At 42.2% G+C, this 288,358-nt stretch overlaps 2 protein-coding genes across 2 annotated transcripts; one reads left to right on the top strand and one right to left on the bottom strand.

Moving 5' to 3' along the window:
* Window positions 1–46,719: 46,719 nt before the first annotated feature.
* SMYD2 (SET and MYND domain containing 2) lies at window positions 46,720–90,458 on the top strand. The gene is made up of 12 exons (XM_073338922.2): window positions 46,720–47,047; window positions 50,618–50,681; window positions 64,290–64,400; window positions 66,200–66,260; window positions 68,635–68,759; window positions 72,408–72,475; window positions 74,529–74,631; window positions 77,817–77,927; window positions 81,800–81,920; window positions 85,405–85,579; window positions 87,077–87,185; window positions 89,952–90,458. Exons 1-12 carry the CDS (start codon window positions 46,866–46,868, stop codon window positions 90,030–90,032), a joined length of 1,311 nt encoding a protein of 436 aa, XP_073195023.1. The 5' UTR covers window positions 46,720–46,865; the 3' UTR covers window positions 90,033–90,458.
* Window positions 90,459–92,025: 1,567 nt separating this feature from the next.
* Window positions 92,026–273,798, bottom strand: PTPN14 (protein tyrosine phosphatase non-receptor type 14). The gene is made up of 19 exons (XM_073338920.2): window positions 273,301–273,798; window positions 204,034–204,358; window positions 196,203–196,372; window positions 154,686–154,783; window positions 151,574–151,641; window positions 148,762–148,832; window positions 148,196–148,283; window positions 144,334–144,422; window positions 141,710–141,797; window positions 140,901–140,983; window positions 137,655–137,712; window positions 133,933–134,011; window positions 130,426–131,912; window positions 126,877–127,020; window positions 120,839–121,057; window positions 109,223–109,351; window positions 107,666–107,900; window positions 105,207–105,370; window positions 92,026–99,723 (listed from the first exon to the last, which is right to left on the bottom strand). Exons 2-19 carry the CDS (start codon window positions 204,205–204,207, stop codon window positions 99,595–99,597), a joined length of 3,573 nt encoding a protein of 1,190 aa, XP_073195021.1. The 5' UTR covers window positions 204,208–204,358; window positions 273,301–273,798; the 3' UTR covers window positions 92,026–99,594.
* Between the last annotated feature and the right edge of the window lie 14,560 nt (window positions 273,799–288,358).

The raw sequence follows: 288,358 nt of genomic DNA, 5'->3' as shown, positions 1-288,358 counted from the left end.
AAGGCCAAATCCTAAGCACCTATAACTCAAGTCACTTGGAGTTCCAGGTGCTCAGACCCTCTAAAGATTTTGCCTAGAATTAGGCAAATGCTTCCTGAACCAAAGATGAGACAAACACAATATAAGACAGAGGACAACAGTTTGGTGGAGGGAGGATGTGGGAATGGTTACCAATAAGAAGGGTTGGTTGACTACATAGATTTTTAAAAAGAGAGAGAAGGTGCTGAAGGGGTGAGAAGGAACCTGTTCCAGGTGGATGGGGGAAGCATACTTCAGGGGACAAAGCTTCGGAATGGGAGTGTGCTGAGCATTGCACAGTGTGGGAGTGCACTTAGCTAATTTGTTCACTGCAGCGACAAGAGGCAGAGTTTGTAGCGATTACCCTGGTATAAATCTGTGAGGTGCTTCTACACCAAAGTGATGGGTGCAGTATAAAAACCTGGACAGAGATGGATGATGATATTTACAACAGGAGCAATACTTTTATGCCATATGACTTTGAACTCACATGTTTATTCCAAAAGCATCAATTTATTTGGTGCGTTATGAACGCAGCACTTTGTTGAACAGAAATGCTGTTTGATTTAGGAACAGGCTCTTTCACACTTTTGACCTATTCTTCAGAAATCTGTCTACCCCATAGAACTAAATCCTGGGCGAGATTCTCAAAGGCTCCTAGGGGAGTTAGGTGCCTAAATGCCATTTGTGCCTTGGAAAAGCTCCCCCATTACACAGTTCCATAGGTGTTTTCTTCACAGAGCAGAAAGGAAGAGAAAGATATGGCTGATCTTCCTCTCTCCACTCCCATGTCTCGACCAAATTTGTTCTCTTCCAAGCCACAAAAGAGACCCAAGAAAATCTTGCTAGCATTTTCATCCTCCAAATCGTGCCCTCAGCAAGCAGGCTGGATCATCAAAAATTGACTGTTCACCCACAGGATATTCAGTCAGCCTCTGGTTCATTCCTTATGTTGCAAAGCAACCTGAGGATGGCAAAGTGGGGGGAAGAAGCAAGGGGAAAAATATATATATATATTTACAATAAGTAATGCAGCCAATCCACAATAGATCACAAAATATCCTAGACCAAAATGGTAGACTGAGGCTTTCACTTACTACACTTCTCTGTAGGTCCATTTCAATCAATTAGCCAAATCCTGCTCATCTTCCTCACATGCTGACATCAATGAAAGACTCACCTGAGTTGAGTAAGGAGGTGAGCAGGTTTTGGCAACTTGGAAATTCTGTCTTTGGCTCTAACAATTTGTCTTCACATTTCTCCCACATTTTGGCTGTTCTATACATTTTTGAATATTTTGTCACTTTATCTCTGCAGGTCAGGAGAGTCACCAAGTCTTGGAGAATGGAAATAGGACCCTTCTGAGCAATCAACAAGTGTCACCTCAATGAAGCAGAGCTGTGTGACTAGCTCAATAAATAAACAAATACATTTTCTGAACAAAGAGAAGAGCATCCCATGACTTTCCATCAACCAAGGCTCATTAAGGAAGCCACTTCCACCCATTTACCCCCATGTTTACTAACACTGTACACTAAAAACTATACAAAGCCATCTGCTGAAAAGGAGAGATCTACAACGTATAATATAATAAATACTGGAAATTGAATGTTTAATTCATATAGCAAATTACCAGAGATTACATGTACAAGTAGCTGCAATGTCCTTAAAAATATTCTTTAACTGAGGAAAAGTTTTCTGACCTTTGGAGGAAATGCTTGCTTCTAGCTATGACTAAAAAGAGATTTCCTTCTTTCTCTGTTGTGTTAAGAATCTTTTCTTCTTATAAAGAAGGCACCACAGTGGTTTATAACTGTCATAAAAGCCTGCAATCCTTTTGAGGTTAAGCTACTCAGCTATTCAACTTTTACTACAGAAACTTTGAAATTCAAAAGAAAAAATAATGTAAGTTTTTGAAGGACATGTGTTGCTGTAGGTGATCCTGTTAATTAAAAGTGATTGCCTGCTAGGAAATCATACTTTAAAAAGTTTCATGAATTTATTAGAACCCTGAAGGTATCTTTGTATGCACAGGGCTTTACATGCCATTTATGCAATTTTGTTTCAGATCTGTTTAAAGCTTCCCTGACACTCCCAGTGAGGAGAACATCACTGCTAGCATTTGTATGTATTTTGGCTAATTGAATTATGTGAAAATACATGCTAATGAAGCTTTACCAATGATGTTTGCTGAGGATAGTTTAAGTCCCATTTTCTTCTATATTAGGAGTATATTTTGCTGTGGATTTACCTTTTTGGAAAGACATAGCTTCCTACAGCCTTTTGTGTAAAAAATGACACATTTTATGGTATTATATATTAATATATGCATAGCTTCTTTGTAGCAAGAGATAAAGAGAGGCAGATAAAGAGTAGTCTATGATATGAGTTAAAAATACACTAGTCTATTCATAGTAGGTAAACAGAATTTAGAATGCAAAACTAATGAACATTTATTATTGCATTTTCTTTCAGTTACTAGATGTACAGATTGTTTTGTAATTTGTCATTACTTAATTATCCATTTCTGCACAAATCCATTTGGGAATATCCACATATAAATTTTTCCCCTCTAATGCTTTGCTACCCCCTCGGACTGGTATTTGAGGAATAAATAATAGAGATGGAGCAGTTGTTTAGTTACTTATTTACCTGAACCATGGGAACTATCAGAGCAGACTCTATTTGCTCTTGAGGTGTGCTGGGACTCAACCCCCACAAATCCAAATTGACTCCAACTATCACAGCTTTGTCACTGCCTCACAAGAGCAATCAGCTAATTGCCTAGTAAGAATTTAGATCATGTATTTGCTGTTCACATTAGCAAATAGTTTGTTTTTTTCTTATCTATCATGTTATATTGTGCTTTATGGTAACGTTGCATGGAACATAAACTAACTTGATGTGCAGGCAGCTCTCTGCCTCGGTTCTATATCAAATATTGGGAAGTTAAAAGGGAAAAAAAATCTTCTCTCTCTCTCTTACCAGCAAAGAAAAAAAGAGTCCTGGAAAAGTAAAGTGAAATCTACAAAAGTTCATTATACACGTTGATGAGTGTGTATGCATGTAGTTGTGTATGTGCTTTGGAATATGTTGGGTTTTTCAGAGAAATGCATGTGATCCAGTCCTGATGTGGGAGTTATCTGTGTCAGTAACCATTAGGGACCAGATTGTTACCTCAATTACATTAGTGTAAATCTGGAATAGCAGCATTCACTTCAGTGGAGTTACTCCAGATTTATTCCATTTTAACTAAGATCCCAGTGTAGCTGTACACAATATACATGCTTTGAGGGGGAAAAAAACATTAAAAGCGGGGGGGAAATTGCCATTTGGTATATTTAGTCATATTTTTAGAGTTCTTTTTAAATAAAGCACCATTTTTGTTTCATAAAGACCATGTACCTGGCTTCCTATAGTGCCCATTGAAGTTGATGACAGTGCCTTTAAAAATGAAGCTTTTTATTTACGTGTATCTATATAGATTGCAGAGCATAAGTATAGGTTTGTGAATTTTGCCCATATTTTATCTCAGACCTTGCATTTATCTGCTGTCTCCAGTAGCAACACGATGGACAGTTTGCCTTTTGTGAATAAGTGATGAAAACATTTGTACATAGCAAATCCCTAGCGTTTACATTTTTGGAGGGGAATATAAAGTGCAGAGACAGAAGATTTTAAATGTTTTCAACCTTCCACTAATATTGCTACTATGGTTCTAGACTATGACATATTTGTGGACTAGATAAATGAGTCCACTCATCTGAATGACTGAGTGAATAACTAATGTATTAATGTGCATTCGATGTGCACATTTATTTATGTGCATCTGCCAAGCCTAGTTTAAAAAATCTCTTCTACAGAGATTCTTTTCTATCACAAATTATATGTTTTCAGGCATCAGAAACAAACTCAGTTCCCCCCACCCCCACCCCAGGAATATAAACCAAACAAAAAGCAATCAGTCAAATAGCCATTATTGGTATGTCAACTAATTTCATCATTAATCAATCATTCACTCACCTCATTGTGGTACTGAAGGGTCTCATGAGCCTTACATCAGAGAAGCTTGCAGGACATGAGGAGGATTTTGTACAGTCATGCAGAGCATAAACATAACATGAAAGAAAGATATCTCAGCATTATGCAGCAACTGTTTAACAATATATATGGAGTGTTTTGAGTAACATTCAGCTATTAGCTGATAGAAAATTAAGCATGTTTTCCCTTTATTTTTGATTTTCATTTAGTTTTTCTTCTTCTTGTGTCTAGATCTTTGGACTCCCCAGTACTAATGTCTTGTAGCTCCGCAGTAGGGGTTAAGGCCAGTTCAACTACAAGTTCTCTGGCACCACTTCATGCTCAAACACTCCCAAGCTGTTTTGCTCTGGAGAAGAAGGAAAAAAAAAGAAAGACAACCTGGTGTTGTTACCAAATGCCAAGACCCTAGTTGAGATGCAGACAATGCTTCCAGGCTCCCATTATGTTTCATTTCAGCCCTGAGCTCTGAAAAGTATCGATAAGGGGCACAAAATAAAACAGGGAAATCAAGAGACACTGAATAACAGATCTGTGGATCTTTGCTACTGTTATATTTACAAATAACACAAACTGCTGTGGGGGAAGGGGAGAAATGACTTTGCAGTCCAGCATTGGCCTTGATTACATTATCATTTCTCATACATGGAAAAAAGCATATTTGAACATTGAGAGTCATCCTGATACAATGAAAGTGAATAAATCACAGCTCCTGTCTTAAAGAGTTAGCCTCTCCATTCCCATGTAAAAGTGTCAGCAGTGTATGTGCATTTGTATAGCTTATCCACCTGAATCAAAGTATATGTGTTGAAAGAGAGTAACTTTGTGCCCTGAGTTATTTTTATGTTGTGCAGAGTACCTCCTCTCCTCTGTTCTCATGCCCTCTCTATATTGTGATTACAGCTGGTCAGGTTTTTTTTGTCAGAACACTTTTTTGAACAAAAATGGCCTTTTGACTAACATGAAAATTTTCACAGAAATGCTGGTCAAAAAGAAACTCCGGAACTGGAAATTGGTTTTTGGTGAGATTTTTTGGTGAGATCCTGAGAAAGATCATTGGCATTGTTTGACTAGAGCTAATTCTGAGCCCTTATCAAAACAATGATTTAACATTTTGAGTTAGAGTGAAACCTGCACTGAAAACCACCTTTAAAATGCAACCCACTACCTCAAGAGAGTGCTTCAAAGTATCCCCAGGATTTCCAGGGTATTTTTCCTTGTTCTGCAGTTAAAAACATGTGAAAATTAATTTTTTTCTGTAGTTCTTTGCATCCCCAAAAATCCCCAAACTGATTTTCAAATTGTACGTTTAGGAATCACTTCATGCACCAATGAAATGCAGCTGCCTCTGGAGTGGAATGCAGTCACTGTTTAACAAAACACACTACATAAAATGCAGTTCAGGACAGGAAGTGAAGAAGAATAACTTCTCTAGTTGAAAATGGAGAGATTATGTGGAGATGGAATATAATCACTCAAAACTGAATCTTAAACACTCTGCTTCATCTGACTTTTTGGATTTCGAGTCTGTTTGCTTGGATTTAAGCATCAGAAATGAAATTTAAAAGAAACAGAATAAGAAGACAGAAAACATTGTAATGAACAAGAACGATTGCACAGCCAGTGTTAAAAAATGCCTCTTTGGGCTAGATTGTGGCATTTGTGCCACTTCCTGGTATGTGGGATAGTGCACAGTCTCTCCTGGGATGTTTCAGGGTGTGCACAGGATGGAAGCAATCCACTGCATTAGAGTACAATGGAACAGATTGTTCCATAATGTGCACCTAGCCTGCTTCACGGATGAGTTTGAGGTGGGGAGCTGGATATGGCCCCTTCAGTCCAACACTTCCTGTCTTCAGGCAGTCTGGAGTCCCAAAGGAACAAAGACTCGGCCAGTCGTCTGCTTGTGTGGCTTGGAGCTAACGCAGAGTTGGGGAGGAGGCCTCCTTCTGATAATCACCCCTGCAGAGCCACCGTAGAGTGGCAGTCCCACCACACAGAGTCCTCTCCTGTGGTGGTGGTAGTCTCTCCCCCCCACGCAAAAGGCTTCAGAGTTAAGAACTCAGTAAAATAAATGGAGCATTCATCTTCCCCAAAAGATAAGGCTTTCTTCACCCACAGTTCAAAACAGAAGCATAAGGTTTGGGTCAGGCAAAAAGAAAACAGAGAGCTCTTTGCAGCCTGCAGTTCTGATATCATAACCTCCCCAGCCTCTGGGGGACCAGGTAACAATAGGATTTGATATACAGCAGGAGTTTATCTGAGGGATGTTGACAAGCCCTAATTGCTTGGCTGCCACTACCAGCTGTAGAGCCTCTGGCTGGTTGGGACAGGGGTTTAATTAACTCTTGGTTTGCCAAGAGTATGTGGGGTTTGCATTCCTCATCACAACTGAAAAAGTGACAGAAAGGTTGTAATGACCAGAGGCATATAGTGAGTGTGAAAACTGTTCCTCTAAAACATGCAAGTCTCTATACAGGAAGAGAATAAGGAAAATGCTGAAAGGTTATAACAGTATTAGGGGAATTAGTACTAGATCGAAATGGTTAGTGAGCCTAGAAATTGGATTTCTGTGTGAGTTCTCGGCATGGTGAAAGTAATGTGAAGCACTGCTAGCTCATGCCAGAGCAGACATTTTTATGTGTTACTCAGACGGCTAGTCACTTGAAGAGAAGTGATCAACCAAGGCACGAATACCATTACAAATTGTTCTCTAACAGAAACAATGAGTCAACTTCTCTTAGCAGTCTCTGTGCCATTATTCCTTCTATAAGGATTTTACTGAACTTTGATCATTTTAGAAGAAGCAATTTTGAAGAATATATGGAAGAGGTGACAGGAGAATACAGATCAGAAGTCTAGGATTGCTTATCATGACATCAGGCATCACAGATGTTAGAGTCTGCATCATTTCTACCCTTCAGAAGTGGGTAATTTGTAAGTCTAACAGCAAAGACCCTACAGTAGTGCATAGGCATAATAGGTCAGGTTAAAGCTGCCGTGGGAACTTTAACTGTACATTTCCTGATGATTATAGTGCTAGTGAAATCTCAATTTGGCATTAAAGTGGTGGTTTTGCATTTAATTTATACTATCATATGGAGAAAATAACACACAAAAAATGACATTACTGTTTTTGTTAAGGAGCTCCCATTTGATCCAGAATATCCCTCATTGTGCCTCAGGATATCACGATAGTAAAGGGTAATTTGCTACCATTTTAGGACCTGATTTTCAAGGATGCTGAGCATGTATAACTTTAGTTGAAGTCAAGGGGTGGGGGGTTCAGTACCTCTGAAAAATAGGCCCAGGTTGTATTAGCTACAATATCTTGCTTTTCTCATTTTACCATCAATTTGAATGTATATTTTTCTGATGTTTTAAGGCAGAGTGTATTAAACTGAATATATGTCTGCTCAGCCATCTAGTATAATCTTTTGGACTTGATCCTGCAACCTCTCCTTGCTTGAGTAAGAGTTTCAGGCCTGGCTCCCCTGTATTTTCTCTCAGGGAAGATTGTTTCATGTCCTTTTCCTGGTGTTATGCCTAGGTGTATTCTTTCTGGGAAAGCTAGTCATCATGATTCAAATGTGCATACACAAGAGATGTCCTCCTGAGCCCTGAGAACTCAGAGAGCTTCCTCTGCACAACTCACGCGATTGTGTTGAGTTATCTTTTGGCTTGGATCAGTGAATCGCACTTGTGCATCATTTTTGACAGGAATGGTTGGAAGTGCTTATCTATCCATCCACACTGTCTGCATCAGATGAAGTGAGCTGTAGCTCGCGAAAGCTTATGCTCAAATAAATTGGTTAGTCTCTAAGGTGCCACAAGTACTCCTGTTCTTTTTGCGGATACAGACTAACACGGCTGCTACTCTGAAACCTGCTTATTCACAGTATGTTTATCCATACCTCTCACTGGGGCAGACCTTTTGATTTTGCCTCCCCCACCAAGGTGATTTAAAATGCTGTTTCCTTTTTTTAAATTAATTATTAATTATTATTATTATTTGGCAATGCACACATTCTTAATATGACAGATCTATGATCAGGCACCCACCAACAAATTAAAAGATCAGTTCCAGTAGCTACATGTGAGCTAACACACAGAAGGTGAGATTTTAGATAGTTGGTAAACTCAAGTATTGCTTCTGTTGGCTGTTATGGCATGAGAAGTAAATTTTCTACATTGCACTGAGAGTGGTGCAGAATACCCTTTTATCCATTTTAAATAGTCTCTTCTTTCATCATTTCTATCAGATAAGAGTAGTTTGTCTTTGTTCACCAGGTAACAATAATAACTCCTAGCTCTTAAACAATACTTCCACCAGTAGATTTCAAAGTGCTTTACAAAGGAGGTCATTGGGGGGAAACTGAGGCACGGGGAGGTGAAGTTATTTGCCTAAGGTCACTCAGTAGGTTAATGGCAGATGAGAACCAAGGTCTCCTGAGCCCTATTCTAGTATGATGTGCACTAGGCCATACCGGCTCTTATTTATTGTCTAGCTGGGCTTTGAATGTGCTGAGCCTTGGATGTACAAAGCTGAGCAGTTCTAGCATTTAATATACAGTATAGAACCAACATGATTAGGTATGGTATGACACCTCCCCAACTGTGTACTCATGTAAATTTGTGTGCTTTTTTTTATTGATTTTCTTCCGACTCGATCAAAAATAGCAGAATAATATAAAAAAGGGATGCTGCATTCCTGATGGACCCCCCCCCACACACAAACCCCATCTCACCCCACCCATTCATGTTTCTCTGTGAATTGATATTTTTTGTTTGTTTTTGTACTTTTAATGCAGCTGTCAGTGTCAAGCTATCCTACAGCATGAGCAGCACAAGATGGCATTTGTGCCAAGACAGGAGAGGATCACAATGTTAGAGGAATCTGCCAGTGTTGACTATATGATACACATCTGATAGGAAGGGGGACAATTTCAGTGTAAAGCAGAGGAATTAGACATTAAGAGATTAAGAATAATGGCCGCTTAATTCCATTTCCCCTGCCCATAAATATTGTTCCCAAATAGTTTGAAGTAGAAATAATTTGAAAAGCCAAAGGCCTGGTCCAATGGGCTGAGCACAAGCCTGGGACACAGGGATCCTGAATAGCAATCCTGAATCTGGCATTGACCCAAACTATGGCGTCGGGTGAGTCATTGTCTCTTCTTTGCATCAATTGACCCATCTATAAAATGGGAATAATAACAATGACTCCCTTACCTCCCACTTGTGTGGCAACCGTTAGTTTGCTGACGCTTTTACAGTCCTTTGGCAAGGTGTATGTGGCTGAAGCAGGGCATTTGCAGTCTTGGAGTCTATCCCCACCTCTGCCACTGACTCACTGTGTGGCCCTGTTCAAATCACTTACCTTTCTCTTGTGCTTATAAGCCACTGTGAGATATTCAAAGTGCCATTACTATGGTAGGTATTGGACATGGGTGCCATGCAGGGTATCAGTTCCCTGCTCTGTGGAGTTCCCCTGCATAACGGCACATGGGGGTAACCATAAGTGGGTGGGGCATGAGTCTAATGGGAAGGATGGGAGGCCGATAGTCCATCCAGGATCCTCTTGTTTCCTGAACCTACTGGGGAGCTATATAAAGCCATCTCAGTCTGTGAGCCAAAGTAGCCTCTGCAGAGAAATCCGCAGCCTCTGCGCAGCTTGTGAGAGGTTTCCTCTTCACCCCTATGTATCTTCCCTGCACCCAGCCCGGCTCAGCAAACTGGGAGCTGGATGTACCACTGAACTAATCAGATTTTTTCATAGGAAACTAAGAATGTTGCAAAAGAGGGGAGTTTGAGAACAAGCCTGATTTTATAACCTCCCTGCACCCCACCCCCCATCCCCACCCCACACACACACACACTCACACTCTTGTTTTTAATTCCACAGCTTCAGTATACATGGACCATGAAACAGAAGGCCCTGGAGGCTATGTAGTTTTTCTGGGTAGGGCTACATTGGTGCTCCAAATGCTACACTGAGCACTGCTACTACTCCCATCCTTCGGGCTAATGATGCATTTTAATTTAGGGCCTGATATTTAGAGGTGCTGAGCACTCAGACCTCCCATTGACTTCAACTGGAGCTCCACAATCTCATCTCTTCTGGAAATCAGGCCCTACTTAAAGGCTCTGTTCTCTAAAGCCTTCAGAAATAATGCATGCTGCAGCCAGTAGATGTCAGTAAGTGATAATAAAACGCCGGTTTGTACCAAATGCTGCAGATCCTTGCTACAAGTTTCACTTGACTGCACCCTGGCCTGCGTAGAGGCTGTATCACTCTCTCATGCCTTGGTGAACTGCCACTGACTAGGGGGTTATTTCTGTTTGAAATACGCACCGATCTTGAATGTGAAATAAATACAAAGATGGCACATCTCTGCCCTGCCCTAGTCTGCAAACACAATGTCAAATGTGTCAAATTTCCTGCTCTGCATGCTGTAGTTTAGCTCTCAGATGCCAAAGAGAAAACCAAGTAGATAATTGTTTGAAAGCCAAATTAAGGCTGCAGGAGCTAGAATCCTGCTGTAGGGTGGGAGGGGTCGTGCACCACCCAAGTAGTGGTGTCGGAAAGGTTTCTGCTCGCAGAAGCCAGAAATAGACATAATGCCTCCAGGTGCGGTGGGGAAGTACGCTAAGCAGCAGCCTGTAGTACACATCTGAGCAGGTGTAGCATGTGCTCCCACTAGCATGGCCCTCCTGGTGCCGCCCAGTCTGCAGAGGGTAGAGCGATGTCCGTGCCCCACCTCGTGCAGCTAGTCTATGAGGTGTTGCTGGCAACAGATCTGGGTCCCTGAGGAGTCCTCCACACCACTTGGCACTGGGGCTCCAGGGGAGTCATCATGGCTTTGGCAGCTGTTCGAGAGGACTCCTCTGTGGGGGCCACACAAAGGGTGCAGCACTGAGCTCCCTTTCTGTCCAGCTGTAGAAGATCCAGTCATGAGGATCTCTTCCCAAAGCAGATCTCAGGAACACGATTGGGACTGTTATTATCAGGAACCAAGAGATCAAAAACTTAGGCCTTGATCCTGAATCCTTTATTAAGGAAGATACCCATGCATTTATCTCCAAGCCTGGAAACAAGGTTATCATTAAAAGCCATGAATAACAGTTCGATTTCTCTGCATATTTGCTGTTAGTTCTACCCCCCTAGAACTCCTCTGTGGGAGATCAGCACCATTTGTCATTTTTAGTTCACGGAGGTTAGGTTGGCTCAGGGGTAGTCCGCCCACAGTTTTTGTACCACTATGGCTATATCAGTTTAGAAATGATTTATTATGATTTAGATTTGGTTTATGATTTAGAAACTGACATAGTTAAAATGGTACAACCCCTGTAGTTAGATGCAGTTAGATCAGTATAGAGATGCTTCTATTGGTATGGTTTATTCCCATACATTTCTAAACTGTCAGTTGTAGTGGTACAAAAATTGTGTGTACACAAGTCCTTAGTGTAGCTTTCCTACTCCTGCCAGGGCTAGTAAACATGAGCGAGATACCAGGCAAACATCCCTCCCAGGTACTCGCTGCTTGTTTATTCCCCTTCCAATCTCATTAGCAGGGCTGGAGAGAGGCAGGAAAAGTTAGTGCCATGTTTCCCTCTCTTCTGGGTAAACGCTCTCCCCATCACTGAGGAAAGTGAACGCGTGAGAGTGTTGACAGGCATATGGAAAGTTACTCTACTGTTGGGAGGAATTTTGAATGAAAGCCTCACAACTGCGCTTTGAACTCTCTGTGTCTGTACTGAGCTCTACAGGCCTCCAGCAAAGCAGAACAAATTCCAGTGGCCTGATGCCTGCAGCTGAACTTGAAAGAGAACCTCTGAGCGGAGGCATCCTGGAGGCAGGCAGGTCAACACGCATAAAAGAGCCAGTGTTTTACTTTTTTTTAAACTCTCCTTTGTAGCCCATTGGAAAAAAAAATCTATTTATCTCACTTGGGGCCACAGGTAACAATGTCATTATGATTTATTTTATTTCCAGTGCTTAGTGAAGAACGGCACCTGACTAATAAGCAATTAAGGAATTTTTTAAAATGGAAACAAAGCTTTAAATTTTCAAGTGAGCCATTTCCTAGCCATGTATGTTCTGTCCACTCCAGCACTCTGGCTTGCTTCTCTACTGGCTTCATGTCAGTGTAACTCCATTAATTTCAACAGAGTTGTCCTGGAGTAAATGTGGTATAACATGGCGGTGAATCAGATTTCTAGTCTAATGCACAACTCTTAAAAAAGATTTCAAGCCCACTATCAGGGTTTTCTGCACTCCACTTCTAATTACTTTATTCAAATGTAAATCAGCTGGATCTGGAACACACTGGCATGGGTGGCCCACCCGCAGGAGAACACTTGCTATTACTACCCCATCAGGGTTATTTCTCTAGCTCAAGTGGGAGTGGCCTGTGGTTTTGATCCCCACTGATAACCTCTGGTGGGGATCATTTTGAAGTGGCTGACTGCATGCACAATGCCTCCCAGAGTTCCCCAGCATACAAGAATGTATTCTTTGTGTGGCAAAGGGCTAGGAGTCTCCTCCCTGTCCACTTCGGGGTGGCTCCCCTCTTGGGGGTCAGTAAGGGAACCTATACACTACAATAAACCCATGGCACTGAGTCTCAGAGCCCTGGTCAATTAACTCAGGCTCATGAGGCTTGGCTGCGGAGCTAAAAATAAGAGTGTAGATGTTTGAGCTCAGGCTGGAGCCTGGGCTCTGAGACCCACCCTCCTCGTGGGTACTCAGAGCCCAGGCTCCAACCTGAGCCCAAATGTCTACACAGCATTTTTAGCCCCTCAGCCTGAGCCGTGGCCATGTTGTGGGTCTTTTATTACAGGGTAGATGTGCCCTTAGGGTATATCTATAGGATGTGATTGCAGCTCATGTGCACATACCTGAGCTAGCTTAAATCTAGCCATCTTGGCAGCAGGTTGCCTGGGGCCCTGAATAATTGCTCAGGTGACTCTGAAGCCCTTGCTGCCATGGGTCTGCTGCTCCATACCAGAGCTAGCTAGATTAAAACTAGTTTGGGTATATCTACACAGGCTGCATTAGCACCCCATGACTGAAGCATAGACATACTCAAAGACAGAGAAGGAAGGAAGACTGCAGGAACTATGATTGTGTCTGGTGCTTGTGAAAGGGCTGAAGAAAGATCTTTGCACCCATCCCTAGCAATTTATACCAGGGACTGCCACAGTCTAGCCCTGTCTAAAAGTCTGAGGAAGGACCACAGGATTTAGCTCTAAAACTTTAAAACTGTTGAACCTGTTTTCTTCCAAGTGGATTTGATTTTCAAGTCTCAAATAGCAACAATTCAATCCCATTGATTTCTATGACACAATTTGTGTGAATGAGATGGGCAGTATTAGGCCCCATATTTGAGGCTTCTAGCTTCAATCACTTTGAAGTTATCCCAGCATGACTGGAACACATGGGGAAATATTTTTGACACACTCAAATATCTCCAAAATAGCTCAGCCAATTTCACTCAAACAATTCACCTCTGGGCTGAAAAAAAGCATGGAAAATTTCAGCTTGAAAGAAATGCCTGCGGGAGAGTCAAGCTCCTAAAAAAGTGAAGTAAGAGTGAAGTCTTCTACCCAGCTCTTCCCAAAGGTTGTCCAACTGTGTTGTGGTAGCTCAACTCTGGCACATTTAGTCCATGCCTGAACCAATGATGAGACTCAAAATGGGTGAGAGTAAGGATGTTGAAATTCAGCAATGAAATTTTTAGAAGCCAGGAAGCTCTGGGAGAAATTAAATAGTGTAAAACAATGGATGGAATGAGAAAAGGAAAAATGGGAAATGTGGCCAAAGGTTATGGGGTCATCCAGCAATGTGTGTGATACTAAAAGTGAAAAAAGATCAATTCAGATGAGGAAGGTAGTCCAAACAGTAGTCAATGTTAAGATGTTTCATTGAGGTATAAAACCTCGGGAGCAGAAGATTGGAAAATTAAGTGAAAAGCAAAGGTGAAAATCAATATGGAAATTACATGAAGTTTAAAGCGCCAAAGAGTCCTGTGTCACCTCATAGACTAACAGACGTATTGGAGCATAAGCTTTCTTGGGTGAATACCCACTTCCTCAGATGCATGTAGTGGACATTTCCAGAGGCAGGTATAAATATGCAAGCAAGAATCAGGCTAGGGATAACGAGGTTAGTTCAATCAGGGAGGATGGGGCCCTCTTCTAGCAGTTGAGGTGTGAACACCAAGGGAAGAGAAACTGCTTTTGTAGTTGGCTAGCCATTCACAGTCTTTGCTTAATCCCGAGCTGATGGTGTCAAATTTGCAAATGAACTGAAGTTCAGTGGTTTCTCTCTGAAGTCTGGTCCTGACGTGTTTTTGCTGCAAGATGGCTACCTTTAAATCTGCTATTGTGTGTCCAGGGAGATTGAAGTGTTCTCCTACAGGTTTTTGTATATTGCCATTCCTAATATCTGATTTGTGTCCATTTATCCTTTTATGTAGGGACTGTCCAGTTTGGCTGATGTACATAGCAGATTTCAGAGTAACAGCCATGTTAGTCTGTATTCGCAAAAAGAAAAGGAATACTTGTGGCACCTTAGAGACTAACCAATTTATTTGAGCATGAGCTTTCGTGAGCTACAGCTCACTTCATCGGATGCATACCGTGGAAACTGCAGCAGACTTTATATACACACAGAGAATATGAAACAATACCTCCTCCCACCCCACTGTCCTGCTGGTAATAGCTTATCTAAAGTGATCATCAAGTTGGGCCATTTCCAGCACAAATCCAGGTTTTCTCACCCTCCACCCCCCCACACAAATTCACTCTCCTGCTGGTGATAGCCCATCCAAAGTGACAACTCTCTACACAATGTGCATGATAATCAAGTTGGGCCATAGCAGAGGGGCATTGCTGGCAAATGATGGCGTATATTACATTGGTGGAAGTGCAGGTGAATGAACCGGTGATGGAGTGGCTGATCTGATTAGGTCCTGTGATGGTGCTGCTGGTGTAGATATGTAGGCAGAGTTGGCAAGTGCTGAGGTACAACCGCATTTGCTCCAACCCCTCAGACAGAGACCAACACCTACAAGATCTTCATCAAGCATTCTCAAAACTACGAAACCCGCACAAGGAAATAAGGAAACAGATCAACAGAGCCAGACGTGTACCCAGAAGCCTCCTGCTGCAAGACAAGCCCAAGAAGAAACCAATAGAACTCCACTGGCCATCACGTACAGTCCTCAGCTAAAAACTCTCCAACGCATCATCAGTGATCTACAACCCACCCTGGACAACAAACCCTCACTTTCACAGGCCTTGGGAGGCAGGCCAGTCCTCGCCCACAGACAACCCGCCAACCTGAAGCATATTCTCACCAGCAACTACACACCGCACCATAGAAACTCTAACTCAGGAACCAATCCATGCAACAAACCTCAATGCCAACTCTGCCTACATATCTACACCAGTGACACCCTCACAGGACCTAACCAGATCAGCCACACCATCACCGGTTCATTCACCTGCTCGTTCACCAAAGTAATATTTGCCATCATGTGCCAGCAATGCCCCTCTCTATGTACATCAGCCAAACTGGACAATCCCTACGTAAAAGGATAAATGGACACAAATCAGATATTAGGAATGGCAATATACAAAAACCTGTAGGAGAACACTTCAATCTCTCTGGACACACAATAGCAGATTTAAAGGTAGCCATCTTGCAGCAAAAAACTTCAGGACCAAGCTTCAAAGAGAAACCGCTGAGCTTCAGTTCATTTGCAAATTTGACACCATCAGCTCAGGATTAAACACAGACTGTGACTGGCTAGCCAACTACAAAAGCAGTTTCTCTTCCCTTGGTGTTCACACCTCAACTGCTGGAAGAGGGCCTCATCCTCCCTGATTGAACTAACCTCGTTATCCCTAGCCTGATTCTTGCTTGCATATTTATACCTGCCTCTGGAAATGTCCACTACATGCATCTGAGGAAGTGGGTATTCACCTAAGAAAGCTTATGCTCCAATACGTTACGTCTGTTAGTCTATAAGGTGACACAGGACTCTTTGCTGCTTTTACAGATCCAGACTAACACGGCTACCCCTCTGATACATGAAGTTTAAAGGACACTTCTAATTGTTTTTTCATATTATTATTGATTATAGTAATAGTTAATTTTTTGGGCTCCCATGCCAAAGACCTCCAGGGCATTAACAAATGATACCTCCAAAACACAACCAATCTGAATAGAACCAAGAACAGGAATAAAAGAACAATGCAGATTCCCACACTGACCATTAAATAACCCAACATTAAACAATTATTCAAATATTTGTTCCCTTGCTATTTGCAATAAGCCCTTGAAAGCTTGAAACCAAGCATGTGCATAAACACAAAGTTATTTGTTATTGTAGGTCACCATTGTTGACATATTTATTAGCACATTTGCTGGAAAAGCCTGTTCTTTTAGTGGCTGATCCAAATCCCATTGGAATCAATGCAAGTCTTTCCACTAACCTCAGTGGCTTTGAATTACACTCTTTGATCCTGATCCTGCAGTCCATCTCTATTCAGCTTAAATGTAGGTGTGTGCTCATAGAATTTAAGCATGTTTTTAAGTGCTTTGTTGAATAGGGGTGGACTTAAACACGTGCTTAAATGCTTTGCTGAACTGGGGCCTGGAAAAATATGAAGCTTCTCTCAGTGTGAAGTAACAATCTGCAGATTAAACTAAAGACATATATATGAAGGTGAGTTTAGCAAATTGTACCTGCCAACACCCCCCCCCCAAAAAAGATTTTTTTTCAAAAGTTTTCCTCTAAAACTCTATTCTTACCAATTTTATCCTCTGTTTCCACAAGATTTTAATGCCTTTTCCAGTATCCATCTAGTAACAATCTCTCCCAACACACCAGCACATCTCCATGTCACATGCAGTGCTCTGACAAAGCAGGAAATCACCTCTGCAGCTCAGCAGGAAGCAAGCCCGATCATCTCACTCCTGTTGCCACATGAAAAACCCAGCACAGTCTATAAGAACTCTGTTCGAGTGATAATATCCCTTGTTTTGCTGCTGCTTTTCCTTTAATGTATGGAGATGCATCTACCTCATTTGACAACTCTGAGTGCAATTATTTCCTTGTATCACACTGCAGCCCATCCATCATTCTCTCAGTATATTAATTCTCAGTAACCTGCTTCAGTTCAGTTTAAATATCAGTCGTAGTTTTCCACCTTAAATCCAAGTTACACTGAGCCATAACCCCAAACAATCAGTTATTCTCTTCTGCTCCCTACATATCATGTTTTCACTCCTCTTATTTGTGAGATGTTTGCTGACAACTGGCAGGAGGAACTGTAGCATTGTTCTCTAGAGGCACCAAACCCTGTGCATTTTAAAACACTTTAATTTGACCTTATTATTCTCTATTCATACAATTTAGATCTTTCACTGGTACTGTCTTTGTGTTGTCAGCCTTTTCTTTTGATGCCTAAATCAACACTAATGTAAACTTCTCTCAGCTGTTTTTACTTCTCATAGTCTCATTTTTCCAGACAGAAAGAGGGATGCATGCAGTTCCCCCTGAAGTCCAAAAGTGTTATTTTGAATGCTGATCTGCAAGTGCAACATGAGGCATGAAATATTAACGGATTGAAATGGAAAGGGATTTGGGATTCCTCCAGAAACATAAAAACCAACTGGCTATTTAGAATGGATGCTGGAACCTAGGATCGCACCATCCATTGCCACTTAGCTTTACAAATTTGTGACTTCCTTGTGCACGCAGGAAAAGGTGTTGGGCATCACTGAAAGGCTGGAAGGAGTTTTCTGCTAGATTTTCTGTTTCAATCTTATATCTGCGCATTGCCCTTCCATTTTACCCTTTAGATCCAGCCTATTCTAAGGTACAATCTGTGCAATTTTCTTGGATTTGTTTTATGGTCTAGTGTATAATAATATAAAAGAATACAGAGTAAAAAGGCTGCCTCGGTGTCTCAGGGACCTATTTCAAAGGCCATGCCCAGGAAGCCCTGATGTTATTATATAGTGAGCTCTTTTCAAGAAAATAAAATAGCTCGAATCACTAACAAGCAACAAAATTTGGCAGTGTTGAAGCAGGATCAATGGAGAAGAGTGGTCTTACATGTTTGATACAGGAGCAGCCAAATCCTGAGATCAACTAGCATTCATCACAGTAAGGGCTGAGTAAAAACTGAGTAAGAACTCCACAGCCCTGTAAGTTTCTGTTCTTAACAGCATTGCAAGAATCTCTTGATATGTACATTTCAAAGATGTCACAGGACAAGGTGTGCAGTCTGCTCTATCAGCATATTGTGAATTTGAATCAGTTTTCCTTTGCTGCAGAGGGGATGTACCCAGCTGGCTCTGCAGTCATCTCCTATTGCACCAGTGCAGCCACACTGACCAGCATACTGTTAAGGCAGGGCCAAGTCTCCACACATTCCCCGCCTCCTCCTGCCCTTGTGTATAGGGGATGGGAGGTCATGTAAGTAGCTCTGTGGTGGCTGCTGTCCCCTCTCCACAGCTACCCACAGTATGGATGACTAATATAGAGGAGTAAAGGAGTAACTTACAGTCCCTTACTCCCCTGCACGGGCACACAAGACAGGCTGCAGTCTGGCCCATTGCTATGTACTATTTAGGCAGGCAGGCATAGTTATGAATTATGAAAAGGCATGTATGTAATCTGGGACATGCTAAATAGCTAGATAGACACACAGAATCTATTCCCTCTACACAGTTGGCTGAAACCTATGTGTTACCTGAACCAATCATCTCCCCTTGACTGAGAAACGGCAGTTGTTGCTGCAAAAAGTTGAATGATGAAATCTTCCATCAGCAAGAAACATTATTCAGCAGCTGAAGGCAACCCAGAGACCAATCAGCACGATGTCATTGATTTTCCCAGTACTGCCCGTGCAGCACTCGGTGCTGTAATTTATGAACTATTTATAGAAGGGTTTGTTTATGCCTGCCTATTTTTGCAGAGGAAGCACACCATGGTAAAACGAGCAAATCCGAGAATATAAATGGAAGTTTCTTCTGATCAACCAGAAGGAGTTACAGCTTTTTCTTTGATCTAGAATTATTTTGAATTGCACCACAGGACACACAAAAATCAAGCATTGTTGCAAAATTCATCTGATTGAATGACCAGTAATTTACTCCAAAATACAGTGTGCATTTTTCTAATAGATTATATGCTTTTGTAGGGCCAAATCCTGACCCCTCAATCAGTCATTAGTCAAATTCCTAGTGTGGATAAAGCATTAGATTCGGACTCAGCTCTCAACTCTGCCACAACTTCCTGTGGGATACCGGGCAAGTCGCTTAATCTCTCTGCACCTGAGCTATAAAAAGTCTTTTCTGCAGATGGTAAGTTCTTTGTATCTTACTCTGTTTCTGTACAGTGCCTAACATCATCTCAGTTAAGGTACTGCTATTTTACAGGGGGGTTGATAAACGGGAGTTTTGACAAAGTTTTTGATTAACAAATAAAAATATCAAAAGGCACTGTAACGGGGTGGCATTCACCTCTCACAAGCGCCCCTGGTCGAATATGTGGAGACCCTTCTCAGTGGTTTCTCAGTGACTCAGCCCTCTGACCAAGTCTCATAAACAGTCTGTATGTGAAACAGAACAAACTCCTTCCAAGGTTTACAGTCATAGATATTTATTTAGGTCAGAAGGGACCATTATGATCATCTAGTCTGACCTCCTGCACAACGCAGGCCACAGAATTTCACCACCACTCCTGCAAAAAACCTCTCACCTATATCTGAGCTATTGAAGTCCTCAAATCGTGGTTTAAAGACTTCAAGGAGCGGAAAATCCTCCAGCAAGTGACCCGTTCCCTATGCTACAGAGGAAGTCGAAAAACCTCCAGGGCCTCTTCCAATCTGTCATGGAGGAAAATTCCTTCCCGACCCCAAATATGGCGATCAGCTAAACCTTGAGCATATGGGCAAGATTCACTAGCCAGATACTACAGAAAATTCTTTCCTGGGTAACAGTCTTTAACTTGTCCCAGACCTGCTATAATGCTGTGCCCCCAGGGCTTCCTCCCTGGAGACACTGTCTTCCTGCGGCCCCTCCCTGGGGTCAGTCCTTACTCAGTCCTAGCAGCCAACCAGGAGCTCTCTCTTGCTACCCCAGCCCCTGTCAGAACAGAGCTGTCCATGGTGCGGCTGCTCTTTCAGCCAGCCAGGAACACAGTGTTTTCTCCTCCAGCTCCAGACAGCAACTGGCTGACTCTGGCCCTGCAACTCCTTTTATGTGAATCTGCGGTGCCCTGATTGCCTGCTCCCTGTAGCCTCCCTCATTGGCTGCTTCCCCACAACCACTCTAGGCCGCTTGGAGAATGTCTCTTCTGCTTCTCTCTGGGACGGGGTGTGGTAGGACCCTGAGGCCTCCAGGCCTAGTTTACCCCATCACAGGCACACTTTAGTGAGAAATTAAATGTTCGATTTTGGAAAAAAAGGTAAATTTTCTACAAAAAAAATTTCGTCTGAAATTTTCAACCAGCTCTAATCTAGTGTCATGTAATTAGCTTATGGTGTAAATAACTTCATATGATATAGCAAATCAGGACCCCAGTATTTGGTACACTTCCATGTACTATATGATCGGCTAAAGAATATAAAATGAGTAAGATGTATTTGTAAAAGAAGAAAAATATGGATGATTGACCAATTCTGGTAAGAAGCACCTTCAACTCCTGCAGACTTTACTAAAAGCTAGAGTGCAATACTCTCACCCAGGTTGAATGGTACCTTACTTCTTGAGTGGTCCCACTGATTTCAGTGGGATAACTCAAGGAGTAAGTTAGTGAGGCAGGATATCACTTTCAAGCCATAAGAGTTGAGTGTACTCAACGCCTTTCAGGACTGGGCTCATTGAGAGGAAAATTAATTTTAGCACTTTGAGATGAATAAAATTCATCTTTATGATATTTTCTAGAGTCTAAAAAATTGCACAATTTATATGCTAAATCTTCCTGGGGGATGGGAGGAGAATAGCTCCAGTTTCCATGCCTAAGTGTCTGTTCCATTTAAAGCATATTAGACAGGCAAATGAAAAATGCATGAATCAATCAGCAACAAGGACCTTGATCTCAGAATGAGACAATGCTGAGCACTGAGATTTATGGTCTTGCTACCATAAACAACAATTACAATGGGAGGTGACATCAGAATAGTGATTTCTTTTCTTTTCCTGTTGATCACAAGATGTTGATTTCTGTGTCACCCTGTCAAGTGACTAAATGTTCACTGCTTTAAAACCTTACCAACGTTTGTTTAGTTAAGTTCAGGAACATCTCGACTGCAAGTATGAAATTACCCTGTGTTTGCACGATGGATTATTTTATCCATGAAACAATTGCCTATTGCTCATTATTTTCCTGCACTTGTTCTCTGTGCAGAACTTCCACTGAAATTAAATTGCCAGGAAACATACTATCCTGAACGTCTTGCATTGACGGGGGTAGATAAGACACTCATTCTGACAGCTTGTGAACCCCATCTATCACATCCATGGACAGTGGCAGAATATGCAGTAGAGCTGTATCCTGCAGCTATGAGACCTACAGTGTGCACTGATGAACTACATCCTAATCTTAGGCCATATTCTGTAAAGTGCTAGAGATGGGACCGGTTCCAAAGTCCAAATGCAAATGTGTATCTGGATTTCAAACACTCCAAAGTTTATGGATGTTTGGATCTGGGGTTTTTGTTCACACCCATCTCTAACATAGGCAAACCAATTATAATGGACAGAAATATTTATAACGCAATATAGTTAGCACACAGAGAATTGTTGCCCACATACTGTCTGCCCATATACGACACTCCTCTAGTAGAGGACTGTGTACATACACACATGGTAGGAGGGTGGAGAGACCCTCACTAGTAGCATATTATCATGGAGATGTATATGCATTTGAAATTTCAAATATCAGCTCCAAATCCAGATTTGAACTGCGCAAAGTCAGAGGATATTTGGATTTAGGGTTTTGTTTCATGACCATTTCTTGAATGAATGGCCCCTCTCCTGTGTTTTATCCTTGCTGCAATCAGTACAGCTCAAGTGGGTAATGGGGGAGGCCAAAGGAGACTTTACACTACCTTTATGCCCTCCCCCACTTACTGATCCTGGAGCCAGCCAGAGATAATCTGCCTCAGGGCTGATTCAACATATGCTTGGCTGCCTCTGGCCTCACCATAGGGTTGTAGATATCACCTAGTCATGCTCCCTTCTGTCCAGACATGCTCCCTATTCCAGGGCCCAGGGCGGCAGGAGGTGTGGCATAGAACTCAAGCTAGGGATTCCTCTACACTGTGGCCACATGCCAATTACACAAGCATTATAGCTGTTCCCTACTGGAGTGGCACAGAACATCCATAGCAAAGCCAGGGGTCTGTCCCAATACCCGTGTATGAGAAAAATCCTAGCGCATTATATTGCTAAGGCAGAGTCACCAACCAAAGGGAACATTTTAAACATGGTTTTGCATAAAATCCCTTAAATAAATCTATACAGGGTATAATCAGTCAGGTTAGTTAGCATAGGAAAAAGATACACAGAAATTGATATATATATACCCTGACTAAAAACAATTTAGTAACTTGCGAGACCAGTTCCACACCTCTAGTGTATAGTCTCTCTCAATGACCTACTGCACATGATAGAGAGCTGCAATTTCACACGACACATCATGCAATTCAGTGAGGCTGAATCAGCAACAAAGTCAACTTTCAGGATGATGTAGCAATACATGAAGATGTTTGAGTCTTTGCTGTTCATTATTGATTTGTTAGACTGGTAATTCGAATTTGCACCTTGCAGCACTGGAAGACTTTGTGAAATACTGTTTTGCTTTAGATTTAACCAGCTATTCTGCAGTGATTGCCTGGTACCTCCCTGACATATGGGAGGAATTTTGAAAAGGAAATTTGGTTATTACTATCACTCGAACCATTAAAAGTTGCTACTCTGCCAGGTTTCCATGCCTTTTCAGGATGTGATGCTACTGGCAAGTTGGCTGGAAAGACCAAATTATGTTACTGAAAGGCATTTGATTTGACCTCCAAAGACTCCCTCATCACTCTGAAGGTGCTTGAAATGGCTGAGACAGTCACTGATGAGCTCATAAACGCACTGGAGGCGTTCATAAGCAATGTTTACCATTTGAAGACCAACATTATGACACTTTCAGAGCTATGTTGGTGGATGTTTTCCAAGAAGCGGACAGAGAAAAATTGCCACCACCAATGGGTGCATTTATACCTGCTATCAAGAGGGCAAATTATCAAGCAATGGAATGGCTCTGAGATGATCAAGCACATGCAAAACTATCCTCCCTATCGGGCTTGGAGGATAGACTGATCACACCAGTTATGTGTGAAATACCATGCACTCCTGAATCAATCCTTCAGCTAATCAAATGCTCACGTGCAAAGACCAGATGCTTACCGCCTTGTAAATGTTTGGCTGGCAGCCTGTCTTGTACGGAGATGTGTGAGTGCGGCATGGACAAGGATCAGTGTGATAACGTAGCTAGCAGTAGCATTCTAGATGGAGATGACACCGATGATGACTGATAAATAAAATGTTTTCAGTCCTACATGTCAAGGCTAACTTCCTTATAGGATTGCCAGAGATCAATGTCTTTTTTATATAAGCAATGCATCCTGTGTTAAAGAATATTTTTAAAAAGCTTGATTTTTAAATATTTTTTGGAATGTATATCTACATCATCGTTCTAGGTTTATCATGTTTGGTACCATCGTGTTCAGGGGAGAAAGGGCTTTTGAATGATACCCAGCTTGACCCACTTCTGATGACTTTGTATTACTAAAATTTCCACCAACTAGAGGACCTGGAACTGGGAGGCTGGGGCAGCAAGTCCCCCCTGCTACACTGCAGAGGCTGACACCATAGAAATTATGATTCTGTAGATTTTTCTGAATCAAAATGACACCTCTCTTATCTTTCTCTCACTAACTTGCCAATGGAATAAGTTTTTACTACCTTATGCTCCCAGACTGTTGGGTGCATGGAGAATTTAGTCACATCCACTAACATAAGTAGGAAATACTCGTGTTATTCCTCTACACTTTAAAAATAAAATAGACCCTGACGTCCATATTGAAAGAAATAGATTTGTACTTTGACTTTACGGGTTTCAGCACTTCGGTGAATGTTTTCCTATGTTAATCTAGCCAAAATAATGAATGTTATATTATATAAATTTTTTCATTTATATTTTCTAGGGACTGTGTTTAGTACAGTACCTCACAGAGAATTGTCACTCAATTCTTAGTAAGAATTCTATGTCTCCTGGCAGGAACATCATTTAATCCATGACTAATTTCCCTAGAGGATTACTTGAACATTTATTTTAATTCCCTTTCAGTTTGTGAGTTTATGAAATCTTACATTCTTCATTTTAAAGCTGAAATACTTTTATCATGTCAAGTTACATTTTTACAGAACTGATAATAAGATCCACATACAGTAACAAATAATTCTATTGAACACTTAAGAGCATGAGCTAAAGCCCAGCAGAGTCAATGGGAATCTCTCAGTGTAGACAAGGCCTCGGAGTGGCAGACAAACCTAGCTGTGTACCTGCTATATACAGAAGTAGGTCAAGTATTTAGAGATACCTATGGAAAACAGAATGAACTGCATGTGTCAGTGTCTGTCTATCCCTTAGCATCATCATTGTATGGGCCACAGTGGGACTCTGGGACTATAGGAGAAACAGAGCCTCAGGAAAAGGCTTTAAGTGCCTTGAGAGAAAGATTAATAACCTAGAGTTCAATATTAGGATTAGAAGGATTTAAAAACTTCAGGAAGAAAAGTTAGGAGACTGTACGAGAAAAAAAGAAAAGCTGGAAATTAGGGAAATAGTAAAGCTGGGCAGAAAATAGATTTTCTGTTTTGTGAAAAATTCTGTGAGTTTCATACATTTTCCTTTCCAAGGAGGAGCAAAACCAAAAAATTCTGAAATTTCCTGCAAAATAAAATTCTGGAAAAAAATATTATGGCTTGACCAAAACATTTTGTTTCAATAAAATCAAAACATTTTGTTTAGATACTGACTGTTTTAAATTGAAAAAATAATATAAAATGTAAAAAATTTCATCACAAAACCTGCCAAAACTTTCCATTCCCAAAATGTTGAAACAGAACATTTCAACCTTATGAAAACGTTCTTTTCCAAAACAAAATTTTACTGAAACTGACACTTTTCCATGAAACATTTCACTTTTGATGAACTGCAGTTTTCTGTCAGAAAGACATTCCAGCAGAAAATTTCCAGCTAGCTCTGGGAAACAGCCAAGGGACGTACTGGCCGCCACTTTCAGCAGCTCCCATTGGCCTGGAGCAGCGAACCACGGCCACTGGGAGCTGCAATTGGCCGAACCTGCGGACGCAGCAGGAAAACAAACCAGCCCGGCCCGGCAGGGGATTTCCCTGCACAAGCGGCGGAACAAGTTTGGGACCCACTGATCTAGAGGAAGCACCGTGTCATAATTCCCCCTCACCTTCAAGCAACCCTTTGTGGGTGGGCTTGGTAATGTTGGGATTACTTCCTCAGTGTCCCTCTCAAACTCCTTAAAAATTCCACCATGCATTCTCTTGTTTCCAATATTATCCCTCCCTGAGGCCAGTTTATTGTCCCACACAGTGCAAAGTGGTCCTTGAAAGCCCCAAATACGGTCTGTTTATCCCACACACACAGTGCACATAGATCATAAAAATCCCAAACACAGTTCAATGACTCAGCCCTTTCAGCCTCCCAACACTGGCTCTCCAGTTCAGAAACATCAGCAGGCTAGCTCCTCCACTGCTCTCCTAGCCTTCAGGCCTTTTCAGCCTCCCAGCATTGAGCATGGCTCTTCTTTTAAGCCCCTCCCTGGACAATTACCTCTTGCTCCACGTGTCTCAGGTTGGGCCGATTAGCCCACCCCTTTCCACCACCACCCCCGGCTCCCAAGCTTAATTATCTTGACGCAGATCCTCAAAGGTATTTGGGTTCCTAGGGTGGGATCCATGATGGTACTCAGGTGCCTAAACCACAGATTTAGGTGCCTAAATCTCAGGTTTAGGTGTCTAAATCCCAGTTTTGGCTTCAATGTGAGCCACAAAACTCCCACCAAACCTTGTAGGTGCCTTTTTCAGAGTAAAAGTTCCCTATGAGTCTATGTTCCTGCCTCTGGGCATGTTCACTGCTGCCTCACTCGAGGCATCTGGATGCCTAAGCCTCAAAGCACTTCACAAACCAGGGGAAGACAGGTGTTCGGCCACCTAAATTGCTTGCCTACATCAGTAGATGTGCTCAGAGACCATGCATCAGATCCCATTCTAAAACCAGCTGAAGAAAGAGGTGACCAGGTTGTAATTTTTAGCCAAGCAATTCAGGCCCTCACCTCTGATATGGGAGACCCAGGTTGAATTACCCTCTCTCTGCTAATGGGGAAGACGGGATTTGCCACCTCTCCGGAGAGTGTTCTAACTATAGGGCATCCACTGGGGAGGTGAAAGACCCTGAATCCTGTCCCCCTTTTCCAGCAACTCTTTCACTAGCTATCCAGAGCACAACAGCTTCAATCAAAGAGACTGAGGGAGTCCCGTATCAGAATACCTTAGAGCTCAGCGGTTACATCAGCCTCTAGCAAGGGGGAAGGCCCTTGTTCAAATCATCTATCCCCTTGTGGCAAAGAAGGGGGAAATGAACCTGTATCTCTCATGTTGCAAGGGAGTGCTCTAACCACTGGGCTAAAAATCATAAGCCACACCCCCCACCCTTCTGGTCATCTTGTGTGGAGCAGGCAGGCACCTTGCTCATTCCCTCAAAGAGTATCTTAGGTGCCTAAGCCATCCGACTACAGGTGGTAGGTTCCCCTTGGTGGATTGCTAAGCTGACATAAGTGCCTACCTCAGAGAGAGGTGGGGCTTAGCATCTCCCACTGGCTAACTGAATTGGGAGGCTAATATGCTGGCTTTTGTGGATCCCATTCTTAGGTGCCCATCTCTCCCCATTCAGTGTATAGGGAGCTTAGGCACCTAACTCAAGCTTTTTGGATTACAATGTTGTTTCTGTGATTATCTAAGGGCCTAAAAATTAGGCACCGTCATGCTGAGTGTTGCATCACCTGGGTCCCTTCATGGATCCTACCCCTCCCATCCATTGAAATCAATGGATGTTAGGAACCTAAATACCCTTAAGGATCTGGGCTCTCCTGACCCCAGGTTATACCCCCACCCCTAACTAGCCTAGCCAGGGTGCACCTGTTCAGTTACAGAAGAACTGACACTCTTCCATAAAGGGGGCACCCATAAGTTCCTGTTGATGCCATTCTTGTATCTTCCAACAGAGGCTGCACTGACTTACTCTGACCATCAAAAACTAACAGTGCTACTTCAGGGACCCCCAGTATGACAAAGATAAGTCTGGAGATTAGATGTCAGGCCTCCCAGCTTCACAACACACAGTGCTTTCTTATGTTGGTTTTTCTTTTAGCTAAGAAGGACCTTCCAGCATCACCCATTTCCCCAGCAAGGTTACTGCTCTAGGAAAAAACTGGCAGCAAACATAGTAATGAGCCTGTTTCCATTGAGATTTGCTAATCACTATTAATTTCCCCCCTGCTCCCAAATGCTTCAGGAACTACTTATTGAAATTCTTCTTCTCCTGTTTTACTGGAATCCAGCACTGCTGCTGCCAAACCTGCCAACAGGCGCAGCAATGCTACTGTGATAAAATAGGTCCAATTCTATCCCAATCTTGCTTTCCTAGGGAAGAGCAGAACTCATTAAATAATTATCAACTGTGACAAGAAAGTAGCTGGCCAAACACTTGCTGCTAATCTAGGCATGACAGCAGGACTATACCTTTCAAAGAGGTAATTAGCTAGATGAACAAAAACATAAGTACCAGACAATGACATGGAAAAGATTGTCCCTAAAGGACAGATTCATTATACGTAGGGTTTAGTGTTTGCGTGACTTATGGATGTTATTTTCCATTATACAATTACATTCCTCTCTTTCTCCCTCTTTTCATTTTGTTCTCTCTGTACAGTATATGTAAGGGGAGAGTGAGAGAATTTGTAGCGGCAGGTTGGAGTGAGCAATGAGTAGCTACTATAAAAACACTGGTATTTTCATGAGTTAAGGAGTCATGGGATGGGGCAACACTATCATCAATCATTCCCAACTCATGAAAATGTGAAGTCTATTACTCAGCCCACCATCATTTTATATTTGTAAGATATCTCTGTAGGTTTCTGCAAAACAAGTCAATGATAGTTATGAACTTCCAGAAATAACAGGCCTGATCTTCAGCTCAGGCAAACTGAAGTCAATGGAGCAAATTTACACCAATGAGAATCTGGCCAAAGAATTATTGATATATTTATCTTTGACTGGTATTTTGCAACAATACCACTATATTTATATTCTAATGCTGTATATACTAATTTATATTATAATGTTGTTTGTTAAACCACTTTCTCTTGCATGTCCCTAATCTGCCAGAGATAATTCCATGAAACTGCAAAATTGACATTTTGTTGTACACTGGTAAGAGGATCAGACTAGATTCTAAGAGGTGGGCAAACTACAGCCCGCGGGCCACATCTGGCCCATGGGACGGTCCTGCCTGGCCCCTGAGCTCCTGGCCCAGGAGGCTAGCCCCCGGCCCTCCTCTGCTGTCTCCCCTCTCCAGCAGCCATGCCACCGCGCGAGCAACACTCTGGGGGGCAGGGCTGTGCACTCATGCAAGGCAGCGTGGCAGCGTGTCTGGCTCCGGCTGGGCGGCGTGGTGGCCAGACATGCTGCTCTGAGCGACATGGTAAGGGGGCCAGGGCCAGGGGGTTGGATAAGGGGCAGGGGACCCCAGGGGGCAGTCAGGTAATAGGGAGCAGGGGGCGGTTGGATGGGGCGGAGGTTCTGCGGGGGGCAGTTAGGGGTGGGGGTCCCAGGAGGGGGTGGTCAGGGGACAAGGAGTAGGGGGGGTTGGATGGGTAGAAGGTTCTGAGGACGGCAGTCAGAGGGTGGATAGGGGGTAGGGGTCAGGCTGTTTGGGGAGGCACAGCCTTCTTGGCCCGCCATACAGTTTCGCACCCCGATGTGCCCTCAGGCCAAAAAGTTGGCCCACCCCTGGTCTAAGGTGTTTCTCCTCGACTGAACATTAAAGGATGGTTCCTTTAAACCAAATAAATCATATACCCCAAACGACCCATGTTACAAGACTGATAATTACAGTAAACTGGTAATCAACACCAGTACTGGAGCAGTTGTTATACTGCATGAAATAAATCACCGTCTGGAGAAGTTCACTGCTAATAATAAATGGAAGAGGCAAAACCATGATCTCACTTACACTCAGTTCTGGAACTATACGCAGCCAAACTTGACTTAAATGGGATTCTTTGTATGTACATAAGTGTTTATGGGATTGCAGCCTTGGTTTGGAATGCTAGAATAAATCCAAGTGGAGGTGGATTAGTTAGCAGAGTGCAGGTGAGGTGGTCAAAGGTGCATGCAGTTTATCAGATGGCTCTGTAATTTATTCTATGATTAGCACAACTTCATATTTGGTGTGGGGTTATAGATACACATACACACACAGCCAAACTTTTTTGGCATGTGGTCCATGCAATCATTTCAAACTGAGACTCTGGGCTGTACTTGTTCCAGGACTGCTTCTCTGTTGCTAACACACTGAAGTGCCTCAGGCTTCGGACTCATTCTTTGTTTGTTGGTCCATTAAAGTTCTTATCTCACACGCCCTTTTGGCAGAAAATCCTGTTATTTCTGCTTTATGCTGGCCTAGGCCCTTCTCTTGCCTCTGTTCCTATTAACCTATGGCAGTGACAGGAGCAAACTGAAGCAGCTGGCTGTAGACTCTGCTATCAAACTGTAAAACAGCTGCTGTGCAGAGGGACCACACTGAAAAACTTCTATATCTTGGCCACTTCAGACATGGGGTAGGGAAAAGGGAGAGCTTCCATTTACAGATATTTAATTGCTGAAAAACATAGGGGTGTGTGCAGCAGCTTTATTGGCTGTCACACAGAAGTAGTGCTTTTCAGGTATTTTTTGGCACGTACTAATGCCATTATCAGTCTCTGCATCAGCATCCAGTGGGCCCATGTTGCAACTGTGGGCTGGTCTACACTACAGTTAGGTTGACATGAGGCAGCTTATGTCAACCTAATTATGTCAGTGTCTACACTACAGCTACAGCCTTCCTCCCGCTGGTGTAAGTTCCCTACTACACCAACATAATAACACCACCTCCAGGAGATGCATAAGGCTTATGTCCGTGTAGTTAGGGTGGTGCAGTGTCTGTACAGATTCTGCATCCTTTACGTCAGCTGTTGGATGTCTTGTCAGTTTCACAGCAAATGACAAGGTTGCCCCACTCCCATTGGAGAGCAGGAAGGGGAGGAGGGGAGGAGTGAGAAGCCCTGGGAGGGCTCCCCGCGGGGAACGGGGAGGGTAGAAGCCCCAGGCGGCTTCCCCCACTTCCGGTGGGAAGGAGGGAAGCCCTCCAGGAGTCCAGGAGCCTGTGGGGCAGCCTAGCTCCTGGCAGGAAGCTGCCGGCAGAGCTGAGAGATCAGGCTTTCAGCTCCCCACACTGCCCCCTTAGGTCGGAGGAAGAACTCCTGGTGAGGACGCTCACCACCAACCCAAGGAGGGTAGTGTGGATGTGCACCACTGCAGTAATTACTGTGGTGGCTGTAAGTCAAGCTAATATAATTTGACATACATTTCTAGTGTAGACATGCCCTCAGTGTGCAACTGATTTCCGAATTTTCTGTTTAAATTACTACATCTCCGTTGATTATTTTTGGCAGGCATTTATTGATAGCATTTGGCACCAACTTCAAATGAGCAGCCAATTTCTGCTCTCAGCCACAACACTGTGACATCTGGAATAATATTTATACAGGTGTAACCAAGAACAGAATTTGGCCCTTGTATCTTTATAAATATGTCTTACATATTATATCTGTATGTAGGTATAAGAGATGAGACTGAACTATAATCTCAGATCCAACTCCCATCCCAAGCTTTGGGAAAGTTTGGATTCCGATCTGATTTCGGGTCTGAACTTTGCAGCTTGGGCCCCTCCCTAACACATATAATAGTACAGGCAGCTTAATCTTCAGCAAACCATCACTTCAGAACACTGTTGTATAATATATTGAAATAGCACTCACAAAAGCAGCACAAAATAGTCTGTACCACTATCAGCTAAAATATTTGACCATAAGTACCTTCAGATTCTTCATCATGTCAAGCTGCATTAATCACTTCACAATCCTTATAGCGATTTCTAAAGTAAAAGAAATAACAAAGTCATTGACCAGGGCATGGTAACTAGGTTTTCATTTGAATGAATTAATGGCGAGTGAGGTACTCCAAGTGACTGCACCGCTTACTCCACTTGTTCCACTGTGTGGTGTACCCATGCTGCCTGCATGTCAAAAGGTATATTTGTATACAGGAGTCTACATTGTCTAATTTTGGAGTGGGTACCAACACAAATATTTCAATTATGCCTATACAAAAACAATAAAATTGTATGCCAATGTCTATCCAATTGGCATGAAAGCCCGAGCTTAGTTTGTTGCATTCAGCTAACATTAAAAAGCCATATATCAAGCCACTTTCCTGTTTATCATCTTAAAAATGGGAAATTGCTAACTGAACAAAGTCAGTCACCAAGGCCGCCAAGCTAAGTTTGCTGTGACATTGATGAATATTCAAGCCAATGTCTTTCAAACGTTATTGTGAATCATCTTTCCCTCCTTCCTTCCCTTGCTTCACTCATCTTGCTGGCTCAGAATTTTCACCTTTGTCTCAGACCTCAGCTGCCTTTGGTTTATTGCATATGATTGCTATTGTCTTTGTCTCTTTTATCCGCTTCGCTGTGTCTCATTTTCCTAAAGTACCTGGCACCCACTTTTCCATAACATTGTTCCTTTGTTTCAGGAAAACATAATTTCAGGAGGCAGCAGAAATACGGTTCCAAAGGACATAAGGTGACATCCTCTCTCACCTGATCTTTATTCATATCTGGTTTTAATTGCATTTTTTTCCATTTCTCAAGCACTCTGCAACTCCCTTCCTCCCTGACAGGAAGGCGCATTTTATTTCTCATAAAAATGCTTTCCTACTGATCTTCTATTCTTCAGAAGTTTCAGAGGCCCTTCTGTTACCTGTTGGTTTTCTCATGTGGGTTGACCTGTTGGCCTTGCTGTAGTTTATTACTGTTTTGACATTTTTCCTCTTTCCTAAGTTAGGCAGGACTTTCCCCCTGCTGTCGTTTCTAATCTCTGCTGTCATTGTCTTCAGCATGAATCTTCCCAATTTATGTGTTTAACTGTGTGACTGATAGCTTTCAATGTCTGAACTGCAATGGTTTTCTTGAAATGAACATTTCCAATCTAAGGTTAAATCTTTGTGCTTGGCTCAAACATAAACTTACCTGCCTAATTTAAATAGTTCCATTTCTTGTCAATGCCATCTATGTTCATTTCTACCAGGTCAAGGAAAGGACACTATCAAAATTTATTGGCAGGTACCTTCTTATCTCCCTGATGCATTGAAAAAAAACCCTCAGATCACTGAAATAATATACAATCACAGGTACTTGTGTAAATGGCATGTGATTTTCTGTGTATACTGTATTTACTCCAGAAGACACAGTGCCTATTGAACATTCCATTTAGAAATCAAACACAATGGCCCTACAGCTGTATGATGACATGCTGGTGAAGTTTAAGGCAGCACAAACTTGCCCATGAATCTGTAGATTAATGGCGCAGAGAAGTATCTTTTTTTTTACCCACAAAAGGTGGCTCATATGTTCAGATTGTGCTGCAGTCCAAAACCAAAGTTCAACTAGCCACAGGAGTCACAAAAACCACAACAGGCATATACCTCAGAAACTGCCCAACTCTTTTGGAACACTCCTACAGCATTTAATACAAAATGGTAAGCTTTCTACAGGTTTTGTGAATCATCCTATTGCAGAGATATCCCTGCAATAGAATTCATTACAATGGTTCAATAAAGGATATATAAAGGATATAATTCTCTATAGGTTTTAGAGTCATTTCTGTAGAACCCTGTTACATTTTTATAGACCCCTCTGGGTTTCATGACAATTAAGTTACACAGCACTTTTTCATAAGAGAGCTATTTTCTGATAGCTGGTTCGGTGGCTTTCTGGAGGTGTTCAGGGGATAGCTAGTTAGCTTGTGAAGGAGAAGCTGGGGAAAGTTGTGTTTGTGGGATTGTCCAGAGCCAAGTGGCCACTAGAGGATGATAACTGTAGAGGTACTTTGTAGGAGGTAAGGAACGATGGCAGCTGAGGGTTGAGGGAAGTTGAGTGTATGGGGTGAAAGTTGGACAGATAACCGAGGGCCAGTACTGGGTCCACTCATCTTCTATCTCCACCTCTGCTCTGCCATCACTACATGCCTGCTCCTCCTGGGTGTTTTCCAAAGAACTGAAAAAAGGTCAGAAGTTGCTCTACCTTTCTTTGATGAAGTTAGTAACTTGATATTATTTCATGTTATTCTTATTACCATCCCATTATTCCAACACAAAAGACCAGGTCCTAATGAGATAAGGATACCAAGATTCTACACATTTATTTAAAAAAAAAATGTGGTACCACATTGTGAACAAACATACAGTGTAATTCTAATTATTGTCCTCGGTAACTATCAGACCAAAAAAATCCTACAATCACACTGGAGAAAAAGGTTAAATTAAATAGAACTTTTGCTTCTAACTGTCACTGATAAACTGTGTTATAGTGTCACTGGATTCACCAACCTATTGTTTGACTTCCGAGAGATGACAAAAATTAAAGAGTCTGGAAGTTTGGCTCTTAATGTAAGCTGAATGCAACAAATTCCATATGAGCTTATGATGAATTCTGGTGTACTGCACAACTAAGTGATTGAAGAAATACTGCATAGGTTAAAACGGTCAATTACTCAGACATCTGCATTTACAGAAGTAGTAAATGAAATAAGCAACTTGACACCCATTCAGTCAAAGCATTGGCTATGACAAGGGAGATATGGAGAACAATGGAAGCTAAAGCTAAGTTTCAATGAAGGTTTTATGATCTATTGTCTTTTTCTTCTTCTATGGCCTTGTCGCAGGGGTAACCATTATTATCTAAGAACAGGGGGTGGACAGAAGCATCAGATTCCTGGATGTAGAAGATGGCAGGATTTGTCATGTTAACTAAATGCAATTCCTTCTAACCACTGATGTTTTGCACAAAAAGAAGCCAGCTATTGTGGCTTGAACACATCCATCACATGGCCCATAAGGGTTTGCTGAAGTGAAAATAACTCACAATGATTCAGAGATTAACAAAATATAAGATACAAATTACAGCAACTGTCTTTGAGAGGACTGACTCAGTGAAGTGTTGAACAACATCCATGTGGTAGCTTTGAATCACCAACTGCTTATTTTGCTAATAAGGCTATCTCTGATAGGGACAAAATAGCATCCTGAATGACATATTACCTATACCTTACTTATTACCATCTTATTAACTAGTCCTAAGCAACCATCTTATCTGGATCCATTTTATCAGGTCTTAAATAAGGGGATCGAGCTTAGGCTTTGTCTACACTATGCACCTTTTACTGACACGGCTGTGCCACCATGCTGCTAAAAGGAAAGATGTACTGGTGTTATCAGTTACTCTATGATTTAACAAAATCAGCTTAAAATATCTGGAATGGCAGGAAGTGACAGCAGGAAAAATAAATCAACTAAAACCAATCATTTATTTAAATTTGGAAAGCTATGAGACTTACAGGGGTCAGCAACGTGTCCTTACATGGACACAAGTGTCCATGGTAAATATGTTGAGGTCCATGGTAATTTTTCAAGAATCGTTGAATGACTGAATGACATAACCCCCCCCCCCCCATGTCCATCACCAAGTATGGTAATTTTGTGAAATGTCCGTCGTGCAACATGGTGGTGCCAACCCCTGGGACTTACACTGCATGATGCACTGGGATAGCTACAGTACTCAGGGCAGTGAAAGAGAGAGGCAGAGACAAGGTTCAGTCTACTACCCTCCCTCTCTTGACCATCTCCATGGGGAGCAGGAGTGCAAGTAGGGCGATACCCACCAGTACACAGTACCGGCAAGAGATTTTTAGGAGGTACAGGGTACCAGAAAGACTTGGGGCTAGTCCCCCCAGCCCAGGAGAGGTGTGGGGTGAGGCTGCACTCTGCTCCTTAAAGGGGCAGAACATGGCTAAGGAGGGCATTCATTTTTTAAATGGCTTTAACAGCACAATACATAAGCTAACAAACTTACACAAAGGCTTTGTTTAAGTTTGTTAGCATATGTATTGTCCTGTTATGTTGGTCAGGAGTCCTCAAGAGGGGAGCGGTGCAGAGGACGGATGGTGTTTAAACCGTGTTTTTGATTCTTTCTTCCCCCATTAGTTTGAATTATCCATGACATCCATACTGCATCACATCAAGTCCAAATCATTAGAGGAATGCCTCTGCTTGCACTGACCAGAGGATGTTTGGATTCTGATGTCAGCTCAGTTCTGCAGCCTTACAAGAATCAGGTGTTGTCCCCAGTGTACACAGAATGCTTCCTTGCAGCCAAACTAGTCTAACATGCATTTTGTTACCTGGAACTGGAGCAGCAAAACAAAGAAAACAAATGCCTCATTTTCCAGCTTTGTGGGTGAGAGAACTATAAGTGAAGATTATAATGCCAGACACTGATGGCCTTAAACCAGCTGCCTTAGGAATCTGCCAAGAACTTTGCTGAAAATATGTTCCTCATCTTAGCAACGAAGCTAAGACTTATCACACATCTGCCCACCTTTATTTGAAAGAAGCTCCTTCTGATCTAACAGCTCAGGAATTGTCAGTTTCACACAGAACAATTTACAATAAACACAATAAACACAATAAACTGTAAACACAATCATTTGATCAATCCCATTGAAGGCAATGGGACTATTTGCATGACTATGGACCACTTTTGTGGACTGGTAAGAGTTTCAGGAGGCTATTCCTATAAAGGAAGTTGAATCCCCCATTGAAATGCAATGTTTGGGCATAATACCATAAAGCAGTTTAGGATTCAGTTCTACTTAAAATTTGTCTTTTAATAAGTCATACTATGCTGAAATGGCTCCTCACCCAACTCCCATATTCCATATAAACAGACTGAATACTACATATGTGGAGGGAGAAGTGAGTAGTTAAGCATGTTGATGTTTGTATATACATCAGGGGGCATCGGAGGGGACAGGGAGAGCATGGGGAACCCAGGCTGGGGGCAGGGCGGGGAGGAGTCACATGGAGGGTAACGTGGGGAGATCACATGCCCCCTCTTCTATCCCTCCCATGAGTGCAATATGGCAATAAATTATTTCTACTTGCACCACTGATGGGGAGGACATAGCAGCTCTGCAGAGCCTGCTTCCCATCCTGTACTGCAACCATTGATGCAGTAGCTGACAAGGGGCATAAGGACAATGTTAATAAAACACATGTTAAATGGATTAAGAACTGACTGACTAACAGATCTCAGTGGGGAATAATCATCAAATGGTAGTGTTTCTAGTGGGGTATTGCAGGGATCAGTACTAGGTCAGATGCTATTCAACATTATCATCAATGAGATGGAAGTAAGTATAAAATCAATGTTTATAAATGTTTTGGATGACACAAAAATTGCCAGAGTGGTAAATAACTATGAGGACAGGGCAGTCATACAGGCTGATATGGATTGCTTAGCAAGCTGGGCTCATTCGAACAAAATATGTTTTGGTATAGCCAAATGCAAAGTTATATGTCTAGGAACAAGAAATGCAGGACGCACCAGCAGATTGAGGGACTGCCTCCTGAGAAGCAGTGACTCTCAAAAGAATTTAAAGCTGGACAAGCAAGTGGACAAGCAACTTAATATGAGCTCCTAGCACCATGCTAGCACAACAAGGAGTAAAGTAATCGTTGGATGTATAAACAGAGAAGTAGTAAGTAGGGAGGAGATTTTACTTTTGTCAACAGCATTGGTGAGACCAATACTGGAATAATGCATCCAGTTCTGGTGTCTATATTTTTAGAACGATGTTGAAAAGTTGGAGAGGATGCAGTAAAGAGCTACAAAAAACAGCTGGAGAAAATGCCTTGCAATACAAACTTGAAGATTGAGAGGTGACTTGATTACAGTGTTTAAGTACTTACATAGGTAGAAAATACTGGTTACTAAAAAACACTTTAACCAGTGGAGAAAGGCATAACAAAAACCAGCAGTTGGAAGCTGAAGGCAGACCCTGGAAATTAGGCACAAATTTCTAACAGTGAGGATAATTAACCATTGGAACAAACTACCAAAGGAAGTGGTAGATTTTCTATCTTTTGATATCTTCAGATTAAGACTGGATGCCTTTTAGGAAGTTATGCTTTAGTCAAGCACAAATTATTAGACTCACCAAAAAGGTAAGTGGGTGATATTTAAAGGTCTGTGCGATACAGGAGAACAGATTAGATGATCTAATGGCCTTGTGGCCTTAAACTCTAGGAATCTATAGTTGAGGGTTTTGAGGGGCATGCTAAAATGGGAACCAAACAGGACACTCACCCAGAACATAAGGGAGAGCCACCAGCCTTCCGCCACCCCTCTGTGAACTTTTTTATTGGGAAAGTAGGCATATAAAGACATGATTCTTCTCAATAGAGTGACTGGGGAAATATGTGGCCTTGCTTAGTCTTGGGGCCTGGGTCACCCAGGAGGGTACTATGTCCACACAACTAGAAAGAGAGATACTGCTTAGGATATACCCACATGTCAGTAAGGGCTTACTACAGATGGTGTCATTCACCTGTGTCCCTGGGGACTTGCAGACATTGCCTTGTCTACAATGCCTTTACAAGTAATAGGGCAGATATGATGACCCTGGGTATCTCATTCACTATCCTGGCCAGGAATCTGTGGGATAGATTTGGTCCCAGGAAGTGCTCAATGGGTCAAAGATCTTACTCAAGTCCACAGCACAACAAAAGTTGCAGATAAGCAGCAAAAGGGAAAGTATGTGGCAACTTCATGAGGTTGTGGTAACCTTGGACCAGATCCTTATCTGTTGTGAATAGGTGTATCTTCTTTGAAGTCCACAGAGCTATACTGATTTACATCGGTTGAATATCTGACCCATGGTTGATGATTGTTTTTTTATTTGCTTGAGTCCTGCCGTGGCTCTTTAAGCAGAGGGTAATGCAGATCTGGCAGGGGCAAGCTGGAGTTAACACAGAATGACAGTTGTGAGGTTGCTGATTTTGTTGCAAACATCTGAGTGTTGAGTTTCAGAGTAGCAGCCATGTTAGTCTGTATCTGCAAAAAGAACAGGAGTACATGTGGCACCTTAGAGACTAACAAATTTATTTGAGCATAAGCTTTCATGGGCTACAGCCTACTTCACCAGATGCATAGAATGGAACATATAGTAAGAAGATATATATACATACAGAGAACATGAAAAGGTGGAAGTTGCCAGACCAACTCTAAGAGGCTAATTAATTAAGATGAGCTATTATCAGCAGGAGAAAAAAAACTTTTGTAGTGATAATTAAGATGGCCCACTTCAGACAGTTGACAAGAAGGTGTGAGGATACTTAACATGGGGAAATAGATTCAATCTGTGTAATGACCCAGCCACTCCCAGTCTCTATTCAAACCCAAGTTTGCAAACTAATTCCAGTTCAGCAGTTTCTCATTGGAATCTGTTTTTGAAGCTTTTCTGTTGCAAAATTGCCACCTTTAAGTCTGTTACTGAGTAACCAGAGAGGTTGAAGTGTTCTCCTACCGGTTTTTGAATGTTATGATTCCTGGTGTCAGATTTTTGTCCATTTATTCTTTTGCATAGAGATGGTCCAGTTTGGCCAATGTACATAGCAGAGGGGCATCAATAGAGATGGGGAGTGGCTGGGTCATTACACAAATTGAATCTATTTCCCCATGTCAAATAAATTTGTTAGTCTCTAAAGTGCCACAAGTACTTCTGTTCTTTTTAAGTGTCACTTTCACACCTAGCAGCTGCCCTTGCCTGTTCCCTGTAGTTATCCAGTTCTCTCAGCATGATAAGGTCCTGAAACTGCATTTGTGCTGCTGTTACTTTTTCTCTTTGGTAATTTGTGTGAGGGCTTTTTATATTAACATATCAAAAATGCTTGCAAACTTCACTTAGTGGGTTAAAATACATTCATCTATTGGCAAACTAGTTCCACACAACAGGCAAAAACTCACATCTTTGCAACTTTCAGGCCAGGGCCTCATTCTCCCATATGCAGTAATAACCTGCATTGGGGATCTAAACTCTAAGAGTTGAAATTTGTGGAGTTCTATGGGAGTTCTCCCATGGGGCAGTGGGGAAAGGAGTTTTCTTCCTTCATGGTGTAGTAACTAGGCTATGTCTACACAGCGCAGCTTACAATGGTTTTGAGTGCTGCAGCTGCACCATTGTAAATGAGCTGTGTGGCCACTCTTTGTCGATGTGAGAGAGCTCTCCTGGCAACAAAATAAAACCACCTCCAATGAGGGGCAGCAGCTTCGCTGCTGGGAGCACGACTCCCACCGACGAAGCACTGTCCACACTGGTGCTTTCTGTCATTAAAACATTTGTCGTTCAGGGGGGTGTTTTTTCACATTTTAGTAACTAAAGTGCCAGTGTAGACATAGCCTTAATCTGTGTTAGCCCTTGAGTTTGGGAGGGAGGAGAATCTAATATAGTTTGGCTGCTCCCCCAACCTATCTTGCCCCATTAGAAGCTAGGTACCTGTGTTGAAGGGAAGGAAGGAGTACGTCACAGAGGTAGCACTCCCCCTTTTCACCATTATCTCAGCTGTGAGTATGTCTACACTGCAATTGAAGGTGTCTTTGCAGCTCATGCAGACATCCCTTCCTAGCTTTAATCTAGCTAGCATGGCTAAAAACAGCAGGGAAGGCACGGTGGCACGGGTTTCAGCGCAGACTAGGAATGTGAGTACGTGCCAAGGAAACCAGGCAGGCGGTTTTACAACCTGTGCTGAAGTCTGTGACACAGCAGCTTCACTGCTATTTTTAACTGTGCCAGCTAGATTACAGCTAGTGTGGGTATGTCTACCTGAGCTGCAATCACACCTCTGATTGCAATGCAGACATATCCTGTGATTCACAGGCTCAGACTCCTTGTGCATAAAGAAGTTATGGGGAGCAAGATGGCCTTAATTATTTCTATCTTCAAAGCTAGGTTGAGTCTGAAAGCTAAAAAGTGATTAACAGTGGACAGTTACTAATCTCTCTTGCTCCCTATCTTTTTCTTTAGCTCACTGTTTCCTGGCCACCCAACTTATTATTATTTAAAAGCTAGTTGGGAGTTTGGCTGAGTAAGGAACGAGTAAAATCTGAGGGGGCGGGGGGGCCCTCAGGATTTAGAATATTTCCAGTTCATAATAGTACCTACCACTCTTATACTGCATTTCAAAGAAGAGACAAGGCTCCCAAACCTCTGGAAGTAACAGCTCCTGATATAGAAGTTTTTTCTTGTCCTTTCTCTCCTCACAGGCTGATGGCCGATGATTAGGGCATACCAAATTCATAGCCATGAAAATCACGTCACGGACCATGAAATCTGGTGTGCCCCCCTGTGAAATCTGGTCTTTTGTGTGTTTTACCCTATACTATACAGATTTCACCGGAGAGACCAGCGTTTCTCAAATTGGGGGTCCTGACCCAAAAGGGAGTTGCAGGGGGAGCCACAAGATTATTTTAGTGTGGGGAGGGGGCACAGTATTGCCTCCCTTACTTCTGTGCTGCCTTCAGAGCTGGGTGGCCGGAGAACGGTGGCTGTTGGCACCCAGCTCTGAAGGCAGGGCCCCACCACCAGCAGATGGGCAGAAGCAAGGGTGGAAATACGATACCATGCCACCCTTACTTCTGCTCTGCTGCCTTCAGAGCTGGGTGGCCAGAGAGTGGTGGCTGCTGAATGAAGAACCAGCTCTGCAGGTTGCAGCGCAGAAGTAAGGGTGGCAATACCAGACCACGTCATCATTACAACCCCTGTTCTCCAGCTGCCCAGCTCTGAAGACAGCGCCGCCACCAGCACCAGTGCAGACGTAAGGGTAGCAGTACCGCAACCACCCTTATAATAACCTTGCAACCCCTCCACAACTCCTTTTTGGGTCAGAATCCCTATAATTACAACACTGTGAAATTTCACATGTAAATAGCTGAAATCATTTAAATTATGATTTTTAAAATCCTCTGACCATGAAATTGACCAAAATGGACCGTGAATATGGTAGGGCCCTAGCTATGATCATTTCTTACACATACCCATAGCTGACTTTTACTCTTGACTCACAGTTCACTTGAGGCTTTAGGTCTTAGTGACTGACTCCCTGTAAATTCCAAGTGAAAACCTTGCTTGGCAAGGTCTGTTCGTCCTGGTACATAATAGAAAAATACAGCTTTCAATGTAGGCTGCTCAAAAGTTTCTCAGGAATTCAGATCATGTTAAAATAACTATTGCTTCACTAACTAAACTAAAAATCTTTATATCATCCAGTACAATGCTCACAGTTTTCCACAGAGCAGTTCCAAGGTTGTGCATGAAGGTGAATGGCTTTGGTTCTAAGCACTTCTTCATTTTAAGAAATTCAAAGAACAGACACCACACTTTGTTCTTTGACTTTCTTAAACCTATACCACACTTCAGATCCTTCCATGAGCTTTCGTCTTTCAGTTCTAAAACACAAAAACTTCAGAGTTTTAAAAAAAAAGATAGAGAAGTAGAAATGTCCTGGGACACAAGGCATCATTTAGAGATTTTATCACCCACCAGTCCTGCATGGTGTTGAGTGTCCTCAACTCCCCTTGTAGGCTTTGGGAATTGAGAGCATTCAGGCCCAGCTCCCATGGAAGTTAGGTGCCTAAATGCCAGACCTGGGCCACAGCGGCTCTCATGGGTACCTAACACTTCACAGGAATGCTATCTGAACAGCAACTGTACAAATATTTATATGATTAACTTATTGAGAATCAACATAAACTGATTAATACAAATACAATATTTGGAAGCTAGTGTTGGTTAGAATATCACTTTCCAGGTAATTTTCATTCTGCCGTTCCAACTGATTCCCAAAAATCCATTCATAGAAACTCACATACAATAAGGATGAGCATGGCATGAAAACTTAGATAGATTAGACAGATCAGATCACTATGTTTTATTAGTTTAAATATGTAATTTTATAATAGGGGGAAAGAGGAAAGGAAATATATAGACAAGATATTCACAAAATTATTTTTATTAATAAACTATCAAACCAGTTTTAGTTACTAAAAACATCCAAAATATGTTAAAAGCTATCCAGGCAACTGGGTGAATTTCTCCCTAATGACTGAAATGGAGCTCAGGGCTTATGGTGAGTTTCACCCTACGTAAATAGATTCATATATTAACTCTTAGAAAGTTTGTACTATAAGCTAAGTTATCTAGGGTGTACTGAATAAAAGCCAATTTAGTAAATATATTTTTTTTAGAATTTTAGATTCTGCCTCTTTATCCTCAGCATGATCCGATGAATATGCTTCTTCCACTTATGCTATATTTCTAATGTGTTCAAGGGCTCAGTGTTGCAAGATGTTGAGCATTCTGTGGGACCTAAGCCAGTTAAGCGCATTGCTACAAGTAAGGACATGATGTGAAATCCTGGCCCCATTTTTTAAATAATATTTAAATAATAATCATTATCCCAAATATTTTAGATTTTATTTATTTAGAATCTACTTTTGGAGTTCTAACTGACTATAATTCCATACTCAGTACCCATAAATCTACGGTGGTGCATGATTAACATTTAGGAGGAGGGAGTGGTATTACATTTTTAATTACTGAGCCATATTTTTTCCATTTTGGTTACTGACCCTTTCCTCTTAAAAAGATGTAGCAGTTGGACATAATTAAAATAGCTTAGATCCAGAGGGCTGCATTATTTTTGTAATGCTCCAGTTATTTCAATGTGTTAATATGAGAGAGAAGATTGAAAAACAAGAGCCATAACTGGATGGATGCTGACATAAAAATGTTTGAAGTTTATATTTAATAGCTTATACAGCAAGACTTTTCTATCATGGCAATTTGGAAGTTAATTTATCTTCATTTCATTTTATAAGCAGCTAATCAGTTACATCAAAACAAATATCATTGAAACCCAGCTGTCAAGTCATTGCATCATACTAGAAGGCAAAAACATCAAGGAAGCAGAACAGTTCATTTACCTGGATAGCACTAAACTAGCCAGTGGAGACCTCAAAAAAGAAGTAACATCGAGGATAGGAAATAGCATCCACAGCATTCACTAAACTCAACAATGTGTGGAAATCAAAGATATATAGCACCAAAATAAAACAGAATTTTCAACTCAAACATAATCTCAATGCTAATTTATGGCTGCAAGTGCTGGAGATCTATTAAAATGTTAGTTAGAAAACTATATACCTTTGAAACTAACTGCTTAGAAAGATTCTAAGCATTGAGACTGTATTACCAGTGAAGAGATCTGAGAAATTACCAGCCAGCAGCTTGTCTTCACTAGAATTAGAATGAAGTGTTGCATGTATTTGAGGCATGTACTCTGGACGCCAACACAGAGACTCCCACATGAAGCTGTCAACTGGAAACTAACTGGTGTGATGAAACGAGAATACCCAAGAGAAGAACCCTTGGCAGGGAGGGCAGAACAGTTGATTTCAACACCATAGAGCAGATGGAAGTGGCAGCTAACTACAGAGAGGGGTGGAAGAGACTGGTTTCTGCCCTATGCACCAATATTGGTGCAAGAAAGATATAGGTGCTGGAACTAGGGGTGCTGGGGTGCTTCCACACCCCTTGGCTTGAAGTGGTTTCCGTTATATACAGGGTTTACAGTTTAGTTCAATGGCTCTCAGCACCCCCATTACACAAATTGTTCCAGCACCCTGAAGAAAGATATAATAATGATAAAATAAAAATAATAAAATAAAATAATAATAATTAATAAAGTGAACCATTCAATTACTTCCTTTTTCTGTGTAACCATACACTCTTAATATACCAGCTTGGGCCAAATTCAGAGGTAAATCAAAATTTGTCTAAGTAAACCTAATGGGAGTTTTAGGAGTGTGTCTTCTTTTGGCACATGGATTACATCCGTTTGGAATCTATCTACATTTAGTTAGACTCCCTTACATTTGCTTTCTTCAGTCCTTCTCCCTTTTGAGCCCTCCACAGCAAGGCTCTGCCGGCACAGAATGCCCTTCCTTCAAAAAGTGCATTGGTGAGAGCATGTTTTGCATTTTACATTTACCTACTGGTAATAATTTCATATTTCTCTGCTGCTATTTGATTAAGATCTTCTGGTGCAAGAACTGGATTGGAACATTTTGGTTAATGTTAAAACTCTATGGCCCACTCCTGTAGTTCTAATTTAGGGACAGGTTCTGATCTCATTTACACTAGACTAAGACCAAGGAAGGTACTCTAACTTTACAGGGTATAAATGAGATTAACACCTGGCCTTCAGTTTTACTGGCACTAAAATCAACGAATGGTAACGAGTTTACTCTTTTAGTTCAAGAAATTCTTTCTCAACATTAATTTTTTTTATTCTTGTTTTGCACCCTCTTTGGTTTCTAGTTTATTCATTTACTTTCCTTGTGAACTTTTTCATGTTTTATATTCCAATCTGCACATCTAGACAAACTGTTTCCAGGTGATTTATTGTACAAATTATTTCATGTAAAACTAAATGATCACCTATTTATAGCACAGATAACATACCTTGGAGGACTATATTAATCTAGAGTACTCACATACTACAAGTGATGCAGAAAATATTTATATCCATCTGCATGCTTAACTCGTATTTCTGAAATGAATCATCAGTGGTATGTCCAACTGCTGTATAACTAACACAAAACCTCATGTATTGAAATGCTTAGGCACAAACGTGTGAGTTAAGAGCACTATAATAACCTTAACTAACTTTCTTGAGCTTTGTGGGGTTGAGCCTTACCTTGAGTATAACTTTAGTATAGATTTATTGCATTTATTATTTCTAAAGTAATCAAAGGCAACATTTATTCCTGTTTTGAGTAAATTTAACATTTCCTTGCTCTGATGGCTTTTAGCCACATTTATGACATGATTTCTGCTGTCGCACTGGGACTTTTTGTCATTTGTTTTGTTGCTAATTATCTTGTTTATAAATGGGAGAGCCTCACCTTTGAGGCTAACTAGTTGTAGGTAACAAATAATTGCCCCCATTAATTCCACATATTTCCTTCCAAGCTCTCAAAATATTGCAATATTCTAGAATAATGTCCCCATGGCCCTCCAATTCTCATTTTCACTGGTGTAAATAAGGAATAACTCTGCTGAAATCAGTGGGGTTACATGGATGTAAAATAGAGGTATACTTTTTATAAGCAGGGCTTACCAAAGCATCTGCCCTCCCTGCAATTCAATTCCTAAAGTTCCTTCATGGATTCAGTGGGGTTCACAACTACATGGTGGTGCACGTAGAGTGACATTGTTAAGCACCATTTTGCTGGGTTTTTCTAGATTAGGAAGTTTTATCACATTGGAACCCTTTCCAATAGCTCAGCGTGTTTGTGAGTGAGATAGCAATAAGTTACCCAAGGGCTGTAGTTTTGATGATTGTAGGGGACCCACATGAGCTTGCCCACTAGCCCTGTTTATAAGGCAAGCAACAAATTCAGAGGCTGTGTGTGACCTACAGAGCAAAAATCCTCAGCACGACCAGGTCTTCTGCATCTTTCTTTACATGCTTAGCCGCTCTTCTTGATAGAGAACCTGAGGTTGACGTGAGCCAGTACTGGTCCTCTGAGATTCATTGTCCATTATACCCGCCCAAGATCAGGTTTATGGCTGAGACATAAGGGTTTATTAGTTTTGCTGCTTTAGCTAGACGGGAATAGTTAAAGCAGCAAAACCTGCCTCCTGTGGACGTACAACTTATTATGGTTCAGGAAGAATAAGCTACACTGGTATAAGGCACCTTGTCCTTTATACCAGTATAACTAGATGGCTGTTGCACAAAGCGTTATAATTATATTTGTCAAATTCACCCCCTCAACCAACACAGTTATTGCTATAACTTTTGGAGGGCAGACCAGCCCGAGGGATTTCCACCGCTCTTAAGGCTGAGCCAGCAAGTTGAGAAGACTTGCAGCGCTGATTCCGGAGACCAGACCGCCCAATATCAGGGGATTTGTTTTATCCAGGCAACCCTTAGCCCACCCACAAAAAGTGTCCTGAGGTCCCGCCCCTTACTACCTGGTCACCGCAGTGCTCATGCCCGCGCTGACTAGAAGAGGGGAGGATCAGAGAGAAAAGTCCCCTCCAGGGAGGCCCCAGGTTTTGGCGCTGCCCTCGGCCCCTTTTTTCCGCCTCAGAGGTGGGGCGGCGCCGCCCCGTCACGCCCGGCAGGCTTGGCCAGCCCTTCAGGGCTGGGGGGGGGGGCAGCCGGTGGCGCTCCAGAGCCGGGCGGGCTCTAGGACCCGGCGGGCTCCTGCGGCGGTTTGGCGGGGAGTCGGCTGCCGGTGTACGTGGTGCCGCGCGGGTGGCGCGGCTCCATTAGGAGCGGACTGGCGGGGAGCCCCCTGCCGGAGCCGGAGCGGGAGCGGGAGGGCCGCGCGCGCGCCGGGCCGGGAAGGATGCGGGCGGAGGGGGCCCCGCGCGGGGAGGGGCAGGAGCGGTTCACCAGCCCGGGCAAGGGCCGGGGGCTGCGGGCCCGGCAGCGCTTCGCCCCGGGGGAGCTGCTCTTCAGCTGCCCGGCCTACACCTGCGTGCTGACCGTCAGCGAGCGGGGCAACCACTGCGAGTGCTGCTTCGCCAGGTACCTGCCGGCCCGGCTCCCGCGCCGAGCAGCGGCTGCCCGCGGGTCCTAGCACCGCCCGCCTCCTGCGGGGCCCCGGGCGTGCCCGGCGCACGTGGGTCGGCCCGGGGGTCGGAGGGCGGGGGGTGTCCCCAGCCCACAGGGGTCGGGGGGGCGTGGGGCTGTCGCCAGGATGTGCTGGGGAGGCAGGTTAGAAGTGAGGGGTGGACAAACTGAGCCTGGGCGGGGCAGGGGAGGTGAGATCTCCTGGACACGTGGGGTCCTGGTGGTAGGAGATGTTGGGTGGAGTCCAGCTTTCATTTGTGGACCCCTAAAAATTCAAATGGAGGTGCTGACTCCTTTGGAAAGCTTAGACGTGGCCTGGGGGCCCCCAGGGGTCAGTGGACCCCAAGTTGAAAATCACTGTTCAATAACGGTAGTGACAATCTTTCACAGACTCCTTTGACGTAGACTTCAAACGCACCGGGATCTGTGGACTGCAGATTGACAACCACTGCCTTAGATTAGGCTTCTGGGGGTGATTTGGTTTCAATCCTGTGCTTTGCCATGGGCTTCCTGTGTCACCATGAACAACTCACTTATTCTCTCTCTCTCTGCTTCCTTTTCCCATCTGTAAAATGGGAGTAGTATTTTCCAATTCCACACTGATGAATTCGGGTTGCCAATCCTCCAGCATTGTCCTGGAGTCTCTGGGAATTAAAGATTAATCTTTAATTAAAGATAATGTCATGTGATGAAACCTCCAGGAATTCATCAAGCCAAAGCTGGCAACCCTATAAATATGTTAAAGGCTGAAGCACTCATATGTTAGGGTAAGGGGGGCTATATATCTTAGATAGCAGAAGCATCGGTGAATACTGCTGCATCCATGATTTGGCACTGCCAAGGGCTTTTACGTTGCTGAGACACCTCCCCCATCCTTTAATTCTCTCAGATGTTTTCTCCCTCAAGTCTATTACTCATCTGAAGATCCACTGACATCCAAGTTTGTCATTATTATGCTGTAACTTGATCTTCCTGTGCTGATTTTACTCCCTCCTTTTTATTAAGTAATAGTGGAGGTGAGCACCACAAGCATGTAAGCACATTCATAAAATAATCTCATATATAGGTTACCACTTCCTGTGGACTCAAGGATCCTCCTTTGAAAAAACTTTCCTTTTTACAGAATTGTTTCTTTCTTTGTATAAACTTTATATGGGTCTTTGGGTACAGCACTGATCCTAAACGTCTTCCTTAAAACTGTTTTTCTTTCGGTTTTATATTCAGTTCTGTGTAGGTTCATAGGCACCAACTTTTCCCGGCGTGCTCAACACACCCTGCTGCCCCGACTCCACCCTTGCACTGCCCCTATTCCAACCGCTTCCCCAAAGTCCCTTCCCCAACTCTGCCCCCTCCCTGCCCCTATTGGACTCCTTCCCCAAATCCCAGCCCCGCCTCTTCCCCAAGTGCGCTGTGTTCCCCCTTCTGCCCCCCAGCTCCCAGCTGTTTCATGGCGGCAAGCGCTGGGAGCTAGGGGGAGAAGAAGGGATGCAGCACGCTCAGGGGAGGAGACGGAGGTGAGCTGGGGTGGGGAGCTGCTGGTGGGTGCAGAGCACGCACCAATTTTTTCCCGTGGGTGCTCCAGCCCCGGAGCACCCACAGAATCGGTGCCTATGTGCAGGTTGTTATATCGCTCTCATCCCCATAGTATCTGAGCGCCTTCCAGAAGTGCATTAACTAAATGACTAACATCTTCCCTGTTTGTTCCTTCAAGTGTCCCAGAAAAGCGTTCCATTTCCTCTTGAGAATATTCTCATACTCTGTGGCATGATTCTGAAAACTTAGGCCGAGGAATAACTTTATTCATGTGAATAATTACATTGCATTCAGTTTTCAGAGTAGCGGCCGTGTTAGTCTGTATTCGCAAAAAGAAAAGGAGTACTTGTGGCACCTTAGAGACTAACATTTATTTGAGCATAAGCTTTTGTGAGCTACAGCTCACTTCATCGGATGCATTCAGTGGAATTTTTTAGTCTCTAAACTGCCACAAGTACTCCTTTTCTTATTGCATTCAGTGTGACTAAAGTTACATGCATGCCGAAATGTTTACAGATCAGAGCCTATAGAATGTATCCAACCAAATGTTGCTCAACCAAATGTTCACCAAACTTCATCCGTTCAACAAGATGTAGTTAAACTTGTACCTTTCATGGGTCTTCTCTGTTCTCTGGCCGATGCCTTTCAATCTCCATGCTTCCTGAACCATATTTGAAAGGACACTGTTAAGTTGAAACTGTCAATTTCAGCAAAATTAACTAAAATATTTTTCAGAGTAACAGCCGTGTTAGTCTGTATTCGCAAAAAGAAAAGGAGTACTTGTGGCACCTTAGAGACTAACCAATTTATTTGAGCATAAGCTTTCGTGAGCTACAGCTCACTCCGATGAAGTGAGCTGTAGCTCACGAAAGCTTATGCTCAAATAAATTGGTTAGTCTCTAAGGTGCCACAAGTACTAAAATATTTTTGGTGAAGTTGACCTAGACCTAAGTCCCCTGGCATATTTTTTTAAAATATAGGCAGGAGTTCCTGTTTATTTTTAAATGTTTCTCTCCTCTGTAACTGTGGGAAAGGCCCAGCACCCAAAAGCCAAACACTCAAAGAGGTGGAAACTGATTAAACATGAGGGAAACCATAAAACTGATATGCAAAGTGCTATCAGATACACAAAGGTAATGAACTGAAATATATAGAGGAAATTCTAATTACTTTTAAATATAATACTCTTAGGGGTTACTCAATAGTAGGCATACAGTTTTCAGATGGAAATTTTTTTACTCAGGGTGGCGATCTTTAAACCTCAACAGCTTTTTAAGGGGGGGCATGGAGGGAGTACAGTGCACCTTGCAGCAAATTCCCTATGGTCTTTGCTGTGTTAAGGCTTTATACGAATGAAAAGGGACTATGGGGGGTTGAGGGAAACTTTTATAATACATTAATCACAGAGCAGATGCTGTACCCCGAATTAAGTCACTTGAAAGTGTTTAAAATGTTGTGTGTTTAGATTTCAGAGGGCTTGTTGATTAAGAACATTTTCAACTACACAAAAACTGTTAGATAGACAAGCAATAGAACTAAAAAATTAGGACGCAAAAGATTTATATCCGTGATTAAATCAACCAAGCAACCAATACTTAGAGAAGAAGGAAAAGCAATATATCAGTGTGTGGAATGTAATTTCAAAGGATAATGTAAAATCTAGCAGCATAGAATAACATGTTTCTGAAACCATGGCTTGATTAGGATAGTAAAGTCTTTTACGTAATAACAGCTATTAGGAAAACTTGCATTTGAAACTCTTAATAAATAAAACAAAAATAAATAGACTAGGTTCAAGCTGTAACCAGAATATTCTGGACAGAAAGTCATTTGATTAGGAAAATACAGTGTATTGTGCAAATCTGTTTTTTTAAAAAGTGCATTCCTGTCACATTCACTAAGCTGTGGTTGTATGTCAAAGCTATAGGGTATAGCCTCCCTATTAAATTCACTATTAGAAGATGTATATAACTTCTGTTTTATTTTTTTAAGGAAAGAAGGATTGTCCAAGTGTGGAAGATGTAAACAGGCATTTTACTGCAATGTGGAATGTCAGGTATGTGTTACAACTTCTTGTGAGGAGGGAAAGGGGTTCACTAAAGCAGTAAGCTGCACTTATCATTAGTTTAGTACAGCACTGACAGGCTGTAATCACATCTAGTGTTAAGAACAGCAAGCTGGTCAGTTTCAGCATCCCAGAGATGCTGAGAGTGGAGTTGTGCCTTGGACAATTACAGGATTTAGACATGTTCATATTAAGTCATTCAAGATCAGCTATGCTGGGACATGGTATTACTGAGACATTTGATTAGTACAGCCTACCAGCCCACTAATTACTTCAGTAACTTCAGCCTATTTTAAATATACTCAGATTTAACGTTAGTCCCGTAAGCTGGTGAAGAAGTCCTTGTCCAGCTGAAAAATCAAAAATAAATATCTCTGATTTAACTTTTTCAAAATCTATTGCAAGTGTTGCTGCTGTTGATAATTATAGTGCATATTAGTTTAGAAACCTACTGTGCTTCCTCTCTTAGTCTTCAAAAAAGAATGAGATAGGTTCATGGAGGATAGGGCCATCAATAGCTATTAGCCAGGATGGGCAGGGATGGTGTCCTTAGCCTCCATTTGCCAGAGGCTGAGAATGGGCGACAGGGAATGGATCACTTAATGATCACCTGTTCTGTTCATTCCCTCTGGGGCACCTGGCATTGGCCACTGCGGAAGACAGGATACTGGGCTAGATGGACCTTTGGTATGACCCAGTTCGGCCACTCTTGTGTTCTTATGTTCTCAGACTTCTATTACGGGGCAGAGATAACCAGAGTGGCCATTCTCTGATATTCCTGTTATGGAGCTTTTAATATGCTTTAAAGTAGAATAGAATGAAGGACTGGTTCACTGAAAAACACCCCAGTGCAATTCTAATTCTATTTTTTCTTTGTTTTGGAGGGAGAGCTTGTTCTTATCTAATTCACTGAATCTAGCCAATTCCAGTATGCTGCCTTTGCATGCTGTCAGCTTGACCTAAAGTAACCATGCTCCTTATCTGTGAGAAAAATATACGCCGTCTAAGTGCTAAATAATGAGACACATCTTAACTTATAGAATGCTCTAGGGCAAGGGTTGTGGTATGGAACGTTGTTCATGAAGGACTAAGGTGACCAAATTCACTTCATTGGGAGGTTAGATAAGAGCTGAGGTCTTTGGTGTGAAAGCAGATTTTCAGCTAGGAAATCATCCATCACAAGCCTTATCTTAGATGATAATGTGCTGATTGTCATCTTGTTGTTGTTTGTATGCAGAATATTCTACATTCCCATTAGCTGGGATGAAATGCAGAATATTCTACATTCCCCTTAGTTGGGATGAAATATTGTGTTGTGCTGTCCTGGTCCTAAGCACAATATTTGGGATTGCTGCTGCAGCTTCAGAAAGAGCTATCATTTTAACAAGCCATCTCGTTTCTCTGAATGATATTGCATATCTGTAGTATCTTTTATGCATTCCCCCACCCCAAACTTCTAGCTTTTATGCTGATTTTGTCTGTAATTCTGACATTCCTATAAAAACACTAAGAACGTAGGGCCAGATTCTACCACACTTAGTAGTCATCGTCCTCCCACCCCCCGAGGGCCAGTTTCTGATACCTTACTCACGTCAGTAGGACTGTTTGTGGAATAAGGTGCTACCCAATGTGAGTAAGAGTATCAGAATCTGGTCCAGAATTAGGTTCTAGTCAATATGTGTAATGAACAGCAGGATCTGGCCTCCTTTGATTTTCTTTCATCTGCAAAGGACAGTGGGACAAGGGTATATTTGCCTATTAGCTTTATATTTTTTTTCCTCTTTTGCTTTCTTCATTTCCGTTATTTACATGTGATGGAAAGATCTCTGAGAGGCGGTAAGATGGCCAAACTTGTTCGTGACGAAAGCTGGGGGGAGATAACCTTTTAGTTTAGGTATATAATCTATACCTCTTCAGGTCAGGCTTCCCCCCTATATTTTAGTGTGCGGGACTGAAAATCATCAAATGGCCTCCTACTTTTGAGTCACAAGCTGGTTTGGAAAGCTTTAAGCAAAGGCAGCTTTAAAAATTTGAATATTGATATTGGCTTACATAAGAGGTTGTCAGGACAGTAGTTGCATATAGCAGAAAGTGAAAGCTTCATGAAGTGAGCATCTTTAAGGACCCAGGGAAAAGTCCTGGAAAAGCTTCACAGGAAGCCTAGCTAAATCCTCTGACAACCCATATGAGAAGCATCATGAGAAGCACTTGCACGTAGATGTAAAAAGTGCATGCCGGGTGACATTGTTTCATACCAGCCCTGTACAATTCATGTGAGAGAATCCAATAATATTTGCAATAAAATTGCTTTGTGCTGTATAACATCTTCCATCTGAGAATCCGTTTCTTCACAAACAAGGAAATAAGCTTCACAGTACTCCTATGAAGTAGATAATGGCTATTGTTGCCATTTTACAGATGGATTAATTAAGGTAGAGAGAAGTTAAACAGCTTGGTCCAGCTCAAATAGCAAGTGCACGTTGGAGGCAGTAGTAGTAACTCCTGATGTTGAGTTACTTGTGTTAGCCACAAGTCCATCCTCTGCCTCCCAGTATTTTGGAATCTGCACTCTAGACTTGAGGAGGCTTATATAATAGGAGCTAGTTCCTCTCTTCCTGTATGCATTGACCCCCCAAGAACAGGTATTCTGGTACTGTAGATCACTCATTATTTTTTACAGAGTGAGGTAGTATTTGTATTTAGCTATCTCTAAAGTTTTTCAGGGGCCAGAACACCCCTTATTTTGATGAAATGTCCTTCCAAGAGGAAAAGTCTTCTTGCCATCCACTCAGGAAGTCGGAACATCCTGAAAGCTTCAGGACACAACATTTAGCAGAAGAACTGATTGTGTGCTAAGTTAATGATAATTAAAACCCTTCCTAAATATGTATACATAATGCTTTGTATATAAAATCATTCAGTAGTGTTTTGGTGTCTTGACTGTACTGTGATGTGCCCCAGCATTGGCTCGCTCTTCATCACTCTACGTGAAATGCTTAGAGCTTTTTGCTCTCTCGTTAGTATAAATCTATCTTCAGTGTTGTAGATCCTTCTGAATCATTCAGGTGAAATTTAGGAACGTTGCTGGGATTCAATTCTTCTGACATTCTTTCAATGTTATCTTCAAGCACAACATTCTTTAGAAACCGGTCCCCAATGACTGCACAGACAATCTACATCACATCTTCATCCTTGTCTTGTTCAAAGGCACTTTTCACCAATTCAACAATTCTCTGTCAAAGTTGAGTAGGACATCTGTGCCTTGATATTGAACTTGTAACAGTGGGATGTACAGTAAATGTTTCCCTTTCAGCTTCCATGGATGTGGGACTTCATGCTTTCGTTTTCTTCATACCAAACTGATGAAAGTCTGGAGCTGCACTTAAAAGCTTTCTTATAGCATTGTTCATTTGATATTTTTAGTACTCTGTGAATCCACATTCATTTGCTAAAAATTGCCCTTGCCAACAAGAACCTGGTATAGATACAATGCTATAAAAATAATCTGAATATCACTCAGTCTGACAGCTGTTTGTCACATATTCAGTGTAGTGTGGGGGACATGAAATCAATTTCATTTCAGTTCACACTCCCCTTTCTAGAACAGTTTAAAACATAAGAACAGCCATACTGGGTCAGACCAATGGTCTGTCTAGCCTAGTTCCCGTCCTCTGACGGTTGCCAATGCCAGCTGTTTCTGAGGGAGTGAACAGAACAGGGTAATTATGGAGTGATCCATCCCCTGTTGTCCAGTCCCAGTATCTGGCAATCAGAGGCCTAAAGACACCCAGAGTGTGATGGTTGCATCCCTGACCATCTTGGCTAGTGGACCTATCCTCCATGAATTTCTCTAGTTCTTTTTTGAATGCAGTTATACTTTTGGCCCTCATAACATCATCCCCCGGTGACAAGTTCCCCAGGTTGACTGTGTGTTGTATGAAGAAGTACTTCCTTTATGTTTGATTTTAAACCTGCTGCCTATGAATTTTATTGGAGACTCTTGTTTTTTGTGTTACGTGAAGGGGTAAATAACACTTTTTCGCAACACCATTCATGATTTTATAAACCTCTACCATACCTCCCCTCCATACCAATCGTCCCCTTTTCCAAGAGGAAAAAGTCCCAGTCTTTTTAATCTCTCCTCCTATGAAAATTGTTCCATAACCCCAATCATTTTGTTATCCTTCTCTGGACTTTTTCCAGTTCTAATATATCATTTTTTGAGATGGGATGACCAGAACGGCATGCAATATTCAAGGTGTGGGTGTACCATGGATTTATATAAAGGCATTTTGGTATTTACTGTCTTATTATCTGTCCCTTTCCTAATGTTTCCGAACATTCTGTTCGCTTTTTGACTGCTGTTGGACACTGAGCGGATGTTTTCAGAAAACTATCTGAAATGACTCCAAGATCTTTCTTGACTGGTAACAGCTAATTTTGTATGTAGAGGTGGGATTATGCTTTCCAGTGCGCATTACATTGCACTTAGTGCATTGAATTTCATCTGCCATTTTGTTGCCCAGTCACCCAATTTTGTGAGATCCCTTTGTAATCTTTCGCAGTCAGCTTTGCGCTTGACTAACTTGAGTAATTTTGTATAGTCTGCAAACTTTGCCACCTCACTGTTTACTCCTTTTTCCACATAATTTATTAATAGGGTGAACAGCATTGGTCCCAGTACAGCTCCTTGGGAGACCTTGCTTATTTACATCTCTCTATTCTGAAAATGGACCATTTATTCCTACCCTTTGTTTCCTGTCTTTTAACCAGTTACTGATTCATGAGAGGACCTTCCCTCTTATCCCATGGCTAAGTAATTTCCTTAAGAGCCTTTGGTGAGGGACTTCTCATTGGCTTTCTGAAAGTCCACATACACTATATCTAAGCCCCTTCATTTTCAGTTTAAACCAATTCTTACCAAAAAAATCCTGGGTTTTACAAAAAATATTATTTTCCCCCCGATTTTTGCCCTACTTTTGTATCATTTAAATATATAAAAAATAACTTGTTTTATTAGGAAAATACAATACATTGCATGAGATGTAGGAATTACGATAATACATTCGTCTGTATGTATATGCAAAGCTGCCTGTTGAAGTAAGGCTATGTATTAGTCTAGAAGATATACACAATAAGCAGGCATGCATACAAACTCTATAAGTGCGTGCGCATCTGAATGTACTGATGAATCTCACGCCCACCACGTACACATTTCAAGCCATTAGCAGATAACAGTTTAAAGTTTTGACACACTAAGATGGGAAGAAAATTAAAATTGAAAGTTTAAAAAAAAAAGGAGAAAAGGATGAAGTTGACTGTATGCGCTGCAAATGGTGTGGCGTAAATATTTATAGGCTATTAGTTATAAGTCTAGAAGAGTAAACTGTTTATTCAAATGAAGTTTTATTTGGGTATTAGAGATATTGTTTTCTTAAACTCAGAGGTGACATTGTGTTTTGAGTTCCATTTTAGTTCTGCAGCAAACCACGTTGAATTCTCTTCATCAAAGCATTAATCTACTGAATACTTTTCCCGCTTTCCTTCCATCCACCAAAATAAACCCTGATATTTACCCTGAAATATTAATTTTTTGCACTGATTTTTCACTTGTTTTTGTTGGTGTAGTAATAAAAGCTGATAAATTCCTGGGAAAAATTAAACAAAATAAAAAACAAAATGAAGGGCCCTAACTGTATTCACTGGATCACCCTTGTCCACATCCTTGTTGACCCCCCTCAAAGAATTCTAGTCGATTGGTGAGGCATGATTTCCCCTTGCAAAAGCAGAGTCGACTCTTCCCCAACGAATTGTGTTCATCTATGTGTCTGATAATTCTGTTCTTTACTATAATTTCACTGAATTTGCCTGGTATTGAAGTTAGGCTTATCAGCCTGTAATTGCCAGGATTGCCTCTGGAGCCTTTTTAAAAAATTGGTGTCACATTATGCTCTTTACCTATGATTGGAGAATAGCTAATTTACGTGATAGGTTACATACATAGGTTACAGAGTAGTTCTGCAATTTCATATTTGAGTTCCTTCAGAACTCTTGGGTAATTACCATGTGATCCTGGTGTCTTATTACTGCTTAGTTTATTGGTTAGTTTATCAGTTAATTCCAAAACCTCCTCTACTGACACCTCAATCTGGAACAGTTCCTCAGATTTGTCACCTAAAAAGAATGTCTCAGGTGTGGGAATCTCCCTCACATCCTCTGCAGTGAAAACCAATGCAAAGAATTCATGTAACTTCTCAGGTTTCAGAGTAGCAGCCGTGTTAGTCTGTATTCGCAAAAAGAAAAGGAGTACTTGTGGCACCTTAGAGACTAACCAATTTATTTGAGCATGAGCTTTTGTGAGCTACAGCTCACTTCATCGGAATGCATCCGATGTAGTGGGCTGTAGCCCATGAAAGCTTATGCTCAAATAAATTGGTTAGTCTCTAAGGTGCCACAAGTACTCCTTTTCTTTTTGTAACTTCTCAGAAATGGTCGTGTCTTCCTTGAGTGCTCTTTTAGCACCTCTGTTGTCCTATGGCCCCACTGATTGTTTGGAAGGCTTCCTGATTTGATGTACTTAAAGTTTTTGTATCATTGGGTGGTAGTTCTTCAAATTCTTTTTTGGCCTGCTTACTTGTACTTTTACCTTGACTTGCCAGAGCTTATGCTCTTTTCTATTTTCCTCAGTAGGATTTGACTTCCACTTTTTAAAGGATGCTTTTTCCCCTCTAATTGCTTCTTTTACTCTGTTTCGCCATGGTGGCAATTTTTTGGTCCTTGTACTGGTGTTTTTTGTGTTTGAGGTGTATATTTAATTTGAGCCTCTATTATGGTATTTTTAAAAAGTTTCCAGGCAGCTTGCAGGTGTTTCATTCTTGTGACTGTTCCTTGTAATTTCTGTTTAATTAGCATACTCATTTTTGTGAAGTTCCCCTTTTTGAAATTAAATGCTACTGTGGTGGGCTTTTGTGGTACTGTATTTTCCCCCCTCCCCTACAAGACTCTTAAATTTAATTGCATTATGGTCGCTGTTACTGAGAGGTTCAGCTATATTCACCTCTTAGACTGGATCCTATATGCCATTTAGGACTAAATCAAGAACTGCCTCTTCCCCTGTGGGTTCCAGGACTAGCTTCTCCAAAAAGCAGTCATTAAACTTTATCTCTGCATCCCATCCTGAGGTGACATGTACCCAGGCAATATGGGGATAGTTGAAATCCCCCATTGTTACTGGGTTTTCTGTTTTTGTAGCTTCTATAATCTCTCTGAGCATTTCACAGTCCGCATCACCATCCTGGTCAGGTCGTCGGTAGTATATTCCTAATATTATACTCTTATTATTCAAGCATGGAATTTCTATCTAGATAGGCTCTATGGTACAATTTGAATCATTTAATATTTTTACTATATTTGAGTTTATGTCCCCCCCTTCCCACATATAGTGCCAGTGCAATATTTCAACTGATTTGAAAGTAATTCTTCCAAGTATAACTTTTTTAAAAATATGTTTAAAATATCAAACAAAAGGTTTTGGATAAGTTTTTCAGAATTATGGATTGAGTAACTGTAGAAATTGTTTTGTAATTAACACTTTGTGTTTAATGGGTTATATTCTGTGCTCAGATACAACTTTGCAGCCCGTGTAAGTTATGTAGCATCTCCTACTGGAGGGTCTTAAAGGGCTTTACACACTTTAGTGAATTAAGCCTCACAGCATGCCTTTTCAGGAAGATATTTTGTCTTTTTTTGCAAATGGTGGCTATGGAGGCATAAAGAGATGTATAGACTTGCCCAAGGTCACTCCAGAAGCTTGAGGTAGATCTGGAAAAAAGTGGCAGATCTGGAAAAATGAGCACAGCTCCTGTCTCCTGGCCACAAGTCTTTGACCCAGGGGCGCAAATACTGTGTTGCAGCGTGAAGATCCCTTTGCACTTCACTGACCACATGAGGCAGCTTTAAAGCTGGCACAAGTAGCAGAAGGAGGATTAGCTCATTGGGTGGGGATGGGGGGAATCCACCAGTGGCATAGCAGCTCCCTCACGCTCACATTCTGGGACTGGCATGGGGGATGTGGCTGGGGCTAACTTAATGTTTGCTGATCTCCAGTTACTGTTTTGGCCTGTTGGCAGCCAGAATAACTTAGAGTAGCCTTCAGGTTGCTCCTCTTGAACTGAGCAATTACATAATCACAAAGCCAGCCTAGGACAAAGGTATCACAGGGTTGAGCTTTATGTACCATCTTTGCAACCCCAGGCCCTTTTGAGGTGGACTGTGTGCTCCTTGGCTGTAGCTCAGGATTCAGCGCTGGGTCCCCCTTTCTTCTGCTGCCTGCTATCTGACTTTTTTTCTGCTAAGGTTTGTGAGTGTCAGTTGATCCGTATCGCTCTGCTTTTCACTACCAGCATCGCACGGTATCGACCTGCAATTACACTAATGGAATTCAAGCTCCACATGCAATTGTTCAGGTCTTGACTTTTAAAGTATGGTTTTAGTCGAACAGCATCAGACCTGTGTTCATTTTTTGTCATCCCCTCCCCCGAAATTAACTGTTCAACCGCTCTGAAGAGAAATGTTTTAGGAGGGTTACATTATTACAAATGCAGAACTGGTGAACTATAAACCAGTTACTAGTGCTTCCTCTTTCAACTATTTAAATACACCTATTGTTTATCCCTTACAGAGAGCTGAGGTCAGCTAATCATCATGCAGCTTGTTCTGTACTTGTCTCTTCCTTCAGCATTTGAAATGTGCTCTGCAGACGGAAGGCTTGAAGATTTTATTTGTTGTATTGCACTGTATGGAATCTGTATTTCTGTAGCAAGGGAAACCATGTATTTGGAGCCTGCTCATTTCTCACTCAAGTCAGTGGCAAAACTCCAGTTGACTTCAGTAGGGAAAAGCTTTAACCCTTGAGGTACAATTTTGGACAACACAGCCGCACAGCCTCAGAAAGTGGGGACCAAAGATGATTTTAACCGGTCTTTATCTCTTCCCTTTCCTGATCCCAGCCCATCTAGGTCCCTCTACTGCAATTTAGGGTAACCTCATGGCTCCTCTAAACAATACCCAGCTGCCCAGAGCTCCAAGGGGCTATTTTGACAGCTAGGTATCACCAGAGCACAGTGACCTGTCTATTCCCTGTTTTCTGTCCATGCCTCCACTCCAGGGGCCAAGTTGCAAGGGCCCACTGCACCCGCCTTGTGCCACCTGGACATTCCCATTAGTAAGGGGAATCCTGAGGAGGTTGATTAAGCCAGTTTACCAACTGCTTTATGCCACTGGAGTGCAGAAAAGGATAGGGCCTTTGTTTCTTATGCAACTAAATCCCTGCTTGCTAGTTTCAGTAAGAATCTTGTCTTGCAAAAAGTCTGCACATTTTCATACAGGTGGATTTAAGTCAAATATAACGTGGAATGTTTCTGTTATGTTAAAATTTCATTTAAGTGAACATGCCTCTGGGCTGGGAAAGAAGAGTGAGAGGAGACTTACAATCCTTATGTTATCAAAATTACTAAGGGTACAGTGAGAGCTGATCAGGAGCTCCTATCTTACCCTTCCCTTTAATATGAGAACAAGGGGACACTTGATGGAAGTTTAAGGGCAGTAGGCCTAAAATAAATAAAGGGAAATGCTACCGTAATTTATATACATTGTAAAGTCCATGTGTCGTCTTCACACTCTCAGGAGATCATTTTGAAAATACTTTTTAAAAGGATTAGGTGATTTGTGCACATTTAGTTGGGAAGTTCCTGGAGTCCTTACTTGAGAAATGTTCACATTGGTTTTAATGAGAGTTTTGACTGAGTAAAAACGGCAGGATTTGGCCCATTGTTGATAAAAGACCAAATGTTCCGCTCTGCTTCCAAGAGGGGAGGGTAGAAAAAAACACTGGAATTGGGGGAGGTGTAGGGAGAGGGGTTCCACTGTAGCATCTGTGTGGTCATGGAGGCGTGAGGCATCCAGGTAGATATCCTGGGGCTCTGGACAGGTCTCCTGAGATCTGCAGGTTTTTAGATTAAGCGCCACTCTGATGGAATGCTCAAACAAGCTGTATCTACTCCTGAGATTCCCTGTCTCCCACATGTGAATAACCAGCGTTGGGTCCATATTTATCCATGTTATTAAGTCAAAGTATTTTGTGTGGCAAGCTAAGGCTGCGCTCATGGTAATCAAATCTCATTCCTTGCCTAGAGAAGCTACCTTACTGGTAAAACTGTTATAAGTGTTAGTATATGGAAGTGTTTGCTTCTCAGTCTCTTGTCCCTGTCAGCTCAGGAATCTTTTAATTTAAGTTGTGACTAGCTCCACCTTTATCTCTTATCTTATTTCTGCTAATGTTGCCCCATTGTCCCCTTTTCCCTACCAGCCTCACTGTCCCCTTCATTTCTCAGTCCCACTCTCATGCTCATGTCTCCTTCCATGTTGCTCCCTGTGCCTGGAATGATCTTCGCTCCTACTGGGCCACTCCCTCACCCTTTCCTCACTGAAATCCTGCCTAAAAAGACTTGCTTCTTCTGGGAGTCCTTCAGATGTTAACCCATGTCAATCTTGTATCCTCTCCAGCCCAACATTATGTAAATGGGGACGAGAGGGAAAGAAGACACAAGGGCTTACACCTCAATCACTTGTCACTGGGTGTAGCACTTCAGGGCCATATTGCAATACCTTTACTCACGCTCAACAATACCATACACCACAAGTAGTGGTATTCTTTGAAATTCTTTGAAATCTGTGGTATTCTTTGTGGGGGCAGGAGCACTGCCCAACACAAGTATCAGTGGTAGAATCAGGCTCTAAGTGTTTGCATGACTGGGCTCTGTTAACCCTTCCAATGGCTTTCCCAGGACCCTTTTTGTCTTATCTGTGTATCTGTCTTCTAGACTCTCTAAGCTCCACTGGGCAGAGACTGTTTTTATTTGTCTTCTGCTGTACCAACAAAGCACATCACTGCCATTTAACAAATGATAGTAATTTTATATGGGACTGAAAATTTAAGATCATGTTTGGCACCCCAAATGTCTCCCTTTGGGCTTGCATTGAGTTCTGGTTGTTGGTTTTGTAGTATACTGCACTAGTCTAGTCTTCAGGCCATAATCCAGTAGTCTTAGCTGATGCAATCCTTTTGAAGAACTTGGTGGAGGAGGTTACTTTTCCACTCTTTGATGTGGAAAACACAAGGCTTAGCAAACTTCCTTTCCAAAAGTGTTGTCACTCTGCCTTAAATGAGGGGAAAAATACAGTAGATGTAATGAAAATAGGAAAAAAATAACATTAATACAACACTGGGGATTCAGCTAGAACAATGATACCTGCTGTAATGCAAACCACTCAGAGAAAATGTGGAAAAGAATGCTAAATGCAATCCTGCTGTGATTGCAGAGAAGGGCTCTCTGAGTGTTTTCATAACCAGTATTACTCAGTCATCACTATTCTCTATTCCTGCAATGTTTCAGGCTTTTATCTTGCTTTGCACAATTCAGCCATATCTTGTCCCTTTAACCTCCCTACTAGTTCACATAGCTCAGTATGATTCTGCCTGAGGAAAGATTTTAATTAACAATGCTTAGAGAATAAAGGAAACAAATGCATTTTGAAAACATTATTTTGAGACAGGCATATAATTTTGTATCTTGGCTTTGTTTTTCAAGTATTCTTATTAATTAAACAGTGTATGTGAACGTAAGTCTGTATAAAAAAAATTTAGGGTCTGATCTTGCACACCCCAAACTCCTCAAGTTGAAGTCAGTGGGAGTTTTGGATGTGCAACGAATAAAGGATTGCGTCCTCATTGTGTAATTTTTGCACACACGCTAAGGACTAAGGGCCCATAGAAATTTTCCAACCAGCTCTCACAGTGCATAGGAATTTGGTATTTCCAAGGACAAATTTTGAAAAATGTGACTGCTGCATTAATGGGAGCATCCAAGATTTTTTTTTTAAATGATACAACTAAAATGTAAAATACTTTAAAATTTTACATTGTTGTCACCTTTTAGAACTGTCAGACCTTGGGTTTGCTTTACATAAAATCTCAATTTTGGATTTGAAAAAAAGACACTAAGGGCAATGGGCCTAACTTAGCAAGGTGCTGAGCACCTTCTGCACCCTGTTGAGCCTCCAGTGTGAGTTGAGGGCCTTTGTTCCCTCCTATGGCAAGTCTCTAAAATTTATCTCAGTGTATGGGGCAATTACAAATAGTCATTTCCAATGGAAACTCCTGAGACATCAAGATAAGACAGTGGGTCTGACTTTTATTTTGGTATATAAAGCCTTAAATAACCATGGGTCAATCTACCTGAGGGACATTGAGTTGCTCCAAATCCTATCATGGCACTTCAGGGTGGTGATGATGGGCTCCATGCTGGAATTTTGCAAGAGTGAAGTGCAGGGCTGATTCTCTGAAGTCCTGTGACTTTGGAGTATGTGTCAGAGTGCAACATTAGTATCCCTCTAGGGGCAGCGAAAGACTTTCATGTTCTGACTTGAGTTCAGTCATAAATTTGTGGGGCTTGTTATGGTATGCTCCCCTGTCTTCTCCTCTTCTCTCCTCTCCACCCCACACCTTCCCCTGGCTCAGGTGTTTTAATTGAGGATAGGGATTGATTGCCTCTTAAGTATTAAGGGACAAATGTATAAATGTAACCCATTGTGTGTGTTTTACCACTTTATATGTCCTGTGGGCGTGAATGTTAGAAATGTGTGATATAAAATTGAACATTGATTTAGGTTCTAAATATATAAATAAGTTGAAATACACTCCAGTCCAGGAGAGGCCTGAACCACACCCTGTGTACCACTTAAATCTGTTAATGTGGATCTCTTTGTGCAGGCTTTAATGGCCTGCATCCATTTCATCCAAAGAGTGTTCAGGAAAGTCTCAGACACCTGAGAACAGCTGTTCATAACTTTGCTTGATGGCAAAAGATTAATTACGTGGTTGCATGAAATGTTTTACTGTATATTACATTTAAGGGAAGTATATAACATTAAATTTTAACTAAAGGGTGTCTGTCCTCTTTCAGCCACTACTCTTGCTACTACTGCATTGGAGAGCACCAGGCTTATTCTATTACACTTTGCTAACTAACAAAATAAATCTGAAGAATCTGTTCAATAGGTCTGATTCTGATCTTACATACACTGTCTTTTTATTGATGAAAACTCATAGATTTCAGAGGACTTACTCCTGATTTACACCAGGGTCATGTCCGAATCGGGGCCAATGTATTTATTCAATGGAAATTGAACCCAGTCTAACCATTAAGAGAGAACCTAATCTCCCCTCCCACACTTGTTCTAAACAATAAGGATTGACGATTTAGAAACAGTGTTTCATGTTTGTTTCTTTTGCGTTTATATTTTATTTCTACCAAGTAAATGAAGATAGTATGACCTTGACTCATCCTTGGCGAGCATGTTTAAATAGAAAACTGTCCCTTAAAAATTACTCAAGCTTTTGTTCCGATTTAGCAAGTGTCATTTTATTTTTCTAAAGGAAACACATGTCACTTGACCTCCAGGTTGTGGTGGGACTCGCTGCATCCTCTTTTCTCATCTCTTTATCTACTGCACTTCTTTTTTTTTTTTTCAACCTTCCAGAAAGCAGATTGGCCTATGCACAAGCTGGAATGTTCTGCCATGTGTGTTTTTGGGCAGAACTGGAATCCCTCAGAGACCGTGAGACTGACCGCGAGGATTCTTGCCAAACAGGTGAGCAGAATGCAAGACTTTGAGAGGTACGTATGTGTTTTCAAAGGGGGGTGGAGGCGAGGAGCCGGAAGAGCAGGAAAAAATGAAAATTTGACCGACAGTAACTGTCCCAGCAAAGCGTGCTTCATGTTAGTTTCCTGTGTACAGATTGGCTGGAATGCTGAGTGTGAGCAGCTGAAAAAACTGATGTCTGAAATGGCTACAGCAGCATAACATCCAGTTGGGGGCTTTGAGAGGTGTTAAGCTGATGTCTTAGTAGAACCAGTGCAGTGTGGGCTAAAGACCAAAAATTGGAGAATTTTACTAATAGGTTCACTAAATACAGTGGGCCTGATTCTTTGCTCATGTATACCAATGTGACTCTGAGCACTGAAGTCAGTGGCATAGCATCAAGGCAAAAGTAGCATAAGTGAAAGGGGGATCGGACTCGGTGTTTATGGTGAAATTGATGGATACCACATGTGGTATCTGTTGGCAAACACTGGCTTTTTAATGGCAGCCACATTTGTTAGACTTGTGTGAAACAGAACTTCCTTCAGATTTTACTATATAGCATTGTATAGTTATAGCACTGTTCACTCTGTAAGCACCCCATAAGTCCTGATTCTCTTCTCATTCAGACAGATGCAAATAGTTACATAAGAACGGCCACACTGGGTCAGACCAATGGTCCATCTAGCCCAGTCTCCTGTCTCTGACAGTGGCCAATGCCAGCTGCTTCAGAGGGAATGAACAGAACAGGTAATTGAGTGATCCAGTTAGAATGACTGGAGTGATCCTGATGTAAAACCAGTGTTCGAGGAAGGAAAATCAGTCCCTTGGTCTTTGGAAAGAGGTTTATTTATAGGAGGGTACTATGCTAGTGTGCTTGCTCTGACATTGTAGTATTAACTCCACCTGCAATATTCCTTGGAATGCAGAATTTGTGATGGTGGGAAGGGCATAGCAGAAGTGTTTGCATGGAAGATATGGGGCATGTAAGTTTCAAGGTTATTACACTGTGTATTTTTGCAAAGCTCTAAATTCTCTCTGCAAAAACAAATCCTCTTTGAAGCACATTTGTACGATCGAGGTCTACGTATATGACCAGGGCACCCCGGATACTGTATATAGAGAGGATTTTGATGGCCTGCTGGGAAGGTGGCCTGCATACTCCCTCTGTACCTGTGTGTGGGGGTTTGGTTTTTTTAATTAAAGCACAGTCTAGTGGTGGTCCACAAACAAAATTAGATGTTTAATGATTAAAAGTCATTGGAATAAATTTGTGCTTGAGGGAGGGGGGAACCTACATGCCATATAAAAGCTAAATATGCAAACCATAGTCCCTGAATCTCAGCTGCTGGGCCACCTGCAAAGCCATATATAATGGCCAAGATCACAAAGAAGTGGCCTTAGGCCAACAATAGAGCACTGCTTTTGAACTCTGTCAACAGTGACTTTATTCACTTTCCTCAAAGCGAAGCCTGTTTCTTGCCTGCTTTGCTGCTGTTAGTCGCTTTCTGGGTATCTATAACAAAGCAAATTACATATTTTAAAATACTCCACTGGTTCTGTATGTACATTTGATTGGAGTTAGTTTACGCCTGCTTTGTTTGGCACAGCAATACTTTTTTTCTGCCTTGTAAGTTTAGTCAGTTTGACCAGATCACTGTTCATTGGCCTTTATAAAGCCTGAATACAATGAAGGTTTTATGTTTTTGTTTTGTGAGTAAAAACTTTCAATGTAAGCATTGATAGACAAAATATGTGATCGTTCTACATTTTTTTTTCTTGTCATTGCAATCTTTTTCTGTTCCTAGAAAACCCACCCTGAAAGAACACAGTCAGAAAAATTGCTTGCAGTAAGAGAGTTTGAATCACGTAAGTAGAGAAGACTTGCAGGTAACAAGAGCTCTTTTCCATATTGCATTTAGGAATTGCTTCATTACCCTTCGTGAAAACCTTCTCCAAGCATCTCTGTTATAGGAAGAGGGAGTGAAAAAAAGAACCGCATTTCCAAACATTTTTGTAATGCTTTAATTTCTTTTTCTGTTGGTAGATTGGGGAAGTGAGGGTGAAAATTTAGACAGATTAATTATGTAGTGTTCATCAGATGGCTTTCCTGGCACCTGGTGACATTTCTGAATTGTAATGTTGCAAAATTAAAATAGTTGGTGTTGTTACCAGGAGGCATAAAATCAGAGACAACACAGTTGTTTGATGGTGACAATGACTATGGGGCTAATTGCAGAATCCTCTGGACTGCACTTCGTGTCTGTCACTGCCAATCAAATTTGACATGTTCTCTGTGATTGTGTTGAAATTCCATGTCCTGAATGCTCCAAAGTGATCTGAGGAAGGAGAGAAGGCAGTGGCTTGCTTTTATCTGGAAGGTTACCATTTCCACCCCCACACCCTTGAGGCAGTTAGAAATTGAGCAACTGTTAAAACTAACCAGCCTGGAATAGTCTGTATGGTGCTGTAGTGTTGCTCCCTTTCTTGGTATTGATAGTAATAAGAAGAAGCTGATGTGCACACGTCTGAGATGATGGGGCGATAGTACTGTAGGCTTACATGCCTTTCATCCTGAAGGATTCCCAACCCTTTGACAAAATGCTAGACAAATGCTGTCATTGATGGAGTGAGAAGTGGCGGTTATTTAACCAAGCCCAGCAAGACTGCCGAACAGCTTTAGTACAGGAGGTGAATGAGATTACCGCCTCAACTGGAACTGCTTGGAGGAATGGAATGGTAAAGTGTTGGCATTTGTCCAAGCTAGAGCAGCCTACATCTGAGAGGAATTTAGAGGACAAGTTGTCAGACAAGCTAGTGGTGGGAACTGGGGGGGTGGGTGTTCATGGAGGGTTTTCTGTGTATTCCGCTGAATTTTAGCCTGCGTTAATATAAATATCTTACTCATTTGGAAGCTCAAAAGGGTTGGGGTTTGGGTCAGTGGATGCTTCTCCAAACTGTGGTGGGGCCCTCCTAAAGCACTGAAATGCTCTGCCACCACAATTCTGCCCTTCTCCCCCAGCAGGCTTCCTCTCTATTTCTGGCTGTCTTGGTGAGAAGCCCCCTTTGCTGCCTGTTACCCACCCCCCTTTGGCATCTTCAGGAGTTGCCCCCTGCCCTCACTCTCTTCCCAGGGATGGGTGAGTGAAGAAATGGCATAGGATTCCCATTGGGAAGGCTTCATCTTTCTTTCTTGCACCTGAGCTCCCCCTAGTTCTCATCCCGAAATTGTCCCATTTCAGTGTCTCCACTATTCTGTGTCTCCCCTCATTTGTCCCCATTCTTATGTGTGTCTCTCATTTGTGCCCCTCATTTTCAGCTCTTTTTCCTGTAGTCTCTCTCTTCACTGCTGTTTATATTTTGGGGGATGTAAAGGGGAATTGCAGCATTACTTTGCTTTGCAGGTGTGGCTTGGTACTCCTGCTGCTGTGTAGAGTAGGGAGGAGGACAGTGGTAATAGCTAGGCACTCCATTCTGCTTCTGTTGGAGTGAGAGCAAAGAGTGTCTCAGGCAGAGAAGGGACTGGGAAAATGCTCAGTCCACAGCCCCCTCGAAATGTCAGATGGCTTAGCTGCCCAGGGTTTCAGCTGGAACCATGAGTGGGACTGGATATAAAATACCAAGACAGGACCAGACAAGTATGCCAGGACACCACTGCTGATGCCTCAGGCCTTGCAAATGGTAGAGACCTTCATTGACTGCAAGTGTTTAGGACCTCTGCTATTAGAGATCCTGTCTTTTGGATGAGGGGCAGAACAGTCTCTTCCAGTGTTATACTGGGACGCTTTCAGTACTGACTAGGACACGTCTACATGGGGAAGGTCTGTCATGTTGGGAAATGTTTCACTAGCAAGATATTAAATGTGGCTTAGCACCTTTTGTAGATGGGGCCAAGTAGTGTATAAGACCATATTCACAGCCATGGTTAACCCTAGGGCTAACTTAACCATCAGCTAACAAGTTTTAAACACTACTGTTCTTGTTCTCAGTAAGGGGTATTGTGTTTAATCTCTTGTGAATAAAAAAAGCATCATCCAACATTTTCTAATCTCATGCATTTTCCCAGTGTATACACGTGGCCTTGGAAGGAGAAGCAATCACAACCACTTCTTGCAGTACCTCCATACAGCTGTTCCTTGGGGGGTCTCCCATCCAAGTTATGACCTGTTCTGACTTAGATATGGCTGCAGTTAACCAGGAGAGAGTTCTTTGTATTGAAACAGGATGTCTTCTTTATCCACAGACCTTGATAAACTAGACAATGAAAAGAGAGAACTGATTCAGAATGACATTGCTGCGCTTCATCACTTTTATTCAAAGCACATAGCGTACCCTGACAACGCTGCCCTTGTAGTCCTCTTTGCACAAGTAAGTTGGCTAGAATAAAATCCGTTTAGGTAGATGATATTGTGAGAATCTAGTCTTCATGAAAGAAGCGAAAGAAGCAAAAGACAGCAATGAGAACAGCCTTCCTTGGATCCAAACAGAGGTGGTAGTGGTAAAACATTGCTATGGTGTTCTCTCCCAGGCACCGGTTTCTACATGTGATCCGGTAATTCATTTATCACTGCTCTGGACGGGTGGCAAGGAGGCAGAATATCATTTTGGATAACATTTTGAAATCTTAAAATGTTTAATTTCACCTCTGTCTCTTACCTTGAATTTCACATATATCTAGACTGCATGTATCTTTTGGACACAGTAATAGTTGTGATGCTCTAAGAGTGACATTTCGCCTTCATGCCTGCATCCCCTCATTTCCCCCCCCCCAAAAAAAAGAAAAAAAAAAGTGAATGCACGTTTAAATCCAGAATTGCCAAGCATCACTCTGTCTTTCTGTCTGGACTCCCTGTTTAAGCCTCCAACAAAGGGTGCCGTGCCATCTGTGGTCGTAGGTTTTTGAGATGTGGACAACAGCCTACTATTGGACTGAGACTGCCCATTCCTTTTGTATAGGCCAGTGCCTACCAGTAAGAGGTCGTCATTGCTATTCTTACCTTAATTAGCGGTTAAACTGCTGTACTTCAGGTGAAAGTTCCAGTACCATATTCCATTACTTATCCTCTAAGCCATCTGGTTTCCCATGATTCACTTTTTGTTTTTGTTTGTTTTTTCTTTGGTGATTGAAAAGTTTTCTTTCTATTTTTTTTTTTGTAAGCGTTTTCAGTTTGCCAAGTGATCTAGAAAGAGATGCATCCAAACCTCTGCTTCGATTTAAGGAATCTGACCTGTCCAGATTCTTATTGTGATTTTGAATATTTTGCTGGAAAGCAGCCAGAGCCCACAAAGATTAATTGATTTTGACTAAAACAGTAGCTTCTCCCATGCTACTCTGTTCTTGGGCAATCTTGTCAGCTCCCACTGCTTCAGCTACTTTCTGCATGCTACTGACTCCTCATTTCCTTCTCTTGGGTACTGCAGACCCCTCTTCCCCAGCATCCCTAACATCCGCATTGCTCCCTTCTGTCCATACAAAACCCAGCTAATGAGATCAGCATCCTAGCCTGTCACTGTGTCCATGTTACGCTCTACACATTCCTCCAGGTCCATCCCCTGACACCCCTTCTTGATGACATCATGCTCAAGGGACTTGTCCCCTCCTTCTAGAGTCTGCATTACTCTGCCCCCACCTTTCTTCCCTGCTCTAGTCTCTTATCCTCTGTTGTATCACTGATGCCAGCCTTGAACGCCATTCAAGTTTCACAAACTTCCCTTTACACATGGAACACTCTCCCTGAATTAAACTCTAACCGACTAACCTCTTATCCTTCAAATCCCTTCTCCTGACCCATTTCTGCTATGATGCTTACAAGAAAGAGCCACCTACTGAGGACTATAGGTTGAGGGTAGTTGGAGGTGCCTGACACACACACACACACACACACACACACACACTCTCACTCTCTCACACACACACACTCTCACTCTCACTCTCTCACACACACACTCTCTCTCTCTCTCTCTCTCTCTCTTTTCTTTAAAAAACACTTACAAATCAATTGGAACCATCACATTTTGTGTCTGTCACCAGCCTATGTAACCCTATCTTCTTATTGCTGTTAACCCCATCCTCCTTCCCACCTGTTTTACGCTCACCTGTTTTGTGTCTTGTTTTAAATTTGATTGTCGGCTTTTGGGGCAGGATGTTTGTACAGCACCTAGCATGATGAGGCCCCCATCCTGACTGGGACCTTTGGATACTACCACACTACAAGTAATCATCATTAGAAGTTATTTTACCATTCTGAAGGTGGTGTTGGTGAGGACTCTTTATTTAGAACCATGAATTCTGCTTATGTAGTTCATTGGCCTTTATCTGAAGGATGGTCGAGGTGGGTTGGGGGTGGGGTTTCACACTGCTTGTAGAGTACATTCCTAACTGTAGTTTGGCTGGTGGAGCATAGGCGTGTGTTCCCGGTAGTTTCAGTAAAGAGGAAAGACGAGGGATTCTTTCAGGGGGCTTCCTGTGCAGTTGACAATCCTACTAGTTTATACTTGATTGGCTGCACCTGGGTCTGTTGTGTCTTCATTTGTCACTTGTGAGACAACAGTTGTGTTCATTCCATTTTGGTATCATCATGGAAAGGAGAGCTTATCGATACTGGCAGGGAGACATATGGGGGTTAACTTTCTGTTGGCATAAATGCAGCTGTCATCAAAATGGGGACTAAACTACTTGATTGGGGTTGACATGGATTTTAGTGACCGTGAACATATACGGGAAGTGCAGCTTTAAATGTTGTTGTTTAGTGCACATGCATTGGCACTTAGACTGTCGTAGGCCAAATCCTGAAGTTCTTTCTTAGACCAAGGGCTTGTCTACGCTATCGCTTAAGTCAGTGTAAGTTACATCACTCAGGGGTGTGAAAAAGCCACCCCCTGAGCAGTGCAAGTTACATCAACTTAAAGTGCTGTGCACACCACACAATGTCAGCGGAAGAGCATCTCCCGCCACTGTAGCTTCCACCTCTCGCGGAGGTGGAGTAATTATGCTGATGGGAGAGTGCTCTTCCGTCGGCGCAGTGGGTCTGCACCAGACGTGCTACAGAGGCACAGCTGTACTGATGCGTGCAGTAGGGTAGACTAGCCCTAAGCTCCCATTGAAGCAATGAGAGAAAAAACATGAGTAGGGATTTCAGGACATGGCTTTATGGCCTGCTTGACTCCTCTCTTTCAAGTGTATTGACAAATATCTGGCCTTGTCCTGTGTCTGTGTAGTTTAATTAAACCGGTCTGCTTCTGCCCCTCCCACTATGTCTCCACTGTCATGTATTCCCAGTGTTCGCTTCTGCTCTATATTTTCCACAAAATTCAAGTTCTTCGTCCATTACTAATAAATAAATATTTGTACTGCAGGTGCAATTTGAGGCCTTGACCAGGTTGCAGCCCCACTGTGCCAGGCCCTGTGTGTCATATTCAAGGCACTGCACAGGCCCTTCACTGTCTGTCTGGTTTTGTTCACCCTCCCTTTTCTTTGTGCACATAGCTCTGTCCAGTCCTCTGTTGTTAGCATTCCTCTGGGCCAGATCCTGGTCCCACTGACATCTGTAGTTAAATTTCCATTTGAAGCAGGATTGGCCTTTTCTCTCCTCTGCCACTTCTCAACTTTGTGCCTTGTTTCACAATGTCCTCTCTGTTTGGAATTGTCTCGCTCTATACAGGCAACTTGTCCCTCCTTCTTCCAAACTCTTCTTAAGCCTCATGTCCTGTCCTTGGCTATCCAAATGCTGATGTCCTCTGTGTTGTGGTCTGATCCTACTCTGGTGCATGAGTCTTTTATCCTTTACATTTAGTCTGCCTAAAAGACTGTAAACTTCTCAACATGAGGACTCTGAACACCAGTAGCTCTGTAATAAATACCGACTAAGAATAAACAGAATTGCTACCAGATTACTTCAATTTACCGCTCACTGTGGTCTCTCATAGCCAGAGGAATATAGTATGTAAACATGGAATATTAAACCAGAAGATTGTGATTACCAGAGATCTAAGCTAATCACTCTCTCTTTTCCTTAGGTTAATTGTAATGGCTTCACAATTGAAGATGAAGAACTGTCTCACTTGGGATCAGCAATATTTCCTGAGTAGGTTGAATTTTATTTTTTAAACAATAAATTTTTTTTTTAAAAAAGCCCTGATACATGTTACAGACATGGTAAATTGAATTAACCCATGGTTATGTTTCTGTCTCTAATGAAATACTCCAAGGTACTGGAGTTGTAGCACAGTGGCTTCAAAGAACTGTCTAGTGTACATAGAGGGACATGTATAGTACTGTGCAATGGAGTTGTGCAAACTTTTTTTATAATGACGTTTCCCCTGCTTTTGTTGGAAACCCAAAAGCCAGGCCGTCTTTGCCAAAGAGTTCAAGAGGGTCCACCTACCTTTTGATAAGGGTAAAGTTTCAAGTGGCTGTGAACCAGTTTATGATTTTAGACATTTTTGATTTAAAAACTTAATAATTTCAGCAGAGTTACTCTTTCAGTTTGTTTTGAAGCGATGAAACTCAGGGTGTGAACCACACCTAGATTGATATGAACCAGTGGGCTTCTAGTGATCAAAAGAATTTGAAAATAGTTGCATAGATGACTTCCCCCATAAAACCTTCCCATTTTGTTTTTAGTTTGGTGGAATCCTTAACCTGGTGCTCTCTGACCAAGTGATTAGACTTTGTTCAGTGCCATCTCCCTAGCTTTGTTCCTTTTTAAGTAGCATATCTCCTTCATACATCCCTCCAACCTCCTCCTCCGATGTTTAACAGTGTGATGTTATGTTGCCATGACAGTGAAAAATTATGTACAAACTCTGTCAGCTCTAGAAATAAATCACAGATGTTATTAAAGTGCTGTTCGTGGAATAGGAGCCTTTCTAGTGCTCAAGAGGAAGAAAGGTGCTCCTTCAAGGGAGTTGGTATGCAAATTCCCCTCTTGCTGCTCACAATATAGCTAAGGAGATGACTATAAGCCCATATTGAAGGCATTGCTTAATCTGAGTTTTCTGGGCACATGCTTCCATCGACATCAGTGGGAGCCACAGGGTGGTGGTTGGTTGTATTACCGTAACATTTAGAGTCCCCGACTGAGGTCCGGGTGCCATTGTGCTAAGTGCAGTTTATGTTGTACATAAACAGAATAAAACAGTCCTTCCTCCAAAGAGTTTACAGTCTCTAAAAAGACAAGGCAAAGGGTGAGAGACAGGCAGTGATGCTGTTGTCCTATTACAGATGGGGAACTGTGGTACAGAGAGATTAAGTGACTTACCCAAGGTCACAGAGGCAATCTATGGCAGAACAGGGAATTGAACCTAGAGCTTTTGAGTGTCAGTCCAGTGCCTTAACCGTAAGACCATCCTTTCTGTCTGAAGGTGCTCAGCAACTCTGTGAATTAGGCCTTTCGAATTTAACAATTATACCGTTGAGCTAAGATTTCTCCTTGATCTCTGACCAAAGAAGCAATTATTATTTTGGGGGTGGGGTTAAAGAAGGTATTTTAGCTACTGTGTCTAATAAAACAGACAAACTGAATTTTCTCAGAGCCCAGAGTGCTGGGGGACATACTTTTCCCCAGCAGTTAAGATTTTTTTACACACTTTTTGTGTGCATAACTGAAAAATAATTTTTTTTTAGACTTGGGGCCTGCTTTTGCTCTCTGTGAAGTTGATAAAAGTTTTACTATTGGTCTCGGACTCCAGTGCAAACAAGTGGCTTTTTGTGTACTAAGTTTCTGTCTGCATTGCTTTCAAGTATAATAATCCTCGTGTTCCTCTTCCCCAAGGGATTCCCCAGGCACTTCTCAAGCTATGAGCCTGGCTCTGGTCCCACTGAGACTTGCCATTGACTTTACAAGGCCTGCTCCCGTTATACATACCACTGTAATATAGTCACCTTTGGACAGCAGCTACACACTAGCATTTGGCAAGCTGCACAACAAGGGATGGAAGGACAATTTGTCTGATCCTTCCCTATTCATTAGCAAGACAGTTGGTTGTAATTTTATAATAACCATACTATAGCCTTTCCTAAGGTTACTTATGTTTTTAGCTGAGACACATCTTGCAGAGCAAGGTGACTTGAGCTGTTAGATGCTGAAGTGATGCTTTTTGCTTTCAGACACAAAAATTGCTCTTTTGCTTTTACAGTGTTGCACTGATGAACCACAGTTGTTGCCCAAATGTGATTGTAACCTACAAAGGGACCTTAGCTGAAGTCCGAGCTGTTCAAGAGGTTGAACCTGGAGATGAGGTAAATGCATATCATGAGAGTGTAAATGCAGTGGTGTGTGAGTATGCACGTGGTAAAGTGGGAGTGGACTTGGCTTGTCAAGCATTGCTCCAGTTAAAATGGAAGCCTCTTCCTCATGTCTCTTGTCTTTCAATCAGTTCTGAAAACTCACTTAAAAAAAAAAAAAATCAGGGGTGGGGCAAGGGGAGACAGTGTCTTTTTGGTGGTTAGAGCAGGGGAATGAGAGGCAGGGCATTGGATCTCTGCCACCAGTTCAACGGAGGAACCTGACCCCTCTGTGCCGCGCTTTCTCTATCTGTAAAATGGATGTAAGTAGCTAGCCTTGAGGCTTGAGTTATTGATGTTTAGCTGATGCTTTGAGATCCCCATATGAAAAGGGTCAAATGAATGTAAACTATTATTATTATTACTGTAATAATTACCATTACCAATATAATAGTATTGTAAGGAAGATGTGGAGATAGACAGAACAAGACCAAGTAAAAGGGGGACTGATCATTTCTCTGCTATCCTATTTCTGTCTGGACAGAGCAATCACATAACATGGAACTCATCCATACCAGACTGGATAAAACAGGACCATGCTGTGAAAGAATGACGTTATTTTGACCTCTGTGACTCCGGGGGGGCAAGACTGTTAATGAAGGCTGGATTGAATTTCCTCTGACTAGAACTAGGCTTTTTAGGTTGCGTCCAGCCCATCTGGGTCAGTCACTGATCTTTAACAATGTGTCTTCATCAGCAAAGACCACCTATATCTGTTAAATTTATCTTGGGCAGGGTGGGGGGAGGTGCTTGAGTGAGTGCAATGGTGCATTTGCTAAATAATGATGGAGTTTGTGTAGGATTTCACTGTTAGACCTTCGATAATGGCATATGAATGATAAAGGTTAATGTTAAAATAAGTTTGAGGTTAATTTTGGTAGCAATTGTCTGTCTGTCTGTCCTATTTTATTTATTTATTTATTTGCTTTGGCTTTTTATTTGTTTAAGTGTAATGAAAATAATGTGACTGAAGTCACTAAGAGGAGGAAAGCTGTTTGGGGTCAGACTGTGAACACTCCTTACTGGCGATGGGTAAAGAGTTACTCGCCTGAGTAATGGGACAACCCAGGTGTATGATGACTCCTCATTCTGAGTAGGGGAGTTGGTCACAGTAACAGCAGCACACATTGCAAACAAAGTTTAATTAATGCACGTGAGATAATTACAAAGTGGCTATTTATTGTGACATCCTGGACATAGTATCTTTTTATAATGGACTTACTGTTTGTGGGGTTAAAATGAGAACTATAGCACGTGACATCCGATGAAGTGAGCTGTAGCTCACGAAAGCTCATGCTCAAATAAATTGGTTAGTCTCTAAGGTGCCACAAGTCCTCCTTTTCTTTTTGCTAACACATCTCTGGACACCTTGACTTTTAAAGCTGGACTGTTATTTACAAGACAATTGCTGGCCCTTTGGTAGAAAATTCCCAAAACCGGAATCTTGTATCCCATAATTGGTCTTTTAACATTTAAAAAGTGTGCAGTGTGTGGACAAAGTGTGTTGGAATGAATCACTTTGCTTGTGTACTACAGGCATGTGGCCTGTGTCTCCATCTTCTGGTTCAGTGTAGCCATTGCATCAGAAAACGGTCCGTTTCCACATACAGCTCCTGCATCTGTGCTTTGTGCCTGGGGAAATAAATTGAGTGCCGGCATAGAATAAAAACAAGTATAACTACTGAGTGAAACTGATTGCTGTTAAGAGGGCAACAGACCAGAAAAGACTAGATCAGATTAGCACAGCATTTTAAGACTTGGTTCAACTTCCTTATTTCTCGCTTATTTTTTTGCTCTTCACTGACAACATGGTCAACTGTGCTGTGTATTTAGGATGTTTCTTAGGAGGATACCATTTTAAAACACAAAACAGTTTAGTTAGTTGCCAAGAGTTCCATTGTGCAGGGCTCAGAGGGAGAGGGTAATTAAAACTAAAACTAATGAATGAGAAATGCCTGTAAAATGACCTATAATAATTTTTTTGTACTTAAAAATATCACTGCTTTACATTCTGATTTTTTTTTTTTAAATACCCTTTCAGAACTGAAGCACTGGCTCCCTTTTGGAAAGTGGAAATCTCCCCAATAAATTAAAGCTCTGTCCTAAATTTTCCAAAGCTGCTAGTGATTCTGGGTGCCCAACTGGAGACACCGTAAAGGGACCTGATTTTCAGAAAGAGCAGAGCACCCAGCCTCTGACAGTCAGGCCCCTTGAAGGTTTCTCAAGTTGGACACCCCAAATCACTAAACACTTAGGCCCCAGTTTCTAGCCTGGCAGGAGCCCAAGATGGCACACTTAAAGCCATGACATATTTAGGTACAGAAAAGCTCTCTTGCCCCATCCAGAATCTTGCGGGTCCTGAGCCTCAGTCAGAGGGGAAATTCCACCCTTAGAAGGAGGACGCATTTCTCTGGCAGATTGAATTAATGAAATAGCGACTGATTGGAGCTGCTGAGAAGTTTTGAATGTAAGAATTAGTCCCTGGGAGGTGGGATTAGTGGATAGGTGATGTGATTGTAGGGATGTGATATGTTGTACAGCAGGGGCGGGCAAACTTTTTGGCCTGAGGGCCACATCGGGTTTCCAAAATTGTATGGAGGGCTGGTTAGGGGAGGCTGTGTCTCCTCAAACAGCCAGGCGTGGCCCAGCCCCCACTTCCTATCCGACCCCCCCCCCACTTCTCGCCCCCCGACAGCTCCCCCAGGACTCCTGTCCCATCCACCACCCCCTGTCCCCTGACCGCCGCGACCCCTATCCACACTTGTAGCCCCTGATCACCACCCCTAACTCCCCTGCCCTCTATCCAACTCCCCCTGCTCCCTGCCCCCTTACTGCGCTGCCTGGAGCACCGGTGGCAGGTGCCGGAGCACCGGGTCAGGCCACGGCTCTGCAACTGCGCTGCCCAGCTACCCAGAGTGTGGCGCGGCGTGCTGAGGCTGCGGGGTAAGGGAGACAGCGGGGGAGGGATGTGGCCTGCGGGCCATAGTTTGCCCACCTCTGTTGTACAGGTATATGGTGATCTGATTATATTAGATATTTGAAATATATGGATTGTGTGTATGTGGTGTTTATTATAAAATGTGGGTGCACTTACTTTGTTACATACATATTTTTATTGATTTGATATGTTTTTCCTCTAGATTTTTACCAGTTATATCGATCTGTTGTACCCTACAGAAGATAGAAATGATCGGTTAAGAGACTCCTATTTCTTCACCTGTGACTGCAGGGAATGCATTACTAAAGAAAAGGTAATATAACCAGGGTATAGAAGTATGTTCCTGATGACCTACCCACATACCAGAGGCTTTCATGCTGTTTTCTATCTGACTAATCAGATTTGGAATGTAGGGAGTGCTTTCTGTCTGAGACTGTCTCTCATTCCCTTTCTCTCCACTGTAACCATAAAGTATCATGGAATATCCTAGTAGGTACTTGCTTAAAGGTAATATGAAAACTGTTAGACCCGGGTTTTTGTACTGAGTGTCTCCACAAACGGGATGTACGGGGCATTTGGCACAGAAATCAGTTTTTTTTTTCTGACTTTGGTATTCTTCCCTTCCTCCCCCGCATATTGTGAAATTCTCTTGGTTCTTCCTGGCTTTCTGAAGGTATCCCAGGATGCAGCTTTACAAATATCAGAAGTCTCGCTGCAGTTCATGGTACCAGTGATGTACTGAATGATTGATTAATTCTGGTCTTTCTTCTGTGAACCAAGAAGTACCGCAAGGATTTCACAGGGGGAACTTAGGGCTTGATCATGAACCCATCGGTGTCAATCCTGGCTTGCCACTGACTTCAAAGAGTGCAGTTAAAAGAGTTAATTAAAACCTAATTCTGTGCTGAATGGCTCCCACAGCCTGATAATTGGGGATTTTCAGCAAACAAATCTCTGCTTAACTGAGTTCTTGTTCTTGCGCAGCAGATCAGCTTTAATGTGACAATACATGTATGGCACTAACTATCAGATGGGCTAACTTTTGTATCATTTCCATGACCTTGTGTGTTACCCTTGTTATATGTAGTCTGAGGAAAAAAGGCATTGTGATGGTAGCTGTAGGAACAAGGTTTCAATGAAAGCTCTTTATTAAAAAGAAATTGATCTTTGTCTTGTTAGGCAGAAAAAATAATTGATTTGTTACATACTGTAGCTTACAGTTAACTGTACAAATTAACTAAGGACCTATATATAGATGGCTTTATTTTAGCAGGAAAATATGTCACAATTACCAGGCTGACTGCCCCTCTGACCCCTCTTGATTTCTTTGAGTACACCCTCTTTCAGGTCTTGCCTGTAACTCTCCGCTTTCTGAGGGTGAAATTACACGGTTCTCCCACTCAGATCAGATACTGGGCTGCAGGCCCCTGTGATCAACCATGATTATTCAGCAGGACTGACTTGTGCCCAGCACCTGCAGCTCTGTTCTCTCTAAGCCAAAAACAGTGGTAAGCAGTGACCGGCGTCTCCTTAAAGCAACGTATTTAATATGACAAAAGCATTAAGAAAAAACAGGACTTAAAACAGTAAAACAAACAATACTCATGTCTAGTTTACCAGGTATCTAACTATTTTCAACATAGGGATCCTGTAGGTCTAAGATTCTTATGGACCCCTTGTGAGGTGGGGTCTACAATCCTACACAAAAGAAAGGCAGGCAGGGGGTGAGAAGCCTGCCTGCCTGCAGACACAGTCCCACCCTACCACAGCTGTGAGAAATCTCAATTAGGGAGAGAGAAGGCCCCAGCTAGTGTAGCTAATGAGGGCAAACCCAAGTATAAAGAGGGAGGAAGAGACCAGGTAGAAGAGCTCAAGACTTCAAGGGAGTAATAACTCTCTGTTAGAGGAGCTAGTGCGTGCCTGCCTCTGAGAGACTACTTCTCTCCTGGAAGTACAAGGGAGGTAGCTGGAGATGGGAGCCTTAAGGACCAAAGGTTTTTTTACTCCTTTATGTGATGTTTATGGACTTGGCCTCTTTTTCTTGCTGATTGGATTTATGCCACTGTTGCCTGGTCCAGGACTGACCTAGGCTGCTTGAGCTGGGTCTTTGTACAAGGTGGTGTCAGTCGCTGCTGACACCCCTCCTGAGAGTCTCCTTAGTGAAGTCTGTTCCCATAATTCACAAACCGTCGTCCTCCTGCACCCCCACACTTCCCTGAGAGAGAATGTCCTTTCAAAGCTGCTGAGTCCTTTTGATCTCCAGGTTCCCAGCCTGGCAAAATAAAACTTGCTTCTTCCTTGGAGACAGGATGTAGGATCCTTGAAACTAACCCCTTCCTGTGTTGTCTTTCAAAGGTGTGCCTGGATATTCTTATCTGGGACCATTGTGTTGCTTTCCTGCTTGTTCTCGCTGTAGTTCCCACTGATTTTAAGCATTTCAGACATATAATAAATATTCCACAACCCCCAGTATATATTGGTTTCCCATTACTGATATGCTACCTAGTTATTCTTAGATTATTGTATAGGAACTCCATGACCATCACACTCAGTTTTCTTAAAATATAAATATAGGGTGAAATCCTGCCCCTGTTGAGGTCAATGGGAGTTTTTGCCACTGGCATCAGTGGCGCGGCGATTTCACCCATAACATTTAACAATGTACCACTCACAAAACAACCTGTCACTCTACCTCTTATGGAAATATCTACAGTCAAAAGGACATGAAAGGGAAGTATGGAATAGGATTCATTTTCCATTGAATTAAGTTTCTTGGTGAGCCTAAAGTGTCTGGGTTTTTATTATGGGAATTCCGAAAACTTGTGTCAAATAAGTAGTGAAACTTCTTATTTTGAAGTGGTTTAGTAACTGACGGTATGTCCAGTTACTGCACTTTACAAATCTGTGTAAAATCAATACTGGAAAACTCTTTTGGTGTATTGACAAAGGAGGGTGATGTCAGATGAGCGGATCAAGCAAATGCAGAACAGTGGACAAAATCTGCTGTTATACCTATGCAATGGGGCCAGACTGGTTGAAATTCTGTGTCTTGTGTTATGCAAGTGAGACTAGATCATAATGGTCGGTCTGGCCTTAAGATCTGTGAAATCTGTACTGTGACTGAATGCAGAATTTGGCTGTGTATATCTTTAATTTTAAATGATTTGGAAAGGTGAATTTAGAGAAGTTTGATTAGTTCTAGTCCTGCAAGATGCACTGCATGGACAGTAGAACCTTGCTAATCTGCACTTCGTTAGTGTGCACACTAACGATCACCTACTCACAACTGGCAGTCTTCCCCCACCTCTCAAAGATCACATAGCAAAGACCGAGAGGCTTCTGACACCAGGAGGTCGCACTTTAGATTGAACTGGGGTTCACACTAGATGCTTTTAAAAACCCAATGTCATAAGGCAGCAGTTCCGAGCTTTAGAAATTCTTGGAGAGCATCATAGCGTCTAACTGGGGACATGTTCTTAGCCTTCTTGGCGAGGCAGAGGGGCAATTAATCTTCAGGGAGCGCTCGTACTAGGTGAGGAAGCCATTGCAGAGATAACGAGAGCAAGCTGTAGCTTTCTGGTTTGTAGTTGACCCCACAAACCAGCACTGTCTGAGAGAGCCATTTTGCCACATCATCCCCCACAGCAACTATATCCTGGCTTGTACCAGTGTAGTCTGGTACTTCTGAGGCACCTATTGTACGGTGCCCAGCACTATTCAAGAGAGAGCAGGGGGGTTTGAGTCCTGAGGCAGGGGCTTGTGAGATGGAGTCAGAGGCGCTGCCGAATCGGTGCACTTTGCACCACTTGTAGCTTCCCACCAACACTGTGGAGAAACTATTGCAGATGGATCTGAGTTGAAGACCTTATCGCAGTTGTTGCAACCAGCTGATAAAAGTGACATTTATAAAACACCTTGGGATAGCTCTTGCGTTGTGGACGCAGTCATCGTCCAGGAGTTTGCAAGCTCAGAGCATTCCAGCCGAAGGTTTAGAGAAAAATTACAGAGGAATAGTTTACTTTGTCTGTTTTCTCCCCTACAGATTTCAGTGATTTCTTTGTGGGAGCCTAACATTCCAACCATGCCTTTTATTTTATTAATGTTATGTAGCTTTTAAACTGTGTGGATGTTCCTTTACCTGTGAGGTTTGGGATTGCATTTGTAATTCTCATGTGCTTCCTTCAGGACAAAGATAAATTGGAAATCCGCAAACTGAGTGAACCTCCATCAGCAGAAACTGTCCAAGACATGATCAAATATGCCCGAAATGTGATTGAGGAATTCAGGAGAGCCAAACACTACAAATATATCCTTTGCCTTGCCTTTCTCTTGCCCCTGATGGCTTGTTTTGCAATTTTTAAATCTTTTTGATATCCTGAGGCTCACTCCTTTTAAACTCCCCCTACCTCCCACAATGCACTTCTGAAGGCAGTTAGAAACTAGACAGTGTTGTTCTCCTCTTTGTTTGTGAAGAGAGAGTTTTCTCTGAAGTGGATGCGTGCGTGTATGAGAGGGATTGTCAGAACATTGTGTTGCTGCCTTCTCTTTACAAAATGTGGTGTTATGCTGAAGAATGTGTTTGTTTCCCTTTAAACTGAAAATGTTTCCTGTCGTGAGTCAGGTACGTTTTAACAGGTAGAAAATATTCAAGTAGATCCACCACTTCCCAGAGCTAGATGGCTTTTTGGCCAATCTGTGTTTGTGCAGAAGCCCATACTTTTGAAGACATAATGGGTAGAAAAATAAAGAACTGAGCCAACAGCAGGATGATTTAAAAACCTTTAAAATGTCAACACAGTTAGGAAGGTTAGTGATACTATTTACAGAGAGTCTGGACTTACTGTCCTGAAGTGAAGGACCAGTCCAGTGGACCTCAGTGGCTGTGGCCCTTAGCCAAGCCATACAGGCTAATTGCTCACCGCCAGAAGTTTCCTTCTGTTGGCATCCAGGCCAAGTCTATGTTGGTTGCTTTTTTAAAGTGTTACATCTGACCTAGCCTCAGCCCAGAGTGCACTCATAGACTTTCACCCCTTTATACTAGATCTGGATTTGGCCCTCTGGCTGCATCTGCCCTGATTTGACATGTGACAATTTAGCCCTTGAGAATATCTGGGGACTTGACACCAGAATCAGTGGATCGGGAGGTAGTAGGGGCCGGTGGTTGATGTTAAAGGGTCTCCCTAGCTGAACTCAGCGATGTCAAGGGCCATGAAGATTTAATGATAGAATAGTCTTGATTTTAAACGTTGGAAGGAGTGGCTACAAGGCCTTAATCAGGGGGTCTCTCTGTTCTTGTGCAACACCGAGGGTTGCAGCACCTCTGCAGAGCAGCAGCTGCAAGCACCTGTAAAAATAAAACTGAGCTGAGCGTCCCACCCTGCATGCTGAGCCTGGTTTTGCAGCAGAGGCGATAGGTGTGGCCCACAGAAAACTGTTTCCACTGATGATTACATTGTAAACTCTTCAGGGCAGGGATTGTGTCTTCATATGTGTTGCACAGAACCACTCCCTGGTCGTGACTGGGATCTGCGTTTGCTCGTGCAAAATAAGCATGGAATAGAGCCATGGAGGAAAACCCTTCAAAAGGCTTTTAAAACTAGATGGGGTTTGTTTGTATTTTTAATCTTAAAAACAAAAAGCTTGCTTGAGCAGTTTAATCATCCACCTGACATCCTGGGTGAGAGAGGAGCGCAGAGCAGACCCAAACGTAAGATCATAGAACATCAGGGTTGGAAGAGACCTCAGGAGGTCATCTAGTCCAACCCCCTGCTCAAAGCAGGACCAACCCCAACTAAATCATCCCAGCCAGGGCTTTGTCAAGCCTGACCTTAAAAACTTCTAAGGAAGGAGATTTCACCACCTCCCTAGGTAACCCATTCCAGTGTTTCACCACCCTCCTAGTGAAAAAGTTTTTCCTTATATCCAACCTAAACCTCCCCCGCTGCAATTTGAGACCATTACTCCTTGTTCTGTCATCTGCTACCACTGAGAACAGTCTAGATCCATCCTCTTTGGAACCCCCTTTCAGGTAGTTGAAAGCAACTATCAAATCCCCTCTCATTCTTCTCTTCTGCAGACTAAATAATCCCAGTTCCCTCAGCCTCTCCTCATAAGTCATGTGTTCCAGTCCCCTAATCTTTTTGTTGCCCTCCGCTGGATGCTTTCCAATTTGTCCACATCTTTCTTGTAGTGTGGGGCCCAAAACTGGACACAGTACTCCAGATGTGGCCTCACCAATGTCGAAGAGGGACGTGATCATTCCCCTCTATCTGCTGGCAATGCCCCTACTTACACAGCCCAAAATGCCGTTAGCCTTCTTTGCAACAAGGGCACTGTTGACTCATATCCAGCTTCTCGTCCACTTTAACCTCTAGGTCCCTTTCTGCAGGACTGCTGCCTAGCCATTCGGTCCCTAGATCATCTAATGGTACACTAAGAGTGGAATTTTCTACAACTGTTGCAGAATTGCCCATGTACAAATTCCCCATCCCTGCATCAAGGCTGAGAAAAGGTTTGGGACACATGGCATGGGGGACTACAAACTGCATCTGGCCACAGGGGCATATAGTTACACCTCCTATTTCAACATCTCTCCCATAAGTGCTTTCACATCCTCTACATAAGATTTTTCATGGCACTGCTCTACAGTGAGTGACAGAAGTCATTTCTTCTTCTGCCTCCAGAAGACTCACCATTTCACAAAGAGCCCGTGCTACTTCTGGACCCTTCTCCATGGAAACACACAGGTATTCCTGTTGAAGTGGATAACAGCAACTGAAGAAGCAATGGTCTCAATTTCATGATTAGATGAACACCAAGGATTTGGGGTTGAGTGCTACTCTGTCCCTAAACCACCCAGCACTTGTGATTGCAGACATCTAGAGTGAAGCCTTGACCCCACTGATGTCAATAGTAAAACTCCCATTGACTTTAGTGGAGCCAGGATTTCATCCGTAGACCTTATTTTTAACGATAGTTGGTGGGAACTGTTTTGGCACTGCACAGGTTTTTCATTGACGTGTGACATGAAAGCCTCTATTCTGTAGAGAGGCAGTGTGATCTAGTGGACTGAGCATGCCCCAGGAACTCCAGTGTTCTAATCCTGGCTCTTGCTGCATCACCTTTCCGTGCTCCGGTTCATCCAAGGAGTAAGACAGTACTTGTCTCCTTCCCAGGGGCGTTGTGAGGATTAGTGTTTGCAGAGCACTTTGAAGAGCTCTGGAATTGCACACACATTTCTCTCTTGCACACACCCTTCTGAGCATTCCAAGAGTAATTTTTAAAGGAAACAGTTTAAATTCCATAATCTACAAATGTTATACAAGACCACCCCTCATGCCGCACCTCACTATTCAATGGTATTTACCTGTCATTTCTGGTCTTCCCTCAATTTTATAGTAAGTACATGGGGAATTCTGCAACAGTTACGGAAAATTCCACTCTTCACTAGCCCCTGCGGCCATGCTGCACTGCCCCCCCCCCCCCCAAAGTACACCGGCACTGGTGCAAGAAAACCATTCAGGACTTAAAGCTGGGTTTGCAGGTCTGACAATTAAGAGGTGGGGGGGGGGGCATGCAAACTGAGCACACTTGATCTGGAGTTGCTGAGACCAGGAACCCCTTGATGCCATTTTTTAATAGTCCCATTTTCAAAGAAGAGCTGTACTCAAAGAAAAGCTTCTCAAAACCATTCTTTACTGGACAACCATAAGGTGGGTATCCTCAAGCTGTACAACACAGGTTTGTAGTTGGAAACCACTCATGTAACGTGTTCCTTGACTCCACTGTACCCCCTAGTGAATTACTGGAGGTTTGTGAGCTCAGTCTGGACAAGATGGGCTCCGTGTTTGAAGATAGTAATGTTTATATGCTGCATATGATGTATCAGGCCATGGGAGTCTGTCTGTACATGCAAGACTGGGATGGTGCATTGCGCTATGGGGAAAAAATTATCAAACCATACAGGTAAATTTAAGAGCTTTTATTTTTAATTATATAATGCAGTAAGTTGAACACATGTTTAAACGAAACATATGGGCAGGCATCACTAATCTGATTGCACGTTGTATAGAGATGCACTGTACAGAAGTGAATGTTCATGGCCTGTTTAGAAGGAGATGCAGGACCAGATTGTCAGTGTTTACTTGATCAGAATAGGGCCAGGGTATTAACAATACTTGGCTTTTTGCAAATTCCTGCCACAGAATTGCAGGACCTGTTTACACTCCCAGCTGTGTTTCCTTATATTGGTGCCTGTACTAATCTTGCCTAGTTAATGAAACATGTGGTCATCTCTAATATTGTATTGATAGTTTGCCTAAGAGTAGTTTTTTAATCTTACCCCTGTCTGAATACTGTAGCTAATATCCTGGCCCTTGCATGTTAATAGAGATTCCAGTCGTCCTGTTGGGGGGTGATGAATGAAATGAACCGTGATGGCTACAACAAGGCTCTTTTCCCATTGAATGGACTGGGCAGCAGAGGGAGCTTGAACTCTGCTTCTCCTGATTCCCAGACTGAGCTTGTCAAGTCCTTGATGTTCTTGGCTACCTCTCCCTTGGCGTCTGAGCCTGAGAGAATGTGCAAACTCCGGGCTCTTGCATCGGGACAGGGTAGCACAGCCCAGGCCAACTAGAGCCACCCCGATGTTACCTTTGAGAGGAAAACAAAGAATCTCCCTTGTTTGATTTCTTTTCTGGGCCATGCTTCCCTAGTTTGTTACAGATAGTACGTTATGCATGGGTCTGACCCTGCCACAGGTCTCCCCAGGAAATTCTCATCGAAAGGTGTAATTTGCTCTCCAGCTGAGGGCGTGCAAGTGAACCTTTCCCTTTGGATGCCAGTGTAAAGTCCTAGATCAGCTGGCAGGGAGCTGCGATTGTGCTGGCTCTCTCTTTCTCCCCGGGGGCTGAATAGTATTTATCATCCTTGTGACTTGCCCAGCTTCCACTGGCTCAGAGACTGGCATTCCAGGTCAGTAGCTGAACCCAGCTCCTGCAGTTTAGTTTGCTGCAACCGTAGAGCTGCATTCCAAATACGGGTTCTGTACACCCCCTCCGTCACCCACGTACACACAATGCTGACTGCGTGCCTTTGGAATACAAAGAATCCTTGGTGCTTAGGAGTGGGGGTGGCTCTGGGAATTGGTAATGATACAGAGCTTTTTCACCCTTTTTGTTGGCCAGATTAAATCCAGTGACTGCAAGTCACTGCCACCTGATTGCTGTTCAGAGGCCTGGGGTGCGTGAAATGAACGTTGTGGTCTCAGTCCAATTCTCAGTTGTGTCCACATCCCACAAACAATAGATACTAACTCATGGCAGCCACAGCAGAGAGTGCAAGGATTGAATGGGCAGGAAGAAGGAACCAGCTTCTCACACCTAGAGCCAGGGAGAGGGGTTGTGGGGAAATATTGTGGAAATTTTTTGCAGGATCTGATTAAGCCAAGTTTTTCTTTTGCAGTAAGCATTATCCTTTATATTCTCTGAACGTTGCCTCCATGTGGCTGAAGTTAGGGAGGCTTTATATGGGACTTGAAAACAGAACTGCTGGAGTTACCGCTCTAAAAAAGGTATTTCCACCCTTACCCAATAACTAACCATTTTAGCTAGGCATGTGATTGTTGAAGTGTTACCATTTCTTAACCGATGAATGACTTGCTAGAAAACTTATCATGGCTTGTATTTATTTACTTGATTTTCATCCTTTCCTTAATTCATTGTGTGTTTTGTTATAAAGATGCAATGCAACTGCTGTTACATCATTTCACTGTCTGTTATGCAAAGCAGGTCTTTCCTGATCTTTTCACAATTAACTTTAATACTGAAGAATCAAAATAGTACAGTATGTGTCATGTTCCCTGCCTATTCCCTTCATTGAGTCAGAGTTCCACTTCAGCTAGAGAAGTAACTGTGGGTGCAGTTGCATTTCATTTACATCCTTGTTGAATGAGCTATGTATCTTCCTCCCACCCACCCACCAGTCCTGGCCTCTGAAGCATTACACACTATTTCTGTGGTTCATATATTGTTGAGTTGTTCAAAAACTGAACATGTTTCTGGCTCTCACTCATTCTGGAATAGGACACAGGCAGATTAATTTTCATTAGGTGGGTTGAATTTTTAATGCATATGATAGATTATAGCGTGCTGTGATAGCAAACCCCTGACATTTTACTTTGATTCCTCTCCTCCCATTACTAATCTGTAGTGTGTTTCATGATCCTTTCTTCCCCCTGTTGTTTTTGGCTGAGTACTCTCTCTTTGATACAAGTAAATACCTTTTTGGTTTCTTTAGCCTCTTTTTGTTTCTGTTACTTGGGTCTGGAATTCCCTGATTTTTGTAGAGGTTTATTTTTAGGTAAGACAGACTTGAGCCGGTATTAAAGGAGACCTCCAGCCTACAAGAGCCTGCATAAATTACATATTTTAAATGTATTTTTTAAACAATTTAATGTTGGTCAGAATACAAACAGTGCAGGAAAATCTGTTGGCAGTCAGTTTCCCAACATAAATATCTTTTTCTAAAGACTTATTTCCAAAAATAGCCTACAGGAACACTTGAATAAACTGGCAAAAGCATCCTAGATAGTGGTGCTTCATCTTGAGGCTTATTAGAAAACAAACCAATTATCTTTTCACATCTCTTTGGAAATAGCTCAGACAGGATCTTTAGATTTCATCCTTTGAGTGAGATGGGAAAGCACAGGTCGTTGGTGCTATTCAGGTGGAAGTTTAAATCTTCTAAAGCCAAAACCAGTAGGGGATAATCCTAGTAAATATTCCCTTGGTAAAATGGGTTCTAAGATGTTGTGAGTTCTTACTCCATGGTCTCTCAGGCCATGCACAGTGTATCTAGCCATTTGATAGCATTGTCACCAGCCTGGTGAAGAACTGGGAGCCCACAGTCAAAGTTAGTCAGCAGGCACTCGTCAAGGATACGCGACAGTCTGAAGTTGACCTTAATCGTGGGTCGTTACAGAAACACCATTTGAAGAGATTGGCCGCACAATTACCCAGTCCTGTGCAAAACCAGTTCAGGAATGACCACAGGTGCCTTGGTCAAAACCGGATGGGCAGGTGGTTGGGTCAGTGACAAGAGCGTGATTAATGACAGTCAGCACTGCCCACTTGTTATGCCAAGCAGATTCCACAGTCATGTCCTGTGGTGGCATAAGTGACCAGAAAGGGCGTCTATAAGACGTGCAAAGAGTTGAAGGCGGTTGGAGAGATCTGAGTACAGAGGCAAGTTGCTGTTCTCACTGATCTTGGCCAGGAGCCCCCCACAGTGAATATGAGATGGTGGTATGTTACTAAGTATTGGCAGCTATGGCAACAGAGTTGCATGTAAAGTCCCGGTAACAATGCGCATAGCTTTTAAGTTTTACATCAAGCAGCCTTCTGAAACAAGCAACACCAGACGAGAGCACAGTACTCTACTGTTGAATAGCAGAGGACAAGGGCTGATGTTCTAAGCGTCTGGGCGCTCACACCCCAGGTTGAGCTGGCCAGTTTTCTGAGCAAGTTGTTCCAAGGGCTAACTTTGGCTGATGTCTTCTTCAAGTGGTTGTGGTACATCAATGACCTATCCAGTGTCATGCTAAGGTAAACAGGGTTTGGGTTGCACTGCAGGCATTGGCCATTTAAGAAAATATTTAACTCATGGCATGGGCTTGCATTATGCAGATGAAATGTGATTGAAACTGGAAGAGCTTGGCTGCAGGTGTCAGACTACAGGTATAGGAGAGGAGTTGAGCTCATTGCTCTGGAACAGCTGTCAAAATATTCCCTACTCCAGCGGTTCTCAAAGTGGGTCACAACCTTGTTTTAATGGGGGCTCCAGGGCTGGCATGGTGGGGCTCAGGTTATAGGTCCCCTGCCCAGGGATGAAGCCCTTGGGCTTTGGCTGCCCCCTCTGCCTGTGGTGGTGGGGCTCAGGCTTTGCCCCCCTCCCACACCATCCAGGGTGGCAGGGCTCAGGCTACAGTACCCCCACCTGGGGTCATGTAGTAATTTTTGTTGTCAGAAGGGGATGGCAGAGCAATGAAGTTTAAGAACCTCTGCCCTACTCTATTCCCTAGCTTTCTATCTTAGAGTTGGCAGCATTTCCAGGGGTGCTGTATGTACACAGTTTTGAAAAATGCTTTGAGAGCCTTCAGAATGAAAAGTGCTGTATGAATGTAAAACTTATTCTATCAAATGAAATTCATACTGTTTCCTATGGAATAGATGACTTTAAAGGGATAAGAGCAAGAGGTGTCACTGTTCCACACTCCTGAGGAGAACTTCTAGCCTAATGCTAACTATGAATCAATTATGAATATTTTTTCCTTTCACAGGCAATTGCTATTATGGAAGTAGCACACGGGAAAGATCATCCATACATTTCAGAGATCAAAAACGAATTCAAGGACCACTGAGCCTCTGAATCGATGCAGTCCCTCTACCTTTATTTAAAAGCCTTGCTAGCAAACCTACAAGAGTGCTTTGAAAATAGCTGTCCTATGAAAGCACTTCTGTAATATAAGTGGCATGACAAACGTGCACTTTGGGCCTTGTATCTTGCATTCTCTAAGGTTTATGCAAAACATCTTGAGCCTTTGCAAATTCTCAAATGCTTTTTTAAAAAAAAAATGGCATGGTTTCATACAGCTCATGCCTCCCATAGCTTATGTGCAGAAGACCAATTTTTTTCCCTCTATAAAGTTGAATGTATTAGCTGTGGAAGGTAAATAAAAGTGGTACATTGTCATGGCCCTACTTGTTTGCTTCATGCATGCCCTAATTTTGTGACAAACGTTTTTACTCTGTAGAATTAAATATTGAAAGCAGCTGCTTTTCCTATATCCACTGTGTCCCATATTTTTTTTTTTTTTTTTTTAGGAGTTGGAATAAAATTGCTAGGAAGAGACATTTTCAATTTAAAAAACATTGAGCTTGACAACCCTGGCTCAGTGCATCGGTGCTGAATTGTAGGCTCCCACCCCAATCTTACTTCAACTCTGCCACAGGTGTTAACCTAGCATGGGCCAGTTCCATGGGTTTGGAGGGCGATGACATTGGATTCTCCTTCACACTGAACCCACAAGAGAAGGTGCCATAAATTGCTGCTATTATCCCTTAGCTATTTTGGAACCCTGGCTTCACAGGGCTCCATCGACTGTCTTAGGCTGGGGAGGGCCTAGCTGCAGGGTCCTAGAGCAGAGACACTGGCTGGGAGTAAGGTGAGCTGGTCTGAAGTAGAAGCACCTTGCCTTGTTAAAGAGAAGCCCTTTTGCATCCAGCAGATCACAGGGAGCTGCTGCCAGAACATCCCTGGCTGCTAGATGCTGAGTTGGAGACCAACTTGCACCCCCTACCCCACCTCCAGAAGAATCCAAAAGAAAAACTGAAACACAGGGTTTGTTTTTAATGAGGGGGGGGTTGATTGGTCATCTCTCAGAATCCAGGGTTCTCCCTCTTAGTTACACATTTAAAGTCAATCAGGTATGGAGTTAAATTACATAACCATACTGTACCATTGTTACAGCTTGCAGAGCAGGCATGAGAAATCTGAGATGGTAATTATTTTGTAGCTGCACACCACCTACCCAGTCTGCTGCCTCAGTTTCCCCTCAGTTCCAGGGCTGATTGCCTGCCTTCATTCTCCACCCTGTGTAAGCAGGCTTGTTTCTCCAGTCCAGGAAAGACTAACCACCCCAAGTTTTTCAAGTCCTTTCTGAAAGTCTACATGACAAAATTAAGTCTACCTAAATTAATCAGCTTATAACCACTGCAGCAATTAAAATTGCTTTTGCATGCCCACATTACACTCCATGTGTCAGTGGTGCATGTCCTCACCAGGAGCAGATGCACTGATTTAACTGCTGATGTAAGAACACAGCAGCTGAGGCTACAGCGACCTCAGTGCTACCTTGAGACTATGTCAACCTAAGAGGTGGAGTTAAGCCACAGTAGCAAGCGAGTTATACCAGTGGCAGTAGGAGCTATGTTTTAGTGTAGATGCTTACACTTAAGTCGATGCAAGCTGCCTTCATTGACAGAAAAATCCACAAAGTGATGCACACAAGGCAGGATGACACTCTACCTCCCCTCTCCACTGTTCTTGACTCTGAGCACGAGAAGATTACGCTAATCCAGTGTGACCACTTCCAACAGCTGCTACACTACCTCTCTTTGATAGGGCTTTCCTACCATAACTAGAATGATGAAAACCACTACCACTGTGTATAATCCTACCCCAAGCAGTGGAGTCAGTGGATGTCAGAATTTTCTACTCTTCTTCCTTCCCTAAGGCCTTTGGTGTGCCAACCTAAGAAACATTGGAGGTGCTCAAATACTGCACTGAAGGGTGCAAGTTTAAAACCTTAAGCTAGACAGGAAGGAAAACAAGTGAATTTCCTTAGGGGAAAAAAAGTTTATTGCATACTATGAATACAAAGGATAGACAATCTTTTACAAAAAAAAAAGCTTAGTGAGGCATGAGTCTCACATCTGAAAAGGCATATAGGAAACTATTTACACAAAGGCAGTGAAAGATGTCAAAAAGTTATTGCAGTCATCTAATGCTGAATAGTTCTTTTTATAAAGAGAAGAGAAACAGTGCAAAAATACTGTCAAAAGTAATCAGTTTTATACACAAGATAAAACTGATAAGCATAAGCTTATGTACTGATATGAAAAATATACATTAAAATATAAAATAGCATGCATAGTTTTTTTTAAAGACTTTCAATAGTATAAAATGAGTATGCCATTCATCTTGAATTAAAGGGGGGCGGAGGGGACTTGACCTTAATTGTCTACAAAATGTATACATACCATGAGGCTGAGAAATTGTTAAATCATTGTCTTGGACTTAACTGTAATGTACAGAGTTACAGAACAAATACAAAAGCAAGCATTGGAATACTGAAGTAAAATAGAACATCCAGTGATGTAAAACTAATTTAACATGTTATGTCATGTACCACACAATTATACATGTGTAAACTTTTTTCCTTTGAAAAATATCAACAGTAGGTAATCAATTCCTCTCCATTTCACTCAGACACCAATCCTCCTGAGCTGATTAGGACTCTTACCTCTATAGGGAGTGCTGAACTGGGGTCCTAGATAGGTGAATATTGACATTAAAATAAATTGCAAATTTTAAAGATTTGATTTGTTTTTAGAAATGTTAGTTTTATTTCCACTATTTCGAAATGGTGCTGGGATTGTTCAGTTAGGGCTGCTGGTATATTGCTAAATTTCCATTTGCTGCCAAGGTGCGCAGTCCTGTAGATCTTGCGCTTGTAAAGCACCCAGTGAGAGTTGTATATGCATCAGATGCAGAAAAGCTACCCTTGGTATACAATGAAATACTGATCAACTGGCAAATGCATGGATAGGCTGGGGAATTCATAGTGGTTTCAGGTAGAGCATGTGATGGTTTTATTTGCTGGAAGAATTGGATAAATATAAATACTTACATTTTTGACACACATTGTCTGGTAAATAACAATTGACATCAAAACAAAGGTTAAACAAAACTTCCTAAAAGAATTTACCCTAAAGCCTCAAGCTTCTGAGTCCAGAATACATAGCAGCCAAGCCATTCCCTCCCATCAAATGAGCAGTCCAGTCTTGTTTCACTGAAGTCAATATCTAAACTCATGAAAAATTCTAGGAGAAGTCAGGCCCTAGAAACTCCCATTGATGCCGTGGGGACTGCAGATGCTCTGCCTCATTCAGAATTTGGCCCAATGAGCCTGATCCTGTTGACGCTAGAGTCCATATCAGTGTTAGCAGGCTGACAAGCTCATTCAGGCCCGCTTTCACAAGGAGTATTGAAAATGAAATTTACAAATAATCCTCAGGTGGCGCCAGATTATGGCATCCTCACTCCCAATGAATAGCATCTTTGTTTACAAGAAATACCACGGATTCTAAATGGGTGCTGCCCTGGGACTATTCATAGAAGAAGATGCTATTTGGCATAAGCATTGGTCGCAGAATTTGACCCTAGACTCACTCACTTTTCCAATCAGTGCACAGGAAATTCCCTTGAGCAACTGCCATCAATGCTAGTATGTTCCTTTCCTGGGCATGTAGGTTGCAGATTCTTGATCTGACAACCAATTCGATCATAGTCCCACCCCCTGAGAAGCTTTGAGAGGCAGACTGTTGAATAAAGCTGTTATGGCCAGTAAGTCATGAATTTGCTTCTTTTCCCCACTGATAAAATGGCTCACAGTAAAGAGGGGAAGTTACCATGCCATCCTGAAAAGAGATCTATCAGAATTTTAACAAGTCAATGTGTGCTGCTGAGATTAAAGAAAGATTTTAAAAAACAAAACATACACTTTCTGTACTAGTTTTAAAAGATCTTCTCTGTGGAAGTACCTAGACTTAGCAACACATTTCCAACTTGTTCTACACTTCACAACTTGTGTTCCTGTCAATTTAGATGAAATGAGTAAAACTATGTTTTTAATTCTATAAATACTGAATGATACTTGGAGCTGGGACGACAGATAAATAAGCCACAGCTAAGGGGGCAGAAGTGTCCTTCAATGAAATTGGTTTAAATGTCTGGACTGTGTTAGTAATGTGAGCAGGTGCAATTAGTGAAAGAATAACCACAGCCTGCTATCCTCTCAATCCAGAACAAAGCAAACAGCTGACCACTGTTAATGTAAGTGAAGTGAATGTATTTGTTCCACCTACAATACAAAGTTACATCAGGTTTAGTATGAAAGCCTTAAGACTATATTCCACTAACTCTGAAACCCTGTTTGGTGCTTAGGGACCTAGCCAGGGCCCAAGTGGATGTAACTCAGTGTCCAGACCATTGTATCAGACTGTGAAGCTAGGTATTCTTGCATGCAGAGTCTCACCCTACCCTGCCCTACTTGTGCCTGGTCACATGCCCATCTACCATTTATATGCATGGCACAATGGCCCCAAATTCTGCAGCAGGTACCTTCAAATCACGTCATGTTCAGGGTTCCTGAAGAGACAGCACCCAGCTGCTGGCATGGCGGGTTGTGGCAGGTCTGCAGAGGGAAGTTGAGGCAGCCAGGGACAGAGCAGTGGAATGCAAACTTCAGAACTTACGGAGTTCTGATCAAACTATTTATGAGTGGATTCTAAATTTAGCAAAGCCATTTCTCCCATCCCTGACCTCTATGAAGTTGAGAGCATGAGCTGCCCATGAGCTGGGGAATTTGGCACTATGGAATTTGGGGTCAATGTTAACTATTAGCAGTTCAAAATGTTTAATATTAAACCAAAAAAGTTATGGCTGTTAAACAGTAACATTTTATCTAGAAAAAAAATGAATGCAGGCTTATTGATCTACTCAAGATTCCCTTTTATGAAGGAGATGAAGGAGCATAAGACATCAACAGGGATATAGCATGGGCTAGTATGTCAGATAGGAACTGGCAAGAGTAGGAAGAAGTCTATTTGGAATTAGTTTTCAGAATTGCTTCAAGTTGCTGTGCAGTTCAATTTGTGGGAGTTGGTGCTTTAAAAGTGGTTTCTTGCAAACTACCCATTGCCCATGCTTTGATGTTAATACAGCATGAAAACCACAAATATAACTAGAGTTTTCATTCTCTTTTTAAAAGCTCCAGATGCTAAAACTGTGGGAGAGAAATGAAAAGATACTGTTCCTTTAAGTTCCATGCTTTCATTTCTACTGTAACAAATGAAATTGGATAGAAAATGCTTATTCCTGTCCTTCCCTTAAGGTTAAGAAAATATGTTCCAAAGAACGTGGGTGTGATAAAGCTGAAGTCCTTCAGCATCAGAAGATTCAGTTTTTCCTCTACAATATGGGGTAGATTCACCTCTCTCAATTGTGAAACCCTGGCATGATGAAGTTACAGTTACAAATGGGACTAGAGAGGAAGCTCTGGAGACATACACCATCTCAGTTCATCTAAGATGCTAGCTGATCTAATCAAGATAAAATCTAGCAGAAAAAATACACTGAAGTCAGAAAAAAGGAAAAGTATAAAATTACCAAGCTTTCAATAAAAGGGAAAGAGTGAGTCACCTTGGACTCCAGCTACCATTTTAGTAACCGACTGAAAGTGGTTGTTATGTTACCATCTCTCTGGCTCATTAATAGGCACCTTTTGCTAATGGGAAAGGCATTTGGTGCCATTTTGTAATTAATTTTTTTAAAGAAACCTATAATGTGCCTTTGCACTACAAAAAGCCACATAATGACAACAGTGCTGAATTTTCTTCCTTTTTAACACAGCTATGTATGCTCTCTCATAACTTTTTTTTCCTGTGCTTACAGAAGATCCAAAGCAGCAGTAGTCATATACATTTCAGCCAAGATATCTGACTAATACGACCCAGGAACAAATTATTTTCCCTTCTGATTTTCTACCTTTCAAATCCAAATGGAGCAATGGAACTTGACAGCGCTGAGTTCAAACTTAATTCATCATTAGGAAATTATTCAAAAAGCTATAACAAGATAACTAATGTAATACACTTTGCTTCAAGGTTTATTCCTTGGCCTGATTCCCAGATATAAAGCATCTCTGTGCAATTACCAGGCAGATGCCACTGAAAAGACTTTAAATGGTTGCTGCTAATTTAACAAGAGAGATGTTGGCACTAGCAGAAGGTATTAGAGAAAAACTAAAGATGACTGAAGAATCAACTGATTCTTAAACATAATATCAAGATAGTTTAACTAGGCATATATTATTTCTCCTAACCATCCTTTGGTGACTTGAACTGAAACCTCTCTCTTCTTTTCTCACCATTATACCTTCACCGTGGTACGTTATTGTAAATGCCAAGCTACCAGCATAGACAACATCTGTAAGGCACTCAGACCCAGAGCCTCAAAAGGTATTTATTTAGGTGCCTAATGGGAATTAAGTATCTAAAATACCTTTGAGGATCTGATCTGAGTGTCCTCCACTCCCAACTGAAGTTGAGGGCACTCAGAACCTTGTAGGAGTGAGCCTTTAACCATTTGTTTAAAACAATTACCTGGCCTTGGCAAACAGCTTTAATCAGAACAAACAGAAGAGTTTACATTTGGCTGCCAAAGTCCCGGAGATAAGTTCTGAAAAAGCAGCAGCTGGCGGTGACCATATTGAGCGCAATGTTTCACCCTAATCCTGGGTCTCCTATAAAGTTGACACACTGCAGGCTCTGCTTGCTGGACTACGGTGGGTGTTTCCAGATTAGGGGTTAGGGAGCATGGCTCTAAACCCACCTACAGTCACTATGTACCCATCCAGTTTAGATTATTTCTAGAGTAAGATAGGTGGAAGCTATAAAATGGGTCATGGCTCGCCAGGATAAAACAAATAAAACACAGATGACAGCAGTAAATTCTGTCATTTGGGCGAAGTGTGGAATTTGGCCCCGATTTATACATTGTACAAGCTCAGTCAGGTAATAGCAATGGCCTGAGTAAAGTTTTTAAAGTTAAGCTTCCTTTTTTCTGCTCAAAACTAACAGAAAATCGGCCCATCAAAAATACTGCCGTGTGACTATACCAGACCCAAAATGCTCTTCCATCCATTTCTTTCACAAGTGTTGTAATATAGTGTCACTTGCATACATTTAAAGCAAACTCTTGACTGAAACCACATTTACGCTTGGATTCTCTAATGTTTTCTGGTATTTCAAGCAAAGCCTGCTTGGGCCTTGCAGCGTGATGTACACAGGTGGACTCCTGCCCCTGGCTTCCGGGGGTCGCCATGGGAGTGCACTCATGAACCTGCACTACAAGATCAGGGCTGTCAGTCATATGGGGCTAAAACTGAGAGCTGATGAAAGCAAATGCAGTTCCACTGAGCTCAGTACGTTACACCGGATTTGAATTTGACCCATTGTACCAAGTTTTCTAAGATATGGTGGTTTTGGTTTTTTACGAGTCAGCACCACCCAGCTAAACTGTTAAAAAAAAAAAAAAAAAAAGTAATTAAGTACAGCAGCTATCACTTTGGGACAAAGTGATCCACAGTGAACGTGTGGCATCAGTGAAATAATTTAATGACCTAGAGGAGGAAACTTGCACAAAGGATGTGGAACAGTCATCCAGTATCAAGGGAAGGTAGAGGGAAAAGAGAGGAAAGGGATGGTCTGGTGATTAAGGTTTTGTCCTGGGATTTAGAGCCACAAATGGAACCCACATCTCCTGCCACAGACTTCATGTGTGACCTTGGGTAAATCACTTAAAGTAGCTGTACCTCACCTCCCCACTTCTATAATGGGGATAACACTTCCTTTCTCTCCCCATTTGTCTGTCTTGTCTATTCAGATTGTAAACTCTTCGGGACAGGGATTCTCTCTCCTTATGTGATGTAGTAGACTGGGGCCTTCAGGGGCTACTGGAATATAAATAAAAGGAGAGAAAGGATACAAAGAGACCTGGGATAAAAATGGGCAAATGGCCTCTGCAATTTAATGCAGGGGGCTGGGTTGGGGGAATGAAAGCTAAGAAAGTAAAGCTTGCCAGTCCAGAAGGGCTAGTGCGTGATACGATCATAAACTGCAAGACACTGACTGGGAAAGAATCCGAGGGCAGGAGCAGACTGTAAAAACTTCAGCTCACTATTTTGGCAGCAGCCAGGACAGTAAACAGAACACAGGGATATAGGTCAGAGAGCACAGATCACTACGGCACTGTACGAAGGGCTAGAAAGTAAACCATCTAAGTGACAGAGACAACGATTCGTGCAGAAAACAAAACTCTGTGATTGGAGATGAGATGTCTAGACCTTAATGACATTCCTTGCCTGAATAAGGTGAGTGGGATTTGGCCTTGTGACAACAATGAAAGCGTTGGTCATTTTTGAGAACAATGTTTGACTTCTATTTTCTGGGCTGCAACTGGCTGACTCTTTTCTACTGCTCAATCCAAAGCCCACTAAGGTTGATCGAAAGACTCCTACTGACTACAGCGTGGTTGGGTTCAGGGCCCTAGCAAGAGTATTACAGCTCTTTATCTAGGAAGGGATCAAAGGCTGGTGGGTATTAATAAAGGTCATGACTAAGGTGTAATATGGCTTCTTGTCAAGTACTAAGCTGCAGGGGTAATTCTTGCCAAATTCTGAACATCCAAGCTCTCTGTATACCTTATTACAGTGGCGTTGGAATGATTTTTATCGTGGGGGTGCGCAGAACCATTGAACAAAACTGTAAACCGTGTATACGATGGAAACCACTTCAACCCAAGGAATACTGCCACACCCCAAGCATTCATGCCTGAAATACCCTACTGCTTTGTAATCATAGAATAGAATATCAGGGTTGGAAGGGACCTCATCTAGTCCAACCCCCTGCTCAAAGCAGGATCAATCCCCCATAGTTGCCCCAGATCCCTAAATGGCCCCCTCAAGGATTGAACTCACAACCCTGTGTTTAGCAGGCCAATGCTCAAACCACTGAGCTATCCCTCCCCCAAATGCTTCCACCCATCCATTCATTCATTTAGGGATGCAAGTTTTGGCTTCTCTGCATTGTATCTTCTCTGTATTTATCATTGGATTTGGCCCATTACAGAGTCTTAACTGACTTTTAGCAGGTCTTGTTTTCATGGTAAAAGCCACAAAACTGGCTCTAAAATGTTTTTACTGGAAAAAAGCCATTCCCTGAAGACCTGTTCGTTTCATAAACCATATAACAGAATACAGGTCAACAGAACACCCCTGGAGAGGATGACCTTCCCTATGGACACATGGCAATGCAGATCAGTTATGTCAATCCAAACCTCACCACAAGTTTTACAAGTTCAAGAAATTCACAAGTTATTCCATGAAAAATAAATTACCTTGTACAAAATAATTTGTGGCACTCTCTCCTGAAGAACAAGGACTCCTTACTTTTGAGGCAACTTGAGCAAGTGCAATATTTGCACACCATGAAAAAGACACATTGTCAAAAGAATGTGTCTATCTTGCCAATAAGGTTCAGTCCAATCCACAAATACTGCGTCTGGGATCTCTAAGGAGATTAAATGAGTCTAGAGTTTTGTAGGAACTGGATGAGCACTCGATAGACAAATTTGTACTGAGCGATGGTCTGAATCATAAACATTCTCTGCTCCCGCAGGTGTCTCAGCATCACCGGAACATCCACTTTCTGGAAAGTGAAGGTGACAAAGATGTGAGGCTGTGTGTTAATTAAACCCAACATCACCAGACCCCTCCGTTGACTAAGTATAAGGAAAGAACAAAGATAACTCATTTATAGTGAATCACCACAGTTTGTTTTGGCCTTGCCTTCCGCATTATAGCAAGGAATATACATATATATTATACACACAATATGAAAGGATACCAAGGTTCCAATCCTGCTTCCACGGAAGTCAGTGGTAATTTTAACATAAACATCAATGGGTTTAACATTGAACACCTGGTGTCTTCCAGCTATGTATCACTATTACCTCATATAGTACCACTAATTGAATGTGTAGTAAAAGGTTATTCAGGAAACTGAGCAATCTCTTAAAATCCTACCTGGAGGCTTCTTGTTAAATATAGCCACACTCAGCTTGTCAAAAATTAACCAATTTTGTCACGTTACCTGACAAATCATATGCTGGGAAAATGGAGAATTTCAATAATCAAAATTTAATTTCTTGGGTCAGCTCCCCTCTGCCATCCACTGTGCATGCAGGCATGGTAGCCATTTTCACTCTGATTCATGGTCAGTTTTACTTATAGAGGAAGGACATTAAGGTTCTACAAATCAGGGGAAGCAATCAATAGTCCAAACAACATTGGGTTCCTGCCAGAACAGAAGGTTTGGCAAATATATCATGACAGTATGATGCAGCTATTGCTCCCTCTTTTCAGGCCACCCAATTCCTCGCCAAAAAAGAGGAAAGTCACTAGCAACATCCACAAGACCCAGAAACTTGACACTTGACAGAGATGCTCTGACCTTCTTTAATTGTCAAAGCCAGGACATGAACCAGATTGTGTGAAACACAGAGAGGCTTGCAAGATGAAGCATTAGAATTCACTAGAAAATATATGAAGCATTAGCATTGTATTGCCTGCATTGAGAGAGCAAAAGAAGAAAAAACAACATAGGTAACTTGTTAGAACAGGTATGTGAGGAGTAGTTCAAAAATCATTGAGCTACAGCTCTCAAAACTACCAAGGCCCAAATTGAGGGACCAAAATACTATTCACACAGGAAACTTAAAGACCTGAGGAATTCATTCCTTTGGTGTAAATAATTCTTTCCATAACCTCAAGTTCATAATTTCTGATGTAAACTATTTTCATTAACAAACGGGGGAGGGGGAAGCATCAAATTTGGGTGGAATGTGGATGATTTTGGGAATAAAACTAACAAGAACCCTCAAGAAGACAACAGCCAAGAGGTTTGCATTCAACCTCCACATTACTATGGACCCTGTTCCAGGTTCCTGGAACAACAGTTGTGTGTGGTCTCTTACATGCCGAAAGAGGAAAACCCATGTCTTGCTAAAGCAATGCTATACTATACTTTTCATTCCAGAAGCACAAGTTGGAACTAACAAAATCTTTTGGCTGAAGTCAGCAGCATTATGAGAATGAGGTTAAGGCAAAGGGACAGGGATATAATTGGTTCGGCCTTTAGCCACCAGAGGCTTTCTGTATTAGGAAACATTTGTGGTTTTCATGCATTATGGGACTTGTTTCTCATTTACATTTCTGTGCCTTTACGTAAAACGATGGAGGCCCCTAGTTTTAATTAAATAAGCCCAAACTGACACGATCACCAATGTTCCCGCTACAATTTGTGTATGTTTGTTTTGCACTGAGCAGGTTACAACATGCACTGGACACTATATTTTTGTCCTTAGGCAAAGCTCACACTTGAGGTGAGGGATGTGTATGGGAGGTTTGTGTGGGTATGTGCAGGGGGGCTGTGTGTGTGGTGAGCGGTGTGCAAAGAGGGCATTGTGTGCGTGCATGGGTGCACGTGTGAGTACACTGCAGAGCCCAGTCAGGCCCCTCACCAAAGCTCCTGCACAAGGGGCACCCCGGAGCTGCAACCGCCTCCTCCAAGCTAGCGTATCCCTGAGATCAGAGGCGATTCCACTCTCCCAGCGGCGCGCCTGCACATGTTCTGTCATGGGCGGGACGGGGGCAAGCAAAACAGGTTCTTAAAGGGCTACACCACATCCCTGCTGGAGCCACCACAGAGAAGAGGAGAGTGGCAGAACCTATATACAAGATTGCTGCACGGCTGTGCAGTTTACAGGGAACACCAGTGATCACAACTTTAAACGTGGAGCTATATTTATGCCATTCCACAAATGAGCTGTTACAGGAGACATGGATGCCAGTTTTGGTTAGACGTATTCCTGGACGTTTCATCTCACATGACAATCCTGGAGTGTTGGCAACTGGATAGTTATAGATGGCCCATAAGTACCAAGAAAGGTAGAAATGGTGATGAGGATTTTCATTTTATTTTCAAATCTGTGTAGACGAGAGCATAAGCTCCTGTTTTGGGTTTACACAACTAAACCACAGAATGCCTCAGCATGGAATTTGATGGTTAGAAAAGCAATTAGGTCATGTTGAGCCAAGCCATGTCAGAACTTGCCTGAACAACGACAAGACCAAAAAAAAAAAAAAAAAAAAAAGGCAGCAAGCCAGTTTGAGCCTGCACAACCCAAATTCCAGGCTCAGCATTTGACAGTTTGTTGATTTCTACTAGGCCAACAACATTTGGTAATCAGTCACTTTCTGTGTCATCACAACACGGGTCAGGCTTTGATTAATCTCAGAGCTATTTTGTGTGTGTGTAACACTAAGCCTATCACACACATGTAACTTCTATATTTATAGTCAGCCTTACAAGGATGTACAACAGGCCATCCCCGATCTATCTCAGGAGAGCTTACTTAACCACTTTATTCCAGGAATGGGGGAATCTTTGGATTCAAAAGCCACCAGAGTGTATCTGTCAACAAGAGATTAATAATGCTTAATAAAAGGTGATATTTAGTAAGATACAGAATTAAAACAATTACTAACTTTGCCTTCCACACTACAAACATCTTTCTCACATAAGGGGCACTTCAGCAAGGATCACTCGTTCATGTTAGGGTGCCAGGTCAGTGCTAGATTCAGGTATACTGGGATCTGACTTTTCTGATGACTATAGTACAATGTGTCTAGAAACTGTGCATTGTTGATTTGAAAGGTTACTATCTATAGAGTAAGACATGAAAAGTCCACACTCTCAGCAGTAGTGAGAACTACAGGCTATGTTCCACCAGCAAAAGCATAGAAGCTACAGTTAAAAAAAGCTGCAGAGCAATTGATAATGTTGTTGTAGTTAAAGCTCAGAGCTGAGAAACAAGAGATCTGGTTTTATTACCAGCGCTCCCACCAACTTCCTGTATGACCACTGGCAAGATGGTTAATCTGTGTGTGTTAGTTTCCTCATCTGGAAAATGGGGATAACAACTTATCTATTTACCAGGTGGGTTGTGAGAAATTCCGTAATTCCCAAGGCTGCAAAGCGTTTTAAGGGGGTATTGTATGGAGTGTAAAGAAATTGGCAGTTTTATTTCTGAGCCAATAGAAATAATTCTGCTGCAAAATAAATAGAAAAAAAGCACAGGTCATTTACAATAGGGGTAATGTTCTTGTATATGAAAAAAGTTTTTATCCCTACAGTATGTGATGATCACCATAAGTATCCATCCTGATTCTCCTGAAAACACATAGCTCAACTGGGGGGGGGGGGTACGGGGACCCTAAAAACTGAACTACTCATTTACTGTAAATCTGTTTAAACCCATTTTCTTGAGCTACAAAGTCTTGAAGAAAAAAAACACACTAAAAAACTGGCATTAATATGTCACCATTAATTATGCCAATACTCAGGAGAAAGGGGAGTTTGATTAAAGTCAGCAGAGATGCTCCCCGCCGTCAAGAGCTCTATATTCTCTGAGTGCTTTGCTGAGCATTCCTCAGAGCCCTAAGAACCATCCCCCGCACCCAACGTATTATGGGCTCCATTACCAAAGGCTCAGACTCACGCCAAATCGTTCTTCTCACAGAAGAACTGGCTCCCTCTGTAAGCCAAAGACACACCAAGATGGCCAGAAGGGTTGCATGATTGTTATTTAATATTTGTCCACAGCAGCACTAGTATGAGGGGTTTCTATAGAGTGATATGAAATGCCTCTTCACGACAAACGACTGAGCACGCTATCATCTCTGCAGCACTCCCAGCCTTCAGCTAGCTCAAGAGCCATGAGTCAAACCTCAGCTTGAATCCCTCTCTCTGGGAGGGTGTAGGGGAAAAGGATTAAGGAGGAGTGAGGCTGAAACGAGATCAGTGCAAAGTTAAACCAAAAAAAAATGTTTAAATTGTGCTATGAAAATAAATTCATCCTTAGTGTCACTCAGTTGCGGTCAGAGCAGTTACAGTAGGGCTGAATTTATTCCAGTACCTCTAAATGATCACCCTGCAACTACTGTGTGGTATACTCTGCAGTACCACACAGCCAGGCATTTCCTTTTATTTTGGTTAACTAGCCAGCAATTACCAGCCTTTGGAAGATTTTGGGAATGCGGGGGAGAGAGAGAGAGAGAGAAAGGTACATCATCAGTGCTGAACAAATGATGAGGAGAAAAGTCCACTGGCACTTGTCCCTCTGTGCCAATAGGCACACATTCTTAAGCGATAGCATTTTTTCACTTCTCACCCCTCCACACATGGGTATCAGATTCTCTATTTCAACAAATAGATATGGGATTGCTGTGGGGTACAGGTGAAACCATGATGATGTGTGTCTATTTGTAACATCTGCTGCATTCTTTCACCTTTAATATCTATACAAGGCATTAAAGCCTTCCAGCAGTTCACTTGATGAAGGAAGCCCCTACATTTCAATAGCTGTTTTCCTGAGGTTGGCATTGTACACCAACATCATATTTTTCTTCAGGACGTAGTGTTTTTGCTGCACTGTTCCCCAATGACAAAGGACATAGCAGAACAACAAGTCGTTACACACTGTAACTTTTATGTTGTTGATAGTCTGTTAGAGTGCCAGCCTGCGTAATAGGTCTCATAATACTGGCTGTGGCCCGTCAACCTTTTTTTCCTGTTATTTTTGAGTCGCAGCTGAGCTTTGTTCCAGTCTAGAAGCCAAAGACAATGAATGTGAGAGAGGGAGAGGGAGAGAGAACGAGAATATGCTGAAGACAGAAGCTAGAGAACTAAATCAATAGCTCAAACCAGTTTGGAAGCCAGCACACTTCTCCAACAGCTCTCAAGCTGCTCTTTTACATAGTTCTGTCTCCTGATTGACTAATTAAGACACAGGTACTGACCCATCTTAAATTAGATTGTAAACTCTTTGGGGCAAGTGTCCTATCTCTGCAGTGCTATATTAAAATAATTAAAATAAAAACCAACAATACCTACAAAATAGTCAAGGTACACACGGTAGCTGGTGACAAATCTCTGTCCACTGTGTCTGGGTACACTAACACAATGAGATAGATGATATTTTATGACTAGATTCCCCCAACACAAATGTAGTAAATGACTCAGTGGACCAGCTAAGAGAAAAGCAATTATTAAGGGGGAAGTTTACTTACTTCATTATGTTCCAAGCAGCCAATCATCAGTTCTGTTAGGATAACCACCCCTGTCCTCCCCACACCTGCACTGCAGTGAACCACAATTGGCGGGTTGCAATTGTTGCTAGCATCCAACACGCTGTTGGTATGGCGACGTACTGACTGTATCTCCTCCAAATAGGCTGCAAGATAAAATGCAAATTATGCTGTAAAATCCTGTATGGCTTCACATAAAAGTTGAAAAATTGATGAGAAAGTCAGTTTTCTTTTTAAGTGACAATAATTTACAGTTCCTACAAGACACTAATTATTTGGCCACTGTGCACTGAGCAGCACTGAATCCAGCGAGTACCAGCTGGGTTTCAATTATTACTTGGGAGTTTGGTCCCTTAAATTAAATAGTTCTTTTAAAAAAATTAAATTCTGTTTTCCCCTCTGCAAATCCCCAGTTCCCCAAAGCAGATGATTCTAGACATTACTTACAGCAATTCCTGCTATTAACAGGCTGGGATCAAAAACAACAGCTAAGTCCCCTTGAAAGTACCGCCTGCCAGAGCCAGTAGCGGATGGGAAGTGAGCATCCATCTGCCCTTTTCTTTCCTTCCCTTGTAGACTGAGTGAGAATGTCAACCAGGTCTCTACTCTTTTGTTTATTTTTCAGCAGGTATTAGGATTTTTTTTGGACACAGTTCTCTGTGGCTTTCCTGTAATCACTACTGCAAAGTGTAAGGATCTCAGAAAGTCCTCTTGTCTAGCTCTAATGCTCTCCAAAATAGTGGTTTTTTGCTTATTAAAAGTATAAACATTTCAGATATCCCAGTGGCTCAGATGGTTGGGTAAACACAATGCAAACTAGGACACTCAGGTTCTGACCAGGGTATGGGTCTCTCCCACGATTATTCCAGCAGGAATTGTATGACCCGCAGAAATGAAGTCTCTGGACCTAATTCACCATTACATTGCACCCTGTGGAGTCCTTCCCACCTGTGCAAACTGGGTGTAAAATGCCATCAGAATCAGAAAGGTGGCATTTTACACCTACTTTGCACAAGTGGAAGTGATTCCATTAGGTGTACAGCAGTGGTGAACCATGACCTCTGTATCCAGCTGTCTCTATGGACAGCTGGATTCCAATTTTTACAACTTCCCAATTGCTGCGGTTGAATGTTGGAAGACTGTCCTTTCAAAAAAGAAGCTTGGAAATACAATGAGAAATAGAGTAGCCCAACTTAAAGTGGTGGCTGAAAACTCCATTACTAACCCATAATACCCTGAGTCACTTCTTTGGCAAAGCTGAAAATTCTATTTGCGTATTATTCCCTCCAGTTGTAAAGTTAAATAAAAGGGGCGTGCATTCCTTAGGGTCATTACGGTAGCATTACTAGTGTATTAAGTGTTTATTAGTAATAAAGTAGTAAGGAACAGTACTGAATTAATAAAAGTCAATACAACGGTTGAGAATTTTTCCTCTCACCCAAGCCTCCCACACTTCAACTATGTACAGCCCGATAATTAAAACACTTCCTAGGCAGGTAGGGAGTTAAGATTACTGCCCCCGACTGACTAACAATTAGGCATATCCTATTATTTTTATGACCCTACCTCCCCTATCTGATCTCCTTCTTGGCTGGCCAAGCTTGTGAAGGCCTTACACTCAACTTGATGATATTTCTGTATTTGTCTGTCTATATGTAACACAATAACTTTTGAACGCCACATCCAGTCAATTCCAAAATGTCAGGGAACGTTCTATGCACCCATGGCTAGAACCCCATTGATTTTGGAGAAAAATGGAGAACTGACAGAGGGAAAAATGGGGGACACATACAGATCAAATAGCCAGTTGATGGCAGCCATTAACACCTTCCAACATAATAATACTCTATCTCATCTCTGCTCATTCTCCCAGTAGAGTTAAACATATTGACACCCTAAGTGACTTATCTCCCAGATAAACAACAATGGGGAGCATGGGAAATGGGGGTCCTTGATATGGAGGAGGGAGGAAGTGAGGACACAGAACCTCTGGTCGGGGAGAACTGAGGACCATATTCGAAAGACAGGGGACACACACAGCCCCTAGCAGGGGAGGAAAGGGGTAGACAGAGCCCTGGGGAAAGGGAAAATATGGGGGAGGGGGTGCACACAGAGTGCCTGCCTTGAGGGAAAGAATGGGGGGCCCTGGAATGAGAAGGGCACACAAACCCTGGGATGGGGGTGAAGTGGAAATGGAGGGGAAAGGAGCACACAAAGCCACTGGCAGTGGGGAGAAGGGGGGAAGTTACAGGGAGCCCCTGAAATACAGGGAGCTTGGAGGATGGCATATAGGGAGCTTATCGGCTGGAATAGAGGGAAGCCAGGAGCCCCTGGCATGTGCAATGAGTTCGGCTGACAGAAGCTATAAAGCGTGCAATGCTCCCTTGGTTCTTAAAAATGTTCATGGACCATAAATGTGTGCATTAATTAAGGAATCTTACATAAAAATCCTTGGACTTCTTCTGGGCAACCATGATCAGGCCAGTCAGTATATTGCAAGTGCCACACTGTCCTCTCCTGCCCAGACAAAAGATGCTTGACCTTCAGCCCCGTAGTAGCATAGCATCCAGAATCTGTGCGGAACTTAGTTGTCACCTTAAACTTCCCATACGTGGTTGAGCTGTGCTTAGAGCCAAGTTTAGGCCAGTAGCGATGACTCTTGCTTCTTCCTCCTTCCTGAACCACAAAAAGCAAAATTAAAATGATTCTTCTTGTAGTGTCGCAATTATAATTCTCACAAACAGAACCACTTGTTCAGCTAAACTGGGTATTTCTATTTATCTTCTCTTGTAAGAGAAGAACAAGGGGCTTCCCAAGAAACTGAATTGCATTAAATGTAAAATGCCACATTTTACAAAACATATATTTAACCTGTGGAACCTCAATGCCACAAAATATTATTTAGTCCAAGAGTTTAGAAAGCTCAAGGCTTGAACTTTGGTTAATGAGAACATCCACAGTTACATTACAGCAGGCCCGCCGACAGGGGTAGGCAAAGGGGGCAATTGCCCTGGGGTCCGGGCAATTTAAAAAGGGCCCAGGAGCCCCTGGCCCTTTTAAATCATACAGGTAGGCTGCAGGGCTACTAGGCACACATGACCACTGTGAGCCCCACGCTTTGGGGAGCCCCGCGGGCCAGCGCGATTGGCCACAGCGGTCGGTCCTGGATGTGACGGATTCATCACCCAGAATTGCTGTCGACAGGCCTGCATTAAAGAGACTTAAAAAAAAAAACCTAAGGAAAAAACTCTCATCCTTCAGGGCATACGTCAACTTCTGACTGCAATAGGTGAGGAAGAAACTTCCCCATAGGTAGGTTATTTCATAACTGTCCATTAAAAGGATTTGTCTCTCTAACCTCTGACAATCTGATACTGGTTAATGTCAGAGATGCGAAAGTGGACTAGACAGAACACTGGGCTAATGTGGTATTTTAATTCCTATGTTCTGATAAGGCAGGAGGGTTCAAAGCTGGATGTAGTGTTAGTTAGCAACGTGTGCCAGTTTTTATAACATAGCACACAGTTCTTGGATTACAATAAAAATAATTGTTTTGCTTGGCATAGGAATAAAAAGGTTTTTTTTAAATGGACACTTCTCCAGGAACAACAGCTTCTGGTCCCTTTTCAGCGATAAGGATGACAGTATGCAGAACTGGCCTTGGATGGGCTGGGAATAAATGTCTTTTTAACCAAGAGCAGTTCAGGGTAGTCATTCCAATGGAAACATTTTTGCTTTGTTTGGCAAACCAAAGTCTTACAACTGAACTAAAGCTTGGAGGTTGTTGTTTTTTTATTTTAGTAAATGACAAGCTAAATACTAGAGAGCTATAAAACACAAGGTCACGGCAGTAGATTATCTCCAGACACGTGTTCAAGGGGAATAAAAGGAGAAAATAAAAGGGCTGCTAAAGAAAAACAGATTATTGGAATGGGAAGCAGTGACAATGGTAGAGCTGCTCACATTCAGAAAGAATTGCTCTATGTAATTTTACGTACCTCTTCAGCTGTGACCATGGCTATAACATTCACCCCCTGCTCCCACACCATCTGCCAGAAGTCATGGCATGTGTGTGGCAAAGGTCCTTGTGTGGCTATATAGTGCCATTCCTCCCCACCTACAGTAACCTAGGAGTCAGGAAAAAAATACAGTTAATGCCAGAGTTTTCTGCAGTGCCTGTGCTAATACTATTTTTAAACGTAAATGAAGATTATAAAACCTTTTACTCTTAAGTTTCCACACTAATCCATCCTACAATTACAGCAAATCAGCAAAAAATTAACCTTGGGTGCATACAACTCCTCTCTTATCACCCTGAGCACAAGGGCCTGAGCAAACAAAAAAACAGCCACAAGATTTTATACAGCTGACATGTTAAACACAGACATCCGCAGGGCCAGTTTACAGCAGGGACCAAAAAGCAAGTTTTAGAGAAGCCAGAAAAACGGTTGTTCTTTGAGATGTGTTGCTCATATCTATTCCATTCTAGGTGGGTTCATGCCCACGTGCACAGTCGTTGGAGATTTGTGCCTTAGCAGTATTTTTAGGGTCGGCTGTAGCATCCCTTGAGCTTATGAGTTGGTATATTAGGCGCCGTCGACCCTACACGCTCTCAGTTCCTTCTTGCCAGCAACTCCAACAGAGGGGTAGGAGGGTGGGTAATAGAATGGACATGAGTAACATCTCGAAAAACAACAGTTATGAAAAGTTAGGTAACTGTTTTTTCTTCTTCAAGTGCTTGCTCATGGCGATTCCATTCTAGGTGACTCACAAGCAGTATCCTCGGAGGTGGGCTCGGAGTTCACAGTCTAGCAGCGTGCAGCACTGCTTTACCAAAGCCAGCATCATAAGAACATAAGAATGGCCATACTGAGTCAGACCAAAGGTCCATCCAGCCCAGTATCCTGTCTACCGACAGTGGCCAATACCAGGTGCCCCAAAGGGAGTAAACCGAACAGGTAATGATCAGTGATCTCTCCTGACATCCATCTCCACCCTCTGACAAACAGAGGCTAGGGACACCATTCCTTACCCATCCTGGCTAACAGCCATTAATGGACTTAGCCTCCATGAATTTATCCAGTTCTCTTTTAAATCCTGTTATAGTCCTAGCCTTCACAACCTCCTCAGGCAAGGAGTTCCACAGGTTGACTTTGCACTGTGTGAAGAAGAACTTCCTTTTATTTGTTTTAAACCTGTTGCCCATTAATTTCATTTGGTGGCCCCTAGTTTTTATATTATGGGAACAAGTAAATAACTTTTCCTTATTCACCTTCTCCACACCGCTCATGATTTTATATACCTCTATCATAACCCCCTTAGTCTCCTCCAAGCTGAAAAGTCCTAGCCTCTTTAATCTCTCATATGGGACCTGTTCCAAACCCCTTGTCATTTTAGTTGCCCTTCTCTGAACCTTTTCTAATGCCAGTATATCTTTTTTGAGATGAGGGTGTACGCAATATTCAACATCTGTACGCAATATTCAAGATGTGGGTGTACCATGGATTTATATACGGGCAATACAATATTCTCCGTTTTATTCTCTATCCCTTTTTTAATGATTCCTAGCATCCCGTTTGCTTTTTTGACTGCCGCTGCACACTGTGTGGATATCTTCAGAGAACTACCCATGATGACTACAAGATCTTTCTCCTGATTTGTTGTAGCTAAATTAGCCCCCATCATATTGTATGTATAGTTGGTTATTTTTTCCAGTGTGCATTACATTATCTATCTTCCAGTCATGGGGTACAGTAGCTGATTTAAAGGACAGGTTACAAACCATAGTTAATAGTTCCGCAATTTCACATTTGAGTTCTTTCAGAACTCTTGGGTGAAAGCCATCTGGTCCCGGTGACTTGTTACAGTTAAGTTTCTCAATTAATTCCAAAACCTCCTCTAGTGACATTTCAATCTGTGACAATTCCTCAGATTTGTCACCTACAAAAGATGGCTCAGGTTTGGGAATCTCCCTAACATCGTCAGCCGTGAAGACTGAAGCAAAGAATTCGTTTACCTTCTCTGCAATGACTTTATCATCTTTAAGTGCTCCTTTTGTAACTCAATCGTCCTGGGGCCCCACTGGTTGGTTAGCAGGCTTCCTGCTTCTGATGTACTTAAAAAACATTTTGTTATTACCATCGTGCCAGGCCTGCTGGGTCAGCACGTAATGGGACGTGAAAGTGTGGACAGACAATTGGTCACCACCCTACAGATGTCCTAGATAGGTGATCTGTGATGTTGATGTGTAGGGAATGATCGTGACTCGATCAACGACCTTGAGTGCTGACGTTGACCAGGTGGGCTCCCCACCCCAGGTCCGAGGCATCGGAGATCATAGAATCATAGAATATCAGGGTTGGAAGGGACCTCAGGAGGTCATCTAGTCCAACCCCCTGCTCAAAGCAGGACCAATCCCCAATTAAATCATCCCAGCCAGGGCTTTGTCAAGCCTGACCTTAAAAACTTCTAAGGAAGGAGATTCTACCACCTCCCTAGGTAACGCATTCCAGTGTTTCATCACCCTCCTAGTGAAAAAGTTTTTCCTAGTATCCAACCTAAACCTCCCCCACTGCAACTTGAGACCATTACTCCTTGTCCTGTCCTCTTCTACCACTGAGAATAGTCTAGAACCATCCTCTCTGGAACCACCTCTCAGGTAGTTGAAAACAGCTATCAAATCCCCCCTCATTCTTCTCTTCTGCAGACTAAACAATCCCAGTTCCCTCAGCCTCTCCTCATAAGTCATGTGTTCCAGACCCCTAATCATTTTTGTTGCCCTTCGCTGGACTCTCTCCAATTTATCCACATCCTTCTTGTAGTGTGGGGCCCAAAACTGGACACAGTACTCCAGATGAGGCCTCACCAATGTCGAATAGAGGGGGACGATCACGTCCCTCGATCTGCTCGCTATGCCCCTACTTATACATCCCAAAATGCCATTGGCCTTCTTGGCAACAAGGGCACACTGCTGACTCATATCCAGCTTCTCGTCCACTGTCACCCCAGGTCCTTTTCTGCAGAACTGCTGCCTAGCCATTCGGTCCCTAGTCTGTAGCTGTGCATTGGGTTCTTCCATCCTAAGTGCAGGACCCTGCATTTATCCTTATTGAACCTCATCAGATTTCTTTTGGCCCAATCCTCCAATTTGTCTAGGTCCCTCTGTATCCTATCCTTGCCCTCCAGCATATCTACCACTCCTCCCAGTTTAGTATCATCCGCAAATTTGCTGAGAGTGCAATCCACACCATCCTCCAGATCATTTATGAAGATATTGAACAAAACCGGCCCCAGGACCGACCCCTGGGGCACTCCACTTGACACCGGCTGCCAACTAGACATGGAGCTATTGATCACTACCCGTTGAGCCCGACAATCTAGCCAACTTTCTACCCACCTTATAGTGCATTCATCCAGCCCATACTTCTTTAACTTGCTGACAAGAATACTGTGGGAGACCGTGTCAAAAGCTTTGCTAAAGTCAAGAAACAATACATCCACTGCTTTCCCTTCATCCACAGAACCAGTAAACTCATCATAGAAGGCGATTAGATTAGTCAGGCATGACCTTCCCTTGGTGAATCCATGCTGACTGTTCCTGATCACTTTCCTCTCATGTAGGTGCTTCAGGATTGATTCTTTGAGGACCTGCTCCATGATTTTTCCGAGGACTGAGGTGAGGCTGACTGGCCTGTAGTTCCCAGGATCCTCCTTCTTCCCTTTTTTAAAGATTGGCACTACATTAGCCTTTTTCCAGTCATCCGGGACTTCCCCCGTTTGCCACGAGTTTTCAAAGATAATGGCCAATGGCTCTGCAATCACAGCCGCCAATTCCTTTAGCGCTCTCGGATGCAACTCGTCCGGCCCCATGGACTTGTGCACGTCCAGCTTTTCTAAATAGTCCCTAACCACCTCTATCTCCACAGAGGGCTGGCCATCTATTCCCCATGTTGTGATGCCCAGCGCAGCAGTCTGGGAGCTGACCTTGTTCGTGAAGACAGAGGCAAAAAAAGCATTGAGTACATTAGCTTTTTCCACATCCTCCGTCACTAGGTTGCCTCCCTCATTCAGTAAGGGGCCCACACTTTCCTTGGCTTTCTTCTTGTTGCCAACATACCTGAAGAAACCCTTCTTGTTACTCTTGACATCTCTTGCTAGCTGCAGCTCCAGGTGCGATTTGGCCCTCCTGATTTCATTCCTACATGCCTGAGCAATACTTTTATACTCTTCCCTGGTCATATGTCCAACCTTACACTTCTTGTAAGCTTCTTTTTTATGTTTAAGATCCGCTAGGATTTCACCGTTAAGCCAAGCTGGTCGCCTGCCATATTTACTATTCTTTCGACTCATCGGGATGGTTTGTCCCTGTAACCTCAACAGGGATTCCTTGAAACACAGCCAGCTCTCCTGGACTCCTTTCCTCTTCATGTTAGTCCCCCAGGTGATCCTACCCCATCCGTTCCCTGAGGGAGTCGAAGTCTGCTTTCCTGAAGTTCAGGGTCCATATCCTGCTGCTTACCTTTCTTCCCTGTGTCAGAATCCTGAACTCAACCAACTCATGATCACTGCCTCCTAGATTCCCGTCCACTTTTGCTTCCCCCACTAATTCGGTTTGTGAGCAGCAGGTCAAGAAAAGCTCCCCCCCCAGTTGGCTCCTCTAGCACTTGCACCAGGAAATTGTCCCCTACGCTTTCCAAAAACTTCCTGGATTGTCTATGCACCGCTGTATTGCTCTCCCAGCAGATATCAGGAAAATTAAAGTCACCCATGAGAACCAGGGCATGTGATCTAGTAGCTTCTGCGAGCTGCCGGAAGAAAGCCTCATCCACCTCATCCCACTGGTCCGGTGGTCTATAGCAGACTCCCACCACTACATCACTCTTGTTGCTCACACTTCTAAACTTAATCCAGAGACACTCAGGTTTTTCTGCAGTTTCGTACCGGAGCTCTGAGCAGTCATACTGCTCCCTTACATACAGTGCTACTCCCCCACCTTTTCTGCCCTGCCTGTCCTTCCTGAACAGTTTATAACCATCCATGACAGTACTCCAGTCATGTGAGTTATCCCACCAAGTCTCTGTTATTCCAATCACGTCATAATTCCTTGACATCACCAGGACCTCCAGTTCTCCCTACTTGTTTCCAAGGCTTTGTGCATTCGTATATAAGCACTTGAGATAACCTGTTGATCGCCCCTCATTCTCAGTATGAGGCAGGAGCCCTCCCCTCACAGACATTCCTGCCTGTGCTTCCTCCCGGTATCCCGCTTTCCCACTTACCTCAGGGCTTTGGTCTCCTTCCCCCGGTGAACCTAGTTTAAAGCCCTCCTCAGTAGGTTAGCCAGCCTGCTCGCAAAGATGCTCTTCCCTCTCTTCGTTAGGTGGAGCCCGTCTCTGCCCAGCACTCCTCCTTCATGGAACACCATCCCATGGTCAAAGAATCCAAAGCCTTCTCTCCGACACCACCTGCTTAGCCATTCGTTGATTTCCACGATTCGACGGTCCCTACCCAGGCCTTTTCCTTCCACGGGGAGGATGGACGAGAACACTACTTGCGCCTCAAACTCCTATATCCTTCTTCCCAGAGCCACGTAGTCCGCAGTGATCCGCTCAAGGTCATTCTTGGCAGTATCATTGGTGCCCACGTGGAGAAGCAGGAAGGGGTAGCGATCCAAGGGCTTGATGAGTCTCGGCAGTCTCTCCGTCACATCGCAAATCTTAGCCCCTGGCAAGCAGCAGACTTCTCGGTTTTCCCGGTCAGGGGTCACCAACAGGGACAGATGGGGGGTCACCAACAGGGACAGAGCCACGAAGGGAACTTCCCCCAACACCAACGCAGAATTCTGCCACCAGGTGAGTAACAACAGTACTTGGTCCGGGATCCTGACCACACACTTCTGCCGGATGACACAAGTGCAGGCTGCCCTGTGGCCCAACAGTTGCAGGCACCTGTGAGTGGTGGTGAGAGGGTGGGCTTGCATGCACAAGATGAGGTCATCCATGGCTTGGAACCAATGAGGAGAAAGGTTCAGGCCTGAGTAGAGTTGAGGATTGCTCCAATGAACTCCATACATTGCACTGGATTTAAGGTAGACTTTTCCTCGTTTATTAACAGCCCCAGGTCACAACAGGTGGAGAAAACCAGATCAAGATGCTGTTGCAACTGATCCCAGAACCAGCCCTTTATTAGCCAGTCATCGAGGTACAGGTAAATTTGACCACCCCGGCACCTCAGGTAAGCTGCCACTGGTGCTATGCACTTTGTGAACACTCTTGAGGCCGATGAGAGACCGAAGGGCAGCGCCGTGCATTGGAAATGGCGCTGGACCAGCACAAAATGGAGGAAGCGCCTGGTGCCCTGGAAAAATGGAAATATGTTTCCTTCAAGTTCCAGGCAGCGTACCAGTCTCCCAGATCCAGGGAGGGAATAATTGAGGGCAGAGAGACCATGCAAAACTTTAACTTCTTGAGAGACTTGTTGAGCCGGCGCAGGTTCAGAATGATGTTCAGGAGAGGGCGAGGATCGGTGCTTGCCCAAAGAGTGGTACCGGGGAGCCGGAGACCAGTGCCCCTACAGGAAACGGTCCTGCACCGGGGAGCGGGTGGGGGGAAATAGATGCCTAGGAGACTGCACCATGGCGATCTCTGGTGGGAGGCCCGACGGTACCATGGGGATCGGCGTTGTGACTCACGTGTCCCGTGCCGTGGAGACCTTGCCGTCAGAAACCTGTGTCTTCTAACCAGGGACTGAGGCTGTGGTGCCGGGATCTGAGGTGGTGATGGGGATCAACGCCTGTGGTCCAGGGACCGGGGATGCTCTGCTGCTTTAGAGGGCGGTCCCATAACCAGCTTGCCCGTAAATGCCAGGGCCTTAGCCGGGTCCATCACCTGGCTTGGTGTCTGTGGTGCCGGCCGGCTTACTTGCTCTTTGGCTGCCAGGCCTGCTTTGGGCACAGATGACCCTGCTAGGGGTCAGAACCCTCTGCCGCTCCCAGGAGTCAGAGGTGGGTCCCTGGCTGGGCTAGGGGCTCCGACTGCAGCAGCAATTCCAGGGCGGGCACATGGCCTGACACTAGTTCTTTGCCCAAGGCCCCCATTTTCTGCGGTGCCAGCAGGCCCGTCGACTTTGACTGTTTCTTAGGCACTAGGGAGAGGGAACAGTGCAGGGTGGATTGGTAGATTCTGGTGCTGGCGGTGCACTGCGCACCGATGCCAAATTGCCAGGCATGGAGTCCGATCGAGAGGGCTCTGAGGTCAGACAAAAAGCGGCCTCCACAAGGAGGGCCCTCAAGTGAATATCCCACTTCTTTTGAGTTTGAGGGTGAAAGTTTTTGCAGATCCTGCACTCATCCTTTCTGTGGGACTCCTCCAAACACTTTAAACAGCTATCATGAGAGTTGCTAAAGGGCATCGGCTGGCTGCATGCTGAGCATGACTTAAAGCCCGGGGAAAGGGGCATGCCCCGCTCTGAGGCGAAGTCCCAGCTGGGACTCTAACTCCTAAACTACTAGTCTAACACTTAACTTAATGGTCTAAGTACCTATCAACTAAAAACAAAGACGACAGAACAACGGACTCTAAGAACCGCTAATGTTCTTGTAATGCAAGACAAGACCAACCATCACGGTGGTAAGGAGGAACTGAGAGAACGTAGGGTTGGTGGCGCCTAATATACCAAGGGGCACTCAAGGGGGTGCTATAAGCGACCCTACAGATACTGCTAAGGCAAAAACCTCCAATGACTGTGCACACACCTAGAATAGAATAGACATGAGCAAGCCCTCGAAGAAGAATACTTCTTCCTGTTTTTGCAGAAAATTAAGACAATGCAGTGCATCAAATGGAAAAAAGGAAAATCTTTGTTTAAGGGCCTGTTTGAAATCCCATTGAAATCACTAAGGATATGTCTACACTGCTGCTGGGAGTGAGCCTCAGATGAGTCTGAGTGCCCGAGCTGCAGCCCGAAAGCAATGTCCACACTTTTATTTTTAGCGTGCCAGCTGGAGCCTCTCTAGTTCAAAACTGTCTACCTGGGACAGGAGGCTCACTCCCAGCTGCAGGGTAGACATACCCTAGAAAGACTCCTGTTGAGTCCTATGGGCTTTGCATCAGGCCGTCAATGATTACTTTGAAAGAAAGTCTGAGCACTAGGCAGATTCTATATACATTTTAAAAGACACTGCATGGCTGCAGATAACACACAGTTTTGTAAGCACCATTTGAACATTTTGCATCAGGAAAGCAAGAGGCTGATTAGTCCTCTGATGTCACTAGATTTGATCATGCTTAATTCTTTTATAATGGACAAAAATTATTTCTAGTAAGTAGTCCTGTTCTGTGGATCACTTTCAAAGTTGCAGTTGAGCCTGTTCCCAAATCATCCAGTTATGCCCACATATTGCATATAATACACTGATCTGATATGCCAGCAGAATTTGCTTTGAATTTCTCTTCCTCCACTAATTTATGGTTTTCAGTTCCGTGGTTGCAATCTATCATACAATAGATATGGCACATTTAACAGTTTTTCAAAAGTAAATTATGAAAATCCTTTCCCAATACATATAATTGACCTAACAGATCTTGAAAAAATACTTTTGGTGCGTTTGCACTGCAGCATATAAACAGGTAATTAAAAAGCATATTTGAAACAAGATATACATGCTCTATACTGTGCAATAACTAAAATGTACTGTTAGATCACCTTGAAAATTCCCATTTAAAACAGATTATTTGTAATCCTCCCATGAAGTAAATCTTCTAAAATACTTAGATAGTTTAAAATTTACTCAACGGTATGTGTAAAAATCTGCCATTTTAACACTATCACCAACTAAACATCACTTTTTTTTTCATATCCAAACTATTTTTCAATTCTTCAGGTAAAAAAAACCCCAAGAACATTTAAAATCACTAAACCTAATTTTTTTTTAAAAATACCTTTAGCAGCTTAAAAACAAAACCAGGTGAACCCATTATTTTGTCAAAGTTAAAATATATAATTTATATATATATATATTCGGTCTCTCAGACTGGGACCTCTAATTCCAAGTTTCAGCCCAGAGCAACTTTTTATTGACAAAGTTATAAATCCCAGAGAAAAAGATTGATATTATAAAGGCTGACACAACCATAGATATCAAGGTTCTGGCAGCCAATGCTATAAAGAACAATCAATAACTCTGACAAAACTAAGTGTGTACCATACTTGAGATGCAAGTCTTTGTATAAATTTTAGGAAAGAAATGTCAGTTTAGCTTGTACTGCTGAAACAACACTAAACTTAGATGTTTGGCTTTTGCACTTAGATGCCACAATGATTAGAGCTGTATTTAAATTATTGTTTTCAATATACCAGGAAAGGTTTTTTCAGCCTTAAATCTAGCTCCTTGTTTTGTTTCCTATTCAATCATATACACCACTCTCCTATATGGATAGTAACTACAATCTGTGGACCAAATCCAGATAATTGATGAACAGTGCTTAAAATCAGTTGAAATTTCAGATACTCGACATCCGGACCCGTATTTGTATATGTAGCTGTATTCAATATATGATTTTTTTATTTGATTGCATTTTTGTGTAATATGAACCTGATCCAAAGTCCACTGAAGTCAATGGGAATCTTTTTCCATTAATTTCAATGATCTTTGGATTATGCTTTAAGTGCAGCAAAAAAATAAAGGTTTTTTTTTTTAAAAAAATCCATAACTTAAATTATGATTTGTGTCCCTGTATTCAGACTGTGCTTAACATCTTGACAGGATAGGCCAGTGTTAAGTAAGCAGAGAACCCACAGGGACTGCAGACTTAGTGTTGGAGGGGGTCATGATCCTCCAGGCATGGATCTTATCAAAATGATATAGGAGCTGTCTTCTGGTACAAATATCCAGCCTCCTGGCATCAGATAGGATAGAACCATAAATAGTCTGGAGAGAGAGTGATGCCTGGAATGTTTACTGCATTCTAATGCCCTGACTGCAGGTTATTAAAAATTGAGTATTGGGCTGCAAGCACACACTTTATGCTACGGAGGTAAATTTCACAGATGCAATTTCACCTTCTAAGCAAAAAGATCATCTGCTTGGCTTCTGTAACAGCCACCTGGAGTTCAAGGAGAAAATACTGGCAAGAGCCAGAGTGTCAGATAGTAAAACATTAGTGCATGTTCCTGCATGCTCTCTAGATCTCAAATGAGTGTGTGTCCAATAGTGACACACAAGATGAAAGGTGGACTCTTAAAATTGGCTGGGGAAAATTCTTTTCCTGGCTGATACTACCTTATGGGCACAATTTATATTGTTAGAAATTTTTTCTCCCACAAATTAGATGAAAAAAAAATGTGATTCAATAATCTATCATTCTAGCAATGGCAGATGATGCCAAAAAACAGTATCTGCTACCCACCAGGACTCTGGTGGGAAAGTTATAACCCCCCAGGATCCTGGTTTAGAAAGGTATTTTGAATCAACAGGATTTAATATTGTAAATCATGACTAAGATTAGCTCTTCTCTTTGGACTTAAAGGCCTTTCTTCCACAAAGGTGTAAATGCACAAAATGTTTTATTTATTATTATAATTTAATTTTTTTTCATTTAGCTTTGGACAATGGGAATGCCACATGCCAGATGACAGCCACATGCCAGCCTGGCATGAACTGAGTACCACTACTTCTCTCAGAACAGAGTGATAATCACCAAGGGGCCTTGAAAAGCTGTTATTAGAAACTGAGAAGATAAAAATGAGTTTGCAGCCACCCTGAGACAGCTTACTGCTGAAAATGACTATATAGCAGGCTTACAAGCAGCATACAGGGTCAGACTGTATCTAAACCATTCATACAATGAATTTCTGAACAGTAACATAACTTCATTTTACAAAACTCCCATTTGAAACAAGGCAATATGAATGCTCATATGACCAGTCTAAATGAAAGTCATTATTTTAGGGGTCTGATTTACTAGACCACTTGAGTACTGGACATGCTCAAAAAGCAAACATGCATTTAACACCCCTACATTTTAAAAATCAAGCCCCATAAGATTTAAAACTAAGAGAGAAGCTCTGGGGTCAGAACTCCTACTGATTCAGTGCACTCCCCTTCTCCCCGCACGTTTCCATTTAAAGTTTCCCCTGGTGGAAGCACTGCCTATCCTCCTCCCTTGGGAGGAAATTCCTGCTGGCCCAGCTGCTCCTGCAGGGCCAGGGTGATGGAAATTGTATTGGTGAGAACTAATATGGGTAGAGCTAGCCCTTCAGTTAAATTTAAGATATGCTGAATGCCCTTTTCAGCTTAACGCAAGCATTTAGCTGCTAGTCTATGCAGCATTGCAATAGATAAGGAAATTTCTGTACAATGATTTCCAGGTCCCAGAAGTGTAATAAATACATCAATTCATGATTGTTCACTAAACCTTGAAATTAGGAATGTGATGTAGTGACATTGTCGTCCCAGGTAAAACAACCTGCCCATTTTTTAGAGAAACGTAGGTAGATGTGAGTAAATAACTTTTTGCAAGTCCTCTAATGTTAGAGAACAATGGCCATCCCTGTAACAACATACCCACTCCCCTAACATTTCTTCATGTGCCATGTTATGCTTCGAAAGCCTTTACCTTTATGTGCGAGGCATTGATGTAGCCTGTATTATTTTCTTTGGTTGGCACCAGCTCTACTCTGTTCTCCTCATAAGGAACGACTTCCCTGATGCGGTTGCGCTCAGCATTTTCAGGCAATGCTGCAGTGGTGAAGATCCCATCTGCCTTTTTCTTTGGAATTTGCTCATATTCGGTGAATACCATCCCCTCTTCCAACTTCCTCTTCAAGATTTTGCACTGTGATTTAACAGAAGGAAAGGAATACTCTCCTCAATTAATTTTTCGAGACAGAATGGTTGCAAAAGTATCATAGGGCAGTATTTTATCTCAATACAGAACGAATCATCAAAAACTAGGATGTTCTCGTCTTTTTGCTTGGAGCTATACTGCTTACTATACACAGTTTTATGTGGTATGAGAATGCATAACTCTGTCTGATTCAATGTAGTTAAATCAGCAGAGAATTTTATTTTTCTAGTACATTCTCTTTTTATAGTTATAGATTCTGGTGCTAGATAAAGCAAAAACCTTCTAGTTAACAATCCTGATTCCATAAATGGACTTATCTCAAGTATATTTTTGAAAAAATTCTCTTTAAAAATAGTCACTCTTTTCTCACAATTAATTTAGGTCCACATTTTCAAAACACGGTCTTAATCTGTACATTGCCATTTCTGTGCACATACAAAAAAAGACAGTTACCTTTTTCCGTAAGTGGTGTTCCTCGAGATGTGTTGCTCATGTCCATTCAACTTAGGTGACTCCCAGCAGTACCCCTGGAGGAGGGTAAGGAGTTCACGGACATGGAGCTTACAACAGAGCTCTGCTGAACCCAGCATCATTCCTGGCCTGCTGCGTGATGGCATAGTGGGCCATGAACGTGTGTGTACCGAGGACCACGTCATGGCTTTACAGATGTCCTGGATCGGAATGTGTGCCAGGAAAGCTTTTGTCCAGTGGGCTCTGATGATCGGTGGCGGAGGGACTCACGCTAAATTGTAGCGGGTCCGAATGCAAGAGGTGATCCAATTAGAAATCCTTTGCATGGACACCGGGAGGCCCTTCATCCTATCAGCTGTAGAGATGAAAAGCTGAGTCAACTTATAGAAAGGTTTTGTCTGATCTAGATAGAAAGCCAGGCCCTTCTGAAATCTAAAGCTTGAAGGCGCCTCTCTTCACTAGTCTCATGGGCCTTCGGGCAGAAGACCGGAAGAAAGATGTCCTGGCTCATAGGGAAAGCGGACACCAGCTTGGGAAGGAAAGCTGGGTGGGGACAGAGCTGGACCTTGTCCTTACAGAAGATCGTGTATGGCGGTTCCGAGGTCAGGGTTCACAGCTCGGAGACTTGCCTCACCAATATCACCACCACCAGGAAAGCTGCCTTCCAGTGATAGGTGAGATAGGGAGCACAAGGCCAAAGGCTCAAAGGGCGGACCCGTGAGTCAAGACAGAACCAAGTAGAGATCACACTAAGGGGATGGGGACCGGACTTGAGGGAAAAGCCTCTCAAGGCCTCTAAGGAACCTGACGGTCATGTCATGAGAAAACACAGTCTGCCCCTGAATTGGTGGATGAAAGGCCAAAATGGCCACCAGGTGCACCCTGATAGAAGAGTTCGCCAGGCTCTGGTTCCTTAAATGAAGCAGCAAGATCGACTGCACCAAAGAATGCGAAGGGGAGATGCCCCGTTCGGCCGCCCAGCAGTAGAACCTTGTCCACTTTGCCAGGTAGTTCTGCCTAATCGAGGGCTTTCTACTCTCAAGGAGGACCTTCTGGACTCCGACCAAACAGGCCCGTTCATTCAGGTTCAGCCACGCAACATCCACGCTGTGAGGTGTAGAAACGTGAGGTTGTGGTGCAAGAGTCAGCTATGATCCTGTGACAGCAGGTCCAGTCGGTTTGGCTGGGGCCACGGAGGGATCGCTAACAAACTTGACAGCATCCCAAACCAATGCTGGGGAGGCCATGCCGGGGCGATCATGATAACCTGCGCCTTGTTCCTCTTTTTTCACTAGTACCTTGCTGATGAGCTGAATCAGAGGGAACACATACGTCAGGCTTCCTGCCCATGGCAGGAAGAAGGCATTGGAGAGGGAGCCCTTGCCCAGACCTCATCTGGAGCAAAGCCTGTGGCACCTCCTGTTCTGCCTTGTGGCAAACAAATCCACTTGGGGAGTTCCCCACCTCTGGAAAATCATGCCGGCTACCTACAGGTGGAGCAACAACCTGTGTTGAGAGGAGAAGTCCCTGCGTGGTTGATCTGCTAGTGTGTTCCTGGCCCCCCAGAAGGTGACACGCTTCTAGACGGATTCCGTGGTCGATGAGGAAGTCCCAGAGACGGAGTGCCTCTTGGCAAAGGGCCGAGGATCACGCTCTGCCTTGCCTGTTGATGTAGGATATCGAGGCTGTGCTGCCCATCAGGACTCTGACCACTCTGCCTGACAAGTGAGGTAGGAAGACCGCACATGCTCTGCACACCATCCTGAGCTCTTTGACGTTTATGTGTAGCATTGAGTCCTCTGGGGATCACATGTCTTGGGTCTGGAGGGTGCCAAGGTGCACCACACAGTCAAGGTCCGAGGGATCCGAAACCAACTCAACTGAGTGAGGAACGCTGACGAAGGGAACTCCCTCCAGGACTTTCCCAGGGTCGGTCCACCATCGCAGCAAGGTAAGTACCGTCGCGGGGATGGTGACAACCTTCTCCAGGTGGTCCCTGGACTGGGAGTAGACCGTCACCAGCCATTGCTGCAAGAGCCGCATCTGGAGCCTGGCGTGGCACACCACACACATACACACTGCCATGTGACCTAGTATGTGTAGGCAAACGCTGGCTGTGGTCACAGGAAACGTGGAGACTTCCGCGATGACGTCTGTCAGTGCCCTGAATCTCTCCTTGGCAGGAACACTCTGGCAGAGGTTGAGTCGAGCATCATTCCAATGAACTCTATCCTCTGTACCGGAACTAACATGGATTTTTTTTGTCATTCACCAACAGGCCGAGGTGACGGCACATGGCAAGCAGCACCACGACATCCCCTTGGACCTGGAGTTGCCCTTGACAAGCCAGTTGTCGAAGCACAGGCAGATCTGGATTCCTGGACGTCTGAGGTAAGCTTCCACCACCGACATGTACTTGGTAAATACCCATGGTGCTGCCACTAGGCCAAACGGAAGAACTGCGAACTGATAGTGGTCGGGACCTCCCGTGAACCAGAGGAACCATCTGTGTCCCTTGAAGATGGTGATGTGGAAGTACGCATCTTTCAGACTGAGGGTGGTGTACCAGTCTCCCGGATCCAGGGGGGGGATGGATGATGGAAGCTAGGGAGACTATGCGGAACTTCAGTTTCGCTAAGTAGCGGTTCAAGCCCCGCAGGTCTAGTATGGGCCGCAGACTGCCATTGGCTTTGTGGATTAAAAAGTATCAGGAATAGAACCCCTTGTTTCTGTACCCCACAGGAACTACCTCCACCGCACCCAGCTGTAGTAGACCCTCTGCCTCCTGTACAAGACGATTCTCATGAGGGGGTCCCTGAAGAGGGACGGGAAGGGGCGGTAGCAAGTAACTGAAGGATGTAACCCTGTGCCCGCCACCATATTAAGGACCCATCGGTCCAATGTTGTAGATGCCCATGCAGGGAGGAAGGAAGAAAGGCGGTTGGCAAACAGAGAGGAGGAAGGATCGGGGAACAATTTGGTAGGTCACCCATAGGTGGTCCGGTGGCTTGCTCGCCCACTTCCTCCTGTAACCTGCAGTGGGGTGGGAGAGGGCGGTAGCCAGTCTCTCTTAAGCTCCAGATACTGAGCGCGCAGCCTGAGAAGGCTAAGCAAACCCCCCATGGGTACCACTGTGCCGGCCACGGAGTCTGAGGCCATGGGCCTGGTTGCAGTGCTGCAGCTGTAGTCTGCACCGTAGGTGCTGGGGCCTGTCCTGCCGCTAGGGAACCTTGCTCCAAACCGAAGCCAAAGTCCGAGTGGTCGCTCCCCTGCGACAAACACAGGGCTGCTTGGTGGCTCTGTCCTGATCGGTACCGGTCGCCCCTCCTGGAGTTGGATCTGGCTGACCTCGACGAGCGTCTGGATTGGGGCCTTGGGCACTAGTGGCACTCAGCGGACCTGCGACAGCCCTGAGCCAGCGATCTATGCCTCACGCTTAACGAGCGGTACCAGGATGTGGAGCAGGATCGGGAACTAGAGCGGGCTTGGCATCATGAAGATGTAGCCACATGCAGTGATGCCACCCTGGGGGATCGGCGATGGTCCACGGAATGGTACCGTTGGTCCCTCTACCTGTCCCTGGAGCAGTACCGGTGCCGTGGAGATTCTGGGCACTGATTCCGAAACTCCTGCCAGGGGACATGTGCCTCCAGAGGTCTGCGCCCGGTCACCGGTGAGCTGCGCCTCGAGCCTCTCTGCCCTTGTCCGAAGTCCAGAGAGGGGATGGGGCTGCAAGGCTTCTACCTATCATGGTCAGAAGCGTGTCGGGTGTGTGAGGGCAACCACTGGCGGGACGTTCCCCGCAATGGGGAATGCTACAGGAAAAGTGGAGACTGTGGTGGTGGTCCCAATGCGGGTTTACCCCGGGACCCCACAGGGGCTGGAGTGGCCGGCACTGGGAGGGACATAATGTCTTGCGTTGCTCGGAGGGCCTCCAGCGTGGACAGCACCTGGAGCTGATGAGGACCTCCACCACTATCCAGGGTAGCCAGCAGGGAGCAGGTTGGGCTACACCGCTCGACCTGAGCTGGGGCCCGGGATCCCGAAGTGGGTGAAGAGGCACCCATGACAGGGCCTTGGTCCACCCCAAACTTGTCCTTTCCCTTGCGGGAAGCTGGAAACCTTCCTTGCCCCATCTTCTTGGGCTTCTTGGCTGGAGCCATGGAAGGAAACCGGTGCCGGCTCATAGATGGTATTGGCAGGGCACTGCACACTGAGGTCATGGTACTTGGCGCTGAATCAGAGCACTGCTCCAGCTCGGGGTAAGGGCAGACTCCATCCGGAGCACCTTCAAATGAATGTCACATTCCTTCTTCGTCCTGGGCTTGAAGGACTTGCAGATTTTGCACTTATCACTAATATGACCTTCAACCAAGAACTGTAAACAACTATTATGTGGATCACTAATGGGCATGGGCCTCTTATCTAACTTAACAAATAGGTTGAACTAAACTAGAGGGAATCTATATACAGTAATATTTGCAAGAGGCAAATGAGTTCGAACTAACGAAAAGCAACAGCTCTAGCTGAAGCAGTATCAGTTCCATGCACTGACGCTGGCGGCAAGAAGGAACTGAGGGTGGAGGGGGCCAGCAGTGCCCTATATGCCGCAGCATATGCGTGCCATTCCAGGGGGCTCCAGAGCTGGTCCCTTTCGGATACTGCTGAGGGAAACACTTCCGGCACTGGTGCATGTGGCGAGCACACACACCTAAGTTGAATGGACATGAGCAATCACTCAAAGAAAAACCTCTGATGTGTATTTGGGAGAAATGGGCTTACCATATGTAACTGCTGTCATTTACTTGTACAAACTGTATAGGGTGCAAAATTCCATGCACAAAAATCAGTTAATGGCACAGATATTTTTATTTGTTTTTAATTGCATGCATATGCATACACAGAAATGCAAAGAGAAATCATTAAGAATGAATCTTTGTTGTCTCTTGGACTGCAACTAGGGCTCTTCTCAGCAACCTACATGCATCATTCAGCACATTATGTTACAACAAAGAGTGACTGGTGTATCAACCTCCCTGGCCAAGAGGAGATGTGCAATATTTTAGATTTAGGGCTTGATCTTGTGCGACGCTGAACACTCCTTGAGGTGCAAACCACGTTCAACTTCCACTGACATCAGAGGGCATTCAGAACCTCTTACAATTGTTCATCACCCAAGATTTTGGCCTCACTGAAGCAGTGACAATACCAAAGACCTCCATCACTGATGGTGCTCTCAGCGTGGCCACCAGTAACAGTTTCCAGTTTTTAAAACTTCAAATGCATACAATTGCTAGAAACAATGGAATAAATAGCACTTTGTGAACCTCTCTTACCCTCTCATCCATTGGCACCTTGGCTACTTCATCCTGGCTATCCTCAGGCACTGGAACTCGAGCAACGGAGAGTCCATTTAACGCTGCCAACATCAAGGGCCTCTTCTGGGCCTCCAGGCCTGCCATCTTCTGTTTCTCTAGATTCTTTTGGCAAGAAAAGGCATGTTTTTCATCTCTGTGTTATCTATAATGCCAGTAAAACACTGGAATGTTTTTTTAATCTCCAAAATCTGCAACTCTCTAGCCAAGAAATGCAGATGATCACCATTAGCAGAGTAAATTCAAATAAAACCTCCAATTCTTCCTATTATTCCCCAGGGGCCTACTCCTACATGAGCACAGAATTTTAATTTCAAAGGAACAGTCCAAAAGGTAAAATATAGCTTACTTGCTACCAAAAGAATTGCAAATACAAATCTTGAGCATCTTTTCTGTAATGGTAAGTTGCTAGCAGGACATAAAGAATCATCTCACCATGTCATGATGGCAATACTTATGCAAACATATCCTATACTGGTTTTAAACGGTGTTCAATTCCATTTACTGCAGCAGAAAACCATGAAAAATATACATTGCTTGCCCCACTGCAAGTTTTATCTTTGCTGAGGTGTTTGTTTAATGCTTAGAATGGGAAATACTTTGGTAAATTTAAACTACTGTGTTTAGTAAATGTCCAGCTGTTAATGGTGCCCACTGTATACTGGATGCTAAGAATGATCTCATGGTGTTTAAAAACATATTTTAATATGATGCGATGCACAGAACTTGCTTTACATCATATTCGTGTAGTACATTACACTGCTGTATGGAGAGTTTGAGTTCTAATTTCGTTCTGTGGCTAGTGGGAAATGATACATCTAAGAGGTGGAGGGCCACAACTCCAGGAAGGTGAAGAGGGGGAAATATTTCATTTCATTCTCTTGGCGACTCTTCCCTCCTGATTTTGGGGGAAAGCAATGCACAAAGGCTGTCTGGATCACAGCTGCTTTTGAAAACTGCTATTACAGCATGGCCCAAGCTCTCCTGCTGGAAAAGCACTCCCCACGGGCATATAGTAAATGGATTGTTTCTGGAACGGGCCAGTCTGCAAACTTTGTCATTGCCCTTAGGTACCTTGGCATAACTGCATAAAGATACTCATCCTACTGGTGAAACTAGCAAAAATTAAAACCATGTTTTTACCAGATTTACAGACAGTTCAAGGTCTGGTAATTTTGCCCAATTTCTGTTTGGTTTTCTGCTATGGCTTCATAAAAATCTGCTGTCTTGGACAAAACAGAATGTCCCAAAGTGAAAATGGTGAATTCTGTGCTTACGGGATCAGCCACGGCACCAAATTCACAAATGGTTAGCTGATAGTTTTCAATGCCCATGGTGAAAGAGGTAGAAATGTCATGTGATTCCTGAACTAGACTGGAAACCATTTTAAAAGCAATTTGAGCATAAAAAAAGAGAATAACCTCTGTTTGCAAAAAGCAAACATGCACATGGTGTTGATGAGGTGAACAAAGTTGATCTAATACTGAATGAATATCCAGAACAGAGGTTCTCAGATTATTTTGCCACTCCTGGCCCCAATACCCCAAGCTTTTCTCTATCTTTCCCCACATCCCAGAATCCTCTGTGCCCAGTCTCACAATCCTTTGTACTTCTTTGGTCCCTCCAAAAGTCTAAAATGCTGTAATACACACACACACACACAAATTTGTTTTGAATTCCTTGGGCTGTCTACAGCTAAGGAAGACAATTACACTCAATGCATAACCCTTTGATCACTTCATATCTGAAAGAGATCAAAAAATATAATTCAGATCGTTTTACTGAATATATTCTGGGATGCTACACAGTTAAAAAGCCTTACCACTGCAGTATTTACATGTGAGAGGTTATATTTTGCAAGCAGAAAGTTTATAACTTTTTTTTTTTTTTGTTAAATAAAAGCTTAGATACTGTAGGGAATAACGTAACCTCTAGGATACAGCTTTGTGGTCCATCTTGAGACCTTGACCCCAAGAATCAGAACCAATGACCTAGGAAATGACAGTTTTCAGGATTTGAGAGATCCATTTTTGCATTTGTTCTAGCAGAACTCAAAGGAAACAGAGGGCCTGTCAACTTTCAGACTAACAAATAATTTTGTTGTCACTACTTCTAAATCATTACTTCAAATGCAAGAATCAGCGATAACAAAATGGGAGCTTTCTAAACAAGCTTGAAAAATCCCCTGGGGTATAGTGAAGTGTTTCATTATAAATGTAGATATTAAGTAACCTCATTTTATTTGCTGACTAATAGCCCCGCCGTGAAGAATATTAACAGCAAGGCTAGTATTATTTTTATTATTATTATTATTATTATTTCTAAACACCCCCAGATCACTTGGACATCACATTAATGTAAATGGATTCAAAATTTCTTCTGCTCTTGGACCCATCCTGAAAAAGAAATATGCACTTTCTTAACTTGATTTCAATAGGACTATTCACAGTTTCTAAAGTTAAGCCCATGACTAAGTCTTTGTATTTTGATACCTTCCCTGCTGTCTATCATCGAGGTCTATGGAAGACCAGACTTTATATCTGTCCATTTATTATATTATATTTTAGGGAACATATGTACTGTATTCCTACAACAAGCAGAAGAGATGGACACTCAGTAATAAGTGTCTTCAAAAAGGCATGTCAGTAATGCAGGATGTCTAAATTAAGTTGTTAAAAAAATAGTATTTCACAGTTAGTCACTCTTATCAGTTTAATCTCTTTAAACACTGTGCTCGCCAGGTATGCGCATAATTCATTAACTGAGTGTTGTGGGCTGGTACTTTCATCTGAAAACTGCTGTAGTGTGCAGCTGTGCAGGAAAAAGCAGTTGTGTAAGCATCTTATGTTTGTTCTAGGAAACTGAATGAGAATTTAAGGATTCCCATTCCCCACACTTCAGAGAAAGAAAAAACAGCATCTCTACTTCCTCAAGTTAGCAGTATTGCTCCTTTTGTTGTGCTTCAAGTCACTAGTTTAGAAAATCAGCAATCCAAATTCTAGTGCCACCAAAGTTTTGTCCTCATAAAACTCAGTCACGTAGGTTAAGTAAAATTGTAGGCTAAGCATATGCTACATCACTGTCAAAGCAGCAATCCTAAGTGATAAGCCATCTAAATGTCATGGGTTGGACGCTCTGCACTAACACTGCGTATTATGCAGTGCTTTGCTTTATTTCCCTGCAAAGTAGGGAGAATATGCTACTGAACCAGAATTCTCCACTCGTACTGGTGATGGCATTGCAAACCTATTCAAATTACAGCGCTCTAAATGACTGCACAAGCAGCCAGGCAATGGAGAATCAGACCCTGCATTTTTTACTCACTTTTACCTTCCAGCTAATCCTATGACTGTCAAAAACTCTTTTTTCTGCATAAGGCTGTTTTACATTCCTCATTGTTTAGGATATAACCGTTTTGAGTTACACATTTTGGGAAATTAAAAAAAACAACAAAAAAACAGGTTGGTTCTTTGGTTCAAAGAAGCCTCTGCATTAGAGAAAGATACTTACCCTCATCATCATCTCTCTTTCTATAATGCTGTCCTCGATAGAAAACATTTCAGACACAGGCCTTTCCTTCACTGGTTCTTTCTTGACCCTCTCCTTTACACTCGTGAGGTCAGGCTCTGAGATAGATGGTCCAAGGGAGGACCCATTCATTGTCATTTGATCAGTTCGAGACGCGCTAATGGCCTTGGTAGGCCCTGGCCTCATGGCCTTGGCCCTGGCTACAGCCACTGAAATGTTTACTTGGTCCTGCCTCAGGGCTCCATTGCTAACACTTTTCCGTGGCCCGGGATACTCAGGGGGAGGTTTATTTGGTATTCTAGCCAAAGCAGCTTGCAACTGAGCACTATATTCCACATTTTCGTGGAGCGGTGCTATCTGTGACACTGATTCTGCAGCTTCCTCTTCCTCTTCGCTTTCACTGCTGTGTATCAGCATCGTGGCACTCGAGAACGTCTTCTTGTGATGGTAGCAAGGGAGCTGCTGAACTGCATGTTCCACCTGCAATGCCTCTTCTGGCTGCACCTGCTCTCGCAAAGTGTTTCTACGTGGCAGAGGGGCATTTAAAGTCTTTAAAGCCATAGCTTCTATACCACGTACCATATTGCTGATGACCTCCAAACTATGGCGCTTGTTCAAAGCTGCATGATGTTTGACTGCCATGAGGGGCTCACTAACCTCCTGGAGTGACTGATGAACCACTGGCAAGCTGTCCTCTTGGAATGTCTTCACCGAGAGCTGGACCTTCCGAGTAACCAAATCAGGGCTACTGCCACTGACATATTTATGACGGTGGCTCGCTAGGTCAGGTGTGCTGGTGGCAGGACGCGGACGTGGATATGGAGGTGGTGGCCTGAAAAGGTAGTTTTTTAACATATGGGCAGTACTATAGTTTTGACTGCTCTGCAGCTGCATGTTAGCCAGTTCTGGCGTGCTAACTGTGTGGGATATGGCACTGGCTGCTGCCTTATTCTGCACAGCATTATTAGGGTTCATTTGGTCAGGCGGGGCAACAGGTTTGTTATAACCACCATGCGGCCCATAAGGAACAGTATAGGGATGTCTCTCTCGAATCTCAGGTTGGCTGTAAACCAGGTCTTCTGGTTGGTTGTAAGCATGTGTGTTTCCAATATTGAGGTTCCTTAAAGATTGACTTTGGCTATCCATGTGAATAACCCCTCTCTTCATTTGCCTCATGACAGTTTCGTAGTCTGGCGTCGGCCTGTAGGACGGCACTATGATTGCACTATGTCTATGGCTGGGGATGTAGTCTGCTCTCATGATATCACTTCCTGGGATGCTGAGATTGGAGGACATTGGAGACGCCTGAACAAAGTTCTGTGAACGGTTGAGGGAGTTCATGCTGTGGGCACTGCACATACTGCCATTTGGCCCATTACCATTTAAGTAGCTGAAGTCCATGGGACACCTGTCCAAGCTGGTCTGAGACCTACAATAGAATGTTTCTTCATTTCCATGGAAAATGCTGTCTGTGTATGGTAGAGATAAAGAAAAGGACACTTTAACAAACAAGGGCACATTCAATGTCACGATCCTCAAAACCTTTCCTAAATAAAACCACCAAAACTTCAAATGCATTCTGGACCACTGATTAAGAGGCAGCCTTGTGTACATCCGTGCAGGACGTGTGGTCACAGGACTGGCCTTTCAGATTGTTTTGCCACTCCTGTACTCAATACCCCAAGCTTTTCTCTACCTTGCCTCACATTCCAGAATCCATTGTGCTCTTTCCATCCCCCGCAAAAGTCCAAAATGCTGTAATACACCCGCACGTTGTAGTTTGTTACTTGTGTCAGAAATGGGATCAAAACAATACTCCAGATCCAAACACTCCTGCAATTTGGGAACATTTGGAGGTTGAACACTGTCTGTATAATTGGCTGCACCTACATCCTAGATCCAAATCACGCCCATGCTTTGAAACAGTTCAGATCCAGACCCTCTGGCAGGTTCTTAAGGCGGAGAAAGTGGTTGTGGAACTCTCTCTTCCCCCTCCATCCATCTGCCTCTCAGCAGGTTCACAGCTGTTATCTAAAGATACATCCCACGATTGGCAGCACTAGGCCCCAGAGCTACTGTACCACTGAACATTCTCTGAGGTCTCCTCTTGATATACTGCCCTCCCTGCCCCAAGCAAGCAGAGATTGTGAAGGGGGGGCGGGGTGTCCCTCCAGGGCTGTAGCAGGTTCCTCAACATCAAACCAATTTCTTGTCTCCAGGACTCTAAGCAAGCCAAAGCAGGCTGATCATGCCCCCGAGGAAGCAAAACAGCCCTCTGATCAGGTAACTGAAGCACAGAAATTAAATGATTTGGCCAAGGTCACAAAGGGAGTTTTCGGCACTGGCAGGAATATAAAAAAAAAAATCAGATCTCGAGTCACAGCTGAGTGTCTTAACCATAGGACTATCCTTCCTCCTAAATCTCACAGGACTCAGAAGGATGGCCACCTCCAATGATTCTGGTGTAAGCAATTGCCCAACATCATATGAGAAGTCTTTGGTAAAGTCCACTCCTGCTGCGTCTCAGTCCATTCATTTGTATAGCCCCTGCCTCGTGCACGAGACACAATCGCTACACTAAGATTCCATCATGTGACATGATTGGCTAGGGCACTTCAGCTGTGTCTCTCACAGTATGCAGACATAGCTTTGAGAAAATCATTTAAAAAGAGAGGGTGGTTAAGTGAACGACATGTGACTCTGCCACATTAGAGGCCAGGGCTCTGTTTCCAGTTCTAGTGGAAGTGACTTGGTGCAACATTTCCATCATCTCATCTGCCAAAAGGGGTGGTGGGAAATGATAGTTGCGTCTCCCTAGTGTAGAGGTATGTCAATAACAATGCATGGAAATACAAACAGATGTCAGCAGAACTTATGGTCTCCTCATGCCCAGGCCAGTGCACTAAGCTACAGGATATTTTGTGAGAATCTCTCTCTACTCCTTAGATTCCAGCCATCACACTTTCCTCAGACAACCGTTCTGAGGCTAACCCTGCACAGAGCCAAAAATACAACTTTTTATTCACACACTTCTGAAGCTTGACCCTGGTGACAAGCACTAGAACAGAGCAAAGGCCATCAAGTAATATACAGGCTATGTGGATCTACTCCCCCCTCAGCTCCCCAGTTTCACTTGGTCTGCAGAAAAAAGCAGTATAAGAAAGTTGCAATTTTAAAATCAGGCCATTTGGGGAGACCTGTAACTTGGCAACCCCTTGACTAACTGACCCCAAACATGCCCTATAAACTCTACCCACTGCACTTAACTGGTATGCCAAATTCCAAGCCCTTCTAACGGTGCAGGTGTATGTTAGATAAATTTGAAAATTGGGCTTTAAACAGAACCCTGCTGCAACCTTAACTATAAAGTTATTGTGGAGGAGTGATACTAACTCCCATTTGGCGAGGATGGCATTCTGGAAATCAAGATCTGATGAACAAGAGCCCCTTTGCTGGCACATTAAGCTGCAGATCTCTGAAAGGAAATACCTTGTGAGTTGTTTGTTTCAGTATAGTGTTCTCCGCACTGGACATGCATAGGCGGCAGTATAAATGGGTGCTGTCTTGGCTGAAATAAAAAAAAAACATGAATAACCTCGGCAAACTGGAGCTTTGCCACAGTTTTTGAATATGAAGTGCAGAAGAAATTACTCTAGATTCTTTCCGCAATACAGAATATTTCCTTACAGAGTTCTGCAGAAGTGTACAGAGCTTTACAAACAAAAGACATAGGGTAATGAGTTCAAAAGTGCCTGTGTGACTTAGGCATCTACGTCCCATTTCCAAAAGTGACTTAGCTACTTAGGAGCCTGGTTCTTATTGAAAATCACTGGGGCTTAAGCTCTCTAACACATAAGTCACTTTTGAAAATGGAATTAAGGCTCCTTGCTCACTTTACTTTTCAACATTTTCACCCAGAGTCCTTGCCCCTGAATAGCTTAGAAACGAGGCTTTGACAAAAACAAGAGGAGACAAAAACACAAGGAGCAGTAGGTAGGAGATGAGGGCAAAGGCAAGAGCAACATGAGGTGGCTCAGCAGAGTCACGCAGTGTCTTGAATGCAGAATTTCAGTGAGCAAACCCCCAACTGATAAATATTGCAGCTAGCACTGTGATATGGTAGGAATCAGTGGCAGGGATGCTTTAGTATTAAATCAATGGATTATTTAAAAGTAATATAGGTAATAATAAATAAATAATAAAGGTAATAATATAAAGCATGGATGATGTCATAATCAGCAGTTTTGTCCATGCATAAAGAGAAGAATTTGGAGGATGGCACTGCAGCCACCTCGGCTGTGGGTGTGATTAAGTTGAGAAGTTTACGGAAGCACACACAGGTGTGTTCAGAGAGACACAAACTGTTCCGAGTTCTGAGCAAATGTATCTGCAGAACCACCTCAGAGGCACCTCTCACACAGGCTGGTTCCAGGAGAGCAAAATACTGACTGAGCCCATAGCTTCAAGGAGAAAAGAGGCACAGTCCACCTTTGTGCAGAGTCAAAGGGCCACAATGACAGCCAAGCCACTGAACGGGCGAAAAAGGAGATAGGCTCAGCTTACACCTATATTTTCTATGGGATCAGGGGAATAAAAAAAGTGAAAGCGACTGTGATGAGGCATCTAAATCCTTGCAAGCAATATGACAGGGAAAGGGCTAAGTCAGAACCAGAGGAAAACAGGAAATGCTCCTGCTGGATCCAGTTACAGGTGAGGGTGTTCCGAAGAGCATGGCTCTAGGCAGCAGAGAATGGTTCTATTGGCAGCCTGAGAGGCAGAACTTAGTCTGGCAAGCACTGAAGGAGCCTACGTAGGTCTGAGCCAGAAAAAAAGCCTTCACACTAAAGAGAACGGGTCTCCTGCTAGGAATGTATCATATATATTAGGAAATATAGGAAACAAGCTGAATCCCACATTATTGTGGGACTGGTCTGAAGGACTCTTCTGTTATTGGAAAAGCAGGACTTTTTTGAGAGACCAGACAAAACAGTCTACCCTGAAGTAGTTGGGGAGCAGCTTGAAGCCTGGAGTAGTCAGAAATCCAATTCAGGGATCACTGCGGGGTTAAAAAACAAATCCACACTAGGGCCTCTTACAGGCTTTCTTCCACCTGTGTGAGAGTCATTGGAATTTTGGCTAGAGTAAATAGACTTTTGCCCAATGGAAATAAAAAAGTACAGAGTTAATGGGCCTGATTCTCAGTTATCATCCTATCATTAAGACCATGACAGAGCAGTATAAAAGGGGCTTGAAATGGGTATAAATGCAATTATGCTGCCAAAGCGGTATAAGGAGGCCTTAGTGTAAATGAGAATCCAGGCCATTTTGTCAAATGTCAGAGACACACCACAGACTTCACTTCATTATCCCACTTCTGCCTACTGATTTATTACAAGGCTACCATAGAAGACCAAGGCTTAGTGATAGTGCTATCCAGAACTGCTGTATACAGCTCGAGGAGGCTGTCTGCAAGGCTAATTGCTATAAAGAACAACTATTCTAACAAGTGAGCAAAACTACTTTTAAAAAGAAGCATGTGAAGGTTCATTTGAACAGAGAGAAAACCAGGTTGTTTTTGAGAGGAGAGTCACCTATTCCTCTTCTCATTGCTCCCAATCCATTTTCTCATTTGCCAATAGTTTACACATAGAATCTAAACAAAGGAGGCATGATTAATTTTTCCTGTTAAAATGTAGGCTTCCATTTTCCATATCTGATAGGAAGAGGGTCTTGTTTTCTTTGCGATAAAGAAGAGGCTGATCAGATCATAAGGCATTTAAGGGCCCTTTCATTTTCTTACATTAGCTATTTCACATCAAGGCTCATAAAGCAAATTAGCAGAGAATAAGAATTTTATATTTTAAAGAATGTAACACAGAAAGTGCAATAACCAAACTGTGCTAACCAATAGCTCTCTGGAAGTAAGCTTAAAATGATAGGCAGTTTTGGAAAGGAAACTGGGCAGGACTATTAGTTTAAAACATAGGTACCTGCCCACATGTGAAAACTATTAAAAGCTTTTGGAGAGGAAAATATGACAACTTTTAATACCACTGAAATAAAATGGACTAGAACAGATTTGTGGAAGGAACAGAATGAATAAATGGTACAGATTTTGTTAAAACACAGGCACTGCCCATCTTGAAAAGGGACAGCTGCTGTGCATGGATAAGAGGTGTCAGAAACAGAACTACCAACACTGACTGTCACACAGACATATGCTAATAAGATTTATTACTTCAGGAAGGTGCTACAAACCAAGAAAACTGTACTTCATTACTGGGCCTGAATGAGGCAAGAAGGAAGCCTATCTTCTTTTGTTTCACAAGCAAACCATTTTATACAGCCATGATAATCTTTGCCCTCTATGGAAGGGACTGGCAATGTTATTGCACCTTGCCATTCTCTCTTAGGTTTTCTGCTGGAATTCGATATTTCTTGGGGGTGGTTCAAGGGTGCTGGGAGAAGAATGTAGCAGCAAAAGAAAGCTTATCCCTACAACTGGCTGAAAAATGGAACATAATGTTTGCAAAAATTTCTCGGAAAATTGTCTCATTTTTGTGAAAATTTCAATTAAAAATATTGTCAAAAATTGAAAGCAGCTCTATTTAGCTGCATGGATTTACAAAAGAAAGAAAATATTGAATCACAGAATTAGGTACTGATTGTAAAAGTTTTACTCAGAAATATTAGGCACTTCACAGAAACACATAATGAGAAAGTTCCCACAGTCTAAATGCAGACTTGACACCTTAGGGTGACAAAAAATAGAGGACGGAGGAAGGGTTCAGGGCAACACACTGTAAAATCATGCAGTGATTCAGTTTTGGCGTATGTATGTTTTGAGGTTCCGTTACGTATACAGTAATAGATTTTTCAAATTCTACCCAACCTGCAGGAGATTTCTTACCCTGCAGGACAAATCCCATTGAACATCACTGCATTCCTGCAGAAAAGATGTTCCATTTTTGCAGGACAAGTAGAAACATTAAAGCCCCAAGGCCTATAAGTTTTAGAATCAGTAGTACTAATTCGTTCCATTTAAACAAACGCAATTGCTGTAGGCGATATGGCAGGAATGAGTTTCAAGAATGCCGATGTCTAGTCAATCAATATATTTGAACTTTAGAAAATGTCCCATCTCATGTATTGCCCCATCCCTGCATCAGCAATACCAGCATTATTATTGAAGACCGCACTATAGTACATACCAAGGATGACCTACTCCAGGTGGGCCGCCGTCTGATAGGGGGAGGAGAACTTGATTGTCTGTGGGGAAAAGTGGAGAGAGATACTAGGAACTGGTCTTACTACAAAGTTTAAATTTCTGATTCAAGACTGGCTGAGGAAAATAAGAGCCTAAGATACTGAAAGGTATTCCTTATTGATAGATTTATATCAAATAAAACAGATGGAAATAATTCAGTTCCTGCCCTAAGTATAGATGTATTTTTATTCCAAAATAAACATGCTTTCTGGCCATTATCCTATTTGGCCTAATTGGAAACAAGGGAAAGAAAATAAACTCTGGTTTAAAAATGACAAATGTAAAAAGTAGACGTCTCTTAAGGAAGCATGGGCCAGCTCTCAAGATGATACAGGTGAACAGAAAAAACAGTGAGAGCATCTTGGAGAAGTCACAGCAAATCACAAAAAGGCAGTGCACAGATCAAGAGAGGAAAGAGCGGCTGAAGGACAAAGCTAGTGGAGGCAGGTATAATGTTGGAGTAGCCAGATGTAGTGGGAATACTTTAAAAAGGAAGGGGGAAAGAAAAAAACTTTGAGGAGTCAGAAATATAGTTCTTACGTGTAGAGAGGAAAGGTGGAATTTCTCCTCTTAGAATTTCTGATCTGGTGAATGATGTTATGTGCGATTAGAGGAAATGCACACAGAGGAAATACAAACAACAACAGAGTCATTTTAACACAGAAGTTGGGAAAAGTGTTCAGTCAGAAAACACACTGCAATATGTTGCTTGCTATCAATACATGTAACTCTAACACAAATGGTGGTGCAAGGACAAAACCAGTTAACTTAGTAACTGTATTTTAGTTCTATTTATTTCTCTCAGCAACTTCATTTGCTACTTATTTTTATCTGAGAATAGAAAAATGCAAGTGTTTTTAGATGTTATATATCTGAAGTGTCTCTCTATACTGGACTTATGGTATCCGAGAACCTACCCCTCAATGTCAAGGGATAAATAACTTGAGCAAACGCCACTGCTTATGCAGTCTGAATTTAAACAGCCTTTACTGTAATAGGAGAATCTTCTGTGTTGACCCTGGTATATAGTTTCAAAGTAGAAATATGCTCCTCTCCAGGATCCGCTCAAAGTTTTTTTTAACCTTTTAGCCATCACATTGCTTTTTGTTTTTCTAGAGGAGAGAATCAGAAGCTTCCCTTTGAACTTGCTCCTCAAACTGTGTGTGATGTTGTACCCCATAATGCTCTATAGAAATATGCTTATAAGTGTAAATATAACATAACTGGAATATGTTTTATGCTAGATATCCCATGTAACACATCTTTGCAAAGGTTATGTTCTACTACATTTATCATTTTTATATCTGAAGTCATGAGAGTTGGCTCTATGCTTCTATTTAAAGTGTTTGCTGTAGAAAGAACCTAAGGCAGATTTGGTCAACATAGTGTGAAAGGGTTATTCAAGTAAATGGAAGTACTTGGCTAACAATGGATCTTGATAGATGTCAATTCACATCTGAGCATTCCTGGGAACATTCAGGCTAACATCTGAGCAATGGCTCAGCCTGTAGAGAACTGAGTCATGCATGAACATGCGACTTGCCCATGTGACTCCAAAGCTCCATCTTGTAGCTGTAATTCTACACAGGGGAAGAGAGGGGTTTCCACCCACAAGAGAGAGACTATATAAGCCCCTGGAAATCCCTCCATTTTGTCTTCAGCTGTCTCAGAAGATAGCCTCTCCACCCCAAAGAGATGCCTGAAAGAAACTGGAACAAAGGACAATAACTACAGGGGTGTGAGTGTTTGCTGGACCCAGATTAAGAGGAAGTCTAGTCTGTAAAAGAAGCTTAATGGAACATCTCTAAGAGTGAGATTTACCTGCATTTAGTTTCTTACTGTATTAGGCTTAGACTTGCGTATATTATTTTACTTTGCTTGGTAATTTACTTTGTTCTGTCTGTTATTACTTGGAACCACTTAAATCCTACTTTTTATATTTAATAAAATCACTTTTTACTTATTAATTAACCCAGAGCAAGCAAGCAATTCCTGGGGGAGCAAACAGCTGTGCATCTCTCTCTCTGTGTTAGAGGGCGAACAATTTATGAGTTTACCATGTATAAGCTTTATACAGAGTAAAATGGATTTATTTGGGGTTTGGATCCCATTGGGAACTGGGAACACTTCTTAAGTTGTTTTCAGTTAAGCCTGCAGCTTCTGTGGGACGTGGTTCAGTCCTGGGTCTGTGTCTGTAACAGGCTAGAGTGTCTGGCACAACCCGGCAAGGTACTGAAGTCCCAAGCTGGCAGGGAAAATGGGCTCAGAGGTAGTCCCAGCACATCAGGTGGCAGTTCCAAAGGGGATTTCTGTGACCAAATACATCACACAGTTCAAAACAAAATTAAATCCACAATGTTGGATTATGAAAGTGCAAACATATTTCTACCAAGAAATAAATAAAATATTGGAAACATGTCTAACTCCCAAGAATAGTAGATAGCATTTGAAATCTGATCAACTACAAGCTTCTTCTTTGGGTGATAAGGCAGTGGTTATATTTAGAATTCCCTTCATCAGCCCTCCACTAACTTACCCCATTTGAAAATTTATTTTTTGCTCGCGTATGTGCGCACACACTCCCCCCCACACCTTCTAGTCTTTCCTTCCATTATTTTGGCCTTCCATTTTCCAACAGATGACAACACCCAACAGAACAGATGGATGTCCATCTGGGTAAACAGAACTGTGGTGATGATGGGAGCTTCTTCGCAGTTTTATAGTTAACTAATCAATGTGTTGGATACTTTACAGGGAATTCTCTCAGTGCATGGCATTGCTCTATAACCTAGCATTATTCTAAAAATGTCAAACTCTAAAATCACAGCTCTCCACTCCAGTAGGTGGATACATGTTGAAAGATATTTGCAGCTAATAAACTGGCCTTTGTCCCTACACGGTACAACCTAAGCTCCACCCATTCCTCTTTCATTAGGGTGAAATCCACCCTTGTGCAGAGGGCAAGCTCAAGGCCTGTGCATTACTAAGGGCTCAAAATAGACTTAAGCGGCATATAGTGATACATAGGCCTCATATGGTACAGGAATTATTCCTTTGCTATATCTTAGTAAAAAGGGGAGAGGGTAAAGAGTAATTGCACAATTTTTTTTTTTAAATGACAGACAAGCCAAAAATCAGAGCACTTCCAATGCAGTGTACTGAAAAAGAAATCGGAAATATGCATACTCACTCTGTGCAGATTTTATTCTGTTTGTAAAACTTATGCCTTGCAGCAAACAGCCGTGAAATATATTTTGCATTTTCAATATCATCCTTTAAAACACAAGAAGAAAAATTGGAAAAGCCGTCTGATTATTCACTCTGCTGCTATTACAATGAACTGATTTCAGCAACCGAAAGCGCGTTCTAAAAAATTCAACAGCAATAATGCCTTTTAAGGGATGCCACACACAAAGTCAGCTGCCAAGAACATCTGCAGTGCCCTCAAACCCTGGACCACTGAAACGCATCAGCATGTCTTTACACGCTGCCACTTTGCTGCTAATGACAGTGAAAAAACAAAAAGAATGGTTAGAGCCAGGCTGTGTAATTTACACACTGGCCTGTGTTGGGGATTATGGGGAGTTGCAGTTTTCTCAGAGCACTGCACAGTCCCTCCTAGAGCTCCAGAGAGCACGTATACAGGCTCCACCATTGCTCAGGCAGCTGCAGCTATGAGAGCATGGTGTGGTGAGGGGCCATGGACATTTCATCCAAAAGGCAGTCATGTCCACAGAGCTCCCAACAGAGTGGATTTCAGGCTGTCTAGAAGGTATTATGTACATTGTAAAGTAAAAAATAAATTGGAGTTCACCCTCCAAATACAAGTGATGGAAATGTTGGAAAGGGTGAGCAGGTGACCAACTGAATTTGTGATTGCCACCCTCCAAATGCAGGGGAGTGAGGTCACAGCTCTATTCAGATATTGGGACTTGAAGTTCAGTCTTTCTGATATACTGAAAAGTTTTTCTGTTGATACTGTTGAGGTACTTTGCTTACTGTGTGAAAGAGCACGGTTTCGTCTTTGTTGATCAACTCCACGATGATTGAAGACTTGTTATGTACTATATTCCCAATATCATTCCACCTGTGGAAAAGAAATGCTGCTGACTTTGCCAAGACACACAGTCAAACATTTCACCAACATGTTAGGAATGTAATAGTTAACGTGCAGGTTCATTTTATGTGAGAAATGCTGTTTGATGAAGAAACACAGCCAGCAAAAAATCACATGCTGTGATTAAAGAAAAAGCCACCCAGAAACACTGCAGAATTTAGAGTAAAACATTTATTCTTCAAAAACAGCAATGTTAAGGGTTACAATAAAAGATATAATTGGAAATATATGAATGCTTAATTGTAAACTGAACTGCATTGTGTCACAATTTAATTACGATTTGACTGTGACTAGCTGGCAGGGAAATATGTACAGTTCTTGTTGGATTTTTTTTTCAAAACTGTTTCCAAATTTCCTAGATTGACGCATAGTCTATACCAGAAAATTAGGTCACTTTAACTACCTTGGTTGGGGCATGAAAAATCCATACCCTGAGCAGTGTAGTTAAACCAACATAAGTCCCTGTGTAGACAGCAAGAGGTTGCCAGAAGAATTCTTCCCATCGACCTAGCTACTGCCTCTTGGGGAGGTGGATTACCTACACTGACAGGAAAATCCCTCCTGTCAGCATAGGTAGGGGTTTACACTAAACCGCTAGAGTTTGTTAATGTGCTTTGATCTAGTCGTTTTTGAAATGAGACTAAAGTGCACTAACGAATTTTTAATGAATATCAGCAGGGCCCACATAGACAGTTAGTTCACAGCAGGCTAGTCCAGGGTACATGCACACACCAGTTTGCCCCAAATTAATTGTTTGTGTAGATAAGCCCTTACCCATTACTGTTTTTATACAAACAAAAGATACCATGTTACTATTTTGTGTTTTATGCTCCTAATTTTTTTTTGGCCATGTGTTAACTTATTCTTTCCTCCAGTGACTGTCAGGTTGATTAAGATCAGTATTATGACCTTTTTACAACTAATTGGTGTCATTTATGTCCATCACATGAAAACTTTTGGGATAGAAATGATTTGCTCTTCTGGAAAATGTACTTGGATACATCCTGTCATTACATGCATGGGAATGCATGCTGAAACAGAACAAGCAAGCATTTTCTGAGGACATCTATACCTTTAAAAAAAAATAATCTGAGAGGTATCTCACTTTTGCAACCTACATTTTCAAGAAATCTTGGGAATGGCACAATTTAAAAGAAATCTACTCTGATTTCTTCATAAATCTACACATTCAAAAATGAAAGATACATGAAAAATGCAAAAAAAGATGGGAATCTTGATGATGTTGGAAAAAATAATCTAAGCCCTTTAAAATAAATGTTAAGGTCTTTGAAAAAAAGCTCCAACCACTGGCCAAAAACTACAGTATGACTCCTTAAAACATCTGTTTTACTATGAGTGCTGTACAAACATTCATACACCAAGAGCACTGGTCAGAAACAAATATCACAGATTGTGGTTTATCATTCTAAGATAACAATGAAATAAACAAAAATAATCCATGAGACCACAGAAACAATTAAAAAAAGGGACGGCGGATGAAATCCTGGCTCCACTGAAATCAATGGGAGTTTTGCCGCTGTCTTCAAAGAGGCAAGGATTTGACTCAAAGCTTTTTGCTACATTTTTTTTGATAGAGCAATAAAGTTGGGGTTTTTTTGGATAGAATAACAAAAAGATAAACAAAATTTAAACAATTGGAATTAATAAAACAATCCTTTGGCCAGACGCTCAAATTTTGCATTAGCAACACTGGGTAATCCCACAATGAGAAAAACAAGGGCCAAATTTAAATTCAGATATCACTTTACCAGCTTCTGATCTCAGAAACTCTTTATCTGTAGGCTGCTGAGTGTCCTATGCCAAATGAGTTAATTTCAGCCTAGTTTCTCATGGATTGTTGTCACATTATTATTTAGATAGCTCCATAAATGAACATAGTGCCACACACATAAAGAAAAGACAATGGTCAAGAATTTAAAAAATGAGCCTAAAATTCAGCTCCTTTATCCATATAAGTGACCTGATTTTGGGGTGCTGGAACAATTTGCATAGTGGGGGTGCTGAGAGCCATTGAATCAAACTGGAAACCCTGGATATAGTGGAAACCACTTCAAGCCAGAGGGTGCTGCAGCACCCCCACCATCCCTAGTTCCAGACCTATGGAAGCATACACAGCTAGCAGTCCCCACTGAAGTCTAACGTATTTGCTTTCAGGTGCAAGAAAATAAATGATTTAAGCATAAACTGACCCTAGAAAGGCAAGAGGAGAAAAGGCATCAAAATCGCATAAGCAATTCAAGTGTACATGATAGCCTTGTCTCTCTAGACATCAACCCCATTCACAGACATCTATCACAGACTATCCTTTACTGCATAGACTTTTATGGCCAAGAGGCCAATCCTGAAAATCCTTACTCATGTCAGTACTCCTTTACTCACAGAAACAGATCCACTGAAGCCACACTTGATGCTGAAGTCACTGGAAAAAAAGCACAGCTTCCTGTAAAAGGAATTCACATTAAAAGCAGATGTCTCTTGATGGTACCTGTATATCACTGCTGGCCTTCCAATTCTATTTTTTATGAAGATTCCCATGAAGAAAATGCCAAGATGCATATCATTTCCATGATTGTCCTGCACAAAAACCACATAAACATTTAGTTAATTAATACAAAAACTGGTTTTACATGAAGAACGCCCATGGAACTACAATAAAATGTTTAAATCAAAATCATCCCCTAAGATGTACAGCACATCAGGCATTCAGAGTCTGTCTGTACATTAACTAACCAAAAACCTCCACAATCTGCAGAGCAATTGCTTCTTATTTACAAGGTATTTACACGGTAATTCAAATAAATGTCATATGAATATAAGCCATGTGGCTAAAAAGGATTACTGTATGGAGCAATACAAGGGAAATTAGTGTGCTCTAGTGGAATAAACACTAGACAGAGTCTGAAATTCCTGCATTTTAATTCATACTATATGGATTTGGACCATTCACTTGACCTTTTGGAGCCAGATTTTCAGACTGGTTTTAAATGGGCCTCCATTTTGATAGGTGCAAATACCCGGGGACACAATTTAGGTAGCTTAGATGTCTAAGTATCTGATCTGTGGATGCAATCTGGTACTCATACATTTAAATGATAAATTGCATCCCAAAAGAATTATTCCTGTTATCTGCGGATGCAAAACAGGAGATCTGTATTTGCAACTCTGGTCCTCTGTGACTCAATTTGCCCTTCTCTAAAAGAAATAATACTTACCTACCTTACAGGACTATTTATACAGTGCTTCTAAGATGTAAACCACTGTATAAATACAGCTCTATCCCGATATAACGCGGTCCTCGGGAGCAAAAAAAAAGTCTTACCGCGTTATAGGTGAAACTGCGTTATATCGAACTTGCTTTGGCCTCGAGCATTTCCGTTATTAATAGTCAGCAAATCATTTTTGTTAGAACTAACACGGTGTATGCAGTACTCACCCCTGCTCTTTGTCCCCCTCCTTGTCCCCTGACTACTCCCTCGAGAGACCCCGCACCCCTAACCAGCCCTCCCAAGACCCCACTCCCTATCTAAGCCCCCCTGCTCCTTGTCCCCTGACCACCCCCTCCAGAGACCCCCCCCATCCCTAATCACCCACAGGACCCCACCCCCTACCCAACCCCTCTGCCCCTTATCCAACCCCTCGGCCCCGGCCCAGCACCCTTAACATGCTGCTCAGAGCAGCCTATCGGAGCCAGACACGCTGACGCGCTGATCCGCCAGAGCACACATCCCACCCCCCAGAGTGCTGCTTTACCGCGTTCTATCCGAATTCGTGTTATATCGGGTCGCGTTATATTGGGGTAGAGGTGTATCAAGAATTAGTTTTACAATAAGTAATATTACCTTCATTTATTGAAGATAACATTAATTCAGTTCTTTGAAATACAAAGTAACATTTTTGTTTTTCCTATTTTGTACAGAATAGGCACTTTGTGCTTCTTATTTAACATGGTCCAGAATGGCATACAATAGCCAAACAGGGACATCCCATATACAAAACCTGAAAAAATTCACTTGCTAGTGCCAAGTGGAAAGCTTTCCCTGGAGAGGGCTGGTGCTTACGCCATCACATTTCTGAAGATTTTACAAAAATAAATATGTCTATAGCTCTTATGATTGCCAAGAGATAAATCCAACATGAGCCAAATGTGAAGTGATGCAGTGTTGTCTTCCTGAGTCTGTAGGCAGGTAGTCCAAGTGCTTCAGCTGCTGCTTACTGGTTTGCAAAGCTTCAGAACATGAAATTAAGATGACTTTCAGTGCTGGGTGGGCCACAGTGACACCATCACTCTGCTGCTGCTATGGGAGAATTCTATGAGCTGCAGCTGAGGCAGGCATGGCTGAGACACACACAGTATATGGGCCAGAGGGACCAAAACAGATTGAAGGGGAAGGAATAGAGGAGACTCCCTTCGGTTCCCCAGCATCCTCACACCATTCAGGACATGTTGGAAAAGAGATAGAGGGTGGACCTCTCTAACCTATCTCTCTTCACTGACTGCTGTTTTGAGAAAAGAGGGAATCCTGTAACCCTTCCAGCTTCTGGAGAGTGGTGAGCTTCAAATTTATCAGATGCCTACTACCAACAGGGTAATACAAAAAGATGAATACCATTGGCAGTGTCCAAGACAACACCCTGTTCAAAATCCTAGCTACCTTCTCAGGCTCTGTGGATGAACACACGTCTAGATTTGTCCCAAAGATTCGCTGGTAGTGTGCCCCACACATGCATTTTGTATTTATTTCTAGCTAGCAAGGGTTAATCCCCCAGTAAGTAGATGTCTGGTACATTTTTCAAGCCCTGTACATGCAGATTCCCAATGCTGCACACACCAGAATTCTTCAAATTATACTCCAAATCTGCTGTGGTTTGGACGTTCTCCGCTTAATCATGGGAAGAGCTAAGCTAAGCAAAGAGATAGTGAAGATTTTATTTTAATTTTTTTTTTAAAAGGTGGGGAAGGAAGGAAGAAAGGAAGGAAAAAAGGAATCAGCTCTCAAATGCCCATCTCCAAAAGAGAACTTTCTCCAGGGTCTCTCAATACACTATGTTTGTCCATACATCTATCCTGCCAGCTCTCCTGGGTGGGTGGTGGTTTTTTTCTGCGTCTTGCACTGTATGAACATGCAATTGGTGCTTCACCCAGCAACCAACAACAACAACAAGGCAGAATGAGAAATTCTGTTAAAGAAACAAGTTGCCAGAGTCTAGAGTTTTAATGGGAATTAATCCCAGAACAAAGCTTTCATTTCTTTTAGATGCATAAAGATTTGACATCAGAAGACCACATAATTTCTGCCTTCCAGTGAAAAAGCCATTAACTTCAATAGAGGCCATCACAAGATCCAAAGTACAATCAGCCAGTCTGTTTGGTTTTTTTTGTCCCTTCAGGCTAACTTCAGGGTTCTCTTATTTTTTAATCTCAGTAGCAGGAGAGGCAGAAAAACACTTTTACTAGGAAGTGCCTGGGGTCAGGGACAAGGAGAACTGTTGAGCAGTCCAGTATTTCTAACAAATAACCACAGAAGGAGAGTTTGCACTTGCAGAACAGGCTAAAAGTGTTCTTCAATTTTTTAGCCACCCAGTGGACCATAGTGACATGTGCTGTTCAAACTTAACCAGGTTGCAGATGGCAGCGTGGGGCATTAAGACAAGGAAAACTAATTAAAAATTCAAGGGAATGCAACATAAAAAGGACAATAATATATTTAAGAACCCTGAAAAAAAAACAACAACAGTTGTTAGCCTAACGTTACCTTGCTTCTGTTCAGCTGACAGAAGCTAGTACGGTCATACAAACCACATCTAAACATCCTACCTTAGCTAATAAAGTCTCACAACTCTCCCGTGAAGTGAACAAGAGTTGTTATATTCATTTCACAAATGGGGAAACTGAGATACAGCAGTTAAGTGACTTTTAACAACAGTAACTCAGAAAATCAATGGCAGTGCTGGAATAAAATCAGGGCCCTGATTCTCCATTGCTGTGCTCCTGATATAGTCGTTTACCCCTGTGCAAAACGGATCTAAAGCACTACCATTCCAATCTGGCAATGTTTTACACTGACTTTGCACAGGTATATAGGACAGGTACTCAAGGTGCTAGATAGAGAACAACCAGGCCCAAGATGTCCAGATCTTGAATCCTTGCTCTGTTAGAAAACACTTCCTCTCTCTCTCTCTTCTGGTACATGAAAGGGTTCATTCTTCATTTGGATGTACACATATTGCTTACAATAACATGAGTTATACACACACATCACCATATACCCCTCTATTGTCTCTTTTTTTTTTTTTTGGATGGGGGTTGTAAGAAGGCTATGTAAATAATAGTAACTAGAGCCCCATACCCTCACAGGGAAGCTTTCCTGTCCAAACCCTTCCAGACGTTCCACTTCACTGATGTACATAAGTTCAGCTTCTGCTGCTGGTACGCCACTACAATTAAAACAACATAAGACAGCAAGAAATTGTTCAGTGTAACAAGTCATATTAAAGGTTCTAGCCAAAAAATGGCAGAGCCAGAATAATCTAGATTGACTCACTTTAGATACTACTGAGATTCTGAAGAAAATGTACAATATAATTAAAAAACAGATCATTACTTATATTATCAAGAGGAGACAGACATTTTAGTTCATTCTCTATATTGTCATTAGTAGGACGTAGAAAGCACAGTCCAAATCTAGAGAGGAGCAACCAATATGACAAAGAGGCACTTTCTACTCCAATGTCTAAAACAGGTTGGCAACCAGGGCTATTTTATATTTGTAAAATTTTGTGAGAAGCTGATTAAACTTTCTGTACAGACTAAATAAAAACCCAACTTAAAGTAGCAGAAGAATAGCCATATGTACCAGTTTCCTACTGCCAGTGAAAACAGAACAGACCTGTATCTTAACATTTTGGGACTCACCTATGAGTTTTATGTTCCTGAGCTACCTTTTGAGTCAGATCTTCCAGGACTGCTTCATCTTGAGTCCAGTCCTATAAGAATACAAACAAGAACACTCTGTTTCTTGAGGGATACTAATCAGGAAAGAAACAAAGCAAAACACAGAACAGACACATTGTGATGGTGTATGTTTTAGGGTTGCCACATGTCTTTAAGCTTGCAGGACAATGAAGATACCTAATACTGATTGCAATGGAAATCTAGATTTGTTTGTTATTACCAAAAATTTTCTGAGGGCAAGGTACCAGAGCTTCAGGGAAAACTTGGCGGGGCGGGGGGGTGGGGGGATTGGAAATTTTAAGAAGATTGTTAATTCAAAACAAAAAGGGGGCTAGAAATTTCTTCCCAAATACAGAACAGAAAGACCCAACTCTTTTCTTTTAGTAACTGTTTCAAAAAAGGAGGATCAAAAGCTTTGCTCTTCCTTTAAGTGCATAGTAGAGTTTGCCTTGTGTTCTCAACACACAGTTGATGAGGAAATTGTTGTACATTTTGTAAATGTGCTAGTGTGTATATGGGAGGAATAATTCTGAAATCAATTGAGGCAGGACAAAGGAAGTTTGGTCATAAAATCAAAGCCAAAAAAAAAAAAAAAGAAAGGAAAATTAAAAAGTTACCTAGCAAAACCTCAAAGTGATTATATTTATATAAAAAAATAGGCCTCAAGGCTGTGTGTATTGTATGTGGCTAAACTGCCTGTTTCTTGCTCAATGGAGCCTCCCTGCAATATTTGTTTCTGCCACAGAAAAATGTCAAAGTGGTATCACGCTAATGAAAAATGACATGGTACGTGCCTGTACACAGCTACACACCTGTGGGGTGTTCTAGGTACATATCTTTGTTCTTTTCACTGAAGAAATGCCATTTGACACATAATGTAGCCTCACAAGATCAAACAGTCCAAATGCAGCTGCCCCTCCCCCATTCACCAGCACACTGCAATAATGTATTTTTCAGCAAATCAATGTTCCACTTTGAGACCTCATCTACTCCTAAGAGCTGCACAAATCTCCTCACCGCTGCTCTAGCACTGGGGAGGTCTACAACAGTTGGCAGCGGTTACAGCACTGGTATGGGGGCGGGGGTTACCTTTATGTTACCTAACCCTGCCCGGGGAAAGGACGCAGTAGAATAGGTGACTCAATGCTGGAGGACAACATGCTCCAAGGGCTAACTGCTTCGGCTGGAAGTGGCAGCAACAATACCCCTCTTCAGCCGTTGGAGGATGTCTATGCTTGTGCAGCACCTAGAACAGTGGGGCCCTGGCCCATGACTAGGCTCCTAGGCACTATGGTAATACAACTAACACATAATAATACAATAGTAGTATTAGCAACATAAAAGGTAGGTAAGAGACAGCGTGATGGCAGGTGCAAAGCAGAAGTCAAACAACCTAGCCTAAACAACAACAGAGGGCAGGAATGGAAAAAGAAGGTATCAATCCAGAACACTGGATTCAAACTCCCTCAAACTAGGGAGAAGTTCATCCAAACTTTGAGACCCATCTTTATTTTTTCTATTGACAGAAAACTAATTGCAGTGTATTGAAAAAGCTCAGTAGGAGTGCAGTCTTTTGAAATGTGGGCACACAGTGGTAGATGCACTGCACATCTCTCTGTCCACAGTGCAGCCATAATCTTGCCCCAGGCTGTTACCCACAATATGATAAAAAATACCCCTCATGGAGTAACACCAAAATAGCTAGTAATAAATGAGAAAAAAAAGGCCTCATGAAAACAAGAATTCTGCTAGTCACTCTACATATGTTGCTCAGTGGAAGTTAAACGCCATCTGCCACGGCATACACAACATATGGCTTCTTACACTTACGTAGGCTCGTTATTTTCCCCCTCCACTTGCAGTTTTCTCTCAGATACTTCTGAATTCCCAGCACACAATGACTGACATTCAATTGCCATTTCTCAGCCACTCTTGCTATCTGATGAAAACACCTATAGCTTTACAACCCCTACACATTTAATTTCAACTCAGAAAGAACGTCAAGAACAGAGCCTGATCGTTGAAATTTTATGAAGGTTGAGCTCGTTAAAGTTATTCATTCTCCCATCAATTGCTTATTGCTATGGTGTCAAAGTAGCTGGTATCTTACCTCATTCTGTCTTATGGCAGCAATTTTACATTTCTCTGCAGAATTTATCAATGGACATAAAATAGTTCATTAAATATCTGAAAGATTCGATAGTTTCAGATTTAGATTTTAATAACTTTTACTGAACACTTACTGTGAGCCAAACCCTGAAGTCCTGATTCACCTGTTATTCAGGCAAGAGGCTGATCCATATTGGTGGGAATTTTTCTTTAGTAAGGACTGCATGATTTGCTCTGTAAGTCTGCATTTGTTATATGAGCCAGACCTCACATCCCATTATTATTTACTGTTTTTATTGCAATACTGCCCACAGACTCCCATCAGGAATATGTTAAATGCTGTATAACTTTATACTTTGTTCAAGTAAATATATTTCTTCTACTGAAATCTGTTCCTAGGGGAGAAATAAGCATGAATAGAGCTCACAAAGGGTTAAATTTATGCTTCATGTAGTTGTTTAGCTAAATGTAGTTGGTAATAGTAAATGTAGCTGTTTAGCTAAAACCATATGAAACACAATCTCTTTGGAGGCAAAGCTTACTTTAGTCATTTAAAAATTTAGCACTAGCTCTTTTCATTGAACTATCAACACCACCACCTCTGAGGGATGGAGGAATTACTCATAGGAGACCATGAAATAAAGAGGGGAAAAAAGTAACTCACCATAGGAAACAGAACATATTCTCGGAGGAAATCATGAGATTCAAACTGATTATAGTCACCAAAATCCGCTGGAAAAAACAACATCACATTTACTCATATTACATAGCACTTTCCATGGATACTAAAGCCTCAATCCTGTGAACCTTTAACTCACATGCTTAACTTTAAGTGTGTGAGTTCTCCCACAGAAACCAAAGTGTTTGTAGGATTGAGGTCTTGAACACCAGTTTAAAAAACTATCTTTTTTTTTTTTTTTTTTTAATGTCCATACCTGAGTTAATGGTGTCACTAAAGACCAGTTAAAGACTGATCTGGGCACAATTACACAAGGATCCTCGCCTTTTTTTCAGTGCCCCACTCCTTGGAGCATGGGGATTGCTACTGCATACTGATGCCTCATTGGCTGCTGCCATCCCAAAAGAGATGGGGTGGCTTCTGGTAGGCATTTTGCTCCTCATAGCTTCCATCCTCCCCTAACACATAGTACAGTTTGGCCCTGAACATTTCATTCAGCCTTTGCTAAAACACCACAAAGACCTATGTGAAAGGTGCTAGATTTAACATCCCAGGAGGCTGAAATCCCTTGAAAATTAACCATATCAATGCAGAGCTTTAAGTAAACTTGGATTTTCCTTCTCATCCCAGACTGATATATACCAGGCTAGCCAAAAGTTCCTGCCATGGGTGCTAGTTTAATACTTTATTCCCTCATCCTGGCAATTCCCTCTCATTTGCCCCCCATTCTCTCTATCCATTAAGGAGCGGATACAATCTTGGCACTCACAGCACTGCTCTTAGTCACCCACATGCAACACCCAAAGGATTATTATGATTTAAATGTTCTTAAAATAGTGCAGTTTTGAAAGTGCTTCCTAAAAATTAAAATGCTTCTTCTGAAATACGCACACACAAAAACCCCAAACAAAAACCACCCCACACCCCAAAAAAGCCACGTCTAGATTTATCTATTTGCTAAATACACAACAGCTTATAACTAAAGAATGAACTTGCTGAAAAGTTATTTTATTTTAACTGAACCAGATCAAACCCCATCTACAATATACTAGTATTTAGGAGTTGGAAATCCCCACCATAAATCACAGTAGCCAAACATTCTTGCTAAGCTTCTAGACAATTTCACATAGTACAGGATGCCAAAAATGCTGTTTCGTTTTGTTTCACCTCAGAGTTATGTTTTAAAATACACAGGGAATCAAAATGGACATAAAACACAAAGTACGCAATTAAAAATAATTGAATATATTCCAAGTCTCTTTACAGGATCATGTGCAAAAGATAAAAGACAGCAACACAATGTCATGAGTAAGCAACAAAAATGGAAGTGTCAGATGCAGCTATCTATCATGATAAAAGATTATGCAGAAAATTCGCAACAAAAGAAGTGATTATTACTCAAACCACTTACAGAGACAGGAGAACGGACAAATATATGGTAAGCCACTGGAAAGGTCCCAAACTGAGACAGTGTAATCCAATTTGGTGTCTGTCCATCACCAATTCTTGGCCTTGTACTTTAGGAAAACCTCATTAAACCATACCGAAAAGTTCAAGGTGGACATATCTTTTCAATTATACTAAAAGATTTCAGGGCAATGGTCAGAAGAAAACATTAGGATTTCTTTTTTCCTTTTAGAAAAAAGAAAAGGAGTACTTGTGGCACCTTAGAGACTAACCAATTTATTTGAGCATGAGCTTTCGTGAGCTACAGCTCACTTTGAAGTGAGCTGTAGCTCACGAAAGCTCATGCTCAAATAAATTGTAAGTGAGCTGTAGCTCACGAAAGCTCATGCTCAAATAAATTGGTTAGTCTCTAAGGTGCCACAAGTACTCCTTTTCTTTTTGCGAATACAGACTAACACGGCTGTTACTCTGAAACCTTTTTTCCTTTTGTTTTTGAACACCCAATAGGACATTAAAATAGTATTTCTACCAGCGTTGGCAAAGATCATATTAACTTACTGAATACTACTACTCTTCACCCATTCAACAGCTTTCATCCTGGGCACTCAAAGTGCTCTAAACAGGTGGATATTAGTATTCCTAAACTGAAACAAAGAGTAAGTTAATGATCTGGCTTTCAAGGTGGTGAGCATCCACAGATCTCACCAACGTCAGTAGGGATGGAAGATGCTCAGCAGATCTGAAAATCAATCCACAAGAGACTTGCAAAGGCCTTTGAGCCCGTCAGTGGCTGTCAGAGGTAGCACACAAGTTCTCTACTGCTAGATCCTTGTTCTAACCACTAGACCACACAGAAATGGAAGTGCCAGAAGGTCACAAATTAAGCTCTAGAAAATTTCATTTCAGCAACAGAATGCTCTACAGATAAGCAGAGACAGGATGGTCATATGTTCAAATAGGTTTCAAAAATGTCTAGGGACCTGTTGTACCACAAAAATCTTTTAATTTTTGAGAAGCCAGTAACCATGTTATTATTTTAATAATATTAGCTATTATTTGTATGTACAATTACCTGATTTGAACATTTACATTTGTATTCTTTTCAGCAGGCACATCTGTTGCATCAAGTTTTGAAATTCTGCCTATTAAAGTCTGAGAGATGATATAACCTAATACACATTTATTTTTCTATATTATAGGTATACTTTTCATCTCTCTCCTTACTAGGCTAAGAGTAAAATCACAATAATAAACAGCTGTAATAACCACTATTACGTACTCTATAGTACTTCTGATAGGAAGTTCCCGCTACAGCAAAGTGAATTTTTAATTAAAGGCAAAATTAAACTCAGGTTGAAAATGGAATTACACTGAAAACAAAGCTCTCATCATTTTACAAAGTAGTCCACTATTATTAGAAGAAGAATCTAGATTTGTTTGTTGTTAATTCAGAAAATCCAATGTTGGAGCTGAACAGTGCTTATATAGTACCTATGATCCCAGTCCATGATTCTACACCTGAAAGTAGAAGTAATTCATCAAAAGCCCAATCCTAGTTCTACTGAAATCAGTGGAAAGACTAATGATCCTTAACATGAATTGGGCTGGGCCTAATTAGTGTCAAATGAACACTTGGAATTAACTATAGAGGGCAATGTTGGAAGAGGACTAGCAGGTAATTTAACTTTACCTTGCACAGCTAAGCCAGCCAGCCGGATCCCCTGATCCAACGAAGAACGCAATCGACCATCAAGAACATCTTTTTTCACTTGTAGGTAATACTGATACCTGTGAATAAGTGAAACAACAAAATGAGACCCAAAGTTTATATACTTGGATATTTTCTACAGAACAAAGATTGCTGAAGACAGAACATTTTTAAGCAAAGGTTGTGTACTTAAATTCTACCGTGTATGTTGCAGATGCCACACATAGAATCCTAATTATAGCACTTTAAATATATAGACTAAAATCACCAGTGTGATCCCTATCAGGACCATTGTTCCCAACTGTACAAGAGAGAGAAATCAGAATTCCATTGTGTGCTTATTGGACCACACCACAAGAGTGACAGCTTCTGGAATTGCATCCACCCATAAATTCTGTAGGTGCAACTGAGGAACGTACATCCTTGTATGCAGTGTTGTTGTAGCCATGTTGGTCCCAGGATATTAGAGAGACAAGGTGGTTGAGGTAATGTCTTTTATTCGACCAACTTCTGTTGGTGACAGAGAGAACCTTTCTGAAGAAGAGCTCTGTGTAAGTTCGAAAGCTTGTCTCTTGGAACATACATCATGATATTCCCAGATCACATGCAACAGAATGAAATTAGTCTGGGAGGAAGGCACAGACAGAATATGGAGGATAACAGGAAATGGAATTAGGCTTGGTCTAAATTTATACTAGTACAACTGTTTCTGTTACAGGTTTGATTTTTACCAAGATAGTTAAAATGTGTACAATCCTTCTAGTGTGCCTTATAGTGGTATAGCTTATCCCCCTTCCTGTATGTACAAGAACAGTTATGCTGGTATAACTGCATCCACACTAGGAGAATTGTACTGCTTTTACTATACAGAGTTAAAGCAGTAATCTGTTCGTGCAGACAAGTCCTAACAGTATTAGAAAAGATTCTTGTTCAAACTGTAAGAGCAAGTAGCTCAAAGTGCCATCTGACATTTCTGTATGCTGCATTAATCTAATAAAACCTTTCACATTCTTCTAGAGTGAACTCCTAAATCAGAACAAATGAGATTCAGGATCTTGCCACTAGACAGCACCAAAGTTCTGATGAGACCTGCATTCTCAGGATTACAGCAAGAGTGGCAATACTATAATTTGATCAAGGCAGCATTTTCAGTGTAAAGCCCATTTTCATTTCCTTAGAGAAATTCCCCTTCGAGCTGAAATTTTTCAAGTTTACTTAAAGCCCAAAAGTTGAATTTTAGGTGAAGTAGGTGAAGAAAACCTTTGCAGATAATTTTGGGTTACTAGACTTAAAAAAATAAATTAAAGCTAAATTTTCTTCACACATTTTCTTGTGCTCTGGTAACTCACAACCAGTTTCATTTTACAAATTTTGATTTGGCATGCACATAAAGACTGAAGAAAATTGAAAGACTCCCATTAATTTCAGAGTGCTCTGAACAATCTGATTGTGAGAAAGGAAAGCTTGAGCCAATGAGAATAGCACACAGCCTCTCTGCTTGGCCTTTCTACCTCCAATCTCAAATTTCACAACTCTGGGATTGTGTGGCCTGGAATTCAGTTTACTGTGCAAAACATAGATAATCTGAAATTGCAAAAAAATGGCACCAGAGGCAGGCAGAAAGACTGCCAGACTTGCCTTTGACATCACCTTAAATGGAGGTAGGGTGACACTACACTTATAATTTCACAATCTGCACACTAAATGACTTGTAGTCCATGGGAGTTTTGCCACTGAGTTCAGTGGGGCCAGAATTTCAACCACAGTTCCTGCAAAAACTAGAGACAAGCCACACTGCAGAATACACAAACAGCAGAAAATATACGATGATACCACAGTACCTGCATCAGACGTCATGACAAGATTTTGAAAAGTAACTAGTGATTTTGGGTGCCTCAAAATTCAAGACCAGTGGTCCCCAAACTTTTCACTGTCATGCCCCCCCCCCCGCCCCTCTCTGTGCCCCCTGATCCCCAGAGTCAGGGCCAGGAGCAGAGTTGCGGCTCCAGCGGGGGGGGAGGGGGGGGAAGAGAGTCATGGACAGGGGTAAGAGGGCCGAGGCTGGGGCCACAACTAGGGTTGGGGCTGGAGCCGGGAATGGAGCTGCAGCCAGGGGCCGGGGCCAGGGTCATGGCCAGGCCATGGTTGGGGACTGAGGCTGGTCCAGAGCAGAGATGGGAGTGGAGTGGGGCTGGGTGGTGTTCCCTCCGTGCCCCCTGTGGGGGCTGGCCCAGGCCCTGCCGTGCCCCCCTGAACATTCCTCCACGACCCCCTAGGGGGCACACCCCACAGTTTGGGGACCTCTGTTCTACGTGTTTAACTTGCAACACCTTTAGAAGGCTTGATTTTAGGAAAGTTCTTAGCACCCACCTTTGTGATAACCAGGTTCCTTTATAGTATCTCACACTGAACACCCAAAAATAGGGACACCCACAAGCACGAGTCACTTTTTAAAATCTTGACCTGAATGTTTTTTACAGCACCTGTATAAGGCACTGTGTTGTGCGGTGTTGAATTGTATTAAATGGATAGCATATATTAAACCTGACTGGCTGCTGCTGGGTCTGGAGATTGGTTATTAGTTTATTTTCTAATATTTGCCAATGTTCCCGATATATAAGCACCCATGATAAAAAGAAAGAAATCCAAATAAATAAATAAATAAATAAAGCAGTAGAAATGTAACACCTACCAACCTTATTGAAAATACATACTGTTAACTCAGTATTTATTAGAGTATTCCCTTGTACTTCCCCATATTTGCTGTAGGAAATACTACAGATATGGAAGTTAGCTAACTGCAATCCTTAGTTGGGGGGCATGGATCAGTGTTCACGTCATGCTCCCCCTGTCAGTACCCAGCCTGGGCCGGGCAAGCTAATGATCCAACCAGCGACCAAATTTGGTGATGAATCCTGATCATGTGCCACTTGAGGCACATTGGGTACATGCTAAGAATCCTTATTTAGGCTCTGTTCCAAAGCCCATTGAAGTCAATGGAAGGTGGACTTTAGATCACACCCTTGGCTATCTAACGTATCTGTCAAGTTTTTAAGTACTGTCACTTTATAGTACTCTTGCACAAAGAGTTAAGTCATAGCTGCTTATGTTATTTCTACTAGGTGGTCACCATTTTCTTTATAAACCCTTATTTTCAGAATTTATAACTTGATCATAAACGTATGCTGTGGGCTGAGATTTTGGCATGCAAGGGCTCAACCTGGAACAAATTATTTGTTTATATTTACAAAACAAAAGGTCTGCTTGGACAATTTTCAGCCAATCATTTTTTTCTTTAAAAAAGGAAATTAACTGGCTCGGGATGGGTACAATTCCAAATATAGGCACTGACTCCATGGGTGCTCCGGGGCTGGAGCACCCATTGGGAAAAATTAGCAGGTGCTCCTCACCCACCAGCAGCCAAGCTCCCCCCTCCTCGCCTCCCCATCCCCGAGCGCGCCACGTCCCCACTCCTCCTTCTCCCTCCCACCCTCCTCCTAACAGCTGTTTGGCGGCGCTTAGGATTTTCTGGGAGATAGGGGGGAGAAGCGGGGACGCAGCACGCTCAGGGGAGGAGGAGGTGAAGAAGAGGCAGGGCAGGGGTGGGGACTTGGGGGTGGAATGGGGGCAGGGACTTTGGGGAAGGGGAAGAAGGGGGGTGGGGCGAGGGCGGTGCAGGGTCGAGCACCCACCAGCCAGAGGGGAATTTGGTACCTATGGTTCAAAAGCCACTTTGTTAATTTTAAAAAACACGTGTGGCATCCCCACTCTTTGATCTATTTTAAAGGAATATGAACAGCTAAGTTTAGGCCCAAAATTCCAGTCTTAGCTTTGGTTGGTGGTTGATTTTTATTTTTAAAGGGGGTTGGTTGTTGGGGGTGGCTATCAAAAGCTACCATGAAAAAAAAATGGCTATCTGAAATTAGCAAAAAGTTATAAACACAGCATTTTCTTTTTGGGTGGAAAACATTTGCTTGCAGGAGAATAATATGGATGCACAACCCCTCCAAGGGTACAGTAGAAAAATGTAGCCCTGACAGGAGCAGGGTAAAATCTAGAAGCCTGCTACAGTTGGGAGAAGCTTGTTGAGATTGAGAGATAATAAGGGGCTCCTACATCACCTTTGCCATGGGAATCATGGGAGCTCTTTGGACAAATGTTGGGACTGTTGCTGGGTGCCGACTCTGGTTCTATTCCAAGATAGGGGATGGTCATACTCCAACATGCAGAGTCCCTGGGAAATCACCAATTCCCTGACATCACACTAGATCATATGTGTTGTGAGGAAGAAGTCGTGGGCTCCACTTTCTAGGAAGGGGTGGAATAGAGGAGAGACTCCACTACCGCTCCATAGGTACAAAGCTCATCCATGCTGCAAGGCCATGGTCTGGCTCTGTGCCCGTTCTGCAGGTGAGTCAGCCTATGGCCCATAAGCTGTGAAATCCTTAGGGCTCCTTCATATGAAATTATATTAATTAAACCTTATGTCACTAGCCAAGATTATGTGTTTTTTGTTTTAACAGAAATTAAATATTCACTTAGAATCCTAGGTGAATAAAACATTTTTTTTAAATTGCTTAAATAAATATTCACTTCAGAGAAACTGTCTCAGAAAAGTAGATAAAAATATGTATTTTATAAACTTTCAACGTTTTATATGTTGGAGAAATAAGCAAATAAAATAGACAAAAACATGTTTGCTCATTGCTACAAACTGTTACACAAGATGGCAGAAATCAAGAAGTTCACAGTTATGAAGCCCTGGTTCAGAGTTATGGGGAAAGGGGAGAGAATTAAAATATGAGTTGAGAACTGAGCTTCAATCTTCTTTGCTAATTTTGGGTTAACTTTTGAGCATAGTTTTTAAAGTTTAATAAAGTCTACCGCTGTATGCCAGCCTGTAGTTAATTCCAAGGGGAATGGGAGTGGACAACAAGTCTGAACAAAACCATAATTACAAGGATATAATTTCCCACAACTCCATTAAGCAAACACAGAAAACATTACGAGTATATTTGTTTCTGTTGCTTCATCAAGTGAGTCCCGTTCTTTAAAAAGACACAAAACTGCAACAGATATCAGAAAGTATCTGAACTTTGTTAAAATACAAAACCTGCCAATAACAATATCAATCAGTTAATACCACAAAAGAGAAAAACCAAATGAGCTTAAAAACGTGGAAAAAGGGTGCAGGCTTAAAACTTCATTCCATGATACAGAGACTGTCTTAGCTAGAGCTCCGTATATCTTGAGAAACTCCAACTGACAACATAATTTTTCATTGCAAATTTAGCACAGCATATATCATCGCTATCTTTCATATTGGTTTCATTGTCATGTTTGTTTACAACATTTTTGGTTTAGTATTCGTAACATGACTTCACCTACTGGGATGCTTCAACCACCACACTCTGTCTGATGCATAACCGGTGCCCCTATTATAACAAGGAAATAATTAGGTTGCCCATTTGTTTTAGACTTTTGTTATTTTGGGTGGTGGACTTCTTAAATCTCAAAAGCAAAGTAGGGACAGGCATGGTGAATATTGGAGGAGAGATTATCCTGAGAAGTTTATGGGGGCATTCAAAGATAGCAGGGATGTGAGTCAGTCCTGCAGAGCCATATCAGTATTGGGTCCTTCCCTTTTTTTGCTACAAACCCCCAGATAGAACTCTGTAAGGAAAACATTGCATTCAAAGCACTCTGTTGATCTCTGCTTCTTGGGAGGAGGACAATGTAACTGCTGCACATATAGCGTACTGCCTCCGGTTGACAGATTTGGTTAGCAGGGCTCATGCTCCCTAAGCTTCAGAGCCTAAGCGCCAACCCAACTTGCAACTTCAATTCACTGTCTACACTGCTATCTTTAGAGCAATGGTGCCAGCCCTGTTGGCCCAAGACCATTCACCTGGGTTCGGAGGCTTGCTTCGGCGGGCTATGTAGACGTACTTATGTAGACGTACACTGCAGACAGAACCCAGGAACTCCAGTGCCAAAAATACAGCCCTTATATTTCAACTTAAACCAAATGAATATTTCAAGACTTGTGGTGCTTATAAACGGGCATTGCAGTAAGACTAGTGTAACGCCAACAGACCCCAGTCGTCAGCGAGCAGGATCGAACCGGGGACCTCTGGAGCTTAGCGCATGAGCCTCTATAGCATGAGCTAAAAGCCAACTGCCTGTTAGCTAAGGCTGTAGAGCAGACTCATTAATCTCGCCCTCTAAGTGTTCCCAGTGCCACTAGCTGGGACAGAACACCACACCCAGAAGGTGTGTGGGTTACACAAGTGCTGGAGAAGAATGGGCATTGGATAGAGGAAGCTGTACAAATCACTCAGGACCCCTCCCTCCTCTTTCTGGCTTCCAGTCCTCAGGAGATGCTACAGCAGATCTTCTATACTGTGCAAGGGATTCTCCCCAAGTGTGCGCAAATATTTGACATAGGAATAGGGCATCCCCGTAACATACATATTCACCAAGTTAGATTCAAAAAGAAAAGAAATCATGAAGAATGTTTAACTATCCAACTGTGAAGAAATGAAAACAACATGATCAGTGGCAATCAGGCTGCTTTCCTTTACACTCCTGCAACATTTGTCGGCAACAGAGAATCTAATTTCTTTGGTTAAGTCACCTAAAGAACAATAAAATATATTATGTACTGAAGGGATTCTATGATCTGTAATGTACTTTGAATATTTCTATTGTACTTGCCTCCAATGTGCATCAAAAGTGTGGGCTTCTTTGCCAGACACCTCAGTTTTGGAGGGCTGGCAAATGTTATTTCTAGTTTTTTAAAAATAAATGCAAGTCTGATTTTGCTGGGAATTTTTGCCAAGTATAAATAAATATATTAAAGAATGTTTTAAAAAGAAAGATTTTCTAAATTTGATTACATGAGATGTATTTGAAAAACAATGACAAGTTCTTGGTAGTAGCTTACAAAATGTGCATTGCTTACTCAAGAGGTACAACGCCTTTAGAATTGTCCCTAATGATGTAATTACTAGATTGACTAGCAGTTTTTAATAACTCATTAGGTACTTCTTTGGAGCCAAGCCGATCTGTTAGGTAACTGCTAAACTACATAGTTTTGTTTTGTTTTTTTAAGGGAGGAAAGAAGAGAATGGCTGTAATGTTACATAGAAGCAATCAAAATCATTAAGAAAATGGAGGGAGGTAGTTTGGCCACCAGAGGCACAGTAAAGGATTTTAGCATTCAATCCTTCCGCTCTTTTACTGTTTCAGTATTTTTTAAAAAGTGATTAGATCATAATACAGACCTATCAAATTAGTAACATAATAAGCGCCACACTGGATCAAAACACTGGTCCAGCTAGTCAAGCATTCTGTCTGAGAGTGGCAAGTATCACCTTCTTCAGAGAAAGAAACAAGAAACCCTGTGTTGGGCAATCATGGAATAGCCTGTCTAAAAGGGAAGTTTCTTCTTAACAGCACGCTTACATCCCTCGGTAGAATTATTTTTTAAATATCAGCATCTCCAATATGGATAGTCTTGTTGTCCATACCATTTAAATTGCTCTTGAAATCAATTATATCTTGTGGCAGTGAGTTCCCCAGGTTGAGGGTGTTGTGTTTTTTAAAAAGTATTTCCTTTTTTTTCTTTTAAATTCATCTGTCTTTTATATTTTCATCTTCCATGCTGATTCAATCATTGGACTACATGCTGAGAGTGCAAAGGAAGGTGCTGATGAGAACTGACTGAAATGGTGAATCTCTATAATGTAGACAAATCTCCACCAGTCTGAGGTGATACCTATGTGAAAGAGTTTGTGGTAAGACAACAGCATCCAAGAAAGGGCAATAACTTTTCTTCACTGCAGATAGGTTTTGAAATAATAATAGAAAAAAGGGAAATGTTCAGTCCTTTCAGGCATCCAGATACAACCTTCAGCATATTAGCATAAATAGTGTTACTATCGCGTTATGATTTCTGGTCCTGGATGTGCTGAAACAGATTTTAGAAGCTGTAATTCAATCAGTATAGTTTAATTTAAAGGCACTTTAAAAATAAAAATGTATGTATTGATGATTTCATGATAGGTGAGAGTATGGCAAGCCTTCATCCCTGCCACTGGAATAATTTAGATTCTGATAACAAAATACCAGAATAACTCTAACTTGCTCCACTGGAATTGCACCAACCAATCTACCAATGGAAGCCTGAGGCTTCTGGATACTAATGACAGTCATTTATCTACTTGTGGTAGAATATCAAATACAGTAGCTGTGTTTCACTAAAGAGTAATATTTTGGAAGACTGTCATTTAGTGGAAATCTGCCACACCCTGCAACGGGGGAAAAAAAAACAAAAAAAACAAAAAACCCTCAGCAGGCTAGCCAGGAAAAACTGAAGGAAAATGAAGAGCCAGTACTGTACCCATCAGACTCCTCCCTTTAGAAACTCAAGCTGTCCATGCCAACTTTTAAGTGCAGTCATAAATAAAAGGTTCCTGGGTCAGAAAATCCTGGAGCTTGAACAGCCTCATCAAGAAATTCCAGGTTAACTGCAGTTGACAGAACAACAAACCCTGGCAAAGACAGAATCAGAATCACCTTCTAGAGCTGGGTGAAAAAAAATACACCATAACATTTCATTTTGTGAAATTAAAAAAAAACAAAAACAGCTTCTGGGAGTCTTTGGCCCTACCTACTGATACAAAAGGTCCTTGCTGGGCCAGGATTATTCCCATGACATCTGTTCACAGGACCAAAAGGGAGGATAGTTCAAATACACAACTCCTATCACCTACCTCTGCCTACTTCAACTCTTTAGAGGCATCTGTTTGCAAACCTGCTATTGTAACTCTTCTCAGAAGGGCTTTTTCAGGGTCAGTTGGGGAATTTCCTTGGAATTCTGGTTCCATCTCCAACCCTTAAAGCTGAGAGGATCCACTGGGTCAACCCTCTCCCGCAGGCTAGCAAATATCTCATGCAGTAAATCTGCCAACTGGACTTTGAGGAGGGGAACCTCCAAGCAACCAAAAAACTATCCACAGTTATAGGAAAGTGGCCTACTGAAAAGGAGATTTGTGTGGGGGATAGCAGAAGATGAACGACTTCGATTAACAGAGATGCCAACTTCACAGAGAGTCACATTCCATTCATTTCAGGGGGTGTTTTGTGGGCATATGTTCAGATAATATAAACTGTTAGCTGACCTACTCATATTGCCAGTAGCAATAAGAAACATATGCAAAGACAAGTTACCAGACCAAACTGATTCAAGCTCCCAAAAAAAAGATGCTGAATATTTTTCAAATTGAGACCCAGCTACAATATAATCACTTATCTAAAGGCAGCAGAATGTGAAAACCCTAGCACATTTAATTAAAGTTATATTCTAATAAAAAAATAGTGCTGTACTGCTCATGTTACTTGCAAGCCCCATTTGCTCAATTTACTACTAAAAAGTTGTTCTTATTTATGCATTCTAAAAAAGACTGCCAATCCAAATTTCAGATCTACTGTATTTTGTTCCATGCTATACATAAGCACCACCAGATTACAAACAAAAACATGCATTTCAGGCATCATGGGCCCAATTCTGCTCTCCTACTACTGTAAACCAGAAGTAATTCTAAGGAAATCAACAGAGTCAAATTGGTGTGAGTGAGAAGAGAATCAGGCATTCAAGAAAGAAAAAAGTATAGACATTGGGATTTGGAACTGGATTTGAAATTTTTCTTGTGTAAACTGCTAGTTCAAATCCAGCCAAACTCACTGGGGATCAAAAGTTGTTGCCGTTTGGTGGTCAATGTGAATTGAATTGCTAGTGAAATTCCTAGTAGTCAGACGCCAATCATTATCACATTCAGCATCTTTGCTGGCTGTGTTTGGAAGTGAATTGTGGCTAGGTAAGTGGTGTAGGGCTTTGGTTGTGTGGAACATAGGTTCACCTTCTGTGGGGAGAGAGGTCTATATAGTCTGGATAGCTTCCACCTCAGTAGATAGGGGACCAATCTCTGTGGCGACAGGCTGTCTAGAGAGGGCTAAACCAATGTATCTCAAATGTGGCCACTGTGGCTATGTGCAGCCACCAGGGGCTTTTCATGCAGCCACGACCTTCTGGGTGGTGATTTGGGTTGTGGGGAGGGAAGAAGTGGCCCCTCCCCTGGGGCTGCCAGCAGGGGCTGGGTCTTGCCCCATCTGGAAACACAAACACTGGCGGAGCAGGCAGCCAGTGAGTTCCCCACCGTCCTGGGGACAGAGGGGTCGGGCTCAGCCCTGGCATGGCAGGCAGCAGGCTCCAGCCACAGGGCTTCGGGCACCATCTCCAGGCCCCGGGGTCCATTCCCAGGCCCCATCCCCTGGGCGCAGGGCTTCAGGCTCTGGCCCCTGGCTGTGCGGCAGTGGGCTCTGGCCCCATGCTTACCCCCACCCCATCACCCCTTGCCTCCGCTGCCTCCCTCAGCCCCCCATCCATTCACCTATTACCCTGGCCCTCCTGTTTCCCTACGCACCCCCCATCCAGGGCTTAATTTGTCCCCTGGCATGCCGAGGCTGAGTAAGTGTGCTATGAAAAGTGATATTTGTATGTTTGTTAATATCACTTTTCACAGGAGACTTAGTAGGTAGCTGGGTGGTTGTGAAAAGTGATATTAACATACAAGTATCACTTTTCACAGCAGCAGACTTACTAGCCAGCAAGTCTAAAATAAAAAAAACAACCAAAAAAGTAAAAGAAACAACAACAAAAGACAAGAATGGGCAAAGCACCTTATTTGTGTTTCTATTCTGTTTAGATTCAGTAAAGACTAGAGTCAACTGTACATTATTTTTAATACCGAGTCTTCACAAAACCCCTAAAAAAATAAATTACAATGATTTGGCCATAAATGTGCATATTTATTTGTTTTTCCTCTGAGGCGACCAAAAAATTTGTTGAGAGAACCCCGGGGCTAAACTAATAGCAAAAGGGAGGGTAAAAAGAAAAAAGATAAGAGGACTTAGCACAAAATTGAGATGCTGAGAACAAATTTAATCAAGAAACTACGAAGAGAGGAAATTCCTGAATTGCCTATACACCAACGCTAAGAGTGTGGGTAAGAAACAAGAGGAACTGGAATCACTCATTTATGAGCGTAAATTGAGTCTAGCTGGCATTACTGAAACCTGGTGGGATGATTTGCATAACTGTAATGTTAAAATCAATGGTTATAAAGCTATTAGGAAGGACTGAGTTGGCAAAAGGGGGATGGGGAGTAGTGCTCTACATAAAAAATGGCATTACCTATTTCCAAGTCACTGATAACTCAGAAGAAAATTATCTTGAATGATGATGAAGCAATGTCTTAACAGATAAAGCACAAAATACAGTACAAGTTGGTCTCTGCTACAGACCACCAAATTACACTGAGGAACAGGATGACTGCCTGCTTACGCACCTATCTATAAAGTGAAGGGAGAGGGGGGAGAACTGTGTGTAGGGGTTGCTGTTTAATCTCACAAACCCAAACACCCTTGTCACACCCCTTCCCCAAGGCCCCACCCCGCTCACTCTATCCCCCCTCCCTCCAGCACTCGGTCTCCCCCACTCTCACTCACTCTCTTTCACCGGGCTGGTACAGGGGTGCAGGCTCTCGGCTAGGGGCGAAATTTCCAGAGTGTGGGTGGGGACTCCACGCTGAGCCTGGGGCAGGGGTGCAGGAGGGGTGTGGGGTGCCAGCTCTGGGAGGGAGTTTGGGTGCAGGAGGGAGCTCCAGCTGGGGCACAGGGTTGGGGTGGTCTCTCAGGGCTGGAGCAGGGGATTGGGGTGCAGGAGGGGGTGCGGGATGCAAGCTCTGGGAGGGAGTTTGGGTGTGGGAGGCAGTTTGGGGTGTTGGTTCCAGGAGGGGGCTCAGGGCTGTGGTGAGGGAGGTGGTGAGGGCTCCAGCAGGGCGGCACTTACCTTCGGTGGCTCCCGGTTGGCAGCATAGCGGGACTAAGGCAGGCTCCCTGCCTGCCCTGGCCCCACGCTGCTCCCGGAAGCGGCTGGCATGTCCCTGCAGCCCCTGGGGGGGCAGGGGGCTCCGCACGCTGCCCCTGCCTGCAGGCACTGCCTCCACAGCTCCCATTGGCCGCAGTTCCAGACCAATAGGAGCTGCAGAGTCGGCGCTCGGGGTGGAGCAGCGTGTGGAGACCCTCTGCCCCTGCCCCGCCCAGGGCCGCAGGGACGTGTCCGTCACTTCCTAGAGTGGCGCGGAGCCAGGGCAGGCAGGGAGCCTGCCTTAGCCCTGCTGTGCCACCAGACTTTTAGCAGCCTAAAATCTCCCAATTTGGCTTCAGTAGCCGCTGGAAGATAGAGCCCGATTCCGGGAGACTCCAGGTGAAACCGAGAAGGTTGGCAACCCTAACTGTGTAATCATGGGGAACTTTAATTTGAGTGTCATATGCTGGAGATCTCATGCTGCCAGTACTTTAACGTACTTGGAATTTCTAAATATTATAGATGACAATTTTCTAACTCAAAAAGTGCTGAAGCCAACACAGGGGAATTCTATATTTGACCTTGTCTTAATAAATAAAGAAGAACTGATCACAGAACTAACGGTTAATGGTAGCTTAAGTAGAACTGATCTTGACTTGATCACATTTTACAATGTGCAAGCAGAATAAATTCCAGAACAGTTATTTATATACTTGGTGATTTAATAGGGACAGTTTCATAGAGCTGAAAACAATTATGAGCCAAATCAATTGGGAGAAAGAATTGAATCAGAAAAATGTGAATGATAATTGGGAATCATTTAAGTATATGTCTCTAGATGCCGAAAAGCCACAACCAAGGAAGAAAGCTATGCTGGTTAAAAAAACAACCTCGTTTAGAGGGGAAGTAATGAGCATAAATCAAAAATTAGGAATTGTAGAAAACTGATAAGGGAAGCCAAGAGACACAAGGAGAAATCTATGGCCAGCAGAGTTAAGGACAATAAGAATAAGTTTTTTAAAATATACTAGGAATAAAAAGAATCTTGACAATTGTACTGGTCACTTACTACATGGAAGTGGTAGCATTATCAACAATAATGCAGAAAAGGCAGATGCTCAATAAATACTTTTGTTCTATATTTGGGGAAAAACAGATGATGCAAACTCATCGTTTATGCCTTCCATTTCACTAGTATCTCTGGAATATATTAAACAGAAGCTACTGAAGTTAGACATTTTTAAATGAGCAGGTTCAGATAACTTGCATTCAAGAATTTTAAAAGAGCTGGCTGAGGAGCTAGCTAGGCCATTAATGTTGATTTTCAATAAGTTTTGGCACACTGGGGAAGTTCCAGAACACTGGAAGAAAGCTAATGTGATCATTTTTTTTAATGTGTAAACAAGATGACCCAGGTAATTATAAGCCTGACATTGATCCCAGGCAAGATAATAGAGCAGCTGACACAAGTCTTGATTAATCAAGAACAAAAAGGGGATAATGTAATTAATGTAAATCTATTTATGGAAAATAGATCCTGTGAAACTAAATTTTTTAAATGAGATTACAAATTTGTTTGACAAAAATAATAGCGTTGGCGTAATATAAAGACTTCTGTAAGGCATTTGACTTAGTACTGCAGGACATTTTGATTAAAAAAATAGAACATAAAATTAACATTCATTATGTGTATTAAAAAATGGATAACAGGTCTCAAAATAAAACTAAACTGGGAATCATCAGAGTGGATCTGTTTCCAGCGGGTGCCACAGGAATTGGTTCTTCGCTCTATGCTATATAACACCTTTGTCAATGACCTGGAAGAAAATATAAAATCATCACTGATAAAGTTTGAAGATGACATGAAAACTGTGAGAGTGGTAAATAATAAAGAAGACCGATCACTGAATCAGAGTGATCTAGATCACTTGGTAAACTGGGTACAAGCAAACAATATGCATCTTAATATGGCCAAACGTAAATGTATACTTCTGGGAACAAAGAATGTAGGGACTTACAGGATGAGGGAGTCTATTCTGGGAAGCAATGACTCTGAAAAAGATTTAAGGGTCATGGTTCATAATCAGCTGAACATGAGCTCCCAGTGTGATTCTTTGGCCAAAAGAGCTAATGCAATCCTGGGATGAATAAACAGGGAAATCTCGAGTAGGAATAGAGAGGTTATTTTAAGTCTGTATTTGGCTCTGATGAGACCTCTGCTGAAATACCGTGTCCAGTTCTGGTGGTCCACAATTGAAGGATGTTGATAAATTGGAAAAGGGTCAGAGAAGAGCCACAAGAATGATTAAAGGATGAGAAAACATGCTTTATAGTGACAGACTCAAAGAGGTCAAACAAACAAACAGAGAAGTTTATGGGGCAATTTAAATTACAGTCTGTAAGTACCTACATGGGAACAAATATCTAATAATGAGCTCTTCAATCTAACCCAGAAAGATATAACATGAAGTGGAAGCTAGATAAATTCAGACTAGAAATAAGGTATAAATTTTTTTTAACAGTGAGAGTAATTAACACTTGGAACAACTTACCAGGGTTCTTGGTGGATTCTCCATCACTGACAATTTTTAACTCAATATTGGATGTTTTCCTAAAAGCTATGCTCTAGGAATTATTTTGGGTAAGTGCTCTGGCCTGTTCTATATGAGATGTCAGACTAGATGATCCCAATGGTAATTTTTGGCATCAGAATCTATGGCCTGGTCTACAGTACGTGATTATTTTGGAATTAGCTGAGTTAATTTGAAATGAAACTGATTCCGTCCACACGACCAAACCAGCTTTTTCGATTTAAAGGGCTCTTTAATCTGATTTCTGTACTCCACCTCAGCAAGGGGAGTAGCGCTAAAATCGAGATCGCAGTTCTAGGTTACAGGTACTGTGGACTCAATTCAACGTTATTGGCCTCCGGGAGCTAGCCCAGAATGCTCCCTTGTGACCGCTCTGGACAACACTCTCAACTCCGATGCACTAGCCAGGTAGGCAGAAAAAGCCCCAGGAACTACTGAATTTCATTTCCTGTTTGGTCACCATCAGCACAGTCCACCATCACAGGTGACCATGCAGAGTCCACCATCACAAGAGACCACGCAGGCCTGAATTCGCAGACGAGCTCCAGCATGGTCCGAACGGGAGGTACTGGATCTCATTGCAGTTGGGGAGATGAATCTGTTATGGCAGCACTACGTTCCAAAAAAAAAGAAACAAATACATACACTAAAGTCTCCAGGACCATGACGGAAAGAGGCTACTACAGGGACACAGAACAGTGTTGTACAAAAATCAAGGAGCTCAGGCAAACGTACCAAAAAGCCAGGGAGGCGAACGGGCACTCTGGGTCACAACCCCACACATAAAAAGAAAAGGAGTGCTTGTGGCACCTTAGAGACTAACCAATTTATTTGAGCATGAGCTTTCGTGAGCTACAGCTCACTTCATCGGGTGCATACCGTGGAAACTGCAGAAGACGTTATATACACACAGAGACCATGAAACAATACCTCCTTCCACCCCACTGTCTTGCTGGTAATAGCTTATCTAAAGTGATCATCAAGGTGGGCCATTTCCTGAACAAATCCAGGTTCTCTCACCCCCTCACCCCACTCCAAAAACCACACATACAAACTCACTCTCCTGCTGGTAATAGCTCATCCAAAGTGACCACTCTTCCTACAATGTGCATGGAAATCAAGGTGGGCCATTTCCAGAACAAATCGAGGTTCTCTTTCCCTGTTTGCTGTAGAGGATGTTGATTAAGAATGAGCCCTCAAATATGGATACTCTCATAAAAAACCAACCTTCTACACAAACTTCCTCGTGGCTGGATTTTACTAAAACTAGACAAGCCATTTACAACGCACACTTTGCTTCTCTACAAAAGAAAAAGGAGACTAAACTTTCTAAACTACTACACGCTACAAGGGGCCACAGCAATGGTTCCCTCAACCCACCCAGCAATATTGTTAACCTATCCAACTATACTCTCAGCCCAGCAGAAGCAGCTGTCCTATCTCGGGGCCTCTCCTTCTGCCCCTCCACCCCCACGAACATGATACAGTTCTGTGGTGACCTAGAATCCTATTTTCGACGTCTCCGACTCAAGGAATATTTCCAAAATACCTCTGAACAACATACTAATCCACAGAGGTCTCCCTACCAACACTACAAAAAGAAGGATTCTAGGTGGACTCCTCCTGAAGGTCGAAACAGCAGACTGGACTTCTACACAGAGTGCTTCCGCTGACGTGCACGGGCTGAAATTGTGGAAAAGCAGCATCACTTGCCCCATAACCTCAGCCGTGAGGAACACAATGCCATCCACAGCCTCAGAAACAACTCTGACATCATAACCAAAAAGGCTGACAAAGGAGGTGCTGTTGTCGTCATGAATACCTTAAATAAAAACCAGACCAAGCCGTCAAGAACACTATCCCCGATAATGTCATGGCTAACCTGGTGGCTGAACTTTGTCCTTACCCATAACTATTTTACATTTGGGGACAATGTATACCTTCAGATCAGCGGCACTGCTATGGGTACCCGCATGGCCCCACAGTATGCCAACATTTTTATGGCTGATTTAGAACAATGCTTCCTCAGCTCTCGTCCCCTAAAGCCCCTACTCTACTTGCGCTATATTGATGACATCTTCATCATCTGGACCCATGGAAAAGAAGCCCTTGAGGAATTCCACCATGATTTCAACAATTTCCATCCCACCATCAACCTCAGCCTGGTCCAGTCCACACAAGAGATCCACTTCCTGGACACTACAGTGCTAATAAACAATGGTCACATAAACACCACCCCATACCGGAAACCTACTGACCGCTATTCCTACCTACATGCCTCCAGCTTTCACCCTGACCACACCACACGATCCATCGTCTACAGCCAAGCTCTTGCGATACAACCGCATTTGCTCCAACCCCTCAGACAGAGACAAACACCTACAAGATCTCTGTCAAGCTTTCTTACAACTACAATACCCACCTGCGGAAGTGAAGAAACAGATTGATAGAGCCAGAAGAGTTCCCAGAAGTCACCTACTACAGGACAGGCCTAACAAAGAAAATAACAGAACGCCACTAGCTGTCACCTTCAGCCCCCAACTAAACCCCCCCCAACGCATTATTAAGGATCTACAACCTATCCTGAAGGATGACCCAACACTCTCACAAATCTTGGGAGACAGGCCAGTCCTTGCCTACAGACAGCCCCGCAACCTGAAGCAAATACTCACCAACAACCACATACCACACAACAGAACCACTAACCCAGGAACCTATCCTTGCAACAAAGCCCGTTGCCAACTGTGCCCACATATCTATTCAGGGGACACCATCAAAGGGCCTAATAACATCAGCCACACTATCAGAGGCTCATTCACCTGCACATCCACCAATGTGATATATGCCATCATGTGCCAGCAATGCCCCTCTGCCATTTACATTGGTCAAACTGGACAGTCTCTACGTAAAAGAATAAATGGACACAAATCAGATGTCAAGAATTATAACAATCATAAACCAGTCGGAGAACACTTCAATCTCTCTGGTCACGCAATCACAGACATGAAGGTCGCTATCTTGCAACAAAAAAACTTCAAATCCAGACTCCAGCGAGAAACTGCTGAATTGGAATTCATTTGCAAATTGGATACTATTAATTTAGGCTTAAATAGAGACTGGGAGTGGCTAAGTCATTATGCAAGGTAGCCTATTTCCCCTTGTCGTCCCCCCCCCCCCCCAAGACGTTCTGGTTAAACTTGGATTTAAACTTGGAGAGTGGTCAGTTTGGATGAGCTATTGCCAGCAGGAGAGTGAGTTTGTGTGTGTGGTTTTTGGAGTGGGGTGAGGGGGTGAGAGAACCTCAATTTGTGCTGGAAATGGCCCACCTTGATTTCCATGCACATTGTAGGAAGAGTGGTCACTTTGGATGGGCTATTACCAGCAGGAGAGTGAGTTTGTGTGTGGGGGGGGGGAGGGTGAGAAAACCTGGATTTGTGCTGGAAATGGCCCAACTTGATGGTCACTTTAGATAAGCTATTACCAGCAGGACAGTGGGGTGGGAGGAGGTATTGTTTCATGGTCTCTGTGTATATATAATGTCTTCTGCAGTTTCCACGGTATGCATCCGATGAAGTGAGCTGTAGCTCACGAAAGCTCATGCTCAAATAAATTGGTTAGTCTCTAAGGTGCCACAAGTACTCCTTTTCTTTTTGCGAATACAGACTAACATGGCTGTTACTGAGCCCCATACATGCCACTTCTACCGTGAGCTGCATGCAACTATGGTGGGTGACGCCACCACTACCCCACCACTGTCCGTGGACACCTGCAAGGGGGGAGTTGCACAGAGCAAGGAGGATGAGTTATTGGAGGATGAAGAGGAGGAGGAGGACGACAATAACAGTGAACAGGCGCGGCAAGTGGGGGTGGAGGATGGGGGGAGCGTCATGTGAAGCTATTATCCCAGGGAGCCCACAGGCCCTCCTTTTATATGGCAAACCCACCAGGCATTACTTGCTATGGGAAAGGGGGCCTGGTAGTTTGAAAGCATTGAAATGAATGCGGAAGAAGCAGAACCCTGCGTGCCCCTGGGGCTTACCACGGCTGCCTGCAAGCAGAATTCCGTTGCCCGGCCACGTGGCTTACTCACACCAAAGTGGCAGGCACTTCAGTATAAGAGGCAAAATACGACCCCATACAGAAAGAACATGTGTTGTGTACTATGAATTGCCTGTTCCACTGAGAAAGTGTCCCCTTTGTTCTCTAAAATATATCTTTTAAAATACTACCCTCCCTTTTTCTCCTCCCGCAGGTGCAGATGTTTCAACACGGCCCCTATCTACTTCGTCCCAGAGGCTGGTCCAGATTAGAAGGCAGAAAAAATGAACTCGGGACGACATGCTCACCAAGCTCATGCAGTCCTCCCGCACTGATAGGGACCAGCTGAATGCGTGGAGGCAAACAATTGCGGAGTCCCGTAAAGCGTTAAATGAACATGAAGAGAGGAGGGACACACGTGATGAGAGCAGGCAGGATGCTATGGTCAAGCTCATGGGGGAGCAAACTGACATGCTCCACTGTATGGTGGATATAATGCGGGAAAGACAACAAGACCACAGACTGCCACTGCAGCCCCTGTATAACTGCCCCCCCTCCTCCCCAAGTTCCATAGCTTCCTCACCCAGATGTCCAAGAACACGGTGGGGGGGGGGGGGGAGACGCTACAGGGACCCACACACTCAACCCCAGAGGATTGCACAAGCAGCAGAAAGCTGGCATATCCGAAATTTGATTTGATTTCTGGACTTGTCCTTCCCTCCTCCTCCATCCCCCTTCCCACAGTACCCCCCCACACCCAGCCCAGTCTACCTTCTGATTTCTCTCAATGCGTTGTGCAACAAATAATAAAGAATGTTTTTTAAACAATTGTGACTTTATTTCCTTTCATATATATAGGGGGTGGGTAACTTCAAGAGAAACACACACAACTGTCAAACTATACCCTGGCAAGTCATGAAACTGGCTTTCAAAGCTTCTCTGATGCGCAGCGCGCCCTGCTGCGCTCTTCTAATTGCCCTGTTGTCTGGCTATGTGAAATTGGCTGCCAGGCGAGTTGCCTCAACCTCCCACCCCCCCATAAACGTCTCCCCCTTACTCTCACAGATATTGTGGAGCACACAACAAGCAGCAATTACAATTGGAATATTGGTTGTGCTGAGATCTAACAGAGTCAGTAAACTGCGCCAGCGCGCTTTCTAACGTCCAAAAGCACATTCTACCACCATTCTGCACTTGCTCAGCCTATAGTTGAACTTCTCCTTACTACTGTCCAGGGTGCCTGTGTAGGCTGGGTCCCCGAGGATAACTATAGGCATTTCAACATCCCCAACAAGTAATTTTCTGGTCTGGGAAGTAAGTCACTTCCTGCAGCTGTTCAAACAGACCAGAGTTCCTGAAGATGTGAGCGTCATGCACCTTTCCTGGCCATCCCACGTTAACGTCGGTGAAACGTCCCTTGTGATCCACCAGTGATGGCAGCACCATGGAAAAGTACCCCTTGTGGTTTATGTACTGGCTGCCCCGGTGTTCTGGGGCCAAGATAAGGATTTGCGTTCCATCTATTGCCCCGCCGCAGTCAGGGAACCCTAGCGCATTAAAGCCATCCACAATGGTCTGCACATTTCCCAAAGTCACTACCCTTGGTAGCAGCTGGTCAACGATTGCATTGGCTACTTGCAGCACAGCAGCCCCCACAGTCGATTTGCCCACTCCAAACTGATTCCTGACTGAGCAGTAGTTGTCAGGTGTTGCAAGCTTCCACAGGGCTATGGCCACTCGCTTCTCAACTGTGAAGGCTGCTCTCATTTTGGTGTCTTTGCGCTTCAGGGCAGGGGACAGCAAGTCACAAAGTTCCATGAAAGTGGCCCTACGCATACGAAAGTTTTGCAGCCACTGGGAATCATCCCATACCTGCAACACTATGCAGTCCCACCAGTCTGTGCTTGTTTCCAGGGCCCAGAATCGGCATTCCATGTCATGAACCTGACACAAAGCCACCATGATCTCCCAATCAGCACATGCCATGCTTCCAGGAATGTCAGCGTCCAGGTCCTCATCACTATCGTAATCGCGCTGTCGTCGCTTCCTCGCCCAGTTTTGCGGGTACTGCACATACGGCTGGATAATGCACAAGGTATTTACAATGGTCAAAACTGCAGTGGAGATCTGAGCGGGCTCCATGCTTTCCGTGCTATGGCGCCTGCACGGGTAATCCTGGAAAAAGGGCACAATACATAGGAGAGCAGAGTGGCAGCGGAAGAGGGGCTGTTCGGTTCACGATAGCCAAAAAAAGGCGGGAAATGGTTGTCTTCTGTAGCTTTCACAGAGGCGGGACCCCAGGACAGACAACATGGAGAAGCTCGGTAGCGCAGGAAGAGCGGTAGAGTAGAGTTGGTGGCGGAAGCTGTGCTGCTCGGTTCACGATGGCTGAGCAGAGTTGGCAGCGGAAGCGGTCGATGAGGAAGAGAAAGAGTAGATACTTATAGAGATTATATAGAAAGACGAGAGGAAACGCGAGGTAGATTCATAGTACCAGGAGAGAAGCAGTGCACTGTACTGCACCGTCTGCTGAAAGCAATATGGCGTCTGCACGCCAAAAAGGCGCAAAACAATTGTCTGCCGTAGCTTTCATGGTGGGAGGAGCAACTGATGATACACACCCAGAAACACTCGCGAGAATGTTTTTGCCCCATCATGCACTGGGAGCTTAACCCAGAATTCCAATGGGCAGCAGGGACTGCGGGAACCGTGGGATAGCTACCCACAGTGCACCACTCTGACATTTGATGCTAGCCTCGGTACTGTGGACGCACTCCACCGAATTCACGCACTTTAGTGGGGACACACAAGAGCAAATGTATAAAATCGCTTCTGAAAATTCGAATAGAATAATTTCGAAATAATTTCATACTGCAGACATACCCTTAGAATCAGAGAGACTAAGCACTGAATATACTTGGAGACTGAACTCAGCCCTACAAGTTCTCCCTCCTGGTGAGAGTTGAAGTACGTGGGCAGGCCAGTGTAGACTACTGCTGCTCATGTGTGCCTTTTCTGTTCATTAACAGAGGACTCCTTTTGTCTCTAGGCCTGTCAGTTCAGCACTTTTCACCAGCACTAAATTCTTTTGGAAAAAGCGGGGGGATACATCTAAAACACAAGCTCAGATGAAAAATGCTCTGCAAGTTTTTTGTTCTTCCTGCAAACTACAAGCTGCTACATGTGCCTAGGCCTTGTTAAGGCTGTAGGCATGATACAAGCCTTTCAAAACACATACTTCTCTCTTGAAAAGCTTACCCAGCAGACTTGGTCTTTCACTATCCACCAATTTCTACAATATTTAGAAAGAAAAACCCCAGCCACAACAGGTCTAACCTCCAGCCTAGAATCTTTACTGTTTGTTAATAATGTATTATACTTTTTGGATACTCTATGTTAAAATAACCCCTTAAACATGAAGTTAGACCTTAAATAATAAAGACCAGTAATAACATGCTTTTGCAAGAGAGAAAGGCATGCCACAACCTGATTCTTATTTACTGTCCTTGAACTCTTGAATTAATTATAACAAATTACAGGGAGACTAGGTACAATTTATAAGCACAATAAACTCCCTAATAACCACCTATAATTTAATCTGGGTTAATCAAAAATACCAGAGGTATTATTCAATACAATACACCAACATGCTTTTTAAAGTAAAGTAAACATTTGTGGTATTGTCTAATCTTCACACAGGCTGATCTTGACTTCTTCATGTTGAACTGGCTTCATAAATTTCAGTGAATACAAACCCAAGTGACAACAAACACCTCAGCATTCAGTTTGGCTAGCCCAGTTTCTAGAGCTTGGAGTGGAATGGGAAAAATAAGGCAAATCACAAACTGAATCAAAGGGGTGAGGGAAATGTACATTTTGGCAGGTTTTCAGTTGAAAATGAGGTGTTTGATGCACACATGCACATTACAGAGACACTAGTACAAGAGACTTGGTGGTTAACACTTTGTTAACCATATTCCTTTGAAAGCCTGCTGAGGCCTGCCGCTCTGATCCATCAAAGCACTTAACCATGTACCTAATATTAAGCACATGAACAGGCCCAACATGACTTAAGTACCTTTCTAAATTGGTAGAAGGCCTTTCTTCCTTGTTGGACAAGACAAACAGAGCCTTCACTCTTTTAGACCTGGTTGTAAAGGGAAAAAAACGTATAGGTACTTGATGACAAAATATTCTATTTTGATAACGCTCCTCCCCTTTCCTTTCCACATTTATTAATTCTTTAACATAAAATATTAAAATATATACAAATAAAATGGAACAATATTTTGTAGCCCAATTACTCAAGAGGTCAATAATGAATAACATACAACACTTCATCCATAGATCTCAAAGTGCTTTACAGAGGATGTGAGTATCACTGTTCCCATTTCACAGATAGGGAAACAGAGGCACAGGGAGGGATGTGACTTGCCCAAGGTCACCCAGCAAAGCAGTGGCAGAGAGGGTAACTGAATCTAGGTCTCCTGCCTCCCAGTCCATTGCCCTATCCACTAGGCTACACTGCCTCCCCTGTCAAACTCAAGTGGATTTCAAATCTGTTGTGAAAAATCTCTCTCGCTAAACATCCTTCATTGTGTTTTGTCTGTAAGGAATGAGAGAAATGCAGGCTTCCAATGGCTTATTTGCGACTCTGCAGTTCAATTATTCTCTGATTTATGCTGAATAACTGCAATATAAGTATAGAAACTAAAAGATGACCCATGGCTGTGTATGTGGAGGAATATGTATCTTGTTAGGGGAAGAGAACCACAAGTCCAAAGAAGTTTGCACTCTCCCCCTCCCAGCCCCCAAGAAAAAAATTACATTAGATTCTGCCCTAAAATACAGATGTCTATAGCTCAGCCTACTTCTTCCACTAACACTGGCTGACTCAGTTCAAAATATGCTGTTGGCTGCCCTGAAAGGTAAGTGCGACTAACATTAGGAGTTATTATCACTGTGGGAAAAGATGGCTTAAGTTACATATAGAAGCAACATGAGTCAACAGTCTGAAGTTTTTTCTGGTAGCCAGCCAGGTTAGTGGTCAAGTAGGTTGGAGTGTCACGCTAAAAAAATGTCATAAGTTGACTAGAGCAAATATTATGTAGCCTGGAAGGTAAAAACTTCATAGGAAGGAAGTCTCTTTTAAAAAATGTGCTTTAATTCAGAAATAGCTTGCAACTGCTCTTAGTTTATTCTTTAGGCACAAACAAGTCACTTACGGAATTCTTTTTAGAAGCACTCTGCTCCAGAAGAGACCAAACGTCTTGATTTTCAAAGGCCAGCCACCCACTGCATTCACACATCACTGTGCCTACACTTAGCAGTGCAAACATCTCTGACCCCTACAACAGCACCTGTGCACTTGCGTATGTGTGATTTCACAATCTCAAAATAATGGGATTTGTGGGTACAAACTCTGACACTTATGTGTACTCAGGTGCTATTTTATTTAAAGGGCGAGTATACAGTCAAACTTTTACAGAACACATGCAGGTGTTTGTACTTGGAAACTGCAGGCTCTGGTACTGGCAGCAGAATTTTGTTTATGCACAAATGGGGGCTGGGTTAAAGCCAGGGTTAAATGTACCTCTAAGTATTCGATCATTAATACTGGGAGACACAGGATCACAAATCTTCAACTGACTAGGAAAGCCATCAGTAGAGCCTTTGGATCAGATTCCAAACTCAGAACAGTGTAAATCTATTTATTTTAGAGGAGGGGTTTTTTTCCCCCTGCAGTGAGTTCAGAATCTAGCCCATTCACTGCACAGTGCCTTTGTCACTGACTTGTCTTGGAAATGTTGCACGAAAATATTGCTTAAAATGAAATGTGAGGAGTCAGAAGCTTCTACAAAATAGAAAAACTATCCGGCTTCAGCACCATCAGTATATCTTAACAAGATACATTCCTATGAAACGATTGCCCAAGTATCCTCCCCTTTGCAGTAGTAACTAATAGCTAGCAATCCTGCAGAAAGCAATAAATTGCACTCAACTCTCTGACTTTATTTTCTGCAAAGACCTTGGAGACCTTGACACCTCCATTGGTATGATATAAACTAGTCCCCACTTATCAGAAGAAAATGGATCAAACCATGGAAGACAGAGGAATTCTAACATCTCAGCAAACATGACCCCGTGTTAGTGAGCAGTGCTCTACTAAAGGCAGGATGTTGCCAGCACACTATGTGAATCAATGCCCTGCCTGCTGGGTGAAGTGGATTTGTTTTATTAAGTGAGTAATTATTCTTTGTAAAACCTTCAAAAACAGCTGAAGATACCAAGAGCCACAGCAGCTGCCAAAGATAAAACAGTGAACCAGTAAACATCTCATTGCACAGGAATCTGCCATCTTCCTACACTGGTATTTCTGCCAAATTCTTCTTGAGATTTTCATAAGGACCTCCACACAAATGCTTCTTTTAAACTCATTCAAAGTTCCCAGGACTGTACTGACATCCAACTGCAGATTTTTTTTAGCCTTATATCCTGCCAAGAGGGGAAAAACGCTGAAGGTATTTGGCTCAAGAAGAAGGCTGCTTCTAGAACTAGTTCCATAGTTTGTGTGTATCTTAAAGAAAGAGAAAGTTTGCCGTACCTTGTAGTATGACTACCACATACAACCATTTTTAATAAAAAGATTAGATAATTTCAAATAAGATTTTCACTGCTTGACTTTTTGACATAGTATATTTAAAAGCAACAGCCCATACATTTTTGCATGACATTTCTTGCACAATTATGTGTGAATCACATAATTGTGTCAAAAATGTGTGGGGTCCTCAGGACTCTCCTGTTTAAAACACAGGCCCACAGTAATATATTCAGGGTTCCTTTATTAGCTGACTCAGTATCTGAGCACTATTACACATGTTCAGTATAGGTGAGAATGTTATTCTGTGATCCTTCAAATGTCATCTATTCTGAAATGTAACTGTAAAAATGGCACTTTCTTACACAGCAAATCTGTTCAGAGTGTGTGTGTGTGTGTGTGTGTGTGTGTGTGTGTGTGTGGTGCTGTTGTAGCTGTGTCAGTCCCAGAATATTAGAGAGACAAGATGGGTGAGGTAATATCTTCTATTGGATCAACTTCTGTTGGTGAGAGAGACAAGCTTTCAAGCTACACAGAGCTCTTCTTCAGGTCACAGTGTGTGTTTACTCAGTCAGATCTGCAGTGAGAAAGGTACCATTTCTTTACTACACCAAACCAGTACAGGTCTGGGAAGTGAACTGCATTCTTTGTGACTTACACAAAAACAGACTTGTTAACTAGCTCCCAATTGCAGAGTCACCTGTACAACACCATCGTCTTCAAACTGTGAAGTTACACCACGGCACTCAGTGCAGCTGCATATGCATAGCTGAAGGTATAATCTAAGGGAAGTGAGATTTGTACAGGTGTAAGTATGGACTTCATTTGGTTCCCAGTACCTCTACTATTTGTGGAGGTGCACAAACTAAAAGAAACAAAGCCAGGCTTTCAGATCCCAGACTGAATTTACAGCACTGGCATTTAAAAGCAAAATTGATATAGAATTCATTGAGACACAAATGTGGAACCCCACAATAACTAGTCAGGAACAACGGTCTCATGGTTACGGCACTGGACAGGGACTCTGGAGATCTGGATTCATTTGGCAGTTCTTCAACAGTCTTCCTCTCTGACCCAGAACACATCACAATCTCGCTATGCCTCAAGTCCCCGTGTGTCATATGGGGATGATATTTCCATTCGTCCACTCTTTGTCTATATTTAGATCACAAGCATTTGGGGCAAGGAGCGTCTCTCCCTGTGGGCATGCACGGCACCTTACACAGTGGGGCTCCAATGTCATTTGCTGCTACTCTAATACAAATAATAATTTTTAGAGCCATCCCAGAAAAGGACTATATTTCAATTTTTGCATTTCCTAATTGTTCTGTCTATATATATATGTAGACAGAACATATTAGGAAATGCAAATATATATATATATATATATATCTTAATGTAGCATCCAAATATGGTGGGGTGGGGTTTTTTTGGTGGGGCAGAGGGTTGGCATTTCATTTCCTCTGGTTTATTTTTTAATGGAAAATAAAGGGGGATGGTAAGACGGAGAAAAATAAAGTGCCTAGGCATGTCAGTATCGTTATTTATTTATTTGGATTGAAAAAGCTTCTATCCCAATCTGCAGGCATTTGTGTGAAGTCTAAAAAATATTCAGAATTTAAGGACAAATATCTCAGCTTTAAAGAGGTGCTCATAACAATCCATCCCTGCAGCCAAAGGATAGAGCACTCTTTAAAATAAATAAATAAATGCCACTCTGGCACCACTACACAAATTCTAAAGCAAACTCCCCAACAAAAGCAATGAAACTAGATAAGGGTATTGACTATGGAGAAATGTAGGATGAGGCAAGTGGTGGTAAATCTACACACAGTCCACTGGTCTTCCATGCACTAACCAGCTGCAGGGACCCTGGTACTGTGCACTAAAAGTTTCCTAGCATGCTCTGAGCTGCTACTACAGCAGTACTTTTAGCCCACCATGTAGGCAAACATTAAGTGTGACTGAATATCCCCCCAATTCCAGACGCCGCGAAGCCAAAGGCTAGGCATGAATTCTGGGGCCAAGGTTCCCTCACGCAGAGAGCCCTTTCTGCCAGCATTCTCATGGGGTATATCTCCACTGCAGTGAGGCTGTGTGACCTGCACCCACATCTGAGAACCCAGGTTAGCCTAGCTAGCCTATGTTTGAGCAGCCACACTGCAAAGCTATACCCGAGTTACTGTGCACTCACTGATGCCGTGCTCCAATGTGTGTCACTAGGACTTTGGTGGGCACATCCCACGGTTCTTTGCACTGCAGTAAGCTGAGCCACTCTATGATTCTTTCCCACCAAATAACTGGAGAACTTCTCTGTCCTGCTGAGCACACAGGGAGAACTGAGGGAAGGCACTTGAGAACTATCAGCACTTGAGTGATTTAGCCCGTGTTCTCACTGCAAAGTCAGTGGGTCACCAGCCTGAGTGAGCAGAACCCAGGCTCTAACCCCCACCCCCACCCCCACCCCCACGCATGTCAGGCTGAATGCACCACTTAACTCAGGTGAGAAGTTTTTGTGTATGGACAAGAGAGGGGTTAGGGATAACACCCAAGTAAGAGCTCTGGTTAACTCTGCAGTGAATACGTATCTTTGGTTGAAACCAACATTGTTGGCCCCAGTGTGTGTCTGCTGATGAAGCAGCCTCTCACAGGAAGAGCTAAGCTCTTGAGAAAACTAGTCCCAAATCATTTAGGGCATGTGTGTGCCAAAAAAGAGTTCCTTCAGCTACACCTGAAGACAAATTGGAAGCAGTGTAACATTCACTCTGCACACAACACTGCCTAATGAGCAGGCAACACTGTTCTATATTGACTGGAAGAGGTATTTTTATTTTTTAGGTTAACCCCATGTAAGTTACATTGTTACCTAAAAATTAGGCTATTACAAAGACAGAGATTACGGTGCCTTAACTCCTCCGCCTGAAAGATTGCACTCTTCTCACCAAATGTAGAAGAAAGGGAAGGCCAATGGCCAGAACTGCTACTTGAGGATCCAGGGATGCAAAGTTATCCTTCTCACTCCTAACATAAGAAATTCAGTGGATAGCCTTCTAGCACTACTGCCCTTGAAAAAAATAAATAGCCCTCTCTGATTTATTAATCATCTACACGCCAGCTATACTGAAATTTTGCACAACATATTGGGGGAGAAAAGAGACAACATCAGATTAACTAACATAGGTTATCCATTCACTAACCTCAGTTACTTTCACTACAGCTAGGACCAAATTCCTTTCTGCCAGCCACAAGGAAGAAGGTATATATAGAACAAGAAAGGTGCAGGTCAGTTCAACAAATATTTCTCTAAAAATGTATGCATGTATGCATTTATTTAAATATTTATTTATTTGAAAAAAACCTGTGTTGTCATGCAACATGACAACATCCTTCTCCTGGAGAAGTTTAGATGTAATGAACATTACATTAATATACAAAAAAGTATCCCGAGCTTTGGTAGGGCTGTCTCAGATAGGTTGATGAGAAACTGTCATTTATAATTAGTGAATAAGCATAAGCTGGTCTTTGTGCTGTAACATGGATCATTTTAATTAAAGTATTTCCTTTCCAATATATAGGAGATGAGAATTAATTGAAAAGAGGGAAGGAAAGAGGAAAAAGTCTACAAAGGAAATACATCTAGCTCTAACACATCACTTTTCTACTGTTCCAGCTTCTTAGGCTTGTTTATCTTACCACGTCCTCTCACCAGGGATCACAGGGATCTTACATGTTGATTTTCTTAAAAATTATATTGCACCCATCATCAAGATATCCAATGTTACTTCCATCAATAATCAAACATAATGAAGGCCTTTATAAACAAGAGGGTTTCCCCCCGTTCCTGCCCTACCCCAAACCAAAATTTTGACAGTCTCCGAGAGTAAATACCTACATGCAACAAGTCTTATAATCTGAAGTGCTACATGACTAGCTAGATTTGCTGTTAAAGACCACTTCCCTCTACAAACCCTTAGGCTATAGGGTTTTTTTTTAAAAGTTCATTATTCAGAAGGCCATTCATTTCCCTAAGATAGTGTGCCGCATAAACAAAGCTAGACTTGTAATTTTCCACTTCATTTCAAAAGGGGGAAAAAAGTTTAATTTTCATGCATGCTGCAGAACATCACAGGAAGTTTACAATGGTGCCAAAATGTGGTTTTAAAAGAGAGTCTCAATCAAGCATAAAACAAAAACAAAGGAACACATTCAGATCACATAAGCAGACTTCAGCTGGAAGGTGCTTGAAAAATTTATGGGCAGTACTGGAAAAATCTAATGGAGAAAAGCCTACAGCCACAACATACTTGAAATACAGGAACATAGGAATTTATGTACTGGATCCTACTAGTGGTCCATCTACCCCAGTTTCCTATCTCCCAACAGCTGCTTCAGAGGTAAGTGCAAGAAAGAAGAGGTCATCCAGAGCTAGTGCAACAAACTCATCACAACATATGCGTAGACAACAGTTTGTCTGTAGGGACAGACCCCAGGACCTGCAGCACCAACACCACAAGCCCCTACAACTTGAGCCCCTAGTGAGTAAATGACAGGTCCTTATCCTCACTGGGGTGAGCCAGTACAGACATGACGACATCCTACACCTTTGTAGCACAATACAGTGACTTGAGCAGATCTTTAAAATGATTGTCACAATGTGTCTGTATTATTTCCCTTTGCACGGATGACAGTGTGTTCTGAGCAACAGGTTTGAAAAGTCTTATGGAAGCCTAGTCAGTAAGGAGAAGGGTTTGCCATCCTCAGCAAATGTTCCCAACAGGGAATTAAATGTTGCATCTTACTCCTCCTTCAGAGTGAAACAAAGTCCCAAGAAGGAAGCCCTTGTCTATTCTCTGTGGTTCATACAGCATTGTTCATAATGTTAGGGGGTTTCCTCCATGGTCAAGGCCAAAATTTTCACTTCTCTCACGGTTGTGCAGTGTGCATACACCCTCTATCCAGCTGGCTGCCCTCCATCACAAAAATGGCTGGCTGATTCTAGTATTGCCAACCCCCAAGCATTAAAAAACCATGAGTCAGGCCCCCAGAAATTTATCAGATTATTTTTAAATCAATTAGATTATTTTAAAACAATACATTTGGGGTTCTTCTTGTTTTCATGTTGGGTTTTGAGCCTTTAAGGTGCACTCGAGTCACATTTTCAAGCTTTTCTTTGCAACCATATTGGCTAGAAATCTGTTACTTTTTATAAAATGAAAATGGAAATTCTCATGGAATTGCATGACTCCAGGAGCTCGAGATTTAACAACTATTGTGAGACACACGATATCAGAAGAGCTGGCAAGACTGTTTCCTACATTAGTGTACAGTAGGTGTAATATATCTGTAAGATTAGGTATACCTGTTAACAATGGGCTTGAGTCATTCCTGGGTGGTAGGCCCCAGCTATATTACTTCAGTCAGGAACATTCTTCCACAAAGGGGCCGAGAGCCAGCTGCCACAGCACACGGCGTGGGAGGTTCAGCCCAAGAAAGGGCAGGCCAGGCCATCCACCCTCTCCCACTAGTGAACGCTTCCACCAACATAGCAAAGGCAGATCTTGCCCCATGTCTTTAAATAGCTATGATAAAGATGTATAACTTTAGAATACTAGGAACTCAAAACCTAACCCTTGGGGAAAACCTGCCATTTAACAAGGCACTATACAAAAACCCAGCTGATTTTAAAGGTACACAAGACCCAATGGGACTGAAATATGCATGAATATGAGACTAAGCCCCCAAATCAAAATGAAGTAATATTTCCTAATGATCAACATGAAAACATTATGCTTTCTAATGCCAGGACATTGCTGTTACAACATTTCTGACCTTCAAAACATACGAGCCAGCATTTTTCCTCCCCCTCTTTTAAAGTAGCCTGGATCTTAACACTTATATTTACACAACATTATTCCATGGAATGTTTAAATATGTACTCAACTCCACCCCCACCACACGCATGGAAACACACTAGCTTTCTGGGCTAAAAGCATAGTATAATGTTTTAGATTAGATCTGGGTGTCAACGGCTTCTGAAAATATCTGGCACGAAAAGCTCAGCTTTCAATCACCAACACACAGAGAGAACAAGCTCCTCATTCACTGGAGGGAGTCAGCAGGGAGAAGTGTTTGCCATCCTCAGCAAATTATTTTATAAACAGGAATTAATGCTGAATCTTAAGTCTGCCATGAAGAAGCTCTTATTTTTAAGTCCACAAGAGAGTTTTACCAGCCATTAAAACAACATTTCTAGCTAACATAAAAAGTGGGGAAAGAATCCACTGAGTGTTGTTAAAGAAAAAAAACAACCCCCCTCCCCACCACATTATAACAACGTGAAGCACTCAGACTTTGCTTGTTTTTTAAAGGAAAATATTAAAGCCATTTAAACACCGCTTTGTTTACAATAGGGAAGGGTAATAAAGCTGGTGAATATATTTTGTGCTGCAGTAACTATCAGTATTAAAGAAACCCAGTGGTTTAAAAAAAAAGTGTCACAGAAACACCGAAACAGGAAAAGGAAAATACTTCAGATTATCTAGTCTAATACAGGATTCTTCCCTAAGGTAAATTTCATTGCTTTGTCCACTTTGAATTTATATGATTTAAGTTTCTGCTGCTTCTTTTGGGAGACTGTATTACAGTTCAATCTCATGATTAAGGTATTTATGCTGAAGTCTTTCCCTTTCTTTTCCCTTTCTTTATTTCATCACATTACTCCTGCTACAGCACTTTGGATCAATCCTTCAGGTAAGGCCTATTAGACAATTGCCAAAGTAAGTCTATGTGTAGCCTACTAATAACTTTTAGAGTATCTCTTTAACATGCATAATCATTCAGTTTCCTTGGAGGGAATTATTGAGTTGGGGACAACCGAATTTAACTAGAGTAAAGAGATAAAACTAAGAAGAGGGCAATTTAGACTGGATGTCAGTAAAAAAAAAAAAAAAACTTCCTAACCATGTGATCCATTAGGCTATGAAAGAGCTTCCCCAATAGAGAAGTGGTAGATATCTCACTGCTGGAACTTTTAAAACTAGACATGACAACCCTGCAAACAGCGAGAAGGAAATGATAGATATGACTTCAGTCATTCTTTCCCATTTCTAATACCTGCTGTTTTAGGATAACACTTATTGTGCTCTTTCGCTATGATCGCTATATCTGGAAATGGTTACTTCTCTTAAAGTACAATCAGTGGGCCAGACCTGCAGCTAGTGTAAACTGGAACCGCTACCACTGAAGTTAATGGAGCTACAGCAACTGACAATCTGGCCCGGTGTCTTAACAGGTAACACAAAATCAATACATTTTGGAGGCCTTCAAATTTACTTAACTGGACAACAAACAGTTAAAAACAAACAGTCTTTTCCCTTAGAGCACTGAAAAGCTACAGAACTGAGACATCAGAATCCAGAGATACCAATGTCTAGATGATAACTCCAGACAGGTAAAATTGTCTAGAGTGGATAAAATCTGCACTGAAGGAGAAATCAAAGCATGCTCACTTGTTGTATAAAACAACAACCTGCTTCAGAGAGGCTGATGCTGCAATGCCGGAAGCTTCCGCTACAGTCCGCTGTGAGAGTGAGGTCTTAAGAACAACAGGTGCAGTAACATCGTGGGGAGTGAGGCTTTCTGTGAGGTGGGACAGATGAGGGAAGTCTAACACACTACCACTGGTTTGAGACTTAAAATTCCATTTACATACTTCAGTGCGTACTTCAGCAACTAAATGTAGGATTTGCACAGCCTCTTTAGGCTCTCAGTGATTAAGAACTTGGCTGTGAGGGCAGGAGTTTTAAATCTGAATTAAGAGCCATGACTTCAGTAGAGTTAACCTAGGTGTACACCGATGTAAGAGAGATCAGGCTCCAGCCTTGTGTATTTAAATCCCTCCTTTCCACTCCTTGCATCTTTTCTCCCCTCACTGTCAGTTCTCGCACAATTCACCCAGCCTATCACGTGACAAGACGTTTCATTTTATTTAATTTATTTTACAAATTTACATTTGAAATTATTTGTAGTTAAAAATTCTGATGATCTTTTACACAATATTAATGTTAAGGATCTTTCTACGTTTCTTGTTATTCTTGGAAAATCACAGTAAGATACAAACATGTGGCACTTCTTTGCATTATGCCTTACTTCACACCAGAGGTGTGCATTAATCAGCACTGCCATACAGTCTGTCATGTCTCATGACTTCAGGCAAATGCACTCTTGATTATCCTGAATAAATCCTATGGTACATACCCCATGATTTTCTTGACATACATATGATGTTCTGAATATCTATTTTGGCTAATGGCATTGCTATAGATTGCTCAAACCCATTACTCCACTTTGAATTCTGAAGCAGACAAAGACTCTCAGCCACAAGGTACAGATGTGACCAAAATTGAAAAGAAAAGCAGTTTATGTACTGTTCCACATTAACAGCCAAAATTGTTCCACATCACTGAGCTTGCCACAAAGAGGGACTGACTGGAATAGAAAAATGTGTTATCCTTATCAAGGCAAGCAAAAGCACCATTTAAAAACAGTGACTAACGCAAAAACAATCAAATTATATTTGTATTAAAAATGATAAAAACAGTAACCACACTCAGCATTTGAGGATGTTTAACTTATCTAAAAAACACAAAACAAAACAGATTCAAAGTAAACATAAGTTCAAATAGCTGAGATCTTTAAGAGAGGGACTTTTTCTCAATGGAAAAAAAAATTGGAAAGGAAAAAAGAGCCCTGATCAAAACAAACTGATCTTGCCAGCAATTTTCTGTTTTTCCCCCCGAATATATTTATGTTCCACATCTAGTCACAACCCAGATTTTCCCCCAGCCCTATTCTCCAGTGAAGTCAAAAGCATCCGTTCATAACAGTCTGTTGCCATGTTAATGGTAACAGCGGATCATCAATTCCTCACTTTGCATTTGAAGCAAAAGAAAATAGGAGGAGAAGGGCTGTGAAGAAGAAACCTTTGTTTAAAGCATGACCAGTACAGCTGGGAGAAAAAAAAAAGAAGTGGCAGTGAAACATAGGAAGAAATGGATGTAAACTAAGTTAAAAGAGGGTAGTGCTGGGGCCAGTTTTTCAAAAGGCCTCCAAAAACATGCTTGGCAACCAGAAATGCTCCTTTTCCATCGGCAAATACATTTGTTTCCAAATTTGGTCCCTGCATAAAAACTGCACATTGCCTTCCTCAAGGAAAATGCAGAGCTGGGAGTGGGATTCAGATTAGGGGCACAATCCACCATGGTGCTGAGCGACTCCTACAAGATGCAAAGTACTTTGATCTTCCTACACAAATTTGTTAGTCTCTAAGGTGCAACAAGTCCTCCTTTTCTTTTTGCGAATACAGACTAACATGACTGCTACTCTGAAACCTACACAGACAATAAACCAAATCCTCCAAGGTGCAGCATGCCTCCTGTGAGGTGCTGTATGCTTTTGAACCCCACTGACTGCAATTAGAGGAAAGGTGCTCAGCATCTTGCAGGATTCGGCCCCAGAGTCCCAATTCTGCAAGGTGACAAACATGAATACCGCTCAAAACAATGGGTTTAAATTCTACAACGTACTGAATGCCTCCTGCAACGTGGAATTTTTTAAAAAGGCACTGCAAGATGCACACCACCGTGCAAGATCATGCCTGAAGATCTGAATACAATCTTCACACCTCTCCTGAAATTGTCTGCAGTGAGTGGGGACTGACTGACACTTATTCAGAAAACAGTATTACACCCACATGAGAAGCGGCCATGAGAGCATGTGGGGTCTGTTTGCAGAACAACAGTACAATGAAAACAAGTTGGTTTGCTCTAGACATTATACAAAGGCTTATTTTTCAGCACAAATGGTTGGAAGGATGCCTCCTCTGAGTTAGCAGCAAATAAAAGGCAGATTTACAATTTCTAATCTATGCAAATATCTACTCTGCAGGGCATCACAAAGACTGCTTTATATCAGACACCACACAAATCCAAGGCTCTTTAAATATCCAAAGCAGACACCGCATCTCCACCTGTGATGGCTGGTAACTCGGAGAACAGCCGGACGACTGGAAAAGTTGTTGTTTAACTAGCCTGTAATTGAAATAGTGCCTTCCAGGAAAAAAATATTTTGCTAATGTACCAAGACCCCTACTCCCAACTCAATTGCTTCTGCTATAGTTGTCATTAAGGGCAAATGGCTTGAGAAATCCTAGAAAAAATATGTGGATAAACCAGGTAGCAAAACTGTGTGAACACTTAAATAATAAAACTGCCACTGATTACGCAGCAAAAAGAGTCTGCACTTATATTAGACTCCGCTATGAATTTCTAAACTAGAAAAGAACTTTTACCAAAAATTTCTAGGTGTAGTTTTCTGCCACCATGGACTTTCTGTTATCTTACTCGCTCATCCAATGATGAGTTATCATGGTGTGCATTTATAAAGGCAATCATGACCATAGTTCATGGGCTCACTTCACCTGATTTAGATGAAGAGTCAATATCATCTTCCCAAATATAGGGCCCTGTTTAGGTGACTAATAAGTTGATCTGTAGTCAGGTTATTACTAATTCTTCTGTCTAGGCAAGGCAGGGCTTCAGAAGTCTCTACCCCACCCTGCAGATCCCAGTCCTTTTTAACTAATGGACAATTATGTTAAGAGGCATAACAGCCTTCATATATCATATATGTCCTCTGAGCAATTGTTCCATGACTCCTACCCTCTTCCAGAGGTAAGCTTGTAATTCACCTAATGTGGAATGGACGTGAACAAATACTCGAAGAAGAAAAAACAGTTACTTACTTTCTCGTAACTGTTGTTCTTCGAGATGTGTTGTTCACGTCCATTCCACCACCCACCCTCCTACTCCTCTGTCGGAGTCGTCGGCAAGAAGGAACTGGAGGAGGTCGGGCCGGTGGGGGTATATATACGCCGGGCACAGTGGCGCAACTTGGGGGGCCCGCCGGCAGCCGCTAAGGGGAAAAGTTTCTGACGCTCATGCATAAGGCACGCGCACACCTAATGTGGAAGGGACATGAACTAGCACTCGAAGAAGAACCACACTTACTAATCTTATAGAGCAGGGGCACAGAAAACTTTGCCAGTAAACGAAATGCCTTGAATTCTGCATATTTGTGGACTACGTGTATATTTGTTGACCTGACCACTTTATATAACAATCCAGTAATATTAATCAGAGTCAGGAATTCCAGGCCCTGCAGTTAGTGGAAAGTCTAGATTAAGAGAAGAGTTTTAAATCACACTCTAAACATGACCAGGCTGAGGCTTAGACATATTTCAAGCAAGAGCAAATTCCTGAAGTAAGGCTCTCTCATTGGCTTCATGGGCAGTAAAATTTTTGGTTTCTTTTTGGTAGTTTTTGCAGCTTTAAACGGAGTGAATGATGTGTTTGATCAGAAGGAGATACTTGAAAAAAAATCAAATTCCAATTCATACAATTTGTAATTAACAGGACAGATACAAGGCTGCTGCTAGCATACACTAAGGAGCAGTACTTCCAGGAAGGGGAGCTCTGGAAACTTCATCAGGAGGGCCACAGACAGCCAATACACCTTCAAATATGGAACACGGCCTAGCATTGATCCTATGGAGCAATGACTAGATGTTAAAGCTTCCTCTCCTAGAAATAGGGTAGTTCAATCCCCATCCTGGGGAGCAGCTGCCTCCAGTGGAGCAGTGGTCGTATGATGTTCTCTGTTTGTCTGTGGGTTGCTGTCATTCCTTTTAAGTTTGACTCTTCTCCATAACCATCCTGTTATTCCAGATCTGTCAAAAATTATTAGACTCTTGGCCCAGCTAGTCTTCTCTCAACTGATCTTTGATGCTTCAGACAGATACCCTCCACTGCCCATGGTGGAAGGGGGAATTCTTCCTGATCCCCACAAGTGAGCATCCTATGCCCTGAAAAATGAAATTTCTTGTCCTTATCTGAATTTGCATAGCTAAACATTAGGTACAATAAGATTTTCCAGCTCCTTGATACCTAGGAGTAATTTTGCGTTGACATACCACTGTAGAACTATGTAGGGGGTCGTGTTTCCTTTTTTTATTCTAAATTTACTGCCCTTTAATTTCCAGACTCTCTTTGTTCTCATAACAAGTAACATAACAGAAAGACAGAAGCCACATATTTCCACTGTATCCTCTATAATTTTAATGCCTTTATAATATAATGTACTGTACCAGAGATCCATTAGTGAGTTACTATGTTCACTGTTGCCACTTAATAAGAGAAAGTGTCAACCCCAGCTTAAAGAAACACAAAATGTAACTATAGGAATCCACAGCCACTCAAACCTGCAGTACTCGCAAGTACAACAGAGGTTTAAAAGGCCTCAGAATTACCTTCCCAAAAAATTAGTTTACAGCAAGACTGTCAAATGCCTAACACACCTGTGCATGGTAGTAAGGAGGTGTTTCTCTTCTCCTCTGTGAGAGCTACCAGCACTGCAGGTCACAGCATCCAAGGGTATGTCTACACTGCAGTAAAACAGCCACAGCTGGCCTGCATCTGCTGACTTGGCCTCTCAGGGCTATGTAATTGCAGTGTAGATGTTCAGGTTCACATCTGAGAGGGGAAGGTCACAGAGCCCAGGATCCAACTTGAGCCCGAACATCTACATTGCAATTTTATAGCCATGCAGCCAAAGCCTGAGGCAGCTGACACGGGCCCATCGCAGGTTCTTTACTGCAGTGTAGACATACCGCAGGGGCCACTATTCCCCCTTCCACGCAGGTGGGCAGGCAGGGATGAGGAAAAGACAGTGCCTTAAGTCTGTCCTCCAGCGTGTACACTAAGAGGAATGAGACCCGCTGAAGGCCTGGCATGAATTTCTTCCCCCCTACCCTGAAGCAAGTGGGGAACCAGGGAATAAATTGGGACTGAGTCACAATTCACTCTCTAGGCAGCCCCTTATCCAAGGCAGATTTTATTGTCAGTCTAATCACCAATTTGGTGGGAAGATCTGTCTGAGGCTAAATAGCCAATTGTGAAAGGACAGGGTGGCAAAAGGTGTTCCTTTTAAAACTAGGGCTGTCAAATAATTAAAAAATTAATCATGATTAATTGCAGTTTTAATCGCACTGTCAATAATAGAATATCATTTATTTAAATATTTTTGGATGTTTTCTGCATTTTCAAATACATTGATTTCAATTATAACACAATTGCATCCGTTATCCGGACATGCATCTGACGAAGTGGGTATTCACCCACGAAAGCTTATGCTCCAATACGTCTGTTCGTCTATAAAGAGCCAGAAGACTATTTGCCACAAAATACAAAGAGTACAGTGCTCACTTTGTGTTATTTTTATTACAAATATTTGCACTGTAATAAAGATAAACAAAAGAAATAATATTTTTCAATTCACCTCCTTCAAGTACTGTACTGCAATCTCTATCGTGAAAGTCCATTACAGGTAGGACCCCGTAAATGTAAACAAACTTGTTCACCTTAGCATCTGGCTGAACAAGAAGTAGGACTGAGTGGATCTGTAGGCTCTAAAGTTTTACATTGTTTTATTTTTGAGTGCAGTTACGTAACAAAAAAAATCTACATTTGTAGATTGCACTTTCACGATAAAGAGATTCTAAAGCACTACAGTATTTGTACGAGGTGAACTGAAAAAATACTATTTCTTTTGTTTATCTTTATTACAATGCAAATATTTGTAACCAAAAATAATATAGTGAGCATTGTACACTTCGCATTCTGTGTTGTAATTCAAATCAATATATTTGAAAATGTAGAAAAAATCCAAAAATATTTATAATAAATTTAAATTGGCATTCTTTTATTGTTTAACTGTGTGATTAAAATGGCAATCAAGATTTTTTTTAATCGAGTTAACTCAAGCAATTTAACTCAACACAAATTAACAGCCCTATTTAAAACTAAAAAACCTCCCAACTTAAATCCACCACTCCCCTGACAAGAAAGAAATCCCCAATTTTAATGTAGAACCTATGTAAAACTCAGTGGTTTATGTGCCCCCTTTACTTACTCGCTCTACAAAAGCCAGCCACTGTTTCCTGAATTGTGTTGTCAAAATTGTGGGAAATTGACGCATAAACGTGAATTTACATAAAATAAGATTTGAAATTAAAAACAAAAAAACGTTAATTGCAAACCTGTCATGAACTGCAGGAGGAAAAAGGAAATCACAAAAAAGAAAAATATGGATAGAGGGACCTAGACAAATTGGAGGATTGGGCCAAAAGAAATCTGATGAGGTTCAATAAGGATAAGTGCAGGGTCCTGCACTTAGGACGGAAGAACCCAATGCACAGCTACGGAGTAGGGCCCTAATGGCTAGGCAGCCGTTCTGCAGAAAAGGACCTAGGGGTGACAGTGGACGAGAAGCTGGATATGAGTCAGCAGTGTGCCCTTGTTGCCAAGGCGGCCAATGGCATTTTGGGATGTATAAGTAGGGGCATAGCGAGCAGATCGAGGGACGCAATCGTCCCCCTCTATTTGACATTGGTGAGACCTCATCTGGAGTACTGTGTCCAGTTTTGGGCCCCACACTACAAGAAGGATGTGGATAAATTGGAGAGAGTCCAGCGAAGGGCAACAAAAATGATTAGGGGTCTGGAACACATGACTTATGAGGAAAGGCTGAGGGAACTGGGATTGTTTAGTCTGCAGAAGAGAAGAATGAGGGGGGATTTGATAGCTGCTTTCAACTACCTGAGAGGTGGTTCCAGAGAGGATGGTTCTAGACTATTCTCAGTGGTAGAAGAGGACAGGACAAGGAGTAATGGTCTCAAGTTGCAGTGGGGGAGGTTTAGGTTGGATATTAGGAAAAACTTTTTCACTAGGAGGGTGGTGAAACACTGGAATGCGTTACCTAGGGAGGTGGTAGAATCTCCTTCCTTAGAAGTTTTTAAGGTCAGGCTTGACAAAGCCCTGGCTGGGATGATTTAATTGGGGATTGGTCCTGCTTTGAGCAGGGGGTTGGACTAGATGACCTCCTGAGGTCCCTTCCAACCCTGATATTCTATGATTCTATGGATAGAAGACAAAACTAAGATTTATTTACAGCAGAAGTTATTAGAGAATATAAAGTAGAAACCAAAAATGTAAACAGATGTCAAATGTGTAAGGCTTGTAGAAGAACACACCAAAGCACATGAAGATCTGGCAACTAGATTACCCTTCCAACTGATCCAGACAGAGAGGTGAAATGGGGACAGAAACATGGATGGATTTGAAGCGGCAGACTGAAACTTTATTACTCAAACACAAGGGAGAGGCAACCCATTCTCTCCTATGCCAGACATTTAAGTGGTTTCACTGAAGAGGTTATGGGGCTCCTACCATATAATCCATAATTCGGGGTAGGCTCTCCTCAACCAATTCCGCAAGACTCAGCTTGCTCTGAGTCTTAGCCCCTCCCCCCGACGAGGGGGTCAGAGGACGCCAAAGGGTGGGGACTTTGTCCCATAAGGGCCACAAGATCTGTACCTATGCAATGAGCCCAAGGCCCATCAGCAAAATCCCAGGTCTTTTTCCTCTGGGCCCATGCAATACCCTTTTAACTGCACTAGACGCCAGCAATAAGTTGCTACAAATTAACAACTTAACCAAGTACATCAGTTAGGTACTAAGCACATTCCTACTTAACCCACTCTGACTCCAAGGTGCTGAAAAGAAGGCAAAAATGCTCCCTGGACTTCTGCCAACTGGCCATGTGCAAGATAAAATTCCTTCATGATCCCCAAACGGGCGACAGGCTCAACCCACAGCATCTGCCAGGTCGGATTCCCATTTCTAGTTCAGGGTGGGACTTCTGGAATGGAGCTGAAAGAGGATCTGCATGGCCTGTGCTCCATGTTAAATCCCTGGAGCTGGGCTGTGAAGGTCAATCAGTGCCCCTCTCCATCAACCGGTCAACGGATGCCAGAGACTGGATGCCAGAGACTCCAACGGACAGGGAGGAGCTACATAGAGCTTCTCACCGTGAGTGTCTCCCTCCCTTGCTGCTGAAGCTGTCCCTCTTTACCGCTGGCCCCATCAAGTTCCCCGGCCAGTTGAGGCAGGCAGGTAGGATTTCATGTTTTTAATGTGTATTTTATCATCTCGTTTTTGCAGAACACTAGCTGAGATGCAACACACAGAGTCAATCTTTTCAAATGGATATGCCAACTGGTCATTTCTCTCACTGGTTTTACTTGGAACTTGTCAGGAAGGGAACAAAATAGATGACACTCAAAATCTTAAAAATCAGAACAAAAAAAAAAAAGAGTAATTGTCCGTTCATACACAGCTATGCCACAGATTTACTATCAACAGGATGACCAGAAGGAATTCACATACCTTGTGACCTCCTGCTGCAGTCGGGACACACTGGGCACATAGAACATTACCCCAAAGAAAAGCAAAGGCTCATTGGCAAATTTGTCCAGCTGTTTCTTCAGAGGTTTTTCCAGTTCTACCCATCGTGCTTGCTGGCTCTTGCTGAGAAACCAAAGGCCAAAGTAGTGTGTCTAAATAAAGAAGTCAAATAGAGACAGTTTATTTTCAAGACCACACACACAACTGAGGTCATAAATGCAAATAAAAATGGAAGGCAATAATGTGTCAATTTTCCCAATGCAGATGCAAGGCCAAAGTTGTCTTTTGCTTTCATTTTTACTTCTTGGGACTAATTTGAAGAAGATGTCAAATAATTTTTGAAATACAGTATACATCACAATACGGGATCTGTGCTTTTCACTACTATCTATACAGGGTTGCACATTAACGGTATGTCTACTCGGCAATTAAACACCCACAGCTAGCCTGTGTCAGCTGACTCAGGCTCACAGGGCTCGGGCAACAGGGCTGTAAAACTGCAGTGTGGACATGCATCTGTTGCAGAGAAAGTAGAAGCCAACTGCTGAGCTGAAAAATACCTCTTCTGTAGGAAGGTTTTAAGAGGGGTATGGTGGTAGTCGTCCCCTCCCCCCCATCTAGCACCATGAGATACAGAGAATCTACACATGGAACTTTAGGATTAAAGTAAAAGATTTTATACACATTCAGCCTTTTTTCATGAAGTTTTGAAAGGTCTTGAATTCTTTCTATATCAATATGAAAACACATTATAACAGCTCAATTTTTTCCCCCAAAACAAATGTTTTCTGGCCAGCTCTAGTACTAATAAGCCCTTAAAGTGTGATGTTAGCATGTGTTAGAAATCGATGTTTCTGTATGTATATCTACTGTCTAAGAAAAACGTGTACACTCCAAGAAATTCCAGGTCATATACATAAGGCTGAGGCCGTGTGGAACATAAGGCAACCTTTAGGAAACTCTGGAAGAAAATTGTACCAATTTTTTTTTCCTACAGCTCTTTGTATGTGTGTGAAAGGTGCCAGACTGAATTCTAGCAACATGCTCTCCTTCTATCCACAAAATGGGTACACCATGGGTAGCGCCATCGCAAACTTCCCCTCACAGTACCTCTTCGAAGTACAGTTCATCGCAAGTGCTGCTTCAGTCACTGGCCTCTTTGCTGAAATAGTCTACAGTGTTGCAATGTCTGCTAGTTGGGGCAGTGGGTTTTTTTATGCAGATACTTGTCCAGTGAAAACTGGTGATCTGTGTGAAATGAGCTATTCGTCTTCATCCAAAGAGCCATCAGATGGTACCAACTTTTGGGAATGATATATCTGGGCTGGTTCTGAATCATTTGCCGAGAGATGAAAGGCACTCTATTCCATGGCTAATACCCAGAGGCAGAGTCTCCATATTTGTGATTTACTTACCTTGCTATCTAGAAGGTCAGTAATCTTCAGGTTGTTTAACTCCTTTAGCATTATAAAATATTTGAAAGTGTCAAGAATTAATGCCCCAGTGAACTTTCTTTTCTTTTAAGTCAGGTAGCTGAGATTTTTTGTTTGACTTTTTTATGAGTCATTTATCATGTACACAGAAAAGTACTCTGTGCACTCACAAGTGTATCCAGCCTTTAAGTTTGTGACTTACTTCTCCTCCCTTAAAGCATTTAGCATATCACTTCTTCTACATTCCATAAATGCCCACTGTACTTTCCACCTTTTCTTCCACAGGCCATCATTCAATTATCTGAGATGCATACTGCCCTTGGACAGCCTGTTACATCTACCAGAACATGCCAGAAGCTTAGGGCATGGCTACACTTGCAGATGTAGAGCGCTTTGAGTTAAACCAGCCTTCGGAGAGCACAGTAGGGAAAGCACTGCAGTTTGTCCACACTGACAGCTTCAAGCGCACTGGCATGGCCACGTTAGCTGCTCTTGCAACGGCCACAGAGAGCAGTGCATTGTGGTAGCTATCCCAGCATGCAAGTGGCTGCAATGTGCTTTTCAAATAGGGGTGGGGGGTGGAGCGTGACAGCATGCTGTCTTGTAAATTCAGACAGCAGCAGACACCTCCCCCCCACAGCATTCCACACTAGTGGTTGCTTTGTCTTGGAGCAGATAAGCAGCTGGCTGTCAGAAACGGAGCTTTCAAAGGGCATACCCACATTCCTGCAGCAATTCCAAAACAATGACAAGAGTGGACACTTGACTTAAGGAGATTTCTGGAGGCTGATCAGAGCGCAGTAATGCAACACCTCGTCCACACTGACGCCCACGCATTTCAGACAAGACATGTCAAGCGTTAATCTTCTCGCCGAGATGGAGTACCAGGAGCACTCTAGCCATGGAGTCAGAGCACTCTATGTGCCTTGTCAGTGTGGACAGGTAGTGAGCTAGGGCGCTCGGGGTTGCTTTAATGCGCTCTAACTCACAAGTACAGCCAAGCCATTACAAGTCAGAGGTGAATTCACGTCATTTTCCTTGGAAAGTTTAAAGTAGTTCAAAATGTTTGATTTTATTTTCCCCTAGTTTTTATTCCCAGGATAAAATGACTTCTGCTGTTCAAAGCCTCTTATTCACAGTGTTTATATTTTCCCCCTCACCTTTGAATAACAGATGTAAACTTTAGACTACAAATAATCTTGGTTATTTGGGTGATTTTTAAGATCGCTCACATTGGAAACTTCAATCCAAGATGACACGGATTACTGTAAGCCCTTTTAATACCTTGAAAGTTCAGTACAGTATTTTCAGTACTTGTATCATTTCACGTTGAAAGTGAACTAGTTAGTTTCAAGAGTTCATGTATTAAAGGATTTCTTCTGAAAGGTGGTAAAATTACTATACTTTTTTCTACTCCTACACATTCCTTTTCCTTGCAATCTCTCCTCTCCTCCCACCTGCAACTAAATCTAATCTAATATAGCAATGAATTAGTAAAGAAGGAACATTCATTTGATGATGATTACATATATGGAATGATTATGTAGCAGGAAATTAGTTTCAACTGTGTGTTTATTATATTTTTAAGTTTATACTTTGGGATGCATTGTTGCTTCTTAATGTTTTATTCTGCCTATTCCTTTAAAATCTTGATGGAAATTCTACATTGATTTTAAACAAAACAGGGACAGTTTGCCTCACCGTACCAAACAACTGCCAAGAGTAGGGCAGAAGTCACAATTTTCAAACAACCTTGCCTATAATATGCTTCGTATTATACATTTTTATTTAAATATACTTTTTCATCAGAATTTGAGAAGGTTGGAATTTTTCTTTAAATAAAATTTTCTAAAAAGTTCCAACATTTTCAACATGGTTTCCATTTTACAGGGTTTAATATACTTTTTAATATATTTCATATATTTTTATTGAAATTTTTATCAAAGACTTTATTGAAATGTTTAGTTTTACTTTAAACTGGGTACCAGTATAACCCTTCCTTCTACTGTTCTACTAATGTACCTCAACCCTGATGTGGAGGGACCCCAACTATAGGGATGAAAGGGCAGAACATTTCAATATCTGTTCAGTCATTGGCCTCTTAGAATCATAGGGTTAGAAGAGACCGCAAGGGTCATCTAGTCTAACCCCCTACCAAGATGCAGGATTTGTTGTGTCTAAACCATCCAAGACAGATGACTATCCAGCCTCCTTTGTGAAAACCTCCAGTGAAGGAGCTTCCACAACTTCCCTAGGCAGTCTGTTCCATTGTCCTACTGTTCTTTCAGTTGGGAAGTTTTCACTGAGGACATGTCTACCCAGGGACACATACCAAAGGTGAGCCAAATTAACTGAAGGTGTGAAGTTAAAGTGCATTAATGCACTTTACATGGTGGGTTCAGAGATATAATAATCAATTCATTAAAAATGATCAATGAGACCTTTATTTACACAAAACTTTGTTGTAAAGGCTTAAAAATCCCACAACTTTCAGTTTAATAAATTTTTGCTATACAGTAGTACATCAGAGTTACAAACACCTTGGGAATGAATGGAGGTTGTTCGTAACTCTGAAACATTCATAACTGAACAAAACCTTATGGTTGTTCTTTCAAAAGTTTACAGCCGAACAATGATTTAATATAGCTTTGAAGCTTTACTGTGCAGAAGGAAAATGCTACTTTCCCTTTATTGTTTTAATAGTTTACATTTAACATGGCACTGTACTGTATTTGCTTTTTTTTTCTTCCCCCTCGTGTCTGTGGCTGCCTGATTGCATACTTCCGGTTCCAAATACTTCCGTGGTTGACAGGTCGGTTCGTAACTCTGAGCTTCTACTGCATCCTGCAGTCTATAATAGAGACGTCCCTACTCATTTGTCAGACAGCATGGGTGGGATGCCTGGAGGAGGAAAGCTAATAACACCTGTTGAAGTAATTAACTTAAATCAAAGGAATCTAGTGACTCAACACCTATTGGTATATTCAGCTATAATGCCAAGTATAAATTGAACTCTAAACAAGAGGAAGAGTCCTTGTTGCTTTAGCCATAAAGCACCAGCATACCTCTAATAGAGGAGTTCCCCCTAATCCCATCCTGGGATATCAGTTCAATACTGATTTAGAGGGGAGATCACCACTTACTGCAGCTGCTTGTTCTTGGAAGTTCTCCCATTCATGTACTGATTGGGTATAATCCTGTTTAGTTTGAGACGAAGACAAGTCAGACACATTTGAGGCAATAGGACTGCAGGATGCAGGACTTCCTGTTATATCAGGCCAGTCCGTGGATGGGAGCTCTTCCAAGAAAAGCCCAGAGTGCTGTAGTAAGAGGTGCTGATGATTCAGTAAGTAGCACTCTTCCCTCTGCCTCAGTACTGAGCCAGTGATCCATGTGAAGTTCTGCGGCACCATATGGTGCTAGAGGTGCCATTTTTCTTACTTAAAAAGGTAGGGGTACACCCAACCCCATTCTGCCTGGCTACTGAGAGTAGCATAATATCAAGGTAAAGTTTGCTGTGCATGCTTAATATCAACCAACTAATCTATTAAAATCGGTTAAAAAGTGCATTATTGATTTACATATCCTTAACCAAAATAAAAAAGAAACAGTTTCATAACCAGCTAACAGCAAAATTCTTCTGTAATACTTAATACAGATACTCCTCTCCAATAAAAAAACTGGTGTAAGTCCTATTATACTAAATTCCTTTCCTGATCTCTCTCTCTCTCTGTGAGTGTGAGAGAGTATAATGCTAAAAGTACAAAAAAAAAAAATTAAGGCCTACAAGGGCTTACATAAAACTTCATCTTATTGCAACTGATAACTGTCAACAACTCAAAATGAATCAGGTCTTCAAGCTGATGCTTACTAGAAAGGATTCAAGTTGATTTTACAGTAGTTACATGGCTACAGTTTCAGCTGACCTATGCTTGACCCCTGACTCAGTCAAGGAAAGAACTGCATTCCCTGGAGATCAAATAAAAATATGCATAACCCATTAAATACTGTTTTTCAGTCAGGTGTGGTACAGTGATTGATAGCTCTTCCACAACAATACACATAGTCAACTCAAGCAAATTGAGTTTTGTTTTTGACAAAATATTTTCCTTCCAAGTCAGCCTGACTGAAAGGTGTGTTTATTTCTGATCCTGAAGGTACAATTTATAACACATATATAACAGGAGAACTAGTACAAGTATATCAAATTAAAAACACAATTACTGTTTATTTTTAATAGAGTCTTTCATACAATTAACATCACCAGACACCCCAAGGTCTAAAACACTGATTTTTAGATAGACACACAAAAATATATAATTTTACAAAAAAGAGATTAACACAGGATTACAAAAACTATCTAGATAAAGGCAAGGTGAGGGTAGGACTCAAGGTTAGTGAGAGAGAAGAGAGGCAATTTTCAGGGAGGAGACATTGTGCAGAGTAGGTTGTGGCGTAACTCACCACCTCAACGAGGGGCACGGCTCCCAGCGCTGGTGCACTGTTTACACTGACACTTTAGAGCACTGCAGCTTGCTGCGCTCAGGGGGGTGCTTTTTCACACTCCTGAGCGAGAAAGTTGCAGCACTGTTAATTGCCAAGGTAGACAAGCCCTTAGTTCTGCACCTGTAAAATGGGGATAATAGCACTTCTCTACCTCACAGAGGCATTGTGAGGAAAAATACATTAAAAATTGTGACATGCCCAGATACTACAGGGGCCATATAAGTACCTAAGATAGAGAGCGAGGGAGTAGCATCTGTTTACAGCTCATCTGAATTTTGCCCTACATGCCTTCAGAGAATAGGTTGTGCCAGGATGGAAACCAAAGACATAACATAGATTCACGAAGAACTGGTGCCACCTGCCAGCTATGCAGGACTTGGAGAAATATGGATTGTAAATTAAAGACCCAGGGCTAATCAGCAAGTCTTGGCAACAGAAACCTGGAGATAAATGTGGACAGGAAGGTGCACACTTCATAGCGGCAATCCAAACCCAATGGGCCAATCCCTGCCTTGACTTACATCCTATGAAGCCCTGTTGACTATGGTGGGCCTGCACAGGATATAAGTCAGCACAGAATTTGGCCCAGAGTACCTAAACTTTTTTTTTTTTTAAAGTATCTTTCTTACAAAATCAATTCTAAAAATACCCATTCACTCCTATGGCACAAAGTAGAAAATAAAAGAAGGACAAGATATAAGATGGGAAGGCTCAGCCTCTCAACAAATTTTGAGAATAACTATACAACATAAAAAGCCGCCAAAAGAAGCTCTTCACATATCCACAGGATTTTACCACATACACTACTCAACTTCTATGTATATTTTAATAAATAAGTAAGTTGCTCTTACCAAAACCTATTTTAATATTAAAATAGTGTTCTATGCTGCCCAAATTCAAAAGACGATGGACCTGATTCCCACCATTGTAAATTAGAGAGTGGAGCCACTGAAATCAATGATGTCACATCAAAATAAAACCAACGTAACCAGGGCCAAAGATATTGCCTAATGCAGGAAGATGTGTCTTAAGGAACAGTCAGCCATTACACAGCTATCACATATAGCTTTAGTTAAGGTGTAGGTCAAGTTCTTCTAACTTTTTCTTTTTACCCACTCAACTTTCTCAATCATGTTTCTTTTGGACTGAAACTTCCCACAAAACATGGGTTCCAAACAGAGATATCACTATGCTAAACTGATGGAATGATCTGATTATCATGTATTTTAATAATCTTTTTTTAAAAAACACATCCAAATACTGCAACTATATATACATATTGTCTACACAATAGGGCTGCTACCAAGAAATAAATTCAATTATACATATAAAGAATGAAAAAGAAACAAATCCCGAAGTCTATCTCCGCCTTGTCTTACTAAGGACTATGTAAAAACCTTAGGATTTGGCCCAAAATTTGCACAGATAAATAACTATATTTTGGTACTTTGGTCCTTAACAACTAGTCCTTTTTCCAACAACAAAGTAAAAGAACATTAGTCTACTGACTCTGCCACAAGAAGGAGTTTTAACATTTTTGATGTGATGCCCAAACGTGGAAATTATCAGCTACCCGCTCAAAGGTAAAGTAATATACATTTATTTTCATAAGCAAAGAAGAAAGCTCTCTTTCCGATCATGTAGATTTCTTCCTAGCAAGGATGAACATTAATCACAGTACAAACTATAGGCAGTGTGCTGTCATCAGTTTTCATTAAACCAGAATACGTTTGCCAAAGTTCCGTTTACTGATAAGATCAGGCCAACACGAAGAATAACATGATTCTAATAAACGGATTCTACATGACAAATTGCTTGAGCTAAAAATATGTTAAATTACAACTGACAGACGGCCTTTCCTGGGTCACACTTACTTCACGTAATTCCAGCCTCTGGGCCACCGCCTCCAGACACTCCTGTCCTGTGCTCTCCACTGAGAGCGTGCACTCGATCACATTGTTGTCCAGCAGACGGATTTGTGTCACAAAGCAGTTCTTGCTCAGGACATTATAGCGCCTGGTCCGTCGCAATTTCAGCCCGAAAGGCATGGTTGTTGGGCTGGAAGGCTGTCCCTTCCTGTCACACTTTGGATATCCTCAGCACGTTTTTTGGTTTCTCTTGAATGCCACTCCACTAGTTACTACTCTCCTCCAGGACTGGAAATAGTTGTCCATGCCCAGGGCCAACTCCAAGGGATCCCTGTAAAGAAACATGAAACAAACAACAAATATGAAGCATAGTTAACAATATGGATTAGGATAAGATGTTACTAAAGATCAGTGGAAATGAATGAATCTTAACGGGTTTGAACTCAAAGAAAGACTTACACTTGACAAGTAAAATAGATTCCAAAGCACTTCTACAGCTCCCCAAAACCAAACAAAATCTTTTAAAACTATATTCCGGCACTGAATTTTAAATGGAACTTTAATGTCAGACTATCTTTGAGGAGCTCCTGAAGCAGCTGCTGTATAGGTAGGGCTGGAAGAATTATATTTTATCAGAAATTGTCGGTAAATGTTGATTTCCCCATGCATACGCACACTACCTATATATATATTTTTTTCCCATCAATAATAATCAAAATTTACAGATAGACAAATTAAGACAAACACAGCTTGAGAACAGAGTAAGACATCGAGAACATGCTTCAGAGTTTGATTTAAGAATATTTACTTTCTATATTTTGACATGTGATTTGACAGTGTGTTTTAATGATTATAAAGCTTTAACTTTTTGGAATCTCAATGTCTGCTGTCATTAAATGATTTGTCTGGACATTCCCAGTGTCTGACGTCCCCTCTCCACTAATCTCCCACAGCTGTGAACATTTAAATAGATACAAATTGAAACAATGCTTAAAAATAAACATTGATAAACATTTTTTTTTTTAAATTTAACTCTGTCAAGCCCCATTGACACCATTAACCTCCCACCATTAACCTCCACTAAAGGACCTATAACCTAGCCTTGTTCTAAACCTTTGGTGCCCCAGGCCAGCCCTGAACATTGGCTTGAAGTGCTATGTATTCAAAAGAGGCCTGATTTTCAGAGATGCTGAAGTCAGCAGGAGCTGCCGTGTTCAGCACCACTGAAAATCTGGCCCAAAATGGCTAGAATGCATGTGAAAGAGAAGAAGTGTCAGAAACATTAGAGAGAAACCTCCTGTGGGGCAATTCCTGCCATTCGACTCATTTCAGCTCCATAATACTTACATGTCCCACTCTGAGCTAGGATAAATAACGTCAGCCGCAGCTGACAAAGAAGGTAAAGCCAAATGGGAGGAGGAGAGCATGTAGTTTAGATACCATTTTTAATTAAAACTATTCTTAACAGCCATACACATCCCTGACAAGATTTGTCTTTTGGGCTAAAACAGAATGGACTTAGAAAAGGGGATGCAGACTTCTCAAAAAATATAATGAAGTGATTATTTAATTTTGAGGGCTAGAGCTTATTTCCGTTTTAGCTAAAGTCAATTAGGAAGTGGTTTAAGATAAAGCAAAAGAAGTCTCTCAAACCAAAATAAGGGGTTTGCTCTGGTATTACCAAACTAGTTTAAACCCAGTTTAATTTAAAAAGGTGCAACTTTCTCCTGGACCTAAATACAAAAAAGGAAAAGGCTTGGTAGCAAAATCCCCCCGGATTCCTTTTTAGTGAGTGTGTTTTGGGGTACTGCCCTTACGACTAAGAAGGTCATTTGCTTTTAACAAGTATTGTAGAAAGATGAATAGTGAATAAGAACAAGCTATCATTTTCGTTCTGCTGAAGAGAAGTAACAAAGTGCTTCCACCAAAATATGCATCATTTAGCTAAATGTAGTGAAATTTTAAACTGATAGTATATTGCCCACATGTAACATTTGACATGAAACTGCAGCCATCAGTTATTTTCAGTTTTTACTAAGTTGCTATGGTAATTATTAGAAAGGACATAAGCGATAACCACTGCACAGCAATGCAACCACCATACAGTTGGTTAAAGTTATTTTTCAAAACACTTCATATCTTGACATTTACTAGCAGTTAAAACTAGCTGCTGTTGTTGAGCTTTCATAATTGCCCAGGCAGTATGATAACTTTACCATGAAACACACAGAACTTTGAGATGCCTGCTGATGTATACTGTAAGTAACCATCTTACACTGGCATCTGTAGGTATCCCATCTCTAACGTTGGAGCGTGCGTGCGCGCACACACACACACACACACACACACGTGTGCGCATTATATTCACATGACTGTGTATTAGTGTATTTATATGCCCTCACATCATCAGGACATCTAAACACTTCAAACAGAAAATTTATCCTCATACTGCTCTCCTGCCTCATAAGGGTGTTATCATCTACAAGTGAGCTGTAGCTCATGAAAGCTCATGCTCAAATAAATCTGTTAGTCTCTAAGGTGCCACAAGTACTCCTTTTCTTTTTGTGAATACAGACTAACACGGCTGTTACTCTGAAACCTGTCATTTTACAGATGGGGAACCGAGACAAAGAGATTTAAATGACTTGCCCAAGACCATTTAGGAACTCTGTAGAAGATCCAAGATTTTAATCTGTATCTGGAGTTCAATCCAATGCCTTAACACTCAAATCTTGTGACCTGAGGGTTATGTTTCCCATTAATATACCCAAAATAATAGTTTGAAGCTAAAAATTAGAAAGAAAAAAAAAAGAAATCACAGACAACTTAGGCAGGATAGACCCATGTCTTATCAAATATTTTTGTGAGGTCTCTGATTTTGTTCTAATTAGTCAATCCAACTTTAGAGAGCCCTCATCCTGAAGTCAGTATGTTCATTTAGTAAAGTATTTTTTTTAAAATACGCCTTAGCTACACAAGGAAATTTACTGAAATAGCTATGGTAGAATAAACTAATCCAAAATAGCTCCCCATGCGGATACACTCTTCTGAAATAAAAATTACTTTTATTCTGGAATAGTTCCACCCGCAAAGCAGAGTCAGTATTCCAGAATAAAAGTGACTTTTATTCCTGAAGAAAGTGTCCATCTGGGGAGCTATTCAGGAATAGCTTATTTCACAATAGTTATTCCAGTCAATCTCCCTGTGCAGACAAACATTATCTTCACTTTATTATTATTATGATGATTATTATTATTAAGCAGCCACAAAGAGGAAGAACAAAAATTCAATTTTAATATGTTAATAGGTACTAAAAAGAGTGGTGGGTCAATATAAGAAATTAGAGAGGTAAAGCAACGTAGGGTTTATACAGATGAGACAGAATTTGGAAGTCAGGAGATATGGGTTCTATTCCCAGCTTTACCACAGGCTTTGAAAGGCCTTTGAGCTCCACCAATGGAAAGTGCAATAGAAGTGCAAATATAGTGCAAGTACGGTGAGATTTTCCATGGGGCCTAATGGAGTTAGATGTCCAACTGGGCATCCAGCACCCTTAAGCTTCTTTGAATGTCCCAGCCTTACTATAGAATAATTGCATGTTACAAATGTTTTAATCATTATATAATATATCCTGGTTCTAAAACAACACTTGCCAGGGCTCTCAGAGTATTATAATAAGAAAAATATAATACTATATAAACACACTCTCTTAAAACACAGCACAAAACCACTCTCATAAAACTAGACATTGCCAGGCAGGAGAGGAGGAAATATTATTCATTTAACTGTATTTAAACAAACACACATAAAAACACTTATCTGCTCCTCTAAGCATCACTGCAGTCAGTTACAAACACAATGCATAAACATTACAAACAAGACTTCAAAAATATACTCACCCACTTATCCAGGCACTGCCACCTCTATCTTCCCCTAATACTGACTCAAGAAAATGGGCTTTGCAGCACTGCCTGAGTACCAAGCTATTTAAGACCAAGATGAATAGTGAATTTCAAAGTTATGGGGCTGTTACAAGGACCATCCTGCCAGCCACTCCCTCTCTTATATACCAAGGGAGCTCCAGCTTACGAGCTTCTTCCAATTAAACTGCAGCAGTAAGGCACAAGGCAAGAGGCAATCTCTCAAGCTGGATGGTCCCAGTCGATTCAGGCTTTATAGGTCGGAATCAACATCCTAATGTCCACCCAGAAGTCAACAGACAGCCAGTGCAGCTCATGGCATTAATCAGAACCACCGTCATCCTGTCTCATCCTATCAATGGAGATTAGCTTGCACTCTTTAAAAAAAAAAAAAAAGTACATAGACTTTGTGAAGTGCTGCTCTCGCTATATTTTCATATCAATCAATAATTGACTACGCATGGATTCCCTATGGCACCTTTTATATTAATTTATTTTATTAATTTTAACAAACCAAATTATTTGCCAAATAAAGTCTAAACTGAAAAAATAAATCATCAGTTTTACTCCACCCTCCCACCGCCCGCTTCCCAGAGAGCTTATGCTGAGCCAGCCAGAACCCTTTTATGACAAAATCAGTGATATCAACACAGGAAAATCTTTACCCTTGATTCTGTGCACAAGACTAGCATTCCTGTTTGGTCACATATCAAGGCAAGGCAAATCTGCTCTTTGGCTTTCATCACTGTCTTAAGATGACATTTTGCAGGTTTAAATAAAACTTTCTGAAGAAGATATAACACAGAGACCCCCGAGCATGCTCAAATAAATGTGTTGGTCTCTAAGGTGCCACAAGTACTCCTTTTCTTTTTACAGAGACCCTGGTCACTTTTGGTCCTTAAAAGTGATCTTCAAATACAGGGTGAGGGATAGAGGAATTGTGCTTTTGCCTCACTTCCTTCATTAGGATGTATAAGAAAGGCCTGAAAGATTCTATTTTCCTCTCTCTTCTCCTGCTTCCTAACCTGCCCCCCATATCCTTACCAGTACCAGGAATATTGATTCTTGTCTACCGATATTTCTTGGAGAACTCTGAGGAGTAGAGAACTGCAAGAAGAATTCTCTCCACCCTCAACCAAAAGGACAGGAGTGCTGAATTATTTTTTACAAAGAGCTTTTCTCCCAAAAGGTTGTCAGAAGCTGGGATTAAATAAACAAAAATCGACAGCATTTTGAAACAGTTTAACTGTTAACTGTTTAAAGACATCTCTTCTCTCTCAATTATTATTATAATTTGTATTGTGGTCATGCCTAGAGGACCCCAGGTGCCAGTTATTATACACCCAGAGAATGAAAAGACTATCCCTGCCCCATATTTCAGTCTACGGTTGCCAACTGTCTAATCACACAAACCCAAACACCCTTGCCTCACCTCCTACCCGCTCCTTCCCTGAGGCCCCACCCCTGCCTCAGCCCTTCCCCAAAGCCCAGCCCTGCTCACTCCATCCCCCCTCCCTCCGTCGCTCGCTCTCCCCCACCCTCACTCACTTTCACCAGGCAAGGGTGGGGGGTTGGGGCGCAGGAAGGAGTGCAGGATGCAGGCTCTGGGAGGGAGTTTGGGTGTGGGAGGCATCTCCGGGCTAGGGAAAGGGGTTGGGGTGCTGAAGGGGGTACGGGCTCTGGCAGGGAGGGGGATCAGGGTTGGGGCAGCGCTTACCTCGGGCAGCTCCCAGTCAGCAGCGCAGCAGGGCTAAGCCTGCGCCACTCCCAGCCAATGGGAGCTGAGGAGTTGGAACTCAGGACATGGACAGCACGTGAAGGCCCTGCCCCGCAACCCCAGGGGCTGCAGGCTGCTTCCAGGAGCAGCGTGAGACCAGAGCAGGCAGGGAGTCTGCCTTAACCCCGCTGCACTTTTAGTGACCTAAAATCTCCCAGTTCGGCTTCAGTAGCCTATTTCAGTCTCATGATATGGTTTGTGCTGATACATCCTGGCTTCAGGAGTACTTTTGACCACTGGAAACCTACAGCCTGGATTTTGCTGACAGAAGCCCGTAAATTCTGGGTAGGGAATCTGCTCACAGTCTGTACTAATGGACGGAAAACATGCTTACTGTGAGCTATATTCTGCCACCCTTACTCATATTGAGTAGTATCTTATTCCATGAGTAGTTTCACTAAAACCAATGGGAAATCTCATAAATAAGATAAACCTCAAATGTGCATAAGGATGCCAGAATCAGCCCCTGTATTATTTTTTACAGCAAATTAATTGCACATGCACCAATCTAATTATGGAAACATTTTTAGGGCAGCAATAAGAGTTATATATACACACATATATATACACACACACATATATATACACACACACACACACACACACACACTCTTTAATGATGGCCTGTTTATTTCATGCCAGGGTCACCACTGCTTCCCAGCTGTAAGGTTATGAAAAGAGAGTTAATATTCCTAGCCAAATTAGCAAACTCAAGAGGTGTTTGTAACACCAATTCTTGTTCACAAGCCTACAGGCTTTCAATTAAATCAATTAAGCAAACCAATAAGTGGTGGGTCAAATAAATATTATGTGCATATTTCATTCTGTTTTAAACAAGTCCCCTCGTTATGACTAAGGCCTTGTCTACACTGGCAAGTTTCTGCGCAGTAAAGCAGCTTTCTGCGTTGTAACTCCCGAGGTGTACACACTGCCAAGCCACTTAGTGTGCAGAAACTGTGCAGTTGTAGCGCTGTAAAAAAACCCACCCCGATGAGAGGCGTACAGCATTCTGCACCGCCAGTGTAGACGCCGGGGTCAATTACAGCACTGCGACTGGCCTCCGGGAGGTGTCCCACAATGCCTTGCTCACCTCTCTGGTCAGCGGTTTGAACTCTACTGCCCTGCCCTCAGGTTACCAACGCTCCAGTCGCTACTAGCACTGCAAACTGAGCAGCTCCGCGCCCGCCCTCTCCTGCAGCCGCTGTCGCAAAAAACTCTTTCCCAGGCTCCCCCCAGACACTGCCAGCACACGCTTATCAACCTCCTGGCTCCCGTCTGTACCTGCTGCATTCCAGTCCTGCCCCGTCACAGTCCAGCCCTGCGGACTCCCTGTACCCACCACGCTCAAACAGCCGTCCCTTTGCAGTTTAGCCCTGTCGAAGTACAGCACCCGCTGCACTGTACTCCAAAGGACAAGGTTGCATATGATACCTCGACATACACAGATCTTTAACTGTCCCAGGACTCCCCCTCCTACTGGGATCCTCCCTTCCCCCATCCCCCACAGTGCTGATGTGTTATTTTTGTTTCTCTCTCTCTCTTCTGGTGGTTGTTTTTTAATACAAGAATTGTTCTAGTTTGAAAGCAATCTTTATTTCATTAATTGAAAGCAAACAGAGCCCTGCAAAGCAAATGACAATTTTCTTAAACCTTCATAGTGTATCGTCTGCACCAATCACAATCACCTCCTAGCATTACAAGCACTGCACTCCCGAGCATAGCAACAAGTATTAGTGGATTTCAGCTTCAAATTGCTGCCCCAAAGGCATCCCTGATCCTCATGGCCCCGCGCTGCACCCCTCTAATAGCCCTGGTCGCTGGCTGTTCAAATTCAGCCTCCAGGCACTGAGCGTCAGCGGTCCAGCCTTGAGTGAAAATTTCATCCTTGCCGTCACAAATATTATTGAGCATACAGCACGTCACTATAAGCATAGGAATATCGTCATCAGCCAGGTCCAGACTCCCATATAGGCAGCACCAGCGGTCCCTGCTTGCAGCTTCCTGAACAGGCCAGTGCTCTGAAATATGCGTGCGTCATGCACCTTTCCGACCAGCCTGCATTAATGTCCATAAAATACCCACGGTGATCCACAGGTGCCTGGAGAACCATTTAGAAATATCCCTTCTGATTAATGTACTTGGTGGCTAGGTGGTCTGGTGCCAGAATTGGAATATGCATGCCATCTATCACCCCTCAGCAGCCAGGGAAGCCCATTTGTACAAAGCCATCCACAATGTCACGCACGTTGCTCAGAGTCACGGTCTTTCAGAGCAGGATGTGATTAATGGACCTGCACACTTCCATCAACACGACTCCAACGGTTGACTTTCCCACTCCAAACAGGTTAGTGGCCGATTGGTAGCAGTCTAGAGTAGCCAGCTTCCACAGTGCAATTGCCATCGCTTCTCCAATGACAAGGCAGCTCTCATTCTCGTGTCCTTGCGCCGCAGGGCTGGGGCGAGCTCATCACACAGTCCCATGAATGTGGCTTTCCTCATCCAAAAGTTCTGCAGCCACTGCTCATCATCCCAGATGTGCATGATGACGTGATCCCATCACTCAGTGCTTGTTTCCCAAGCCCAAAAGAAGCGTTCCAATGTGGTCAGCACTTTTGTGAATGCCACAAGCAATCTCGTGTCATAGCTAGTACGTGTGGCGAGATCAGTGTTGCACTCCTCTTGCCTTTGTAGTTTAAGGAATAACTCCACTGCCACCCGAGATGTTTTGGTGAGAGTGAGCAGCATATTAGTCAACACTGCGGGATCCAGTCCCGCAGACCAAAGAGGCAGAGCACCGAATACACAAACTGTTGAAAGATGGCGCCAAATGCGGACAGAAGCACGGGGATTGCTGGGATGCGAATCAATACATCACAGGGCATTGGGACAGGATCCAGGATGTCCCGCAACCACCTCCGCCTTCCCACAACTCTTAGCAGCAGAAGAGGAAGAGATGCTCTGTGGGACAGCTGCACAGAGTGCACCGTTCCGAATACCACTGCAAATGCTGCAAGTGTGAACATGCTAATGCGCAGGCAGCTGACAGTGTGAACACAAAACAGCGGTTTCCCTTCAGTGTTCTCTGAGCAGCACTGTAACTCTGCCAGTGTAGACATACCCTATGTGTGTTTCAGGTGGGAAAGGCAGTGTCCAGGTTAGAATCTTATTTATCTATCTAAATGAAAATTGGAGGTTCTTTGTGGTCTTTACTTAAAGTTTTGTTTCTCATAGAAAAGTGTTTTGCCGACTCAGATTTTGTTCAAATGTTGTTTAGGAAAAAGTTGAGACTCTCAACAAAAGGAAGACAAACAAAAACACCAACAAAACCACAAATGTCACTCCAGGAATCCTGCTAATCTGAATTGACGTTTGTATTAAATCCTCAACTAGTAAGCCGTCTAAATTCTACTACGTGTGCCTGCAACTGATTGCTAATTCAAAACTGAAGTCCCAAAATTATAGGCTGAAGTGAGGTCCCTTTGAAATGGTGCAGCACTAAAAGTTTTAAAATATGTATGGGGATAATAAAACCTCATAGAATTACTGCATATTATTTAATGTTTGCAAAGGTTTTTGAAGATGAAAAGTGCTATATTAAAAAAAACAATAACTTTTTTTTAGGTTCGGGGCTAAGCCAGAGTGCAGTGTACTGACTTCAATTTAAACTTTTAAAAACTTTTCAGCATCTATTCATTTCAAGAGGTAAACTATGTCCTGCAAAATACTGTTCCCAAACCTCTGTAAAACTTTGATGCCAAATGTGTCATCTATAAAGTTGGAATAACCTATTCAAGAATGTCTTTCCTGAACACAGACTGTTCAGTACAAAGGCTGAAAGGACACCATCTTAGAGGTGATCCAGTGAAGCATAAGAAACTTCAGCTAGACAGAAAAGATTAAACCAAGAAATATTGAAGAAAATAATTAAACCAATCCATTGCTACCATGGATATTAAATTGGATATGGCATGTTATTTACTTGCAAAGCCATGTGAATAAGATCATTGGGAGGATAAAGTGAGAGAACAGATTTAGCACAACGTAAATCCAAACAGTCTCCTCTTCCAATCCAAAATAAAATCTCTAATAGTTTTTACTGGACCCCTGCCAGATTCTAGGCTGCTAACATTGGACTCTGTGTCCTCGTGGAGATGGGATTGTTCATCCACCTCCTTATCATACATTCTTTACTCTTGCCAGAGTACTTCCCACATATGGACAATAACCTGGATGCACACTGCAGAAACACTATATTACTCTATCACCCTTTCCATCACTCTGACAAGAAACACCACTATTACTATCCCACTTCAAACGAGGAGGACAATGTTCTTGCAGCCATTACTTTTATGTAAATGAATCCAAATGAGTGTGGAAAGATATCAGTCCTCCACCCTTGGTACAATGGAAAACAGCCCCTGGACCCAGAATTGTTGTACTGGCTGTGCATGCCTGTATGTCTCCCTCTAATGGCTGGCTCACATGGAAGAGCTACCTCCTTGCTCACTGGTAAGCGAGTTACTCCTTTGGGTCAAGTAATTTAGGCTTATTTGTCTGGTGCTTAAGACACTGGGATCTATCCCCATTAATGACAATGGTGCATGCAGCAACTGGCTTACTGCATATTTCTAGTTTCAGAGTAACAGCCGTGTTAGTCTGTATTCGCAAAAAGAAAAGGAGTACTTGTGGCACCTTAGAGACTAACCAATTTATTTAAGCATGAGCTTTCGTGAGCTACAGCTAAATTTGTTAGTCTCTAAGGTGCCACAAGTACTCCTTTTCTTTTTGCATATTTCTAATCGCTAAAGAGGCAACATGGACTGACTGTCCTAAATCTTAGGTGTTTCTGCAGGAAGAACACTACAATAGCCCCTCTATGTGAGCACAACCTAGAGAATGACTAGGGACTAGTCTATACCAGAAGTGCTATAGCAGCACAGCTGCACCACTGTAGCGCATCTGGTGAAGATGCTCCATGCTGACGGGAGAAAGCTCTCCCGACAACATAATTAAACCACCTCTGCGAGCGGCGGTAGCTATGCCGGCGGGAGAACTTCTCCCGCCAATATAGTGCTGTCCACACTGGAGCTTAGGTTGGTGTAACTTATGTTGCTTGGGGGGTGGCTTATTCAAACCCCTGAGCGACATAAATTATGCTGATATAACCTGCAGTGCAGACAAACCCTAGATCTTTCAAATCTGCAGGTTCTCACTGCAAAGAGCACACTTCCCAACTCTTCTGTGTATCTGCTGGAGTTTAACTTAAAGATGATGTCAGGTCATTTGGTCTCCTTGAAATGGTAGAGACAGATGGCTTTATTTCCTTTTTGCAGAAGTGGACTCCTAACAAGCTAGAATTTAAAAGTGGTGGATTACTTTTTAATCCACATAACATATAATCTGGAAATTTTTGATGCATATTGAGACTGGTAGAACTGGTATAAACTATCTGATCAAAGGAACAGGGAGCATACATATGGGGTTGAGAAAGATAAAGATATACAGCAACCACAAAATACATTTTTCTTCTTTACGTTAGCACTCAGACAAAATATTAGCCCTCTCCCTCTGCTGGAAATTGTTTCTAGACAATCTAGTCAAGCCTAATGTTTTATATCCACCCATACTTCATAAGCGATATGTTGGAAAAGAATACATTTTGAGAGAAGTGCGTGCTGAAATAAAACCACCTGGATAAAACTGAAGAATTTATTCAAAACACAATCTGGGTGCATAATTAGAGAACTCTTCTTCAAGGCAAAGATGGTGCTAAAGGAAAAAACTGCAGCCTTAACCAACAGTTGAGGAAAAAGTAGCCACACTGTATTTAGAGCAGTGGTTCTTGACCAGGAGTCTGGGGCCCAAGGGGTCTGCCAAGCAGGGCCAGCATTAAACTCGCTGGGGCTCAGGGCAGAAAGATGAAGCCCCACCGCATGGGGCTGAAGCCTGAGGCCCTGAGCCCCACAACCCAGGACTGAATCCAAAGCCTGAGCAATGTAGCTTTGCGGGGCGCCCTGTGGCATGCCCTGCTTACTAACCCCTAACTCCGGCCCTGCTTTTTATATGCAGAAAACCAGTTTTTGTGGCACAGGTGGGCCGTGGAGTTTTACAGCATTTGGGGGGGAAAGGGGCCTCAAAAAGAAAAAGGTTGAGAACCCCTGATTTAGAGCACTAGGGTTATGCAAATAACTGGCCAAACTCTGAAGTTCTTGACTTCAGTGGTAATTTTGCCTGTGAGAGAACTAAATATAAGCTCACAATTCAGTCCATAGCTCTGGGGCATTTCTATTTTAATTGCGGTTTCTGAAAAATTCTGTTAGCCTTATTTACAACATACATCCCCTCCTAGGGTTACTCCTGATTAAGTTCTGATTCAGAAGAAAATTCATCTTTCCATCATCATGCTATTTTTTTCTCTATAAAAGACTACAGTGGAGCAAAGCTGATATAGGACCTATGCTAAGCAAAAAGGACAAACAGAATACTTTGCACCCATTGCTGCATGTGCATATGAAGAGGCCAAGGAGACCAATTCCATTTAGGAACTGCTCCCCTGGTTCCCCCATGGCCAGCATTCTGGGACTGGGAGGAGCAGGCAAAAAAGTGTTATTTATTAAGATTGATGGGGCAAGAGCAATGGAAAACTCTGGATTTGGAGTACAGGGAGTCCGCAACCAAAGTCTTCTTGTGTGGTGAAGGGCACAGAAGCAACTGCTGCTCCAAATCACAGGCAGTTCTCTCACTTCCCCTAAAAATATTTAATACCAGCACTGAAGAAGGGTCTATATATTAAGGCCAAGAAGATTCTCGGGATATTCCTGGCATATGCCTTGCTCCTCTTATTATAGGCTTCAACTACTTTAATGTACTGTATTCTAAGGAGAAAAACTGACTACTTAACATGTATAATTAAATAATATTAAAAAGACTTTTCCTACTACATTCGCTTTTGAATTTAATTTCTAAAATTCCAGGAAGACAACAATTACTGTAAAACTGCGGCCTATATTTACTACCAGCCTCTGGAACAATTTCAGCATTCCATATATTACAAAGCAGACGCACACCTAACAGAACTATGTAACCCTGGGCAGGGCATGAGAAGGGAATAATTGATGCAACTTGCTTATGCTGTGCAAGCTTGCAGTTTTACGGAAGGGTAAAAGTAAGTGTAAGGGAGACAGGACTCACCTGGAGTAATTCATCTAACAAGAATTCTTTCATAGGTTTTTGAAAGAGACAACATTCTTTCCACTGATTAACCATTGTCATGTGAATTTCTCCTGCAGAAGTTTTACACTACATTCTATCCAGGTAACACAGCCAAGGCAGAGTATATTTTTGTAGTTGATGAGGTGTCTCCATACTAGGAAGTGGGTGGGATTTGGATAAACCCTGCTACATGCTCAACACTCAAATAGAGTCATGGACAAATGATGTTTTTCCTCTAGGATTATAAATCCCCAAGGGCAAAGACTGTTTTCTTGGACAACAGGGGATGGATCACTCAATAATTGCCGGTTCTGTTCATTCCCTCTGAAGCACCTGGCATTGGTCACTGTCAGAAGACAGGATATTGGGCTAGATGGACCATTGGTCTGACCAGTATGGCCGTGCTTTTGTTCTTTGTTTCTTCTCTGTACAATGCCTAGCACAATAGGGTCCTGATCCAAGACTGGGTTCTTAGGTGGTACCATAATGCAAACAAATAATGCACAATTGATAATATCCACACCTAACTCTTCTGGTTGAGTGGAAAGTCAGTTTGCCATTTTGTTTCATTTTAACAATTAAAATGACATTTTACCCATGGAACATTCTCTAGGTCTGATTCACTGTACACCTGTCTGCACCAGCATGGCTTTCTCACTCCACTGGGGGATCCAACCCAAAGGATGGGAGGTGGAGGGACCATGACTGCTGCCCTCCCACAGGACGCTCTAACTCATGTCAGGTACTCCATAATGGTTCTGATGGCACAGTCTCCTGAGAAGATACATACAATCAATGCTCTACTTGGACACCCAAGCCATGCAGTCTCCCAGCCAGCCCCGCCCATTTTTGGTGTCTTCTTCAGATTCCTAAGTCACCTCGCTCAAAGGAAACTGCAGCCACTTTCTACCACTGCCACCTCCTCCTCCGACTGACCTTATGCCCCTGAGGCGTCTAACAGACCCTATGCTCTCCATGCTTTGCAGCTACCACATCTCCCCTGACACAAATTACTGCACACCATAGGCAAGACTTTGTTCTAAGTAACCCCACTATAGGTCTAGAATGACTCACTTGAAGACAAGTGAATCATTCTAGACTGATACAGGCGTAACATTAGAATTCGATCCTTTGTTTCTTCTCATTTTTATGTTTAAGAGAAGACGAGAAGGCTACGAGAAGTTAAGATAACTCACTAGAAAAGAAGTGAAATGTTAGCCAAAATGTTAAGTGAGGAAAAAGCTTTTAAAAAGTTCCCTCAATTATGTCAATATCGCTTTTTTGTTAATCTTTTCACCTTTCGTCTAAAATCAACTGTCACATCCTTTCAAAAATCTGATCACGTCCTCCGTTGGTGAGTGTCCTACCATTGCCTTCTATCTACCTACCATACTTATATGACACTTATTACCACAGTATCTGAGCGCCTCACAATCTTTAATATATGTATCCTCCCAACACCCCTGCATTATATGGAACTACTCTTAGCCCCATTCTACAGATGAAAAACTTAGGCAAAAAGACTATATGACTCATCCACAAGGGTCACACAGGACATTTGTGGTATAACAGGAAACTGAACCTGTATTTCCCAAACATCAAACAAGGGCCCTAACCATGAGACCATTCTTCCTCATTGGTGGGGGATGGACTCAATAACCTAACAGGTCTTTTTTATTGGCCAAGCTTGAGAAAGCTGTATGATCAACTAGATAATATTTCTAACACTGCATCCGATCAATGCCAACATTTCAGAGAAAGTTTGAGCAATCAACTATCAGAACATTATTGATTTTGGGCAAAGATTGGAAAACTAACAGGAAGAAAATTGGAAGACACACTGGGTAGGTTTACACTCCAATTAAAAGCCCGCAGCTGGGCAGTGCCAGCTGCCTCAGGCTCACAAGGCTGGGGCTGCAGGGGTGTTTAATCGCAGAAAATATCTGAGCTTGGGCTGGAGCCTAGGCTTTAGGACCCTGCAAAGTGGAAGGGTCGCAGAGCTCAGGCTACAGTTGGCGCCAGATCGTCTACACCACAATTAATCAGCCTGGTCCATTTCAGGTGTCTAATTGCAGTGTAGACACACCCTGTCATCTGTTTAGCATAGCCACAGCTTTAGACACCTCTTGATTGTCTGCAGATTAAACAACGGTTAATGGTACCCATTAATGTCTTTCAGAATAACAATACCCCTGCTCATAGGGGAAAAGGAGAATGGGGGGACATTGAAGGAATGTGGGGAATCAAGGCACGCAAAAAGCCAGGGTGAGGGGAGACACAATGGAGGACCCTGGTATAGGAGAGGGGTGGAGAGTAGCATTGCAGGGAGTACCTGAAGTTGAGGGGGAAGGAAACGTGGCACACAGGGAGCTTGTGGGGTGCAATGGAGGGATGCAAGGAGCCCCTGCGGTATGCAGTAAGTTTGGCTGATAGAAGCTGTGAGATGTGTGACCTCCTCTACCCCTCCAGGCTATAACTATTGTGATTCCATTGTGGCATAAAGAGCTCTTCTTGGATTTGAATAGATGTTCACCTTCGCATTAATACTTTTATGAAGTGATCCATGTGAATAATGACAGAGACAACTTGTCTCAATTTCTGCTTTTCTTTATATCAGAGTAGGAAATCTCTTTAAAACGGTCAGTGATGAAACAGGAACTTTCTCTTCTGGCCTCTCTAACTTGTACGAATTCATATCTGGGGAAAAAAAATACCCTGAATTGTTTTCCTCCTTGAATATGCATACTCTGCCTGTTCATGCCAGGAATGCATTCCTAGCAACTCCACCTCTTTTAGAGGGAGTTATGCAACGCTAAAGAGTACAGCAGAGTTAACCCTTTATAACCTCAGATGTGGTCAGATCTCAAAGTAAACAAGGGTGAGACTGATCGGTACTCAGGGGTGCTGGGACAATTTGCATAGTGGGGGTGCTGAGAGGCATTGAACCAAACTGTAAACCCTGTATATGGTGGAAACCACTTCAAGCCAGGGGGTGGAGGAGCACCCCCTAGTGCCAGCACCTATGGCAGTATTTGGATGGAGGGCCTCTAAGGAAGGGTTGGGGCTAGTCTACATGGGGAAATTGACCAGAATAGCTATTGCAGAATAAGCTATTCCGCAACAGCTCACCATGTGTTCTGGTTGGCATATTTTATTCCCAGTTAATCAGTGTGCTCACAAAGTGCACTAATTATTCCAGAATCAAGTGACCTGCTCCGGAATAGAGTGGCCACATGGAGATCTGTTCTGGAATAATGATTGTATAATAGCTTGTTCTGAAATAACTATTCTGGTCAATTTCCTCATATAGACAAGACCTTTGGTGCTGCAGAAGTGGGGGTGGCAATTCTGAAGTCTGACATACTGTATTCTCTCAAACTAAAGAGTAGCACTATGGTCCATTCTGTTGCTGGAGGTTCCATTAACCATCTTTCGATAAGACATAATATCAAGGCCCTGGACCATCTGTTTGTTGTATATCCCCTTGTCCTATTGCAAAGAAGAGAGGGCTATAATCCCCAGGGGCCTGGCCAAATGATAATTTTGAGTAATTACATTCTGCCTGTTTAAAATTTCCCTTGTGGTTTCAATTGGATAAAGTATGCTTCATTTCTTGTGCTAAACCCTTTCCACATTCCACTTCAGGGTGGCTACATTCAATGGTAATGAAGGGTTCCCACCATATGCATGGTATTTCAGTTAGCTATGTTTGTCAATTGCTTTCAGATCCTTCAGGGTGAAGGGTGCTATATAAATAAGAAATTTTATTTCCTGATTAAGGTAATTAATGAATGTGCAAAAAACATTATAGAACAGCAACTAAATAGTGTTTGAATGAAGAATAGTTTCGGGTGTTTGTTTTCACATTTCTTTCATACTACAAGGACACAAGCAAAATCTTCTCTGTGAATGAATATGCCTTTAAAACACCAATCACCTGGCTACCATCTATACAGTTAAAGTGCAGCAGCCCTTCATCAAAGTGTGTTATAAGAAAGAGCCTTAGAAGAAAGCAATTAAATTATTAATAATAAATACACTTTTAACATATTGCCACCAGTGTGCATGTAACTTGTCAAACTGTAGATTCTTTGTGGTCTGGATCTTGACTATCTAAAACATAAAAACCCATAACTATCAGTAACAGACCAAATGACTACAGGTTAGGAAAATTAAAAAAAAAAAAAAAATACACAAAGGAGAAGTTGCATAAATCCAAGTCAGCTGTTACACAAGTAAAATCTGCAAGCTTGGGTGCCAGATTTAGAAACCTGACTCAGAGGCCTGAGCACGCACAACTATTATTACATTCCACAGGAACTGTGGGTGCTCAGCCCCTTCGGGGTGCGGGAAGAAATTGGGCCACTTATTCAGGTGCCTAACTTTAGCATCCAAGTTTGAAAGACTGGATCTTTGTAGCAGCAACTGATTTAGATTTATTTAGGTGATTTATAGATTTGGATGCCAATTTTAGACACCCAAATTAGAAAATTTTGGCCACGTTGTATTATCAACAGTATGCAAGTCAATAACACCATGTGGGTTAATGAAGTGCTATGAACATTCTAAGCAATAAATTTTCTTCAGAATCAAGCAGCTAGATCAGGTATGAGAATGACCAAAAATCAGTACAAATGGTGCTAGCTGCTGAGGTGTTGCATAATCTCAGATGATGCAATCAAAAGTTAATTACAAATCACATCGACAAAATTTCCAAACAGTATCTATGCTGCTGAATTTAAAGCCAGGCCAAAAAACCATCACCAAATTTCTTGAAAAGTTCAGGGCATATTCAATTGTCCGTTAAAAGGCTGAAATTTTGTCAAGCGGCTCTGAGACATTATAAACCACCAGAGCTTACCTGCCTAAGAGTACAGCAACTAAAATTCTTGTGAAAAGAAGACAAATGTGTGTCACATAATTTCATGTAACCAACAGAAGTATCAAAATCTCTGTATTGGAATCACTAGCATGATCTCATGCCTCTCTCCTGTTCTGAACCCATGTACTGTCAATTCCATGACACCTTTGTTCCTATTCCTCCTCCTGTCCCTTTTTCTCATGGATGCAGTCTATGCCTGGAGTGTCATTCCTGATCCTAGATTCCATTCCTTGTCTTTTAACTCCCTCCTGAAAACCCAGCTTCTTCCATAATCCCAGTTACATCTGACACAAGATAGAGAGTACTGTGGTACAACAAGAGAAGTCTGGAATATAAGCCTAAAAATGAACCTGTACAAAAATTACTCGGATCTCTAAAATGTATTAATCCAAATGGAAATGGGAACAACAACAACAACAAAAACCCACAAGTGTGCTTACAACATACTTTTAGCACATGCCATTTTATCAGCCCATACAGTAATTTAACATCTGGAAAGAATAGGGTAAATTCACTTCTGATCACTTGAGAAACCCCCCAGAAGAGTAACTGGGTCTAAGGGAAAAACCTGTTTCCAGCTATTCATTTAATTGACAGATTCCAATCCTGCTCTGAAGTCATTCTCTCATTTGTGCTCAGATTTCTACACAGAAAATACAGCAGAGCCTTTACCATTCAGAGTTGTGTAAAAGAAAAAAAAAGTGCTCACATGTTTTGTTTTTAAATACAACATTTTTTGAGGATACCAAGTTAAAGGAATTATCCTCTCAAGCAAACAGGAATGTAGGAAGGAGAGGTTAGTCACCTTGTGCAGTAACTGGAGTTCTTCGAGATGCATGTCCCTATGGATGCTCCGCTTCAGGTGCACATGCACCCATGAGCCTTTCATCAGAAATTCATCACACATGCGCTCTAGTCCTCCTCATGCTCTGTACTGAGGCTAGATACAGCTGCCCTCAGTTCCTTCTCTAGCCAAGAGACAAGATTTGGGAGCAGAGGGGAAGGAGGTTGGGTAATGGAGCACCCATGGGGGGGGGGGGGCACATCACAAATAACTCCAATTACTGCATAAGGTGAGTACTTCTCCTCCTTCTTTGAGTAGTGTCCTATAGATGCTCCATTTCAGGTGACTCCCGAGCAGTAACCCCTGATGGAGGTGACACCTTCAGAGTCAGATCTAGCACTGAAGACTACATTGCCAACATCAGCAGCTCTAGAAGCATAAACCAGAGTATAATGTTTGGGAAAAGTACATATACAGTTCTGCAAATTTCAACAACTGGAAAATCCTTCAATATGGCTACAGAAGTAGACTTTGTAGAATGGGCTATGATCACAGAAGGAGGCTGAACACTGGCAATGTCATAACAAGAGATTCACTTTGAGAGTCTTTGAGATGAAACTGCAGAACCTCTGGATCTGTCACCAATTGACACAGTTTATGAGACTTTCTGAAAAATCTTTGCTTAAGTCTAAATAGAAGGTCAATGTCGCTTGGACATCCAATAAACATAAGGCAGCTTCCTCTATGGTCTGGTGTGGCTTTGGAAACAAAACCAGATGGTGAATACCCTGATTCATATGGAGTTCAGAAGGAACTGTCAGCAGAAATCTAGGACGGGGTCGTAATGAAACTTTGCCCCTGAAGAACATTGTGAAGGGAGTGTTTGCCATCAGAATCCCCATTTCTCCAACCTTTTGGGCAGAAGTAACGACCACCAGTAAGGCTGTCTTCATAGACAGGTGGAGTAGTGAACAGGTAACCACTGGTTCAAAAGAGGGCTTCATATCGCAGTTAAGGACCAAGTTCAAATCTCATACTGAGGTGGGTTCCTTAAACTGTGGAAAAAGATGCATACGTCCTTGGAGGAATCTTGCTGTCATGGGGTAAGCAAAAACTGAAAAACCCTCCACAGATGAATGAGTGGTTGTGGTAGCCACCAAGTGAACCTTGACAAATCTCATAGCAAGAACTGACTTTTCTAATTCCAACAGGTAGTTGAGAACAGTGAAAAGGGAAGAGTGAAAACAGGCAAAGTCTGTCATCACAGACCCTAACGGTGAAATCTCTTGCATTTCTGAGGGTAAGTATTTTGTGCAGAAGTCTTCCAGCTGTTTAACAATACCCTTTTCTTATTTGGTTCAGTAGATCTATGGTAGGATGAGTATTGAGCTGGATGAGATCTCTGTGCCTGCTAAATTTTCCTCTTATTTTCAGGAATATTAATGCCAAGGGACCTGAGAGTGGCCCTAGAATCTTTAAAGTGTGAAAGAATTAATCCATGGACTCAGAGAAGAGCTTAAGCCCACCAAAAGGAGGGTCTTCTACAGTTTTTGTATCTCCCTAGGAAAGCCAGTCATAGCCAAGATGCTCTACACATAACAGCAGATGAGATAGAGTGGGCCACTGTGGGAAGCTTGTGGAGAGATTCGTGCTAAGATCTGACTTCGTCAATGATGGTTTGAACTGTTCTCGATGTTCCATCTGGAGGTGATGAATAAAATTATAGAATGTGTCATAAATGATTGAGGTATATTTTGCCATCAAGATTTGATAATTAATGATTCAGAACTGCGGAATTGCTTGCATCCAAATAGGTTGAGATGCTTTTGGTCCGTGATAGAGAGTGTGAACTTCATCTGATGTTGTCCGCCACACTCATTTACTGCCTCTACAACCAAAGAATTTGACTGAGGGTGGAAGAATGTATTTTTCATTGGTATATGAAATATTTTTTGTCCGCTGGTTTCAAGTAGGTGGTGCAGTGGCTGGAGTTTGCCAGATGGTTTTGGTAGGATCAAGTATCGCTTCAGTCACTGGTAGAGCGACTCTGCCAGAAGTTGATATATGTAAAATGTTCAAAAGCTTATGTTGAGAGTCCTGGACCTCTACTAGCACAGTCTGTAATGATTTAGCAATATGTTTCATCATCAACTCCTGAAACTGCTTAAAGTCATCAGCAACAGAAGGTGGAGATGGCTTTACAAGTCACGTCTGGTTAGGATGAAATATTAGTTTGCGGTGTCACCTCCTTGTCCCCTGCAGCTTACTGGTCTGCAAAAGACTCCTCCTGAGGCTGTTGAGGAGTGAGTGATGAGACAGGGAGTGTCTCCCTCAATGATCCCCATGGGAGGAACTCTGAGGCTTTGAGAATTGCAGGCAGTATACAATCTACGGCTCCCAGTAGGGCCACTGAGGTGGATCATAAGGCAAAGGAAAAAGTATTCAATGCTGGTCATGCCAGTAAGGAAGAACATGAGATTGTCTGTACCTTGAGATCTCCCTCTGAGGATAGAAATATGGGGGAATGTCTCTTGTAGAATAGTCAGCGGAACCCTATATGAAGGCCCTATAGGAGTCTGAGGAATCATCCTCAACATAGTCCAAAGTTAGTGCTTAAATTTGTGCCAGTGCTTGCCAGAAATGAACCCTGGCACCTCTAAGCTTGACAGTTCATAGCCCCAGCATCTCTGAACTTGCTGCATCAGTTATGAATGCAAAAAAATTGTGAGAGCCCAGCAGCTAATTGCTTGAGCCCCGGCACCTCTTTAATTACAAATTAAGCACTGTGCAAAGTCAAATGCAACTGCCTGTCTGTTGTGATGGCTACCAGAGAGCTAGGAGGTACCAGTGAAAGATACCATCTTGGTGACCCAGTAGATCCTGGTACTGACATTCATTGGGTACTCACTAATAAGCGGGATTCTGGCTTGTCTGACATGAGCAAGTCTCTAGAATATCTAAATCCTTGTGGTATCAGGTATAAATGAGTGAAAGTCAGTTGAGGCTCCACAGGAATCTGTGTTGATACTAAAGGGACTGCCTACTTTGGTGGTCTCATTTTGGAAGATGGGACAAGTATCGAAGGCAGCGATTGCAGAGACACAGGCCTATTAGATGACCTCCATATCAAGGTTGTAGATAGCCTCTGTTGTACTGGTGCCAATGTCTGGGATACTTGTTCAGCAAGGAGTCTGAAAATGGTACAGGCTTCCGCGAAGTAGAGTGTTTGGTGACTTTGCTAGGTCTATCATGCTTCAGTGGTACCCGAGCTGGATCCAGTACCAAAAGTACAACTGGTACCAGTGTTTCCAAGAACTGTCTTCAAAGAGCTCCTGGTACTAGAACAGCTTGGGCCTTCACAGCTTCTTGGGACCTGAGGTCTCTGGAGTGTGCAGTCTCTGAGGTGACCAGGTTATTTTGAATGAAGACTCTCTACAAGGAGAGCTAGAACTTCTTTTTCTTAGGAGCTTGTCAATACCTTCTCTGTCAAGGATCTCAGTGACTGAGAAGCAGAGGTCAAAAGGGCACTAAGAGTATTCAGAGGCTGATGTACTGGTATGGTTTCCCTGGGCCCAGATCAGAGGCTTGTCACAGAGCCTGGCTCCACCATCAGGAGCCTAAACTTGATTTCTCTGTTCTTCTTCAAATAAGCTTTTAAAAGAGATGCAGATCTTGCACTTTGCAGAGCGTCCATCACTGACTTGGATGGATTCTCGGCAGGAGAGGCAACATTTGAATCCTGGGAATCCTGGCATACCACAGCAAAAAACAACCCTTGAGGAACTCCCCTCGGAGGGTGGGGAGGGGTTATCACATGGAACTCCCCGCCCCCACCCGTCCCGTGAAATCACTACCAGATCAAGTAAAGTGAACTCAAACTAAACCTACTAGTTAAAATTAAAACAGCAATGCTAAGCTACAGGCTTAGCACAACGTGGGCACATTAGATGCTCTGTCTCAGGCCAAGGATGGTACAGACGGAACTGAGGGCAGTCCGCCCACGCAGCTATCCTCAGTATGGGGCACAAGGAAGACTAGAGCACTCGTGCAGGCTGAACAGGCACTGCTTCAGAAAATCTCCAATCACAGGTGCATTCTCACCTGAAGTGGAACACCCCTAGGGGGACTACTCAAAGAAGAAGGGCTAGATTTACAATTACAGATTTCTAAAATGCACCAGGCCACATATACCTCTAAAAATTACAAAAAAAAAATCAAATTATGTGTTCAAAGAACCAAAGTCACAACATATTATGCTCAATGGACCAGTAGGAGATAATCAAGTCCTTAAAATACACACATTGTAAAGCCTAAAAAAGGGGGTAACCATTCCAGCAAAATATGTTTTTTAAAGAGACCAAACAAAACCACACACACTCCATGTGCTAAACAATCCAATGTGAACAAACTTGTGCATGATAAGAGGAAAAGATTCTTATCTGTCTTTTAGAGACTAAGGGATCAATTCTGCTTTAATTGACTGCAGTGATTCAGGATTAGGCCCTTTAGTATTTATGGTATTAGTAATAAAGCTTCAACTGTCTTCACGATGCCCACAGTAGAAGACCACCTCCGAATGTGTCAGAATGGCTTAATTAATTGAATAGGCAAGCTGATTTAAATGGGAGGACAGGAAAGCTGGGAATGCTTACCAACAGCTGAATTTGAGCACAGAGACAGTACTGCATATATTAAACCTAATTTAAGTTAGATAAATTGCTGTTTAGTGCTAACTCACAACATGAACTTTCAAACTTGGGTAGCAGTGGTAAACTCTCAACCTGGTCTCAACAAAACGTGAATTGTACCAATCACTGAAAAAACTCTTTAAAGGCCTATCAGAGAAAGTCTATATTGAGTATGCATGCATGAAGAAAGTGAATCTGTTATTCCTTTAATTGAATAAAAACCTTGATGTAAATCATGCTGCTAACAGTTTATGAATAACTGCATTTGTTTCAATCTCATAACAGAACAACACCTCCTTTGCAATACTGAGTAGTAGTTGGAAGTGAGCTAATGGTACAGTTCTTTTTGTATGATAGGATTATTTTCCAGTTGCACTGTGTAGGCTTAAAAACTCCAGCCTGAAAACAGCCAAAATATTTAGCAGGAAGATTTATGGCTGAAATGAGGGGGATCTTTCTTTGAAGTGACTGACTTCTTTGACTGGTGTTTCAGAATTACAAAGCTTCAAAAGGACCCCTTTCTGTGAACAGCCTTCTACATTTTTCCTTCATCTCCACTGCATATAATTATATTGCTAAACAACGTTTGAAAATCATTAAGTGGACATCAGTAGGGGTGAATGGAACATAAGAATGTAGATGTTACTGAAAACAGATGGCCATTACTGTAAAAAGGTTAAACAGAGAAAGTGGTATTATTTCCTTTACAACAACTGCATAAACAAACATTAGTAATTCTTCAGTGCTACAGCATTTTTCATCAAAAGATCTTAAAGCGCTTTACAAACATTAATGAATTTAGGCTCAAAATGCCCACGAGATAAGTGCTGTTATCCTCATCTACAGATGAGGCAACTGTATAAGTTGTAATTATGTACTGTTTCTTAATGCAATAGTGTCCTTCTCAACTCTGACTAATTATAGCTTATCAGAATAACTTGCCCATTCCAATTCCGCAGGTTGTTTATATTTTACTTCCTCTAACATATATTATTCCCGCTTTAATTATTATCAAGAGAACAGTTTTGCAGTAAAGGCCAGAAAAAAAAAAAGTGGAATACAAATTTGTAAGTGAAAAAAATGTTGTACACAAAACTATTGAAAATCAATTGAAAAAAGTATGACGTATTATACTACTGAGTGTAACATGTTTTAAGGGTATGTAATAAGCCCTCTACAACCACTGTCCAAAGGAGGGATTGGCATGATGTTTGGCGTTTGAATATGGTGCTATCCTGAAGCACCACCTCAAAGAAAGCTTTCAGCTTTTAATGAGATTGAAGTTTATCGTCTCACAGAAAGTGGACATGCTGTGTGGCTAGTAGACCTACTGTCATTCTTTACGTTTTTCTATTAACTGCCCTTGCTATTCAAACAACTGCCTTCAAAACATTCCATGTAAAAACATTTTACATAAGTTTACAAAAAGAGTCATGGGAAAGCTAGAAATCCTACTTTAAAATACAGAGCTTGTTTCCCCAGTTACTCCAGTTTTATACCAGTATACAACTGTATATAAAGATGATGATGAGGAGTCTATAACTGCCATGAAACTGGAGCATAATGAATTAGCTGTACATATTTTCTTATCTGCAAACAACATATTTGAATATTAAAACTCTAGAAAAAAACAGCTAATTTAATTTTCCCCATTTTATTGTTCATTTGCATTTTTTGCACATTAGTTAGCTTAAATAATTCAAACAGAGAAGTCAGTCTCGATTTCCGGTTCTGACACAGTAGCACTAAAGATGCTGCAAAGCTGAAGGTTGCAAAGGAATAGTTGTTTGGATCTAAATGTTTTTGATGCAAATTTTTTTAAAAATATGAAAACACTTCTATTAATATACTGTCTTTTTATTACAGATGTATACAGAGGTAGCCCAATAGGCCCATGAACTGTTGCAGTCCTCTAGGTGCTATCACAATACAACTAAATAAAAAATAGGTTAATTTTTAAACATTTAAAATGAAATTGTTGTGCAGATTTGGTCCAATGTTTACATTTTGTATTTAAGGGGAGAATTAGGAGAAAAACCGATTGCTCCTCTATACATAGCCTGATTGGAGCTGCAGGGGCGGCGCCTGTGGATGGGACGGCATGCAGAGCCGCCTAGCTGCGCCTCTGCGTAGGAGCCTGAGGTAAGGGCCACCGGGAGCCTGCACCTCCGAACCCCCGCTCATGCCCCAACCCCCTTCCCGCACTCCAAACCCCTCAGCCCAGAGCCCCCTCCTGCATCCCAAATCCCTCATCCCCGGCCCCATATCAGAGCCTGCACCCCCAGGCAGAACCCTCACCTCCCACACAAAACCCAACCCCAGCCCGGAGCCCCCTCCAGCACCCTGAACCCCTCATTTCTGATCCCATTCCAGAACCTGCACCCCCAGCCCAGAGCCCATACCTCCTCCCACACCCAACCCCTCCCTCAGCCCAGAGCCCCCTCCTGCACCCCAAGCTCCTTGGTCCCAGCCTGGAGCCCCCTCCAAAACCCCAAACCACTCATCCCCAGCCCCACCCCAGAGTCCACACTCCCAGTCGGAGCCCTCACCCCTTGTTCCCCAATCCCCTGCCCCAGCCCAGAGCCCCCCGCACACTCTCCGAACCCCTTGGTCCCAGCCTGGAGCACCCTCCTACACCCCAAACGCCTCATTCCGAGCTCCACCCCAGAGACCACACTTCCAGCCAGACCCCTTGCCCCCACACCCCAACCCCCTGTCCGGAGCCCCCCTCCCACACGCTGAACTCCTAATTTCTAGCCCCACCCCAGAGCCCACACCCCCACCCAGAGCCCTCACCCGCTCGTGCACCCCAACCCCAATTTCATGAGCATTCATGGCCTGCCATACAATTTCCATACCCAGAAGTGGCCCTCGGGCCAAAAAGTTCTCCCACCCCTGATATAAGTGCACTCTTAGTAGACTAAGAAACAAATGAGTAAGCTGAATCCAAAGAACACCAGGAGAACAAACAAAAAGTGAAGTGCGGAAAGACCATGTGACAGTGCTCTTCCTGTAATTCTGTTCTGAGCTAGTCAGCTGGAAGCAGTGCATTCTTTGACCTGGAGAACAATATGTAGATCCTTTGTAAATTAACAAGGATGAGGGCAACAGAATACATTAGTGTCTTAAAGAAGCTAAATAATTTAGTGTAGCAAGCCCACAATCTACAAATTAGTGGGTAAGAAGCCTTATATCTGTATCTACTGAAGAAAAAAAAAAAAGAAATCAAAAGGAAACCAACTTTCATGACAACTATTTCTCCTATAAAAAGTAGTCAATTAGGTGCATAACCAAGAGACATAAGACCTCAATCACCAAGTTCAACCCTAGATACACAACTCCACTGAAGTTATCGTGTTGTGTGACCCCCAACAGCTTTGAAATGTGTTAATCAGTATCTGTAACCATACATCTAATTATAGCATTTGGACAACTACTGGTAAATGGCTTTTGGCAGAATTAGAAACCAAACAGTGGACAGAGCAATAAATGATAGTGACTTGATCATTTACCTGATCATTTACCACAGCCAGATGTTGGTAATAAGAAAATAATAGTCATATCATCACAAAACAGAACATGTATTTGATATTACTTTTCCTATTATATTGGCTTAATAATTACCTTGCATCAGAAAAGCACAGCAAATAAAAATGTATTGTTCTATATTTGTCTTCTAGGGACACCTACACTGTGTTAGGCAATTTCCATCACTCACAGGAAGATGCAGTCTCTGCCCGATAGAGTTAACAATTTATTTTGATTAAAGCAGGTTCACTAGAATTTCAGTTCTGAATCCTTAACTGTCACTAATGGTTGCTCTTCCCATTTTCTGTAATAAGGTTTAGACAGCTAAATCTTAACAGAATTATTTGCTTTTTATTAAAAAATATCCTTTTTGTTTTTAAAACGGTTTAAGGTGAACTAATGGACTCCAAAAAAGTGAAGACCCTATAACATGCTTACTTGGGACACTGACCTATAAGGCTAAACCACTAAATAATGGGGAAAATGGTCATTTTAGAGTAAGGAATGAGCTAAACAACTTCCCCGGAGACTACAGGCACATCTCAAACCTGCACTCTCCCAGAATTCCTGAGTTCACTCTTGAATGGAAGAGGGAATCTGATAATAGGCCACAAGAAGAGGGGAGAAATAATGGCCAACGACAAGGAGCCTGATTGCCTAACGTACCCTCCTCTCTTAGCTCACATTGGGCCTACATCCAATCTGGTGACAAAAGGAGAGAAGAAGCAGTGACTAAACCAACCATGTTGCAGATACCACAAGGAAAGATTAGTACCTCTTCCTCCTGGCATCTGAAAAACTAGTTAGCTGAAAGGGAATGTTATAAACTTTAGCCATAATTCAGGTGACTACCCCTCAGAGGCTAAATTTCAGTACAACCCTAATAATATAATCAATATGAAGATTGTTTCAGAACTCGCTACCTAAAGTATGTACCGCCGTACCAGTCTACTCTTTAAGAGGCCAACAGATTGAAGAGCTATTCCACAAACAACTGTCTGGTTTCCTGGGGGATATTTTATTTAATCATTGGTGTACCTTGTGGTCCAGTGGAAACATAACATGCTGCCACAGCAGGGGATTGGCAGGTGACAGAGTTCAGATCCAGTGAAATCTCTGTGGTGGCATCATACTTAGCCTCTTGTTGGTAAAAGAAGGAATACTCCATTTTTCTCCAATAATTTCTCCCTTTGGTGGGCACAATGGGGTAAGTTAGACTAGTTCCAGAGAGTACAGTCAGTGTCTAAGACTAAACAGGCCATTTGTATACAATGGTGGGAAAACAGAAGAATCCTTCTGAAGGACCACTCTAAAAAACTGAGCATGTTTTTGGGGGAGTCATGTTGAAAGTGGCAACATATTAGCATGTCAAACTCAGGAAGTCCCAAATGATCACTACTCTGTTAGCATGCCCTGGAATGTTTACAAACAAGTATGTAGAAGCTGGTGAAGAATAGGACGACATTTGCTTCACAGACTATTCGCAGGGCTTTTTGTCTTCACCACTCTCAAACACAAAAAAGCTTGTGGAATATTTTTGCATCTTTACATGATTTCATGGCTTTATTATTATTATTGGCACTTATTAGTACAGCTCCTCAACTACAATCTTACACCTGTTATCAGTGTATTACTCAGAAATATGAAATTGACAGAGAAGTAATGAAGCTGATCATCATGAATGGAAACCATTGGGAGGGAAGAGGAGGAATCTAAATCTATTAGAACTCTGGAACTTTATTGTCTGCAGGCTTTTACACATGAAAAGATCTCAAAAACAAAACAAAAAAATTCAAGCTTAGGAGATTTTCACATAAAAAGCTGTATCTAGAGAAATAGTAAAAAAAAAAAAAAAATCCATCCAGCAGTTTGACAGAGAAATGTAAGGAGAAGAGACTGTGGTCATGGGTAATCAGATGACTCTTAGTTCTAACATATAAGTGGTACAACTATTTTAGGTAATTATAATCAACAGGCAAGGCATTTTCTGTGGAAAATTAATAATAATAATAAGATGAAGAATACTTTGCAAATATACTGCAACTTTGTCCAAAAGTTCTCAAAGTGTTCCACTAGCATTAATTAAATCTTACATCCTTTGTGCAATAAAGGTGTTTGCTATACACAATTAAACAAATTGAGGCACAGGAAAGGCAACTGACCACCCCTAAGACTAGACACTGCATTAGTGGAAAATCTAGAAACAGAATCTAAGAGTCTTGACTCTAATTCCATCCTCTAATCATTAGAAAATACTCCAATTAATACCCTGCTTGAGGAAGCTGATGGTCAAACTTACAATTTGAGACCATTAATCCCCATGAATTCTGTAAGCTCCTAAGGCTAGGGAACCTTATTTCCTTCCTTTCTTCCTTGCTTGCCAGGACTCTATGCTTAAACATGAGAGAAAGGACCACCAAATGTTGTCTAATTCATATCATCTGTTTCATACGTGACAGAGACAGGAGTGCTGACAGCAGGACTGAATGACTAGTCTCCCACCAAAGTGTTCCCCCCCTTCAAACACCAACAATAAAGTGCACACATCATGAAAAACTCTAATCCACTTAAGCTGCAGTCACCTATGGTCCCTATAAATCTCCTCCACCAAGTTGTCCCTGTGCTTCTCAAAATTTCACCAACTTGGTGAAAGTAAACTATCATCTAGACTAACGTATGCAGTATTGCCAACTTAAAACATTCAAATCATGGGTCAGCCCTCAACAAAGTCACAAGACTGATTTAAAAATCATGAGCTTGTTAAATAAAATACATAAATAATAATATTTATTTTTATTTACTCTGAAGTGCACTCAAGTCACATTTTCACGCTTTTCTCCATAAGCTTGAGGACCAGATATTTACTTAAAAGGAGAAAGAAAAGCGAGATTTTCATATGGTCACTTGTTTCCAGGAGTCAGGGCTTAAAGTAAAACACCTAATACCATGAGACTAACAATGAAATTGCAAGAGTTGGTGACAATATGCAAAAGGCCAAATACATCTCATTTTTTTTTGCTGTGCCTTGTCTATCTAGCAGCTTGCTAGAAAATAAAAGGAAACATTCACAAACCCCAACAAAAATATAGAAACAGTTTCCTACTATTACTTTTCCAATTGCTGTAGTTGCCAATGGCGTGTTACCCGACTGTGACTGGAAGGGAGATGGTATGTGCTATTGGAAGGGGGAAATAGTACATGCTATTGTGAACAGAAGGGAGGTATCCATGAGACAACCTCTGTATTAAGATTGGTCCACCTGATGAACAAGGACGGAGGGAGGAATCTGATAGTAATAATGAATTTATTTTAAACAACATAAGAACCAAACTGCTTTACAACTGTATACAAATAGAACCACTGAAATACAGCCAGCTCCCATATCAAGAGTGATAGCCAAAATACAGTATAACAGAATAGGGAGGTAAAATTAATCTATAAACAATAGTGCAAGCCTCTAATTTTAGGCATGCTTTTCCTACAAAACAATGAGTGAAATATTCCATGTAACATTTTATTCTTCTGCAAATCAAGTGTACAGCACACAGACTTCCTGTAGTTGAATGCAGTTTTCTTTTCCATGTGCAATTTAAACTGCCAAGATTAAACAGAGAAAAATATGATATGTATCCATGGATATCTAAATTTAGAAATACAAACAGTTCTCCTGCTGCTGCAGCCTGAAAAAGAGATGGTAGGAAATCAGTACTTGCTAAGAATCATACAGAAGAAGCTGTCATGGTATATGTTGTGAATAGGGCACTGGCAATATTAAAAGACTAAGATCTAGCAGCACTAGGGCAAGTACACATGCTGGGGTGGGAAAGGGTCATTTATACTTTGCAGTTAAAATGAACTGGAAATGGGAAATGTCAACATGCTGGCAGCAATAGAAAGATGCCAAATAAATGAGTAAATAGATTGAAAGGTCTGCACTTAGGCCCATACAAAGAAAAAAAGTGGGTTTCTACACAGAACTCCTGGCACTAATTTAATTAAAATAAGCACAACCCCCTAACGTGGCCTCAGTTACACCATTATCAAGCTGTTTATATTGGTACAGTGTGCCGGCCAGCTCAGAAGGACTTCAGTGCAGAAAGTATTCTTTAGTACATAAAGAACCATTGCTCTGATGCCCTGCTGAGCCAGGCAGACCCTGGAGTAGCCAGCTACCTATCCTCTCTTTGAGGAAAGCCAAGATGCCCTTAAAACAGGGGTGGGCAAACTTTTTGGCCCGAGGACCACATCTGGGTATGGAAATTGTATGGTGAATGCTCACGAAATTGGACTTGGGATGTAGGAGGTGCTGAGGGCTCTGGGGTTGGGCCAGAAGTAAGGAGTTCAGGGTGCAGGAGGGGGCTGTGGGCTGGGGCAGAGGGATCAGGGCTGGGGCAGGGGTTGGGGCACATGAGGGGAGCAGGGGTGCAGGCTCCAGGCAGCACTTACCTCAAGCAGCTCTTGGAAGCAGCGGCATGTCCCTTCTCTGGCTTCTATGCAGAGGTGCCACCAGGAGGCTCTCTGCGCTGTCCCGTCCGCTGATACCGCCCCTGCAGCTCCCATTAGCTGCAGTTCCTGGCCAACGTGAGCTGCGGCGGTGGTATTTGGGGCAGGGGCAGCACATGGAGCCCCCTGGATACCCCTAAACGTAGGAGCCAGAGGGGAGGACATACTGCTGCTTCTGGGAGCCTTGGCACGCACGAGCAGCGTGGCCTCCAATCCCGCTCCCCAGCTGGAGCGCAGGAGCAGGGCAAGCCCCAGACCTCGCTCCCTGGCGGGAGCTCAAGGGCCAGATTAAACAGGCTGGAGAGCCAGATGTGGCCCCCGGGCCATAGTTTGCCCACCCCTGCCTTAGAGGCTTTCCACACATTTTCAGGTTTCATCCCACGAGTATAAGCACTGACACTGGCATGCTTCTAACTGCATGACAGTGACGCTAAAGCATGCAAGTAGTTATACACTGGTTTGTCCAGTAGCCATTCTTACATGGACAGAATCTGGCCAGGAATTTTTTAGTAAACTTGTTTGCGGATCTGTTCGTACCCAGGACCTGAAGGAGAAAACAATATATGTTGTGCTGGATGTAGTAATACCTTTTCTTACTAGTGCTACCAACAAAAAGGAAATGAAATCCATTATCTAAATTATACTTAGAACTCACTAGGAGGAGGAGAAATATAGACCAAAACCCTCCCAAATCGTTATTTCAAATGTGTTGCCCTTCTTCTTAGGTAAAAATTTCACTTGTAATACTCAAGACAGAAAACTCACATGAGAACCCAGCTGGCTCTGCGGCACTACAACAGCTGACAAAGCTGAGCAGGCAATTCAGAATACCAGCCTTCAGATTGGCAATAGTTAAATATGCCCAAGCAGCATGGGCCAGTTAATGCGTAAACAGCGAGTTTTCCAGGTCCTCTATGGAGGTGTTAGAGAAGGATGAAAATACTACAGAGTAACAAGGCAGAGAAATTAAGATCCATCATTCTAAGGGACAGGCTGGTAGGTAAGCTGACTCGTGCAAGTGCTACATGCTCTTCCCCTTCCCAAAACAAGGTGGTGATATGATGAAACCCGATGAGACTTGGGTAGTGAAAGCTCCTGTTCTTAAGGATTTCACTTCCACTTGCAAAGAAACTAGCTGCAAGCAAAAGGATGGTAGGCTGAATGGCACATAGCCAAGAACTTTCTGCGATCAAGAAGATTCTTGATAATGAATGGCACTGAAAGAGAGTCTTCCATGTGGAGCACACATTCTGTGGGTATAATTACAAGTACTGAAAGCTTCTTGAGACAGGAGTATTTTCAAATATTTTTAAAAGATAAACATATATGAACTACCTCATTCTTCTAAATGTAAAACAAATCGTACATCACTTCAAATTTAAGTTCATTTTCTACTTCAGTTTTATGCAAGCTTATGAACGTAATAACAGCCCTCAAACAAAATACTTATGCTCACTTGAGTATGTATTGCTTCTGCATAACTAGGGCCCAGCGAACAAATAAGAAAGGTACCCAAGAGGAAATGCAGAACCCCAGTATGCAAAGAGGCTCTGGAGTAGAAAACCAGTCTGGGAAACAGTTTTATAAATGTAATATCCATGTTGGAAAACTGATGCTAGAACTAAGGGGTGAGGAAATGAACTTGAATTAGCCTAGATAGTTGTAGGGCTCCTTCATTAGCTCCCAGCATTCATCACTGGCACAACTCCATCACTGGTATATATGGTTTCTCAAAGGTGTTTTGAATAGCATTATAGCATGCCTTGTGAGCAGTTCAGGCACTGGGCCAGTTTCAATTATTAACACACACTATAATTCAGAGGTACCTTCAGGTTGTGTTGTGCAATTTATAAAGCATTGTTACATTATTTTTAAAATAATTAACTTAATATTTGAAGCAAGAATTGCCATCTCACCTTAGGAAGTGAAATTTTGTTTCTCATGTCTTTGGTCACATGTCCAGGATCAAAAGGAAGTTTACTGGTCCTGAAAGCTTTTGCACTAGTGGGCCAAACGGTCTCTTATCCTGCAAAGTCATTTGGATTTTTAAAAGCATTCTCACTCTGATGTTGCTTCCCCATCCTACACTTCAATTATCACGTGATTTTTAACAGCTCAAGAATTTCAACCATTGCAGATTAGTTTGTATCAGTGATTCCAGATCTTCAACACTAGTTCTTAATTTTTTGCAACACTCAACACAAACTGCAAAAATCCAGACAAGTGAAATGGGAAAAAGAAAAAGAGTAATCAGATCACCATGATCTTAAAAGGTCCCACTTATCAAGACTTTCCGTGGCCACAGACAAATAATTCCTCTCACTGAAAAGCTGAGGTCAGCTTCCCAAATGAATCAGATATGCATTTCTGATCCTGATGTTTGCAAACTGTTGGACCACAGGAGCATTTGATCCTTTGGTTTAACAGTCCTCCTTTTGGCACTAGTCCAGGAATGAATGCCGCAAGTCCCAGATCTCAGAACAGTGCTACTTTTATTCCCCGCCCTTCCAGAGCAAACGCAATAGAAATGTCCTATTGGAACCGTCCCATTATATGAGATGTATGTTTTCTTAATTACCTTATGAATGTTCAGCCAACTGAGCAATCTGACCATCTTAATGTTAATAAAATGCATTATTAAATAACAAATTTTAAACTTGGATTACCCATTAATGATGGCGCAATTAAAAACTGGCCTGATGCTATACAAAACAAAAACCAAAAGACCTATGGAAACCCAGGAATTTTGTATTTTTATTAACTAAAATTAATTTTAAAAATCGGAGTAGTCTTAAAAAGTTTACAATACTATTTCAGAGTAACAGCCGTGTTAGTCTGTATTCGCAAAAAGAAAAGGAGGACTTGTGGCACCTTAGAGACTAACCAATTTATTAGAGCATAAGCTTTCGTGAGCTACAGCTCACTTCATCAGATGCATATCGTGGAAACTGCAGCAGACTTTATATATACACAGAGAATATGAAATTTTGTGCTGGAAATGGCCCAACTTGATGATCACTTTAGATAAGCTATTACCAGCAGGACAGTGGGGTGGGAGGAGGTATTGTTTCATATTCTCTGTGTGTATATAAAGTCTGCTGCAGTTTCCACGATATGCATCCGATGAAGTGAGCTGTAGCTCACGAAAGTTTATGCTCTAATAAATTGGTTAGTCTCTAAGGTGCCACAAATCCTCCTTTTCGTTTTACAATACTATTGTGATCTTAATGGTGGTTGTAGAACTAGCTGTTGAACAATAAGGAATTTCGCTTACAGAGTGACAATTGCATTAAAAATGCAAAAAGCTGTAAATGAGGTGTTTAATCATCATAAGCAGAGCTGCCCTTCGGCACAAAGCTTTTCCTTGGGATGCCTAAATCCTATATGGACCTTGCAAATCAGGAGCCCATGGATTTCCCCACTCTGACAGTTGGCCAATATGGGGAGTCAATTCATGGCCCAATCCCCTACTTCTATACAAGGCTGCCCTCATTACATATCTCTTCTCACATTAGCACATCCCTAGAGATTAAGCATAAATGATCAACAGTAGATCAAGAAAACAACAGTGAAAAAAGATATTAGTGAAGTAAGACAAAAGACGTTTCCCCTCTCCCCCACTAAAGCCAGGCTTTGTGTTCTGCATTTCAACTTGCTAGAAATTTATCAGCCAGATTCACTCCCCTTGCTCCAGCCACTTTGCATTGGTGAAGTGACAGAACCTCACTCTGAATGGCTAGCTGAGAATCCCCCAGCACAGAAGTTATGCCAACAGGCCAGGGCACCCTGATAACCAGGTAGGTGATTGTTGTGCCTCTGTCCACAGCAAGCAGATCTCAGTACAGGAGGACTCTGGGCCGATAAAAGACGAACGGTACTGACTGAACACACATTACACAAAGACCTCAAATCCTTGTAGCCAAAGGGTAAAAGGTCAGTGAATAAAAGCTATAATGCCAAACCTAGAGAGCTAATACCCAGGTCATAAACATATGTTCAAAAACTGACAGAAATGGTCATTTGAAATGTGATCTGGTCTCTTTGATACAGCTCAGTAGTTTAGAAAGTGGAGAAATCATATCCTATTAAAAAACAGGAAACTGACTGTAGCAATAAATCTAAAGCTCTAGCTGCTGCTATTTCTTATCTTGGATGAGCAGTTGTTAGTACGTAAGAGAGCAGATTTTTTAAAAAAAAAACAAAAAAACAAAAAAATTAAGCTAAATTCACTTTAGAACTGCAGCTTCCACTTAGTGATATAACTGACTCTGTATCAGTCAGCCACAGCCTTTGGACACATGGAGCCCTAAGATTTTCTTTTTGTCATGGCAGGGTATCTTGTTATATTTCTGATGGTTTATTGCTGCCTGCAGGCAAAAATGTGTCACTGAGAAAATTAAATCAGTGCACTGAGGTTGATGAATCCCAAGGAATCTAATCAGGGACTTTGACAGTACTTGTGTATTCCTTTTTTGTGATCTCTGCACCCAAATGATACCTATAACTCCTCTGATGACATCTCTCCCTGTCTATTAAAAGGAATGAAGATCTGGTCAAAGATTATAACTTTTTTTTTTTAAACTGTTTGAGGATTTCTTTGTTTTTAACACAGAGGTGCAAGTGACTTTCCAGTCTTATTTCCTGCCCAATCTAACCATTAATCTGCAATGTCTTTGCATTTGTTTGGTTATTCTGATTATTTGTCATAGGAGCTCCTTTGTTCCCTGGGGCAGGCATTCTACATGCACAGAATACAATTTTATGTTGGATCTATTTTTTAAAACACTCAGTATGGGTCAACGTAGGCAAGAGAGAAACTGACAACTGTTTTAGTACAATGGACAAATGTTCACCAGAAGAGCGATAGAAGTCCCCAAACCATTTATTCCATGCCTATGTTTAGAGATATACTTGATATTTCTCAGTTGGGTATTCAGTTTTTGTATGAAATATTTACAGAAACAAAAATACAAAGGTCTGATGGCAGCATCCAGGAGAAAGTAAGCACTTCCAATCCCAATGGTTTACATTCAGCCCTGGTGCAAGCAGGTCATTTCAATCGAGTTGCAAACACTTGCATCAGTATTGAATATCTAAAACATCTATTTGGCACAAATTTAGGGCCCAATACTCTCCTCAGTGGTTACCAATGGAAGGCAAGAGGAAAGGGAGTTCTGTCTCATTAGCATCCTGTGAGCTTCACCCCTCTGCATAAGAGCCCCAAATCAACTCCACAGCCCCTTTGGAAGAGTGTTTCAACACATGGAGTTCCCTACAGTTTCCACTCCTTTATGTGGGTTATTCTGGCCGAGGAGACAAGGAGGCTCTCTTTGTTTCAAATTATCTTCTTAGGTAGCCCAAACCACTGTGGAATCTGAGCTCCTGTAAGTTACTGTAAACAATTAATGAAGTAGAAGACAGCTACACCAAAGCTCATGTTCTTCTCGCTCTACTTTGGGCAAGTGCATTCTTTCTACGTAAATGACACCACTGTTTTAACTGACAAAACTGCTGCATCCACAACTGTTGTGTAAACCTTTCACTCCAAGTGCCTCATTTTGAGCCAAGACTAGTATCTATTTGAGAACAGTTTCTGAAAAGCATACGACGCCTTGTCCATACTTAGAGACGTAGCCGTCCCAGTTTAAAAAAAAAAAAAACACTTTGTTTTTATAAACCGTTTCCTTGCATTGTCTCTTCTGTAGTACAGATAGTACCCTATAAAAGTTTGCAAAGTGATTGGGGATACTTCTGGAGGAAAGTTGCCATATACAAAGCAGATCATCATCATCATCTCAAGCCACCATAATGCCTTTGAACTCAATTATTAAAAGACAGATTTACAGCCATGGAATTCCTTCATGCTTGAGGGCAAACTCTTACCAACGTCAACCCATTTATCATACGTTGTTTTATGTCTGCTTTGTTTTTCTTCTGTTTCCAAAAGGGGAATGCACTTCAGAAATGTTACGGACCACCAGATTTGTTTCATATTTTATCAAAACTAAACATTCAAACATTTTATGGAGATTAAGAGATTACAGTCCAAGTGTTTTTATTCTTCTGCATGCAAGGTTCTTTCTTTTTCAATCAAATTAAGTAGTACTGCAGTTTTTAGTATGATGTTAATTCCTGAGGAGAAATGATATATAACACACACATACACACACAAAGAAGTTAGCTTGCTTGTGATTGCTTTTAGAGCCTGGAATCCGTTTCAATCTATGCTTGTTTAAAAAATGTAAACCCACATTGTTCATTTGCTAAAAGCCCTGTGCAGTAAGTGTTCAGAATACTAGAACTGATACTCATGTAACTTCTTCCAAAAATTACAAAAATGTCTACAAAATACATAAACAGTAGTACTAGTTGTATGCAGGATTCATTAGTAGTCACTGCAGAATTCCATAATCTAACCAATTTCATAGTTTTGATAAACCATATATAAGTATTTTAAGTGATGAGTAAAACTTTAGATTTATACCACAATCTGGGAGTGACTATTTACTACTGAATCTAGCACAAAACTTTGCCATGTGTATTGTCACAGAACTTTTTGTATCTAAAATACCTTTGCCATGAACACTGCTTCTGATACTGTCCAAAATAGTAAGTCTCTGGGCTTTTACTAAAACACTTAAGCCAAGTTTTAAAAAAAACAAAACAAAAAAACCAGAAAATGCAGGACCACAGTATGCAAAGAGGCTCTGGAGTAGAAAGTCAGACTAGGAAACAGTTTTATAAATGTAATATCCATGTTGGAAAACTGGTGCCAGAGCTAAGGGATGAGGAAATGAACTTGAATTAGCCTAGAAAGTTGTAGGGCTCCTTCATGAGCACCCAGCATTCATCGCTGACACAACTCCATCACTGGTATACATGGTTTCTCAGAGGTGCTTTGAATAGCATTATAGTGTGCCTTGTGGGAAGTTCAGGCACTGAGCCAGATTCAATTATTAACACACACTATAATTCAGAGGTACCTTCGGGTTGTGTTGTGCTCCTAAATCCATATTTAGGCTCCTAAATCCATATTTAAATGCCTAAGGAAATAGCCTGATTCTCAAAAGCGCTATACACACAACAGTCTGTGGGAGGTGCTAAGTGCTCAGCGCTTTTGAAAATCAGAGCACTTACTCAGGTAACTAATTAAGGATTTAGGATCCTAACTTTAGAAACTGCTAAGTGCCCAGTCCTCCAGCCCTTTGCTCACATAAGCAAATAGTAGCAGGATTAGGCCCACAAACTGTTCTGAAATGGTTCGTTACCTACAAGAATTTTATATGGATTATTAAACATTTTAATTGACTGGGATGTGTCATTCTGCTCTCTCTCAAAAGCAAATATGAGAAAATTAAGCCTTGGAATGCAAAACAATTTTAGCCTTTGGATAATGTAGCTACTATTTCCCCCAAAATTTATCCTCTCTTCAGTTCTCTATTCATATAGCATTTCTCCATGTGGTCTGTTTAGCTGGTTCCAGAGACACTAGGCCAAAGCTGCTTCGACTTCCACTTTACACTTTCCCACTGAGACAAGTGCAATGGGACTGCTCAGTGCAGAATGTAACCCTGTTTGACTGATGTTGGTAACTCACCATCAAAGTCCCCATAGTACCTGGACTCTGTCTCATTTTGTTGTGTTGGGGACAGAGCTTTTTCTTTTATTAATCAAATGAAAAGTTGTTTAGAGAAGGATTTTGGATTGTAGTGCAAGACACAGAGAATAATGTCCAGAAATTAATAAATAGTTTAGAAGTATTTTTGTTTGAGAAGTCAACAGTTGACACCGCAATATCAACAATGAAAACAAAAGTATCTGAAGGTACTCAAAATTGATACGCATCCCCTATGTTCCCTTTAAAACAATGTCAATTCCAATACACCAGGAAGTACACAGATACTGCTCTGTAAATCATGAAGGTGGTGGGGGGGGGAATCAGTATACTCTCCCAAACACAATATTTTTAAAATGAGAATGTAATTTTCACTTCTAAATTTATTAAACCAAACTGCTTGGTACAGTACAAAAAAGAGTTAAAGCATTATTAGCACGTGAGATATTGGAGGGAACAGAGGTGAGATGAAGGAAGGACAGAAAGGATAATGCCACAGCCACCAAAGCACAGAAAAGGGTTTTTGTATTTAGGATAGCAAGGAAAGGATAGATCCATCTTTCATCAGTCACTATATACATTCAGAGCCTGGCCTGTCTGATGAAACTGTCAACAAGAGTGTCAACTATGATGATCAAGTGCCCACAAAATTATTAGCAATAGGAATGGGCCACTGAACAACCACCAAGCAATGTTTTTGTTAACTACTAATGTAGTCTTCATTTGTACTTCTACATCATTGGTTCAAAATTCTGTGTTGAATATCTAATCTCTTGAATCATTCAATCCTCCTCATGGTCTGATTTTTCTAATCATATGGCATATAAGGATACAAACATTTTTATTTACAAAGTTTAAATGTCTTTTAGTGGATCTGGGGGAGGGATTTAAAAAAAAAATCAATTCTCCATATTCACCTTGATCAAAAATACATTCTGAAGATTTATAACAAGACTCTGCACATTTCAATTAATAGAGAAAACACCACCAGATACGGGGTGTGAAACTACATACATATTTCTTGCTGCTAAAAGCATGGAAACTTATTTATTACTATGAAAAGAGGACACTTTTATAGCAAGGAAAAGATGTGTCAGTAAGTTTGGTTCATTGGTATTAGTGTACACCTTAACTCGTTGAATATGTCTAACCACCTTACATTTTGTCACGGGCCACAAAACCAAATTTTGATGTTTGCAGGTTGGTCTGAAGTTTTAAACTGGATGATGCATATTAAATAAATAAAAGTGTCCTTACTTTCAAAGGTGCTGAGAACATCTGAGTATCAGGCCTCTTATTTAGATACTAAATATGGATCTAGGAACTTAACTTTAGGCATCCAGGTTTGGTAATTTTGACTTGCTTATAGCTACACTAGTTTGAAAGTGTAGGGGTAAAACAAAAAAAAACAAAAAAAAACGAACAAGATATGTAAAAGCAGGAAATATTTGCTAGCAACAAACGTTGCTCAACAGGTGAGCAAATATAAATGATTAATTATACTTAAGCTCTGTTACAGTTATATAGTGCTATTGTTTATAAGTGATAGGCATTTAAAATTTGAAATTATTACAGCCTGCAAGACTTAGGTATTGCAAATTCTCAATCCATGTATTCCAAGGCCAGAAAGAATCATTGTAATCACCTAGTCCAGTGCTACTCAAAGTGGTGGTCCACGGACCGGTGCCGGTCCGCGAGCCATCGGCTGCCGGTCTACGCGCACATTGGGGAAAACAAATTGCCGGTCCCCCACATCAGATAGCTTGAGAAGCACTGATCTAGTTTGTCCTTCTGTATAGTATAGGCCATAGAACTCCCCCCCCCCCAAAAAAAAAACCCCTAGAGAATAGCTTTTATAAAAGCATCCAATCTCGATTTAAAAATTACCAGTGATGGAGAGGTTTCAGAGGAACAGCCGTGTTAGTCTGTATTCGCAAAAAGAAAAGGAGTACTTGTGGCACCTTAGAGACTAACCAATTTATTTGAGCATGAGCTTTCGTGAGCTACAGCTCACTTCATCAGATGTTTACCGTGGAAACTGCAGCAGACTTTATATACACACAGAAATCATGAAACAATACCTCCTCCCACCCCACTGTCCTGCTGGTAATAGCTTATCTAAAGTGATCAACAGGTGGGCCATTTCCAGCACAAATCCAGGTTTTCTCACCCTCCACCTTGACATTTGGTACGTTGTTCCAATTATTAATGACTCTCACTAGTATAAATGTATACCTTATTTCCAGTCTGAAAGTATCTAGCTTTACTCTGGCGGTTCATCCACCATGCCTGGCTCAACTGTGTCCCGCTCAACGGAGCCGTCCGCCATGGGAACCGAGACAAGCATTGCAGGAAGTGCGGCTACTCCAACGAGACCCTGCCCCACGTACTGTGCATCTGCAAGCCCCACTCCAGAGCCTGGCAGCTGTGCCACAACGCCATCCAGAACTGCCTGGTGAAAGCCATCACACCGTGCCTGGGGAAGGTCGCCATGAACTGTGCCATCCCCGGTACTGACCGCCATCTGCGACCTGACGTGGTAGTCACCGACGAGACCCAGAAAAAGATCACCCTCGTCAACATCACAGTCTCCTTTGAGAACAGGACCCCGGCCTTCCGCGAAGCCCGAGCTCGTAAGCTGGAAAAATACGCCCCCCTGGCCGACACCCTGAGAGCGAAGGGCTATGAGGTGCAGTTGATTGCCCTGATCGTCGGAGCCCTGGGCGCTTGGGTTCCCTGCAACGAGAGTGTGCTGAGGACCTGTGGGATCGGTCGACACTACGCACGGCTCATGCGGCGCCTCATGATCTCAGATACCATCCGATGGTCCAGGGACATCTACATCCAACACCTCACCGGCCACCGACAGTACCAGGAGGTGTGAGCCGGTACGACATCATGCATCAACTATGGGAAAGGGACTGAGAGACTTTTTCCATTGGACCATATGAATTGGAACCATAAACTCACTGAACATTAAATCCCACCAAATGAGGGTAAATCCATCCTCATCATCGTATCCACTCATTATACTCCACACCTGAACATAGCCATTATATGAACAACATACCCCCATATCTCAATGTCTGTACTTTGACCTGTTAAAAACTTTTACCCCCAATCGGGGAGATTGCAGATTATGTATTCCTTACGCCACCCGTTCCTAAATCGAATTTCGCACCCCTTGATAATCTGTACCTTATTCCCTGATAACGAGAAACTTCTACGCTTAAACTCTGTACCATTTTCTTTTTACTTCAACATCTTAATAAAATTATTAAATCAGTTAGCCGCCACCTTCTCATTCTTCGCAGATGACTCACCAGAGATAAAGTGTTAAATCTGGCATGTTGCTCAGGTTAACCCTCTGGCTACTGACGTTTCTTTCCTCCTCCCCTTCCAACATCGTAAACAAATGATCACAGTAAGGTAGAGTCTGCAGGTGCCTATAGTAGCCTGGGAGGGCTGATCCTCAGACTCAGTGCCATAGTCATTTTGATTGCAGTGTTGTTGTAACTGTGTTGGTCCCAGGTAACACATACACACACACACATATATTTTAAACTTCTGTGGTGGAAGGTACAAGATATCAAGCTATACAGAGCTCATCTTCTTCATGTGTAGCTCGAAAGCTTGTACCTTCCACCAACAGATGTTGGTCCAATAAAAAGATATTGCCTCACCTACCTTGTCTCTTTCTAATCACTTTGAGTCTTTCAACAGTCATGAGCAGAACATATCTTTTCATAAATTAACTGAGTCATAAGAGGTCATGTATCATAAAAGAAAATAATTAGCAATTTTCAGAGGAAATCAGACAACTGCTTGAGAGGTACCACTTCCTTCTCAAGGGCAGATCCAAAAATGGACTCTCCCATCTTCACCCCACAAATTGTTGAATGTGTACCACCACACAGAGAAGCAGGCTCTCAAACACACACCATGCCCAAACCCCACTCCACCCACAGAGGAGGGCTCTATACCTCTTTCTGCCTATTGCCTACTCCATATTGGGGAATCTGGTGAAGCTTCTCTCTATAGCTCTTTGAACCTCCTGCTTCTGAGCAGCTAATGCAGAAAACACCCCAGGCACCTGGGGCCACCAGATCTAAAGATTCCTGGAAATAGCAGAAGTGGTCAGCTCAATCGCCTTTTGCTGGAGAGCTCCTGTCTTCCTTCCCCTCCTTTGGGCTGTTGCTGGTGACTGGGGAATCCTATGGCATCCCTCTTCCTTTTGCTCTTCACCATGGACTCTTCTTAGGAGGTTCTGGTCCAGTATTACTTTTTCTGATGAGTCTGTACATGCCATTGCTATTCCATGTGACAGGCCTAAAAGGCTCCATGTGCAGCCACAAGTCTGACACCTATTTAGGACTTGCTCTGTCTATCCGGTCGTGCAGTTTCCCTTGTTGGTCATGTGTGCCTTTAACACAGCAACAAGGGAGAACCATTTTTTAAAAAAGGGGAGTGTGATGGTAAAACCAAAATACTGCAATTGGAGAAGGATTCAAGGGCAAGTTTAGTCCATGAAAGGTTTTAAGTTGGTCGGGTTCCTTTAAAGTCCTGATTTGCTTCAGTGAACTGCAATGTGAAAACTGCATTTCAAGTTATTGCAAGCCTCCAAATACTAGAGGCCGATAGGAAAAATAATGACTTTACTATGGACCAAAATTTGGCCTCATGTGAAAAGCCAGCATAAACTGGCAAGATAGGCAATAGGTCCTTCCTACAGGCTGTAGTGCACCAGAGGAGACATTACGTCCTCCTGAAGCATGAAAAAGGTATTTATGTCCTACTAATATTGGGAAAGATACTAATAGTACTGAGTTCTTCAAAAAGCATTCTGGTAGACTACTTATTAGGTGGTTTAACTCCTCAAGAGGATATGCCAGAAAATGCACTGGACCCTCCCCATGCCCGATACCAACAAAAATGTGTGCTGCAACTCAGTCTTTGAAAAAGGAGCCTACCAAGGAGATGCTGAACTAAGGACCTACTTAGACTAACAAAAATTTGCACTGAAATAACCACATTGATGTAGTTACACTTATGCAAATCCTAAATGTAGATCCACTGCACTGGTGCAAGCATAGTCTTGCACCAACAGGTGAAGTTTATCTATACTGGGCAGTTGCATCAGTGAAATGCCTTGGAATAGCTATACTGGTATGAAAAAAAAAACCCCAAACCACCACAACAGTAAGGACAGGGCCTTAGAAAATGGTGCATTGTTTAGGCAACTATACTACCTTTCCTCATCAAGTGTCATTTGTATTTGTATGTCCACATCCGTAGAGACAGATGTGATCCTCTGTAATGAAACATATGGTCTTAAACTGGCATTGTTTGCAAACAGGAGGAACTTCTGGCAGGAGATTGAACATGAAGTGTTCTGCAGGCTGCCCCTCTTAACCCATCTTTGGTTGGATCCTCTGCTGTGCTGAAGCTAGCAGGCTACTTTGTGAGTGGACACAATGCCAACTTAACAGATGGGCAGGAGTGAAGTCATGCCAAAGAACCAGAATGTGCATCTAATTTCATAATTAGGGTCTGAATTCCCCTCTAGAAATATTCAAACGGCAGTCTATGCTGAATCTCCATGCTGAAATGTAAGAGAATATGATTATATAACTCCAGCTCAGGAGCAGGTTAATTTTAAAAATTAAAAAGAAAATAAATCCGTTAGTCAGCCACAAAGGGAAAACTGTGGGCTCCTGTCATTCAGGATTAGTGTTCTTCAAGAAGAGGGAAGACAAGCATTAAGATTAAGCCTTTATCCCCAGTTATCCATGAAGGTCACCTGCAGATCTTGCCCAAAAGTGTTCTGTGGCCTTGCTGAAATAATTTATGCTGAATAGAGAGAAAAAATGAGGAACCGATGGCCATTTTACAAAGCATTAAACACAGCTTTCCTGTCCCCAAGAAGTAAAAAGCTATTGGTTAGTCATAAGCTCAGTGGAAACAAAAAACACCAAATATAAAAATATATGGATAAACTTTGAACTGTTGACAATTACTGTCTTGGTTTTGATTTACTGTAGCATAGAACTGTCTACTTTTTTTTTTTTTTTTTTAAAAAGAGTCAAGCGGGGGGGGGGGTAAAATTGGGATTGAATTGTAATTTCTTTTCCTATATTCGAACACTGTACACATCTTCATACTTTAATGCAGTGGTTTTCCAACTGTTATATGCAGACCTCTGTGGGGGCAGGATCTTCTCATGGGCCGTTTCCTCACCATCAACCCTAATCCCTTTCTTCTTGTTTTCCAAAACATTTCATGCTGGAGATCACAACCACCAAAAGCTAAGAAAACCACAACTTGAGAATCCACAACTTTAATGCATCCCCCTCCTTCCCTTCATTTTTTCTTCTAAACCATTTACTTTAAAGATCCTCTTCTTCTTATAAGAGAGTTAGTAGTGAAGGATTTACAGCTTTTTAAAACAAAACTATGAAGAGCTATATCACTATCGATCTGAGGATTCAGAGGGGTTTGTTTTGTGTAAAGAAAAAATAAATTCCAAATTCACCTTTAATCCTTATTATAAAGCACTAGATTCTAATATTTGAGAGATTTAAATGTAAGCAGAGAGGCACACTGGTAGGGGTACTCATGTTGTCAATACTTGGGAAACAATCTTTCCAGGTCCAGTGGCGTTGTTAGGATTTTTCAGTCCTGAGCAGGGAACTTAGACACATTTCTTCCGTTAAATTAAAATTAATGAATGATGCGTGGCTAAATCCCCTGCACTGCTTTGAAAACCTCAACCGGGCATTTATCATTGAAAGACCTTGTCTACGAAACCTGCTCTCTCTGATAGTCTGCCAGAGTTTGACAATCTTATAGGTATAATGCAAAGCTTTCTGCTATGTAAATTACCACTGAGGCAGGCATGCAAAATATAACTTGGGCAACTCAATTCAAACAACGAGTTAGAATTATTCAAAAGTTTTGTTTGTTTTAAATTAATTGTTACTATGGTTATAGACCTGATTAAAAAAAACAGAAGATTTCAACCAATCATTTATTAAACATTTCCCTTTTAGGTCTACATGGATTAAATGATGATACTTAGGGCTGGTCTTCACTATGGGGAGATCAATGCTGCTGCAATCGAGGCAGCAGGCATTGATTTAGCGGGTCTAGTGGAGACCCGCTAAATCTATGGCAGAGCACTCTCCGGTCAACCCTGGTACTCGAGCTCTCAGAGTAAGAGAAGTCAACCAGAGAGCGTCTCCTGTCGACACAGGGCAGCGAAGACACCGGGGTAAGTCAACCTAAGCTACATCAACTCCAGTTACATTATTTACGTAGATGGAGTAGCATAACATAGGTCGATCTACCCCCTCGGTGAAGACAAGCCCTTAGTAACTAGGAAAGCAGAACCACCACAAAGTAAAGAAAATTACTGCTGTGGAAATAAAAATAATTAGCATCCTGAAGGCTTTATATCAAGGGGTAACTTGCTCAGTTAAAGTCAACACAGACTTGAGTGAATTGTGGTGTGAAATCTTCTCCCAAATCTCCTGTTTGGCATTGCCATAGACTTCATTATAAGAAAGCATAGAAAGATACACCACAGGCATCACATGGCTTAAGTGCTGAAGACACAGTGCTTCCACTTTTAGCAGGTTAGCAGTTTGAATTAAAGCCTACAGTTGAGCCTGAGGTTGAACTCAAGATCCTAATCCAAGTTGTTGTGGCTTCATTGCTACTTTAAACTGGATTAGCTAATTTGAATTAAGAACACTTTTTTCCTGAAGTGTAGACAAATCCCGAATGACAGTTAAACCAACAAGCAAAGACCAAAAGATTGTCCAGCATGGCAGACAAGCTATTAGGCAGCTGGAAGAACTTGCAAAACCAAAAGAATCCCTACATCAAATAGTATTTAGAGAGGGAAAAATTTATGGGATTTAACCATGTAGAAGACATGCAAAGAGCAGCCCATGATATACAGGGATAGTGGCACCTTGTTTGTGCCCTAATCAATGTCCGATAGTGTCAGAAGGCTTCAGAAATAACTCTGGGCTTCTAGAGGTCAGAGACTTTGCTTTGTGGTTTAACATTACGTTTCCATACCTCTCCTTGTGTTCTTATCTATTGTTCATGACCACATCTGAAACTTATCCCTTCTCTTCCACTATCTTCAACCTAGCCAGTTTTACACTAACAGCATCTCATCTGAAAACGCTGAAGTGTTATAAAAGAAAAAACAGTATGTCTAAAAAAGAAACCCATCCTTTTAAAGCATGGTGGCTGCCTTCAGAAAACAATCAAACCAAACCAAACAAACAAACCCTTTTGCCCACTATATAAAGGTACCTGGATGAGAACCACAAACAAACAAATAAACTATGCCCCCATCTCAAATACCGGACAACCAGTTCAGGCATGTTTTGCAACCGAAGGCTGGCCTGCTATACTTAAGCACCATACCTGCAAGATGCTCAGAGCTCTCAACTTCCACTTTAGTCAATGGAAGCTGGAGGGGTCAGCACCTTGCAGAGTGAGCGGAAAGGCATTCTATAGGAGGCACTCAGCAAACTGTAGGATCAGGTCCTTGCAAGCGAATTTGGGGTCAGAGCACCTAAATAGGCATTACAGCTGAACAACTAGTTTAGTTCTGCCAGTTGTACAAGCCATGGAACAGTAACAATCCCAGAGAGGAATAGTCTCCTGTTTTCCTAGCCTGAGGGTTATCACCACAATGGCTATTGCCATTAAAAAACCAAGCCTGATGCAATTTCACAGAGGTAGAAAGGTGAAGGTCTGTTTGTAAAAGGAAAGGAAGGAATTTATATCCTAAAGTATCAAAAGAAAAAAAAATCAAAAGGTTAAGTAAAACCCCTAGAATCACTTCATCTGATTACAAAGAAGAGTAAATCACTTTTTTCTTTTATCCAAAACATGATCATAAATAATTAGCGAAACAGGAACTTGTAATAGTTGTCTGCTGATGTAATATGTGACAAAGGAAGTATTGTTTAGCCTTCAAAACACATGAGAAAACCTGGAGGTTATTTTAAGGACAATTCTGTTGTTTACTATATTTTCTGTTCTTAATTTAACATTTGTTTAATATATATAATTTTATATTTTCAGTACAAAAGAATTAACTTAGAATGAGCTGTTAAAAGTCTCCAGCCTCTTTCATGCATTAAACTTTAGCGCAGTTGTAAGCAGGGGAATAGTCCCGCTATTGTGGGGAACTTTCCTGATTTCTGCACTACCCTGGTGGAGTGGGATCGCGAAAGGATCTGAGTCCTCGCTCCCACTTCCTTTACCCAGTGACCTCCCTGCCCTTGAAGACTCCCCTTCCACTCTCCTGTCTGGCAGAGTCCTCGTAACCCCCGACAAGGCTGGGCCCAGGATTCCTGGGGGGCTCGACCCCCAACCCTGCTGTGGTTACCTAGGACAGGGGCTAGGGTGTCCCCACTCCAGGGTACTCTCTCTGCACTGGGCACTTCTCTAACCCACTGACCATTACATACAATTTAAAGCAAATGCAAGTTATTTAATCAACAATTAATTTTAAGAAAAATAAGGAAAAATGGGAAAGGTTAAAGGAAACACATCACCCCGCTCTGTGGCAGGGAACATCACAAACAGTGTCTCTGGAATGTCAGGGCAGTTCACAGTCTGTTCCTTGTAAGTCCCAGGCCTTCTTCTCAGCCCTGGCTGTGCTGCAGGGATGCTGTGGGTTGGACACTTGCTCTGGTGGTGGCCACACGCTCTCAGGCTCTAAGTGGTAGGACCCTTCTTCCCAGTGTCGCCCCACCCTGTCGGGGTTACGATCCAAGCCTGGCCTGCAGAGCCTCTTGGCTAAGGTGTCTCCCTGTGCTGGGCCCACTGCCCAGGGTCCCCCTCGCTCTCCCCAGCTTCTCACCGCACCCAGCTCCGGACTGCTCCAGCCCCAGCTCCAGCTCCACCACTCTGTCTCAGCACTGCTGCTGCTTCTGTGACTCTGCTCCCAGCTCCCTGGGCTGCTTCTTTGGTCCCTCTGCCACTGGTTGCTACAGCTCTGCTCCCAGGGCAAGTCTGCTCTCTCTGGGTTGTGCCTCTGGCTTTGGGGCTGCAGCTCTGCTCCCAGAACAGGGTCTGCTCTCTCTGGATCTGGCACAGCTCTGCTCCCCAGCTCAACTTGCACCCCGCTTTCTCCTTAGCTCGGCCCCGCTCTGTCTGACCCAGGCAATTCCAGCTCACATGGAGGACGGGACCTCCCTGGCCTCCTGACTCCCTGATTAGCCTGCCTGCCCTGCCGTTCATGCTGACCTGGAGCATTGGCCTCTCCCCATTGTTCCTGGGGACTATCAGTCTCAGGTTGCTGATTTCACATAGACCCTTCCCCTTTTAGTCCTGGGAGCTAGCAACTAAAACACCCCCACTGAATGTTAGTATACACAGTACTTCCTTTGTCACAAAGTACTGTGCTGATCCTCCAAACCTGTGCCACATGAGCTGCCTAACTGGCTTCAATGGGACGAGCCGCAGGAGTAAGAACTATCAGCACGTTTAAGGCCTTTTGGAATTGGGACCTACATCAGCAAACTACACTTCTTGCTGAGAAGCTGCAGTGCCAAGGCAACTAATCATGACACACATCTAAATCATTCACGATCACGGAGATACTGGATGCATCAAATCGGAAAAAATAGACTGACAGTTCAATTGTTAGATATTTTAGTACATATTCACTGTATTAGAATGTAATATATTATCTGTGCATTTTGAATTGTATCTGTATCTCCTGCACCAGGTGCCACACCCACTCAATTTAATTATGTTGCTCTACAACTGTCTCATTCAAAAGGTCATTGTTTAAATACTACAGCTCTCAAATGTACATCTTTCAAACTGTGTTCGCTCTCAGCTCACAGGGCTCTTACTCTTTACTCATTTAGGACTGGATAAAATATAGAGGCCTGCAGCCCCACAGTGGCAGGAAAAGGACAGAATAATCCGTTTTTCAGGCATGAAAGCCAGGTATTTTGTTTGATTTATTATTATTATCTCCACCACCACCACCTTTGGCCCTTAGAGCGTGTCTTTGTAATTTCTCACTATGTGTCAAGCAACACATCTCTGTTTAAATAAGCTCTGTACACCAACTACTACCACAGATGTTTGACAATGTCCTTTGCCCACACTTCCACCAATTTCACACAGCGTTGTAATTTATTCCTACAGCTTTTTTTTTTTTTTTAAACAAAGATCAAAGGGCAAGGAAACTCAGAGGTATTGGTACCAAGTGGATTTTTGACATTCTGCCTTTAAACGTGGTGTGCATGTTAGTGGGGCATACATGTGATAATTTTAATTAACATTTTAAGGTTACACACACACACAGAGAAAATGATTATTTCATTATCTGATGTGTTTACGATCCCTAGCAGAGGAAATAGAACTGTGGAGATATATTTTCTGGGCAAGTCAAGGCATTACTTTTTCAAGGCAGAACCCTACAATGAGCGTGTCAATAGGCAACACAACACTGCTATCACAAACAATATTACTGCCTACAGTCTAACAAAATGTTTTAGTTTGCAGGCTTATGAAAAACCATAGAAAAGAACATGGCTCGTGTTGCAAGTAAATATGGTTGGCTACATAAACTGAAGGCACAAAAATAAATAAAACAGCTGTTAGATGAGAAGCTTCCTCCTACTGCACAAAATAGTTCCTAATTTTTGTTTTAATTAAAAAAAAAAGGTAAGTAATTGCCAACATTGACAAGCTGTTCTCTTACATATGCAAAGCTGAAGAAGAGAAGGTATCAAATACGCAAAATAAGGCCCTGATCCTGCAATGAGCTCTGCACACAGACGACCGCGTGACTAAACAAAGCTCCACTGACTTCTCCAGCTCCATGCAGGCGCAGGACTCAGGTCTCCTCCTGCATGGAGTTCACTGCAGGACTGACACCTCAAACAACCCCGCACTGCTGAGGCAGTTATGGTTATGGGTTTCAGTGGGTATATGAAATATACTGGCAATACTGTCAATCCTACATGTTCAACAATCAAGAGATGAATAATAAATAAACTTTATTTGCCTTTTGGTTTTTGAGCCACTAGGAGGCATGCAGGTCATATTTCCAAGCTTTTCTCTTCAGCTATGAGGACTAGAGACTTAACTTTCATATTAAACAAAACAAACAAACGAAGGATTCTCACATAATTATTCATCTCCAGGAGGTGAGGCTTTAAGTAAGGCCCGCTCTATACTATACAGTTTTGTCAACAAAACAGTGGAGCTGTACACACTACAACGCTCCTCCCGCTGACAAAACTCTCCTGCTTTGCCAACAATATCAAATCACCTCAACGAGAGGCATAACACTTTTGGTGGCAAAATTAGACTGACAAAGTGTCAGTGTAGACACTGCATTCGTTACATCACCGTAACTGACCTCCAAGAGGTTTCCCACAATGCCCACCATGACCACTGTGCTCACAGTTTTGAACTCTGTTGCCCTGCATCCAGCTACACAGACATGCACCCATCTTCTTTCAAAGCCCCAGAAAGTTTTGAAACTGCTCAGAGTGGAGAGCTCACATAGCTACTGCTCAGTTAAGCATGCCAGCTCCCAGCAGCAAACACACTCCTGCCGGGACTACAGGGGAGGGGGTGGATCTCCTTGGTTTGTGGGGAGAAGAGAATGTGGGAGAACTCTGAGGGAGTCAACGAATCAAAACATGAAACATGTTTAAAAAACAAACAGGAATACTTGTGGCACCTTAGAGACTAACAAATTTATTTGAGCATAAGCTTTCGTGAGCTACAGCTCACTTCATCGGATGCATAGAATGGAACATATAGTAAGAAGCTATATATATATATATATATACATACACACACACACACACATATAGAGAAGGTGGAAGTTGCCATACAAACTGTAAGAGGCTAATTAATTAAGATGAGCTATTATCAGCAGGAGAAAAAAAATCTTTTGTAGTGATAATCAAGATGACCCATTTAGACAGTTGACAAGAAGGTGTGAGGATACTTAACATGCGTTTGGAGTCTGTTTTTGAAGCTTTTCTGTTGCAAAATTGCCACCCTTAAGTCTTTTACTGAGTGGCCAGAGAGGTTGAAGTGTTCTCCTACCGGTTTTTGAATGTTATGATTCCTGATGTCAGATTTGTGTCCATTTATTCTTTTGCGCAGAGACTGTCTGGTTTGGCCAATGTACATGGGAGAGGGACATTGCTGACACATGATGGCATATGTGCAGGTGAATCTCCTTCCTTAGAAGTTCTTAAGGTCAGGCTTGACAAAGCCCTGGCTGGGATGATTTAATTGGGGATTGGTCCTGCTTTGACCAGGGGGTTGGACTAGATGACCTCCTGAGGTCCCTTCCAACCCTGATATTCTATGAACGAGCCCCTGATGGTGTGGCTCATGTGATTAGGTCCCATTAATTTGAGTTTGAATAGAGACTGGGAGTGGATACAACTGAATCGATTGCTATACGCTTTTGTAGAACACAGAATAAAAACGCTGTACCATTAAATACCTTAGCCTTTATTTATGGTTAAAAAAAGATAAAACCACACAACTGTGTGTAGCTCCAGCTATCATTGTGCGAACTGTTGAGAGGAGGTGGAGTGACGGGGAGGCTCAGGAGGGCTGTGAAGTGAAAAGGAATGTGTGGGCATGGAGGGGGGTGGGGTTGGCAAAGAACTCCCCTGCAGCACATGCAGATGCACAGGTCAACCACGGATCTGCTCAGATCTGCTCAGCTGTATCAGATACTGGAGCATCCCTGTCTGATCCTCCATCACTTTTATCATCCGCTCTGTTGCTTGCCTAGCAAATGCTGCATTCTCTTTTCTGCCCTGCCTTCCGGCTCCCCAGCACTCTTTCCGCTCCCTGGTCTGTCTCTCATCGCGCTGCAGCACCTCACGGAACAGGTCTTCTTTGCTGTGCCTAGGGTTTTTTCTTATCTGCCGAAGCCAGTCTGCAGGGTGTGTTCTTCAAGGTCCATGCTGAACAGAAGAGGGATTGTTACATTCCAGCAAATGATTCAAACATTTTAGTAAAAAGGGCCTTTTGCTAGTAGAAATCACTTTCTCTCAGACTCTAGGCAGGCCCACAGCTCCGCGAGCACACCAGTCGTGGTGAGTGTCAGGAGTGCAGGGAAGGTCGTTCTGCGTATGGACAAAAAGGTCACGGCTTGCAGGGCAACTTTGCAGGGAACTCATTCTAAAATGATCCCACACTTTTTCACAGGCGGCCAACCTGCTGGCTGACATTTCTCTGCTGCGGGTGACCAGAGAAACCAGAGCACAACTGCTGAATGCTTGCAGCTTTCACCCCGGTCTACATGCAACTCAGCTATGTGCTGCTTTGGTCACAGCTCCAGTGATTGCTAAATGGCATGATACAGTTTCCTACAATGAGGGAACTAACAAGGCTGCAATCCCTTGGAATCTGCGGCAGAGGATTAACAAGTACCTCTTGAAAACTTTCCAGAGCCTCTCTCTGGAGGATTCCCTGCAGGTCTCGATGCCCATCGACACCCTGTTTGGCCATGCAGATTAGGTACACAGGGCAACAGCCAGCTCACAGAAAACACTACCTGCCTCCCACTTTTTGATTCCCTACACAAGCCACAGCAATTTACTCAGCATCTCATCTGCTTCCTTTTGAGCACTTCTGGAGTGGAGAAAAGTTCCTGGCGGCCTGCCCCACTGGGAGCACCACATCCTCTTCTAGCTCGACTTCTTCTTCCAGACTTTCAGCCTGTGGGTTACCCCCCTTTCTGCTGCCTGCGAAGTATCCACAGGGCTATCGGCGATGGAGGTGGGGTCACCACCAAGGATAGCATTCAGCTCCTTACAGAAGCGGCAGGTCTTAGGTGCACCACCGGAGCGATAGTTCACCTCTCCCGCTTTATGGTACGCCTGCCTCAGCTCCTTTATCTTCGCTCTGCACTGCTGTGTGTCCCGATCGTAGCCCTTTTTGCACAGGCCTCGAGAAATTTGCCCATGTGCGTCCCGATTCCTACGGGTCACTCGCAGCTGCGACTGAACAGACTCCTCTCCCCATATACCGATCAGATACAACAACTCAGCGGTGGTCTAAGCGGGAGCGCGTTTGGTGCAATAGCCCGTCTTGCTTACCTGGGAAGCTCTTCTGAGAAGCCAGCAAGCAGGAAATGAGATTTAAAATTCCCAGGTCTTGCAAAGGGGAGGGACAGATTGGCTGCAGGGCAGCGGAGTTCAAACCGCTGACCAGAGTGGCAGCATGAGAATTGTGGGATACTTTCTGGAGGCCAATAAAATCGGGGAAAAAGCTGTGGTGTCTACACTGCATGTTTGTCAACAATAAAGGGCGGGGGAAAAAACAAACGTCTCTCACAGGGATGGAAATTTTGTGTCGCCAAAACAAGGGGTTTTTTTCTGCAAAAGTCACATTGCAGTGTGTACGCTATTGCTGTTTTGTCACCAAAAGCCAGTTTTTTGGCGACAAAACTTGCCAGTGTAGACGAGCCCGCAGTGTTAATATGCTCCTTCAAGGCATCCCCCAGCTGAATAGCCCCTGTTGGGCTCCTCTTATAGCCTTGTGTTCATAATGCACAGCACAATGCTGAACAGCAGTGCTGGATTCATGCTGTCTGTCAGAGATATCTGGGTTGCAGGTTACCAGGGCAGTCGAAAAGCAGCTGGCAATCTAGTAGAATGCCCATGGAATGAAGGGATTGAGAAGCCATCACGTGACACCGTTCCTGCCCCCATGAGGCACTGCAAACCATTCCCAAAGCGCACTGCAGCCAGTTGCACAATGGGATAGCTACCCACAGTGCACTGCTCTCTGTGTCAACACAAGTGCTGCTAGTGTGGATACGCTCTACCGACACAAGGAGCATAGTGTGGACATGCAACAGTGGTTTACTTACAGCAGTGGCTGTATGTCGGCATAACTTGCGTCGACAAAACTGGAGTGTAGACAAGGCCTAAGAAAACAAAACACCACAAGACTTGCAATAAAATTACAAGAGATATCAACACTATAATGGTCCCAATTCTCCGCTTCTTTGCATCTGGAGCAGTTATTCATACCTGTTGAAAGTAAGTATATTGAAGAATATTAACTTTGTCTTGATCACCATAGTAATTCCAGGCAATCCTGCTCATGCATTTCTGCTACTGTCCAGTAGACAGCAAGTTAATAAGAAAACCTCCTCCAAGGCATGCTTGCTACCAGTGGAATGGATTGCTACTGAGAACCTGAGGTTGGCAAAAAAAGCAAGCAAATAAACTGCCAGGGTGTGAGCAGCGCTGTTCCCACAGATAAGTGACTCTTGTGAACAAAGCAGACCACACAGGTCAGAAGAAGTACACTGCAGGACAGCGGTGAAAAGACTCTTTGTACAGTTAGTGATATTGTGTGATCGATTCCTGTCCACAACAGCACTACACCAGCAGAGTTAAGAACTTTACTCAAACCAAGTCTAATCCGAAACAGAGATGTGGTCACCTGTGCATCACTGGAAGCAGGTCTGTGGAACTGTTTAAGGCATGCTAAGCTGTCCAAATGGTAGTTAGCATACCAAACTTCTAAGTGTAACCAAAAGTACAAAATTAAGTTACAAAAGAAAGAGATTGCTTGATTCACCATGAAACTGGACTACCTATACATACTTTAAGTGTCTCCTGCTAAGTTTTATACTGCTATTATATGTGGTTATTCCAATCTCTTGTTAAATATGAATCTCCCCCACTACTATAGATTTGCATATGGTAAGAATTATCAAAGCTTGTGAGCACAGATGTCATAAAATCTGTTTTATATTCTCAAACCACCACCAAGTGGGAGACCTATTCGGTTGCAAAAATTAGAAGCCCATTAGGTTCCCTACTTCATATTTCTTCCAGTACGGAATTACTGGTGCTTTGTCCAGTCTTGTTAGTGCTGTAAGTAATGCAATTCCCTCTGACATGCTTGAGAAATTATTCCACAGCCTAATAGAGCTGATATCAGGAAGTTTTGCCTGATAGAGAAAAATTTAGGTTGCCTTTCTTAGTATCCATGAAACACCTTTTATTTGCTATTCTTTTTCATCACTAGGTCTCTGCCAACATTACAGTTTCACAGGTTTCTCCCTTATGCTGAATGTGTTTCAGATTATTTTCCCCCAGACATATTAGCGTACCTCTTTTCTAAACTGAATCGTGTTTTGTTATTTCCTACTCAATTGTTATTTCCTTTATATTGTAAGCCCAGAAGCTTGGCACTACATCTGCTAAAGTAAAGACTACACTCTCAACAGTCACTCTGCTTCTAAAAAGGCTTCCCCATACTCAGAGAATTCAAAATCATGCCCTACAATATTGAAAAATCTATTGCTTGATCTCGGATATCAATCTTCTTCCTGAACTGAACTTGATACCAGAAGAATCTCCAAACTCATCCACGAATTAAATTATCCCTGATTTTATAAAATCTTCCCCACTCACACAAATTGTTTCATCCTTGGAATGTTCCAGGATAATTAATGACGTCCTTTACTGTTATTGTCATATCCTCTATACTGGTATCTGGAAGGTAGCATATCATTCTGACTGACTGCAAAACACCACATGGAGCTGTTGAGAAGTACATTCGCTTCCATCCTCTTTATAGCTACATTTTTTGGTTGGAAGGATTAGATTTCCAATAGGCTTGAAAGGATTAGATTTTTATCAGTAAATGTTGGTAAGCATTAACGTAGACGCACACAAATCAAAGAAAAATATTTGCTTATTTGACAATAAGCAAAGGAAAAATATTTACTTATTTGACAATAAGCAAAATTTACAGAGAGGCAAAGTAAAAAAAGATGCTGCTTGAGAACTTATGAGAATTTGATTTAATGAATATTTACTTAGTAAATGGTCATCATCATGTGTCAAAATATGTGTTTTAATTATTATAAAACTAACTTTTTGATTCTCAATGGCTACTGCCATTAAATAATTGTCTCACCCCCTTATAATTTCCTGCAACTGTGAACATTTAAATTAATAACAAAATGCTTAAAATCCATAATTTTGTGCAACTGTGAAAATTTAAATAGATGAAAATTTAAGAATGCATAAAAATAAACATTGATATCTGCTGAAATTAGTCTGTCAAGCTAAATATAAATGAGGCTACTTAGGAGCAAAGAACAACCCAAGCTAAGTGGCATGTAATAATATGCACTGCTCCTTGAAGTTAGCTCTTGGAAGTCCCTTTTATATTACAGATATAATTGCATGACATTTGCTCTATTGGCCTGAATACACAGTCTCACTAGACATGAATATTTACTTCAAATACATTTTATATTAAAAGAACTGAAAGAGAAATTTCACAGCAATTCCCAGAGACTTAATGACAGTTGTTGAGTATACTAAACATTCAGGCATGAGCAGAGGACTAAGCTATTTGTTAACAAACTTCTAAGCTAAAAATCCAAAATTAGCATTTGTAAATCAGGCCGGGAAATCCTATATTCACATTAACAGAGGTTAACATTACTGGCTCAAACAACAAAGAAGTACAAATTGCCTCAAACTCATGCCCACCCCTTGTCAGATATTTTCACAGATTAATTACTGCCTGGGTGACAATCTAGAAAGCCAAGTCAGACTTTCCAGAAACCTATACAAACCACATTTATAACCTCTGTGGATAAAATCATTTGTATGTCGGAGGTAACATCATACCCTTCACTAGGCAAAGTTTAGAATGTTGCAGAAATATACCTCATCTACGTTACTTGTTTATTTCATCAGCAGTGCAGCATTACAAACTCATAACTTTATGTTACAAAAATATGGAGTTGTACTGTAATAACTAAAAAAATATTGAAGTTACTATTATGTCAGTGACACAAGAGATAATAGAAGGAACTACAGCAAAGCAGAACGTGGTTGGTAGGAAGAAGAAAGAATAGTAAGATGTTACAGGCCAGATCCTCTGAGATGTTGAGCAAAGCAGCCACAGCTTCAAATGACTTCAGAGGAATTTGAGGATGGTCAGCACTCCATAACCCTTCGCAAGATCAGACATTATGACAGTAAATCATTTCTCTCATAAGCCATGTTCTCCCGAAATCATTTAATTTGAAATCAAAATATGTTGCAGGAAATATGCAACTCTAAATATACGTTTAATAGTTTTATCATTTTAAATTACTTCTCCAACCAAGAAACCTTCAAGCAACTAGCCAGCTAATCATTACTAATGAGAAGAGCAGATAAGGACAATTTGTTCAAACAAACCTACAAAACTAAAATACATTTGCCAGCTTTTATCCTGCCTACTTGTTGTATTCGTTCCTATACTCTTCCTTTTTTTTTTCACCCACCCCCCGCCCGCCCGCCCCCTTTGGGATAAGGACTGTGCATTTTTTTTATATTTGTACAGTGCCTGGTACCTGCTGACTGCTACTGCAATATAAAAATAATTCAAAATAAGAAAAATAGAAGGAAATCTGAACACACAGTACATGGCAAAATAAGGCTCTTTTCCTTACAATACCTCTTCTTCAAACATGCCTCTCAAGAAAATGCTGCAATACAATAGTATTACATGTAAAATATATTCACAAGATATAAAATGTAGTGTCTAGGATAAATTTTATACTTTAAGAATAATTTATATTTCCTAAATTTCACAAAGAAACTGAAGAAAACCAGGTTTCAGAGTAGCAGCTGTGTTAGTCTGTATTCGCAAAAAAGGTAGCTCACGAAAGCTTATGCTCAAATAAATTTGTTAGTCTCTAAGGTGCCACAAGTCCTCCTTTTCTTTTTGTGAATAAAACCAGTTTTTGAAATGTAACCATCAGCAATGACCAAACATACTTAGTATTCTGGTGTTATATACTACATTATCTGGATAATACTCTCTTGTAATATTTTAGTTTTCACTTTTATGGCTGAGACTACTTTAAGCACAAATGAATTTTGTAAGTGTCACTGAACTGTAGAGGGGAAAGGCATTAAATTGTATGCGTCTGCAAGAAATAAGTTTTGAGATAACCATTCTACCACTTCTTTTCTTTGTTCTCGGAGTGCCAGAGGCAAGCAGAACTACTGCAAAGCAATAGCAGCCACCAGCATATGTAGAGAGGCTACTGTGCTGTGATCCGGCTTTACCTTGATGTTGCACGTTCACACAGCTGTCGCAAATCAGTTTTTGCAAACAAAGGGTCCAATGTGGCAAGTAACAGGAGCTACAATAAGTGAATTACAAGAGTTCTTATGGGTTGGAATGGACCAACTGGCCAGGAGGTTTTCTTAGATAGCTTAAAACCTTTAACATACTGTTGAGAGGGTAGGAAGTCACAAAACTGCTGACTCAACTCTGTGGCTCCAACCCAGTAGCTGGGAAACTCAACTAATGAAAGGTTCCTGCCCAGAGAAAGATCCAGGAGGGTCATAAATGAAGTATGTTCAGGAACCCCCCTAGCTAACTTCCGACCTCAAGAGTTCATCAGGGATTTCTATCTATACTGAACCTTCAGGTAGTTTTCCCACAAAGAGTGGAGTTTGCTTTCCTCATCTACATGAGGGTGTGATTTTCAAAAGCACTCAGCACTGGCCTACCTCTACTCTCAATGGTGGAGTGTTACCATTGACTGCAGTGGGAACAAAAGTAAGCCCACCTTGTGAGTGCTTTTGAAAGTCCCAGCTCTAACGTTTCACAGCTTGGATGTTTTGTTTATTCTGTGTTACAGTAAACAATTAGGCCAAAGCTTGTGGCAATGTAGGTGAAGTAAGTGCTGTCTCACCAGCCCCAGAAGTGAACATTACCCATTGGTTGGGGGTTTAATGCAGGCTTCTCCAGTAGGGTTGCCCAGTCTTGTGAGGGGAAGTTCTAAAGGGAGAGAACATACAGTAGGCACTAAAAGAAAAGGAGGACTTGTGGCACCTTAGAGACTAACAAATTTATTTGAGCATAAGCTTTCGTGAGCTACAGCTCACTTCATCGGATGAAGAAACTCAAGCAGGGAATTGACTACTAGTAGCTGAATCTCAGACTGCCAAACCCCCATGATCAGGCCTGTCCAAACAGCTAGCTTTATCATCCTCATCAATAAAAGGCTGCAGCCAACTTTATCTACAAGTCAATGTGTGTCTTTTCTCAAAAGAAGGAGTCCTGTGATAAGAGCTAATCTAAGAAACCTGAAGAATGTAAACTATTTTTTCTTCGTAAGAAAAAACACACAAGCACAAAGCTAGAAGGATTACTATTGACCTCACCCTCTCTGCCTGATTTATCCTGGGTTATGGCCTGCTGCAGTGCCCATTGAAGTCAACATGCCTTGGATCAGGTCCATAGTTTTTAAAAGGATGTCATCCCAAAAGGAAGACAAGCACCCTTCAGATTTAGACAGGAATGCTAGTGGCTCCCAAATGCAGGAAACTAGAAACTAAGGCAAATAATTGTAGGTACTTATCTTAATAAATACCCGGATCTTCATCCTCACTAACAACATGAAGTCAGCAAAAGAAACTTGAGTTTTATTTTGTGAATAATGTTAAAATAAGGGAATTTGAAGGAAAGCCCAGGAGAGTCCCCACTTCCATAATACTGAGAAAGCATTTATTCAGTGGCCAGAGCAGGGCACAGCTTAGCAGCACATCCTCTTAGTTCCATTTGGCTGTGGAGAACTTTGCAGAGTTTGTGAATGTGGCTAGATAGTGTACACTTTATGATGCGTAAGTTCTCAAACAGAACTTTTTTTCTCAGGCAGCATTGTTCATTTTACCTTAATCTGTAAGAGCCCCCTATCCCTTCTCTTTCGCAGAATTAGTGCACTCCACAGTTTGGACAGATATAGAGACTTTGACAAATCTTTGCAAATATTAGCCAAGTCCGTTATTCTGAAGCACTGAACAGATCTCTTGCTAAGTCTTCATATAAGTATCTAACACATTATACTCCTGATTTACTGGTATTATAAGCAGTTATGTACTATTGACCCAATCTGTCTGCAGAAACAGCTGCAACTCCTATTGATTTAAAAAGGGTATTTCTGCCCTCAGTTAAAGGGATGGATTTGGCACTCCCTGTTTTCCTTTTGAGTACACCAATACAGTTTTCAAATATTTCTTACTGTACTTTTAAAAAAATGTTACAATATACACAGAAAAGGGGATTCTTAATAATGTAACAAATTAGAAGTGAGGAGACATGTTGTAATTGAACTGTTTCCCTTCACTTTCACATCTTACACAGACGCAGAATTTAAAAAAGTCTGTAGTTGTATTAAAGTTTCAGAGATAATTCAATTATTTTTCTGAAAAACCCACACTCACTAAATTACACCAAGGACTGCTCCTTACATTCAGAGAATGGCTCACATGTTTCTGACAGTTAGAATGTTTCTCACATTTACCACTGTCATCTAGATGTAAGCATTATCCCAATTTCTTTTTCAAGAGAGAATTCAGGAATATTATGCACATCTTAAATACATGGGTAGTTTACAATAAGCTTTATAGAATTTTTTTTAAATGAACAAATTATACCAAATAGATTACATGATTTCAGTGACAGGTGCCAATGCTAATTGCCCTATGGTACTTTAAATAGGGCCTAAGTGCCAGCTCTTCTCCCCTCTCGGCTAATCCTCATCACTGCCCAGTGTGCCCACCACAATACATAAAACATAAAATAGATATTACATCATCGTTATGTCTATTTCAGGACCACAAATGGAAGTCCCAAAATAGGCTTTCCTTTCCAGCATTGGTGTAGCTATATTAAGTCCTCTCATTACAGGTTCATTATTTTTAACTAAAAACCATCAACACAGAGAAACATAGCAATTGTCATACGCTGTCAAACCAGACATCCACCTAGCCCATTATCCTGTCTATGACAGTGGTTTATATACTATGTGCTTCAGAAGATGGTACAGGAAATCTCATAGTAGACAATTATGAAATAACCCCTAACGGAAATTTCTTCCTACACCATGTCAGAGAGTGGTTGACATACAGTATATATAAAATCCTTTTATAAAAAAAATCCTACTTGGCCTCAATGATATCGTGTGGCATTGAGTTCCGATGATTGTGCATTGTGTTAAAGAAACCCTACTTTTCATCAGTTTTAAATTTCTTGCTTTTTACATTCATTGGATGTACCCCTAGTCATGCATTATAAGAAAGAGTAAATAAGAGAACGTGGTTTACCTTCTCTATTCTTTTATATCCGTATCATGTCTCCTCTTATTCATCTTCCCCCTAAAACAGTCCCAATGTTTTCAACTGATCTTCATATGGAAGTCTCTTAATTACATCCCTTTCTAAGTCTGCTATACCTTTTTTGAGATATAGCGACCAGAAATGAACACAGTATTCTGAGTAGAGTGTGGTCACTGATTTAAATATTTTAAATTCTATTCTAGTACAGTATTTTATTTCCTTTTCTGTTCACTGAGACCCATTAAGTAGATGTAGAAAGTTCACTGAACCCACCAAAACCCAAGTCTTTTATTCTTAGTGGATATAATAAATTTAAAACCCAGTAACATGTACGAGTAATTCAACTATTCCTTCCAATAGATGAAATTCAATGTTGATATTGTGTTGCTCTTTCATCTGGCTTTATTAGGTCCTCTTGGTCTTCTCTAGTCTTGACTAACCAAATAATTTTGCATCAGCAGCAAATTTTGGCACCTTGCCGTTCAGCCTCTTTGTTAGATCACTAACAACATTAAACAACAGTTCTTCAGAGTTCTTTTTTGCTCAGAGTCTAATTCAATTAGACTATTATTATAATTCTATTACTACTACATAAAACAAAAACCTAACTAACGGTGAGGCCCCAATCTTGGTACCCCCTAGGCACTAGAGTAATAAACATAATAAATAATAATAGAAATACACATCTTGTTTTATTTTTCAAAAAAATGAAATAAGGGAAGAAACTTGCTGCAGTCTGTTAACTTTTCAAAGTTTGGGTTTTACTCCTCACATTAGCAGAGCACCAGGAAAGTCCCTTAAAGAATGTCAAATTGGGATTAGATTACCCAAGGTTTCTGTTAATTCTAGAATACCAAAGGTTTGACATTTCAAATACCATGCTGACTCCCTTAAGAGGAATGCCTTTCATATGGATCTGTTTTAAGATTACGATATCATTAAATTCCTATCAGACAAAGTATTTTTCAATAGCTGCTTGAAAATAACCACAATTCTTTACCAGGCTAGCAGTAGCAGGAAAAACGGTGGAGGATGAACACTTAGAGCTAGAGGAGCTTTAAAATTCTTGTCCTTAAGCAATCTCTCAGTTACTTTAAGCAGTGATTAGAGCCGCATGTGGTCATGAACAGGAGGAGATGCCACAATACAAAGCCCAAGCATAGGAAAGAAACTTATAAATGTGGATGCACTCTACAAAGTCCAAAAGGGTCAATCCCCATGAAGGGGTTGGAAGGCAAACCACTGTGCAAGCACAGTTATGTCACACTTATTATACCATGATCTAATGTTGCTAATTCACTACAGTAGATCTAATTTCATTACAATATCATCATGCCAATGTCATTACAAATAAAGGCAACTATAATAACAAGGATCCTGCAGTCCTTCCTCTCACAAAACTCCCCTTGAACTCAATGAGAACGATTTTTTAAATAACCATGTTATAGTATATTATCAAGTACAAATCCAACATATCAGATAAAGTCAATGGAGACTATTATGTTTTCAAAAGAAAAATGCGCCATTTGCACTATCTTAAGGGAAATGTATCAGTAAAACTATATTAAGACAGAACACTGTAAATCCCAAGGAAATTCTGAGTCATAGTTCCATGTTGTCCTTTACCACTCACTAATCGGAATCACTAATCAGAAGGTCCAGCACTCTATAACATACGGGTGAAATATACAGTGAAGAGAGAAAAATATACATACAAACTGAATACATACTGTCTATTTGCTCTTGTGGCTAAAACGTTGGTTTGGTAATCAGGAGATCTTGATTGCCATGTTCATTTCAGAAATTTGTAAAATTAGAAGAGTATTGCACCACTGCCAAAAAAACAAACAAACAGTGACTCATGACTAAATAAAATGGGACAGAACTATTCAATAGTAGTAGCTCACCAATGAAGTGACTAAACGAGGTAAATAGGCATTTATCTATCTATTCCGGGTTGATTTCAATGTGTGTTCCCATTTTCTTCTTATCCTTTTCTATTTACATCTCTTCAGTTTAAACAAACATTTTGATATGTTATTTATTGTAATTATTTGCTTTAAGCTTTTTATTAATCATTTTAATCTTTAAATTGTTTTCCTTGTTTTTTTAAGAGGTGGAAAAACAATTAAAACTTTTCACAAAAAAAGTTGAAATTTCAAAGGGGGGGGTTCACTTCAAAGTGTTTGACATGGAGCAATTTTTGATCTTATTAAATTTCACAGAATTTGTTTTCACCACAAAACTTTACAATTTTTTTATTTATCAAACATTCAATTTATAATAAATTATAACAAACATAATCAAGAGGGTTTTTTTTTAAAAAAAGAGCTGAAAATAGAACAGAAACCACACAAAAAAAGGGGCAAATGCATTTTAAGATCTTCCAGTGTAGCTAAATAAGATTTTCAATAAAGGAAAAAAATTAGATAAATTTCCCTAACAACTTGGATAAAAAAAATTAAAACAAAACAAAAAGTCTATGAATAATTTTGTCTGTGAAGAGGCCATTTTTTGATTACGCTCTAATGATTTCTTGTGGTTTTATTATTTTTGTTCTCGTTTTCTGTGTTTTTCCCATCATTATTGTTAGTAATTAATTATTTATTATTATTATTAAAGAACCTAGATGCCTCAATCTGAAGTGGTCCCCATTGTACTAGGCAATTGTTTAAAGAGAGAGAGAGAGAGAGAGAGAGAGAGAAGATTGTTCTTTGGGGCAAGGATTATCTACCAAAAAAAAGACTATCAATAGCCAGACAGAAAATAACCAAACTATAGGTATGCAACACCTCAGAAATACAAACTTGCTACACTCTCCCATCAACCCCTTTTCCCATTATTTAGTTTCCCCAGAACCAAACCCACTCTTCCTCCTCTCTGTGCACATACCAACCTTTCAGCCTGCCCACCTCATAAAACAGCTGCAGGCTCAGTCTGGGAAAACACACTCACAAACTGGCTCAAAGTGTGTGAAGGACTGCTCCTAGGTAGTCTCTATACTCACTCATTTACTCTTTCCGTGGGCTTTCCCTCACCTGGATCACCCAACACTCACTCTCTCCCAGCCCTTCCATCCACTTTTGTGAAGTCAACCAGACCGACGCACATTTGCTATTATCTTTCACCTTTCATGGGCCACCATCCCTCCCAAATTCTTTCCCGCCCCCTTATTCCACAACATCTGCAACCACAATCTCTTCACTCCTTCCCACCTAACGTGACCAGACGTCCCGATATCAGGGGCTTTTTCTTAAATAGGCAACTATACCCCCCACTCCGTTAAAAAAAAGTGACCCGATTTTTCACAGTTGCTATCTGGCCACCCTATTCCCACCTGTCTTCTGGAGTGTCACAAGGCATTGAGTCTTCTCACTGTTTTCCTTCATTTTGGGCTAGGAGTCTTCCTCCTCAGAACACCCACTCGGGAGTCCACATTCCTGGAGTTCCAGAACTTTCCTAACTTTCCAAAAAGAAAAGGAGTACTTGTGGTACCTTAGAGACTAACCAATTTATTTGAGCATAAGCTTTCGTGAGCTACAGCTCACTTCATCGGATGCACACGGCTGTTACTCTGAAACCTAACTTTCCAAGGGTCTCTGGGCGGGCCACAAGATGTTTCAAGGGGTTTGGAAACCATGGGTGAAAAATCACATGTGGCATAACTCCATGCAGTTCAAGTGGTGGTGGTGGGATGGTGCTGGGGGGAAGGGGAGAGAGATAAGGGATGCGTGAGAGAGATTCATCTCAAAATTCCCTGTAGTTCTGCTGCATCCTATAGCTAATGGAGTATAGAGATGAGGAGTGTGGCACACTGGGCTCCTTAACAGGCTGCTGCAGTTAGTTGGTGCAGTAGGAGCAAAGCAGAAGAATAGCCTAGTTGGGAGGGAAAAGAAATAGCTGCAGGAGGGAATCCATCTGAGAAGAGAGGGATCTAGTATGGCTGGTAATCAGGGTGATCACCCTGGGCTCTAACTACTAGGGGTAACAAATCAGCATATGGGGGGACATCCTTCAACCTTTTTCTTTTTTGGGCTCAGTTACTGGTGGGAAGAAGGGGACAAAAATATTTTTTATCTAGGATGGCAAGACACCTATGGCTGGTCCTTGGAATGGCTTCATTTCTGTTCCCTGGTGGAAAACAATTAATTAGACGTGAGCATAGGACTAAGAGGTCAGGACACAATCCTGTGCTCTAGAATTAACTTTGGACTTCTCTTCCCGGTTCTGCCACACACTAGGATATAACCTTGGGCAAGTCACTTAATATATGTACCTCAGTTTCCCAATCTATAAACTAAGAACAATAATATTGCCTACCTCATGAGGCTCTGTGAAGCCTAACTCAACAGTATTTGTAAAATGCTTTGAGGTCCCCAAATAGAAAGTATTATAAAAATAAAAATTATTAAAATATTACCTTACAAAAGAGTCTTTTAGAACTTAATGAAGATTAAATCAATAGGGTTCTATGGATATTACTCTGAACCACCTGTGTAATAAAGAATTATCTTAAATATTCTTAAATATTAATACAGAACTACATGCTTTTATATAAAATTCCATCAAAGTCTACAGATGGTCAATAGTTTTCTCACAGGAAAAATGGTCTTCACAGCTTGTTTCAAAAACAACCAAAACCTGCCCTTATGAATCTTTCTGTTGACATCAATGTTTTTAGGCACAAGAGGATTAAATCAAGATTGCTATAGTATCCCTACAATATAACAATCTCTATTTTGGTAATTGTGCTTGATAAGTACAATCATACTATATACATCCTAATTATTATGGCAAAAATGTATGCACATACTTAATATTTACACACACAAGTAGTCCCAGTGGCTTCATTACATGAAGTTAAGCACATGGGTAAGCCTTTGAAGAACTGGAACCTATAATTAAAGTACTGAGTATGAAAGCCTAATGAAAAACTTTCTAAGACATATTAAATAACTGCATTCTTACAATAGTTATATCAACAACCTAACTACAACTTAGATACAATAGAACTGACGTGCCAACGAAGGAGCCTGATTTATTTATTTTTAAAGTGTGTCTTTCATGCTACAGATATGCATGTAAAGCTATTAAATTCAGAGTCAAATAATACACTTGTGCTTTAGCACTATGTAATTAATTCCAGACCCAAAGTAAAGACAAATAAGATGAAAAATATCTGTGGTCCTTTGACTACACTGGTACCCGACAGTTTTCAAAAGCACCTCTGACCCTTCTTCGGGCTGAAAACTTTCTCCATGTTTGGTTTAGCCATTTTTTTAGCAGTTTGTGCAAATTTGAGTAAAAAAACAAAAAACACCTAATTCATGGAAGACTGTTCCATATTTAAGCAAGGCATCTGCTGGCATTTAATGACACGACGAGCCATTAACAACAGTGGCTAATTAATCCTCAAAGAACACCATTGTGTTATAATAGCTGTAACTACTGGGGTGCAAACATTTGAAAGTCACAGATTTTAAATATACATTTTTAAGACACATTGTATGTACAAAGCAGCACTAAGGGCTCCACCCTGCAGTTTTCATCCATGCGGGCCCTGATCCTGCAGTCAGACCTGCACAGACAGACCCCCTGTAATTGTACAGAGCCATCGGACCTTTACATGAGGACAAGGGTTTCCCCATACAGATGTGATTGCAGACTTGGGGATCCAGGAGTTAACCCATGGATTTAAAGGACTATCATTTGAATAAGGGCTTTGGGACTGGGCCCCAAATCAGCAGTTTGCATGGCTCAGAAACTTCTATATCGTGCCCACTGGGTTTGGATTTAGGCCCCAATCCTGCATGAAATTCTGCTCAGACAAATGCCCTGTGTCTGTGCAGAGACCCATTGAAATCAAGGGAGGTCCAGCTGCACAGTCATTTACAGATCATTGCCCAAATCCCATTCTATGCATGTACAAAAACTACATTAACCTCTTATATTTTAAACCAATGTTAGATATGAGTGACAGCCTTCCTAAAAGGGCAATAGCAAACCCTGGAGTCTATATGTCATTATAATGTTTGTTTGATACAGACAATTTCAAATAAATGGTCAGAAGACATCAGACAAGGGTGACAATCTCCAGCAAGTATCTCCTAAAAACTACTTGTCTTCTTTAATCTCTCCCACCCTCACAAGGCTGGCAGGTGGCCTCAAGAGCTCCTGCTTAAGGGAGCCATTTTATAGACTGAAGTCACAAGCACTAAAGAATTCAGCATACAGTAAGTGTATGTTTTCACACATTTTAATAGCAAATGTCTATGAGGAAACAGAGTAAAAACAGTTCATTCTACTGTGAATACTGCCCTTGATTGCGGGCCACATACCACAATCTCAGGAACAACCTCTGAATGATCATTCACTGTTATTGCCCAGTTTACCAGTAACTATTTGTTTCTATAAAGTTAAAGTTACAAGCCACAATAGATAGAGAGGTGCTTATAATGGAACTGCCTTTGCAACCAAAACTACAGTGTTCCTAATGGGAAAACATTGCAATACCCTTCCACACACAATACCTACTGTATGGCCCAAATGGATTGTAATAGGGGAGGTTACTTTTGAATCTTTTAAGATTATTTGACTTTGGCACATTAGAAATGAGAAGAGATGTCACAATGCTCACACAGTCTTGTAATATTGTAATTTCTGCCCAACTTGTTACAGCCTTTGCTGTAGAGGAATGGTCAGTGTAGACTTGACTTGTAACTAACAAAGAACAAGGTAAATCCATCCGGTGGGGTGAGGTAGGGCAGAGGAGGATCCTACAGTGTAAATAAGAAAGCAGCTCAGCAGAAAGCTTAGCTTGTCCCCAGCTGTTTACAAATATATATTTATATTGATTCTATAAATCATATATTGTTTAGACATTTGCTTCAGTATATTTCTGGATTAGGACAAGTTTAGCTGAGATAAATTTGCATTATGTACACATACAAGTAATCTGTCCATAATTGCGTTACAACGGATGATAAATTATAATGGATGGGAACCGATTTTTATACGCACACATACGCCATCAATTATGACAAGACTGTTTTGAAAAAGTCACTACCGCTCCGGCGCTGCGATCAGTGGTACAAGCAACTACAAGTTACACATTAAAACAACGCGGACAAACTTCAGCAAACTCTACTGCTCCTGCTGCTGCTTACCTGGGTTTACATGTAGAGGCGGCTTCTCCTCTCGGGCAGGGACACTGGGAATGCCCCCCCCCCCCTTCCTCGGGAAAAGGCAACAAGCTGAACTCAGGCTTCGTTCCAAGTCACCCAGGAGGGTTTCCCAGCGGAGAAGGTTTCCGTCTTGACCGGGAGAGGGTTCCCAACTGGTGAGGGGGGGGGACAAAGTAGGAACCGGTGCTGCTGGGAAGAGCTGATTGCTGCTCAGCTGGGCCGAGGGGAAATCAGGGTGGTGCCGGATTTGGGGGCTCCCGGAGGAGAGGGAGGGAAACTAAACCAACGACCCCCACCCAATAATGTTGTCCCCGCTGCGGCGGGGAAAGTTTGAAGGAGTTTGGGGAGGCGGAGGCAGGACGCTGCGGCCGGGAGGGGAGTTTGCAGGCGGTGAAGGGAGCCGTGGGCTCCCGCTGCAGCCCGCGGGGGTGGGGGAAGGAGAGAGGGAGGGGATTGTCGTCCCGAGAGAGCGAATGGGGCCGGAGGCGGCGGCGGCTGCGGCTGCGGAGCGAGTGCGTGTCGGAGTCGCTGTGGAGCGCGGAGTCACAGCCCTGGAATCCCAGGAATGCGGAGCGGCCGCTGCTACTGCGGGGCCCGGAGACGTCGGGGACTTGACATGGGCTGTTTTGTTGTTGTTTGTGTGTTTTCTTTGCAGAAGAGGAGGAACGAACCCCGTCGGCGGGAGGAAGAGGAGGGGCGGGCTCCTGCCAATCCCGCCTGCTGCGACTCTGCCAAGGTCGGGGCAGAGCCGCGGGACGGGCTTTTCGCTGCTTTCCCCTCGGAGCCCCCCTGTCTGCGCTGGTCCCGCCCGCGCCCCTTCGCCTGCGCTACCTTTGCAACCCAGTTCCTCCCCCCGCGTTCTTCCAGCCAGTGAGAGGGGCAGGGAGCGAGGGGCGGCCGGGGGGTTGAGGGTGCTGGGAGAACAGCGAGAGTCCGAGTCCGCAGGGGAGGGTTTGGTTTGGGATGGGGGGGGGGAGCGGGAATGTTTGAGAGGGAGGAAAGGGCTGAGTCAGTCCTAGGGAGTGTGTTTGGTCTGCGGGGGCTGAGGCAGCCCAGGGGAGTCTTTCGGAGGCCAGTTTCTCTGCCCCTGCCTCCCCGTTTCAGCCCCACTTCCTCTGCTGTGACCCCCACCCCGCCGGTCTACCTCCCCCCTGCCCTTCAGGCTGTCTGGTCTAGCCGGCCTCCAACCCCACCCCTCATTCTCTTCAGCCCCTTTCCCTGTATTACAAAATGGGCCGCCTTTGAGCCTCTGCGCGCTTCCCTACTTCAGCCCCTGCTCCCTGGCCTGTCCCTCTTTCACATCTTGTGTTAGGAGCCGACCCACACGTGTCCAGTGGCAGGGCGCTGGGGAATCCAGCTGCTGCTAGTTCTCCCTACTCCTTGCCAGCTCTTTGCTGGGATCCTCCAGAGGGAGCGGACGAAAGGCTCCCTGGCTACCTGCAATGCTGGCACCACTTGTAATTGGAGAAGAAACAGCAGAGAAAACCCTGCAGCCCCCCAGATGTGCGATGGGGTAAAAGAGATGGGAATGTCATGCCAGAAGCATAACATTAGTGCAGCCACCAGAAAGGCCCTTCCTCATCAACAGTGGGTGAGAAAGGGCCTTTCTGGTGGCTGCACTAAGATTGGCTGAGGAGCATGGTTGGGGCACATTGTAAAGCCAGGCTGCTGCTTCTGCTGAGATGATGAATCAGTTATGAATGAACTGGTGTTAAGAATATGTAGACACCCTGCAAACAATTCCCCAGATATTTATAGTGTTTTACAGGTGTTGGGCATTTAAGTAATATATCATTAAAATAAATTCACAAAAATTTTACTCTTAAAAAAGAGCCCTTGTTTGCCTAAAAATCAACACTGAAAATCGGGAGGAAATTACCTAAACCAGATTTTGAACCCTTATATTAAACCACTTTTAGCTCTTAAATTCACCTTACTGTGCTTGATTTCAAGTATGGGAGATTGTTTAGGAGGGTAGTTTGAGTAAAATCTATTTATTCATTTTTGAGTTAGCAGAGCAGGAGAGAACCAAATGGAGGGTAGGAGCAACCCTAGAATAGGGCACAGAATTCCTTTTGGTGTCAGAGACGTACACAGAATATGCTCCGAAAACTGTAAAATTCCCTACACAGGAGTTAGAGAGTTTCATGAGCAGAGTAATTTCTAAAAAAATGGGTGACAATTGGAGGGTTGTTTGTTTGTTTTACACTTATGTAACACATTTTGGTATTCATACATACTTTTCCCCTCATTGAAGGGCCAGGTCCTGCAATACTCATTCAGTACATGAGTAGTCAGTGGGCATTACCCACATCAGTAAAGGTAATAGGATCAAGCCCTTAAAAAAGAGAGAAATAGCACAGTTCCTCAATTTAGATAGATTCATAATTGTGCTTCAGGACCATATGTGGAGTCACAAGTCTGTGTCTTACCCCTAAGATTGTAAAATGTAATTACACTTTGCAGAGAAAGTCCTATTTATCTGAAACGCTCTAACAAAGCTGTTGTGAGGCTTAGTGAAGTAAGTAAATAGTATCCACGTCTTACAGATGGTTATGCTGAGAAGTGATTCTGATGGTAAACTGTTGCATTCAAAGGTTTTTCTTGCTCCAGGTCACACACTGAGTCAGATACGGAGCTGTGAATAGCACCCAACTACAGAACTACAAAGACACATTCAGTCACAGCACAGCAGTAGGTAGTGCACCATGAGCAGAGTAGCTGCAGCTGGTAGCAAAGCAGGAGAGGACAGTGGAGTTTAGAGTTTCCTTACTCCAGATCTGTAAGATTCTTTTTTATATTTTCCCCCTCACAAGTAGAAAAACACAGAGGGTGGGGTGGGGAAGTGGGCATGAAACTCCTGAAGTTTCTGCTGGATTCTCTCTGCAACTTTGAGGCCCTACCAAGCAGGCAGAAGACTTTACTTCTAAACACTGTGGAGGCTGGCATTCACAGGTATATCTTAATGCCTCACCACAAGGTGTTAGCCACCTCTGCGGTTTTGTTGGGCCCCAGGTACTGCTCCTGGCCCCTTTGTCCTCCTCTAGACCTCACTGCACCTGTACAGAACTCTTCCATTCAAGGAGTTTTAAGTGCGAGCATACGGTAATATTGCAAGCAGCACTAACACAGTAGCAGATACTGGCTCGAGTATCTGCTAGTTTTGAATGGGAGCTGAATCCCAGCTCCTGTCTCTCCTGTCCCAGCACAGTCCTGAAATACTGAAGAGTCCAAGAGGAGATAAAAATATGCCCCAAAATACAGCAGCTTACAGAGCTGACCCTTTTGCAAAGCCCTGCCTGCAATGGCAAGCTGTAGCCCAAAGAGAAAACCCACCCAAATATATAAAAGCTGCTGAACCAAGGAGTGGTGAAAAGCATGGCCTACTGTGTGACAATACAAATATTAATACCTGTATTTGGCTCTTAGATACTATGGAGAGAGGTGCTTTAAGAAATACACAATTGGTTAGTACAGACAAGCTTCTGAGTGGAAATATGTCACTTTGATACCACTCCCACCTTCAGCATGTGTAGGACCCATTGTATTCTTGTTGCCATTACTTTGCTCCCCAAAACAGAATGGAAAGGAGCATACAGCCCCGACGTTTAAGAAAACAAGTTACCAGCTTCCTAGAGACCATGTTTAAACATAACTCTTTTGCTAGAAAAGTGTTGCCATGATTTAAAATATTATTAAAGATGGGACTCAGTGGTTTTATATGACAGTTTATGGAATTTATCTCTCTAATATCCCATCTGCCCTGGAAAAAGTTTTTTGTTTGGGTATCCTTTTGCAGCAGAGTAGTCCTAACAAAGTTGATATACATTTTGGATTTGCAGAGCAGACAGGACTGAATCATGTTTTAACTCTGTTCCTAAACCATGCTAAAGTCTGGCACCTGAGCAGAGCTGTAACATAGCTAAAAAGAAGTGAAAACATAATCCAGTATATCTATACTGAATGAATGGTGTGTCAACCATATCAGAGGATTATTGTTTTGTATCTGGGTATTTTTATCAGTAAAATGTAAAATGTCTATGGGACTTGGATATGGTGTACAATGAGATTTGAAATAGTTCTAGCACCTGGTAACACCTGTGTTTAAACACTTCCAACATGTTTATCCTGGGCTAAAGCAATTTTTAAAATCTTGTTATAACACGGAAAATGTTCAGTCCCTGTTTATTGGCAAAACCATGTCATAACCTGTTTTCAGCAAAACTCCCTTTACACTGTGCTTAAGCAACATCTGGCGGTTTGCTCTGAGAACAGTAGATGAGGTTTAATTAGCTTTACAGCCATCTACATTACAATCAAATCAAAGGACACAGTTGCAACACAGTTCGAATATGTAGTGTAAATATGACCTTAACTGTGCTCCCTAACTATTCTAAAAGCTAGAACATGTGCTGGGTACCCTGACTTGGCTGTAACTGTAATGGAGACAAAAGCTTAGGCAGTATACTGGGAGAAACTTCTTAGTCCTAAAACCATATCTGTACTTTGTAACTTGGTACTTTCAATTTTTTTAAGCTTACCATAATTAAGACAAGTTTACTTGTCTAGTGCCCTATGTGCTTGTTAATGATTGCATTTAATAGTCCTTTTCAAAAATCTTCTCTTTGAAAAGGAATTTGGATTACACAATTATGGAAAACAAACCTGTTGCCATCAAGCATGAGCTAACATGTTATAGTACTCTATAGCTTACAGTGTCTTACAGCCAGCACCAAGTTTTGTGGACCAGGAAAACTTTTCTGTGATTATCCATACAAATAAATTATGGAACATTGAACATTCTAGTTTGCTTAAAGTTACAGTCTATTTCTACAGGTTTGGGGAATAACTGAAAATCTCGGCCTTTTTTTAATCCTTGAATAAAAGTTTGTAAAATCAAAAAAGTTTTAGTGTTTGAGACTGATTATAGTGGTGAACTCTTGCTTCCACAGTTATGGTTGTGTCACCACTTCTATTATAAACCCCATTTTTCAGGCTCTTATGGAAATTGTATAGAAATGTGTTTCAGGGTGGACATTAATTTGTCACAGAGACTTAAGACAGAAGTAAATATTTTTCCTAAGTTGTTTTGGGGTGGTTTTTTTTAACATCAGTTAGGATATTCTTAGGATATTCTAGCACAATTAGAAATTTACTATTGTAATTTTTTAGTTTATACAATCCAAAATCGGCATTCATTTAAAAAAAAAAAAAGCTCATTTTTTTTAGTGAATTTACTGCTCCTGAAATTACTGGTTTGACAACCCTGGAGATCCAAATCCATAATGTATCCATATAACAAGGCAACAGTAGTGCAAACCTAAATAAAAGTGACACGATTTTCAGAGGTGCTGAGCACCAGCATCTCATAAGGGCACATTTCAGCAAAGAACATTTAAGCATGTGCTTAAGTTCCATGGAAGTTAATGAGACAAGCACATACCTAAAGGTAAGCATAAAGATGGACTACTGAATCAGGGTCTAAGTCTAAGGGAATTTCAGGTGCTCAGAACTTCTGAAAATCAGTCTCTTATTTAGGCACCTAAATATGTATTTAGGTACCTAACTTTTGGCACCCACATTTGAAAATATTGATCTATAACCCACATTTGAAAATACTGATCTATAACCACTCTTTGGGCCATCCAGTTCCTGAAAATAGCAAAGAATTGGTACCAAGAGACCTGAATTTATTCTTGGTGCTTTGACTTTGACACCTACACGTTGCTTATCTGTAAAATGGAGATAATACCCTCCTAGTTTACAAGATTGTTGTAAGGCTCAATTCATTCATGCTTTTAAGGCTCCTTAAAATCAGCAGATGGAAAGCATTATATAGTAATATAAATATCAGCGTTGTTTTCATATGTATTTGTAGAGCACCTAGTATAAGGGGGTCCTGATTCACACTGGATTTTATGACAACTACAATAATATAAATATTAAATAATTATACTTTTTCTTTTCATTAGTGATTAATTCAGAATATGATCATATGGTTTTCTGATATAAAGCCATTTTAGAATGTTGAGAGACTGAGATTTAAAAATTGGTTATTATATGTGCTTCACTTTAATTTTCACAAAATGTTAAGTATTGTCAGTATGTGACCAATTCGCCTTCATACCATTCCGAGTCATTGCAATCTATCTGGTCAATGATTCATGAACTAAGAGTGATTTAATCAATAGTCTGTAATGAACATCACGCCAAAAAATGCATTTCTACATAGCCTCTATCATTTAGAGTTTTAATTCATAGAGACATGATTCCAATAAATACAAGTGACAAGTGTATTGAATAAGTGATACCATTTGTCAAAAAGGTGAAGTGTGATTTAGGGAACTGGTAGTAGGATTAAACCCTTTTACCTCATGATCAGTGATTTGAATCTGACCCAAATTGTTGTTAGTGACTGAAAGTTGTTACTGCCTGATGGCTCTTTTTATCTGGGGCCTATGTGAAATTAGTTAATGGCCTGAGTCCACTTCTCAATGGACAGATTTCCACATTACAGATGGCCAGTTTGCCAGCAGTCTTAGCAGAAAGGCCAGTTAAGACTCAGTGGATTTTCAGACTGACTCACCCTCAGATTCCTAGATGTGGTCTGATAAAGAACAGCATTGAGGCACATTAATGGAATTGTGCAGGGAACTTCGAAACTGCCTACAGTAGATAAGTTTCAGAGTAACAGCCGTGTTAGTCTGTATTCGCAAAAAGAAAAGGAGTACTTGTGGCACCTTAGAGACTAACCAATTTATTTGAGCATAAGCTTTCGTGAGCTACAGCTCACTTCATTGGATGCATATTCCGATGAAGTGAGCTGTAGCTCACGAAAGCTTATGCTCAAATAAACTGTTAGTCTCTAAGGTGCCACAAGTCCTCCTTTTCTTTTTACAGTAGATAAATGATTTCAGTTTCCAGCTGTGGAGAATTGGGCATCTTTCATGATCATTAAATGATTTTAAAAAATTGCATCGCAACATCCAGATCAAACCAATTCCTTTTACAGATATGCTATATGTTTTTAAAATAAATACACTATATATTTAGAGTTCCAGCTGAGCTTCTGACTTGATCTCATCCTAAGCACTAGCCTGTCCCACCAGTGTTACATACTATACCAGGGATGGTCAAACATACTGGCCTTCCGAGCCCCATCTGACAATCTTCAGAAGTTCAAGAGCCGGGACACACCTGCTAGGGGCTGGGCCTTGGGGCTTCAGCCCTGCGGGAGGTGTCTGACGGGGCTCAGGGCTTCAGCCCTGCTCCTGCTGAACCCTCAAGCCCCGGGAAGTGTGTCCTGCAGGGCTGAAGCCCCAAGACCCCCTTCCCCACTAGCCACAAGCCCATACTCCAGCACCCTGCTGCAAGGCAGGGGTTCCGAGCACCTCCACCCATTCTAGTAGGTGGAGAATGGTGGGGGGGATGTGGTGGGCTCTGAGAGCCACACTTTAAGGGTAAAAGAGCTGCATGTGGTCGAGAGCCACAGTTTGGCCACCCCGTACTATACCATAACTTACACAATGCCTGTATACGCTATAGCAAATTAAAGTGAATGTTAAAGTGAAGACAGAGGGCCAAATGTTTCCCCCCTGCTGAAAAGTCTGGGGAGAAGTGCTGAGAGAACTTTGGCAACTTGGTGAATTTAAGCTTCCTAAGAATGTTCCCCTCAGGGAGAGGGATTGCAAGCCTCAGAGAGGGGGCAAGGGATGTGGCCTTGAAAAAGAAGTCACAGTCAATCCCACAGATCCTGTAAGGAAGACCAGCCCTCTAGCACCTATATAGCACGGTGACTGGTGTCCTATCTTATGTAGCCAATCCCTGGGCTCCCCTCTCCTTGAAGAGACAAGTAGTAACTCCCACATAGATTTTCAATCAGAAATTGGCCTACTCCAACTAAACATACCATGTAAAGCAACTGGTGTATGCAGCTATAAAATGTTGATATTTTCTCTGTTCTGCACTTTTACATTTCTAAGAACTCTCTGTGTGTACAGAAATCAGCAGTAATTCTCAGAGCTTGCTACAGACTGTCAGGAGAGACACATATGCTGTTCTCATCAAGACTTTATTTTTGTTCTTTCTTTTTCCAAGGGCAGCAGAGAATGGGAGTGGAGCCAGCCAGCAGGAGTTGAGGTAGCCAAGCCAGAGCATGCCAGAAGTGCTCTGCCCAAAGTGTCCAGATAGGAACAGAACCACATAAGGAGAATTGAGCCAGACAGAAAAAACTGGAGGAAGGACAGTTTTGGGTGGTGATTGGAAGAGCCCCACCAGTTTTTTTCCCCCAGTATGGAAAAGGTATTGTCAGGAAGGTATTGGGACCAGTAACATATCTAGTTGCTAGGAAGTAATACGAACTGTATTAACCAGGTGTACTAGATAAAAGGCGCAGAACAGGAAATAAAGAACTGAAGTTAGAGCTGAAGATTATGTAATTAGTGTAAAGGGAAATGATTGTTTATCAGACTAGAGATGATGTAGGTAAAAATGTTACTGAAGGTGAATCACAAAATGCAGATGGAGGAACTGGAGCAAGAACAACTGCTAACCATGCTTATTATGCACCTTCCACAAAGCCTTTTTTTTTTTAAGTTACAAGAGTAAAGTATAGTGTATATAGCTATGAAAGTGTTATGCCTTGTGTGACAGAGTGACAATATATTGTAATATCCTGAACAAACCTGATGGAATCAAGATAAACTTTATCGAATTAAATTATTGAATTAGGGTTAATAACTTTGGCTTACATTGTATTAAAAATGCAATTGTGGATGTGTTATTGTGGCATTGTATGTACCTTCTCCGGTAGGGAGGAGGATGCTAATGTCCTGCATTATCAGCCTTTTGAAGCCACCCTCCTGGAAAGGTCCACATATACTAGTTCAAATTGTATTCTCCAGGGACTAACAGACAAAGAAAGGATTGTTGGACAAATAGCCTGGTTTTAACCTGGCTCGGGGCCTTCTTCCTCATCCAGCAAATGGACAGGACCCCTGATCCATGGAGAGCCCCAATCTGTAGAGTAGGGTTGGAAGGACTGAAGCTGTGATGAACTTGTGACCACAAAGAAAATTCCTTGGGTGCAGTGTTGAAGAACTACTCCTGCTAGAGCCCCTGTTAGAGCTGGGGTGATGTCTGGTGAGCTTATTGGCAAGTGTGTAAGGTTTTTTATTGTATTTAATATTTTTTCTGTAGTGCTTTCACCCTAATAATAAAATTAGTCTTGCATAAAAAGAGCTATGTGGTGCCTTATAACTGTAGCAATTACACATGTTAACCATCTCTGAGGAGAAAGCAAGCAGGTGTCCTTGGACAACCTGTCTGCACTGGGAGTAACACAGTGAAGCCAAGGAACAAGGATGTACCCCAGTCAGAAGGGGGAGAGATGTGGGTCTCCACCCAAGAAAGGCAATGGCTCGGGAACAGGAAGCCTAGGAGTGGGTGCCCTTACCGGACCACTGGGGGGAAATACAGGGGCAGTTGCCCTGAAATGTGACACCTTGTAGTGCACTTGTAAATTTCTGAACCACTCTTCCTGTGTTCAGAGTTCAGTTGCTAGTTTTTTGTTGGAGCTGAGCTCCTTATGGATTGTCAGATGATGTACATGCTGTTTGTTCACATGGAGACTTTTTTTTTCTTGTTTAGCTTTTCACTTAAACTAAAAGTCATTCATACCAAATGTCTCTATCTGCTCTTTGACTGGATCCCCACACAAAGGAACCAGAATCTGCTTACCTTTACACCTGTCACCACATTGACTTTTGTGTGGTTGCAGTGGTGTAAGTGGGCCCTAATTCTGCAACTCACAGTCTGATCCAGTCTCCTCTGCTGGGAGTGGACTGGAGCAGGGGACAACTCATAGTTGTTCCCCTACCCCAGCAGCTAGCAGGCTTGAATGTTATAAAGTTTGTTTGAAAGTTTCTCCTTTATCTTAAATACCATTGACACCATTAAACAGAGTGCAGCTCTTATTGATACTGATTATTTTAGAATTCACAAGAAAATACGGTATGGGCCTAATAAAGATCCCTAAATACGGTATCTTTTTTTTTTCTTCTAAAATTCCAACTTTATTTGCAGTTCAGGCATTGGTAATTTACAGCCCTACAAAAGAACTGAAGACTTAGCTGTATCATTTCATAATGTAACTGTCATAATTATTTATAATTTCATTCTCATACTAAATCCATGAACGTTACTGAGGTATTCATAGCCTTGATCCGCTAGCACTCATTTATAGTAACTCTGAAGAGCATAAATAGAATATCTTTGTGGGTTTGCTCTTATTGCAATCACAGCATTGCTGTGGCCATGTAACTTGCCAAACTCCCCTTCTGACTGACTGGGCATTTTTAAAAAACATTGCTGTTAGACTCGTTATTACTTTCTTTCCAGAGCATAGGGAATCACCTAGTGGCAGCTGTAGAAAATTTTCATGATCTAGTTCATGTTACTAACATTTACATTGTTGAGTTACATTTATGTAATATATTACTGACAATCAAATAGAAATGCTAAGATTTTAGCAGGTGTTTGTGGGATAATACAAGATAAATTTTAGCTAAAAGTTACGTCAAAGTTACAAGGGAATATTTTTCTATGTTCATAACTAAGGTTGTGAGTCTTTCACGGAGGTCACAGAAGTCACGGATTCCATGACTTTCCAGGACCTCCGTGACTTCTGCAGCGCCCAGTGGGTCTGACACCAGAGCCACTGGGGCGGTCCCAGGGCCAGCTGCACCAGCCACTGCTCGGGCTACCCGGGGCAGCTGGTCCTAGGCGCTACCATGGAGCAGCGATCCAGGAGCAGTAGCAGTGGCCTGCAGGGCCCACGGCTGAGCAGTAGTGGCAAGGCCCCGGGCCACCCCTTCCCCTAGCAGGATCCCGCCCTTCCCCCGCCCCTCAACAGCAGCAGTCATGGTATGCCGGAGCCTCCCTCCTCCTCCGCCACCCGACCAACAACAGCTGCAAGAGGTCCCTCAACCCGAGCCCCTAGGTTTTAGTCGGGGCATTTATAAAGTACAAGTCATGGACAGGTCACGGGACAGGCCATGACTTTTTGTTTATTGCCCATGACCTGTCCATGACTTTTACTAAAAATACCCATGACTAAATTGTAGCCTTATTCATAACTATTCACAGGAATTTTACCTAAAAGTTATCAGATTTTTCCATACTTTTTTAAAGTGAAAGCAGCAACCATAAGACCTTATATAAATGCTAAGTGGAAAGTTCCAAAACAAAGAAATACAAGTTAGCCCACACGGCAAAGTTGAATTAATCAAATCACCCACTATCATCGTGGTTCTCAACCAGGGGTCTGGGGCTGCCAGCAGGTTTCAGGGGATCTGCTAAACTAAACCAGAGAGCAGGGTCAGTGTTAGACTCCCTGGGGCTCAGGGCAGAAAGCTGAAGCCCAAGCCACGTGGGGCTGAAGCCAAAGCCCAAGCAGCTCAGTTTTGCAGGGCCCCCTGTGGTGTGGGGCCACAGACAATTGCCCTGCTTGCTACCCCTTAACACCAGCCCTGGCTTTTAATCTACCGGATGTGCAGAAAAACAGTTATTGTGGCACAGGTGGGCCATAGAGGTTTTTATAGCATGTTGTGGGGCCTTAGAAAGAAAAAGGTTGAGAACCCCTGCCCTATCATACATGATAGAAAGGCGCTAGTGGCTAGATCACAGGCTTCGCTTCTAGTCCCACTTCTACACAATTCACTATGTGACCTTAAACAAGTCATGTCACCTCACTAATCTCTATACAGTAGAACCTCAAAGTTATGAACATTTCGGGAATTGAGGTTATTTGTAACTCTGAAATGGTCGTACCTCTGAACAAAACATTATGGTTGTTCTTTCAAAAGTTTACAGTGGAACATAGACTTAATACAGCTTTGAAACTTCTATGCAGAAGGAAAATGCTCATTTTAATCATCTTAATTTAAATGAAACAAGCACAGAAACAGTTTCCTTACCCAGGGGCAGCAGGTTTGTATAATTTTTGGTGGTGCCCAGAACAGGTCCAAGTCTCCCCCCCCCCCCCACACACACACGCATACCTGCCTAAGGCTCTGGGAGGGAGTTTGGGTGTGGGAGGAGGTTTCGGTGCGGGAGGGGTGCGGGCTCTGGGAGGGAGTTTGGGTGCTGGGTGCGGGCTCCGGGCTGGGGTAAGGGGGTGGGGTGCAGGAGGGGGTGCGGGCTCTGGGAGGGAGTTTGGGTGCAGGAGGGGGTTTGGGGTGCAGGTGCTGGGGAAGAGTTTGGGTGTGGGAGGGGTGCGAGCTCTGGGAGGGAGTTTGGGTGCTGGGTGCGGGCTCCGGGCTGGGACAGGGGGTTGGGGTGTGGGAGGGGATTTATCGTGCTGGGTGCGGGAGGGGGTTTGGGTGCTGGGTGCAGGCTCTGGACTAGGACAGAGGGTTGGGGTATGGGAGGGGGTGTGGGGCATGGGGCTGGGCTGGGGATGAGGAGTTTGGGGTGCAGCAGGCTGGGGTGTGGAGCCAGAGAGGAGGACTCCCCCCAGCCGGCAGCAGCGAGCTCTTGGGGGAGAGGTCCCTTCCCTGGCCCCCCGCAGCATAACACTCACCCAAGCCCCCCCCAGGCTCCTGCTCAGGAGGTCCAGCCAGGAAAAGCCCCCGCACCTTGGAGTCACCTGCTGAGGGGGGAGCTATACACCTCCTCCCTCCACGGGTGCAGCAGCTGCCTCAATCTGCCCCCGGCGATGCTCCCTTGTAGCTGGCAGTGGCCGGCAAGAGAGCACAGCATGGAACTTCAGGGGGAAGCCACCCGCTGCCCAGGACAGGCAGGGACACTCGGAGGAGGGGGCTCATGGAGGCAGCAGGCGGGGCCGGGGGAGAGACCCGGCCCCACACATTGGTGAAGCTGGGTCCCCTGGGCCCTGAATTTGCTAGAGACCGGGCACCACGGGCCAATACAACTTGCCGCCCCGTCCTTACCTTGTCAAATCCTTTTTTTAAACTTTCCTTTTTTTTCCCGTAGTTTACATTGAACACAATACTGTACTGTATAGTACTTGATTTTTGTGTGTGTGTGGTCTCTGCTGCCTGACTGCATACTTCCTGTTCCAAATGAGGTGTGTGGTTATCCAGTCAGTTCGTAACTCTGGTGTTCGTAATGCTGAGGTTCTATTTTGCTAGGAAATTTTACTAATGCTGTCCAGTAGGTTGTTTTCAATGGTGCTAGGACTGAACTAAATACTACAATATACCAGATGTGGACATTTTTACTACTTAATGTGCGCACACAGTCTATATTAATATCTCCATTAGTGTTAGCAGTAGGGCTGTTTGGAAATACTAGGTGAGAAATTTGCTGGCTGAGATGCACCCAAAGGGTGCAAATGAACCATGACTCAGAATTATTTAACTGCAAGAGTAGAGTGGACCTAGTCATGTTCAGAACCATTTCTGAAACTTATGGTTGAGCTTTGCTTGAACCAAGTCTTTTGGATACAGTGTTGGAAACAGTTTGTTCCTGTCTATTATTATTTATTAAGATAGCTCCCAGAGGCCTCAAACAGGATCAGCCCCCTGATGTACTAAACACTGAAGTGAGCTGTAGCTCACGAAAGCTCATGCTCAAATAAATTGGTTAGTCTCTAAGGTGCCACAAGTACTCCTTTTCTTTTTGCAAAGACAGACTAACACGGCTGTTACTCTGAAACAGAGAAAGATGTGGTTCCTGCTGCAGAGGGAGATTGTACTAGCACTTAAACTGTTAACACCAGTGCAGCTGACCTAGCTGCTGATGAATGCAGAGTATGCCAGTGTAAACAAGGCGTCTATGACTCAGATTCCACATCTGTAAAAGAGAGATAACATTTATCCACCTTTGTAAAGTGCTTTTGAGAAAAGCGCTATACAAATGCAAAGTATTAGGCCTTGTCTACACAGGAAATGTTTTCAGTGTAGCCTAAGGTGTGAATTTATACCAATATTGTTATAGCTGTACAACACCCTGTGAAGATGCTCTTATTCCCACGTAAGTGTGCCTTTTTCAGTTCAGCTTCTGTAGCTTGGGAAGGGGATTAAACTGTACTGAAAAAAGCCACTCATGTTGGAATAAGAGTGTCCACATGGTGTGTTTTACCAGTATACTAAATCAGTGAAACTGGTAAAACTTTCCCACATAGACACGGTCATAGCTCATCATTCATCATAAGGGATGGTCTTTCATTTTGTTCTTGAACTCTGAAAGGTCTTACAGATCAATTAATTGTTATTCAAGCACTGCTCAGGGTCCATATACAGTATTCCAAACTCAAAAGTCACAGATCCCTGCAGAGGGTAGTGGTTACTCACACTTTTAATCACCTCTGCTAGAGATACAGCGTAAAGTGATAGCATAGAAACAATATGTCAGTGATATGGCAATGACATGGTATGAGAAGATGGATCTCTTTTGTTTACAAATGTTCTCAGGTAGACATCCTGGAAATTGTGTGGTGTGGTCAGGTGGCCTAGAACAGTCACAGCATGGGGTGATGTGGAAAAGATGAGGCTGCATTGTGCCAGGAGGAAGCAGGATGGAAACAATGTGTGGGATGTAGGAGATGGCATGCAACTATGTAGCAGCTTGAGGATTATGGCCTCAAAGGTCAATACAACAACACAGTCTGAGGCAGTGGTATCAAGATGTTCTTGTTTTTTAATGTCACGTTGTCCCAAAGCAGCTTTTCCAGCCCCTCTCAAAAAAACTGTAGAGGATTGGATAAAATAGTTCTGTAATGAGACTCACTCCTGACCTTGGTGTTATAAACTTCAGAACCTACCTTAAAAGGTTTTACAAAACCAGTAATAATTGGTCTGTTTTACATGCATCACCAAAGTTTCTGTGGGCTGGAGCACCCACAGAAAAAAAATAGTGGGTGCTGAGCATCCACCAGCCACCGGCTGAACAGCTGTTCGGCAGGTCCCACCCATCAGCTGCTTGGGGGATCCAGCCACTCAGATGCTCGGTGGACCCCACCCATCCGCTGTTCAGTGGGTGGGTGGGAGGCACTGTGGGGAGAGGGCAGAGCAGGAGT

This window comes from Lepidochelys kempii, chromosome 3 (assembly GCF_965140285.1).
Source record: "Lepidochelys kempii isolate rLepKem1 chromosome 3, rLepKem1.hap1, whole genome shotgun sequence".
NCBI classification, from domain to species: Eukaryota; Metazoa; Chordata; order Testudines; family Cheloniidae; genus Lepidochelys; species Lepidochelys kempii.
The sequence above is the reverse complement of the archived record's forward strand: the minus strand, read 5'-3'. Positions and strand labels throughout refer to the sequence as shown.

Bases quoted from the DNA above. Each gene is read 5' to 3' on its own strand.
- SMYD2 (XM_073338922.2), top strand. From the start codon at position 46,866: ATGCGGGCGGAGGGGGCCCCGCGCGGGGAGGGGCAGGAGCGGTTCACC. The intron at 64,401-66,199 runs GTGAGCAGAATG...TTCTGTTCCTAG, and splicing joins CGAGGATTCTTGCCAAACAG to AAAACCCACCCTGAAAGAAC. The intron at 72,476-74,528 runs GTAGGTTGAATT...TTGCTTTTACAG, and splicing joins GGATCAGCAATATTTCCTGA to TGTTGCACTGATGAACCACA.
- PTPN14 (XM_073338920.2), bottom strand. From the start codon at position 204,207: ATGCCTTTCGGGCTGAAATTGCGACGGACCAGGCGCTATAATGTCCTG. The intron at 196,373-204,033 runs GTAAGTGTGACC...TTCTTTATTTAG, and splicing joins AGAGGCTGGAATTACGTGAA to ACACACTACTTTGGCCTTTG. The intron at 109,352-120,838 runs GTAAAGGCTTTC...CCTGACTCCTAG, and splicing joins TCAATGCCTCGCACATAAAG to GTTACTGTAGGTGGGGAGGA.